General features: G+C 37.5%; 3 protein-coding genes across 6 annotated transcripts; 1 reads left to right on the top strand and 2 right to left on the bottom strand.

Moving 5' to 3' along the window:
* Positions 1-866: 866 nt before the first annotated feature.
* On the bottom strand, positions 867-155,997 carry NUS1 (NUS1 dehydrodolichyl diphosphate synthase subunit). 3 transcript variants are annotated; one of them, XM_074397570.1, is made up of 5 exons: positions 155,394-155,997; positions 138,985-139,110; positions 138,112-138,261; positions 129,588-129,687; positions 867-891 (listed from the first exon to the last, which is right to left on the bottom strand). In XM_074397570.1, the coding sequence occupies exons 1-5, from the start codon at positions 155,806-155,808 to the stop codon at positions 882-884; spliced, it is 801 nt and encodes a 266-aa protein (XP_074253671.1). In that variant the 5' UTR covers positions 155,809-155,997; the 3' UTR covers positions 867-881. The 3 variants fall into 3 exon arrangements, with proteins under 3 accessions (XP_074253671.1, XP_074253670.1, XP_003938672.1); XM_074397569.1 differs by lacking the exon at positions 867-891 and adding an exon at positions 106,797-111,399; XM_003938623.4 differs by lacking the exon at positions 867-891 and adding an exon at positions 123,856-126,278.
* A 33,795-nt stretch (positions 155,998-189,792) lies between these two features.
* LOC141584271 (nephrocan-like) lies at positions 189,793-204,296 on the bottom strand. Its single transcript, XM_074397571.1, is given in 4 exon segments — positions 189,793-190,240; positions 199,583-200,111; positions 200,114-200,480; positions 204,108-204,296. Coding segments are annotated over 4 exon segments (1,533 nt in total).
* An 18,699-nt stretch (positions 204,297-222,995) lies between these two features.
* GOPC (golgi associated PDZ and coiled-coil motif containing) lies at positions 222,996-263,067 on the top strand. 2 transcript variants are annotated; one of them, XM_003938627.4, is made up of 9 exons: positions 222,996-223,520; positions 242,716-242,880; positions 244,308-244,331; positions 247,150-247,325; positions 248,906-249,071; positions 251,926-252,021; positions 253,449-253,613; positions 256,284-256,464; positions 259,905-263,067. In XM_003938627.4, exons 1-9 carry the CDS (start codon positions 223,233-223,235, stop codon positions 260,033-260,035), a joined length of 1,392 nt encoding a protein of 463 aa, XP_003938676.1. In that variant the 5' UTR covers positions 222,996-223,232; the 3' UTR covers positions 260,036-263,067. The 2 variants fall into 2 exon arrangements, with proteins under 2 accessions (XP_003938676.1, XP_003938675.1); XM_003938626.4 differs by lacking the exon at positions 244,308-244,331.
* The last annotated feature ends 10,413 nt before the right edge of the window (positions 263,068-273,480 follow it).

A 273,480-nucleotide genomic window follows, 5' to 3' on the forward strand; every position in this document is an offset into this window, starting at 1 on the left:
ACACACACACATAATATTCTAGATAGACTTACTCAGACTTCAGAAAATGTGCTACTGAGAATAATGACAGATCCTGGGGCAAGATAAAGGTTTGAATATAGCACAAAGTTTCTGAAAAATGGAGTAACAGAATTAAAAGAAGAGGGTAGATTAAAAGGAGGGTATTCTAGTGGAGCATTTTAGACTTAAGAACAGGTTAGCAATGTCATGAACTTTTTTTCCCCTTGAACTATGGAGAAAGCTATACTTATTGTGAAGCTTTCACCATTTTCCTATTTACAATGCTATTCCCTTTGGTTATGCCAAAATCTTCACAGAATCAGACAAAGACATGAGTGGTGGAACGTGGAGAGTACAGAGACATGGTGGAGTTGGACCTCATGTTGGTTCTCATGGAGAGAGAGCAGCATTTGCCAAAAGAGATTGTGTCCAAGGGTGTAAGAAAGTAACTAAAAGCTAAGTGACTCATTGCTCACTGGGGAACTGGCAGCCTCAGGAACTGCATTTGAAAGAGAGGTGGTGCAATTAAGTGGCAGATGGGGAACTCAGGGAGTATTTAAGACAACATTCTTCCTTTCTCAAAATACACTAGACTCAGGGTGTTTCACTAGGGACACTTTTGGCATTCTGATGGGACAAATCTTCCTTTTATAAAGTTGTCCCACACTCTACAGGGTGGTTAGCATCCTTGCTACCACCCGCTAAATACTGATAACTGGGCATTAAACTATTTCAAATATCTCACTCTTACCACCTACTTCACAAAAGCCTTCTGTAAAATATACTTTCTTCCCTGTGGGATTTCACCAGTATCAAAGAATGTGACTGTGATCATCTTCTCAAAGTGTCAAGCTCCTTCTCATGTCACCATTGTTGAGTTGTCAAGACCTCCTAGAAAAGAGATAAGCCAAAGATAAATCACCTGACTATGTGACAGTGGGAGAACCACCTCAGCTGGAGCAGCCAAGTGAAGTGTGGAGGCAGCTACTGTTCCTAAAAAGAAGCCAGGCACGATCCCATTCATGGAGAGTGATTGTAATTGCTAATGTGCCACCATTTTAAAAATAATTAAGGCATATTTTTAAGAGAGAAAAGTCAGGTCTTTTCAAATGCTTTCCCCCACCCCAGAACTAAATGTCTGTTAGTTGACAAGATAAAAGAGCATAATCAGGTGTTGGCACTGCTGCCTAATGAGGTCATTATGGAAATGTTTCTGGGTGTTCAGCAGAGTTGGTAAGTATGGACATGCTTAGTGAAGGGTGGGGAGGGTGAAAAGAAAATAAAAAGTACTTCTTTTTCTCAATTACATAACTTTTTCATCTTATTTTATACCATACACAGAATCTTTTTCTCTCTACCAGCAGTAGAAAATTCTGCTTCTAGAAATTCCAGAAAGAAATGAGTAAAAGAGACAGATAGAACTGTAATGCTACATAACCATCACCCCATTATGGTTTTTTTTTTCCTTCAGAAATAGTAATGAATTGCTAAGAGAAAAATATTCCCACTGTCCTCTTGAAAAAGCTTTTTATTCCTTGAAGCACAGTTGGGAATTACAAGATAAATCAAAGGGTCAGTGGGTGACCTCTTTTCTTAGAGAAAAGTGTATGTATGGGGATCAAAATAAGGGAAAGGCAAAGGTAAAAAAGAACAATAAAAATACTTTCCTCTTGTATTTTAAAGAATTACACAGTTTGCATCTTCAGTATAACATTAAAGCAGGTGCATGTGCTGAGATGTACACGTTGTTCCATGAGCCAAGATGCTACTGATGGCACATTACTTCAGGTACCCACGTGGAGCCACTTAAGGAGTGGGGTAAGTGATCTGCACAACAGTAGTCACTGTGGATATGGCTGGTATTTGCTAATAAAGTGCTATAAAAATTCCTGGAAGCAGGAGAGAGAGGATCAAAATGGGAAAGATTGTACCTTTAGAACAGAGGGTGGTTGTACAGTATGAGGGTTTAATCTTTCTAGTAAAGATGTGGACATACAGAGCTAATAAATTCCTGCAGGCATGAAGGCAGGGAGGAAGGCTCACTCTATTCAACATTAGGCTCTTGGTCCTAAACTGCCTTGATTTCAGGGTAAGGAAAGGGAATCACCTGAACCACTGGGATTCCCTGATGCTTCAGAGAGAAAACTGAAGGCATTAATTCATCAAGTGCTCTCATAATTCTTGGACTTCCCAATTATTCCTCAGTGATTACCAGAAAGGCATCTGTGGGACAACTTGCATAAATTAACACTTCATTTAACTTACAACTTTTTCTCTTAATAGAAAATACTAAAGAGCCTATACTTGGCTAGGCATGGTGACTCATGCCTGTAATCCTAGCACTTGGAAGTCTGAGGCAGGAGAATCACTTGAACCTAGGAGTTTGAGAGCAGCCTGGGCAACATAGTAAAACCCTGTCTCTAGAAAAAAATGCAAAATTAGCCAAGCGTGGTGGCATGCACCTGTAGTTTTAGCTACTTGGAAGGCTGAGATAGAAGAGTCATTTCAGCCCAGGATATTGAGGCTGAAGTGAGCCAAGACTGTGCCACTGCAATCCAGCCTGGGTAACAGAGATTGTGTGTGTGTGTGTGTGTGTGTGTGTGTGTGTGTGTGTGTGTGTGTGTGTATGTGTTTTTAAAAAGCAATGACAGCTAGTGATTTTGAATTTTGAATTTGGGGTCCCTATTTTCCATAATTACTTAAGTGTTTTCTAGAATGAGAACAATAATATCATGCCCAATTGCAACTTATATTAACATTTGCTAGATGATGTAGATGAAAAAAAAATATTAACTTGTATAAATATTGACACTCAATGGACCCTTTCATCTCCAGGTAACATTAATCAGACTTTGATATCTAGTCATAATTAATGACTATGAACAGAAAATCTCTTGGTTGTATATTGCATTTTGGTTCTTAGGATAAGTCAACTGCAGTATGGTTTCAGTGACTACCTTTTAATAAATGTTTTTAAAAGTATTAGTAATGCCTCACAAAATATACAAATGTGCTTTTAAGATATTTGCTTTTGAGAAGTCCACATAAGTTACTAAATATTACATCTGATATTTGCTATAAAAATTGGCAGAATTTGGGCTTTAAAGGTAGTTTTATCATTTATTGAAGCATAATTGATCCTTGATTTTTGATCAGCATTAGCTGTCATTAATGTGGATGTCAAAATTAAAGAAGAAAATCTAGTTAAGTGATTTTTACATCCCAGTGGTGAATTATTTAGAATGTATTTTTAAATTTTTCTTTCTTTTTTGAGACAGGGTCTCACTCTGTCACTGAGGCTGGAGTGCAGTGGTGCAATAATGGCTCACTGCAGTCTTGACCTTCTGGGCCGAAGCAATCCTCTCACCTCAACCTCCTGTGTAGCTGGAACTACAGGTGCATGCCACCAGACCTAGCTAATCTTTTTTTGTATTTTTTGTAGAGAAAGGGTTTCATCACATTTCCCAGCTAGTCTTGAACTCCTGAGCTCAAGCCATCTGCCCACCTCAGTCTCCCAAAGTGCTGGGATTACAGTCATGAGTCACTGCACCCAATCTAGAATGTATTTTGGGGTCATTTCTTTTACTTTAAAATAGAATGAGTAATAAAGATTCAGTGACATTTTATGTCTTATATCCATCTGACATCAGTAGAGAAGTTTGCTGAGAGGTCAGGAGGAAGCTATTTTGTTTGCTTATTTGATTGTTTTGTCTTTACTAGTTTCGCAGCAGAAACTATAATTAAATTTACAATGTTTAATTACTTATTTTGTGCAATTTATCCTATCCATAAAGTGCTTTAATTTTGAGAGTATTTGGTCATATAGAAATTTTCTCCATATTATTACTTTTAAAATATAATCAACAACCACAAATAGGGCAACTGACTGCTTCAAACACTATGCAATAAGGAAAAATAGATTAAGCCCAACAAAATGAGAGCATTTTAATAACAGTCTTCTTTTAGTCTCTGAGCCGTAAAGCAAACATTGACTTTCACTTTGATACACCCCATATCAGCCTCTTCCTTAGAAAGAGAAAGTCCAGAATTCGACCTGCATCTCTAAATCTAGACAAGTATTTCTAAAATGAAGGATTAAGATATAAATACTGTCTATATAAATTCCAATAAATAAACATATTTGCATATGGCTAATATTTGAGTTCCATATGAATTCTGAAACTTTGGCAGTATTTGTGTTTGCCAAGCACTGTTCTGTTCCAGTAGACTTGCAAATTTAAGTATAATTCAGATTATTCTAAAACAAAGGGGAATCCATTGTGAGCATATCATAACCTTCTGTTCACCCCTATCAGTTCTATGGAACCATTTCAAGGGAAAGTTGATCACAGGGTAGAACTCTGAAATTTTGTAGAACTGAATTAGCTTTTGATAAGGACAATCATATAAGAAAAGGTTTACAACTTTTTAAAACTATTGGATCTGCCACAGGTTCAGGAAACTAAAGTAGAATCACCAGAAATGGGAGTGCAGACAGTTCTGGCATTAACTCACTGTGTCACCTTGGGTCATGCAAACGTTCTGCTGTTTATTTCCTTAGTTGTAAATAGATAGTTTCTATTCAATAGGGCAGACTATGTGAGTGTAAAGATACACACATATACACAAGTGACACATAGAAATGCTAGATAAAATGTAACATCAAATATTTCTTCTTATATATGCTAGAGTTCCCAACCAAGAAAAAGATGTCCCTAGGTGCCAGAAACTACAAATAAACTTAAAATCAGAGTGAGAACAACTAAATAGTTCTGAGAACAGTCATAGAAGTAATGAGTTAAGGGGATTGGATCCTGTTTCCCAAGCTGGTCTTAAATTGCTGGGCTCAAGCCATCCACCTACCTTAGTCTCCCAAAGTGCTGGGATTACAGGAATGAGTCACTATGCCCAACCTAGAATGCATTTATGCAGGGGTCAAAATAATTCCTGAGAGAGCAGTGTGGCTGAGGCTGCAAATCCTGTGCTTAGTGGGACCCTGGATCTTAGCTCCCTGCCTGAAGATTGGAGCCAGAAAGAGGAACCCAGTCCATGAAACAGACAAAAACTCTGCTTACTGGCCCAAGACTACATTATGGAAAGAAGGATGAGAGCACTGAGTGATGAATGGAAAAACAGTCACTATCAAGAAACTGAAACTGCAAGCCATGCATTGGTATTGGGTTCAATTTTTAATCACCTACATGTAATTAGACCACCAATTTAGAAACTAAAAATCAGTATAGGCATGAATTATATACATACATATACTTCTTACTGATGTCCATTGAGAGGTATAGCCCAAAAGCAAGGAGCACACCTAGCACCTAGTCTTGCCTTCCGAATACCATTCTCTAATGAAAAGAGTCAGAGATCCATGAAGAAATGGCTGCTTCTAGAACTGGAATAGAGAAAATATAAGATGAGCCTAGAGCATCTTGTAGTACCAGAAAATAAAGAAATATTTGAAGAACAAAAGTATACAGGCATGTCAAAGGGATATAGGGACCAACCTAAAAGAGCTCCTAATGACCAAATCTGGAACAATTGTATCAAAAATATAAATAAACAATATTGAATTATAAGCCAAAGTATAAATAATTATACATGTCTATACTAATGTAAATAAATAATTGAATACATAAATAAATAGGAAAGAAGAGGTAAGTATTCTTTATAGAAGACTTTAAAAAATATATGTATGTAGAGACTCCTCCCTCCAAGAGGTGGAGCTTAATACCACCCCCTCCCTCTAGGGTGAAGTGGATGGAGTGATTTGTATCCAAAGAAGATGGAAAGGAAAACATAGTACATTTACAGTGGTACATAGTACATTTATGTTAACATCACCAGTGATAAGTCATTTGATACCATATGCTCCTGATATGATGGAATGAGAAATGGCACTCCACATTTGTAATACTCTTCCTAGAAACTTATAACCTCAATCTAATCATGAGTAAAACAACTGAAAAACCAAAATTAGGAAATTCCATAAAGTAAGTGACCAACACTCATAAATTTTCAAGGTCATGAAAGATAAGAAAATAATGAGAGATTGTCACAGGCCAGAGGAGACTAAAAAGGAAACATTGGGGTATACTAGCAGAGGTGAATACCTTACTGCCTCAGAGAAGCTCCTCCATAACTCAAGACTCATAACATTTTTACAGAAAATAATTCCATCTGTAGATGAACTAGAGTAAATATTCCAAAGTATGTGAGAAAACTACCTGTGGAAGAGTCAGTACATTTAAAAGGGGGGTGGGGGAGAAATTACTTATACACCATGAATTTTAAATAGTAGAATACTCTTAAAGAAAACCTAAAATAAGTTTGATTTTTAAAAAATGCCAAGAAAGCTATCTGTTTTAAACTGGAACTTAACAGGAACTAAATAATTGTTAAAAAGCACTCTCACCACAGCCAAAATTCTCTGGCTGCCTGGTGCTGCCTGTCTTGGAGCCACATTCTTCTCTGTGCATCTGAGTAACTCCATGAAGGAGCAAATCAACATAGTGTCCCATAATTAAGAGGACTAAGCAGAGAAACATATTCTAACAAGGTTTACAGCATCAAAGAAGACTGCATTAAAGGTGGTTTCAGATTGCAAAGTGATTCTGTACTATGTCAAAGATTCACAGGGAAGGCGTACTTGATTCACAGAGGATCTCAACATAAATGGAAAGAGAATAGGAACCAACCTAATTGAGGAAAAACTAGGAGTTATACAGCATTAAAGGAAGGCAGCTAGCAAAAGAAAAATGATTCCTAGTACTGGATTTGAATCTGATGACTATTTCTCTCACCACTTTTCTGTCCTTGGCCTTAAATTTCACCATTCTGAAATTTTTAGTCTAGAACTCCAGAAGGTTATGGCAGTCTCTAGATTACCATCCATAGCACTTGTCCCAGTCTGAAATTACCTGTTTCTTTTTTAATTAAATATCATTTTCACTGTAATGGTAAATAACTGTATGAATCTTATGGTAAGCCAGACTAGTTTTTTTATTGTGTTTTTTAAATACACACAACATAAAATTTACCATCTTAATCATTTACCTGTTTCTTCATGTTTACATCTGCCTCTCCTTTATCATATAAGTTCAGAAACATGCCTGTCTTGTTCACCTCAGAACTCCTTGAACTTGGAAAAGTGATTGGCACATAATAAGTAGTAAATAAATATTTGCCAGATGAATTAAGAAATCTTTAGAACCACTGTGGGGTTTTTTTTGCCAGATACTTACAGACAAATGACCTAGGGTTAATTATTTTAAGTTGAAAAATATCCAAGCTAATTCAAGTAGAAGTGAAGTTCAAAATAAATTAGCCAGGGAATTCTTTAATCTTCTGCGTTAGCTTTAGCTCTGTGGCCCTAATCTCAATGTATATTCTTCTCATCATCACCAAAGGGAAAGTTTAAATTATTTTATCCATTTTTTTCTTGATATAAAGATCAGTAAAACTTCAGTTTTTTACCATATATGTTTAAAGAAAATCTAAAATAAGTTTGATTAAAAAAAAAAACCCAGATACCAAGAAAAGTATCTGTTTTAAAGTGGAATTTATATCTCTTCCTTTCTTCATAAAGCTATGATAATTAATTTTAAGAAATAAATCTACACTGATGTTAAATGGTAACTACACAGATGTTAAATGATAACCACATGGATGTTAAATGGTAAGGTCCTGAGGAGCCCTGGGAACAGAAAGGATAAAAAAAGAGTACCAAAAAGTGACAACAGTTTGCTAATCAAAGTCTTTAATCTGATAAAGTAGGTATCTCATCTTGAGTTCCAGGTGCTGGGTCAACCTCCAAACACAGCCACTGTCATTGCCTCGAGTCCTTGTGTCTGACTGTCTGTCCCTGCTGCTGTATGACACAGCACCTCAAGGCAAGGAAATAAGAAAACTGCCTCTGATTCAAGCAGAGAAGAACTCCCAGAGCTTGTAATATCAGCTGTGGGTACTCTCTCAGTGTTGAAGATCATCAAAATATGCACCCTGTGGAAATAATTCTGTGTCTCAAATGCCGTGTAGAGCACACGTTTAATCAGTTGACGGCCATGGAATTTTCTAACATCAGCTAAAGAGAAGAGATCCCCTTCTCTCAGCTGTGGTACTTGACACCACTTGAATAAGAAAAGGAAGGGGAAACTGCACCACATCAGTGAAGGAGCTTAAGAAGGAGAGTCTACCTGCCCTAGGTGTTTGTAGGAGAGACCAGCAGTTGCTATTGGAGGAGTGGTTGGATAGTGGGTGCAACTCATGGAGGGTGAGCCAAAGCAGGGTAGGGCAGGGTAGGCCTCACCCAGGAAGCTCAAGGGATCAAGGAATTCCCTCTCCTAGCCAAGGGAAGCCATTAGGGACTATATCATGCACTCCTGCCCAAATCCTGTGCTTTTCCCATGGTCTTTGCAACCTTCAGACCACGAGATTCCCTCCAGTGCCTATGCCACCAGGGATCTGGGTTTTAAGCACACAACTGGGCAGCTGTTGGGCAGACACCAACCAAGCCAAAGGAGTTTGTTTGGCTTTTTTCATACACCATTGGCACCTGGAACACGAGCAAGACAGAACTATTCACTCCCATGGAAAGGGGGCTGAAGTCAGGGAGCCAAGTGGTCTGGTTCAGTGGGTCCCACCCACACAGAGTTCAGCAAGCAAAGATCCACTGGTTGAAATTCTTGCTGCCAGCACAGTAATCTGAGCTCGACCTGGGATGCTCCAGCTTGATGGGTGGGGAGGGGCATCTGCCATTGCTGAGGCTTGGGTAGGTGATTTTCCCCTCACAGTGTACACAAAGCCACTGGAAAGTTCAAACTGGGCAAAGCCCACTGCAGCTCAGCAAGGCCACTTCAGCCAGACTGCCTCTCTAGATTCCCTCTTCTCTGGGCAGGACATCTCTGATAAAAAAAAAAAAAAAAGACAGAGCCCCAGTCAGGAACTTATAGATAAAACCCCCATCTCCCTGGGACAAAGCATCTGAGTGAAGAGGCAGTTGTGGACATGGTTTCAGCAGACTTAAACGTCCCTGCCAGGCAGCTCTGAAGACAGCAGCAGATCTCTAAGCACAGTGTTCAAGCTCTACTAAGGGATAGACTGCCTCCTCAAGTGGGTCCCTGACCCCTGTGTATCCTGACTGGGAGTTACACCCCAGTAGGGACCGATAGACATCTCATACATGAGAGCTCTGTCTGGAATCTGGCAGGTGTCCCTCTGGAACAAAGCTTTCAGTGGAAGAAACAGGCAGCAATCTTTGCCATATAGCAGCCTCCACCAGTGATACTCAGGCAAACAGGGTCTGGAGTAGACCTCCATCAAACTTGAGCAGAACAGAGGGACCTGACTGTTGGAAGGAAAACTAACAAAAGAAAGGAATAGTATCAACATCAACAAAAAAGACACCCACCCCAAAACCCCCTCCAAAGGTCACCGACTTCAAAGATCAAAGGTAGATAAATCCATGAACATGGGAAGAAAGCAGCACACAACAGCTGGAAATTTCAAAGAACCAGAATGCCTCTTCTCCAAAGGATCACAAATCCTCACCAGCAAGGGAACAAACCTGGATGGAGAATGAGTTTGACAAATTGACAGAAGTAGGCTTCAGAAGGTGGGTAATAACAAACTCTTCCAGCTAAAAGAGCATGTCTAACCCAATGTAAGGAAGCTAAGAACCTTGAAGAAAAGGTTAGAGGAATTGCTAACTAGAACAACCAGTTTAAAGAACATAAATGAACTGAGGGAGCTGAAAAACACAGCACGAGAACGTCGTGAAGCATACACAAATATACATTGCCAAATTGATCAAGCAGAAGCAAGGATACCAGAGATTGAAGATCAACTCAATGAAATAAAGCAAGAAGACAAGATTAGAGAAAAAAAAGAGTGGAAGTAAATGAACAAAGACTCCAAGAAATATGGGACTATCTGAAAAGACCAAACCTATGTTTGATTGCTGTACCTGAAAGTGACAGGGAGAATGAAACCAAGTTCAAGAACACTCCTCAGGGTATTTTCCAGGAGAAATTCACCAACCTAGCAAGGCAGGCCAACATTCAAATTCAGGAAATACGGAAAACACCACAAAGATACTCCTCGAGAAGAGCAACCCCAAGACACCTAATTGGCAGATTCACCAAGTTTGATATGTAGAAAAAAATGTTAAAGGCAGCCAGAGAGAATGGCCAGGTTACCCACAAAGGGAAGCTCATATCTCTCTGAAGAAACCCTACAAGCCAGAAGAGAGTGGGGCCAAATTCAACATTCTTAAAGAAAAGAATTTTCAACCCAGAATTTCATATCCAGCCAAACTAAGCTTCATAAGCAAAGGAGAAATAAAATCCTTTAAAGACAAGCAAATGCTCAGAGATTCTGTCACCACAAGGGTTGCCTTACAAGAGCTCCTGAAGGAAGCACTAACATGAAAAGGAACAACCAGTACCAGCCACTGCAAAAACACACCAAATGCTAAAGACCATCATCACTATGAAGAAGCTGCATCAACTAACGGGCAAAATAACCAGCTAGCATCATAATGGCGGATCAAACACACAAATAAATTAACCTTAAATGTAAACCTTAAATGTAAATGGGCTAAATGCCCCAATTAAAAGACACAGACTGGCAAATTGGATAAAGAGTAAGAACCCATCTCATGGGCAAAGACACATATAGGGTCAAAATAAAAGGACGGAGAAAGATTTACCAAGCAAATGGGAAAAAAAAAGCCAGGGTTGCAATCCTAGTCTTTGATAAAATAGACTTTAAACCAACAAAGATAAAAAGAGACAGGAAAGGGCATCACATAATGGTAAAGAGATCAATGCAACAAGAAGAGCTAACTATCCTAAATATATATGCACCCAGTATGGGAGCATCCAGATTTATAAAGCAAGTTCTTACAGACCTACAAAAAGACACAGACTCCCATACAGTAATAGTGGGAGACTTTAACACTCCACTGTCAATATTAGACAGATCAATAAGACAGAAAATTAACAAGGATATTTAGGACTTGAACTCAGCTCTGGACTGAGCAGACCTCATAATTGGAAGTTAAGCATTCCTCAGCAAATGCAAAAGAATGGAAATCATAACAAACATTCTCTCAGACCACAGTAGAAGGAAATCAAAACCCAGGACGAAGAAACTCCCTGAAAACCACATGACCGCATGAAAATTGAACAACTTGCTCCTGAATGACTATTGGGTAAATAAAGAAATTATGGCTGGAATAAAGATGCTCTTTGAAACCAATGAGGACAAAGACACAACATACCAGAATCTCTGGAGCACATTTAAAGCAGTGTGTAGAGGGAAATTAGTATCACTAAATGCCCACAAGAGAAAGCAGGAAAGATCTAAAATCAACACCTTAACATCTCAATTAAAAGAACTAGACAAGCAAGAGCAAACAAATTCAAAAGCTAGCAGAAGACAAGAAATAACTAAGATCAGAGCAGAAGTGAAGGAGATAGAGACACAAACTCTCCAAAAACTCAATGAATCCAGGAGCTGGTTTTTTGAAAAGATCAACAAAATAGATAAACAGCTAGCCAGATCATAAAGAAGAAAAGGGAGAAGACTCGAATAGACACAATAAGAAATGATAAAGCAAATATCACCACCAATCCCATAGATACAAACTGCATCAGAGAATACGATAAATACCTCTATGCAAATAAACTAGAAAATCTAGAAGAAATGGAGAAATTCCTAGACACATACACCCTCCTAAGACTAAACCAGAAAAAAGTTGAATCCCTGAACATACCAATAAAAAGTTCTAAAATTGAGGCTGTAATTAATAACCTATCAACCAAAAGAAGTCCAGGACCAGATGAATTCACAGTTGAATTCTACCAGAGGTACAAAGAGGAGCTGGTACGATTCCTTCTTAAACAATTTCAAACAAAGAAAAAAAGAGATTCCTACCTAACTAATTTTATGAGGCCAGCATCATCCTGATACTAAAACCTGGCAGAGACACAACAAAAAAGAAAATTTCAGGCCAATATCCCTGATGAACATCAATGCAAAAATCCTCAATAAAATAATGGCAAACTGAATCCAGCAGCACATCAAAAAGCTTATCCACAACTATCAAGTCAGCTTCAGTCCTGGGATGCAAGGCTGGTTCAACATACGCAAATCAATAAACCTAATCCATCGCATAAACACAACCAATGATAAAAACCACATGATCACCCCAATAGATACAGAAAAGGCATTTGATAAAATTCAACACCCCTTCATGCTAAAAACTCTCAATAAACTAGGTATTGATGGAACTTTATCTCAAAATAACAATATCATACTGAATGGGTAAAGACTGGAAGCATTTTCTTTGAAAACTGGCACAAGACATGGATGACCTCTCTCACTACTTCTATTCAACATAGTAGTGGAAGTTCTGGTCAGGGAAATCTGACATGATAAAGAAATAAAGCGTATTCTTTTAGGGAAAAAAGAAGTCAAATTGTCTCTGAAGATGACATGATTGTATATTTAGAAGACCCCATCATCTCAGCCCCAAATCTTCTTAAGCTGATAAACAACTTCAGCAAAGTTTTAGGATACAAAAATCAATGTGTAAACATCGCAAGCATTCCTATACACCAATAACAGACAAACATTTAGTCAAATCATGAATGAACTCCCATTCACAATTACTAGAGAATAAAATACCTAGGAATATAATTTACAAGGGATGTGAAGGACCTTTTCAAGGAGAACTACAAACCACTGCTCAAGGAAATAGGAGGGGACACAAACAAATGAAAAAACATTTCATGCTCATGGATAAAAAGAATCAATGTTGTGAAAGTGGCCATACTGCCTGAAGTAATCTATAGATTCAATGCTATCCCCATCAAGCTATCATTGACTTTCTTCACAGAATTGGAAAACACTACTTTAAATTTTGTATGCAATGAAGAAAGAGCCCACATATCCAAGACACTCCTAACAAAAAAGAACAAAGCTGGAGGCATCACGCTATCTGACTTCGAACTATACTATGAGGCTACAGTAGCCAAAACAGCATGGTACTGGTACCAAAACAGATGTATAGGCCAATGGAACAGAGCAGAGGCCTCAGAAATTACACCACACATCTATAACCATCTGATCTTTGACAAAACTGACAAAAACAAGCAATGGGGAAAGGATTTCCTATTTAATAAATGGTGTTGGGAAAATTGGCTGGCCATATGCAGAAAGCTGAAACTGGATCCCTTACATCTTACAAAAAAATTAACTCAAGATGGATTAAAGACTTAAATCTAAGACCTAAAACCATAAAAACCCTAGAAGAAAACCTAGGCAATACAATTCAGGACATAGGCATGGTCAAAGACTTCATGACTAAAATACCAAAAGCAATGGCAACAAAAGACAAAATAGACAAGTGGGATCTAATTAAACTAAAAAGCTTCTGCACAGCAAAAGAAATTATTATCAGAGTGAACAGGCAACCTACAGAATGGGAAAAAAATTTTGCAATCTATCCATCTGACAAAGAGTTAATATCCAGAATCTACAGGAAAATTAAACAAATTTACAAGAAAAAACCCCATCAAAAAGTGGACAAAGGATATGAACAGACACTTCTCAAAAGAAGACATTTATGTAGCCAACAAACATATGAAAAAAAAGCTCATTATCACTGGTCGTTACAGAAAAGCAAATTAAAACCACAATGAGATACCATCTCACGCCAGATAGAATGGCAATAATTACAAAGTCAGGAAACTACAGATGCTGGAGAGGATATGGAGAAATAGGAATGCTTTTACACTGTTGGTGGGAGTGGAAATTAGTTCAACCATTGTGGAAGATAGTGTGGCAAATTCTCAAGGATCTAGAACAATACTGTGTCATGATTACTTTCTGACATGATAAGATTAAACACTACTTCTTTTTGTCCAGGCTATAATATGCTTTAAACTCCCCAGAACCTTCAGCATGGAGGTGGTATATACCTCAAACTAGGAGGCTCTGGGTTCTGGTATTTAATTTAAAAATTTACCCACCTCTTAAACTTTACAGATGCTGCAGTGCTGCATGGCCTTGTCCACGTGCCCCCCACTCCTTTCACTTGCTACTTCTCTTCCAGAGTACACTTAGTGGCCACAAAAGAGAAAAATATGTACCATAAAGTCCAGGGGCAGCATTTCTTGGGATAGGCTGCAAATGTCCCACCAATATGCCATGCATAGAGTGAGCACCTAATTATAGTCCAAAGCAGGACATATTTAAGAGTGAAAAGGAACCCTAACAAGCAGGGTGGCCAGGGCAGGAGTAAACCATACTGTCCAAGCAAAGAAGAGTGCACGGTGTGTGATCACCCGAGCATGAACACAGTGTTGCTGCTAATAATGATGATGATAATCATGCTCTCATAGGAATATGTGCCTAGTGTATTTCTCCATTTTACATTTGTTACTGACCCTGTGACTACAAGTTTGCTGTTTATATTACTCCTGTGTCACACTCCTTTGGTTTAGCTTTAGTTAAGAAACATTTTCTGCCTGATGTAATGAGGTGTCATTGTCAATCACAGCCCCAAGGGGCTGTTTCTGTTACTTATTTTCTGGTGAATGCTTTGTCACCAGCCTTTAATTTAACTTGCTAGAGCAACTTGTAAATATAACACCATCTGAGAATGTCAAGGCTTTTCTGTTTCTGTTTTCTGGAATTTATCTATTTCTAGAAATCTATCTATAACCACCAGCATTTCTGTCTATTTTTTTAGCAGCCACTTGTGCTGCTGTTGATTTGGACTTCATGATGAACTGTGGCTACATTTAAGTTTGCAGTTGCACATGACTGGGGACTGCCAACATCCAGGAAAGATGAATCCGAGTCTTTGTGGAGCCTTTGTACTACCTCACAAAGGAAGCATCTCCATCTTGAGTATTTCTCTTTGGTAAGAAACTTTTCTCAGATAGTCTTTGCAGTTAAAAATAAATAAAGCATAACACCAGAATTATGCGGTTACGTTACTATCTAGCAACATAGTGATTATGCACCTCAGGTTTTTATAATTAAACTTAGGTTATATATTTATTATAATCTATTGAGCCAGAATTTGCTTCTCCATTTCAGCATTTTTGTCCCATCACCACACTGCATCAGTTTCCAGTCTTGTAAAATGAGACTTCAATCATATTGTTATTCTTTAATTTTAATGAAGCAGAGAACTGAAACGATCATTTGAGGGGGCGACTCTGACCAAAAAAATGCATTAAAAATTTAACTTCCATAAACACAGACATGCAGATCAAAACCAAAATTCTTTTTTTTTACTTCCTGGAATTTCTCAAAAGATTTGCCCACTTCTTTTGCTCTTTCTTCACCTTGGAGAAAGATCCTCAGATTATTTACAGCAAATAAAAAGTTGGGTGAAAGTTTAGTGACACATCCCAGAGGTTTACTTTTCTGAGCCTATTATTGTTCACTGGCTTTGTAACTTCCTTTGGTGTGGAACAAAGAACATTTATGCAAAGTTGGCAGAGTTCTAATTCTAAGGCATTGTCAGCCTCATAAGGATGAATAATCATAACCAAATTACTTAGACAACTCAGCTCACACTTATTGAATGCATATTATAGACCCAGTGCTCTGCTAAGTACTTTACATAAGTTATCTCGGACTATGGACTCAATCCTATGAATTAAGCATTATTGGTATTCCTATTTTAAAGATGAAGAAATCAAAATTTAGAAGGCTTAAGTATATTCCTCAAGGATATACTGCTAGTAAGGGGTAGGGCCAGCATTAGACCAAGAAGCAACTTGGCTTTATACAATCCATAATACTACCCTCTGCAATATTATGTATTACACACTATAATAGGAACAAATGTGATGTGCTGTAGAAGAAATAATAAATAACATGAATATGCTGAGAAAACACTTTAAGTAATACTTTAGTTAGAAAGAAAAATAATCTAGGCAATGTAAACTTAGGGAAAATAAGACTGTTTGGTTTTAGGATATGATGCCTGCTGGGTGCACCAACAATGGAGAATTGGCAGAAAAATCACACATAACTCTTAGAATAATAGGAGTTTGTTTAGTTTTAGAATATGATGAGGAAAATGGCCTTATGGGTTTTTGAAAAGTTGTGCTAGGAAACTGTGTAAGAAAATATTTTTTTTTAAATATTTATTTATTTATTTTTTAATTGCATTTTAGGTTTTGGGGTACATGTGATGAACATGCAAGATTGTTGCATAGGTACACACACGGCAGTGTGCTTTGCTGCCTTCCGTCCCCTCACCTGTATCTGTCATTTCTCCCCATGCTATCTCTTCCCACCTCCCCACCCACCCGCCCCTCCCCCATTTCCCCCCAACGGACCCCAGTGTGTAGTGCTCCCCTCCCTGTGTCCATGTGTTCTCATTGTTCAACACCCGCCTATGAGCGAGAATATACGGTGTTTGATTTTCTGGTCTTGTGTCAGTTTGCTGAGAATGATGGTTTCCAGGTTCATCCATGTCCCTACAAAGGACGTGAACTCATCGTTTTTGATGGCTGCATAATATTCCATGGTGTATATGTACCACATTTTCCCTATCCAGTCTATCATCGTTGGGCATTTGGGTTGGTTCCAGGTCTTTGCTATTGTAAACAGTGCTGCAATGAACATTCGTGTGCACGTGTCCTTGTAGTAGAATGATTTATAATCCTTTGGAAATATACCCAGTAATGGGATTGCTGGGTCAAATGGGATTTCTATTTTTAGGTCCTTGAGGAATCGCCACACTGTCTTCCACAATGGTTGAATTAATTTAGCTTCTGCACGGCAAAAGAAACAGTCAGTAGAGTGAATCGGCAACCAACAGAATGGGAAAAAATTTTTGCAGTCTACCCATCTGACAAGGGGCTGATATCCAGAATTTACAAAGAACTAAAGCAGATCTACAAGAAAAAAACAAACAAGCCCATTCAAAAATGGGCGAAGGATATGAACAGATACTTTACAAAAGAAGACATACAGGAGGCCAACAAACATATGAAAAAATGCTCATCATCACTGGTCATCAGAGAAATGCAAATCAAAACCACATTGAGATACCATCTCACACCAGTTAGAATGGTGATCATTAAAAAATCGGGAAACAACAGATGCTGGAGAGGATGTGGAGAAATAAGAAAATATTTTTATCGATTTATTTACTAAGTCAAAAAATATTTATTAAATATCTACTGTGTACTAAGAAGTGTTTTACATGTTTAGGATATAGGGTGAAAAGACAAAATCTCTGCCCTAATATAACTTAATTTATAAAGAAAGAGGAAGATCACATATAAGTAAGCAAATAAAAATAGAAGTTAGTCTGTCACTGTTTCATGGATGCTGGCAGAAAATGTAAAATTTTATATTCAGGTAGGAGAGGAGAAACAGCCTTCCATCAAAGAGGCTTTCTAACTTGTCTTTTCTCAGAAAGATCCATTTTAGCACACAATGCACAAGAAAGTTGAGAAACGAAATGTTCTTAGATCTTAGAACTAGATGTTCTTAGACCTTTCCATGCCTTCATATCCCCTGGAAACTCTGTGCATAATCCCCAGGAGCACACATTTGTTCTAAGTGAATTAGTTCTTTATTTTTCAGAATCCAAATAAATCCCTTTGAGAAATGAGTGGAAGCTCTGGATTATCTCCCACAGAAAATTGCACAAACATGTTATCTAAATGTTTAATGCAATTTTAGAGAATACAGATCACCCTGAATCCCATGCATTGAACTCGATTAAGAAACCCTCACCAGATCCAGCAATATAATTTGAAGGTAAGGGAATCAGACACAGAGAAGTTAACTGATTCAAAACAGCATAAGCTAGGAAGCTGGCGAGAATATATTCAGAGCCCTTGGCCCAGGAGAGTCATTTTAAAAAAGACTCCTTTTTTCCTGCCCCTCTCAGAATTATATGTTTAGTTTTTTTTTTCCAGAAGTAGGATGATAATCTGGATCTCCTGAATTTCTATTAAATAACAGTTATTTTAAAAATAAAGATAGTTCATTTAACTTACCCAAATACACCAAATGTCCATGTTTGTAACCACATCTTTAATTCATTTGTTTATTTGGCATAATATAAAAAGAGGCTTTTTCCATGTGTCCTAAATATTGAAACTTTAATTCTAAAAAAATTATTTTTAAAAATTATATTTCAAACTATTTATAATGATATACATTTATGGAGTACAAAGTGATGCTATGATTTATAAATAAAATATGGAATAATTAGCTCAAGCAAATTAACATATTACCTTGAATACTGATTTTTGTGGTGAGAACATTTGAGATTTACTCTTAGCAATTTTGCTATTGTTAACTATATTTACCATGCTGTATAATCTGTGCAATAGAACTCAAAAAAAAAGTATTTTGCCTGTCTAACTGAGATTTTATATTCTTTAACCATCTGACATGGTTTGGCTGTGTCCCCACCCAAATTTCATCTTACATTGTAGCTCCCATAATCTCCACATGGCATGAGAGGGACCCAGTGGCAGGTATTTGAATCATGGGTCAGGGGCAAGTTTTTTTCTGTATCATTCTCATGATGCAGAATGAATCTCATGAGAGCCAATGGTTTTATAAAGAGAAGTTCCCTTGTACACACTCTCCTACCTGCTGACATGCAGGATGTGCCTTTGCTCCTCCACCTTCTGCCATGATTGCAAGGCCGCCACAGCCCTGTGGAACTGTGAGTCCATTAAACTCTTCTTCTTTATAAGTTACCAAGTCTCTAGCATTTCTTTATAGAAATAAATGAAGTATGAAACTGAACTAATATAGCAAATTGATACCAGAGGTAGGGTACTGCTATTAAGATCTCAAAAAATGTGGATGCAACTTTGGAACTGGGTAACAAGCAGAGGTTGGAAGAGTTTGGAGGGCTCAGAAGAAGACAGAAAAATGTGGAAACGTTTGGAGATTCTTGCTGAATAGTTTTGACCAAAATGCTAATAGTGATATGGACAAGGAAGTACAGGTTGAGGTGGTCTTAGATGGAGATGAGAAACTTATTGGGAACTGGAGCAAAGATGATTCCTGCTATGCCTTAGCAAAGAGACAAGAGGTATTTTGCCCCTTCCCTACAGATCTGTGGAACTTTGAACTTGAGAGTGGTGATTTAGGCTATCTGGTTAAAAAAAAAATCACTAAGCAGCAAAGCATTCAAGAGATGACATGGGTGCTCTTAGAAGCATTTAGCTTTATTCATTCACAAAAATATAATTTGGAATTGAAATTCATGTTTAAAAGGGAAGTAGATCATGAAAGTTTGGAAACTCCAGCCTGACAATGAAAAAAAGAAAAACTCATTTTCTGAGAAGAAAGTCAAGCCTGCTGTAGAAATTTGTATAAGTAATGAGGAAGCAAATGTTATTCACCAAGACAATGGGGAAAATGTCTCCAGGGCATGTCAGAGAACTTTTCAGCAGCCCCTCCCATCACAGGCCTAGAGACAGGAGAAAAAATGGTTTTGTGGGCCCAGAGCTTTAATGCTTTGTGCACGCTAGGGACTTGATTCTCTGCATCCCAGCTGTGACTAAAAGGGGCCAATGCATAGCTCAGGCCATGGCTTCAGAACGTGCGAGTCTGAAACCTTCACAACTTACAAATGGTATTGGGCCTGCAGGTACATAGAAGACAAAAATTGACGTTTGGCAACCTCCACCTAGATTTCAGAAGATGTATGAAAACACTTGAATGACTGTCCAGGCAGAGGTGTGCTGCAAAGGCAAAGCCATCATGAAGAACCTCTGCTAGGTCAGTGAGAAAAAAAATGTGAGGTGGGGGTCCCCCACACAGAGTCCCTACTGGGCACTTTGAGAAGAGAGCCACCTTCCTTCAGACCCCAGCATTGTAGATCCACTGACAGCTTACACTGTGCACCTGGAAAAGCCACAGGCACTCAATGTCAGCCTGTGAAAGCAGCCAGGAGTGGGGTTGTACCAGGCAAAGCCACAGGGGTGGGGATGCCTAAGACAATGGGAACCCATCTCTTGCATCAGCATGATCTGGATATGAGACATGGAGTGAAAATGGATCATTTTGGAGCTTTAAGATTTGACTGCCCCACTGGATTCTGGACTTGCATGGGGCCTGTAGCCCCTTTGTTTTGGCCAATTTCTCCCATTTGGAATGGGTGTATTTACATGATGCCTGTACCCCAGTTGTATCTAGGAAGTAACTAACTTGCTTTTGATTTTACAGGTTCATACGCAGAAGAGACTTGCCTTGTCTCAGATGAGACTTTGGACTGTGAACTTTTGATTTAATGCTGAAATCAGTTAAGACTTTGGGAGACTGTTGAGAGGCATGATTGATTTTGAAGTATGAAGACATAAGATTTGAGAGGGGTCGGGGCAGAATGATATGGTTTGACTGTGTCCTCACCCAAATCTCATCTTTTTTTTTCTTTTCTTTTCTGTTTGAGACAGAGTCTTGCTCTGTTGCCCAGGCTGGAGTGTAGTGGGACAATCACAGCTTACTGCAACCTCTGCCTTCTGGGTTCAAGCAATTCTCCTACCTCAGCCCTTCCAGTAGCTGGGATTACAAGTACCCACCACAATCCTTAGCCAATTTTTGTGTTTTTAGGAGAGATGGGGTTTCACCGTGTTTTTTCTGCTGGTCTCTAACTTCTGACCCCAAGATATCTGCCTATCTCAGTCTCACTTAGTGCTGGTATTACTTGCTCTTTTTGCCTGACACTATGTAAGACATAATTTTGCTCCTCCTCCACCTTCTGCCATGATCGTGAGGCCATCCCAGCCATGTGGAACTGTGAGCTTATTAAACCTCTTTTTCTTTATAAATTACCCAGTCTTGTGTATGTCTTGATTAGCAGTATGAGAATGGACTAATACAGTAAGTTGGTACTGGGTAGGGAGGTGCGGCTGTGAAGATACCCAAAAATGTGGAAGCAACTTTGCAACTAGGTAACAGGCAGAGGTTGAAACAGTTTGGAGAGCTCATAAGAAGACAGGAAGATATTAGAAACTTTGAAACTTCCTAGAGACTTGTTAAATGTCATTCCACTGTGCATATGTGCCACATTTCTTTATCAATTCACCCACTGGTGAACACTTAGGTTGATTTTATGACTTGGTTATTGTGAATAGTGATGCTGTGAATACGGGAATGCAGACATCTCTTTGACAAAATGATAATAAATCTTTTCTTTAAATATCCAGAAATGAGATTGCTGGATGAAAGGTAATTCTAATTTTAGTTTTTTGAGGAACTTCTTGTATTAGGCCTTTCTTGCACTGCCATAAAGAAATACTTGAGGCTGGGTTATTTCTAAAGAAAACAGATTTAATTAGCTCACAGTTCTGCAGGCTGTACAAGCATGCACCAACATCTGCTTTGCTTCTGGTGAGACCTCAAGAAGGCAAAGCGGGACTAGGTGCACCACATGGCAAGAGCAGGAGAGAGAATGGGGGAAGGTGCAACACACTTTTAAACAACCAGATCTCACATGAACTCAAAGCGAGAACTCAGTTATCACCAAAAGGATGCTGCTAAGCCATTCATGAGGGATCCATCCCCATGATCCAATCACCCCTACTAGGTCTTACCTTCAATATTGAGAATCACATTTCAACATGAGATTTAGAGTGGACAAACATATAAAACATATAACTTCCATACTATATTTTTATTACTCACCACAATTTAGATTTAATTATTAGCAAAGTATCCAGTCATTTATATATGCATCACATTTTTTTAACCTTTCTTTTAGGTTCAGGGGTACATGTGCATGTTTGTTATATAAGTAATGTGTCACAAGAATTTGGTAAACATAAAATTTTATCACCGAGGTAATAAGCACTGTACCAATAAGGCCTCAATGTCTGTTCTTCTTCTTCTTCTAGTCTCCATGTATTCTCCTGGTTTAGCTCCCACTTATACGTGAGAATAGGTGGTATTGGGTTTTCTGTTTGTTAACTTGCTTAGGTTAATGGCTCCGGCTCCATCTGTGTTGCAGCAAAAAACAGAATCACATTCTTTTTTATGGCTGCATAGAATTCCATGGTGTATATGTACATTTTTTGTGGGCCAAGATGGCCAGGGTCAGACCTATGGTATTTCTAGTTAAATAATTATAAGCTTGCTTTGCTTATTGTACACTGAAGTTTATACTCCAAACTAAACAATATCAAATATTAGTGTAGCAAAAAGATCTCCTGTGGCTTGCAAAAGCATAGACCAAGTGGCAACAGGAATTCTATGGTAAGACCATCTGAGAGCACTGTAAAACCATGGTTGCAAGGCAGGAAAGACTGCTTTGGTCCCATGATCCCTTCCCAACATAGGGTTTGCATGATGGTCTCGTAAAGAGGGCTTGTGTAAGAATTCTGGGAAGGTCAGTGATCTCTACTCACAAGACCCAGGAGGGTCTTTGCAGATGGGAGCTTGCAAGGCAGGAAGACCTTGCAGGGCAGAAATACCCAGAATGCCACAGGCTCTGTCTAGGTTCTCAGAATACAGAGTAACGCTGATTGCTCTGTGTCCAAAATGCTCGGGAGATAAAAGCCCCTTGATGCATTGTGTGTGGTAGGACTTGGTGGTGCCTTATCCACTGTGCTTCTATGCAGAGGCACCTTAATAACCATGGGTGGTAAAACTTAGTGTCCTAAGTTAGCCATTTCTTAGAAGAACCACATATGTAATTGAATGCTGCAGACACTTGCTCTCCCCTCAGCTATCTAATCCTGCAACAGCTTTTAGTTTACCTTCCTCACCTCTCCTCACCACAGCCCCCAAGATTAATGAGATAATATACCTAATAAAAGTGTGTGGAGGACAGAGCTCAGGGCCAATGCGGTCCCAATGCTTCTGCTGGTCCCCAGGACCCATACTTTGAAACTTTACTTGTGTCTTTGTCTTTATTTCCTTTCTCACTTCCTTGTCACCACCAGGACTAAGGGCATCCACGTACAGGGTTGGGGCTGGCACCCAACATTTTCTTTATCTGGGCTACCATTGTTGAGCATTTAAGTTGATTCCATGTCTTTGCTCTAGTGAATAATGCTGTAATGAACATAAGTGTCTATGTGTCTTTATAGTAGAAAGATTATATTCCTTTGGTTATATACTTAATAATGAAATTGCTGGGTTTAATGGCAGTTCTGCTTTATGTTCTTTAAAGAATTGCCACACTGCTTTCCACAATAGCTTACTTAATTTACAGTCATCAACAGTGTATGAGCATTCCCTTCTCCCTACTACCATGCCAGCCTCTGTTAATTTTTGACTTTTTAGTAATAGCCATTCTGACTGGTATGAGATGGTAGCTCATTGTGGTTTTGACTCGCATTTTTTTAAATGATTAGCGATGTTGAGATTTTTTCATATGCTTGTTGGCTGCATGTGTGTCTTTTTTTGAAAAGTGTCAGTTAATGTCTTTGCCCACTTTTTAATGGGGTTCTTTGCTTTTTTCTTTTAAATATATTTAAGCTCCTTATAGATTCCAAATATTAGAGCTTTCTCAGATGCATAGTTTGCATATATTTTCTCCCATTCTGTAGGCATTCTGTAGGTTGTCTGTTTGTTCTGTTGATAGTTTCTTTTGCTTGCTGTGCAGAAGCTCTTCAGTTTACTTAGATAACATTTGTCAATTTTTGGTTATGTTGGAATTCCTTTTAGCATATTCGTCATAAAATGTTTACCAAGTCCTATGTCCAGGATGGCATTTTCTAGATTATTTTCCATACTTTTTATAGTTACATGTTTTACATTAAAGTCTTTAATCCACCTTGAGTTGATTTTGAATGCAATGTAAGTTAGGGGTCTAGTTTCAATCTTCTTCAAGAAGATTGAATAGGTTACATGGCTAACCTATTATTCCAGCACCATTTATTGAATAGGATGTCCTTTGTCCATTGCTTATTTTGTCAAATTTGTTGAAAATCAGATAGTTGTAGGAGTGGGGCATTATTTTCAGGCTCTCTATTCTATTATGTTGGTCTATGGTACAAGAGAAACTTGTTGGTGTTTGTTTTTCTCTCCTAAGACCTTGTCTTTTTCTTGAGCAGAAGTTTTGTTTTTTTTTTTTTCTTTTTCTTCTCAGTTGACTGAATTCTGTTTTCACTTGATTTTTTAAACTAAAATAGTTATTCCAACTAAGGCTACCCTTGGGTTTTTAAAAAAGAGTGTAGTTTAATTTTATGTTTAATTTGGCTCAAAGAAAAAAGTGTTTCCCTCTAGCACTACCAGAATTTTTCTCTGTACTTTATTGTGTAAATTTTACTATTTCATTTTCACCTGAGTTGTTTCCTTTAATGTGCAAATCTAAGACTATTTAACTGACAACTGCCTAGGGTTATAAAACAGGTTACAATTTATCAAGAACCTGAGTCTAAGACAGAGGAAATTAAAAAAAAAAAAAGGATGTCTTTATAAATCTATAAAATGTACTTACATAGGCATGCCTAATACATCTTTATATATATTTGACTGTTGTGTACACAATGTCTCACTACTACAAATAAATGAAAGAGCTCTAATTAATTAGCTTAAAGAAAAAGTTCTTAAATCAGATACTGAGAAAAAGACTAGTCAAATGCTTTTTCTAGTTTATGTAACTTAAGCAAAATCTTTAATAAGCTAGCTTTAAAATTATTGGTGATGTAGTATTAGAATACCTTAAGAATTGCAAGCATATGTTTTTGTTTGCATTTCTTCATCAAACAATTTTCATACTTATTCCTGCCAAATACTATAAGGTGTCAAAATTTGGCATAGAGATTACAAAACTATAAATCCAGCCCAAAACAGAATGATCTTCACTTGTGTTATTTTTTAATAAATAAGTCACTAATATGGGTTTAATGAAAATAACTGCATTTTGAATTTAGTAAAATTACCATAACTTATAATCCTGTGGCTTTAGGCAGCCTATTCCACAGACAATAAGAAGATTTGTTTTAGGAAAGTACTGTTATATTTTTTGTTTCAAAGCTAAACTAAGTTCCTCCTGAAATTAGTTCAGCCTATGCCCAGGAATGAACAAGGACAGCTTGGAGGTTAATAGCAAGATGGACACAGTTGGGCCAATTCATTTTTTACTGTCTCAGTTATAATTTTGCAATGGTGGCTTCATAACTTTAAATCATGACTATCAGCATTTTCACAAATAATTTGAGTAAACAATCAAAATAATATAATTAGGTAAATGTAATGGGATAAATACTTGTAGACAAACTGGTCATAATTTAGAATATAAAGTTAAATTAAATAATAGATATTTCATTATTTGGGTGTTTTCCAATAAATATATATTGTAGAAAAACATTCTTGCTTTAAAAATAAAAAGGTGAACAAGTTTTGTCTAATCACCATAACTTACTTAAAAGTTAGTATAAAACAAGGTAAAAGGAAAAGAAAATTTAAAAAGATGTAAAGAAAGTTATAAAAATAAAAGGGTTTTTGAGGTAAAAAAACCTTAAAGAGAAATAATTTTATATAAGGAATAATGCTATATGATAAATTTAGTCCTAAAATAAAATAACTGGTTGCTTAAAAAGGAGGGATATTCAGGACAAACAAGAAAATCAAAGCATGTGAAGAATGGTTAGTGTCAGTCACAATAAAAAAATTTATATGTTCTTAAAAAATCAAAAACTTTTATATAATCAAGTTGTCTTATTATTTTACATTTTGGTTTGCTTAGAAAAAAAGAAATAGTTATTTTTAAAATTAAGGTCATTATATCCATGTATCTTCCTGCATGTACTTTTAAACTCCTTTTAACATCAAGTTAGAAGGCTTTAACTCCTGGGTCTAAAAAGGACACTAAATTCCGCTAAATCTTAAACACTGACAGCAATTAAGCCCTCATCTTCAGGCCCCCTTAGAAGATACCAATCAAAATACACTGCATTCCTGAAACACAGGGCAGGAAATTAAAGCTGTTCAACTCCTCAATGCCCAGGGACTATCAGGGAAGAGGCTGGCACATAAGACTGTAAGGGCTGATTTTTAAAAATAAAATAACTTCAGTTTCTCTATACATTAATCATTAGTGTCAAAAACACACTGATGCAAAACCAGTACACAGATGCCTGTGTCATATTCGCAAGGTTTTCTTGCAGGTTTCTGATAACTTTGGAGATTGTGACATCAGAATAGAGCAAAAACTTTCAGGACTCATGGAGAGCAAAAAGTTCATGAGTATAAAGCATAACAGGAATTAACAGCATGGACTGAATATAAAATATGAAATGGTGTTTAGTTTTCTTTGGGCATTAACCAACTCCTTAATAAAGGTTATAAAAAGCTTCTGTAAGTTTATTTTATAATCACAATTAAGTTTTATAGATTCTTTGCAAAAGTTTGAAAAATCAATATAATTAGCTTCATGGTGTTTTTTACTAGGGCTTCTCGTTTATAAAATTAAGTCTCCTCTCTCAAAGCATAAAGGTTTTCAATTTTTTTAAAAACTCTCTGAATTATCACTTTGGTTAAATAAATGACTGTACACTGACCTATAATCCTATTTTTTAATATGAAGTGTTTTAAACCTTCTATATTTGACAAACTTCTCAAAGTCAAATTATAAATTATGTATTTTTCTAACTTAATTGATCCTTTAAAACATTAGTTTCCTTAACATCCAAAATTGACATAATTTTGCTCATTTGACATAAAAATTTTACAAGAGGCATTGTGAAATATGAAATGGTGTTTGGTTTTCTTTGGGCTGTATTTGTATAAACGTTATTGGTGTATGTTCCAAAATTATGGGAAACTCCTGTAATTCTGATATAACTTAGTGTACATTATCAGTAATAATCATAATTGTTAAGTTAAAATAATTGTGTGACACAGAGGTAACAAATTTGTCAATTTTGTCTTTTAGCTATAGCTGCCTTAAAACTTTCTTTCACTCCTGGGCAATCATTGCCTTGTTTTAGTCCTCTTTAGAAGGTGGTTTTATAATTACCTATAAAACTCCAACAGGTTTCTCATAAATGCAGAATCAGATAAAACGTTCATGAGTATCAAGCATAACAGAAATTAACTGCATGGACTGAACCAATCTTTTTGACTTTTTGCTTAAAATGTTTTCTGATACTTTGCTTTGTTTTTCAGAGTCTTAAAATTTTTCTTTTGAGCTATTGACAGCTTTTCACAATTTAGTGTACTCCTATGAACAAAATTTGGAGCATATTTGTTTCTCTCTACCTGATTTATCAAGAATTTGGAAACTATTTGTGAGTATTCTTAACGTATAACAATACAATTATTTGCATAAATGCAATAAGAATCTGTTTTTGTTTGTAACAGGACACAGTTGGATAAACTAGTTATTTCAATAAGGCTTTGACTGGAAGGGTGGGCTTTCCTGCAAGGATTCCAAATTTATTTATGGAGCCAATAAAGCCCTTGGAAAAACTAGCTTACATATTTTGTGTATAGTGCATGTACAGGGTTTCTGACCTGTAGTAAATAAAGAATGTCACTTTCTGAGAAGCACAGAAGCCCCAGGTTTATCTTGGAACCTGAAGAGGAGAGAAAATTCACCCAAATTATAGGTATTTGATAGCACAAATCCATGACTCAGCTCAGCTTTAAAAAGTCTTATCTGAGATTCTTTCTATATAACAAAGTTCCATCAAAGCCAATTTAAAAGCCTATGTAAAAGATAATTATTCTTGCTGCACTGTTTACAAATAAATAAGCCAAGTATAATAAGCAAACCAGTCCTACCATAATTTGCCTTTGGTAAAATTGCAAACTGGAAAGAGAGAAAAAATTAAGTTTTGAAATGATAGTACACCTGTTGTTAGATTCCAGTCTTGCCTAATTTTTTAAAAAAATTTGTATTATTTTCTACAGTTTAGACTGAATTCTAGTTTTCCTTGGCTATAAGTCTTCAAAATAATGTTTTCCACTTTTTTACTTTTTCTTTTCCATTATTTCCTAATTTGGAGTTACTGAAAACTAAGCAGTGCTTTCTTTAAACCCTGTGAACTGAAGCCAGACAACATAAACTTCAGAAGAAAATAACAGCAACCTATTTACATGCATAAGCCACTTTCCTGCCTACCTACTAATGTATGGACTTCAGAGTAATGTAGCTTGTATCAATTTTTCCAGGATTGTCATTTTGTTTGTTGTTGTTTTTTCTTCCCTTCTCCCTCCTATATTCTCTTCATAGGACATGAGACTTCACAACCTATTAAAAATGAGCTTGTAGAGCATACCCATCTAGAAATAAACTGTCCTAGCCATGAGAGATCAGATGAAACCTGAGACCAGAGACTCATTTTCTTGTAAAATGCTTTCTCCAAAAGATTTTTAAAAAGAAAGGGGAGGAAATGTGAAAGGAAAACCTCTTGAGCCCCCAAAATCACTAAGGAAAACTCAGGCTGGAAACTGCTTAAGGCAAATCTGCCTCCCATTCTATTCAAAGTTATCCCCTTGCTCACTAAGATAGATGCATATTTAATTGCCTCCTTTGGAAAGGCTAATCAGAAGCTCAAAAGAATACAACCTTTTGTGTCTCAACCCTGTGACCTGGAAACTCCTTCCCACTTCAAGAATTACTGCCTTTGCTTCAAGTTATCCCACCATTCCAGATCAAACCAAAGAAAGTACTTCTAACGTATATTGATTGATATCTCATGTCTCCTTAAAATATCCAAAACCAAGGTGTGACCCAACCACCTTGGGCACATGTCATCAGGACTTCCTGAGACTGTGTCACACGTGTGTCCTCGACTTTGGCAAAATAAACTTTCTAAATTAACTGAGCCCTGTCTCAGATTTTCTGGGTTCACAGTTTTGAGTGATTTTCTTAGTATTTATTTTGGTGTTTCTTGAACTGTAGTCCAAAAGTGTGGTTGGTATGATTTCAATTTTTTGAACTTACTGTATCGTAATTTACTGTACTGTACAGTTTTGTAGATGTCTATTAAGCCCATTTGCTCAATCATTGAGTTTAGGTTCTAAATATGTTTATTAATTTTCTGCCTCAATAATCTATCTAATACTGTCAGTGGGATGTTGAAGTCGTCCATTATTATTGCATGAGAATCTAAGTCTCTTTGTAGGTCTCTAAGTACTTGCTTCATGAATCTGGGTGCTCTTGTATTGGGTCCATATATATTTAGAATAGGTAGTCTTATTGTTGAATTTAACCTTTTACCATTATATCATGCCCTTCTTTATCTTTTTTGATTTTTGTTGGTTTAAAGTCTGTTTTGTCTGAAATTAGAATAGCAACCCCTGCTCTTTTCTTTTTTCCACTTGCTTGGTAGATTTTTCTCCATCTCTATTTGAGTCTATGGGTTTCACTGCAATTGAGATGGGTTTCTATAACACAGCCTACCATTAAATCTTGCTTTTTTATTTAGCTTGCCGCTCTGTGCCTTTTAAGTTGGGCATTTAGCCCATTTACACTTAAGGTTAGGTTTTGATATGTGTGGGTCTGATTGTGTCATTGTATTAGTAGCTGGTTATCATGCAGACTTATTTGTGTGGTCACTTCATAGTGTTTATGTACTTAAATGTGTTTTGTAGTGATTGGATAGCGTTTACTGGTTTATATACTTAAGCATGTTTTTGTAGTGCTTGGTAATTGTCTTTTCTTTCCATATTCAGAGCTTCCTTGAGGACCTCTTGTAAGGCAGGTCAAGTGGTAGCAAATTTCCTTAGCAACAGCTTGTCTGAAAAGGATCTTATTTCTCCTTCACTTATGAAGATTAGTTTAGCTGGATATAAAATTCATGGTTAGAATTTTTCTCTAAGAATGCTGAATATAGGACCCTAATCTCTTCCAGTTTGTAAGGTTTCTGCTGAAACGTCCATTATTGGCTTAATAGGGTTCCCTTTGTAGGTGACCTTCCCCTTCTTTCTAGCTGACTTTCACATTCTTTCTCTCATTTTTATCTTGGAAATTCTTATGATTATGTGTCTTAAGTATGGTCTTCTTGTGTACCTTGCAGGGGTTATTTGTATTTCCTGGATTTGAATGTTGGTCTCTATAGTCAGGTTGGGGAAATTTTCATGGTTGATATCCTGAAATATGTTTTCCAAGTTGTTTGCTTTCTCTCCCTCCCTTTCAGGGGTGTCAATGATTTGTAGATTTTGCCTCTTTACATAATTCTATTTTTTTCAAAGCTTTTGTTTATTCTTTTTATTCTTTTTTCTTTTTTTCTAACTGAAAGAGGAATAGCTACGGTATATCCTTTCAAGGTTATAGCTCACCCCCTATGGTGTAGAATTCACATGGCAGTATGTAATCAAATATATTCTTGAGTAAGTACCCAATATTAATAAAAGAAAATGTACCAATAGTTAAAACTATGCTAACTTAAACTATGCATCAATATTTTAAACAAAAATTTCACTATTCTTGAGTTCTTAATTCCAAAATCAAATCCTAAACTCACTTGAGCATAGCTGTATTTTTAAGGACGTTAAATGAAATTATAGATCAACATTGGATGGTTTACCTGCACACCCTGTGTACATACACACATACAAATGCATTTGCTAGAAATTGAAATTCCCTCCAACTCCATGCATCCTTTTAGAAATTGCTCATATATTTTTCTCAGAAAGCCAATCTTCACAATCTGTGCAAAGTGAGCAGTGGAGCAAATTATTGTCTATAGGATTTGAAACAGTGGTGACACCTGACCTCAGATGGGAAAATTGTATAGTTCTATCCTCCAGAAATTTATAATTGAGGCACAACAACTCTAAGCTCTTAAACTTAAGACCCAAAGGAAATGTAGTGCAGCCATCACAGCAATATGGCTGCTTGGATGTCAAATGTCAACTTCAGAGAGATTGGATAATTAAACAAACAAGAAGAGGTCTCTGTGTTTCCCTCTCTCATAACTGTTCATGAGACAGAAAAACACAGACAGAGAGAGGCTGCTCAGTTTCTGACATCTTTCCTACCTTCCGACCCTCATAAAGCTAAATCGACCAACCCACTTTGCATCCGGGTTGACATATTGTTTTCCTGCATGTTACAATAGCCTATGATCAACTGTGCAAGCTACTATCTAAGGTTAATCTCTCCACTTGTAAACTGGATCACATACTCTATCTCCTAATCAAGGAAATTTTCCCAGATATTTTCCTCAATTCCTCCTTCAACATAATTTTTTCCTCAATACTAATTTACTTTCCCAGTACCAAAGCAATACCTAGAACACAGTAGTTGTTAAATAAATATTTACTAAAATGAATTCACCCCGGGGGGGTGGGGGGAAACACTATCAATATGGATCAGGGCTTCAGGGAAACAGATTGGCAATACTTCAACAAGAGAAGGGAGTAGGGAGTTAGTATGTGTTGTGTATAACTATACCACTGGAGAAATACTTGGAACAGTAACAGACCTGAGACCCAGGCCCGCTGAAAGACCAAGAGTTAATCATGACATTATAGAATGCTGTCTCTCTTCTGCATCTCATTACAACACCAACATGGCACCAGTATAATAACAATGGATTATACTAGAAAGAGATTCAAGACATAGATTCTCTCCGAGAGTACTTAGGGAAGCCTCAAATCAAGAAGGAGATAAAAGTGAGATCAGTAGAGCAATTTTAAGACTCTGACACCTATTGCAACAGCAAACATTAACACAATCCAACTTCTAGCTCCATTAATTTAAATTCCCACCCCAGAGGCCTATTTTCCTTGGTTTCTATTACTGCATCTGTAATGTCTTGGTTCCTATTGCTTTATACATATACTTCTAGTAGTACTCTAAGGAGATAAGATGATTAAATGTAATGTGGTATCTTGGAGCAGATTCTGGAAAAGGTAAAGGATATTAGGGGGAAAACTAAGGAATTTCAAAAAAGTATCTACTTTAGTTAATTATAATATATCCATATTGGTTCATTAATTGTGGCAAATGTACTATACTAATGTAAGATATTAATAATAAAGGAAACAATATGAGGTATAAGAGAACTGTATACTATCTTTGCAATTTTCTATAAATACAACTATTTTTACATGAAAAATTTATTTGGAAAATCATAACAGAGTTGAATATCATCATCATCCAGATATTTTAGAATGCATTTTCTTAAGTTCAAATTCTTTTCTGCTATCTTCTTCCTCTAACTTTTGGTATTCCCAAAGTATACAAAAACTATTTTTAGGTCTAAGTACCTCCAAAACATCTTTTCCCTATAGTTCATTTTGGAACCTTGAGGACAATTCTCTTTCCATCACGCGTCATTTTTATACAAGATGTAAGATCTTTGAATTGTCTTTTTTCCTGCCATCATTCCCACCAGGGCCTTTCATGTCTTTGTTTCTTCACCTCTGAATTTTGTCTCCTCCTATTCCATTATGCCCTTTGAACCTCCAAATCCTCTGCATATAAATTCTCTTCCTTTCAGTGTTTTCTCCACCTCCTTTACCATGAATTCTTCACTGATGGCTCCACTGGGTCTATACTAAGAACTTTCTCCTCTGTGCTTCCAAATGTATTTCCTAAATCTACTCTAGAGCTCATTACCCTTTTATAATTCTATTTCCTATTCATCTTCCTGCATTTCCGGGACCTAGAAAAAGCCTTACTAAATGTTAAATAAGTGACTGAATGAATACCGTAACAACTTAATTAATACAGCAAAATTTGTGTGTACATATTGTTTAGAAAAAGGGTTGACTGTATTTGCTTGAGTTAAGCAAAGCTGTAACTCTAAGTTGAATGAACTGGAGGATTCATCTATGAAAATATGGCTCATATTCAAAATGAAAAAAGGGGTAATACATTTTCCTTTTTTACCCTCCAACACTCCCAAGACCCTAAGGAAGTGGAACAATATCCTTAGGTTGACAACCTCTCTTTATGGACCCTTGAATATATTGCAGGTTTTGTTCTAGGCCAATGTAGTAAAGTGACTCACAAGTTTTTTTGTTTCCCAGTACATATAAAAGTTATGTTTACACTATACTGTAGTCTACTAACAGTACATTAGTATTATGCCTGAAAAACAATGTACATAACTTAATTCAAAAGTCCTTGATTATTAAAAATGCTAAGTTGTAACCTTTTGGCCAGTGGAGGATCCTACCTCAATGTTAATGGCTGCTGACTAATCAAGGTGGGGGTTGCTAAAGGTTGGGGTGGCTGTGGCAATCTCTAAAACAAAGACAGTAAAGTTTGTTGCCCTGACTACCCTTCCTCAAAAGAGTTCTACATCTTCTATTGTCATTTCAAGTAGGTACACCACATCTTCACCAGGAGTAGCTTCCATCTCAAGAAACTACTGTCTTTGCTCATTTATAAGAAACAATTCCCAATCCATTAAATTTTTATTATGAGATTGCAGAAATTCAGTCATACCTTCAGGTTCCACTTCTAATTCTAGTTCTTTTACTATTTCTACCAAATCTGTGGTTACTTTGTCCACTGAAGTCTTGTCCCTCAAAGTCATCCATGAGAGTTGGAATCAACTTTTTCCAAACTCCTGTTAATGTTCATATTTTGACTTCCTCCTATGAACCACGAATGTCTATAGTGATGTCCCGAATGGTAACTCCTTTCCAAAAGGCTTTCAATTTACTTTGCCCAGACCCATCAGAGGAATCACTCTCTATGGCAGCTATATCTTTGTAAAATGGATCTCTTAAATAATAAGACTTAAAATAAAAAATTACCCTTGATCCATGAGTTGCAGAATAGAAGTTGTGTTAGTAAGCATGAAAACAATATTAATTTCCTTGTACATCTCCATCAGAAGTCTTAGATGACCAGGTGCATAGTCAATGAGCAGTAATATTTTGAAAGAATCTTTTTTTTTCTGAGCAGTAGATCTCACCACTGGGCTTGAAATATTTAGTAACCATGCTGTCAACAGATGCACTGTCATCCAGTCTTTGTTGTTACACACATAGAGCCTAGGTGGAGTAGATTTAGCATGATTCTTAAGGGTCCTAGGATTTTCGAAATGGTAAATGAGCATTAGCTTCAAGTTACAGCCCTTAATAAAAGAGCCTGTCCTTTGAAGCTCTGAACACAGGCATTGACTTCTCCTCTCTAGCTATGAAAGTCTTAGATGGTATCTTCTTCCAAAAAAGACTGTATCACCTACGTTGAAAATCTGTTGTTTATATAGCCACCATCATCAGTGTTCTTAGCTATCTCTTCTGGATGATTTGCTGCAACTTCTGCATCAGCACTTGCTGCTTCATCTTGCACTTTATGTTTTGTTATGGAGACAGTTTCTTTCCTTAAACTTCAAGAACTAAACTTGCTAGCTTCCAGTTGTTTTTGTCCAGCTTCTTCACCTCTCTCAGGTTTCACAGAATTGAATAGAGTTAGAACCTTGCTTTTAACAAAAGAACAGTGTTGTGGCTGGTTTGATCTTCTATCAGACCACTAAAACTTTCTCCGTATCAGTAATAAGGCTGTCTCACTTTCTTATCATTCATGTGTTCACTGGATTAGCACTTTTAATTTCATGCAAGAACTTTTCCCTTCCTTTTACAGCTCAGCTAAATGTTTGGTACAAATGACCTAGCGTTCAGCTTATCTTGGTTTTCAACATGCCCTCCTAACCTAAACGCACACATTTCTAGATTTTGATACAAAGTGAGAGACAAGTGACTCTTTCTTTCACTTGAATACTCAGAGGCCATTGTAGGATTATTCATTGGCTTAATCTCTACATTATTATGTCACAGAGAATAAAGAGGCCTGAGGAGAGAAAGAGAGATGAGGGAACAGCTGGTCAGCGGAGCAGTTATAACACACACATGTATTAAGTTTGCTGTCTTATATGGCCATGGTTCACAATATTCCAAGACTTTTAAAATAGTAACATCAAAGATCTTGATCACAGATATTATAACAGATGTAATAATAATAAAAAAACTTTAAAATATTGTGAAAATTACCAAAATGTGACAGATATATCAAGTGAGCACATGCTATTGGAAAAAATGGCACTGATAGACTTGATTGATGTAGGGTTGCCACAAACCTTCCATTCATAAAAACTCAATATCTGTGAAGTTCAATAAAGTAAAATGCAGTAAAATAAGTGTGTCTGTATACATGCACAGAGTGACGCTGGTGATGACAGATGTTGGCAAGGTGGGAAGAGACAGCAATCTCAATAGCATGCGCACAGTCAATAAGAGGCAATTTATACATTAGGAGATATCCTGATCATCAAGTAGATTCTGAGAGCTGCATTGCTAAGACGAGAGTAAAGAACAAATATGTAGGCTGATGTCGTTAGCACATGAAGAGATCAATAACAACAACAAAAGGAGATCAAGAGAAATAAAAACAAACCCAGTATTATTTTTCTTATCAGAATTCACTTTGAAAAGTTGCTATCCAGTGATAATTCGATGAGCTAGTGAGGATTTATATTACGTAAACTTTTCTGCATATATATTATGTCACAAAAAAAGTGAAATAAGTCTCCGTGGCACAATATTATTTAACAAGAAGCATTCATTCATAAAGAGCCACAAGTTAAATTTACCACTAATACTTGTATATGTAGTGAAGGTCAAAGAGGAATTGGATACCAATTATTAAACACAAAACAATTCCCTAATTTTTCATTCCAGTACTACCCTTATTTAGATGATATTGCTGTGGGAAACAAAAGAACAAGCAGTAATCATGTCGACAGTTGGATTACAAGTATAATTTTATGTTACTTAGTCCTTCTTTAAAGCAGATATGTTTTAAATATGCTTGTTATAATCAGTGCTTTCTATGGCTACAGTTGGGCTATAAGTGAACTCAATAATTTACACCTATCTCTCCCCATCCAAATGGCTTTCTGAGGCATTTGAAAAATAATACAAAAAAGTAAGATATTTTGATTTTTTTAAATTATTTTTATTTTTATTTTTTGAGATGGAGTTTCGCTCTTGTTACCCAGGTTGGAGTGCAATTGCGTGATCTTGGCTCACTACAACCTCCGCCTCCTGGGTTCAAGCAATTCTCCTGCCTCAGCCTCCTGAGTAGCTGAGATTACAGGCACGTGCCACCATGTCCAGCTAATTTTTTGTATTTTTTCTTTTTTAGTAGAGACGGGGTTTCACCATGTTGACCAGGATGGTCTCGATCTTTTGACCTCATGATCCACCCGCCTCGGCTTCCCAAAGTGCTGGGATTACAGGCGTGAGCCACCACACATGGCCACTTTTGGTTTAAAAATATTACCTTGCTATTCTTTAAGCAGATATAGAAGAATGAGGCTTAAATGTACCATAACCCTGTGTTTATAATACTGCACATAAGAATTAGACCCACCAAGTCCCAACAAGGCTGAAATCCACAGGCCTTCCCTGAGGGCAGAGCCAGCCTGGGATCTTAGCAGCATGGAAACTTAGATAGGAGCATATACTTCCTATAGACAGGAGTCCCACAGAGAAGGAGAATGGAAGGGATGGGGCTAAATGTGTCCAGTTCCTCATCCCAAACTTACTCAACAGTTAAGATTGGATAGGGAACAGTGGAGAGCAAGAGTGAAGACAAACAGGAGTAATACCCAGAGAATGAAACAAAACTGAGACATGCTGGGTGTTACATTAATTCATGTCCTCTAGCAAGAATGGAAACACAAGGAGTTGGAAGGCAGTGCTCCTCTACTCTCAAAAGCAACTTTGTTCGTTGCTGATCTAGGACTTATGCTTTGTCACCATTTTCTAAACCTCTTTCTTCACACTATATTGTAAGGGGTAATATCCATATTCCCAGATAGATAATAAGCTCCATGAGGGCAATGAATGTATCTGCATTTTTCACTGTATTTCCAGCATCTAGTATGAAGCCTATGATAGAGTGGATGCTCAAGTATTATCTATTGAATAAATGAATGAGTGAATATGAATAATTTCCCAGCATGACTCAGCAAAATCACAACGATAGTGCATGGGAGCCACTGTTGCCACAGAAAAACGGATTGCTCCTTTTGTATAGGCTTAGATTGACTTGTTCTCTTCCCACCTCATACACACACACACAGACACACACACATGAGATAATTTGTGATGGAATCATGCTCTTCTATTGAAAACAGCTTGTCTCATGACTGGGTAGCCAGGAAGATTTCCAAGCTGATGAACAGTGTGAGTGGTGGGCTCTGTCAGAGATGATTACATATGGGGATGCAGGAGATGTGAAAGATAATATGAAAAAAATGTAGAACAATTTTAGCCAAGCAACAGCATTATCCATTTGTTCCTTTTAGATAAATATATTATTTTTCAAATAAGAATAGTTTGTAACACTTTGAGAACAGGGCAGAGACCTGCTATGATTGTTTAACATTAGAACATATTTGTTGTGAGTATCAAACTAGGCAGTACAAAACAGTTTTAAACATTGATTTTGAGTCACACAGATCTCAGCTCTAACCTAATACTAGTCATATGACCTTAATTCAGTTACCTAATTTCTCAAAGCTCAGTTTTCTCATCTGGAAAGTGGGGAAAACAATGGCTGCCTAACAGAGTTGTTCCAAGGATTAAGCCAGCAAAGCACATGTAATGCCTGAAATACATACAACAGAGAATAAATGGTAGCTATTGTTATGCTAAATCTTAAAACACTGTGTAATTGTAAATCACTAAGTAAATGTAGGGAATTATTATCATTATTATTATTGTAGGAACTTTCACTGCTGTTTCACAAAAAGGCAACAGTGAAATAGAGGATGTTTGGCTCCATATCTGTCTATTACACAGAAGTTAACAGCTGTGCATTAATGGCTGCTTCATTCCTCAGTGGGATATGAGCTGCATTATAATAGAAAAAGGTTAAATCCTCATTAGGCATATAAGATGTATTGTGGAGCAGAAAGTCACCTGTCACATGTGCTCAGCTGTCTTCTATCGCTTGTCATCTTGTCACATTTGTTAAGTCAAAAAATACATACACATAAGCTCTTAACAATTTAGGTGTTGTGATTTTTTAATTGCTTTTTAAAAGTTTCTTTTGAAACTAAAATTTTTATTTGATAGCTCTAAGATCAAATGTTTAATATGGGGCATTGTCATTGTGATGTACTTCAATATACAACCATTATAATTAAGACTTCAAATGACTGGTTATGAAGCACATTGCTCTGGTTTGCATAATGCACAATATATTCATTGTTGCAGTTTACTTTGCATAAATCAATCTTGTTAATATCTTTAGTCATCTTCTTGCTTTCCAGAGTCTTGAATCAAGTTAATTCTCTGAAGTGTCAGGACTCAGGCAGCTAGGGGGATATGCATAATTCTACTCCATTGTTCAATAAAATCAGTACTACAGAAGGTTCCATGATTTATTGGCAAATTTTAACACTGCTGCCTCTTTATGTCTCTAGAAAATATGAACATAGGTTTCTGTCTTCATGGAATGGTCAGAGATGGGGAATAAGAGGGTTAAAGAAAAAAAGTGGGCATCCAAGCTGTGACAATGAATCACAATTGATTCCCTTAATGGATATTCTACTGAGAATACCAGTTTGAAAAGAAGAAAAGTAGATGCATTGTTTTTTTTAAGACTTGCAGCAATAAACATCATATTCTTTAGCATAAAGGTGAGGTGTTACCATGTTATTAGAGGTAGCAGAACTATCCCTGAGAACTAAGCATGATGCTGACAACCCATTCTAGTTGGTGACATATAGAATGGAGCTGTGGGATCCGTAAGGATCCGGAAGGATTCCCCAGCTAGGCTATGCATTAAACCACAAAAATCCCTTAGAAAATAAGATGAAAACTGCTGAAAAGGAAAGAATGTTGCCTTCATTGGCATAGCCTTCTTACAAAGCAGATAATGACATCCACTGTCAAACAAGATATGTCTCTTGTCAAGACACTTTTTCTTAATCCCCACAGAAACTTATATGTATTTATTTCTTCTGATACTACCTGCATAGTTGTTTTTTCCCAAAACACCAATATCGTTGTTTTCCCAATAGCCAAGGCTATTACAGACACCAACTCTCTCTCTACATATAATCTGCACTACATCACTATCCCTAAATCTTTTCTATAGTGTTTATCAATAAAACCATTCCAGAAGTTGAAACATTTATTTCTATTTGCATAAAGTACTGCCTCTACTCCTGTTTTCTTTTCTTCTACATTTATTGTGTACCAATAATGGATTTTAACAGATTTTCTCTTAAATCTTAGCAATTTATCCAAAATGTATTAAGTACCAACTGTGCCAGGCATTATACTAAACACTAGGAACACAAAGTCAAATTCATTCATTTATGCATAAAAATTGTATTGAGTATTAAACTTCCAATTCAGAACACAATGGACTAAGTGGTATTGGACTTTTTCTTCCATGATAAACAACTTATAAAATTGTACAAATTATAAGGGCAAACTTTTCTTCAGGTATTAAACAACAACCCTGGTTTTGATAAAGGGAATATTACCACTAATCCTACAGAAATGCAAACTACCGTCAGAGAATAATATAAACACCTCTACACAAATAAACTAGAAAATCTAGAAGAATGGATAAATTCCTGGACACATATGCCATCCCAAGTCTAAACCAGGAAAAAGTCAAATCTCTGAACATACCAATAACAAGTTCTGAAATTGAGGCAGTAATTAAAAGACTACTAACCAAAAAAAGTCTAGGACTAGATGGATTTACAGCCAAATTCTACCAGAGGTACAAAGAGCTGATAACATTCCTTCTTAAACTATTCCAAACAATAGAAAAAGAGGGACTCCTCCCTAACTCATTTTATGAGGCCAGCCTCATTCTGATACCAAACCCTGGCAGAGACACAATATAAAAAGAAAATTTCAGGCCAATATCCCTGATGAACATTGATGCAAAAATTCTCAATAAGATACTGGTAAACCGAATGCAGCAGCACATCAAAAAGCTTATCCACCATGATCAAGTGAGCTTCATCCCTGAGATGCAAGGCTGGTTCAACATACACAAATCATTATGCAAAATCCATCACATAAACAGAACCAAAGAGAAAAACCACACGATTATCTAATAGATGCAAAAAAAGGCCTGCTACAAAATTCAACACCCCTTAATGCTAAAAACACTCAATAAACTAGGTATGGATGGAACATATCTCAAAATAATAAGAGCTATTTATGACAAACCCATAACCAATATTATACTGAATGGGCAAAGGTGGAAGCATTCCCTTTGAGAACTTTGGCACAAGACAAGGATGCCCTTTCACATCACTCCTATTCAACATAGTATTGGAAGTTCAGGCCAGGGCAATCAGGCAAAAGATACAAATAAAGTGTATTCAAATAGGAAGAGAGGAAGTCAAATTGTCTCTGTTAGCAGATAACATGATTGCATATTTAGAAAACCCCTATGTCTCAGCCCAAAAACTCCTTAAGCTGATAAGCAACTTTAGCAAAGTCTCAGGATACAAAATCATGTGCAGAAAGCAGAAGCATTCCTATACACCAATAATAGTCAAACAGAGAGCCAAATCATGAGTTAACTCTTATTTACAATTGCTATAAAGAGAATAAAATATCTAGGAATATAACTTTGAAGGGATGTGAAGGATCTCTTCAAGGAGAACTACAAACCACTGGTCAAGAAAATAAGAGAAGACACAATCAAACAGAAAAACATTCCATACTCATGGATAGGAACAATCAATATGATGTGAAAATGGCCATACTGTCCAAAGTAATTTATAGATTCAATGCTATTCCCATCAAGCTACCATTGACTTTTCTCACAGAATTAGAAAAAAAAACTATTTTAAATTTCATATGAAACAAAAAAGAGGTCATATAGTCAAGGCAATCCTAATGGGGGAAAAAAACACAGAAAAAAAACAAAGCTGAAGGCATCATGATACCTGACTTCAAACTATACTGCAAGGCTACAGTATCAAAAACAGCATGGTACTTGTACTAAAACAGATACTGGACCAATGGAACAGGGCAGAGGCCTCAGAAATTACACCACACATCTACAACCAGCTGATCTGTGACAAACCTGACAAAAACAAGCAATGGAGAAAGGATTCCCTATTTAATAAACAATGTTGGGAAATCTAGCCATAAGCAGAAAACTGAAACTGGATCCCTTCCTTATACTTATACAAAAATTAACTCAAGATGAATTAGAAACTTAAACGTAAGACCTAAAACCATAAAAACCTAGAAGAAAACCTAGGCAATACCTTTCAGGACATAGGCATGGGCAAAGGCTTCATGACTAAAACACCAAAAGCAATGGCAACAGACACTTAAATTGACAAATGGGATCTAATTAAACTAAAGAGCTTCTGCACAGCAAAAGAAACTATCATCAGAGTGAACAGGCAACCTACAGAATGGGAAAACATTTTTGCAATCTATCCATCTGACAAAGGGCTAATATCCAGAATCTACAAGAAAATTAAACAAATTTACAAGAAAAAAGCAAACAACCGCATCAGAAAGTGGGCAAAGGATATGAACAGACACTTCTCAAAAGAAGACATTGGAATAGTCAACAAACATATGAAAACAACAGATGCTGGAGAGAATGTGTAGAAATAAGAACACTTTTCACTGTTGGTGGGAACGTAAGTTAGTTCAACCATTGTGGGAGATAGCATAGAGATTTCTGAAGGATCTAGAACGAGAAATACCATTTGACCCAGCAATCCCATTACTGGGTATAAACCCAGAGAATTCTAAATCATTCTACTATAAAAGACACATGCATATATATGTTTATTGCAGCACTATTTACAATTGCAAAGACTTGGAACCAACCCAAATGCCCATCAATGATAGACTGGATAAAGAAAATCTGGCACATATACACCATGGAATACTATACAGCCATAAAAAAGAATGAGTTCATGTCCTTTGCAGGGACTTGGATGAAGCTGGAAACCATCATTCTCAACAAACTGACAATGGAACAGAAAACCAAGCACCACATGTTCTCACTTATAAGTGGGAGTCGAACAATGAGAATACATGAATACAGAGAGGAGAACATCACACACTGGGGTCTGTTGAGGGATCAGTGGCAAGGAGAAGGATAGCACTAGGACAAATACCTAATGCCTTAAAACCTAGATGATGTGTTGATGAGTGCAGCAAACCACCATGGCACATTTGCACCTGTGTAACAAACCTCCACATTCTGCACATGTATCCCAAAACTTAAAGGATAATTTTTAAAAAGAATAAGAAAAAAAGATAAAAATAAGCTGCAAATAAATAATTTGTTTCTAAGGGTATTGCAATATGTAAAACATTGATGATTTTCTGACTAATAGAATAGAGACGTGAAAACTTAAATCAACTTCCAAAGTTTGTCTCAGGAAGAAACTGGATTAATGAGAATTAAATAATCAATCAACTGTCCCTGTTCCTTCTGCACATCACTTAAGACAGTTTTCAGTGCCTCACAATTCTCTGTTATGGTCATCTGGAACCATTCCTGTGGTTCTGGACTCGGGGTAAGAAAGAATAATTCGTGGATTAAGAAATGTCTTAAGAGCCTGTTTGAAGTCTTTTACATACACAGTTCATTAATATGTTTTCACATTGTTTACATGGCTGGAGTTTGTTCAAGGAAAAATATAATGCAATTAAGAAGAAACTCTCCTCCAGTTGGAAGGGATAATGAAAGATACAGAATAAAATTGTTATATTCAGAGCAAGGCCTTCCACGGTTGACATCTACAGTTAGAGAAGTGAGGACTGTACATTCCCCCCTACCACCTGGATGCCAGATTGTATGTAAGTGAAAACAAGTCGGACCAAATTGTGACACACACACAAGCAGTTTATTTGCAAGCAGGTATAGAAACAGCCATGTAACCTGTTCCTGTAAGCGTAGTAAGTGTTCTCTCAGTGTACCCTGAATGTTTGTGTCCCCACAAAATTCATTTTGAAGCCCTAACCTTCAACAGGTTGGTATTTGGAGGTGGGGCCTTTGGGAAGTAGTTAGGTTTAGATGAGATTATAAGGGGTCCCCATGATGGGATTAGTAACCTTATAAAAAGAGAAGGAGATACCAGAGCTCGCTCTTGCACTCTCTCTCTCTCTCTCTCTCTCTCTCTCTCTCTCTCTGTCATGTGAAGACACATCAAGGAGGCAGGTTTGTCTGTAAACCAGGAAGAGAGCCCTCACCAGAACCCAACCATGGTCGCACCCTGATCTTGGATTTCTCAGCCTCCAGCACTATGAGAAATAAAAGTCTATTGTTTAAACCAAGCAGTCTGTGGTATTTTGTACAGTAGCCTGAGCTGACTCAGATGACTCTTAAAAAACATCCTGTAGGAAAATGCAAAGCAAATATAACAATATTTTGGAGTCAGCATCAATAAACCTGTTAGTCCTCCATTACGGAAGTCACAAATAACTGAAAGGAGTTCTACAGCTAAGGTATCACTCCAAACATGCAATGCTGCTGCACTTGCTATCTAACTGCTGGGCCCTTTTCTTCCATAAAAGGATGAATAGTCTATACTATCTTTTTAGCCAACCATATACGCATCTGGAGCACCACTCATTTCTCTAGTGAAGAATTATTTATAAAATCCATTTGGCTAAACAACAAATCCCTGGTGCAGGTTTAGATAGCAATATTTAAATAGCTGCCTCTGGAGTGTGGACTCCTAATTAGCATTTTTCAAGTACTAACAACATTTAAGTAAACTATAAATTATGTATAATATAACCGAGGCCAACTTACTTTCAGTTTTTTGCACAGTTACTATTATATTAAATATATAAGGTTATAAATTTGCTATTTTGAATATTTACATTTAATTAAATTATTTAATATAAAATATATTATAAAATATTAATTCATCATTCACTATAGTCAGTGTGGTCTGGGAAAGGGATAAAAGTGAAGTTGCTGAAATAGAAGAAAGACCCAGGCTAAACAGCATGTCTTGTACCATTTCTCCAACCCTAACTCAGGCTCTGATTCATAAAACCCCAATAGCTTTAAAGTTTTTTTCAAGAGCTCTGCCTAAATCAAGGCCACTGTATTTTCAATTATGCCATACTCCTCCCACGTAAGGCTACTCCCAGCACAGCTTCAGGCTGCACTGCCAGGCATCGTCCCAGCTCAATGTCTCATCTAACCCAGGATGGCACTACTGATGTGCACAGATGCCATTTGCTTTTAACCATTTATAAAGCTTAAATTAATAGAATACGTATCTTCATTACATTCAAGGCCAATCTAAAGCTGTCAGGTAACGGTGGAAAATTTGCCAAAACAAGAGTGAATAGTTTTCATTTAATTCACAAATGGAATCAGGAGGGTATATTTTGATCACTGACACTTTTTAATGTCTTCACTGGTTGTTGATGAGCTGCCAATAACTAATCCCAAATGAAGAAAACTTTTTAGAGTTGCTATAACTAAAATTAAATTAAAGTGTTGGGGAATAAATCTTTCTTACTTTTATAATGACTTCTACACATATGCATGCCATCACTCAGAATTTTTGCCATTTTGTCTATTAGTAATTAAATCAAAATGCTAGAGAATCCTCTAAAAAATGTTCACTAAATCCCCAGGAATGAACTGCGACTCTATTTAAGACAAATATCTTACATCAAATTGCATGGCAACCATAGTATTTACATGGTACCTACTACCTCAAGTTCGCATTGCATTATAACTATTCAAAAGAACCAGCAAATGATCAAGAAAATGGGAGAAAGAAAAAGATGAAATGGAGAAACAACGCCAGCGAATTTTTAGTTATCCTTTAAGGAAAGAGAATCCTCATTCTCTAAAGCTCCTTTTACCCTATTGCTTTTAGTTTGGTCTCCCTGGTCTTTGTGAAGAGTTTAACGGATGATAATGAAAGAATAACATATTTCTACTCCCCAGGACCACAGGTCTCTTCTGGTATCTCTAGCCTCTTGAGGACGTATAATCTAATTTATATGTTTAAGTGGATTGACTTAAACCTCACCCAGCACTACAGAGCAAATTCCTTCCAGTCCCCTCCTGGATAAGAGTTCCACCATTGGGCTAACAACATTTCTTTTTTTTTTTTTTTTTTGAGACGGAGGCCCCTTCTGTTGCCTAGGCTGGAGTGCAGTGGCGAATCTCAGCTTACTGCAACCTCCACCTCCTGGTTTGAGCAATTCTCCCACCTCAGCCTCCAGAGTAGCTGGGATTACAGGTGCCTGCCACCATGCCTGGCTACTTTTTGTATTTTTAGTAGAGCTGGGGTTTCACCATGTTGGCCAGAATGATCTCAAACTACTAACCTCAGGTGATCCCCCACCTTGGCCTCCAAAAGTGCTGGGATACAGGTGTGAGCCACTGTGCCCGGCCACCAGCAACATTTCTGACTGCACTCTCCCAGGAGGAATGCATTAGAATCATCTGCACCTTGCCCACCAATTAGCTCTATTTCTGGCCGTGACAAAAATAAGCTAAATGTATTATATTTTATGCCAGATAGATCTACTGCTAGGTTCAGGTATATTACACAATGTTAAATTGCATAAGATCAATGGTTGTTACTTCTGGAACCAGTAAATTGTTTGGACTCTTTCTCCTACCTAGAATATGCATGATAGGTAAGAGCTTTGCTTGTGGAGTTTAACACTTAATATGTATAAGACTTGGAGTTTTAGAAAACCTGTTTCCTTGAATTCACATTTAAAAAAACACATATTCTCATGTTTTTCCTTTGTGTGTAGAAGTCAATTGCGTCTTATACAATAAAGAGGCATTGAATCCTCAGCCACTACTCTACTGCAAACATCATCCTGCCACAAAAAGAACTTTGGACAAGTTGCTTCTCCCAGTAAGTACATGGCAAAATATGAAGGAAACTGCCAGAAAATTAAACTTGCAGGGTGGTCCAGTCACTGCAATTGAAAGTTGGCTAAAAAAACCGCAAACCTATCTAGGGAAAACAAACCTATCTAAGCAAAATCAGTGGTTGTTCTGAAAGTTAATTAAAGAACACAAACCCATCTAGGATATAAACCTATGTGGGCCAGATTTCCTTCAGAGGTTTCCAATGAAGTTGCAGCAGTTTTGGGGGAATAGAACTAACTAAACTCACTAAATCTGGATCTTCATTTCAAAGGCCATTGGGGGTAGAAGGAACAAGTCATTAACTTCCTTGAAGTTACATTTTTTAAAAGCTCAACATTTATCACAGAGATAAAAATACATAAAAAACCCAAACTACATACCTTCTGTTAAGTGTGTGTCTGTCTGTTCCACACTGGCAAGATTATATCTGTTCTGTATTTATAAGTTGATCATATTCATATAGAAAAGATACCATATTGATATAGCCTCAGTGATTTTTAAGCTCCTGGAAAAATCATGCTTCAGATCACTTATGTGACAACAGGAGAAATAAATACAAAACAGAAACAAATAAACTGAGAACACAAAACTAAAGAATACAGCCTTGATCCTCTTGTTCATATGTGATTATTATTTAACTCAACTGCATGTGGTATAAAATGGAGTGTTAATTTTAAATGCTACGTATTTAGATAACAGTTAAGAACAAGTGGCATAACTCAATGATACCGAAATTGAATGTCAAATTCTCTTTAAATTTCTTGTTTTAAACTCTGCTTACTTAGAAGCCACTAGACAGAGTCTGAACATCAGACAATCTCATTCTCTAAGGAATGAAAAAAATCTGGGTTTTCACTCCTTATAAATGTATAGATTGAGGTCCTTGGCAAGGAACAGAAAATGATTTTTTATTAACTGACAATGAGATTCACAAACTATGTGAATCAACAAACAGAGCAGACATCTTTTTCGAATAATACTAAACAATAATAATACTTTGGAGCACAACGTGCTGAATACAGAATTGCATGTGCCAACTTTACTAGATTTGCACAGGAAAAGTGCCTCCTGCTGATATGCACAGGAAATCCTCCTCCAACATTAAGCCCTGTGCAGAGACTTTGGGGAAAACTATAAGTTTTTCCCGTTTAAAATAAAACAGCATTTTTTCAGTGCCTGCTAAGGAGTTATGCTATTGTCTACAAAGCCAGCTGTTCATAATCACATTTTTTCCAAGAGAGAAGAGAAATCTGCAGACCTGTCAATAGTAAGATAATAAGCTTGCATCTTCTGGACTATAGAGCACAGACCAATCTTTCCTAGTTCAATAGGGGAGGAAATCCACTTGAAAACCTGATTTTTGGCTTACCATTAACTCAGGAATGGTCATCCTTGGGACCCTCATATGTGTTTACATAACAGGTACTGAAAGAGCTGGACCCATAATAACTAATAGTAAAAGCATTTGTTATGGTGTCTGCCTTTGTTCTAGGTGTTTATTATGTATTAGCTAGTTTAATTTTTATAATAACACTATAACATAGGTGATATTCTTATTTCCCTTTGACAGATGAGGAAAGAGAGACAGAGAAATTAAGCAACATGCCCCAGGTCAGTCTTAATAAATGTAGGATGTGAACCCAGGTCATCTGGAGCCACAATCTGTACAATTAGCCACTGCACAGTTCTGTGGACTTATACAATGACTTTTCCTTTGTCAGTACTGCCTCTGCAAATTCGGTTGTCAGTTCCCTTCCTTGCAGAATCTGTGCCTCGTGTTTCTCCTTGAATAAGATTCTGGGCAAGTTTCACAGCCTTTCTCCTAAAGGATAAATGCCTTCTAGTAACTTTGAGGCATAAAAACAGCCATGCTTAGGTAAAGGTAAATAATAGATGAGGTACAGTGTAACATTAAGTTTTTTAAGCTCCAAACAAGCATATCCTAGCACCTAGCTCCCCCTAGCTACTGGCTGGTGTAGGCCTTCATCTGGAAGAGGAGCTTGATTGTCTGCTTCTCTGTTTAGTCTACCAATTCCTCCCTCTCCCCACTAGAGGCTTATCCCTATGGCTTCCCCTCTCAGAGATTGTCAGTTTGGAAAGAAAAGAAAAGTATGCAAGGGAGGCCCTCCTTGCCTGCATTAAGCCAGCATCTGCTCACTCTGGCCACACTGATGCTTAAAACTGACTTTGTCTCTGGGGTGGGTCTCTGTGAGTTCTTGGAGAACTCCCTGATTGGGCTAACACCTAGAAATTCCCTACACAGATTATACCTTCCCAGTAGCTTCTTAAAGCTCCCCTTTGGCTCTGACTCAGTAATCCAGCTCCACAGACAATCTTTTTGTTCTGCTTTGAACTCCTCTCCAGGTAGCCTTTCTGTGCCAAATCCTTTTTAAGTGTTGCAGGCCACCATGAAAAAATGCACCCCTTTGTCCTATCATGGCTGGGATGTAGTTACCTCCTAAACCACTGCCTTCCACTCTGGAACCCAGGCTGATGTCCAGTTTCCCTTTGCCCCACTGCTCCACATGCTGCAGGAGACGCCAGTCCAGCCCCCCAGGTGCTCTCCTGCAGCCCCTCTCCATGAAAGGAGGAGTTAGACCCTTCGTGTCCTCATTTTACTATGTCAACAGAACCACCACTATCTTGAGACAATTCTCTAATTTCCAACTTCAGCCTCTTTGTAAGAGCTGGACTCAATGACCTCAAAGGACTTTCCTAGCTTCTACATCCTTGGTTTTCAGCACCTTTGGAATCTACAATTTTATGGCTCTGCCAGGTGCTGCACCTTCTCACCCATTTGGGCCACAACTCTTCAATGTGGAGAAGTCACAGCTGTACTTAACATATGTGGCTGGCTGAAGAAATACTTTCTGCTTTCAACTTGCTTTCTGTTGCATGTTGGGTTGTCCAAAAGCAGAAGCCGAAACAGAGTTTGGCATACAAGGAATTATTAAGGATCAATACCTATGGAAGATAGATAAAAGTAGTATTGGGAGAAAGGAAAAGTCTTTGGTACAGGTATTAACAAAGCTTTGGCCAGTCCTGGCGGGGCTCAGAAGCAAATATTGCCCATCAGAGTTGACCCACATCACACCAAAATGATCAAGCCTTTATAGCCCCATCTTGACAAGGTTGAGCCCTTGAGTGAGGCCACTCTTGACAGCTGAGGCAAAGCCTGAAGGAGCAGCTGGAGGCTCTAGGTGGGCAGTTGGGAGGGGTATCCTGTGTCCAGCACACTCTGCTTACTTAGAGTGGATACATTTATGCTCTGTTTGCTTCAGTTATACTGGAGAGAAGAATATAGAATGTGAAAAGAAAGGATCCACTTCCCTTTTTATCCTGGAAGGCATTGAAAGTGCTCAATTGGTTCAAATGGGATCAATAAGCTTTAGGAGATAGGGGGTCTGTTTATAGTCAGATATCCATTTCCAGAATCAATGGAGAAAAGAATTCAACTAAATTGCCAAAAAGAATTAAGCTATTTCCTGTGATGGTGAATGGTAAGAACCATCATAATTGGCACACCCTATTTGTAGTCTCCTGCCTCTCCTCTCAAATCTCAGACACTATTTGTGTGGATGTGAGTTAAGAATATATCAATAATAGGGGAAACTTAACTATAAAATACAGCTATATTCTATGTTATCAGAATAATTTTTGTTCTATTTCAGTTCTGTTTACAGACATTAATTTCATGATAGAGCCAAATTATTTAACACCTATAGGTAAGTAAAAAGCAAACTAACCAGGTGCCTAAATAAAGAGTTTAGGCAGCTCTGAGAGTGACTTATGAGAGAGTTGTTTTCTAAGGATATTCAGAAAAAAGGTAAAAGATGACAGGGTAACATTAAAGCCAGCTAGAGCTCTAATTTAATTACAAGGCCAGCTCCAAACCTGAGAGCCAAATGGAAAGGTATCAAGGAAGGTATTAAGAAAACCTCAGATATTCACTTCCCTGGCTCAAGAAGAGTCACAAATCCCCAAACTCTGTCTTTCCATATGTTCAGTTGAATAACCCAAGCTGTGAGTATGGAAACAAATAGACTGTCAACTCTTTACCCTGAGCTATTTATGGAAAACCAAAGGGGTAGGTGATGCTGAGTGAACAGGTGGATTTTAGTAAAATATTTCCCTGGCTGCTTTAACTTATGCAAAATCCAAACTGAAGAAAGCAACACAATGCTAATTAAAGCTGAGGCTCAGAATTTGCCAAAACTGCTGGCTTTGATGAATGAGCCTTTCAAAGCCTCCCAAGTTCATGGATGATCTACAGCATGCACCTCATCCAAAGACTCTCTAATCAAAGAGATTTATTATGTGACTGAGAAGTAAATCTTGAATCCTTTTAAAAGAATAACTACAATGATTACTTTCATTTTTTAAATCCCAAATTTTCTAGAAACTTATACAAAACCATCAAAAGATGTAGAACGCTCCAGACTTTTTCTGATAAAGTTGGATAAAATTCTGGTAACCTCTGCTTCCATATGGTGGCTCTGATAAACAAGCAGTTGGTCTCTATCAAGGCATTCAAGGTATTTGATTGCAGATCTAGTCACTGAAAGTCCAAAGATTGAGGGACCCAAGAAGGCTGAATTATGCAGGAGTTTCAGATCAAGAGCAAAAAATTACAATGTGAGGCTATTTGTTCTGGAGTTGAATGTGCTCTCTCTACTTAGACCAGAGGCCAAGTGTGGGAGACATTACTAGCATTTACTAAAATGATGCCCTTCAGGTGGGTGTGGCCAGATGCCTAGATGTAGCCAATGAAATGTGAGCAGAAATGCCCTGTGTCATTTCTGAACTGAAGTGGTGGAAGCCTGTTAGTGCTTCTCTTGTTTTGCTTGTTGGCTTCCACAGCAACAGAGGTTTTGTGTTTCAGATGGTACAATGGAATATGGCTGTGTTCCATCAGCCTGGACTCCTCATTCTCCAGATTCCTGTTGCCCCTCTTTTACCCACATGTAACTGTTCTCTTGAGGTTGGTGAGATCCTTCATACCTGTTTTTATAAATTTTCCATGTTAATATTTGTCCATAAACACATCACACTCTTTTTCATGTGCTTAAGCTTTAAATAAATGGAATCTTACCATGTATGTCACTCTGTATGTTGCTTTTCCATTATTTTTTTTTAACATTTGTCCCTGTTGTTACATATAACCATGGAGCTCTTATAAGTTTGAATGAATATACCACAATTGACCTACTGATGGTCAATTGAGTACTCTTAGTTTTGGATGTAATAGGCAATACTATAATACAGAAGCCTACAAAGGTCTTGCACTCAGGTGCAAGAGTTTTTCAGGAGTTTGTACTTCAAAGGGGAATCATTGGATTGAAGTATATGAACAGTCTTACCTTTACTAAACCAAGTAAAAATATCTAACATTTGTATAGTGTTAATTCTGAAGGACAGTGTGTTTAAAGCTTTACATTTAATTCTCACACAAACACTTTGAGGTACATTAGAACAGGACCTGGCTGGGTATCAAGTAAGCTATATGTAAGTTTTGGCTATCATTGTCATTTGTGTTTCACAGATGTGGAAGTTGAGGCACAAGTATTTGAAATAGCTTGACTGTCACACAGTTAGCAATAGAGAAATGCTTTCTCCAGAGTCCATGCTCTTAAAAAGTAAGCTTTCCTCCTGCTGGGCTCCAGAGGCCAAAAAGGAGAATTCCTATTTCTCCTAAGACTTCCAAAACTTGCCATTTTTAAGCTTTTCCATTTTTGCCAATCTTATGTATATGAGATTATGGAATTATTTTGATTACTGAATTATTGTCATGGGAGTTTGTTGTACAGATTATTTTGTCGCCCAGAAATAAAACCTAGAATCTATTAGCTATTCTTCCTGATCCTCTCCCTCCTCACACTCTCTACCTTCCAAGAGGCCCCAGTGTCTGTTGTTCCCCTCTATGTGTCCATGTGTTCTCATCATTTAGCTCCCACTTATAAGTGAGAACATGGGGTATTTTGTTTTCTGTTCCTGCATTAGTTTGCTAAAGATGATGGTATCCAGCTCCATCCATGTTCCTGTGGATATAATCTCATGTATTTTTTGTGGCTGCATAGTATTCCATGGCATATATGTATTACATTTTCTTTAACCAGTCTATCATTGATAGGTACTTGGGTTGATTCCATGTCTTTGCTATTGTGAATAGTGCTGCAATAAATGTATGCATGCATGTGTCTTTATAATAGAATGATTTATATTCCTTTGGGTATATACCCAGTCATGAGATTGCTGGGACAAATGATATTGCTGCTTTTAGGTCTTTAAGGAATCATCACAGGGTCTTTCACAATCATTAAACTGATTTACACTTTCACCAGCAGTGTATAAGCATTCCTTTTTCTCTGCAACCTCACCAGCATCTGTTATTTTTTGACTTTGTATTAACACCCATTATGACTGGTGTGTGATGGTATCCCATTGTGGTTTTGATATTCATTCCTGAAATGATCAGTGATGTTGTGCTTTTTTTCATATGATTCTTGGTCACAATATGAACTTTTTAATATTGATCTTTGTACAGCAAGCTTGCTGAACTCTTTTATTATACTTAACAATTTCTCTGTAAGGTCATTTGTATTTTCGACATATACAATAGAGTATAATCTTTGTAGAAAATGTTTTCTTTTCCACACTCTTGTAATTCATTTCATATATTTGTCTCATCATATTGGCTGTAACTGTTAGTGAAGTCTTGGACACAGAAAGTAGAAGAGACATGCGCAAAGTCACCCAGATAATGACAGAGAATCCAATGTTGAATACCAAAATTTTCTCTTTCTTGCTATATAAACATATGAATGCTTTTATCTCAAGACTTCCCTTTAGCCTTCTGTTAGATTGTTAGATCCATTTTAAACAACTGCACAAAATTTTTGATTAAGGATGCGATCACCCAAACATTAAAAGTAGGTTGGCTGATAATAAAGTAGATTTTTACATTTTAGTTGTTAAAGGAGACTGTCATTACATGCTTCAAGTCATGTTGCTTAGCAACAGCTCTTTAAAATTTTCAGTTATCAGCATAATCACAAAAAAAGAGGATAAACTGCAAAACTAATCTACACAAGCTAGATGCATTTGCATCTGGAAATATATGAAGAAAAAATTAATTGTTTCAAAATATAGACATTGTCCTAGCTACATCATCCATTTTTGAGATGTTGTTAAGCTAAAAATCCACATCAATCATATTAAAATTTTTTTTTCTCTATTCATATACAGCACCATATACGCAGACAGTGGCTTTAACATTTTGGCCCTTACATTCCAAATTTTAGGGAGAGATCACTTTACTCTGAATTGAAAAACAGTTAAATGACCAAGGGTCTTCTGTCCTTCCCTTTTGGGCATAATCTGCTGCTATGTTTAAATATTTGTGCTGCCCCAAAATTCATATGCTGAAATTCTAATCCCAAAGGTAATCTTGTTAAGATGGAGCCTTTAGGACATAATTAGATTATAAAGGGTGGAGTCCTCATAAATGGGATTCATGACCTTATAAAAGAGCCCAGGAGAGGTCCCTTGCCCCTTCTACCATGTGAGATCACAGTGAAAAGACAGCCTTCTATAGACCAAGAGTGGGCCCTCAATAGATAGTAAATCTGTTGGCACCTTGGTCTTGGACTTCCAGCCTCTAGAACTGCAGGCTTATCAACTATTGTTAATAAGCCACATAACTTAGGTTATTTTGTCATAATAGCCCAACACCTTCTTCTGGCATAATATTAGCACAGTGTAAGTGCTCAAAACTGGACTAGACTGCATTTCCTACTGTTAAGACAAAACTGCGTGTCCTACTGTAAGTAGATTCAGCCTGGGTTGCACTTTGAAAGAGACAGAAGAAAGCAAAATAGCAATGCTTTTGTTAATACTTTTAATGACTGCATTTTAGGAGTGTCATATTAGGTACTAGTGTACACAGATGAACAAGTATTGTCCCTGCCTTCCAACAGCTACAGGTCTAGGACTTAGTTTGAAAAATACTCAAAGTACTGAGTTATGAGTACTTTAGGAGATGCACATCCAAAGTGGTAGAGAAACAAAGAGAAGGTACCACCTACCTCAACTCAGCTTGTTTTCCCCAGGAAGACTGGGACTCTGTGAGTAACTAAACCTTAATAAATTGGATAAGTTATCAACAAGGAAGTAACATTTACAAATGTATAAAAATAAACAATTGGCACCTTTAACATATGAAAGCTCTTACAAATCAGTGTGTAAAAGATTAACCTTCCTATTGAAAATGGGCAAAGGATATGCTCGAGTGATTAATAAATAAGTGGTCAAAAACCAGGGAAAAGATCTTCAATCTCACTAATCATTAATTAAATATAGAACCAAGCATAAGTGGTATTATTTTTATCTTTTGGATTGATAAATATTCAAAAGATTGTTATTGCTCAGCAACAGCAAGGACATTGGGAAGGGTGGGTTCTCGAATTCATTGTGTACAAGAACACAAATTGATACCAACTTTCTTTTCTTTTCTTTTCTTTTTTTTTTAGAGACAGAGCCTCATTTTGTTTCCCACACTCCAGTGCAGTGGTGGGATCATTGCTCACTGCAGCCTCAACCTCCTGGGCTTAAGTGATCCTCTCACCTTAGCCTCCTAAAGTGCTGGGATTCCAAGCATGAGCCATCATGCCTAGCCCTGATAGAAATTTTCTAAAGAAATTTGCCAATATGTATTAAGATTTTAAAGCACCATCATTTAATAAAGTAATTCCACCTCTTAGAATAAAGAAAAATAATTAGACAAGTACACAAGGATGCAGGTACATAAATGTTTCTTCTGGAATTGTTTAAAACAGTAAATGAAAAGCTTTTTTAATTTGTTATGCACAGACTATTATGCATCTCTTTTAAAAGATGAAGTATATAACTTTGACTTGGAAAGATGTTCAAGATATATATTGTAAGTGACAAAAGCAGTTTATAAAACAGTATGTTGAGTAAGATACTATTTATATGAATATACTATGTATACATAAGAAACAAAGTCTGTGCACTAAATAGTAGTGATTTCTTTTGGGAAGATGAGCTTATAGAAGACTTTCACATTAAAATATGAATATTTAAATGTGTAGTTTGAATTTTTGTCATTAAGCATATGTTGCTTTTATAGTCAAAACAAAGCTGAGATATCTCTTAAAAAGGTGGGTGGTGGGGAGTGTATTTCTTTACAAGTTTACAGGTTGTTATTAAAACTGAATTGTGTACAACTATTATGTTTTATGGAATATTGCTGCTTATAATAACTTTTTAAGTTCATAAATATGTACATCTAGTCAAGTTATTTGAGCAAAAATTTCAGAAATTTCGCTCCCCATTTTTCTCTTTAAAGTATGCCAGAGCTACAAACATATAAAAAGATCTTCATGGTGGTTAAATAGAGGTCACTAGAGTCTTTCTACAGGAAGCCTGCTTCCTCTTCTCCCAAAAGACATGTTTAAGTTTCTTTGGTTTCAGGTAATTACATGAAATATTTACATTGAAGATGAGTGGCTCCACATGTGGATGGTAACTTCTAAGCCTATGTTGTTAATCAGTCTGTATTGGAGATTGTTTTCCTACTTCAAGTAATTAGCCATTAGGACAAGCAAAACATATTTTGGTGTTAAGCATGTAGCAGATTGAAAGAAAAAGAACAAGTTTAAAAGAAAAAGAACAGTCTTGCCAAGAAACATTGTAAAGAGCCAATATAAAGACTAAAGAAACAACCATCTGGAAAATATTTAGTTTTTGTTTGTTGATTAATTTGTAGAATCAATTTTTCAGGCTATAATAGCAAGTATGACCTTATTTACAACCAATAGCAATAATATAACTAGAGACTCTTTCAATAAGGAAAGATCTGCTGCCTCAACACAACTGTGTGAGTAAGTTTATCAGAGACATATCAGGATCAGGAGCAGCCACGTGCTGCACAATCTTCCTCAGTACCAGATTGATTCTGAGACAGGAGACATCTATCAGCGGAGTCAGACTCCTTTGGCATATATTAAAGAACAGTCTAGTGTAGAGATTACAATGAGAAGAATCTGACAGCAACACTTGACTAAAAATTATCAATTAGATCTTGTACTAAATTATCTTCTCAAACTCCGACTAAGACATCAACATGCACCTGGACTGAATTGGGGTTAAAACAGAAATAACAGAATAACCTCTTGATTTCTGTCTTGTTTAACAAGAAGTCTGTAGGTAGGTACCTGTGGGGTGGAGTCTATGGCTCAGTGAAGTAAGATCTCTATGTGTGTATCTCTGTGACTCTCTTACGGTTGCAAGATGGCTGCAGCACCTTCAACATCACAACTAATCATGAAAAGGTTCAAAGCAGAAAGGATGGGTTGGAACTAAAAGAGAGCATTCTTCCTGCCCAACTCACCCACAGCATAAAGAAAGATCTTGCCTAGAACCCATCAGCTGACTTCTTATGGCTCATTGGCTAGACCTCTAAGCCTGACAAAGGGGAACGGAATTATTATAATTGACTTAGTTCAATTATGATTTATCCCTTGAGGCTGGGCAAGCTTGCATCCAAATAAAATTGGATTTTATTAGCAAGAAGGAGAAAAAAGAACTGTTGGGCAGGCTACTATCAGCAATGTGACATAGAAGATAAGATTCCCATATTAATGGACCAGTCAGCCTTTTACCCATCCTTGTGTTCAAAACCTTCTTCTACAGGTTCCCTCCTAAGAATCATTGCTGGGTCTGTAGGCATATTCCCAGAAACAGCCTCAGTTTAAGGAAGACTTTCCTGAAAATTTGCTCCCATCTTAACTTTGCACTCTGCTGAGAAAGTGAAACACATTCATCAGCAGCCTTTTGTAGTCCTCTGTAAAATAGTGGTGACCACATTTACCTACTGTGGGACGCCTGTGGATGAAACTAGAGTACTCTTGTGTTATTCTAATGTGCTTCACTCATGCTCTCTCCTGAGTGAACAACCAACCATCACTGTGGCTGTTAGGAATAAGAACCCACTTTCTGATCTAGTCCTGAAAGCATTTCTCTAGGTTTGTGTGCCAGGAGAAGAAGGTATAGCATCCAGTGACACAGATTGGCCCCTACCCTGACCCAGATAGTGTCATCAAAGTTTGATGGACTTGGTTAAATTGACAATTTGCACCTCCATGTTCCTAACGGTACACATACAGGCAAAACCGTGATACAAATTCAGGAAGTTAATAGCTATTTTTTAAAGATTGAATACTTACCATATGCCAGTCACTAAGTGCTTCAGATCTCACACACACACACACACACACACACACACACACACACTCTCTCTCTCTCTCTCTCTCTCAATCCTGTACAAGAATCTTACAAGGCTGTCACCGACATTTTACCCTTATTCTGATGAGACAACTAAGATCATGTAAGGTTAACCTGTAAGTGGAGAAGTTAGATTCACTCAGACCTGTCTGACTCTAAAACTTATGTGCCTATCTAACTACACTTTGCTTTCTTTACTGTCAATGTGTGCAAAACAGATTTTTTTAAAAAAAGAAAATACTTGATACCTCACCATTATTAAATTATACCCTTTGTTCTTCAAAAGACTCTGTTATAAAAAATGAAAAGACAGGCCACACACCTGGAGAAAATATTTGCAATGCATATATCCAGTAGATAATGTTTTTTCTAGAATATAAAGAGAATGTTGACAGTTTACAAATAAGACAATAAACCTAATTTTAAAAGAGGGAAGAAGTTTTGAACAGATATTTCACCAAAGAAGATATATGGAGGAAATAAGCATACAAAAAGATGCTCAATATCATTAGGCATTAGGGAAATCCATACTAAAACCATAAGGAGAATTCCCTACACACCTATAAGCATGGCTAAAATTGTAAACATTGAACACAAGTCTTAGCAAGAATTTGAAACAACTGGAACTCTCACACATTACTGGTGTAAATATAACTTGGTATAGCTATTTTAGAAAACAGTTTGGCAGTTTCCTAAAATGTCATACTTATGTACATGTTATATTCCACTCACAAATATGTACCCAAAAGAAAGAAAACAAAAACTGGTAAAGAAATGTTCATGGTAGGTTGGCTTATTGGAAACAACCAAAATTTCCATCAACAGGTGAATGGATAAACAAATTATGGTTTACGCACAATAGTAAACAATTCAACAATAAAAGAAATAAACTATGAACATATGCAACAACCTGGATGCATACCAAAATAATTATGCTAAGTGAAAGACGTCACTCCTAAAAGAGACTTTATACTGTATTAATCCATTTATGTAAAATTCTAGAAAGTACAAATTAATCTATAGTGACAGGAAGCAGATCTGAAGTTGTCTTGGGATGAATAGTGGGAAGGGAGAGGAGGCAAGGAGGAAGGTCTAAGGGGCAGAAGGAAATTTTTGGGTGAAAGTTGTGGTTAGGTGGTTATGTTTATTATCTTGATTCTAGTGATGGTTTCATGGGTGCATACGTATGTCAAATGTCATAAAATCCTGCACTTTAAATATATGTTACTTATTGCCTGTCATTTAAAGAGTATCTGTCTGTCATCTGCCTATATATCTATACAGAAAAATAGTTATATCTAGAGATAGACAGATACAGAGAGAGACTGAGATAATAGCAAAATGTTAGCCATCTAAAATGTATTGTTGGATCTGAGTGAAGAGTATAAGAGTGTTCATTTAACTTTTTTCTCAAATATTTTGCATATTTTAAAGTTTTCATGATAAAATAAATTTGGAGAGAGGAAAGAAAAAGAAGCTCATCCCTGTTGAGTAATCTTATGCATTACACAAAGTCTCATCTGGAGTTTACAGTGGGTTCCCTCTAGGCTTTCACTATATCTGAGCCATCTGGAAGACTTGAGGGAAGGTGTTTGGAACCACCAGGGAATCTTGTCATGAATGGCAGAAGAGTCACCTGAGAAAGGCCTCATACCACAAAAAATGGAGATGAAGTATAGAACTTTTGAATTTGCACAAACAACTCAGAGGCACAAAAACATAGAATATTTTCTATATTTCACTTTTTCCTTGAGCCATCTATGTGGCTAATACTGGAGTTAAGTTAAACATACCAGTTGAAAGTAACTTTCCCTTTCAGTATAAAATAGTTTCTTTCAGGGGAGTACCTGTTCTCTTTGGGGTAGACATTTGATTTTCAGGCTTTCTTTCCTCTCCCAATCTTTTCTTTTCTTCCTGAGTAACAAAACATCCCAGAGGCAGCTCATGCCATAACTTGTCAGTGGGCAGAGAGGTCCATGGGCTACATGCTATACACCAAGGGCCTAATGATTTCCTCTGTGATGTTCCTCATCCCTCCTAGCTGCCTGCTCTACTGGGGCCCTTCCCAGTTTCCCTGAGAAGTGGCTCAACTGCTCTTGCAACATGCTGGCATCTGTCACTGAGAAGAGGATGACCAAGCTATTGTCCCAGGCCCAATGTATTTATGCTCTGATCCTTTCTTACCCTGACCTAAAGCCTCTTTTGGGCCACTCCCACTCTCTGCATCCGTTGGGCTGGGAAGCCTTACTGCCTTCTGTGCAGTGTGCAGGATGAGACTCTGTGAGGCTGCCTGTAGGCCCCCTTGCCTAGCACTGCAGCTCTTGTTGGGTCCATTCTTGCAGTAGTTTCTTGGGGCTGCTACAACAAATCATCACAAACTAGATCACTTAAAACAGCAGGAATTTGTTCTCTTACAGTCCTGGAGGCCAGAAATCTGAAATCAAAGTGTTTGCAAAGTTGGTTCCTTCTGCAGGCTCTGAGGGAGAATCTGTTCCATGCCTCTCTCCAAGCTTTGGGTGGGTACCAACAACCTTTGGCATTTTTTTGACTTAGGGCTGCAGAACTCCAATTTCTGCTTCCATCTTCACATGGCCTTCTCTCTGTATCGTTCTCCTTCTATCTCTTAAAAGGACCCTTGTCACTGGATTTAGTGTTTGACCAAATCCACATGATCTTATCCCAAGATTCATACCTTAATTACTTCTGTAAAGACCTTCATTCCAAGGAAGGTCATATTCTGAGGTTCTAGGTAGACATATTCTTTAAGAACAACAATTCAACCCACTCGTATTATGAATTCAGAGCTTCTCTTTGTCTTGGTATCTCCCCAGCCTATGCTCAGGAGAGGCACTAGTCTCCGATACTCTGATCTCTCTAGATGGCTTTGGGAGTTTCTGCTGACCCCATACACCTCTAAAGACGTGGTCCCAAGAGGGATAGGGGAAGTAACACCTCCTCCTTCTCTAACATACGTTCAAAACCAAAAGTAATTAAGTCCAGGTACAGTGACTCATGCCTATAATCCCAGTGTTCTGAGAAGCCAAGGTGGGAAGATCACTTGAGCCCAAGAGTTCAAGGCTGCAATGAACTATGATGTGGCCACTGTACTCCAGCCAGGGTGACAGAGGAAAAGTCTGTGTCTTTAAATAATAATAAAAATAATTTAAAAACAACAGATACTCTAAGTAAGCACTAAACAGTCCCCACCAGAACAATATTAATATTTTGTGATTATGATAATCATGTAAAATGAAAAGCTAGTAGTAATAAAATTATCTTTCATAGTACATCAAAATAACCGCTCTGAAGTCATTAACAAGTGTAGCATTTCCATCTCATATAAAAATGCTATTAATACTTGCTTGTGCTCATTATGATTGAAATCAAATTATAGAGACACAGCATGTAAAATGTATCAGCTTGTTTCTTCATAAAAACAAATACTGCAATGGAAGGCTGCCACCGCACATCTGCTTATTATCTTCCAAGCTTAGTACCCTAAAGGGTTAAACATGGATGAAAAGAAGTCTTTCACAAAGGTAACAGTGTTCTGTCATTGGTAATTTTAATTTTAAGACCCAGTAGCTGATGATGTCTCCGAGGAAATAGATTCAGTGACATTTAATTTTTTGGCCATTAGAAGGAAAGAACAAAATCCCCAATGGAAGGCTCTCCCAATGTGGTTCTCTACTCTTACTAATGTGAAGTTATTTTCTATAACCACTATTGATAGATTGAAATGGAACCACTCTCTCACCCACAGTCTGCTCATTTGTTCAGACATTTATAAATGGTCATTAGGTGTCTGCCATGTGCTGGGACCTGGGGACATCCTGGTGAACTGGATAGGCCCTGTCTCATGAAGCTTGTAGTACAGCAGGAAAGAAATGCAAGCAAAAGAGGAGAGAGAAGATACATTTCAGTTCTCATACTTAGTGGTGAAAAGCGTACACATTTCTAAATTTTTCTATAGTTCATCTTACTTTCTATTTCAAGCTCCCATTCTACTAGAGTAGCAGAAACCCTATCTCAGATCACTAGAGACGTCTCTTTCCATGAGTTCCATATAATTCTGGAGGTAGGTCTTAGAAAACGTTGAGAAGTGGGTAGGGAGAGATGAGGAAGGGCAACTCTGTCCCTTGAAGCCACTTGAGACTATCTACCCACTCTGCATCTGCTGAGACATTCAGCATTCCATCTAATGCTTGAAATCAGTTTGTGAGGTCATCTCTGAGAAATGGCCCTGACCCATCCACATGGGTCCAGCATTTCTGGATACTGTGTCTGTCCTGTGCCAACAAAGGTAGAAATGATTCTGCTGTGTGTTGAGCCCTAGATTCACTATACACCTCTTCTTCCTTTGGTAAAATTCTGCCACCAAACTGGAGTTCCACATCTATTCTCAGATTCCACAAATCTGTATCCAGTCTCTCTGCTACATCCCCCATGCCCTTATTTAACAGTTCACTGAAAGTAGTCAGCAGGAAACCTCTCGTGGTTTTTCACGGGCCCACTTTCTTTTCATTTTGTGGTTCCACTATCCTCTTAGTCCCTAGAGTCCGTGCCATGCAGCCAGCAGAGGAGAAAAGCTGAGGAGGGAAGGGCTGATCAGGAGGGTTTTATGGGACAGTTATGGAGGAGGCACACATCACCTCAGTCAATATTCCATGGTTCACACTTGGTTAGGATCTTAGATGACTACAAGGGAGTCCAGAAAGTGTCATCTAACTCTGTGTCCAAGACAAAATGGAAACAGGTTTTGGTGAGCACAACAGCAGACTCTGCCACAAGGGGCAAGGCCTTGTCCCTCCAAAAATGTTAGTTAAACCAGTAAGTCTTTTCTTTCCTGACCTTACGGATTAAAAATTTGGAAGACAAAAGACAAGAAACATTTGGTTTTTGCCCTTCACAGCTTTTCTCTGAAGCAATGAGCATATAATAGTCTCCCAGGGAGGCTCTGAGATACTCTCCAGCCACACACATAATTTAAATGGTTATAAGTGCTTTGCTACCAGAAGTATGGGATGTTCTGAAAGCATGCACAGGCTTTAAAGAGCTTCAGCAACAAAAAGGAGGAAAACATTGGGATTTGGGTGGATGGCACAGAGCAAATATAAGGAGACCAAGGCAGGGGTATTAAGACAGAAGGACAATAAGGTTACAAAGACTGTGGAGCAGGCGTCCCCAAACTACAGCCCGCGAGCCGCATGCGGCCCCCTGAGGCCATTTATCCAGCTCCCCACCGCACTTCAGGAAGGGGCACCTCTTTCACTGGTGGTCAGTGAGAGGAGTACAGTATGCGGTGGCCCTCCAACAGTCTGAGGGACAGTGAACTGGCCCCCTGTGTAAAAAGTTTGGGGACGCCTGCTGTGGAGTAAAGTGAGACCCTGCCTGTGATCTATATCACATCAGCAGTTAACTTGGCACTAAATAATGTTGGCCCCTTTTTCTAAGGATCCTTTCCTCACCAAAGATCCCTACTCTAGATGTGCCTGGTAGATGGTAGACCTCACCCTATTCCCTGGGTCAGTCACTTTCAAAGTATATGACATAGAAAGCAACAACAGTTAAAAGACACCATTTTTGTAGCCCCCATGTTTGTGTAACCTTATAGGAAGCCTTGGCCAATGACCTGAAAATATTCATTGAGAAGCCACCATATGCCAGCATTGTCCAAGCCCTTTGGATGAGCTTTAAAAAGAAATAACTTCATGGCCAGCTGTGGTGGTTCATGCTTGTCATCTCAACACTTGGGGAGGCCAAGGCAGACAGATCACTTGAGCCCAGGTGTTTAAGACCAGCCTGGGCAACACGGCAAAACCCCATCTCTATCAAAAATATAAAAAATTAGCAGGGCAGCCAGGTGCAGTGGCTCATGCCTGTAATCCCAGCACTTTGGGAGGCCAAGACAGGCAGATCACCTGAGATTAGGAGTTTGAGACCAGCCTGTGGTGGTGCATGCCTGTAATCCCAGCTACTCGAGAGGATGAGGCAGGAGAACAGCTTGAACCTGGGAGGTAGAGGTTGTGGTGAGCAGAGATTGAGCCATTGCACTCCAGCCTGGGCAAAAAGAGTGAAACTCCATCTCAAAAAAAAAAAAAAAAAAAATTGGCTGGGCATGGTGGCATGTGTCTGTAATCCCAGCTACTCAAAAGGCTGAGGTCACTTGAGCCCTGGAGGTCAAGACTACAGTGAGCTATGAAGGCACCACTGTACTCCAGCCTGGGTGACAGGAGTGAAACCGTCTCAAAAAAACAAACAAAAAAAAAAAACCCATAAACCAGTGTCCTTGTTCTTTTAATTTTGTTGTACAGTGATCACTAACATTCACTTAACCTTTGACTCACTGTTTCAGCTGTGCGGTCCTAACTAAAAGAGATCAGAGAGGGAAGGAGATAGAGGAAGGTTTCCTGGAAGGGAGATAAGCTGGCCCAGGAAAAGAGGAGGAGAAAAAGGTGTGGGATCAGCTGTTAGAAATCAGTATAAACTGAGAGCAAATTGAAAGGAAACACCATGAGTAGAGGAAAGTAAGTTGGAAGGAGACGGAGGCAGATAAACAAGAGCAAAAGAATTTAGACCACATAAAGTGCTCCAGAATTTGTACAGAGAAGTCATTTGTTGCTGCACGTTTTGATTTTATAGATTATAGACTATTTTATAAAACTCACAAATTGAGGATGTAGAAAAGGGAAAAATTCTCATTAGAAAATACTATTGGCTAAATATCTTAATACATAAATGAAACTACCTCTAATGTCTAATGGATATCCATGTATGTGCATGCGCACACAACAGTACCATCCACGGCAGTCTGCAGGAGACGTAGAAAATCCATTATGAACACAATAAAATGTTTAAAAGAAAAATCAATAAGAAGCAAAAGAGAAATTAAATACTAAACTTTATGGTACTCTTCCATCACACTAGGGTGTAGCTTTGTGTAGTAGAATAATAATGGACTTCTGAAATTAACCATAATCAGATTTAAATCCTGGTTTTCCTATGTTCTGTGTTCCATTATTCAAATTACTTAAGCTCTCTGAACTCCCATGTATTCATCTAAAATGGTGAACATAATCTCTTCATCACTAGATCGTGGTAAGAATTAAATTAGGTAGCATATGTAAGACTTACAGCACTGTCTCTAGCATATCATGTATGATCAATAAATGCTAATTCCCTTCCATTTCTTAATGATAATATGAAATTAATAAACACCTGCCTTGCCATTTGGGTATTTTTAACATAACACTAGGCCAAGCTGTGAAACAATAAAATGAAAATGATGAGACAGATAGGTTCAGGAAAACCCAGCAAAGATCATATGATAGAAGAAAAGTTACTTTGTATTTCAATCATAAGCAAAATTCAGATTACCATCAACAGTATTTGCACAAGAAGGAAAAACTGATCTAATATAATAGGCTTAAAATTATTTTGTTCCAAGAATTTAGGTAATTAATTTTTCCTGCTTTTTAAAAATCTTTTTGAGTGGGCAATGAAAGGTGAGAATGGGAAGGGCAAATGAAGGGAGGTTTAACCACAACTTGAGCAATCATTTAAAAGATGATGATTCTGAAGGGAAGAGTCTTTCACTGCTGTGCAGTTAATCAGCTCCAAATTACTTGGCCTGATCTGGGAACTGAAGACTACCTTTTCTTTTACCACTCAAGACTTGTGCTTCCCCCAACATGTTCACCACTACCCCAGGGCACAGAGACATGGTGGTTTGAGCCTCTAATAAACACAGCATCCTGCCATAGAATTTTAAATTAAATGGATGCAGGCAATTGAGGATCCAGTATCACAAGCTAAATCTCAATTTGTGTTTAGAATACACTTTGGATATAATAAAATTACAACAGAGAAACATTAAAAAAAATAAATTATTTAAAAAGAGGCAGGATTTGAAAAAGTCTACAAAATATACAACAAGATGATGTGAAAAATGTTACCTATGTCCATTTTGCTGCTTTTCTTACTCTATGAAAGAAAAAATACAGAAGGGAGGAGAGTGGCAAATACAGCTTACTTACAGCATGTGAAGTTGTTTTGGTAAAGCACAGAGAAAGGCACAGTCAGTAGTCAAGTTTCATTAAGCCCCCATGGGTACTCCGGGGAAGGCAGCAGGTGCTCACAGAGCCCTCTAATCAATTGCAGATGCTCAGAAATTCCTGAGGGACAGTTTCCCTGTGTCTTGATAGTTCCTCCAAACAAAGACCAGGCAGTGTCATCTGCATCACTAATTTCAAGTTTTTTTCAAATGATAAACAGAACCCATACCAACAATGAGCAGACCCAGTGTGCCTGTGTTCATCATCTATGATCTTCCTGCTTGATGAAGTCAGTCTTTTCATCCACAAGCTCCCATTGACTTCTGTTGTATGCTAAGCACTAATTCAGCTCAAGACTCATAGTCTCTGCCTTCAAGGATGTTACATTGCAATGAACAGCTAGAGAAGTAATGGACAGATTCAAAAATTTCTGGTAAGTGAAATGGAAGAGGTAGTCATGAGGCAATGGGAGCGGGGAAGGGAGCATAATTAACTCAAACTGGAAAGTGGGGAAGTCAATAAGTTCTCATTTAAAGATGACACAGCTGATGAAGCTTTTAAAGCAGGAGTTATTCTAACCAAGTTAGGGTGAGTAGGGGGTGATAACAATGGGCCAGGTAGTAGAGAGGCTGTAAAAAAGCACATGGCGAAAGTCATTAGCATGACTTTTGGAGGCAGATATCCATCCAGGATAACGTGGAGGGCACAAAAGATTAAGAGTGGCAAGGAAAGTTCTGAGAGGCCAGGTTAAAGAGGGAGGCAGAGACCAAATCCTGAAGAGCCTTATATTTCCTAAGAAGCTTGGATTTTATTCTAAAAGCAGTAGGAAGCTATTATAGCATTGTTAGCAGGGAATTTACAGCTTTAGATTTGTGTTCTTCCCACAGTAAAAATAGAAAATGGACCTGAGGTCATAGTGGTGATATAGTAGTGCTCAGAATAGAGTAGGGTGCCAGTTCCCTATCAATAGCAGTAGAGGGCGTACAAAAGAAGAAACACTTGCAGAATAGAAAAGATGAAAATAAGAGCTCCGTTTTAGAGATGTTAAATGTATGGTGCTTGTGATATATTCCTGTGTGTGTGTTCACTTTGACTTTCGGAAACAGAGTTGAGATGGCAGTACAGATGTAAACCACAAGGGAGGCTGATGCCAAGGTGTCAAGGCTAATGCTCAGCTGGTACACCATGGCATGGCTATGAATTGCTTATGACCAATATCCATTCTGATTTGTCAGTACCCAACTCTGCCTGTTGTTAAATATTGTGGCTATCACCCCTGTATGAGAGGATCCCGACTAACAATAGGGAGGGCGTGGTTGAGGATAAAATTCTGAAAACAAAGGAGAAGTGGAGGGAGGGGAAGGGGAATGGGAAAGAGGAGAGGAAGAAACAGTAACAGCTGAGAAATCCTGGCAGGGATTCATATGAGGAAACACCAGGAGGAATGTGTCAGAGTCTAGTCAACAGTGAAGAGAGCGAGCATATGAAGAAGGGAAGATCTTGAACACATTTATATTCTGAGAGAAAGGACAAGTAAGTGAAAAAAGGGCAAAACAACAGAAGAGGATTGAGATAAAACAGTGGAATGACAACCCTGATGAAACAGGGAAGGATGGGATACAGAACTTTCTACTATAAGAGCATGTGCATCTATAAAATTGGAGTGGGGAGGAGCTAGGAAAGGGCTAAGAGAGAGGAAGTAACAGAAAGTTTAAAAAGTTCCTCTCATGATGTAGATGTCAAGCGGCTCAGCTGGAAGCTTCCAGAGAGGTGATACATAGGGAACTCCAAGACTGTGTTGAAGATCCAAACAATGAGGTGACGCATGCAGAGGCAGTTCATCAGAGCCAGGTTGGAAACTGTAAAATTACAGATTCTCATTGAAATGTATTTTTTTCTAGTAGCTCTCTGGAAATTGGGTATGAAACTGGTTATGAAAACAGAAGAATTACTCACCAGGTTTGATTTAAGAATAAGGATTTATCAGAAAGATGCAGAAGAAAGATCAAAAAGCAAGAGAGTTGTCAAAGATTGTGATAAATTAAATAACATTATGAGGTCTATTTTTTTTGAGAAACAAGAGAGAAAGGAGAACAAAGGGGAACTGAAGATAAAGAAAAATTGAAGAAAAAGTGTATAGTGAGTATAGAAATCAGAGGGCCAGAATAATAGAAAAAGGTGGCATAAAAATGTAGATGTTTAAGATTTTGCAGAACAATTCAGGTTGCAGAGATGCAGTCCAAAGCTGAAGGTGGTGCTGCATAGGATGAGATGGTAGAGTTGAGAAGATCAATGAACCATGAACGAGGGTGTTGGGTATGCTGTTACTCATAGCAATCTTCATAAGCAATATTTATCACTGTGTATGAGTCAGCCTTGGCTGCTGTTACTCATAGCAATCTTCATAAGCAATATTTATCACTGTCTATGAGTCAGCATTGCAGTGAGCATGTTATGTGCATAACTGCACAGCCTTTTTGAAGCACTATTATGTTTTAAGTATGAGGAAACTAAGGGTCAGATAAATATGTAACTTGCCCATGGGTACACAATTGGCACACAGCAGAGCTGAATCTCAAACCCGCTTCTTTTTTATTTCAAAGCCTGTGCTTATTTCAAGAATGATGGTGGTGTTTGGGATGAAGAGGATGACAGGGATGCAGAGCCCACTGTGATTAATGAGTATGAAAAAGTGGCCAGGAGTTCTGTGGATGACAACTATGAAGAAGAAAAATATTAAAAACCTGAATGTCCAAAAAGGAAGGATTTTTGCATGAGTGCTTAGGTTTACAAGCGGTGTTAGGAGTCCTTCAGCCCCTAACCTGGGGTACCTGGAGAGAAGAGTCAGAGCGGTCCTGTGGTAATCAGTCCTGTGCAGGTTTTAAATGCGTGCTGGTAAGAAATAATTATGTTGCTTCCAAGGAAACATGAGCCCATATTTGAAGACAGAAATGGTATTGGGTGGTTCCATAAGCCTTACATTGCAAACATCTGGAGTCCCCAGGTAAGGGAAATCAGGACTTAAGCCTTTCTAGAAGGAGTCAGCTGTGGCCTAAAGGTGACGGGAGCACGTCTGCCAGGACCTCTTGTCCAGCAAGAGGGTTCCAACCTGGATAGGGGGGTGTGCAGAAGACAAAGAATGACAGAAAGATGGGGTCTGGAGGGTTTAGAAGACTATGCTTCACCAACAACTTTATTGTCTCAGGGTTAGCTTTTATACATTTTTTGGGTACTTGCTTGCATAGTTTCATGAGATAAAGGGAACAGAAAGCCTTAAAGTAGAAAAACAAGCTACAACATCATCAAAGGGGCAAAACGGAAAGATCAGATATACAATGGGACCGAGCAGGTGGGTCTCATTATCTTATACAATGGAAGAGCCAGCTAGACAATCAAACAAAGCAGGTGACTCTTTATCTTAACAAGAAGTTAGCCATTACATTCTTAGGGGGTTAGTATAAGAAGTTAGTCATTACATTCTTAGGGGGTTAGTCATTTAATTAACCAGAAGAGGTGGTCACACTATCTCATCTAAGGGTAAGTCATTTATCTTCTGAAAAAAGTCAGCAAAGTCGTAAGGTATGTCTTTGTAGAAAACTAAATTATCGTACACAATGCATCTCGTGACTGCGTGGCCATCTGGCGATTGTCCACAAGTTTATCTTTAACCTAAGTCTCTTTCTGTTCCTGCTTTCTGATAGCTCGACTCCCTCAACTGGAGACACTGTGCTGGGCTCGAGCCCTCCGTATTGTGAGGGCCATTTTTGGGGGGCCTCACACGGGAGCGTTCCCCACATAAAGGGTCACACACTTCTAAGGAGTTGAAATGTTATCTGGGAAAAAATTAACAGGGAAGCTGTAACATAGCTTTGTAAAGACAATGACTAAGGCTTTGGCTCCTAGGCAAATCACTCTAATCACTGAAAAATCTTGAAGGCTTTGCTGATCATCTCAGTTCTCTTGATCCCCACCCTCTTGTCTCCTACAGTCTCTGATTTTTGTCTTTTATTATGCTGTACATTTCATATTCTTCATTGTAGTATAAGTGTTATTGTTCAAACCCAAAAAAATAATTTGTTCATCATAATAAACTGCTGAGCACACAGTTGATGCTATATATACATACACCACACACACTTAATTGTACTTTAGATTCTGGTGTACATGTGCAGATCATGCAAGATTGTTGCATAGGTACATACATGCAAATGTGGTTTGCTTCCTCCATCCCCTGTCACCTATATCTGGCATTTTTCCCCATGTTATCCCTCCCCAACCTTCCCACCCCCCACCTGTCCCTCCCCTAGACACCCCAAAAGACCACAGTGTGTGATGCTCCCCTCCCTGTGTCCATGTGTTCTCATTGTTTAACCTATGCCTATAAGTGAAAACATGTGGTGTTGGGTTTTCCGTTCTTGTGTCAGTTTGCTGAGAATGATGGTTTCCAGATTTATCCATGTCCCTACAAAAGACATGAACTCACTGTTTTTTATGGCTACATAGTATTTCATGGTGTATGTGTGCCACATTTTCCTTGTCCAGTCTATCATCAATGGGCATTTGGGTTGGTTCCAGGTCTTTGCTATTGTAAACAGTGCTGCAATAAACATACGTGTGCATGTCTCTTTATAATAGAACAATTTATAATACTTTGGATATATACCCAGTAATGGGGTTGCTGGGTGAAATGGAATTTCTAAATCCAGGTCCTTGAGGAATCGCCACACTGTCTTCCACAATGGTTGGACTAATTTACACTCCCACCAACAGTGCAAAAGTGTTCCTATTTCTCCACATCCTCTTTAGCATATGTTGTCTCCAGATTTTTTAATGATCACCATTCTAACTAGTGTGAGATGGTATCTCAATGTGACTTTGATTCGCATTTCTCTAATGACCAGTGATGAGCATTTTTTCATATGTTTTTTGGCCTCATAAATGTCTTCTTTTGAAAAGTGTCTGTTCATATCCTTTGCCCACTTTTGAATGGGTTTGTTTTTTCTTGTAAATATACTTTAGTTCTTTGTAGATTCTGGATATTAGCCCTTTGTCAGATGGGTAGATTGCAAAAAATTTTTCCCATTCTGTTAGTTGCCGGTTCACTCTAACTATTGTTTCTTTTGCTGTACAGAAGCTCTGGAGTTTAATTAGATCCCATTTGTCTATTTTGGCTTTTGTTGCCAATGCTTTTGGTGTTTTAGTCATGAAGTCCTTGCCTATGCCTATGTCCTGAATGGTTTTGCCTAGGTTTGCTTCTAGGGTTTTCATGCTGTTAGATCTTATGTTTAAGTCTTTAATCAATTTGGAGTTAATTTTAGTGTAAGGTGTCAGGAAGGGGTCCAGTTTCTGTTTTCTGCATGTGGCTAGCCAGTTTTCCCAACACCATTTATTAAACAGGGAATCCTTAACCCATTGCTATTGTCAGATGAGTCAAAGATCAGATGATTCTAGATGTGTTGTATTGCCTCTGAGGCCTCTGTTCTGTTCCATTGGTCTATATCTGTGTTTTGGTATCAGTACCATGCTGTTTTGATTACTGTAGCCTTGTAGCATAGTTTGAAGCCACATAGTGTGATGCCTCCAGCTTTGTTATTTTTGTTTAGGATTGTCTTGGCTATGTGGGCTCTCTTTTGGTTCCATGTGAAATTTAAGGTGTTTTTTTCCAGTTCTGTGAAGAAGGTCAATAGTAGCTTGATGTGGATAGCATTGAATCTATAAATTACTTTGGGCAGTATGATCATTTTCACAACGTTGATTCTTCCTAACCATGAGCATGGTATGTTTTTCCATCTGTTTGTGTCCTCTCTTATGTCCTTGAGCAGTGGTTTGTAGTTCTCCTTGAGGAGGTCCTTTACATCCTTTGTTAGTTGTATTCCTAGGTATTTTATTCTCTTTGTAGCAATTGTGAATGGGAGTTCCCTCTTGATATGGCTCTCTGTCAGTCTGTTATTGGTGTATAGAAATGCTTCTGATTTCTGCACATTGATTTTGTATCCTGAGACTTTGCTGAAATTGCTTATCAGTTTCAGGAGATACTGGGCTGAGATGATAGGGTCTTCTAAATATACAATGATGTCATCTGCAAATAGAGACAATTTGACTTCCTCCTTTTCTAATTGAATACCCTTTATTTCTTTTTCTTGCCTGATTGCTCTGGCTAGAACAGGCATCCCCAAACTATGGCCCACGGGCCACCTGTGGCCCCCTGAAGCCATTTATCCAGCCCCCCACCGCACTTCAGGAAGGGGCACCTCTTTCATTGGTGGTCAGTGAGAGGAGCACAGTATGTGGTGGCCCTCCAACAGTCTGAGGGACAGTGAACTGGCCCCCTGTGTAAAAAGTTTGGGGATGCCTGGGCTAGAACTTCCAATACTATATTGAATAGGAGTAGTGAGAGAGAGCATCCATGACTGGTGCCAGATTTCAAGGGAATGCTTCCAGTTTTTGCTCATTCAGTATGATATTGGCTGTGGGTTTGTCGTAGATAGCTTTTTTCATTTTGAGATACATTCCATTGATATCTAGTTTATTGAGAGTTTTTAGCATAAATAGCTGCTGAATTTTGTCTAAGGCCTTTTCTGCATCTATTGAGATAATCATGTGGTTTTTGTCTTTGATTCTGTTTATGTGGTGGATTATGTTTATAGACTTGCATATGTTGAACCATCCTTGCATCTCTGGGATGAAACATACTTGATCATGATGGATAAGCTTTTTGATGTGCTGTTGCAATTGGTTTGCCAGTATTTTATTGAAGATTTCTGCATCTATGTTCATCATGGATATTGGCCTGAAGTTTTTTGTTGTTGTTGTTGAATCTCTGCTGGGTTTTGGTATCAGGATGATGTTGGACTCATAAAATGATTTGGGAAGAATGTCATCTTTTTGGACTGTTTGGAATAGTTTCAGAAGGAGTGGTTCCAGCTCCTCTTTTTATGTCTGGTAGAATTCAGCTGTGAACCTATCTGGACCTGGGTTTTTTTTAGTTGGTAGGCTATTAATTGCTTCATCAACTTCAGCCCTTGTTATTGGTCTATTCAGGGTTTCGACTTCTTCCTAGTTTATGCTTGGGAGGGTGCAAGTGTCCAGGAATTTATCCATTTCTTCCAGGTTTACTGATTTGTGTGCATAGAGTTGTTTGTAGTACTCTCTGATGGTAGTTTGGATTTCTGTGGAATCAGAGGTAATATCCCTGTATCGTTTTTTATTGCATCTATTTGATACTTCTCTTTTCTTTTTTTATTAATCTGGATAGTGATCTGTCTATTTTATTGATCTTTTCCAAGAACCAGCTTCTGAATTCATTGATTTTTTTGAAGAGTTTTTTTGTGTCTCTATCTCCCTCAGTTCTGCTCTGATCTTAGTTATTTCTTATCTTCTGCTAGCTTTTGAGTTTTTTTTTTTATCTTGTTCCTCTAGCTCTTTCAATTTTGATGATAGGATGTGGATTTTAGATCTTTCCTCATGTCTTATGTAGGGATTTATTGCTATAAATTTCCCTCTAGACACTGCTTTAAATGTGTCCCAGAGATTCTGGTACATTGTGTCTTTGTTCTCTGTGGTTTCAAAGAACATCATTATTTCTGCCTTCATTGAAATGTTTATCCAGTTGACATTCAGGAGCCAGTTGTTCAGTTTCCATTGAGTTGTGCCGTTCTGAGTTATTTTCTTAATCCTGAGTTCTAATTTGATTGCACTGTGGTCTGAGAGACTATGTGTTATGATTTCCATTATTTTGCATTTGCTGAGGAGTGATTTACTTCCAATTATGTGGTCAGTTTTAGAGTAGGTGTGATGTGGTGCTGAGAAGAATGTATATTCTGTGGATTTGGGGTGGAGAGTTCTGGAGATATCTATTAGGTCTGCTTGATCCAGATCTGAGTTCAAGTCCTGGATATCCTTGTTAATTTTCTGTCTCATTAATCTGTTTAATATGGCCAGTGGAGTGTTAAAGTCTCCCACAATTATTGTGTGGGAGTCTAAGTCTCTTTGTAGGTCATTAAGAACTTGCTTTATATATCTGGGTGCTCCTGTATTGGGTGTGTATATATTTAGGATCGTTAGCTCTTCTTGTTGCATTGATCCTTTTACCATTATGTAATGTCCTTTTTGTCTCTTTTCATCTTTGTTGGTTTAAAGTCTATTTTATCAAAGACTAGGATTGCAACTCCTGCTTTTCTTTTGCTCTGCATTTGCTTGGTAAATCTTCTTCCATCCCTTTATTTTGAGCCTATGTGTGTCCTTGTATGTGAGATGGTTTTCCTGAATACAGCACACCAATGGGTCTTGGCTTTTTATCCAGTTTGCCAGTCTGTGTCTTTTAATTGGGGCATTTGGCCTATTTACATTTAAGGTTAATTTTGTTATGTGTGAATTTGATCCTGCCATTTTGATGCTAGCTGGTTGTTTTGTCCATTAGTTGATGCAGTTTCTTCATTGTGTCAATGGTCTTTACAGTTTGGTACATCAGTTGATGCTTAATACGCATTTCTTTGGCACTCTGGAAGAAGTGACAAGAGCTTTTAATATACTATTTTTGTTTGCTTTTATCATCTCTTAATATATGTTTCTATGGCTGATACATAGTCTTATTTTTCATTTGAGAACTTGAAGTCCTTTAGACAAGATGTGCTCTGAGACAGCTCCAAGAGTCATAACATAAAATCTCCAGAAAAGTGATCTCAGCTTGGCCTCAACTCATGTCTACCATGCAGAAAGAACCGGGAGAAAGAATGCCACACAGAAAGAATGTACGGTACCCCATGTCATAGACTGAAGCTTTCAGGTATGTCTCACTGGTGAGGAGCATTTAGAGTTTACTTTAAAAAAATAAAACAAAACAAACAAACAAAAAAAGCAAAGAGAAATGATTTGCTTTCCCGAAATAGAAATTGCATTTTTGAAGAGCATGAAGAATGATTAGTAACTCCATTTTTTCCATCTCTTTCACACTTACCCATTGTAATGGTGTATTGTTTAATCAACAAAATGCATCTTTTTTTCTAAGGAAATAGCCAACTGAGGGCTTCCAAAGTTGTCGATGCATAAGTCATATTTGACAAGTGGGGTGTGTCTGCTCATGAGGATTGGTGAGCTGAAGAAGAGAGAATTTAATAAAAAATAAACTTGCCTCAGGCTCACATATCCATTGCTCAGTCTCTAAATATCATGAAATTTCTGACCCACAGATATTACTGCTAAACTTTATCAAATAAAGAAATACAAGTCTTTGAGCTCTGAGAAAAAGACCAGCTGAACAACTAAACAGGTCATCTTCACTTGCTTTGGAGAGTAATGATAGAGAAGGCTATGTTAATTTGCTTGCAACAGGAAGTCCTCAATTATCATCAGTCATTTAGTCATTTGACAGAAGAAACTAGAATCAAACATGAGACAGAATCTGACTCCATCCAGGCAACAGCTCATCTAATAACATATAATCAGTATGAGCACTTTGATTACCTCAAGCAGATTTGCTTTATGTTATTTGTGTGTGTGGTTCTTTGATTGTTTATTTGTTTGTTTTGAGACAGAGTTTTGGTCTGTCTCCCAGGCTGAAGTACAGTTGCATGATCTCAGCTCACTGCAGCCTCCACCTCCCAGACTCAAGTGATTCTCCTGCCCCAACCTCCCGAGTAGCTGGGACTACAGGCATGTACCACCATGCCCAGCTAATTATTGTATTTTTAGTAGAGACCACGTTTCACCATCTTAGCCAGGCTGGTCTTGAACTCCTGACCTCAGATGATATGCCCCCCTTGGCCTCCCAAAGTGCTGGGATTATGGCGTGAGCCACTGCACCCTGCCTGTTTTTATTTGTTTATTGGTACATTTGACTCACCTGAATTAGGCTCTAGAGTTTAGTGAGTATAAGGACTAGAACAAAAGTGGAGTAGAGTGAGCAGGGAGTGTAGCTGACATTGAACAGACAGGTTGAAGACATCTAAAGAGTCCATGTTTAATTCAAAGTTGAATGAGAAGCTTTGGGTGGGTTTTGCAGATGGAGGGGTATGGTCTGACTTCTTTTGTTTGTTCATTTGTTTTTAGATCACTCTTTTGCTGTATAGAGGACAGGTTTGAGGGGCATCCATGGGAAGGTGTTGGAAGGCTCTAGCAGGAGACCTGCAGAGAGAGACATGCTCTGACCAGAATCACAGCACTGGGAATGGAGGGATTGCTGAGAGTTCCAAGGCAGAGGAACCAAGAGGTTAGACCAAAATATTAGATTTTTTTTCACAAGGAAGGAGCAGTAGAATTGATAATGAAGCCTGGGAGATATCATAATTTTTGTTCAGTTTATTAAGATTTTATCTCAAATTTGAACATGTAATATTTTCATCTCCTGGGCCTAATAAACACCATATCGTGATCACTAAAAATAGCAAATTAAATGAGCAAAAACTAATTTTTTCTGGTCCTTTTAAAGCATTTCATGTATTAGAAAATAATTATAAAGAGGAATATTGGGAATGCTGGGAAGATGGCCGCCTAAGAACAGCTCAGGACTTCAGCTCCCAGTGAAAGTGCAGAGGGTGAGTGAACGCCGCATTTCCAGACGAACTCTTATTGCCCACAGACGAGGAGATACCCAGGCAGAGGGGTCGCCAGTGTCGCAGTCCCAGCCGGTGTGGCTGTTTTGGCCCCTGTGGGGCTGATTCCGCCCGCGCGGCTGCTGTGGCCACGCCCTGTTGCTGCAGTTCTCCGTACAAAAACCACTGGTCTGGGAGCCCTCTTAGCTGACGAGCAGAGCCCTGAGACGGCAGAGTGGGCCATTCATCTGAAATAGCGAGTCAGGCCAGGAGATTCCTAGGCAGAAAATCCACCAGGAGCCGGCGCCGCAGTCCGAGCCGACTCCGTGAGTGGCAGTACGGGAGATCCCGGCGCCTTTTCAACAAGCGACCGGAACGCGGGGTCGTTCAACTTAAAAGAAAAGACTCGGAGTCAGGGAGCCAGGTGATCAGGCTCGGTTGGTCCCAGCCTTCCACCCCCAACAACAACCAAAACAAAAACAGTAATTGGAAACCCTCTGGGTTGAGCCCTTCAAACCAAGCACAGCTGAACCTGGATGGCCCGGCTCGGTGGGGGAGGGGCTTCCGCCATTACTGAGACTCTCCACCGCTACGGAGGCAGGCTGCCGTTGCCGAGGCAACCTCCCACAACAGAGAGAGTCCGCCATAACAGAGGCGGGGCCACCGTTGCCGAGACAGTTCTAACTACGCCCATATAAAAAGGATTACAGGGAAGAGCTCATGGCAGCTGGGCGGAGCCCACAGCAGCTCAGCAAAGCCCCTGCAGGCAGGCAGTGGCTAGGCGTGCTGCTAGCTGGGCGGGTCAGACCTGAAAGAAAAATCAAAAAAAGGCAGTAGTGCAACTGAAACTCATAAAGCTCCAACTCCCTGGGACAGAGACAGACAACAGGTGGATAAACCCACAAAAATGGGAAGAAACCAGCGTAAAAAGGATGAAAACCCCCGAAACCAGAACACCTCTCCTCCTAAAAGGGATCACAACTCCTCACCAGCAAGGGAACCAGACCGGATGGAGAACGAGAGTGATGAAATGACAGAATCAGACTTCAGAAGGTGGGTAGTAAGAAACTACAGCGAGCTAAAAGAACATGTTCTAACCGCACGCAAAGAAAATAGGAACCTTGAAAAAAGATTGGACGAACTGCTGACGAGAATGGACAGCATAGAGAGGAGTATAAGTGAATTGATGGAGCTGAAAAACGCAATGCGAGAACTTCGTGAAGCATGCACAAGCTTCAACAGCCGAATTGACCAAGCAGAAGAAAGGATATCAGAGGTCGAAGATCAACTCAATGAAATAAAAAGAGAAGGCAAGAACAGAGAAAAAAGCGCAAAAAGGAATGAACAAAATCTTCAAGAAATGTGGGACTATGTGAAAAGACCTAATCTACGTCTGATAGGTGTACCTGAATGTGATGAAGAGAATGAATCCAAGCTGGAAAATACTCTTCAGGATATTATCCGGGAAAACTTCCCCAACCTAGCAAGGCAGACCAATATTCAAATCCAGGAAATACAGAGAACACCACAAAGATATTCCGCAAGAAGAGCAACCCCAAGGCACATAATCGTCAGATTCACCAAGGTTGAAATGAAAGAGAAAATGCTAAGGGCAGCCAGAGAGAAAGGTCGGGTTACCCACAAAGGGAAGCCCATTAGACTCACAGCAGATCTCTCAGCAGAAACCCTACAAGCCAGAAGAGATTGGGGGCCAATATTCAACATCCTTAAAGAAAAGAACTTTCAACCCAGAATCTCCTATCCAGCCAAACTAAGCTTCATAAGCGAAGGAAAAATAAAATCCTTTGTGAACAAGCAAGCGCTCAGAGATTTCATCACCACCAAACCTGCTCTACAAGAACTCCTGAAAGAGGATCTACACTTATAAAGGAACAACCAGTACCAGGCACTCCAAAAACACACCAAATGGTAAAAGAGCACCGACACAATCAAGAATCTGCATCAACTAACCAACAAAACAGCCAGGTAGCATCAAAATGACAGTATCAAAATCACACATAACAATACTATCCCTAAATGTCAATGGACTAAATGCCCCAATCAAAAGACACAGACTGGCAAACTGGATAAAAAGCCAAAACCCATCAGTGTGCTGTATCCAGGAAACCCATCTTACATGCAAGGATACACAAAGGCTCAAAATAAAGGGATGGAGGAAGATCTACCAAGCAAATGGAGAGCAAAAAAAGGCAGGAGTTGCAACTCTCATCTCTGATAAAATAGACTTTAAAGCAACAAAGATCAAAAGAGACAAAGAAGGACATTACATAATGGTAAAAGGATCACTGCAACAAGAAGAGCTAACGATCCTAAATATATACGCACCCAATACAGGAGCACCCACATACATAAGGCAAGTTCTCAATGACCTACAAAGAGACTTAGACTCCCACACAATAATAGTGGGAGACTTTAACACCACACTGTCAATATTAGACAGATCATCCAGACAGAAAATCAACAAGGATATCCAGGACCTGAACTCAGACCTGGAACAAGCAAACCTAATAGACATTTACAGAACTCTCCACCCCAAATCCACAGAATATACATTCTTCTCAGCACCACATCACACCTACTCTAAAATTGACCACATAATTGGCAGTAAATCACTCCTGAGCAAATGCAAAAGAACAGAAATCATAACAAACAGTCTCTCAGACCACAGTGCAATCGAGTTAGAACTCAGAATGCAGAAACTAACTCAGAATCACATAGCTTCATGGAAACTGAACAACTTGCTCTTGAATGTTGACTGGATAAACAATGAAATGAAGGCAGAAATAAAGATGTTCTTAGAAACCAATGAGAACGAAGACACAACATACCAGAATCTCTGGGACACATTTAAAGCAGTCTCTAGAGGAAAATATATAGCAATGAGTGCCCACATGAGAAGAAAGGAGAGGTCGAAAATTGACACCCTATCATCAAAATTGAAAGAGCTAGAGGAGCAAGATCAAAAAAACTCAAAACCTAGCAGAAGACAGGAAATATCTAAGATCAGAGCAGAACTGAAGGAAATAGAGACACAAAAAACTCTTCAAAAAATCAATAAATCCAGGAGCTGGTTTTTTGAAAAGATCAACAAAATAGACAGACCACTAGCCAGATTAATAAAAAAGAAAAGAGAGAATAACCAAATTGATGCAATAAAAAACGATAAAGGGGATTTCACCACAGATTCCACAGAAATCCAAACCATCATCAGAGATTATTACAAACAACTCTATGCACATAAATTAGTAAACCTGGAAGAAATGGATAAATTCCTGGACACCTGCACCCTCCCAAGCCTAAACCTGGAAGAAGCTGAAACCCTGAATAGACCAATAACATGGTCTGAAGTCGAGGCAGCAATAAAGAGCCTACCACCCAAAAAAAGCCCAGGTCCAGATGGGTTCACAGCAGAATTCTACCAGACATACAAAGAGGAGCTGATACCATTCCTTCTGAAACTATTCCAGACAATCCAAAAAGAGGGAATCCTTCCCAAATCATTTTACGAGACAAACATCATCCTGATACCAAAACCCGGCAGAGACTCAACAAGAAAAGAAAATTTCAGGCCAATATCCATGATGAACATAGATGCAAAAATCTTCAATAAAATACTGGCAAACCGATTGCAACAGCATATCATAAAGCTCATCCACCATGATCAAGTAGGATTCATCCCGGGGATGCAAGGCTGGTTCAACATACGCAAGTCCATAAACGTAATTCACCACATAAACAGAACCAATGACAAAAAACACATGATTATCTCAATTGACGCAGAGAAGGCTTTTGACAAAATTCAACAACCCTTTATGCTAAAAACCCTCAATAAACTAGGTATTGATGGAACGTATCTCAAAACAATAAAAGCTATTTACGACAAACCAACAGCCAATATCATACTGAATGGGCAAAAACTGGAAGCATTCCCTTTGAAATCTGGCACTAGACAAGGATGCCCTCTCTCACCACTCCTATTCAATATAGTACTGGAAGTTCTAGCCAGAGCAATCAGGCAAGAAAAAGAAATAAAGGGTATTCAAATTGGAAAGGAGGAAATCAAATTGTCTCTATTTGCAGATGACATTATTGTATATCTGGAAGACCCCATCATCTCAGCCCAAAATCTCCTGAAACTGATAAACAACTTCAGCAAAGTCTCAGGATACAAAATCAACGTGCAAAAATCACAAGCATTCCTGTACACCAGTAATAGACTTCAAGAGAGCCAAATCAAGAACGAACTGCCATTCACAATTGCTACAAAGAGAATAAAGTACCTAGGAATACAACTAACAAGGAACGTAAAGGACCTCTTCAAGGAGAACTACAAGCCATTGCTCAATGAAATAAGAGAGGATACAAACAGATGGAGAAACATTCCATGTTCATGGTTAGGAAGAATGAACATTGTGAAAATGGCCATACTGCCCAAAGTAATTTACAGATTCAACGCTATCCCCATCAAGCTACCAATGACCTTCTTCACAGAACTGGAAAAAAACACCTTAAACTTCATATGGAACCAAAAGAGAGCCCGCATAGCCAAGTCAACTCTAAGCAAAAAGAACAAAGCAGGAGGCATCACACTACCGGACTTCAAACTATACTACAAGGCTACAGTAATCAAAACAGCATGGTACTGGTACCGAAACAGAGATATAGACCAATGGAACAGAACAGAGGCCTCACAGGAAAAACAACATACCCACAACCATCTGATCTTCGACAAACCTGACAAAAACAAGCAATGGGGAAAGGACTCCCTGTTTAATAAATGGTGTTGGGAAAACTGGCTAGCCATTTGCCGAAAGCAGAAACAGGACCCCTTCCTGACACCTTACACCAAAATTAACTCCAGATGGATTAAAGACTTAAACATCAAACCTAACACCATAAAAACCTTAGAGGAAAATCTAGGCAAAACCATTCAGGACATAGGTGTAGGCAAGGACTTCATGACCAAAACGCCAAAAGCAATGGCAACAAAAGCCAAAATAGACAAATGGGACCTAATCAAACTCCACAGCTTCTGCACGGCAAAAGAAACAGTCAGTAGAGTGAATCGGCAACCAACAGAATGGGAAAAAATTTTTGCAGCCTACCCATCTGACAAGGGGCTGATATCCAGAATTTACAAAGAACTAAAGCAGATCTACAAGAAAAAAACAAACAAGCCCATTCAAAAATGGGCAAAGGACATGAACAGGTACTTTACAAAAGAAGACATACAGGAGGCCAACAAACATATGAAAAAATGCTCATCATCACTGGTCATCAGAGAAATGCAAATCAAAACCACATTGAGATACCATCTCACACCAGTTAGAATGGCGATCATTAAAAAATCGGGAAACAACAGATGCTGGAGAGGATGTGGAGAAATAGGAACACTTCTACACTGTTGGTGGAAATGTAAATTAGTTCAACCATTGTGGAAGACAGTGTGGCGATTCCTCAAGGACCTAAAAATAGAAATCCCATTTGACCCAGCAATCCCATTACTGGGTATATATCCAAAGGATTATAAATCATTCTACTACAAGGACACGTGCACACGAATGTTCATTGCAGCACTGTTTACAATAGCAAAGACCTGGAACCAACCCAAATGCCCAACGATGATAGACTGGATAGGGAAAATGTGGTACATATACACCATGGAATATTATGCAGCCATCAAAAACGATGAGTTCATGTCCTTTGTAGGGACATGGATGAACCTGGAAACCATCATTCTCAGCAAACTGACACAAGACCAGAAAATCAAACACCGTATATTCTCACTCATAGGCGGGTGCTGAACAATGAGAACACAAGGACACAGGGAGGGGAGCACTACACACTGGGGTCCGTTGGGGGGAAATGGGGGAGGAGCGGGGGGTGGGGAAGTGGGAAGAGATAGCATGGGGAGAAATGACAGATACAGGTGAGGGGACGGAAGGCAGCAAACCACACTGCCATGTGTGTACCTATGCAACAATCTTGCATGTTCATCACATGTACCCCAAAACCTAAAATAAAATAAAATAAAATAAAATAAAATAAAATAAAAAGAGGAATATTAAGTCTGGTGGAAGCATCATAATTGCTCTGGGACAAATTCTTTCTAATGTAACTTAAAAGGCCTTACCAAATTCTACAACCCATTTAAATCAAACACACTAAGATTTAAATCCATAAAATGACTATGGAATTAGTTTAAAACATGGGTGCTAGTCCCCTTTTAGTCATACATCAACTCCTAAAGTGAATAAATGTTGCAAATATAAAAAACAACAAAGACTCTTGGTGTACAAATTTATACAGGTGTGTAAGAAATGTCCATTTATTGCCTTTACATCCAGGTAGAATCAGCTCTGGTTCCTCATCTCACTTACCCCTAGGGCAATTGCTCTCAACAGGTTGTCAGACTTTCAGCCTCTTTACTCCTGAGGAAATCTTTCCCACCCTCTCTCCTTAACTTGAAAATTGTTTCCCCTCTATCCTTCATGATAATTTGTATTAATTACTTCAATGAGTCAGACTTTTTGAAAAGCAAAGGCATCCATCACCCCATCATCTACATTAGGTACCACCATGGCACATGTATACCTATGTAACAAACCTGCACGTTCTACACTTGTACCCTAGAACTTAAAAGTATAATAATAAAAATAAATAGAAAGAAACACAAAGGCCACAAATTAAAATAGCATCTTAAAGATGGCTTCAGTTTCTGCCCCTAACATTAGTTTCTCCTAAAGGCTGGACCTAGAGACTTCCTTCTAACAAATAAAATACAGCAAAAAGTGTTAGAATGTCAATTCCATGGTTAGATTACAAAAGATTATTTTGGTCATGCTGGCACTCTCTCTCTCTGGCCCTGGCACTTGACTTCTCAAATAGAAACTAGCAGTCATGTTCTGAGCTATCACATGGAGAGGCCCATGTGGTGAGAAACTGAGAGTAGCTTCCGGCTAACAGCTAGTGAGGAACTGAGGCCCTCAGTCCAACAACTTTTGAGGAACTGAATCCTGCCACAACCACATGAAGAAGCTTAGAAAGGCTCCTTTCTCACTTACGCCGTAAGACCATAGCCCTGGCCAACTCTGAAACTTCTGAGATTATGGAGCAGAGGACCTAGATAAACTGTACATAGATTCTTGACCTGCGGAAAACTGTGAGACAGAAATGCTGTTGCTTCAAGATTTGAGATAATTTGTTATGTAGCAACATGCAACTAATACAAACTGCCAAGCAATTATGTTACTTTTGTCAAAGTGTGAAGTTCAGAAAGCAAGTAAGAGGGTCTTAGTTATGCCTATCAAATTTCCTGTTCATTATATGTATTAAAACATATTTATCGCTGAATGAGAAAATATAAGCATAACCAAAACACAGACACACCATGGACAAAGACCTCAAGTAGTTCTTTTGGTATTTTTGTGATTTTTTTTTTGAAAGTGGTAGAAAATTGAATAATAATGTTTTAATAAGGTCCCTGAGGTAAATGATAATATATAAAAATTTATGCCAGAGTATGAGCAAAATGCTATATTAAAAATGAGGTAATAAAATGATTATTTATTCAATAAATAATATTATTAAATTTGAGAATGAAAATTATAAAAGTCATAACAAAAAATTCCCTTTACTTTTCAAATTTTTCAACATCTGCATCATATCGAAAAAATAAAATAAATATTTTAACTGTAAATGGTAACATTTATTCTTTTCACATTCTGGAAAGGGCATAGTTAAACGTGTAACAAGCACACACTGGTTGGTGTTAGTAAAAAAATGTTTCTTCAAATCACAGACAAGCAATGGGAAGGGGATATGCTTTTTAGGCAAAATCAGACCTATCCTATAGAAATGTGATTCTAGAATCAATCACATTCCTCCTATGTTTTTGATCCTAGAACAGGGTCTGTGTTGCCAATGCCAGCTAATGGTCCAGGGAGAAGGGTTGCCAGAGTTAGCCAATAAAAACACAGAATGTCCAATTAAATTTTACATGCTGGCTTAACAATGAATAATGTTTAACATAAGTATGTGCCCAATAAATTGTTGTTTATCTGAAGTTCAAATTTAACTGGTGCTATGGACAGAAATATATTCTCCCTAAAATTCATGTTGACCCTCTAACCCCTACTATGACTATCCTTGAAGACAGAGCTTTTAGATGGTAGTTTAAGTTAAATAAGGTCATAAGGGTGGGTTCCTAATCTAAGTAGATTGGTGGCTTTATATGAAGAGGTCTCTCTACAGGCACAAACCAAGGAAAGGCCATGTGAAGACATGGTGATAAGGTGGGCAGCTGGCAGCCAGAAGGACAGCCCTCAGCAGGAACCAAACCCACTGCTTTTGAACTTCCCACCCTCCAAAACTGAGAAATAAATGTCTGTTGTTTAAGCCACACCTAATCTGTGGTATTTTGTTATGGCAGCCTGAGCTAAGACAACAGGACATCCTATACTTTATCTGGAAGCCCTGTCAGGGAGGCCAGATATGACTGAAGACAGAAGAGAAGGAAGGAATCCCTCTAGTACCAGTACTGTCCAAAAGTGTGTCCTTGTCTCCAAGATGAAGGGGGCAAATTGACCCCTAACCTTCACCCCTAACATACACCCTCTGTCAGGCTGAGATTTTGAAGCTTCTTGTATTTATCTTGATTTCCTCTGATTGAATGAGTATGTGTGTGTGGGTTATTGTAAGGGAAAAATTCGGAAAATGAGAACACATTAACCTTTTATTCACAGAAGGTGATTCTGCTTCGAATCAGAGCACAGTCCCATAAGGATATGTCCAAAAGTAAGTCTTAGTGATTTTACCTCCTCAATCAAAACGTGGATGAAAGCTGCCTGGGAGGAGTTTTGAACTGGATAATTCTTTGTTGTTTGGGTCTGTCCTGTGCATTGTAGGATGTTTAGGACCATTCCTGGCCTCTGTCCTCTAGTAACAACCTCTTCCCCTCAGTTACATTCCAAAATGTTTCCAATCGTCAAATGTCACCTGTGAAGCAAAATTGGTCCCCGCTGAGAACCATAACTTAATCTATATATGCATCAAGATACTTTGAGAGTATTTTATGCTGAATTAGTACAATCTGTGATTGCATTAGAAGGTGGGTATTTAAGATTGGCAATCAGGAAAAACTACTTGAACATGGCACCACCCACCCCAGATTATTCAGCAACCTCACTGAAGGTAGGGTTCTATATCATGAAAATGTAAGAAAATAATGCTACCTTAATACAACAATATTAAGTTGTGTGTGTGTTTGTGTGTGTGTGTGTGTGTGTGTGTGTGTGTGTGTGTATGCAAGGAATAGGATTAAAATACTGTTAACAGAAAAAATATAATCACTAAGTAAGAATACACAATGTTGTCTCCAGAACAAAATTAATTTTCTTCATGATGATACAATTACCGTAATTGAGAAGCAGCTGGTCACAGCCATACTTTGTGGAAAACCAAGCTAGAATAAAGGTATTCACTATCCATGTCCATCTGCAACTTCGACCCCATGCTAGTGGGAGCAGAACTCAACTCTCCTCTCTTCAGAGTCAGCATATTCTTTGGAGAAGGAAAAAAAAAAACAAAAAAACCACTAACATTTTCTTCCATCTGAATCTGAGGTGGAAAACTTACAACACCAATAAAAGGACTAGGGTTCAGACAACTCTACTTGGTGAAGAAGGGTGGAGTTTCCCAAGGGAGAGACAAAATATTCAATGAGAAAAACTGAAAGAAGCTGCTAAGTGAGGACAAGAGAAAGGAGACTACAGAGAGAAACTTTGAGAGTGAAGAAGCATACTCAGGAGACACTCCGAGACTAAGAGGAGAGGCTTCAGTGTTCCTTTATAGAAGTATGGAGGATGGATTCGTTATTAAGTTAAAACTCTGTCACTCTCATTTTGCTGTGCTTTTTATTGCTTATTCGAACCCACATCTAAGTGGTACGGTTCACACTGGAGATACATGTATACAATTGCTTATGACAGGTTTCAATAGAGGGCAGTAAAACGTCTTTGAGGAAGGGTGGATATCAGTCAGGTACCTAACAGGAAACTGAGTCCAACTCAGAAAACTCAAAAAGCATTAATGAAAAGACTACCTCACTACTACTCCCATGTGTGCAGAGAGCTAAGGAAACCAATAAGGGATACTGAACTCAGCCACTGGCAAGAGCAGAAAGCCAGGACTAATGGTTTTCCCTTGTTGGTTATTCCTTAATCAATAAGGGAAACCAGTAAGGGATATTGCCAGACAGTGGCAAATGCAGAAAGCCAGCACCACTCCCAGACCTGAAGGAGCAAGGGAGAATAAAGCTATCAGAATCCATTGAAAGCTAGAGTTGTAAAAAAAAAAAAAAAAAGAAAAAAAAAAAAAAAAAAAAAGGAAGAAAGCTAGAGTTGTGGGGGATTGGACTCCCTCTCAACAGGAGGTACAAATGTGGATGTATGGTACCACCAGCACTAGTGCAGGCCCAAGTAGGGAAGGAGCAGGGAATAAATGTCCCATTTTTCTTTCCACCAGTTTAATGTCCTTCTGTAGTCTCCCACTGACAGAACTCAAGACTGTTGGCAAGAAAGCCCAAGTGATATAGTCAAAAGAAATCGAGTTTAATGAAAACTAAGGCTAAAAATTATAATCTGAAGATTTATAAAAATGCTCAACAGAAGCAAAACATTAATTTGGTTCTGAGCATTCCAGTAGGCCAAAGAGTTGCATGAAGATGTACAGTGTCCATACGAGAATCTTCATCTAGTAACTGAGTACAATGAATCCTTCACTCCAGAGCTCCATACTTGAATATTCTCAGGATACACCAAAGAAAGCTCTCCTCTCCTATGAGGTAGGAATATATATGTTTAATCAATTTCTGTACTCTGATGAAAGAATGCAGTCCTCCCTATTTCATGGAGCATATGTAACAGATATGTGATTTCTCCAAGTAAATTGTCCCTAAATCATGTGTCTAACCATAAAAACAAAACAAGAAAAATAAATAAAATGAATATAATTCTACTTCTAATGAAAGCTTGCAATCAGTTAGGAAAGTCCTTTGTGCAGAAATACTGAAATAATGAACATTATGCTTATATACAGAATCATAATTTTCTGTTACGAATTTTGGCACCAAGATTTATTTTAAAAATACTCTTTGCTTTTATTGATACATAATTGTACATAGTTATAGTGTACATGTAGTATTTTGATACAAGCATACAATGTGTAATGATCAAATCTGAGTAATGAGGATATCCATCACCTCAAACATTCATTATTTCTATGTGCTGGAAACTTTCCAAATCTTTTCTTCTACCTATTTGAAAATATGCAATGAATTATTCTTAACTGTAGTCACCCTACAGTGCTATAAAACACTGGAACTTATTTCTTCTATCTAATGGTATTTTTGTACCCATTAATAAACTTTTCTTCAACCTCCCCTTTTCCCAAAATTCTGAAAATGATTATTCTACTGCCTATCTACCTCCATGAAATCAACTTTTTTAGCTCCCACATATGAGTGAGAACATGAGATATTTGTCTTTCTGTGCCTGGCTTATTTCACTAAAGTGTCCTCCAGTTTCATCCATGTTGCTACAAATGACAGAATTTCATTCCTTTTTATGGCTGAATAATTTTGTTGTGTATGTATATTTTCTTTATCCATTCATCTGTTGATGAACAAGATATTTGGTTGGTTCCAGGTCTTGGCTATTGTAAATAGTGCTGCAATAAACATTAGAGTGCAGATGTCTATTCAATAAACTGATTTCCTTTCTTTTGAATATATAACCAGTAGGGGACTCCTGGATCACACGATAGATCTACTTTCTGTTTTTTGAGGATCCTCCATGTTTTTGTCCATAGTGGCTGTACTAATTTACATTCCCACAAACAGTGTACTAGCATTCACCTTTTTCTACATCATTGTCAGCATTTGCTGTTTTTATTTTTTCATCTTTTTTATACCATTTAACTGCAGTTGTCTTGCTCTCATTGCAGTTTTGATTTGCATTTCCCTAATGATTACTGATGTTGAGCATTTTTAAATATATTTGTTAACCATTTATATGTCTTCTACTGTGAAATGTCTATTAAAATCATATGCCATTTTAAAATCAGATTGTTTAATTTTGCTATAAATTGTTTGAATTCCTTACGTTACTAGGTTACTAATGCCTTGTCAGATGGAAAGATTGCAAATATTTTCTTTCATTCTGTATGCTGTTTCTTCACTCTCTTGGTTGTTTCCTTTGCTGTGCAGAAGCTTTTTAGCTTTGTGTAATCCCATTTGTCTGTTTATGCTTTTGTTGTATGTGCTTTTGAAGTGTTACCCAAAAATTTGTTGCCCAGACCAATGTCCTGAAGCATTTCTCCAGTATTTTATTCTAGTTGTTTTATTGTTTCATATTTCAGTCTCTTATTTTGATTTGATTTTTGTGTATGGTAGAGATGGTGGTCTAGTTTGAGTCTTCTGCATATGGATATCCAATTCACCCAGCACCATTTATTGAAGAGACTCTCCTTTCCCCAATGTATGTTCTTGACACATTTGTCAAAAATGAGTGGGCTATAAATGTGTGGATTTATTTCTGGGTTATTTAATCTGTTCCATAGTTCTACGTGTCTGTTTTTATGCTACTACCATGCTGCTTTGATTACTATAGCTTTGTAGTATATTTTTAAGTTCAGTAGTGTGATAGTTCCAGCTTTATTCTTTTAGCTCGAGATTGCCTGAGCTATTCAGGGTCTTTTGTGGTTCTATACAAGTTTTAGGATTGTTATTTCTATTTTGGTGAAGAATGTCATTCGTATTTTCATAGGAATTGAATTTAGATTGTTTTAGGTAGTATGGAACTTTTTTTTTTCTGTTTCATTTTGCGGGGGGTCTCTTCAATTTTTGTCATCAGTTGTTTTATGGTTTTACTTGTAGAGATGTTACACCTTTGGTTAAATTGATTCCTTGGTATTTGCTTTTTCTTTGTAAGTATTTTAAATGGGATTGCTTTTTTGATTTTTTTTTCCTGTTTTTGTTTGTTTGTTTATTTTTTAGACAGGGTCTTGCTCTGTTGCCCTGGCTAGAGTTCAATTATGCGATCATACCTCACTGAGGCTTTGAACTCCTAGGCTCAAGAAATCTTCCTGCCTCACCCTCTTGAGTAGCTGGCACTACAAGCACATGTCACCATGCTCAGTTAATTTTTGTATGTTTTGTGGAGAAAGTGTCTCACTATGCTGTCCAGGCTGGTTTTAAACTCCTGGCCTCAAGCAATTCCTTGTCTTGGCCTCCCAACGTGCCAGGATTATAAGCATAAACCACCATGCAGAGCTGCTTTTTTTGATATATTCTTCAGATTGTTTGCTATTGGCTGTATTTGGCTGAATTTGCATTGCTATAAAGAAATACCTCAGACCGGATACTTTATAAGAAAAGAGGTTTGATTGGCTTATGTATCTGCAGGCTGTTCAGGAAACAGCGCCATCTGCTTCTAGGAATGCCATGGGGAGCTTTTACTCATGTCAGAGTTGAAGCAGGAGTAGGAACATCACATAGCAAAAGCAGAAGCAAATGAGAGAATAGTGGGGAAGGTGCCACATACTTTTAAATGACCAGATCTTGTGAGAACTCACTATCACAAACAACTCCCACCTGACCCCACCTCTTGCATTAGGGGTTACAATTCAATATGAGCTTTGAGTGATAATGACTATTTAAAGTATATCATTGGCATATATAATACAAATGCCACTGATTTTCGTATGTTGATTTTGTATACTGCAACTTTAGTGAATATGTTTTTCAGTTCTAACAGTTTTTTTTGGTGGAGTCTTTAGGATTTTCTAAATATAAGATCATGCTGTCTGTGAATGAGTTTAACCTTTCCTTTGCAATTTAGATGTTCCTTTATTTCTCTTGCCTAATTGCTCTAGCAAGGACTTCCAGTACTATGCTGAATAAAAGTGGTGAAAGTGAACATCCTCAACTTGTTCCAGATCTTAGAGAAAAGGCTTTCAATTATTGCTCATTCAGTATGCTGTTAGCTGTTAGTTTGTCATATATAGCCTTTATTATTTTGCAGTATGTTTCTTCTATACCCAGTTTGCTGAGTGTTTTTATCATAAAGGGATGTTAAATTTTATCAAATGTTCTTTCAGCATCTATTGAAATGATCATAAGGGCTTTTTTCCTTGGTTCTGTTAATGATCATATGGTTTTTGTTCTTGGTTCTGCTTATTGATTTGTGTATGGAGAACCTTCTGGCATCCTTGGGATGAATCCTCCTTAGTTACGGTGAATGATATTTTTGATGTGTTGTTGAATTCAGTTTGTTAGTATTTAGTTGACAATTTGCAAATGTATCTTTATTGGGAATATTAGCCTATAGTTGTGTGTGTGTGTGTGTGTGTTCTTGCCTGGGGTGAAGACATTATAAGGATAATGCTGGCCTTGCACAATGAGTTTGAAAGAACATTGCCTCCTCTTTAATTTTTTGGAAGAGTTTGATCAGAATTGTTATTCATTCTTCTTCTTTTTTTGAGTTGGAGTCTTGCTCTGTCATCCAGGCTGGAGTGTACCGCAACATCTGTCTCTCGAGTTTAAGCGATTCTTCTGCCTCAGCCTCCTGAGTAGCTGGGATTACAGGTGGCTACCATCACACCCAGCTAACTTTTGTATTTTTAATAAAGATAGGATTTCACCATATTGGGTCAAGCCAGTCTTGAACTCCTGACCCTTGTGATCTGCCTGCCTCGGCCTCCCAAAGTGCTGGCATTACAGGCCTGAGCCATCATGCCTGGCTTTTTTTTTTTTTTTTTTTTTTTTGAGACAGAGTCTTGCTCTGTACCCCAGGCTGGAGTGCAGTGGCACAATCTCGGCTCACTTCAACCTCTGCATCCCAGGTTCAGACAATTCTTGTACCTCAGCTACCCAAGTAGCTGAGATTACAGGTGTGTGCCCACACCCAGCTAATTTTTGTGTTTTTAGTAGAGATACGATTTCTCCATGTTGGTAAGACTGGTCTTGAACACTTGACCTCAAGTAATCCACCTACCTCAGCCTCCCAAAGTGCTAGAATTAGAGGCGTGAGCCACTGTGCTCAGCAATATTTATTCTTTAAATGCTTCATAGAATTTAGCCATGTAGACATCAGGTCTTGAGCTTTTCTATGATGGGATACTTATTGTTTCAATCTCATTGCTTATTATTGGTCAGTTCAGGTTTTCTATTGCTTCATGGTTCAATCTTATTAGATTGTATATGTCTAGCAATGTATCTATTTCTTCTGGGTTTTCCAATTTGTTGGAGTACAAGTGTTAATAATAGTCTAATGATCCTTGGAATTCATTGTAATGTCTCTTTTTATCACCTCTGGCTTTCATTGTAATGTCTCCTTTTTCATCTCTGCTTTTATTTATTTGTCTTCTCTTCTTCTTAGTCTAGCTAAAGATTAGTCAACTTTGTTTATTTTTTCAAGAAACCAAATTTTGTCCTGTTGATCTTTTGTATTATTTCTGTTTTACCGTCATTTATTTCTACTCTGATATTTATTATTTCTTTTCTTTTATTAATTTGGGGTTTGGTGTTTTTCTTTTCTAGTATTTTGAGGTGTATCATTCTGTTGTTTATTTGAAGTCTTTCTACTATTTTGATGTTTTAGGTATTTGTTGATATAAACTTCCTTTTTAGAAGTCCTTTACTGTATCCAATAGGTGTTGCTATGTTTTACTTTCCTTTTTATCTGTCTCAAGAAATTGAATTGCCTTCTTAATTTCTTCATTGACTCACTTGTTTTGAGGAGTATGTTGTTAAATTTCCATGAGTTTGGTACATTTTCTAATGTTCTTTCTGTTATTGATTACTAGTTTTATTCCATTGTGGTCAGAAACAATATGTGATACAATTTCAACTTTTAAAAATTTTGCTTTTTTTTTTAACTTTTACTTTAGGATCAAGGTACCTGTGAAGGTTTGACACATAGGTGAACTCATGTCACAGGGGTTTGTTGTGGAGATTATTTCATCACTCTGGTATTAAGCACAATATTCAATAGTTATCTTTTCTGCTTCTCTCCCTCCTCCCACCCTCTACTCTCAAGTGGAACCCATGTATTGTTGTTCATTTATTTGTGTTCATGAGATCTCATATTTAGCTTCCACATATAAGTGAGAACATGTGGTATTTGGTTTTCTGTTCCTACATTAATTTGCTAAGAATAATAGCCTTCAGCTCCATCTATATTCCCACAAAAGACATAATTTTGTTCTTTCTTATGGCTGCATAGTATTCCATGATGCATAAGTACCACATTTTCTTTATCCAATTAGTCACTGATGGGCATTTAGGTTGATTCCATGTTTTTGCTATTATAAATATTGTTTCAGTGAAGATTTGTGTGCATGTATCTTTATGGTAGAATGATTTATATTCCTCGCAGTATATACCCAGTAATGGAATTACTTAGCTGAACAGTAGTTATGCTTTTAACTCTTTGAGGAATCACTGTACTGTTTTCCACAATGGTTGAACTAATTTATACTCCCTCCATCAGTGTATAAGGGTTCCCTTTTCTTTGCAACTTTGCCAGTATCTGTTCTGACTTTTCAAAAATAGCCATTATAACTGGTATGAGGTGGTATCTCATTGTAATTTTGATTTGCATTTCTCTAATGATCAGTGACACTGAGCATTTTTTCATATGCTTGTCAGTCACAGGTATGTCTTCTTTTGAAAAGTGTCTGTTCATGTTCTTTGCCCACTTTTTAATGGGATTGTTTCTTTCTTGTAAATCTGCTTAAGTTCCTTATCAATTCTGTATATTAGAGCTTTCTCAGATGCATAATTTGCATATATATTCTCCCCCTTCTGTAGGTTGTCTGTTCTGTTGCTAGTTTCTTTTGCTTGCTGTGCAGAAGCTCTTTAGTTTAATTAGATTCCATTTGTCAATTTTTGCTTTTGTTGTAATATTTTTTGTGTCTTCATCATGAAGTCTTTACCTGCACCTATATCCTGAATGGTATTGCCCAAGTCATCTTCCAGGGTTTTTATAGTTTTGGGATTCACATGTAAGTCTTTAATCTATCTTGAGTTAATTTTTGTATATAAGGAAGGGATCCAGTTTCAATTTTTTGCATATGGCTAACCAGCTATCCCAGCACCATTTATTGAATAGGGAGCCCTTTCCCCATTGCTTGTTTTTGTCAGTTTTGTCAAAGATCAGATGGTTGGAGGTGTGTGGCCTTATTTCTGGGCTCTCTATTCTGTTCTGTTGGTTTTGTACCAGTGCCATGCTATTTTGGTTATTGTAGCCCTGTAATATAGTTTAAAGTCAGGTAACATGATGCCTCCAGGTTTTTTCTTTTTGCTTAGAATTGCCTTGACTATTTGGACTCTTTTTTGGTTCCATATAAATTTTACAATAGTTTTTCTACTTCTGTGAAGAATGTCATTGGTAGTCTGAAAGGAATAGCATTGTATCTGTAAATTGGGCAGTGTGGCCATTTTATTGATAGTGATTCTTCCTATCCATGAACATGGATTATTTTTCCATTTGTTTGTGTCTTCTCTGATTTCTTTAAGCAGTGTTTTGTAATTCTCATTGTTGAGATCTTTCACCTTCTTGGTTAGCTATATTCCTAAGTATTTTGTTCTTTTTGTGACAATTGAAAATGGAATTGCCTTCCTGATTAGGTTGAAGTTGTTTATCAGCTGCAGGAGCTTTTGAGCCAATATCATGGGGTTTTCTAGATATAGAATCATATTGTCCACAAAACAGGAATACTTTTGAGTTCTTCTCTTCCTATTTAGATGTCCTTTCTTTCTCTTGCCTGATTGCTCTGGCTAGGACTTATAATACTGTATTGAATAGGAGTGGTGAGTGAGAGCATCTTCGCCTTGTGCCAGTTCATAAGGGGAATGCTTCCAGCTTTTGCTCATTCAGTATGATGTTAACTGTGAGTTTCTCATAAATGGCTCATTATTTTGGGTATGTTCCTTTGATTTATTGAGACTTTTTATTTTATTTTATTTTATTTTTAGAGAGAAAGAAAAAAATAAGAAGAAAAATAATAAAGAAGAGGAAGAAAGAGAAAGAAGAAGAGGGAGAGAGAATGGGGGTATTGCTTTATTGCCTGGGCTAGAATGCAGTCTAAATATGGGTATGCCTATAATTGTGCTTAATAATGGAGACATGAAAGAAAATGAGGGAAGAGAATAGCAAACAAGGAGCCAACCAATATTTTGTTTAAACTTCTAAGTTGATATGATGTGGTACTGATAAGAGTGTATATTTTGTGTATTTAAAGTGGAGAGTTCTATAAATGTTAATTAAGTTTACTTGTTCCAGATCTGAGTTCAAGTCCTGGATATCGTTAATTTTCTGTCTCATTGATCTGTCTAATATTAATGTTGAAGTCTCCCACTATTATTGTGTGGGAGTCTAAGTCTCTTTATAAGTCTTGTATGTCTGGGTATTCCTGTATTGGGTGTGTATATATTTAGGATCTTTAGCTCTTCTTGTTGCATTGATCTTTTATCATTACATAATGTCCTTCTTTGCTTCTTTTGATCTTTGTTGCTTTAATGACTATTTTATCAGAGGCAAAAATGGTAACTTCTGCTTTTTATTTATTTATTTTTGCTCTCCGTTTGCTTGGTTATTCTTTCTCCATCCCTCTGTTTTGAGACTTTGTGAATCCTTGAATGTGAGATGGGTCTGGATGCAACATACCGATGCGTTTTAGTTTTTTATCCAAATTGCTTGTCTGTCTTTGGATTGGGGGATTTAGTCAATTTAAATTTAGAATTAATAATGATATATGTGAGTTTAATACTGCCATTTAATATTAGCTGGCTGTTTTGCCCATTAGTTGATGTAAATTCTTCATTATACTGATGTTCTTTACTTTTTGGTATTTTTTAGAAAGGCTGATAATGATACTGTTTGTTCCTTTCTATGTGTAGTGGTTCTTTCAGAAGCTCTTGTAAAGCAGGCCTGGTGGTGATGAAATCTCTTGAGTGCTTGCTTGTTCACAAAAAACTTTATTTTTCCTTCACTTATGAAGCTTAGTTTGGCTGGACGTAAAATTCTTTGTTGAAAGTTCTTTTCTTTAAGGATGTTGAATATTGGTCCCCACTCTCTTCTGGCTTGTAGGGTTTCTGCTGAGAGATCTGCTGTAAGTCTGATAGGCTTCCCTTTGTGGGTAACCTGACCTTTCTCTCTAGCTGCCCTTAGTATTTTCTCCTCCATTTCAACCCTGGTGAATCTGACGATTATGTGCCTTGGAGTTGGTCTTCTTGAGGAATATCTTTGTGGTGTTCCCTGTATTACCTGGAGTTGAATATTATCCTGCCTTAATAGGTTGGGAAAATTTTCCTGAATAATATCCTGAAGCATATTTTCCAGCTTGGATTCATTCTCTTCGTCACATTCAGGTACACCTACCAAGCGTAGATTAGGTCTTTTCACATAGTCCCATATTTCTTGGAGACTTTGCATAGAAGTGTTCATAGGAACTTTCTGATGGTTATTTTTAATTCTCTGGGGTAATAACTTTCCCTTCATCATTTCTAGTTCTCTGTATTTAAATCTTCTCTCTTCTTTATTATTCTAGCTAGCATCCTATCTTATTAATTTTTAAAAATAATTCCTGGATTAATTGGTCTTTTGAATGGTTTTCATATCTTGATTCCCTTAAGTTCATCTCTGATACTGGATATTTCTTGTCTTCTGCTAGCCTTGAGGTTGCTTTGTTCTTGCTTCTCTGTTTCTGTTGTGATACTAGATTGTTAATTTGAAATCTAACTTTTTCATGTGGTCATTTAGTGCTACAAATTTTCCTTCTAACACTGCCTTAGCTGTGTCCCAATCATTCTGGTGTGTTGTATTTCTGTTCTCATAGTTTCAAATAACTTTTTGATTTTTGCTTAATAACTGTTTGATTGGAGAGAGATCCAAGATGGCTGATCACTAGCAGCACCAGGCCAGCCTATCTTCCTGTTTTTCTTAATGTAGGTCTTTATTGCTATAAACTTTCTTCTTAGAATGCCTTTTTCTGTATCCCATAAGTTTTGATGTGTTGTGTCTCCATTTTCATTTGTATCAATATTTTCTTATTTCCTTTTGAGTTCTTATTTAACCCCTTTGTTCTTCAAGAAGGTGTTGTTTAATTTTCACATCTTGTAAACTTTTAAATTTCTTCATGTTGTTGATTTCTTGTTTCATACCATTGTGTTCAGAAAATATGCGTGATATAAATCCAGTCTTCTTAAAATGTAAAAATTTGTTTTGTGGGCTAGCATAGAATTCTTTCTGAAAACTGTTCTGTGTGCAATTGAAACTATTCTACCATGTAGAGTGAAATATTCTGTTTACATCTGTTAGGTCTATTTGTCTATAGTGTTTAGGTCCAATGTTATTGATTTTCTGCCTGTTTGATCTTTCCATTGTTGAAACTGGAGTATTACTTTTTTCTTTCTTTTTTTTTTTTGTAGTCTAATTCTCTCTGCAGAGCTGTTTATTTGTGTTTTATATATTCAGGTGCTCCAGTATTATGTGCATATATATTTACAATTGATATATCCTCTTGATTAATTGACTTGTTTATCATTATATAATGACTATTTCTTTAACAGTTTTTGACTTAAGGTCTATTTTGTATAATATATGTATGGCTACCTCTGCTCTTTTCTAGTTTCCATTTGAATGGAAAGCCTTTCTTTCATCTCTTTCCTTTCGGTCTATATATCTCTTTAAAGCTGAAGTGAATATCTTGTAGGCATCATATGAATGGGTCTTGTGTGTGTGTGTGTGTGTGTGCCTGTGTCTGTGTGTGTGTGTGTGTGTGTGTTTAATCTATTCAGCCACTGTGTCTTTTGAATAGAGAATTTAGTCCATTTACATTTAACATAATTATTGAGAGGCTGACTGTTTTGTTGACTCTTTGTTTCTTTCTTTCTCTCCTGCTATCTTTCTTAGTTATTTGTTTATTTTATGTAGTGGTATGCTTTGATTCCTTTATCTTTTGTGTATCTAATGTAGGTACTTATTTTGTGGTTACTGCTAGGCTTGCATAAAACATCTAATTGTTACAACAGGCTATTTTAATGTAATAACAACTTTGATCAATCATTGCAAAAACTCTGCCAAATTTTGTTTTTAATTTACAACTTCTTATATTATGAACCCATTAATAAATTATTATATAGTTTTTAACACCTTGGCTTTTAATCTTTGTACTAGGGTTATAAGTAATTTACACACCATTATTGCAGCACTATTCTTAATTTGACATAATTATTTTTCCAAGTGATTTTTATATTTTCACGTGTTTTTATGTTACTAATTAGCATTATTTCAGGTTAAAGAAATTTCTTTAGCATTTCTTTTAAGGCAGGTATAGTAATGATGAGCTCCCTACTTTTGTTTCTCTGAGAAAATCTTTATCTATCCTTCATTTATGAATAACAGCTTTGCCAGGTAAACGATTCTTCTTTAGCAGGGGTTCTTTCCAGCATTTTGAATATATCATTTCATGTTCTCCTGAATTGCATGGTTTCTGCTGATGGCCTCATAGAAATTTTCTTGTATTTGATGAGCCTCTTTTTCTCTTGCTGCTTTCAAATTTCTCTCTTTTGCCTTTGCTTTTGGTAGTTTGATTAAAATATGTGTCAGTGAAGTCTTTGGGGGCCACCACTGAGCTTCATGTACTTGGATTTCCATATCTCTTCCCAAACTTGGACAATGTTTAGCTACTATTTCTTTAAAGTTTTCTTTTTCCTCTTCTGTCTTCTCCTTCTGAATATTCCATAATGCAAATGTTAGCTCTTTTGATGGGGTCTCAAAAATCTCATAGGCTTTCTTCATTCCCTTTTATTCTTTTTTACTTTTTCTTTTATGCCTTGATAATTTAAAATCACCTGTCTTCAAGTTCAGATTATTTGGCTTGATTGAGTCTGCTATTGAAACTTTTCATTGCATTCTCTAGTTCAGTCACTGTATTCTTTAGCTCCCAAATTTCTGTTTGGCTCTCTCTGTTTCTGCTATCTCGTTTTTAAACACCTCATTTTGTTCTCATATTGTTTTCCTGATTTCATTAGACCATTTATTTATGTTCTCTTGTAACCTGCTGAACTTCTTTAGGGCAATTATTTTGAATTACTTGTCAGGCAACTCATGGATCTCCATTTCTTTGGTGTCAGTTACTGGAACTTTTATTGTGTTTCTTGGTTGGTGTCTTGTTTCCCTGCTTCCTTGTGATCCTTGTCAGTGCCGATTTGATATACAGGTAAACAGACAGATGTCTGTGCCTTTGAAAGCCTTTTCCAAATTTAATTGACTGGCTGTGGTAAGAAAAGACCTTCATCAGTGGGGTGAGTGGACCCTGGAGCATACTGGGTCACCAGTAAAAAAGTTCTTAGGGTCCTCAGCAGTGCCTCTGGGTTCAGTAGCAAGGGACAAAAGTAAACAGTGGTGGACATCAGAGCTTGAAGTTTACACATGTGTGGCTTTAGGGACTAGCTATACATGCAAGTGTGGCTACCGGGGTTGGGCCTACTGGTATGCATGAGCTCAACTGCAAGGAACAATTGAAGGCATGTACATGGTGGTGAGGGAGTTGGGGCTAGTTGGGGCTAGCTGGCAGTGGGGTTGGGGTCAGCTGTGTAAACACACATGCTTGCAGGATCAGCCATGGGCATACATATAGTATTACATATCATGGCTTGATGCAGGAGCCCAGGTCATTTGCAAGCATGTGCATGCAGTGTCCATGCTGTGTGTCAGTTGTTTTTCAGTAGAATACATATCATGTTAAGTTTCTAGTCCTCCTTAGATATCTTAGCTATGTTGGTCTCCCCAGAGATCTAGGTGAGGTGAAACCAAAGCAGGACCTTAGGACAATGCCCCCAAAAGACTGGGGAAGTTGGTCATCTTTCTACCTCTCCTTCTTCCTTCTTCTTCTTCTGCTTCTTTGTCTTCTGCTTCTGCTTCTTCTTCTGTTTCTTCTGCTTCTTTCTCTTTCTTTTTCTTCTCTGTTACCCAGGCTGTAGTGCAGTGGTGCAATCTCAGCTCACTGCAACCTCAGCTTCCTGGGTTCAACCAATTCTGCCTCGGCCTCCTAAGTATCTGGGATTAAAGGTGTGTGCCACTGTGCCTAGCTAATTTTTGTGTTTTTAGTAGAGACAGGGTTTCACCATCTTGGTCAGGCTGGTCTCAAACTCCTGACCTCATGATTCACCTGCCTTGGCCTCCCAAAGTGCTGGGATTACAGGCATGAGCCACTGCACCCGGCTCGTTCTGCTCTTCTTTTCCTGTAAGAGAAACTTGTACACTGGGTAGTTCCCTCTTGGCACCGAGCAGTGTCAGCTTCAGGGGATGATATGGTGCAGGCAAAATGAAACTGTTGTTCCTATGCCTTTTGTGTGATTACTATTTGGTTTTTGCTATGCTGTGTTGCTGCAGCTACTCAGATGGATGCCAGAGCTCTCCAGAGCTATTTTCCTTTGTGGATAGCTAATTGTTATTTTTTGTGGAAGGATGAAGGCTGGCATCTCCTACTCTGACATATTGCTGATATTATTCCCTAAAATCTAACTTTTAGTGGGACATGATGCCTTGTTTTAAAAAGAGCTAAGAGTTTTAAATCAAATAGTTACTTTCTAAAACTTTTCCTTTCAAAGCACTAAGAAAATGGGATACTGTAATTTTAGTTGACTATATATCATGTTAAGTAATAAGAGACAGCAGTTCAGTGTCCTTAGATATTGTTTCAGTTGACTGATTTGCCAAGAGCCATTTTGATTTGCTATCACTGGAAAAATTAAGAAAACATTAATATTCCCCACACAGACTAACATATTCAAGACTTGCTCTTTTCAGTCAGACAAAGATCATTAGGAAATAAATTTGCATTCATCAGAGCCAAATATGCTTAATAATTACTTCATTAAAATCTGCTAATGCTGGAACTCTTTTTGAGAAATTGGATTTATAAAAAGAAGACATAGATAGCAACGAGATTACTTCATCCCCCCAAAATACCCCTTATTTTGTCTAGTTTAAAAATAATCTCTTTAATGGTAAGAAAAGCCTTAGTTCTTGGCTTCTGTCTCTTGCACAGTTTCCAATATGGCAAGAGGAAAGGGAGGCAATAAAGTACATGATAGGAAAATGTCCTAGCTTCCCATTGATTGGGAACAAAACTTCCCAAGAACAAGATGAAGACAATTCTGACTCAACTCAAAACTTGTACAGAAGCAGTACTAAGATGGCAAATGAAGAGCTTTATTTATTTATTTTTTTTTTTTTTTAGATGAAGTCTCACTCTTGTCGCCCAGGCTGGAGTACAATGGCACAATTTCAGCTCACTGCAACCTCCCTCCACCTCCCACATTCAAGTGATACTCCTGCCTCAGCCCCCTGAGGGGCTGGGATTATAGGTGCCTGCCACCACACCTGGCTATTTTTTTTTATTTTTAGTAGAGATGGGGTTTCACCATGATGACCAGGCTGGTCTCAAACTCCTGACCTCCAGCTGTCTGCCCGCCTCAGCCTCTCAAAGTGCTGGGATTACATATGGTAGCCACCAAATGAAGAGCTATATGTGGACAGTACAATCATGGCTGCTTCAGGGCTGAGAACTAAAATAACAGGCATGGGGAACCTCACAGACAACACAAAGGTCATCTCTTTTATATTTATAAGGCAACATTTCCTCTACACATTCTTCAGCACTTTTTCCTTATCTTCCTCCTGGGTCTGCATCTTAACTCTAACCAAGCAGGTGTCAACTCAGTGTGTCAGAATTACCTGTGTAGATATTCAAATATCACACATGATCTACTCGTGTGGTAGGGCTACCATAATAATACCAGAGACTGGATGGCTTAAACAACAGAAATTTATTTTCTCATAGTTCTGGAGGCTAGAAATCCAAGAAATACATTTCAACAGATTTTGTTTCTTCTGATGCTTATTGAAAGCAGCCCATGAAATTCCACAGAATAATTTGGTAACACTCCATTGAGATCAAATTTGTCAGCTATAGCACTCAAGTCAGCAGCCCTCAGCTGCTGGCTATTTTTGTACATATAGTTTTATTGGAACATAGCCATGTTCATTTGTTTACATGTCATTTCTGGCTGCTTCTGTCCTACAGAGTTAGAGTTGAGTAGTCTTGACAGAGTCCACATGGGTGGCAAAGCCTAAAATATTTATTTTCAGGTCCTTAACAGAAAAACTTTACCAATTCTTTATCTAGATTATGCTGACGACACTGGGAGGATGGCAAGAACAAGGCACAAAAGTTCCCAGGCTTAGAGAATGGGCAGGCTAACAAGGCAGGAAGTTAGACATCAGCTAATTATCAAAAGACCAATGTGGAGCTAGTGTGGGTTACATGGATCCAGACCCTGAGATAGAGACCCAATTGCCAAGACAGAGACACAAGGCTGAAATGAGAGAAGCAGCAAGTTTGCCCACATGGATTAGTACTAAAATTTTCCCCTAGAGCGATCTAGATTCCAGAACCCTGCAGGGAAACAAAGTTGGAGAATAAAGAAGTTCTGGAGCAGGGACCAGGTGGGTCGGTCCTCATCAAAGTTAAAGAGTTGAGAAGATTATGGCCCCTGGAGGGGTACAAGAGTACAAAAACAAAACACCCATGAATCAAATATAGAGAATAAATAGGCCTGGTGAGATAACTCATGCCTCTAATTCTAGCACGTTGGGAGGCCGAGGTGGGCGGATCACCTGAGGTCAGTAGTTCAAGTTAAGCCTCGTCAACATGGCAAAACCAGTCTCTACTAAAAATACAAAAATTAGCCAGGTGTGATAGTACACCTATAATCCCAGCTACTTGCAAGGCTGAGGCAAGAGAATCACTTGAAGCTGGGAGACAGAGGTTGTAGTGAGCCGAGATTGTGCCACTGCATTCCAGCCTGGGCAACACAGTAAGACTACATCTCAGACAACAGATGCTGGAGAGGATGTGGAGAAATAGGAACGCTTTTACCCTGTTGGTGGGAATGTAAATTAGTTCAACCACTGTGGAAGACACTGTGGCGAATCCTCAAGGTTCTAGAAATAGGAACACCATTTGACCTAGCAATCCCATTACTGGGTATATATCCAAAGGATTACAAAGCATTCTATTATAAAGACACATGCACATGTATGTTTACTGCAGCACTGTTCACAATAGCAAAGACTTGGAACCAACCCAAATGCCCATCAATGATAGACTGAATAAAGAAAATGTGGCATGTATACACCATGGAATACTACACAGCCATAAAAAAGGATGCATTTATGTCCTTTGTAGGGATATGGATGAAGCTGGAAACCATCATTCTCAGCAAACTGATGCAAGAACAGAAAACCAAACACCAAGTTTTCACTCATAAGTGGGTATTGAACAATGAGAACACATGGACACAGGGAGGAGAACATCACACACTGGGGTCTGTCAGGGGGTGGAGGACTAGGGGAGGGATAGCATGGGGTGGGCAGACTGGGGAAGGATAGCATTAGGAGAAATACCTAATGTAGATGACAGGATGATGGATGCAGCCAACCACCATGGCACATATATACCTATGTAACAAACCTGCATATTCTGCACTTGTATGCCAGAACTTAAAGTATAATAAATTTTTTAAAAACAAAAAATAAATAGGAAAAACGCAGAGAGAATAGAGTAATAACTAAAAGAAAATAGACTGTTTCCTAAACATCTTTGATGGTTTGATGGGTACTACAAAAATGAATGAGATTGTATACATGTACAAGGTAGTCGTTGACTTCGATTATACATAGAAATCAGAAAATACAATACACTGGAATATAATCCTGTGTATTTGATGCTCCCTGTAGTAGTTTAAAGTACAAATCCCAAGGTACTTCCCCAGACCTACTCTGTGACTGGGGCTTGGGGAAAAGTAATGGGCTGAATTGTGTACTGTGTCCCCCACAAATTCACATGTTGAAGCTCTCAACCCTAGTACCTCAGAATGTGACTGTATGTGAACACGAGGGTCTTTAAAGAAGTAATTAAGTTAAAATGGGGCCATTAGGGTGGGGCCTTAATCCAGTTTGACTATTGTCCTTGTAAGAGGAAATATGGACAAACGAAGAGACCGCAGTGGTGAACATGCCCAGAGGGATGGCCATGTGAGGATAGAGCAAGAAGGTGACCACCTACAAGGCAAGGAAAGTGAAGAGATTTTATTTAGATACTTTCTCTTTTATCTTTTATATTTAAGACTCTAATCATTCCATCCTGTATTCAGTCCATCCATGCTGCTATAACAAAATTTCATAAATCGGGTGGCTTAAGCATAAATTTACTTCTTATAGTACTAGGGCCTGGGAAGGATATAGGTCGTGGAAGATTTTGTGTCTGGTGAGGATCCACTTTCTACTTTACTACATCCTCACATGGTGGAAGAATTATGGTTTCTTGAGGGTCCCACCCTCATGAGCAAATCACCTCCCAAAGGTTCTGCCTCCTAACAGTATCACATTAGCGATTAGGTTTCAACCTAAATTTTGTTAAGACACAAATATTCAGACCACAGCAGACTCCAAGTAAAAATTTTAATGTAAAGGGGGTTCTACTAATTTAAAATAAAAGCTTTGAAAACTACTAGTATAGAACAATTCTAAGAAATGAGCAAACTGAGATCTGAAAAAAAATAACTTGCTCTCAGTTGTAGCATTGCAGCTAGAAACTGCTTCTTGATTCCTCAGTATGCTCTGATACCACTCTAGTTGTTACATGGCTGCAATGAGGTTGCCATATCAAAATACATATGGGGGTTTATTAAAGGGATGTATGGAAGCCACTCAGTGCCTCTTTAGACTTTACAGAGAGCAATCCTCCCCACAGAGATGATTTTATGGCTGTGTAATTTGTATAGTTGTACAGGGTTCCCATGTTTAGAAAGGTTCCATATATTGTTTAATGTTCTGCTGTGAACATCTTGAAATTCTTAATAATTTTTTTAACAGGGGGCTCTGAATTTTCATTTTGCACTGGGCCTTGCAAATTATGTAGCTGATCCTGCTCTTTACCCCCACATACATATGCAATGTCTTTGTGCAGTAAATAAGACTCCATAAATGTCCAGAGAGGTGAGATCCCCCCTGACTTAATTATTTTAAGAAATAGCTCATAGTTCTGACCCTCAACTTATAACTGTGCTGTAATTGCCTAGAACTGTTGGTTTATTTATGAGTTATACAAACATTTGAGTTTGATGGCCCAAGGCAAAATTTGCAGCCAGCCAAGCAGACCTTTGAAGTTTGCTTTCCTTCCTTTGGGATCAGCTTAATGATCCCTATTTCTGCCTGAATCCTCTTTTGAGCCCGTCTCTACCTGGGGTTCACTGCCCCATGCTCTCTCCATCTTACTTTTTTGCTACATGATTCTCTCCCTCAGATTGGTACACATCCCTTGTGTGGCAGCTCTCCCTCAGTACCAGATTTTTTAGCTTCTTCCAAGGTCAGAGTAAGTAAACTTACTTGTGGAAATGGGGCTTCGCCAACATTGTTGTCCACTACCAACATGTTTTCCTAACAATAGTACTTTAATTTTGTTCAGACAGTCACCTCTTCCACATGGCTATATAATTCAGAGGAGGACAGCCCCATGCCTAAGCCCAGGACTAGGTCCTTACTGGTCTAAGCCAATTACAAAGACGTTATTCTCCTTTATGTGACTGCTTTGAGATGTGTGATTCCAAGCCAAAAAATGCAGTGGTGGGATGGGATTAGCAGAGTGGGAAAGGAGTTCTGGGCAACGTTGCCTTGCTGTTAAAGATATAAGAAAAGGATGCCCTCTTGTTTTTCATCAGTATGTGTGTTATTATTCCTCAAAAAACAAAATACCTAAGAATTTCATATTTATACAGAAAGTGGATTTACCTAAGCCAAAGCCATTTTCATGTGGATTTGAATGACCTAAAAAACTTTGCAGACAAAAAAACAAAAAAAGTGTCAAATTCTTCAAAACTCTAAGGACCATATTTATAAATTTCACAAATTGTTCCAATGCTTTTTAAATGTCTAGATTCACAGTTTAAAACTTTACTAATCTGTAAAATTAAATATTGCATTAAAACACCATTTCCCAATTAAAAAAAAGAACAAAAGTCCTAAATGGTCTTCTCACCAAAGATGATAAAAACAGATGGCAAATAAGCATATGAAAAGATGCTACACATCATATATCATTAGAGGAATTCCAATTAAAACTATGAGATACCACTACACAACTATTTGAATGGCCAAAATCCAGAGTATTGATAACAATGCTGGTGAAGACGTGGAACAACAGAAACTTTCATTGCTCGTGAGAATGCAAAATTGTATAGTCACTTTGGAAGAGAGTTTGGCAGTTTGTTAAACATACTTTTGCCGCATAATCCAGCAGTCACACTCAGTGGTATTTACCCAAAGGAGTTGAAATTATGTCCACCAAAATCTAGCACACAGATATTTATGGCTTTGCCAAAACTTGGAAGCAACCAAGATGCCCTTCAATAGATTCTATGGATTGAATTGTTTCTACCGACCCTCCCAACCCCTGCTCCAAATTCACATATTAAAGCCCTAATCCCAAATGTCACTGTATTTGGATATTGAGCCTTTAGGAGGTAATTAAGGTTAAATGAGGTCCAACACAATTGGTGGCTTTATAAGAAGAGATCTCTCCCTGGCCACTCCACACCTACTCAGCAAAAAGGCCAGTGAGGATTCAGTGAGAAGGTGGCTATCTGCAAGCCAAGAAGAAAGTCCTCACCAGAAACAGGACCTGCTGGATCTTGATCTTGAACTTCCAGCCTCCCTAACTTTGAGAAAATTTCTGTTGTTTAAGCCATGTAGCCTGTGTTATTTTGTTACAGCAGCACTAGCCACCTAAGATGGTAGGTGAATGAATAAATACAGTGTGGTATATTCAGACAACAGAATATTATCCAATTATTCAGTACTAAAAAAATAAGTTAGCTATGAAGTCATGATAAGACATGGAGGAAACATAAATGCATATTACTAAGTAAAAGAAGCCAATCTAAAAAGACTACATACTACATGATTCCAACTGACATTTTGGAAAAAACAAAAGTATGAACACAGTAAAATGGAGAAGCATAGAACCACTAAGTGAAGCATAGGTGATTTTTAGGCAGTGAAAATACTCTGTATGATATTATGATGATGGATACATGTCATTGTACATTTGTCAAAATCCACAGAATGTACACCAAGAGGGAACCCTAATATAAACTATGGACTTTGGGTGTAAATGCTGTGTCACTGTAGGTTCCATGAACGTAATATATATACCACTTTGGTGTGGGATGTTGATATTGGGGCGGTTTTGTGTGTGAGGAAGTATGGGGGTAAAGAGGAACTGATAAAGTTTGAATGCTCCGTCCCCTCCACATGTCATATTAAAATGTGACCTCCAATGTTGGAGGTGGGCCTTGAGGGAGGTACTAGGGTCATGGGGGTGGATCCCTCATGAATGACTAAGTACCCTCCCTGTGGTAATGAGTTAACATTAAAGCCGGTTGTTTAAAAAGAGCCTGGTACCTCCTCCCTCTCTCTCTTGCTCCCTCTCTCTGACATGTCATCCACTGGCTTCTCCTTTGCCTTCTGCCATGATTGTAAGCTTCCTGGGACCTCACCAGAAGCAGATGTTGGCACTACACTTCTTGTACAGCCTACAGAATCATGAGCTAAATAAACTTCTCTTCTTTATAAATTACCTAGCCTCAGGTATTCTTTTATAGCAATGCAAAACAGACTTAACACAGGAACTCTCTGTTCTTTTGCTCAATTTTGCTGTGAACCTAAAGCTGCTTTAAAAAATACAGTGTATTTAAAATAAAAATAAATTTTAGTTTTTTTCTGAAAAAATAAAATAGAGGAGAAAAGGAACTGAATATTGAAAATACCTAAGATGGCAAGAATGGAGAAAGAGGTAAACAAAAAATATATAATTTTTAAAAGTAGCAAGATGGTAGAATTAAACTCAACCATATCAAGTAAAAATGGACTAAACATTCCAGTTAAAAGGCAGTTTATTAGATATAATAAGTAATATTCAAAAATATAGCAAAGAAACACATTAAAGTCTTAAAATGTACAAGAAGCTATACTATGCAAATATTAAGCATAAGAAAGTGTTTGTGACTATATTATATCAGACCAAGCAGACTTTGAGACAAGAAGTATTACTATAAAGTAGGATATTTGATAATGATAAAAGGGACAATTATTAAGATGTGACAACACTCCATATGTAATCATTTCATAACAGAACCTAAACATACATTAATCAAAATTGTGAAAACTAAAGAAATCAACAAATAGATAACTGTAGTTAGAAATATTAATACCCTTCTCTCAATACCTAAAGAAGGCACAGACAAAAATCAACAAACACATGGATTTAAATAGTATTACTGGACCTGTCATTTATAGAACATAATACCCAACAACTGCAGAATATCTGTTCTGTTTAAGTATACATGGAACAAACACCAAGATACACCATGTATCAAGCCAAAAAAAAAAAAAAGTCTCAATGAATTTCAAATAATAAAAATCAGACAGAGTAATTCTCTGACTCCACAAGAATAAAATTAGAAATGGGTAACAATACAATACCCAGAAAATTTACAAACATTAAGAAATTAAGCCACACACTTCTAATTAACACAAGGGCCAAAGATTATAGAACAAGGAAACATAAATTATCAGTTTCACAAATAAAGGAGGATATCACTATGATCTGACAGATATTAGAAAAATGATAAAGGGTATTATAAACAACTTTATGCCAGTAAAATCCTCCAAGCAAGGCAAAAAACACAAGCTGCCAAAGCTCATTCAAGAGAACACAAATATATTTAGTAAACCTATATCTATGAAAGAAATTGAGTTTGTAATCAAAACCATTACAACAAAGAAAATTCGAGGTCCAAATGGCTTCACCAATGAATGCCATCAGACATTTAAGGAAAAATAATGCCAGTCTTAAACTGTTTTATAAGGGAGTTATTATTCTTTTATAGAAACACTTTCCAACTTGTTTTATGAAGCAAGGTAGCATAATATTCATAATAGAAGTAAATACAGTGCAATAAAAGCATAGACCAATGTACCTCCTGAACAAATATTTTAAAACTCCTTAACAAAGATTAGCAAGCCAAATACAGAAGTAAAAACTATAACACATGACAAACAAGCAAAGTTTAATCCTAAGAATTTAAAATTGGTTTAACAGTTAAAAAAATCAATGTAATTCATCACATTAAAATAGTAAAGAAGAAAGTCATAAAATCATTTCCATAAAGAAAAAAAATTGGTAAAAGACAATACCCATTCACGATTTTAAAAATAAAAACTTACAGCACCAAGAAACAGGGGGTAACCTTTTGTCAATCTGATAAACAATCAACATCATATTTTAATGGTGTAATATTACAGTATTTCTCTTATCCTTGGCAAAAGGGCAAGGACATGTACTATCTCCAACACTGTACTGGAAGTCCTAGCTAGTTTGATAAGGCAAGAAAAAGAAATAAGCAGCATGAAGACAGGAGAGGAAGAAGCTAAACAATCCTTAGTCACAAGTGGCATGACTGCATATAAGCTATGGTATCTAAAAAATGACTATTCAACTAATAAGTGAAATTAGTAATGTGACAGGATATCAAGAAACATCAAGTTTCTATAAAAATCAACATCATGAGAAATGTGGAAACCACTACAATATAAAACACAAAACATAGCTGAGAAAAATGAAAACCTAGAGATAGAAACCATTCTGTGTTGGCTGAAAGACTCAAAATTGATGGCTTTTATTTTCTCCAGATTAATCTCTAGAGCTAATACAATTCTCATCAATATCCCAGCAAGCTTTTATGCAGAAGTTTATTTAAAGTAGCCTAAAACTGGAAGTTACCAAAAAGCCTGGAGAAACAGGCACATAGGAAAACAAAATTTACTATATCCATACAATTGCTGATCAGTGGTAGTTGAAATGAGAACCATGACTGCTTCTGGGTGTGATAAGGAGCTACCTGGAAAGGGGCATGAGAACACCTTCTGAGGTGATAGAAATGATTTATGTCTTGTTTTGAATAACGCTTACACAAGTATAGGAAATTGTCAAAACTAAGAGAAAGAACCCAAGATTCATGGATTACATTTATGCTAGTTATATCTTAAATTATATTTCATCAGTAATATCTTAAGGATGTTGATTTTTTTAAAAATCAGCCCAAAGGATCTCCCAATTCTTTTACTCAGAAAAGTATTCTCAGTTTGTTCTGGTCTTATATTTATTGAGGTATAGCTCACTGCTTTCTAAATTCTGTGTTAAACTCTGACGAAAATCATTACAAATCTGACTTAACCCAAAGAAGCAGTAATAACAATGATATGCAAGATAATTGTTTCTACATCTGTGTATAGGTCACTGAAATAAAGATCTAGCCTAATGCAAGGAGAATGGAGAAAATGCTTTTATCAAATGTCCATCATGTACACAATCTTTGAAAACAAACATGGTTGTGATGCTGCCATTACACAATGTGGTGCCCTGGTTCTTTTGTGACTACCAAAGTCCTTGTATAGTCTCCTCCCCTTGAATGACCTGGCCCAGTGACCTCTTTTGACCAACAGAAGAAGGCAGAAGCCCTGGCAGCTTCTGCTTTTTACTCTTGAAAATCCTAAGCTGCTACATAAGAAATCTAGTTACTTCACCGGAGACACCATGTGGAGAGGTCATTAGATTGAATGAAGAATTGAGGATCCCAGCCAACAGTTAGACTAAAGGTCCTAAAAATACAACCTCAGCAGAATCACTCAAGCCAACTCCTACCATTAGAGATTTCTTAGTGCAGGTACCAGACATGAAAGTGAGGAAACCATTTTGGATACTGTAGTAGACATGATATGGGGCAGACATTAGTCATCTCTGCTGTTCCCTCTTTGAATTCCTGCCTCACAGAATAATGAGAAATAAATTTAAAAACTATTGTTTTAAGCTAGCAAATTTTGGTAGCTTATGCACCACTAGATAGCTGAAAGAAACCTAATGGGATAAGCTGCCAAGGGAAGGAAGGAGGTAAGAGGCAATATGAGAATGAATAGAAAATCAAAGAACAAAGGAGATTGAGGCAGATGTATATTAATACTGAAGAAACAGGAGGATCCCAGAAACACGGATTTATGCTTCAGACAATCCATTCTACCTATATGATGTCTTTAGCCCACTGCAGCAAACGTAAAATATCACTAGGTCAAAGGATGGCACTAGGGCAGAAAAGCCTAAAAAACTATTTCTTCCAGTTTGACTACAAAACCTAACCCATACTGACTTCTTTAAAGGTTATTTTTGGTATATACTTCTCCATTGGGATTCTCCTTATGGTTTTCAGCTGAGCTGCAAAATTCAGATTGCCTTAAATAGTCCCAAATGATTCTCTAGATGAGGAAAGTGTTCCTTAAAAAAAGTTATGCATTAAAATAGTGCACTCCTATTATTTTTATATATCTGTAACAAATTAAACTACAGATTCATTTGTGAATTTTTGCAGATAGCTTCACTCTACATCTGCTACGGCAGCTGCACCATCTGTATGTGGTGCTATTTTGAGATGCACACTTAAGCAGCAGATAAAGGATAGATGAAGCTTGCAGTGGCTTAGCTGTCTGGACCTGGCTGCACTTAAAAAGGCAGTCTTACAGAACTGACTTACTAACGATGATTGAAGTTAAAAGCACTACAGAGTAACAAAGTATCGGCTGCCTTTTATTTCTGATTTTGCAAATGCCCCCATTTCCTTAAGTGCAAAATGGGAATTTTAATGGTACCTTCCTCATAAGGTTGTTATGAGGATTAAATAAATGTCTAAAATGCTTAAAACAATGACTGGCATGAAGTAAAGCTTCAATAATAAGTTTATCTATTAACTTCCTATATATGCCATATTATTCATGCAACAAAAATGTCATATCAGTTTATCTTAAGTATTAAGCAGAATTTGTTACCTTTCAAGTAAAAAGGGAATTTATTGAAAAGATGTTGAGAGCTCACATTATTGATGGGATATTGACAAACCAAACTTGGAATATGGGCCAAAAAAGGCATTGCTGAAGGGCAAAAACAGCTGTCCCTGCCACCATGAATTCTGCCTAACTCCTCCAATGCATAAGTTAGTCACTAAAGATGCAAAGTTCTGGGTGGGAGTGTTTGATTAAGTGAACCCTGATCCCATGACCGATTCCTGGCTCTAGGAGAAGGAAGAGGAAAAGAAAAACATTTTAGCTACTGTATTTAGGGGTAGTATCATATTGTCCATGAAGAGTATATCAATGGTGGACTATCCCAAACAGGAGGGAATATTTGGAGGACAGACAGCCAACCAAACACTGATTGTCCACTACACCTTTGAATTGTTTGACACAGTAACATGAGACTGGCAACATCTTATTACCAGTTGTTTGAAAAGTAAGTTTTACCAAGTGACTGCAGTTCAGTAATATTTGAGGGTAATCCATACCTCATTTATCTCGGAAATCCAAATTGAGCCTCGAAAAGTCTATACAGCACAATAATTTGAATCAATTCAGAGTATGCAAACAGCAACAGGCTGCAAAATAATTACATAGTAAAGCATAATGTTTATCTGTAAATTTTTCACACACACACACACACACACACAGAGAGAGAGAGAGAGAGAGAGAGAGAGAGAGAGAGAGAGAGAGAGAGAGACACTCTAACCAGTCAGGCCATTTTCTTTTACAATAGCAATTTTAATGATCACCTAAGTAACTGCTATTTTTTCCATCTGTATTAGTTTCCTGTGACTGTTGTAACAAATTGTCACAAAATTGGTGACTTAAAACGGCAAAAATTTATTATCTCACAGTTCTGGAGGCCTAAACTTTGAATTAACAGGGCCACATTCCTTCCTAAGACTCTAGGGGACAATCTGTTTCTTGCTTCTTCCAGCTACTGATGCCATTAGTTATTCTTTGGCTTGTGGCTGCATCACTCCAGCCTCTGCCCCACAGTCACACTGCCTCCTCCTCATCTGTATGTCTTCTTTTCTGTGTTCATGTTATTTCCCTTTGTCTCTTTTAAGACCATTTGTGATGGTATTTAGGGCCTTCCCAGATAATCCAGAATAATCCCCTTTCCTCAAGACCATTAATTAGATCTGCAAAGACCCATTTTCCAGCATTAGGTAACGTTTACAAATTCTAGGGATTAGGACTTGATGTCTAGATGACCATTACTGAACCTACTATACCATCATAATCTGTTACTGTATATTCCTAAAGTACCCAGTAAAATAAGACTGGTTTAAAGAGAAATTAGGTTCAAGAAAATAAGCATTAATATTTTAAATTATGTTTACAAACAGAATGGCAGCCAAGTATCTTAGGGTTTTCCAAAGAAACAAAATGAAAATAGGCTGTGGGGAGGGAAAGAGATGGATTTGTAATAAGGAATTCGTTCATGTAATTATGGAGGTTGACAAGTCTCAAGACCTGCTGCTGGCAAGCTGGAGACAGGAGAGCAATGAGGTAAGTTACAGTCTACAGGCCTGCAGCCTTAAAACTCAGGAAGAGCCAATGTTTCAGTTCAAGTTCAAAGGCAGAAAAAAACCCAATGTCCCAGATCACAGTAGTCAAGCCGGAGGAGCTTCCTCTTACACACCTAGAGGACCAGCCTTTTGCTCTATTCAAACTTTCAACTGACTGGATGAGACCCATGAACACTGGCAAGGTCAATCTGCTTTCTCAGTCTACCCATTTAAATGCTCATCTTCCAAAAACACCTTCACAGACACACCCAGAATAACATTTGACCAAGTATCTGGGCACCCTGTGGCCCTGTCAAGTTGACATATAAAATTAATGGTCACATCAGATCATGCTGAATTGCAAAGTATTCATTCTTTCTGTGAGATCACAAATTTGATTCCAACAGACATATTCAAATAGGGATTAAGGTTGCCTCAGGGAGGACATACTGCAGTCATTTATTTACCTAATATTCATCAAGCATCCACCATAAGCATTGGTGCAATAAAAAAGGAAAAAGGAAGTGCCAATGAAAATACCAAACACATTTTATGTTTCTGTCCAAAAAAATACAAAATTCATATCAAATACTTAAAATTCAAAAAGTATATAAATTTTATGTAAGTAGAATAAAATATATACCACATAGATAAAATACAGAATCCTGCCTTTTTCAATATGAAGTTTACTATAGGCATTCCTTTACTAAGATATTACAAATTATTGAAAATTTAGGAAGCATAAAACATAGAAAGAGTATAATCAATGTCTCTTTTTTTAGTTACCTATATTTTACTTTCAAATATACAAAAAAAAGTTAAAAATCCATCCATCCCAGACCCGCACTGAGGTTTATTTGTCTTATTTCTTACTGTGATTCAGTTTATACCTTAATAATATATTAAAAATGCTTTACCTGCTGCCATTTCTTAGAAAAACTGAAGTACAATAAAAACTATGTGTAACAACTTTGTAGAAGCATGTCATGTGCAGAAAATTATTTTCACTAACATGTTTTCCCCTCAAGGGAAGCAACCTTCATATCCAAGCCACTTACTACTTTTTAAAAAGAAGTTGTATTTTTCCATTTTCCCATAGTAACAACATCCAAATTTAAATCACAAAATCAAAAACAACTTTCTCACAACTGACCAGATTGATATAATGACACAATTACCTATTGATGAAAACCGTATCAAAAATATCAGGGACTTTATACAAACATACATTGCTTCTGAGATAAAAAAAATTAACTAACATAATGACGTTTCTGTAATAGAAATTGAATGTTAATTGTTAACTTGCCTGAGTCTAGTTTCCCAGAGAGGGAACTGGAATTTGCAAAGCTACATAGAAACTCACTGTGCCTAGCACTTAAGGCAATCATTCTCAGTTAACCCCTAATCTTGGATTGCAGTGTCTTTGTCATGCCAGGAAAGAGGCAGGTGAATCCTACTACCAGATTGCCACATCACTTGGATGCGGCCCCCTGATTACAGCAAGGGAGAAAAAAACCAGCCTCCATCCCCTCATACACACCTCCTAACCACAAAGCCTGAGCTATTAGGAAAGGGTCAGGTTCCCGCTGGTCCCTGATCAACCAGCAGGATGCCATTGCCTTCTTAGTCATGCAGCTTAGAAGACTAAAAATCTAAGTATTCTTCTTTCTGAATAGAATACCAATCCCTGCTAAAATCTCTATGCATTTTCTAGATGGATGGACAATGACATCCCCTAGATATTACTTATTTTGTCTTTGGTAGTTTTCTCCCAATGAATGCTGTTCTAGCAGACTTGATCAATGTACTGCCTGACCATTTGAGCTTGCTTGTATAATAAAAGCATAATATTCCTACTCAAAAACGTATTTTCTTTTAAATAATTGTGCCCATTTTTAAAAATATTAACTTGGGGTGGCCATATTCTTTTGATAAAGCTGGCAAATATTTCTTGTTCATAAAATTAAAGAAAATGACAGTTAGACAGACCATCAGTATTGCAAAATGTGTTTACAAAAGTAAAATATTTAGCACTGCTACAGATTTGTAACAAGTAGCAGCTCTAACATGAATTTGGAAGTCTCAGGCTGACAGTCTCTGCGCTGTAAAGACTCACCAGTAAGTGGTACCAATAAATGTGGACTGGCCTAAAACCAATTTGCCTGGTTTCCAAAAAAAAAGGCCAAAAAGTAAAGGAATAGGAAAAGTAGAGTAGGCAATTGCAAACAAAAGTAAAGCAAGGTTGTAAGCTTTATATCTGATAAAGGAGAATTCAGGCCTTAAAGCATTAAACAAAACAAATAAAGATACTTTATAGTATTATAACCATAATGAAGATATAATCATTTTGAATATCTAGGTACCAAATAACATAGCAGTCACCTTGATAAAGCAGAAACTACAGATGCAAGAAGCAATAAACAAAAATATACTAATAGATCATTATCAGTCCAAGACAGGTCAAGTGAAAAAAGTACACACTAAGTATATAAAAAAAACCTAAAAACATAACTAATAATGTAGATATATATACGCAAAATATACCCTGATACCAAAGAATCTTATCTTTTCATCAAACGATGTGAAACATTCAAAGAAATTTAGTATATGTTATGTCACAAAAATTCAAAAATAAAATACAATCAACATTCTTTGGTCACAATATAGTAAAACTAAAAGTTAGAAATATTTTTAAAACCAAAAATGTCATTTCACCCTGCAAATTAAAAAAAATAAAATTCTCCATTAAACAAACAACTCAGGTCAGAATAAAAAAAAAAAAAAGAATCACCAAATTTCTTTTTTAAAAATCATACTTAAAGCATCACATATTGGAATGTATAGTATAAAATTAAAGCAGTGATTAGTGGAAAATTTAGAGATTATATATCAATAAAAATTAAAGAATTAATGCACTGAATTCAATACTCACTTCAAAAGCTATAAAAATAGTAATCAAGCTGAAAGAGGAAATGCAATAATAAAGATAAGGTACAAATAATTATTTAGAAATTAAACAACAGAATAAATAAATAATCTGACTCTTAAAGCATTCATCAACAAAATAAATGGTCACTAGTTAATCAAAGTCAAGAGGAGGCAGATGATTGGGAGAACACAAATACACAAAATTGGAAATAAATAGGGGAAAATGACTTTGAAAAAATGCTATATTTAAAAAAATGAGAGATGTATACTAAATGTAATATACATCTTTCCAAATAATTTTTAAAACTCAGATGAAACAAGTATTTCCTCAGAAAATACCTATTACCAAATTGACAAGATATAAAGCAAATCTAGAAATGTAAAAACTAATCAAAAACTAACCTAACTAGCACCGGTCCTAAATGATTTCGGAGAGGAATTCTACCAAAATCATCAAGAACCAAAGCTATTTAAATACTTCTAAAAGAGAAAAATACTTTCCATTAATTTTTATAAAGAAAACATAACATTGATTCCAAACCTGAATTATACTGCAAAGGACAGAAAACTTCAGACTTATCTCTCACTTAAGAACACCAATGCAAAATTCTAATAAAAAAATCCCATTTGCAATACTCAAAAAAACAAGTAGGAATAAATTTAACCAAAGAGGTGAGAAACCTGTAAAGTGAAAACTATAAAACACTGATAAAAGAAATTGAAGACAACACAAATAAAAAGGTATCCCATGTTAATGAATTGGAAGAATTAATATTTTTTAAATGTCCACACTGCCCAGTGATATAGATTCAGTGCAATCTCTATGAAAATTCTAATGACATTTTTCACAGAAATAGAAAAAAACAATCCTAAAATTCATATAGAACCACAAAGACTCTGAAAAGACAATGCAATTTTGAGCAAAAAGAACAAAGTTGGAGACATAAAGTTACCCAACTTCAGAATATACTATAAACTAATCAAAACAGCATGGTACCAGCATAAAAACACACACATAGGCCAATGGAACATAACAGAGAGCCCAGAAATAAATCCACACATTTATGGTTGGTTAATTTCAGACAAAATGTCAAGGATATACAATGAAGAAAGAACAATCTTTAATGAATGGTGCTGGGAAAACTGGATATCCACATGTACAATATTAGAACCTCATCTCCCACCATATACAAAAATCAATTCAAAATGGATTGAAGACTTAAACATAAGACCTGAAACTGTAAAACTGTTGAGAGAAAAACATGAGGGAAGCTCTTCATAACATTGGTCTGGGCAATGATTTTTTATATATGATTCCAAAAGCATAGGTAACAAAAGCAAAAACAAATAGGATTACATCAAACTAAAATCCTTCTGCACAGCCATAGAATCAAGAGTGAAGAGACAACCTACAAAATGGGAGAAAATGTCTGCAAAGCATGTATCCGATAAAGGGTTAATATCCCAAATATGTAAAGAACTCAAATATCTCAATATCAAGAAAACAAATAACTAGATTTTAAAGTGGGCAAAGGACCTGAATAGATATTTCTTAAAAGACATACAAATGGCCAACAGGTACATCAAAAAATACTCAAGATCACCAGTCATCAGGGAAATGCAAATTACCACAATGAGATATAACTTCACGCTTGTTAGAATGGTTAGCATAAAAAAAAATTGTTGGGAGAGAGGTGTGAAGAAAACAACTTTTTTTAGACTATTGAGGGAAGGTAAATTAGTAAAGAAAACATTGAGGGTTCTTTAAAACTAAAAATAGGGCCGGGCATGGTGGCTCATGCCTGTAATCCCAGCACGTTGGGAGGCCAAGGCGGGCAGATCACCTAAGATCAGGAGTTCAAGACCAGCCTGCAAAACCCCATCTCTACAAATTAGCTGGGCATGGTGGTGGGCGCCTGTAATCCCAGCTACTTGGGACGCTGAGGCAGGATACTTGCTTGTTGAACTCAGGAGGCGGAGGTTGCAGTGAGCCAAGATCACACCATTGCACTCCAGCCTGAGAGACAAAGTGAGACTGTGTCTCAAAAAAAAAAAAAAAAAAAAAAAAAAAAATTAGAAATAGAACTACCATGATCCAGCAATCCCACTGCTGGGTATTCATCCAAAGGAAATGAAGTCAGTATGTCAGAGACATATACATTCCCATGTTGATTGTGACATTATTCACAATAGCCAAGACATGGAATCAACCTAAGTGTCCAATGAATGAACAGATAAAGAAAATGTGGTCTATATACATAATGCAACACCATTCTGCCTTTAAAAAGACAAAAATCCTCATATTTGGAACAACATGGATGAACCTAAAGGATATCATGTCATGAAATCAGCAAAGCAGAGGAAGACCAATACCAAATGATCTTATACGTAGAATCTAAAAACAGTTGAACTCATAAGAAGTAGAGTAGAATGGTGCTTATTAGGGGCTGGGTGCAGGGTGGTGGGTAGAGGTGGTGAGGGAGCTATTGGTTAAAGAATGCAAAATTTCAGTTAGACAGGTCAATTAGGTTTAAGAGATCTATTGTATAACATGGTGACTATAGTTCATAAGATTGTATTGTATTCTTGAAAATCACTGAGAATAGATTATAAGTGTTCTCATCACAAGAAAACCTGAGTTAAGCATGTTAGCTCAATCCAGCCACATGTATACATATATCAAAACATCATGTTGTATTCAATATATATACCTAAGTTTTATTTGTCAATTAAATCAATTTTTTAAAAAATTCCTGCCAAGAGTTTGAGTTCACATTCTAGTAAGAGGCAGACTATTAAAAAATAAGCTTTCACAATGATTGAACTAATTTACACTCCCACCAACAGTGTAAAATTGTTCCTATCTCCACATCCTCTCCAGTATCTCATCTCCAGATTTTTTAATGATTGCCATTCTAACTGGTATGAGATGGTACTCAATGTGGTTTTGATTTACATTTCTCTAATGACCAGTGATGATGAGCATATTTTCATGTTTCTTGGCCTCATAAATGTCTTCTTTTGAAAAACGTCTGTTCATATCCTTTGCCCACTTTTGAATGGGTTTTTTTCTTGTAAATCTGCTTTAGTTCTTTGTAGATTCTGGCTATTAGCCCTTTGTCAGATGGGTATATTGCAAATATTTTTTCCCATTCTGTTGGTTGCTGGTTCACTTTAATGATTGTTTCTTTTGCTGTGCTGAAATCCCTAAGTTTAACTAGATGCCATTTGTCTATTTTGGCTTTTGTTGCCATTGCTTTTGGTGTTTTAGTCATGAAGTCCTTGCCTATGCCTATGTCCTGGATGGTATTGCCTAGATTTTCTTCTAGGGTTTTTATAGTGTTAGGTCTTAGGTTTAAATCTTTAATCCATCTGGAGTTAATTTTAGTGTAAGGTGTAAGGAAGGGGTCCAGTTTCAGTTTTCTGCACATGGCTAGTCAGTTTTCCCAACACCATTTATTAAACAGGGAATCCTTTCCCTATTGCTTGTTTTTGTCAGGTTTGTCAAAGATCAAATGGTTGTAGATGTGTGGTGTTGCCTCTGAGGCCACTGCTCTGTTCCGTTGGTCTGTATCTCTGTTTTGGTACCAGTACCATCCATGTGTGGCGATTCCTCAAGGATCTAGAAATAGAAATTCCATTTGACCCAGCAATCCCATTACTGGGTATATACCGAAAGAATTATAAATCATTTTATTATAAAGACACATGCATATGTATGTTCATTGTGGCACTGCTTAACAATAGCAAAGACCTAGAACCAACCCAAATGCCCATCAATGATAGACAGGACAAAGAAAATGTGGCACATGTACACCATGGAATACTATGCAGCCATAAAATAACAATGAATTCATGTCCTTTGTAGGGGGACATGGATGGATCCAGAAACTATCATTTACAGCAAACTGATACAAGAACAGAAAACCAAATACCACATGTTCTCACTTGTAGGCGGGTGTTGAACAATGAGAACACATGGACACAAGGAGGGGAACATCACACACTGGGGCCTGCTGGGAGTTGGGGGGCTAGGGGAAGGGCAGCGAGGGTCAGTGAGGTTGGGGAGGGATAACACTGGAAGAAATGGCTGATGTAAATGACGGGGGATGGAGACAGCGAAACACCGTGGCATGTGTGTACCTATGCAACAATCCTGCAAGATCTGCATATGTACCCCAGAACTTAAAGTACGATTTAAAAAAAGCTTAATAAGTAAATCATATATATGTTAGAAAGTGATAAGTAACATGAAAGCAGGGTAAGAGGATCAGGAATCTTGAGGAAACAATGAAACAGGTAAAGGTTCTCAGGACAGTTAACAGTGAAGGGAAAAGGTTTTTAGTTTGATGTAACCTAATGACTCAAGGCATTAGGTTAAAAACTGGAACCTGCCTTTAGCTAAAGGGGAGAATATAGCACAGAAACAAGAAAGGAAAAAAAAAAAAACCTGAAAAGAGGAAGAAATGGTATCAAAGGTACAATGTGAAGATTGCTTGTGATAGGAGTAAACTTACTTATTACTTGTGATAAGGAGTAAAAGGAATAAACATTTTTTCCCCTCACACAGGGCAGGGAATTTGGGAGTAGGAAAAAAAAAAATGATGCTGACACAAGTTAGAGAAGGCTTCCTTGCAGCATGCCTAACTAGCAAGAGCTAAGTTCATCCTTTTTGGACATTAGATTTTTTAAAAATAGACAATTCTTGGACATAATCACCAGCTTAGTAGCTAAGTAGTACTGTTTAATGTGTAGTATTTATTTCTCCTTTTAAATTGACAAAAGTCCATATTTGGACGCACACAGGCTCATTTTGTTAACTTTGCTTTTTTCTTCCAGTACTCTGAAGAGTAGGCAGTAGGGAAACTGATTCTTTCCCTTAAAATAATTAAAGGCATCACCAAGTGACATGCTATGAGCATTATAGCTGGTCTTAACATCTAATAGGCATCTGATACCTTATAGTACATCTGATAGGGTTTGGATGTGTAACCAGTTTGGTATTCTCCATACTCCATACTTATGTATAGACAGCTTTCAGTTTCCAAGTTAACTCATAAATTAATATTTAATGAAATCATTTGCCTGGAGATTTTCTGTTCATTCCTATTAATCTCCTGGATTATTTACATTTGGTATGCACTGAACACTCCAGTCAATGACAGAGTTGTAAGGACAATTTCTCATATACATTTACATCTCATAGGTACCTGAACCAAAGCAGGTTTATTTCCCTCTAATTATCCCCTAGAAAAGTCATCCTATTCCAGGGCAAGCAAAATCCTTTTATAAAGAACACTCTAATTACTTATTTTTGGAAATCACATAAGGTTGAAACCACCTCAATCAATGTTGCACTTTCAGAAGGCTAAAAAAAAAGACCACCAAATGAATTATTTAAAAACAGGCAAAAAAATTTAACAGTGATTTAGTCATTATTCTTGAAGATGTGTCCTCAAAAACAAGCCCTGGATGTGTTATAAACATGCATTCTAGAGATCATTTTTGGCCAGGTGCAGTGGCTCATGCCTGCAATCCCAACACTTTGGAAAGCTGAGGCAGGCAGATTGCTTGAGCTCAAGAGTTCAAGCCCAGCTTGGGCAACATGGCAAGACCCTTTCTCTTCCAAAAATAAAAAAACAGCCAAGTGTGGTGATGTGCACCTGTGGTCCCAGCTACTCAGTAGGCTGAGATGGGTGCCTGACGGTAAGAGATTGCACCACTGCACTGCAGCCTGGGTGACAGAGTGAGACCTTGTCTCAAAAAAAAAAAAAAAAAATCATTTTTAAGAACAATGTAAGTGATTAAACTGTGGAAATCACAATTACAATTACCTACAGAATGAATGGGAGAAACTGCTAATTTAATGTTTATAAATACAATCGGTAATTTTAAGCATGGGATTTCTCATAACTTTTTACATGGATAAGACATACTATCTTTTCTTGCTAATAAACTTAAAACTACATTTTCTTTCTAGTAAAATTAAGACAAGAAACTGAGAGACTTTGGAAAACTGGTAGGTCAAATGTCAAAGATAAATGTGAACATAATGAACAAAATTAATGAGTGGGAAAATCTTTTTTTTTTTTTTTTTTGAGACGGAGTTTTACTCGTTACCCAGGCTGGAGTGCAATGGCGCGATCTCGACTCACCGCAACCTCCGCCTCCTGGGTTCAGGCAATTCACCTGCCTCAGCCTCCTGAGTAGCTCGGATTACAGGCACGCGCCAACATGCCCAGCTAATTTTTTTTGTATTTTTAGTAGAGATGGGGTTTCACCATGTTGACCAGGATGGTCTCGATCTCTTGACCTCGTGATCCACCCGCCTCGGGCTCCCAAAGTGCTGGGATTACAGGCTTGAGCCACCGCACCCGGCTTGGGAAAATGTTAATATATTATTTCATACAATTAAAATATGCACATATAATTTCTCTCTAGGCTCTAGAATGAATTCTAAATAAATCTGATGTTTTAAAAAATTAACCTATATGATATTTTAGGCAACATCCTGTACCACCCCACCTCCCACAAATTAAGTGACAAAACTATAGAAATCAAACTAGACCAAATATTCTGAGACTTGGCACTACTAACATTTGAGGCTAATTCTTTGTTGAAAGGGCTGTCCTGTGAATGGCAGCATGTTTAGCAGCATCCTTGGCCTCATCCCACTAGATACCACTAGTATACCTCCTCTCTGAGTTGTGTGGTGGCACACAACCTGTCAGCACAGCTACTCATGAAGCCGCAAGAGGGAGGATTACTTGAGCCTGAGTTCAAGCCTAGCCCGGGCAGTACAGTGACAGCACATCTCTAAATAAATAAATAAATAAATAAAGACAGTTATTATGTATAGCTGTTACTGACAATTAAAACTGAAAAATACACATTAAAATAAAGCATTCATAGAACCAAATTCGTAAGATATACCAATTGAAAGAAATCTTTATCAGAATGGAAATATTACTCTATACAAATACAGAACTATGCTGTTAGTGTTTATCCATATTCTGAATTTTTTTTCCCAGGATTGCCTTTTCCAAGCCAGATTTTTTCTTGTCTTCATAACAGCAACTTAAATTACTAATACCAATGAAAGGGGATATAAACAGTCAATAGTAGACACTGCGAATAGTTTGGCCTCGGAGTACATTCAATTTTATTTGTTGCAATCATCTGGATATGTTATGCTAAAATTAACTTACAGTCCCTAAATCACTAGATGATGGAGAGCTGAGCATAAAATTATTTGAAGAATTTGGACTAACATTAAATATTCATCATGAATAACTGAATGTGGACTATAATTTTAAAAAACATTTTATTTTCATGTGCTGACGTAATTTATATCCAGACACAATAATCAAATACAAAACAGAAAGCAAGACTCTCAATTTCTAGTTTATAGGTAAAAAAAAATCTCTTTATTAACCTGTTACAGAATACATTTTTTAAAATATAAGTACAAAAAATTCTGGGCGATCACCAAAAATGTAATCAATAAGGTTACATTCCTTTGTTTTTGTGAATCCTCTTTTTCCTATAATGAAAGTGTATTTTTTAAAGCTTAAGGAATTCTTTTGCACTACCTTTTCCTACCCATTTTATCATAGTTCGTGTCCTACCGGTTAGGACCTTGGCAAACTGCTCAGATTAATCCTGTTTCCTGGGTTTTATTTCAAACTGTCCTGAACCTTTACTACACTAATTTTTGCTAAAGGCAGTTCCCTAGTAACCAGTTATTTACCTTTTTAGAGAAAAACTATGCACAAAAAACCAACTGTCTTATGATTAGACCTTCAAGTTAGGAGGTGAACAGTCTATGCAGCATAAGACAAATCGTAACTCTGACCTTTAAATTTCCTCGTTTCACAAGAACTATCAAATTCCTTTTTAAAAGGGTACGCATATACGTTTTTAATTTGGAAATTTCATATTCGGTGAAAATTCAAGTTTTAATTACTGTGGAATTTTGACAACTTGGCAAAGTTGAATTTATTTCACGATTATCTATCAAAAAGCAAGTAACATTATAAGATTTCGAATATGTTTAACCTGCTAAAAGTGATAATTTATTTCAATCAAGAGCATACCATCTAAAAAAAAAAAACAGTATTGCTATCTAGTCATATGCATTTCTTATTACATTTTTGCAGCCTCTAAGTGTCAGAACAAATGTAGCATTCACATAATACTATAGGTCCATGAAAAGAGTATATTCTTTTATTGATTTTTGTTCATACATGTTAAGTTTCAACTTTCAATAATAAAATTCAATAAATTTGATTCCTTAATCATAAAAACTTGCTTTACACATTATTTACATGCTGTCAAAGTCCATACAAAACATCACAAGGATCTGATTGACTCTATGCATGGTACCATCACACAGAAGAGGGAGCTAATCCAGTAATATACATTCAAAGATTAAATTGTAGATATGCACAGTGTATTTGGCACTGTTCATTAATATTACAACACCTTCCTCTCAAAGACAGGCATTCTTAAGTGTCAGTCACAATATACCAGAATTTGCAATTCACATTAAAACCACCTTTTAAACTTTGTAACAGCAACCAATTATTATAGTTTTAAGAAACAAAACACAATGAGAACTGGGAATGGAATTCAAATCCTCCAACTTCCTGCCATGCTCCAAGCTGCCATCCATAAAATAGGTTTAATTTGGTATAATATTTCCATTGTGGAGAGTGTCAAGAAGAAACAATTTAAAGATAGTATTTTCCAATACAAATAAAGACACATACCTTTGTTTAAAATTATCAGTTTTTCTTGGGAGTGCAAAGGGAGCCTTGATGATGTACAGCTTGTGATGATTTTGGCAGGAAGTACAGAACAACCAATAGCATTCAAGCTGTGGAGACTGTACTAGCAGATGAACTCATAAAGAGAAGGTTCTGGAATGCCTATAATTGAAATCAGAATCCTAGTAGTTTGTGGTAAGGGTCTCTTCCTAGAACTTCAAGAAACCCAAGTCACAGTCTACAGATGTACTTTCAAGTATATACTTATGAATGGAATGAGAAAATAAAAGTACAAAAATGCAAATATTAAACCTTTAGTGGCTTGGGCTATATTTCAGTAGGTAATATATTTGACTAACTTCACTTTAACAAAGATTAAATCCCTTCATTTTTATCAGGTCCATTAAATTTCATTCATTAAAGCTATACATACTCCAGAATGTTTATAAGACATTTATACCTATCATGTTTATAAAAGGTATAAATTCAGTCTCAAGCTGCACTAGAAATGCCTCAATATAACATAATCACAGTATAAGGAAACAAATTCTCTGATTAGATATACTGTAGCTTCACACAAAACTCTCAGTAATAAATTAAAACAAAAACAAACTCTTACACAATGTATAATGGACGATGCAGTGCAAAGTAATGTCACTGGACCAAAATTTAGTTTAATCATTTTTATTTCAAGTGTATTTTAAAAATCATAAATGGGGTTTCATATTCCAACGTTGAAACATTTATCCTTCATAGCTTCAGAATTTGACAAGGAATTGTAGACCATGCTTTTCAAATCCAGTCTTCTTTGCTATTTTTCAAACTTCTGAGATCTAGTATTAAACTGTTCCATTCTAAATGTATGGTTTTAGATAACTATTATACACTTGTTGATAAGGGTTTTCTGAAAATAGTCTATCAAATATAAAGAATGGTTTATATCTAAGAATCAGCAGTGAGGGAAGAAATATTAAGACACCTATCAAGAAATCAATTATTCATTTAAAAAATAACAGAACCAGCGCTGCTCTCTGTCATAAAAGAGAATATGTAAAATTTATTTTTATAGACTTTGGTAATATTTTATTCCCCACAGAGGCCTTCAATCCTTTTACACACAGTAATCATCAGGACTTACTGAGTAAAAGTCTCAGGTATTAACCACGGCCCTAAAATGTGCTATTCCAAAGAGTAACAGGTTACTTTTGAGGAAAAAAGCTGCCTTAGTAACTTACCTCAAATGTTTATTTTAAATAAAAATAGTTGATGAAAATATTTTTTAAATCAACTTTGGGTATAATACAGCATGCTGCCCATTAAACAAAAAAGGAAATCAAAACTTTCTTTCCTTTTAAAATGAGTTCTCCATCTTTACTTTTAAGATTACAACATATTCACCTTTTATGCTTGTTTGCTTTTTTTGACTGCCTAATCCAATATTTAAATTTTTTAAGGTCTGTATTTCAATGCAGTAAGAGTTATTTTTCAAATAATCTTCGTAACCCAGAATACAGACATCAGAGCAACACTCTCAAGTCACACTGTTTGACTATAACAGAGATGAAAATGGACGGATATATGAAGATAGGTATTCCCTCTGCTCTCTCTGAAGGTGAGCAAGCTTTTAACACATGAGCAACACGGAACTCCATGCCTCTGGAGCTCCTTTAAACTCAGAATGCTTCAATTCAGTAAGTCAATATATTATTCTTAAAAATTAAAGTTTGGTCACTAAGAAGGATTGAACAAAAATTATTCCCCTCCCATCAAACACAACCTGAAAAGTTCTATCAGGCCCTCTTCTCCCCACAAAAACAGGGAAGTAGCTGGGGCTGAAGACATTAAGTGTGACATTCCAGTTCCTAAAACATCGCTGCTATCTGCTCAAAGTCGTAGGTCTATGTATTTCCTTCTCCAATACATCCCCATTTATAAGTTTATTTCCACACATACAAACGTGCACATATGTGCACGTGCACACGCGCGCGCGCACACACACACACACACTCAATCTCAAGTAAGACACTTTTTTGTATTTGCTGATAAATTATGAGGATTATGAACTAGGTGTGTACAGGGTGCTTTGTAAACATCAGAGTCACTTGGGTCCTTTCCTCCATAAGCCTAAAATCAAATTATGCAACCTATGACCACTACTTTCCCAGACGCTGTTCACAGGCTGCATATTGACGAAGGGCAGAGAAAAAGTCCTCATAACTGATGTTTAGGTGGGAAGGCAAAGAGCTGAAAAGAAAACATGGGGGGAAAAAAAGCAATTAGATACACACTGTATGTAATGTAGGAGGGAACCAGAGGATAAGGACCAAAAAGAGGTTAAGAATAGCATACACCAAATTGTCCTCTACCAGACAGCACCAAGACAGGCAAGAAAACGTCTTAATCATAGTATGGAGGCTGGAAGGATGGAGCCCTGACAGAACAGACAGGGAAACAGCAGAGAGCCTCCGAGGCACCGAGGGGTAGTGTCACTTGCTGTTTACTGACGAGTGTTTATTGAAGATAGGTATTCCCTCTGATCTGAAGGTAAATTATAAGCAGAATATGCTTAGCTACTTCTACTAAGATTGTTCAGCTCATTGTGAAAGAGTTCAAGTAAAAAACTAATATGCCTTTCTACAAGAAGAGAAAAGCAAATAGTAATGAGAGATTCTTAACTTGTTAAACCATAAGCTTAGATTAATGCAAAAGTGGAAATCTATATATAAAGGATCTCATTTAAATCCACTTAAAGAACTCCTTTTGGTCAGAGTAAAGCCAGTACTACTTAGTTTAGGAAAGTCAGGCTTAAAGTTGGGCAGAGCCACACAGCATCCAAACACGAAGATACACTGTAGTCATATTGTGAGCAACCTATAAGTCAACACTTACCTCCACCATTTCCAATTACTCAAGGGTAATTACAGTGTGAAAATAAGCACTTTAAAGATAGGCTGAATGCACAATCAGAAGGTTCCCTTTATGACATAAATTATAAGTAATTATTAATTTTCAATAAGTAACATGAAAAACATCTGTAATTTATACAGTTTTATAATGAGGCCTGGGAATTCTAAACTGTATCAGGGTCAAACACCTGGTCAGAACAGAAGAGTCACATTCTGAGTCTGATAGTACACCACAAAAAAAAAAGACTGAAAAAACCTACCATGAAAGGACTCCTGCCTGATTCTGTGGTTCTCTTTAGTTATACTTTTCTTTATCCTTCCTATGACTGCCAAAAATTCTGAAACAAGTCACCTCATCATCTCTTGATAATCTCTGCTATCAACCTTACGTCTTATTCATGTCACTGAAATAATATGTTCAAAGAACTCATTTAATGCATTCTTCTTGCTAAAGCTTGCTTCAAATGTCCTCCAACTCTCCACTTTCCTAAGTCTTCCTCCTCTTACCCCTTCAATCAACATCCTCATCTCCTATAGCTCTTCAATAAACAGAGTGCCACTACCCCTCAGTGCCTCAGAAGCTCTGTTGCGATTTATCATTCTGTTCTGTCAGAGTCCTGCCCTTCCCCTCTCTATATTATGATTAAAACATTTTCCCTGCCATCACAGTGCTCAGTCTCACAGAAGGTACACAAATACAAAGCAAACCTCAGTAAAATGTGATATAGCTATCACAGACATGTACGCAGGTTAACGGAAGAGCCTATTATCTGCTTCGTATCTTCTCTATTATCAGATTTAAATCCTCAACTCCACATTATCATGCCCTTTGTACAAATATACACAAGTTTAAATAACTTTCCAAAGTCACATTATTGTGCTGCATTGCCAAGATTCAAACCAAAATCTGTCTGTTCTTTCCTCCAAACCACTCCCAACTGTATACAGCATCACTGCTGCCATACTTGGAGACCACCTGAAATGACCTGAAAACCGCTGGAGAAAACCATATAAGAGAAACTTACACCCACCATAAAGAAACTCTGAGTCTGGCGATCTGGGTTCTAACTCACTTTGTGACAAGCCTGAACAATGTCTCTTCCCTGTTTTCCTTACCTATAAAATGAGAAGGTACGACCAGATGATTTAGAGTTCTTCCAACTCTAACATGCTACCTGTTCTCTTCTCTTTTTGATACTTTGTTCCTCCTGCCCCCAAGCTTAAAGGACCCCTTCGTACACTCTGGAGAGATACTCTATATTCTCATAGGTTCAACTACTTCCTAGGTTATCATGATACCCAAACATACATCTTTAGCCTTGACTTCTCACTCAAAGCATCGATTCTACATCCTTATCTGTCCTACACTAAGCATATGCATCCAAATAGACTATGGCCTCAAAATCATCTGCATCTTCCCCACAAAAATGAGTATTACCTTCACTTTCTGGTTTACTCTCAGTATCATAACTACTTAGTTACTTAAGCTTAAAAACTTAGGAGTCATGTCATCTCTTCTCTAACTTTATTACAATTAGTAAAGTGCTAGGCCTGCAATTATACTTGGTAAACACTTGTCATGAGAGAGAAAATTTGTAATATTCTCCTTCTAAGACCCAGAATTAAATATATTTTAAGGATACTATGTCTCTCCTTTGTTCTAAATCAGGGGTCAGCAAATATAGCCCAGGAGTCTGATACTTGATTCTATAAATAGTTTTATCAGAACATGATCAGGACCCTTGTTTACATATCATCCATGGTTGTTTAGCTATACCAGCAGATAACTGCCACGAATTACCTTAAAAGATAATTGTTATCTTTTAAGATCTAGCTAAACAGAAGAGCACTTTTAACTGCTCCTCTCTATTGCAGCTATACATAGCTCTGTATAGCTATAGCACTGTATAGCTGCAATAGAGAGGAGCAGTTACAAGTGACTGCAAAGCCTAAAATATCCACTATCTGGCACTTTACAGAAAAAGTTTGCCTAAACTGTTCTAAAGAAGACAATTTCATTCTCTTCCATGTATTCTCCCTTAAATTATAGTTATGGCCTCTTCATTTGTCTTTTTATCTCAGCCTTTCCCAAATCCAATCCACTCTAGTGCATAAGCTGCTAAACAAATCTTTCAAAATCACCATTCCCACATTATACGCAGGCTCAGCAGGTCTTCCTATTGCTTGCCTACCACTATACACGTTCCTTATGCTGGCATTTGAATATTTCTGAGGCTTGACACCTGAGAACTATTTGCTTTCATCTCATACTACTGGCTGACACTGTCTGCTCCTATTTCTTTAAAACACGCCCCCAGATTTTCTCCCCCCAACCCCTCTCACCTTTTCTCTAAATATAGTAACCATTTTATTTATCCTCAGATCAAGCCACACCTTTTACAATTAGGGCTCACTCCTGATCTTTTAAGATAATTAGTGGTAATACCAAATATCTGCACAACTATATGCGCTTTTGTGTCTAACTCATTTATGTATGACCTTATTTTACCAGTGGTACTGTGAAATAACTGAGGTAAAGGATCCAATATTATCATTCTTTGGAAATCCCCACCAGATCTAGTACAGTGCTGAGCTCAAGAAATACTTGCTGAATCGAAACAAAGTCAGTATACTTTTAATTACTTACACAATCTCAGTCAATCTGATGTGCCAGGGAAGAAAGCCTAATGTGCTGTCCACAGGACCAAACTTCAATACTAAATCAGGATCAGGACAACCATTTGAACCTTGGAAATAAAGAAGCACACATTAACTTAACATGCACTGTGTGCACACACACACACATGCACACACACACAAACACGCACAGACCAAGGGCAAAATCTATTAATCAAATTGGCTTCTTAAACTACCTGTTTTCTTCCGAACTTTTATTTGTATGTCTCCATGCCCCGCCCATAACTCTCTAATACATATTTTAATATCTATGCTCATTCCAAATGTGGCCATTTTCTCAAAAGTCCATTTAACTGGATTGATTACCTGATAAGAAGGGGTAACCTAACTCCCACACTATGCCTAATAGGTGTCCCCAAAATCACATGTATCTTTTAAGACTCAATGTAGGTGATCTCTTGGAAACCTGGTAAAGGTACTATTGTTCTAAGGGCATGACTGCTTAATTCTAGCCACAAAATTGAATAATTTCAGAGATGAAAGGGAAATTTTAAAAGTATCTATTCTCTTTCCTTCCCTCATGCACCTCGTTTTATAGCTATGAACCCAAAAAGACCAACTCCTAGCTATACACTACAAATGTCTTCATTGTTCCCCAGAGCCTGAGCAGCCTCAGAGAGGAAAAGGAGACCAAGCATCTGGCCTCAGCAAGGGCAAGGTCAAGTTTTATCTCTTTCATGAAGTGGTTTCCATATGAGACCTGACTCGGGAAAAAAAAAAGTATAAGGGTATATATAGGGATCATCTTAACCTAGGAAGTAGCTGAATCTATGACAATACAGAGTATCTCTCCAAAGTGTATGAAGGGGTCCTTTAAGCTTGGGGGCAGGAGGGACAAAGTATCAAAAATAGAACAGGTAGTATGTTAGAGTTGGAAAGAACTCTAAATCATCTGGTCCTACCTTCTCATTTTATAGGTAAGGAAAACAGGAAAGAGACATTGTTCAGGCTTGTCACAAAGTGAGTGGGATTACTGGGTCATATGGTAGCTCAATGTTTAGTTTTCTGAGAAACCTCCACACTGTTCTCCATACTGGTTGTACCAACTTACAGTCCCACCAACAGGGTACAAGGATTTCCTTTCTCCACATCCTCATTAGCATTTGTTATTACCTGTTGTTTAGAAAAAAGCCATTTCACGTACGTCTGATTTGCATTTGCATTTCTCCAACCATCAATAATATTGAGCCCTCTTTGCATAAACATATATCTATTTGCTATCTGTATGTATTCTTTTGAGTAATATCTATTTGGGTCTTTTGCCCATTTTAAAAATCAGATTATTAGATTTTTTCCCTATAGAGTTGCTTGAGCTTTTTACATATTCTGTTAATTAATCCCTAGTCAGATGGGTAGTTTGCAAATAATTTCTCCCATTCTCTGTGTTGTCGCTTCACTTTACTGTTTCCTTTGCTGTGCAGGAGCTGTTTAACTTGATGTGATGCCATTTGTTCACTTTTGCTTTGGTTGCCTGTGCTTGCAGGGTATTAGTCAAGAAACCTTAGCCTAGCTCAATGTCCTAGAGAGCTTCCCCAGTGTTTTCTTGTAGTAGTTTCTTAGTTTGAGGTCTTAAAGCCTTCAATGCATTCTGATATGATTTTTGTATATCAAAGAGATAGAGTTCTAGCTTCATTCTTTTGCATATGGATATCCAGTTTTCTCTGCACTATTTATTAAAGATACTAGTTTTCCCCATTGTATGTTCTTGGCACCTTTGTCAAAAATGAGTTCACTGGAGATGTATTTGTTTCTGGATTCTCTATTCCATTTCCTTAGTTTGTGTCTTTTTACGCCAGTACCATGCTGTTTTGTTAACTACTGGAAATCAGGTAATGTGATTCCTCCAGTTTTGTTCTTCTTTGCTTTGGTTGTTCTGGGTCTTTTTGTGGTTCCATATAAATTTTAGGATTTTTTTTCTAGTTCTGTGAAGAACATCATTGATATTTTGACAGGAACTGCACTAACTGCAGATGGCTTTGGGGAGTATGAACATTTTAACAATATTGATTCTTCTTCCAATCCACGAATAGGAAAAACCTAACTTTTTTTTTGGTATCCTCCTTAATTTCTTTCATAAATGTTTTATAGTATTCATTGTAGAGATCTTTCACTTCTTTGGTTAATTCCTAGATACTTAATTTTATTTGCACCTATTGTAAATGGGATTACTTTCTTCTTTGTCAGATTGTTCACTGTCGACATATAGAAATGCTACTGATTTTTGTATGTTGGTTTTGTATCCTGCAACTTTACTGAATGTGTTTACCTGTTCTAATAGTTGTTTGGTGCAATCTTTAGGTTTCTCCAAATTTGAGATCATATCATTTGCAAACAAGAATACTTGGACTTCTTCCTTTCCAATCTGAATCCCTTTTCCTTCTTTGGTATGATTGCTCTAGCTAGGACCTCCTATACTATGCTGCATAACAGTGGTGAAAGTGCACATCCTTGTGTTCCAGATCTTAGAGGAAAGGCTTTCAGTTTTTCCCCATTCAGAATAATAGCTATGGGTCCGTCATATAAGGCTTATGTTGTAGTATTTCCTTCTATACCCAGTTTTTTAAGGGTTTTTTAAATCATAAAAGTGTTTATTGTTATCTAATGCTTTTCAGTATCAACCGAAATGATCATGACTTTTAACTTTTATACTGTCAATATGATATATCACATTCATTTATTTGTGTATGTTCAACCATCCTTGCATCCCTGGGATAAATCTCACTTGGTCATGATCTTTTTAATATATTGTTAAATTTGGCTTGCCTTTATTTTGTTGAGGATTTGTTCATGAACATTTATCAGTGATACTGACTTGTAGTTGTTTTTTTTAATGTGTCTTTGCCTGGTTTAGTAACATGGTAATACTGGTTTCGTAGAATGAATCTGTAACCATTCTGTCCTTTCTATTGTGCAGAATAGTTTAGTAGAATTGGTATTAGTTCTTCTTTAAATATTTGGTAGAATCCAGCAATGAACCCATCAAGTCTTGAGCTTTTCACTGCTCTAAGACTTTTTATTACTTTAGCTTCAATCTTGTTACTTATTACTGGTCTCTTCAGGATTTGGATTTCTTCATGGTTCAATCTTGGTGGGTTGTATGCATCTAGGAATTTACTTCTTCTATGTTTTCCAACTTACTGGCATACAGTTGCTTACAGTAGCCACTAATGATCTTTTGAATTTCTCTAGTACCAATTACAATATCTCCTCTCCATCTCTGAGTTTATTTGGGTCTTCTGGGTTTTTTTTCATGGTCTGACTAACAGTTTCTCAATTTTGTTTATCTTTTCTAAAACACCAAATTTCTGTTTTGATCTTTTATGTATGTTTTCTCATTTCAAATTCATTTATAACTGCTTTGATCTTTATTATTTCTTTTCTTCTACTAATTTTTGATTTGCTCTTGCTTATCTAGTTCTTCAAGCTGCACCCTTAGGTTGTTTATTTGTTTCTTTTCTTTTCTGATGTAGGCCATTTATAACTATAAACTTCCCTCTTAGTACTGCTTTGCTGTATCCCAGAGGTTTTGGTATGCTGTATTTTTATTACCTTGTTTCAAGAAATTTTTCAATTTCCTTAATTTCTTCATTGACCCACAGGTAATCCAGGAGCATACTGATTAGTTTCAATGTGTTTGTATAGTTTGCAACATTCTTCTTGTTACTGATTTCTAGTTTTATTCCATTGTGGTCAGAGAAGTTGCTTGATATTATTTCAATTTTTGTGAATGTTTTAGACTTGCTTTGTGGCCTAACGTTTGGTCTCTCCTTGAGAATCTTTCATGTGCTGAAGGAGAGATTGTATTTTCTGCAGCCATTGGATAAAACGTTTTGTAAATATCTATTAACTCCCTTTGGTCTACAGTGCAGATTAAGTTCAATGCTTCTTTGTTGATTTTCTGTCTTGATCTGTCCAATGTTGAAGTGGGGTGTTGAAGTCTCCAGCTATTATTGTATTGGGCTCTATTTCTCTTTAGTTCTATTAATATTTGGTTTATATATCTGGGTTCTCTAGTGTTGGGTGCATATGTATTTACAATGGTTATATCTTCTTGCTGAACTGATCCCTTTATCACTAGATAGTGAACTTCTTTGTCTCTTCTTAAGAGTTTTTGTCTTGACATAAATATAGTAACTTCTGCCCTTTTTGGGTTTCCATTGGCATAAAGTATCTTTTTCCATTCCTTTATTTTTCAGACTCTGTGTGTCTTTATAGGTGAAGTGTGTTTCTGGTGGAGAACAGATCATTGGGTCTTGCTTTTTATCCATAAGGCCACTGATTGAAGAGTTTAGTCTATTTACATTCAATGTTATTACTATAGGGACTTACTCCTGCCATTTTGTTAGTTGTTTTCTGGTTGTTTGTGGTCTTCTCTTCCTTCTTTACTTCCTTCCTGTCCTTCTTTTAGGGAAGGTAACTTTATCTAGTGGTATGAGTTAATTTCTTGCTTTTTATTTTTTCTGTATCTTGTTTTTTGATTGAAAGTTACCATGAGGCTTGCAAATACTATCTTACAACCCATTATTTTAAGCTGATAACAAGTTAACACTGCTTGCATAAACAAATAAGCAAAAATAAAAACTGTACTTTACATTCATCTTCCCCATTTTAAAACTGTTATTATTTATATCTTATTGTATTGTCTATGTCTTCAAAAGCTGTTGTAGTTATTATTGACTGAGTCATCTTTTAATCTTTTTACTTGACAGTTTACACATCCCAGTTACAGTGCTGTAACAGTCTGTGTATTTACTATTACTAGTGAGAATTATACCTTCAGATGATTTATTGCTCATTAACATCTTTTGCTTTCTGATTAGAAGTGTTCCCTTTAGCATTTCTTGCAGGGCAGGTGTGGTGTTGATTAAATCTCTTAACTTTTGTTTGTCTGGGAAAGTCTATTTCTTCTTCATGTTTGAAGGATAATTTCACTGAGCATACTATTATTCCAGCACTTTTTTTAATATGTCATGCCATTCTTTTCTAGCCTGTAAGGTTTCTACTGAAAAGTCTGCTGCCAGACATAATGGGCCTATGTTGTAGGATCTCTTCTCTTGTTGTTTTCTTCTTTTGTTTCTCTTCTCTTGTTGCTTTTAGGATACATTTTTTTTTTAATCCTTGACCTTTAGGAGTTTGATTATTAAATGCCTTGAAGTAGTCACCTTTTGGTTAAATCTGCTTGGTGTTCTATAATCTTCTTGTAGTTGAATGCTGATATTGTTCTCTAGTTTTGAAAAAACTTTGTACCCCCATCTCTCTCTATCTCCTATTTAAGACCAATAATTTAGATTTGCCCTCAAGAGGCTATTTCCTAGATTTTGTAGGTGTGCATGCTTCATTCTTTTTTGCCTCCTCTGGGTATTTGTAAATAGCTTGTCTTCAAGCTTATAACTTTCTTCTGCTTGATCAATTCTGCAATTAAAAGACTCATGCATTTTCAGTATGTCAACTGCATTTTCAACTGCAGAATTTCTGCTTCATTCCTTTTAATTATTTCAATCTCTTTGTTAAATTTTTTTCTTGAGACAGAGTCTCGCTCTGTTGTCAAAGTTGGAGTGCACTGGCGTGATCTTGGCTCACTACAACCTCCGCCTCCTGGGTTCAAGCAATTCTCCTGCCTCAGCCTCCCGAGTAGCTGGGATTACTGGCACATGCCACATGCCTAGCTAATTTTTTAATATTTTTAGTAGAGATGGGTTTCACTGTGTTAGCCAGCATGGTCTTGACCTCCTGACCTCATGATCCACCCGCCTCAGCCTCCCAAAGTGCTGGGATTACATGTGTGAGCCACTGCGTCTGGCCTCTTTGTTAAATTTATCTGATAGAATTCTGACTTGCTTCTCTGTGTTATCTTGAATTTCTTTGAATTTCCTCAAAATACGTATTTTGAATTATCTGTAAGGTCACATATCTCTGCTTCCCCAGGATTAGTTTCTGGTGTGTTATTTAGTTCACTTGAGGAGGTTATGTTTTCCTGGATTGTCTTAATGATTGTGGTTGGTCCTAGGTGTCTAGACACTGAAGACTTAGGTATTTATTGTAGTTTCACAGTCTGGGCTCATTTGTACCCATCCTTCTTGGGAGGCTTTCCAGGTATTGAAGGGACTTGGATGATGTGACCCAAGCTATATCTAAGCAACAGAAGGCACCACAAGCCCAGTAACACTGTGGTTCTTGCAAACTCACAGAGGTACTGCCTTGGTCGTCTTGGGTAAGATCAGAAAAATTACCAGGCCAAGACTCCTGTTCTCTTCCCTTATTTATTCCTAACGAAACAGAGCCTCTCCCTGTGCTAAGTCACCTGGAGCTGGAGGTAGGGTGACACAAGCACCCCTATGGCCACCATCACTGGGAACAAGCTGGATCAGATCTGAAGCCAGCATAGCACTAGATCTCACCCAAGGCCTCTTGTACCCAGTGTAGAGTGGCTAAAATTTTAATAAACCACGATGGCAATATCATGTCTTGGCAGGGATGTGGAGAAACTAATACCCTCAATATTGCTGGTAGGGATGTTAAATGTACAGCCTATTTGGGAAAAAAAGTTTGGCAATTTCTTTAAAAGTGAAGCATTCACTCACCATACAATATAGCAATTCTACTACTAAAAGTCTGCTCAAAAAAAAGAAAAATGTCGACGCAAAAACTTGTACACCAATGGTCATACAGCATTATTCAAAAACCAGAAACAAACCAAATGTGTATTAACTAATGAAAGCATAAGCAAAATGTGGTATATCCAGAAACTACTACTCAACAATAAAAAATAACGAATGACTAACCATCTTACACAGATAAACCTCAAAAATATTATGGTAAATAAACAAAGCAAGACATAAAAGACTATATATTGTATGATTCCTTTTACATAAAATTTATAGAAAAGCAAAAGTATAGACAGAAACCAAACTAGTGGCTGTTGGTTTAGGGGGCAGGAATGGGGACTAAATGCAGTCATAGGAGAACTTTGGAGGTGATGGTATTCAGAGTGCTCATTTCTGTCAAATTAATCAGTTAAGAATTGTGTACTTTTTCATTTATCACAAGCCTAGAATACCTGCAGGTAACATCTGGGCTTAATAAACATTAGTGCTTTCCCATGGACTACCTGAAGGTCATCTTTGGATCTCCATCAACATTTAGAATGTCCTTATAAAATTACTCTCTCATTGGGGCATCATAGGGTATAGGAAACAGTCAACATCCCAGTAACCTCTGAACAGAGAGCCCCACAATGGTCTACTACTCAATTAGCCTGAATATAGTGAGGCAATGACAGATGACAGAGTACAGAATATAAGAGTAGGGTAAGAAGCAAGTAGTCAACAAAAGTAGGAAGTCAGCAAAACCAAGAGGAGGGAGATTAACTTCACTCTGTGATGAATACATATCAAAGTGGAAGAAACAAAGAATGGACAGTTAGTAAGTTACACAGAATATACATTTCTTTTTCTTTTTTTTTTTTTTTTTTTGAGACAGGGTCTCACTCTGTTACCCAGGCTGGAGTGCAGTGATGCAATCTTGGCTCACTGCAACTTCTGCCTCTCGAACTCAAACCTCAAACTATACTCCTTCTTCAGCCTCCTGAGTAGCTGGGACCACAGGTGTCAGCCACCATGCCTGGCCAATTTTTTATTTTTTTGTAGAGAGAGAATTTTGGTATGTTGCCCAGGTTGGTCTCAAACTCCTGCGCTCAAGTGATCCACCTGCCTCAGCCTCCTAAAGTGCTGGGATTACAAGTGTGAGCCACCCCACCCAACCTGAAAACACATAACTAATAAGTAAATGGATACTGTTAAGTAATAAAAAAAAAAATTAATTTCTAAAACTGTATGACTATAGAAGCTATTAATGAACATGAATTTATTAGGGAGATTGTCTTTCAAAAGGATCAAGGCTAATGCTAGTAAGCAAGAAGGACCATGAAATTAAGGCAAAAAGGTCCTAGAAGGAATTCTCTAGAGAGAACAAGCAAACCAAAGGCTTTTTTAAACAGCTGAAGAAAAAATGTTATTTGGTATAACATGACAAATACAGTTTTTATTTGGTATAGCATAACAGAAAGAATAATGAAAAAGGAATCATGGGTAATGGTAAGATTATATTCCTGGGATCACCTCATAAAAAGATACTAAGTTCAAAGTTAAGGGAAACTTCAAACTAAAAAGAAAGAGGAAGGGGAAGGCTGCAAGCAGAGTGCTATTTTCAAGAATATACATCCCTGCAAAAAAAGATCCTCAAAGGTCCTCCTTTACCATTAAATCCTCATGCAAGTGAGTGGCTACAAATCTCATTGTCTTGAAATCATTTTCACAGGGTCTTTAAATTGCAGAATTGTAACAGGTATAACACCAAAAAGAATCAGGCTTTATAGAGTGAAAGAAATGTAAATGTTTTTTTCATACTGTATCCTTGTGTGACAAAACTAAACACACACACAGACACACAGACATACATATATATATATAACTTACTAAGTAAACTGCCTAACATATCTACATCCAAATCTGTGGGTCTCTTTTGCTTCTGGGCTACTAACTGGCAAAAGTCCTGAGCAGCTCTCACAATATCTGCTTTTCCATCTTCCGGAGACAGCACCTTCACTGCCAAATGGCAATTTAAAACTGGAGGAAAAAATAAACAATGTAGTGTAAAAACACAATCTTACAGGTATATTTCAAAATCAGTTTTAAGAAATACTAAGTTTAGAGCAAAATAAACATACAGTTCTTTAAGCCCTTCAATTTCAATATCAAAACATACTTAGCTACTCTCCTCTGAAAGGATTCATGTACCCCAAATCATATACATGTATATATTCATACACTGCTTTCTTTTCAAAGCATTCAGAATGACTATGTATTGTGACTACATCCTCTAGAAAACAGAAACTTTATAAGCTAGCTAACAAATTTTCACAAATCTAAAATTTACCTAGAATTGTGATACAGTTAGCAGTTAACACAGAATAAAAGAAAAAATAAAAACCGCAAGGAAAAACTGTTACAGTGGAATATGCACTGCCTATAGCATACCCACCTTTATCAATTCTGCTTCCATAGGAACTATTTTACAACTGATAGGATTCTCGGATAACACTGCAAAATTCTTATCTATAGACACGCAAATTCTTTCTTGTCTAGTAAAGGTTCAATTGCTTTCCTCACCCCGTAGAACAATCAGTTGTATTTCTAATTATATATTCATTTCAATATCCCTACAAATGTGTCCATTCTATGGATTCTCTGTGGAACCAGTTAAAAAATGTGCCTGGTGACAGAAATTGCCATGAAACACAAAACACACATCTTCATATGTTACATGCTCATTTATACACTCATGCTTACCTTGATCATCTTTGTCATTACTATTTGCAAACTCTGGTGAATATTTTGAACAATCTAGGCCCAGAAGTTCCTGCTGTTGTTTTAAAATTTCATCCATCAATCTGGAATTATTTCTTTTGAAAATACCTTTAAAAAAGAAAAAGGCAAGTAAATCACAACTAGGTTAATTTTTCCTCTTCAATGATTAATGAATGCTTGTTGTGAAAACAACACTAGATCCAGAACTGAGCAAATGCCAAACAAGGCTGTAATGACTAGTCCTAAACTAGAATCTAAAAGGAAAACATGACAAGAAAACTTTCTTAATACAAGAGTCTGGCTTCTAGCAAAAAAAAAAAAAAAAGAACAGAGGTAACAACTTAAGTAACGACATGTGAATATGACAGAAATTTAGAATTAGAAGGGAATTTTAAAAGATCACTCACTTAAAATCTTTATGGTTTCAGTAACTGAGGCCTAACCTCTTTAAGGGTCTTCTCCAAGAAATTATAAATTGCAGCAGTGGTCTACAGCCTGTATGTTCCTCATTCACAGTGTAATGTACTTTTTCTGCAGATTTACTACTTGTATTAAATACTATGGCCTCAATTTAATTAGATTTTTAAATCGTAAGAGGAAGTAATATGGATTATGTAAAAGTAGAGAACAGAAAAAGTAACAATTTACAAATTAAAACAAAGTACAGAAATAAGATACATAAAACAATATATGGCCTTCTATGCAGGAAAAAGTGAACACTGTTAACTACTGTCATGTTATTGAGAAAGACAAAGGAACTATGTGACAAACATTTAATGTAAAACTAGTAAGAGCTCTAACTTAAAAAAAAGCAACAAGTCTTTGACAATAGCTTTCTAGTGAGCACTGCCTTTTTAATCTTTATCAAGTGTTCCTACTCTGTACTCTCAGTCAGGCCTGACTAAAGAAGTTCAACAAAATAACTGGGAGAGAGAACACAGGCTAATATATATACACACAGACACACACACACACACTAACACACACACACACACACACGCACACATATAGCTGCTTAAAACATCTTTTCCTTCAAATCAGTTCTCTCTGCAGAATTTCCAACTTTACAATATATTTATATATCTATTGTTTTAAATATATATATTTAATATACATAATATATAAATATATTGTAAAGTTGGAAATTCTACAAAGAAAACTGATATATACATATTTTTATATATTATGTATATCAAATATGTGTATATGTATGTGTGTATATGCACAGAACCTGCTGAATAGACTGTATATAAATGCCAAGCTAGAAGTATACGTGTAACAATAGTTACAAAAGGAGCAAAAGTGGTCTCCTTTGGTGAGGAAGGCTTTATAAAATAAGACTTGAGCTGAGATGAACTCAGAAAGTTAAACAGAAGAAACCAGAGAGGATATTAGATGAGAAAAATGCTTTTAAAAAAGCAAGAGTTTGGAATGTTAAAAAAAAAAAAAAAAAAAAAAAAACAGATGAATGCTGCTGATGCAAAGGATATGAGAAAAGGGGTAAGAGGATAGACCTAATTTTTATCTCATTTTTCCTACCAAATGGATAAGCAACAATTTTTGAGCAATGTGGAAATACGTGAAAATTTATATCTTTAAAAGAATTAATCTGGCAACAGCATATAGAAGGGCAAGCAGCAGACTACTGTGTTATTCCATACATAACTTGTTGAGGCAATGAGGGGAAAAATAATTCATCACAAAGGAAGAATTGAGAGAATATGGTAAATGACTGACTTAGAAGTGAATGTAGAAAATTCCATGGCTTTATCCTAGGTAGCAGAAAACGATAAAATTTTTTAAAAGTTGAAAATCCACAAAGAGAACTGGTTTGAAGAAAAGGTTAAGTTCAGTTTTAGACTGCTGATGAAAGAAAATTTAGGTGAGGGTTACTATAGAAGTGATTAAGAGACATGACATCAAATGAGGTCATGTAAGCCCTAATGTAGGTAGGGATCTTACCCTGTTTTCCTCACCAGGGCCAGCCACAGGGCCCGGCACAAAGCAAACAATAAATAAATGTCTGCTGAAATAATATGGGAGCTCAGAAATTGAGAAAGAGATATACATTTAGTAGTCATCCTCCTTAAGGTGGGAGAGCCATATACACAGGAATCATAATTAGTAAGATTTCAAATATAAGTGGGTATATATAGAGAAAAGTAGAAGGCTAAGATGGCACTACATATGAAAGCCCACAATTATTATTAAAGCCCACACTCACAGACTCTAAGCATGGATATATAAAAGTGAATATTTTGAAACAGCCATATCCAGAATAAGATTAAGCAAAAAATATATCACTAAACAGTAGCAAAATTTTTAAAGGAAGTTAATATCAGGTGCTATTTGAATGGCAATGTTTAGAACAGTAATACCTATGGAGAAATACAAAAGTGTAGGATATAATGATAATCCTCAAATCAATCATAAACTTCACATGTATGACATAAAAAGCATATATTCCAAAACAGGATATAAATATATGATGCTGGCTTATAAATTTTACAAGGTTTCCAATTATCTATGCAGGTTAGACCACACTTTGGTCTGTACTGTACACATAAATTGTGGAAGTCATATGAATTTCAAAAATTTCTTAACAATGGGCTGGATGCCAGTGGCTCTCATCTATAATCCCAGCACTTTGGGAGGGCAAGGCAGGAGAACACTTGAGGTCAAGAATTACAGGCTAGCCTAGGCAACATAGCAACACCTTGTCTCTACAAAAAAAATTTTTTTAATTAGCTGGACGTGGTGGCACATGGCGTTAGTCCCAGTCACTCAGAAAGCGTAAGTGGGAGGATCGCTTGAGCCCAGAAGTTCAAGGCTACAGTGATCATGCCACTAAACTCCAACTTAGGCAACAGAGAAAGACTGTCTAAAACAAACAAACAAAAAAACAAACAAAAGTAAAATCTCCATAACACTCCAGCCAGGATATACATGTTTATTAAAAATAAAACGGTAAATAACTCTCTTTCCCATAAAAACTATATTCATTCATTTTAATAGTGTTAGGTAATACTAGAAAGACCTGCTTTGTCTGTTCATATCAAACCAATCCCCTCCTTTGATACTCTTTTTAAGAACCTAGCCTTCAGTTCTTACCAATTTGCTCATATTTACGTTAGCCTCCAAATTAAAATGGTAAATCTTTTCAGGAACTTTTGCCCTCTTCAGCAATGGATGACATGCTTATCACCAAAATATTCACTACCTCTCTTCAATCTTTATTCTTCCCTTCTCTGCTTTTCTGAAGCATTACAATTAATGACCACCATGTTTCCTTCCCAAAATTCTGTCTTCATCCCAACTTGTCTCAATGGTCTCCTTCCTGATTCAACACCCAGCTTCACTCCTTGAAAGGCCCATTGTCACTTTCCACTGAATCCTTTCCTCTATTCATCCTAAATAAAGATTATTCCGCAGGGTTCCCACCTCAGCCCTCTCTTTTTGTCCATGTTCCTCCTTTCCTGACTCTAGTCACCAGGAAAAAAAAAAAAAAAAAACGACGCCCAGACAAAAATAAGTGAAGCAAAATTTGGGGTGCAAAAATTGAAGGGGGTACCAAAAAAACTAAGTAATTAAGATAATGAATAAGTATCACCAAAATTATAATTAATGGAAAAGTAGCCATGATGAACAAAACACTAAAATTTTTAGTAGAAACAGATTCAATTTAGTTCCTAACATTTCTAGCTCATTCAAACATCTAATTCTACCGAGAAGTTCTGTAGGCATCCGAGAGCACACAGGGCCAAACCTGGGCAGCTTATCTAATGCAGCTAGCTCTCAAAACACTTATATGACATCAAGGTTAGAAAATAAATAAAAAGGATCAGGACTTTAATTGTATAACTTATATGCACTTAAGGATGAGACTGGAAGAGGACAAGCAAAATGAGAACAGTAAATACATAGGGGTAGGACAACAGGTGGTTTAAAATCATAACCTCTATAAAGTGGTTTATAATTAAAAACAAAGTCCATCTTCTTGATGCTCTATTTCTAAAAAAAAGGCATCAGTATCTGCCCAGTCACCCAGGCATCCTCCCTATTCTCCTATTATCACCCCTCAAAGCCCTACTAATCATGCTAATTTCATATTCCTTTCTGTCCATTGTCCCCACTTTTCCAAGCCATTGTGTTGTTCTTTATTATATATACATGTATATATTTTTAAGAAGCAGGGTCTCACCCTGTCATCCAGGCTGGAGTAAAGTGGGGCTATCATAGCTCCCTGCAGCCTCCAGCTTCTAGGCTCAAGTGATTCCCCTGCCTCAGCCTCCTGAGTAGCTAGGACTACAGGTGCACACCACTGTGCCCAGCTAATTTTTTTATTTTTTATTTTTGTAGAGACAGGATTTTGTTTTGCTGATCAGGCTGGTCTCTAACTCCTGGCCCTCAAATGATCCTTCCTCCTAGAACCTCAAAAAGAGTTCAGATTACAGACATGAACCACTGGCCCAGCCTACTTCCTTGTAATATTATAAACAACTTCTGTGGGTGTTTCTGCCCCTTCTATTAAGTACTGCTAGCTTCACTACCAGATTATTTTTCTTTGGGTACATCTTTAGTCCTGGCACATTCCAACTTCAGTATCTTAAACGGTCCCTAAAATGCCTAGTGTATTAAGAACAAACTGTTCAGCGCAACATTAACATTCCAGCCTATGCCTCCATGCTTGTTGAACAGAAATCATTTATTTTATGAAATAAATGAGGCTTTCCATTTCAGTAATACTTTATCCCCACAAATCAGAATTGCCTCAGTTCCTCAAAAACACATGGAGTGACTCCAACCTCCATCCTTTACGCCACTTTCCCAGGCCCATGATTGTTAAATTCTCCTAATTCTTCACAGGCCAGCTGAAATATCACTTACCTTCAAGAGGCCTTTCCCAATTCCCCAGGCAGATGTGCCCCATTCCTCCTGACTTACCCTCACCCTCATCCCCTCCACATACACTCATCTAAACTTGTTAATAAACTAATATTCTACTTTTTATTATAGATTAAATCTCTCCACCTTCCCCCTCCCACTAAATTGTAGACTTACTTGTGAACATGTGCCTTACTCATCTCTTTTCCCATATTTTCCATACAGCAGTTCAATGTGTATTTAATAAACTGAATTACCAATGTACAAAGTGCCACTTAACAACAACAAAACATAAAGGAACATGTCACTGAATGGAATTTTTCTTAGGTTTCCAGGAACCTCCCACAATAAAAGCAGACACTTCCTTATTGCACACAGGCAGAAGTTCCATTAAAAGGAAATAATATTACAGAACAACATGGTTACAAAATGTCTCCTATAAAGACTTTTATAAAGTTATTTGAACAGAATCTTTGTCTTGGCTGATTTGGATGCAAGGATGAAATTTAAAGGTGTAGTGTCTGAGAACTGCTAAGCGTGTAGATAAGACATTATGAGCAAGATGATTCCTAGTAACTCATAACTTGACCCCCACCCAGAAATCAGATTATACTTATCCACAAGCAATATTATCAGCTTACAATTTTCTTCAGGATTCAATGTCTACACACACACTTCACATGATACACAAGAAATACAAGATATAAGGTTGGCTTTGACTAAAACAGGCAATTCCTTTAGTAATATCATAACATAGGTACAAATTATTTTTCTCGTATTATAATTCATCCTGTTTCCTTTCTAGAATCTAAACTAAAGCCAAAGTGATAAAGAAACTATTATGAAAATTATTTTTATGTAAAAGGAAGCTGATGCCATCTTCATTCAGAAATAACAGATTAAGGGAAAACACTTGAAAATACTGAAAATTTTAAGAAAACAGTATTTTATAGAATTACATAGTATTGAGCCTCAAGAATTATTTTATCTCGCCCTTCTACAGAAGAGGAAATAGATTCAGAAAGGTCAAGCAATTGTCTCTGGCCAAGCATCTAAGAATTTAGCCTGAAATCCAGGTATCTCTCTAACTATTCAGTTCATTTACTATTTCTAATTCTGATAAAGGAACAATCCCACATCCCACTGTATAATTACATTTTGAATTCCCCTCCAAAAAAGTTGAATTCTATAAAATAAAACTTATCTTTTAATGAATGAGTAGTATTTTTTGAAAAAACTAGGACAAGAGCTCTTTTATTTTTTTTAAATTAGACGGAGTCTCACTCTCGCCCAGGTTGTAGTGCAATGGCATGATCTCAGCCACCTCCTGGGTTCAAGCGATTCTCCTGCTTCCAGAGTTCTTTTTTTTTTTTTTTTTTTTTTTTTTCAGACGGAGTTTCGCTCTTGTTACTCAGCCTGGAGTGCAATGGCACGATCTCGGCTCACCGCAACCTCCGCCTCCTGGGTTCAGGCAATTCTCCTGTCTCAGCCTCCTGAGTAGCTGGGATTACAGGCATGCACCACCATGCCCAGCTAATTTTTTGTATTTTTATAGTAGAGACAGGGTTTCACCTTGTTGACCAAGGTTGGTCTCGATCTCTTGACCTTGTGATCCACCCGCCTCGGCCTCCCAAAGTGCTGGGATTACAGGCTTGAGCCACCGTGCCCGGCTAGAGTTCTTTTTTAAAAGGCTTTTAAGGAGGTTTCACAGGGTGAACAGATAATTGAATTCTTTAGGAGTGACTTGGGAATCTAAAATAAGTTTTTGCAATAATGACTTAAAGAATTTTACTTTATGTTTTGTTGCTTTAAAATTATATTTCATGTACTCTCTATTTCCCAAATGTAAATTACATGAAATATAAAGAAAAAAGATAAACGGGCTGGGCATGGTGGCTCATGCCTGTAATCTCAAACACTTCGGGAGGCTGAGACGGGAGGATCACTTGAGGTCAGGAATTTGAGACCAGCCAGGACAATGTAGAAAGACGGGGTGTGTGTGTATGCATGTGTGTGTGTGTGTTTGTGTGTGTGTGTGTGTGTGTGTGTGTGTGTGTGTGAGAGAGAGAGAGAGAGAGAGAGAGAAAGAGACAGGCATGGTGGTTTGTGCCTACAGTACTGAGAGACAGAGAGAGAGAGAGAGAGAGACAGGCATGGTGGTTTGTGCCTATAGTACTACCTACTCAGGAGACTGAAGTGAGAGGATCCTTTGAGCCCAGGAGTGAAAGCCTGCAGTGAACTATGATCGCACCACTGTACTCCAGCCTGGGCAACAAAGTAAGACCCTATCTCTTAAAAAAAGAAAGAAGGAAAAGATATAACAAATCGCCATTTATGACAAAACACACCCGAGAAATCTTCCAATTTCCAAGGTAACAAACCTGTACACATATCCCCTGAATCTACAGTAAAAGGTAAAAAAAAAAAGAAAAAGAAAACCACAAAATCTTCAACTTCCATGAAAAGAAATTTATTCTAGCAAAGTTATACCTCAGAAAGACTATCATGCTTTATTTCTTAATAAACAGCAGGTATGCATTTTGGGGGCCAATGAACACTTCAGTTTTATATTCTAAGAAACATTTGTTTTAAATTCTAGTCTTAAAAAATAAGATGTTGAAAGTTTAGACAATAAGGGCATGTTCCCTAACCTTCCACATAACAAACTATTGGAATGTCCCTAACCTTACCATTGTAACACAATTATTTCTACTTCTCAGTATTTTCTAGTCTTTGTCAAGATGCACATGTAATCCCAGTGTATGTGATTATGCAATTTTGTATCCTGCTGTTTTCACTTGTATAATCTGGAATTGGTATCCTTCCTTGGTGCTAGACTCATGATTATTTTAACAATTGTATTAAACAAAAAAGTTCTTTGCTGCTTTTTTCAGTTCTTAAAATATAAAAATCAATAGTTCCCCAGGTGATTACTATTATAAGAATCACTTTAATGCATATTCTCTCAGTACTCAGGTTTCTCATCACATTTGAGGAAAGAGGAATATCATACGAGACCAGAGATGCCAGCAGTGGCTGTAACATGAAGGGGACTATGGGTCTTGGTAATGAACTTCGAAAGCATTCCAAGTACAATGAGAAGCTGTTGGAGGGTTTTATTCAGTCTGAATGACGCCATGAAAAAAAGATCACCTTCTGGTAGGTGAACAATGGATTATACAGGGACCAGGATAGAAATGGAGATCAATTAGGAGGCTACTACAACAATCCAGGTGAAAGAACAATGGTAACTTAAACTTGGGTGGCTGCGGTGGAGACTAAAACAAAAGTTAAGTCTCAAAAGTACTGTTTTAGAAATAGAAGGCATAGGATTTACCTAACAAAAGTAGATGTCAGACAAGGAGTTTGATACAGAAGTTTGGAATTATGAGAGATATCAGGGCTGTATTTCCAGCTCAAACCTGCATGTCAGCACACACATGATTTAAAGCCACGGTATTGGGAAGATCACCTGGGGGACAGGGGACAGCTAACTACTGCTATGGAAAACAGCCACATCCATTCACTTATGGCCACTTTTTGGCCACACTAGCAGAATTAAGTAGTTGCAATAAAATAACAGAAAGATAAGGGCATACATACAGCTCCAAACTCTAGGACACCACAACATTTGGAAGTGTGACAGAGGAGAAACCAGACATATGGATTAGAAAAGCATTTTTGGTGTCACAGAAGACAGAACTGAGTATGTTCAATCCACCTATTAGATTACATACTGTATTCAGTCTTACACATTAACTAACAAAGTCATGATATGCACATTTAAAAAAAAATTAATTAGAAAAGTATTCCATCAGCAAATCTTTTTTTTTTTTTTTTTCTTAATTGCATTTTAGGTTTTGGGGTACATGTGATGAACATGCAAGATTGTTGCATAGGTACACACTTGGCAGTGTGGTTTGCTGCCTTCCGTCCCCTCACCTGTATCTGTCATTTCTCCCCATGCTATCTCTTCTCACCTCCCCATCCCCCCGTCCCTCCCCCATTTCCCCCCAACGGACCCCAGTGTGTAGTGCTCCCCTCCCTGTGTCCATGTGTTCTCATTGTTCAACACCCACCTATGAGTGAGAATATACGGTGTTTGATTTTCTGTTCTTGTGTCAGTTTGCTGAGAATTATGGTTTCCAGGTTCATCCATGTCCCTACAAAGGATGTGAACTCATCGTTTTTGATGGCTGCGTAATATTCCATGGTGTATCTGTATTCCTTAAATACTGATTACTTTAAAATGTATGTGAAATGTATAATCAAGTCTATAAAATGAGACTTTTAAAAACATTTACTATCTATTTTAAATCTGAAACTGGAATTTTTACTGTGATTATTCATTCCCTTCTACAGAAACAGACTTTTTTAGAAATAATATAATAGCAAGTACTTACAAGAACAAACAACAGGGGAAAAATGAGATAAACACTGAAACAATCACTCCTCATTATTAAGCACTTCACTGGTTATGGAATTAAAGTAATCTCTATAAATAAATGCCAATTCTGAAAACTGGCCTACCTCTTTTTCCTTTTAAACTAGACACCTAAGTTACCCCAAACAACCCAATTATAAAACGACTAGAGAGAAATCTACAGAGAAGAAAACATATATTTATGGGACAATTAAAGTGAAAAAAACCTACCATTAAAATTTTACATGACTGAAGCAGTCATAAGAAAATAAATCATAACAAAATATATAGGCCATTAAGCTATTTTATTTCAGGAGAGAGCCCCTCAGGACACCTTGCAGAACAATTACACTGTAGAAAATTATATATACTGCAGTGCTGTAGTAAGGGACCAGGTATGTGTAATGGTGACAAAGTACAACACGATGAGCGCTGGGTTTAAGCTCTACCTTGTCAGCACAAGAGATATGTAAAATGAACAATCCATGTGGGTTTTTTTCAGTACCTTGTTGCACATTGTTAAAATCAGAATATGCTTACAGACCCTGCTCATCTGACAAAGTAACAGCTCTACACAAAGCTGGAGCACCATAACATTACATTTTTAGTTGATTTTTAAAAAATGTGTCCTATAACTCAAAGGATGAACATATATACTGGTGGGATGAAGAAATTTCCCTTAGCCTTTAAATGTATTTTACAAATAATTTCTATCACCTGTAGATAAGTACCCGTTTACCAAGGCTTTAAGATGACCCAAAAGAATCAAAAATAGTACTAGCAGTGACTGTTGTGGTCACATTCTCTTACCAGTGGAAGTCAAAATAATGTAATGGTTAAGCCAAATGCTGTAGAATAAAAATCTGGTTCAAATTCTAAATCTGCTCCTTATTAGATTTGGAACCTGGCTTTTTCATTCTCAGTTTCTTTATCTGTAAAACTGCTAAGACATTTTTCTGTAGTATCCAATACAGAGTAAAATTCAACAAAGGGCAATTATTACTATTAAGATACAGGTTTGATTGACTGATTGATTGAGGCAGGGTCTCAACTTTCCACATTAGGATGGACTTAAGAGAATCAACAGGTTGAGCCCAGTGGCTCACACCTGCAATCCCAGCACTTTGGGAGGCTGCGGCATGTGGATCTTGAGGTCAGGAGTTCAAGACCAGCCTGGCCAACATGGTGAAACCCCATCTCTACTAAAAATACAAAAAATTAGCCCTCATGGCGGCATATGCCTGTTATCTCAGTTACTCGGGAGGTTGAGGCAGGAGAACAGCTAGAATCCTGGAGTTGTAGTGAGCCAAGACTGAACCTCTACACTCCAGCCTGGGCAACAGAGCCAGACTCCATCTCAAAAAAAAAAAAGATTCAACAATCTTTTGACAGGTAGCTAGCCCTCTGCCAGAAAAAGGTGAAGAGGAAGGACATTTCAGGATGTTAAGATAAATGTGAAATTCTGTACAAGAAATGAACTACACAAAGATAAAGATAAAGATTAAGAATAGAATGTTCCCTTACGTGAGTTTCCACATGAGGAAAGATAAGCATTCTAGGTTGTACTATTCAGTATGTAAAATGTAATCACATTTAAATTTAGACTTTCAACACTTCTGGCACCTCTGTATTCCAACACAAGGAGAAGAAACTTCAGAAAATCATACTTCCCAATAGCATCTGTGTCACTATGCCAAATAAGTAAAGTAGGGCAAATTGTTCATTTTCCTCCATTACTTTAAGGCTTCTGGGTATTAGCATTGGGAAACAGAAAGCACAACTCAGTTCTTTATTCTTATCTACAGGAAAAGCAGCCCTTCTTTGAATTCAAAGAACACATATTAACTATTCATTACATGTATAACACCAAAATACACTCAGTAAGAAAAGCAAAAATGAGAAGGATGGATAGCATCTGTGGAGCTTATAATCTAGTAAGAAAGTTTATGCACATATACATGTAAATATGACTACACAAAGTAGAGAACAGGAGTACCTTTAGAGATGTTTGAAGTTCTGAGGAGATTCAGAGATACAGTAAGGTAAGGAATGGAGTGAATCGTCAAGAGATGCTAAAATATACAAGGTGATTATTTAGGATTGACTCAGAAAGATCAACAATAGCCTCTTTGTAGGCATACAGCCATTTGTCAGAAAAAGGAGAAGAGGGAGTTCCAGGAGGATGGAACATTAAATCATCTAAATACAGATGTAGCAAAAGATATGCAAAGCATTGAGAAACAGGTTGAAAAGTGGGGAATACACCGGGCAGACTTTTAAAATATTACTGTGAGAAGCCTGTACCCAAAAACCATTTCAAAAGACACCTAGCTTGGATTTAAATAAACTAAGGAAATAACACTAGAAAGAGCAGCCCAAAAAATTTTTGTTGTTTTACTGTTGAATTTTCACACAGAAGGCAATGCTTTATTCTGGATCATTCCAATTTACAGCAAATAATCCTAAGGCCTACCCCAAACTATCCTCAATCATGAAAAGGAACATGAAAATATAAATAAACTAATGTAAGGCAAGTAGCAGAGTATCCTTTGATCTGCATTAGGGTTAAACTTCAGTGTGCAGAAGTATACAGGCAGCGTGACTAAAAAGAGACGATCAGGTCCCAGTTACTTCATTCGGTCTGATTACTAAGTGTGTTGAATCTGTATTTTTTATAAGCACACCTGACGACTAATTTACAGATGGTCCACAGACAGGTTTTGAAAAAGAGTGACCAACAGCAAGGTTCTCAGCAAGTCACAGTACAGCCAGGAAATAAGAACAAGTTCCAACACTTAAGATAACAATACATATCCAGATAACTTAGAGCCAACTGTACTTCCATGTGAGACACAGGCAAACACGACACCCCTAAGGCTGAAACAACAAAATTCATTTACCCCAATCCCTGGTTCTTGTAGCATCCCAGTTATGATCATTTTCTAAATTATAACCATATAGACAGAACAGCCAAATTTCGCTAGAATTCTGAGCTCAAAAAAATTCCTGATCACTGTCCTGAGAAGACAATTCCAATTTTTGATAGATAAAAGAATCACTTGCAGAAACTACTATAATCAAGAAATATTGCAAGTAAATGAAAAATTAAAAGATCAGTTGGCTGGCAAAGTCTAATTAAGGACAATATAATGGATCTTTTAGTCTAAGGATTAAACATTATTATCTAGATTCAACCACCATTAGAATGAATTTAAATATAAATTTGAGCGCAAAGGGGTGTAGGGCAGGAGAAAATGTAAGGTGCTAAGCTTGTCTTCAAAGTGGCTGTCATCAATCCCCCCTTCAATCCTCACTCCACCATTCCACACAAGCCATTTTCTCCTTGTGAGGTGAAGTCTATTTCTCCACTTTCTTGATGCGGAACAGACATGACACTTCTCTGACCAAGAGAAGACAGTGACATTAACACTGCATGATTTCCTAAGCTAGATCATAAGACATCTTTCAGCTTTGGCCTTTGGCTAAGTCTCTGGAAACGCTTGTTTGTTCTGGGGGAAGTTAGTTAACTGGTAACCCTGAAGTCACTTTTAAAAAAGAAAGCCCAACAACCTCCAGACCATGTGAAGCCAGATGACCAACCTGACCCGTCTATTCCAACCATCAAAAACCAAGCACCAGATATAACAAGAAACTTTCAGGTCCCAGACTGTATCTGACTGAAACCTTATGAGTGACCCAAAGGAAAAACTGCCCAACTGAACTAAGTCAACACATAAATTGTTGTTTTAAAACACTATGCTTTGGGTAGATTTCTACAAAGCAACAGATAACCAGAATAGATGTCCAAGCCTTCATCCTGTCTCATTTCTCAACTTTCATTACATAAATTAAACTACTATATTAACTGCTCCCAATACTTACTCAACGCTATTATTGAAGCTAGTCTAATGCGAATGCTGCCACTGGGGAAATCCCCATTCACACATAACAGAGAACCCTGTTCACGCCAATCTCAATTCTTTTTTGACTAGGTTCATCTCAGGTGTCACTTCCCTTCCTCATCAAAGGAATATGGAGGTAACCCGGGGAATGTTCCATTTTTTACTGCTTAAAGCAGGCGTCCCCAAACTTTTTACACAGGGGGCCAGTTCACTGTCCCTCAGACCGTTGTTGGAGGGCTGCCACATACTGTGCTCCTCTCACTGACCACCAATGAAGTGCGGGGAGGGGGGGGTGGATAAGTGGCCTCAGGGGGCCGCATGTGGCCCGCGGGCCGTAGTTTGGGGATGCCTGCCTTAAAGTCTCTGCCATTCACTTAGTATTTCTATGTTACCTTGTGTTAATTTTTAATGGACACCCTTACTTGAGTGTAAACTCCTTAAGAGACACCATTTCTTGTACTCTTATATCCCAGTGGCATTTACGGCAACAGGATTTTTTACATGTTACACATCTATCTAGAAATAGGCTTAAATAGAAGTTTATTTAGAAACACTGAATATGGCCAGGCACGGTAGCTCACGCCTGTAATCCCAGCACTTTGGGAAGCTGAAGAGGGCGGATCACCGGAGGTCAGGAGTTAAGAGACCAGCATGGCCAACATGGCCAAACCCCGTCTGTACTAAAAATACAAAAACTAGCCCGTGGTGGCATACACCTGTAGTCCCAGCTACTCAGGTAGGCTGAGACAGGAGAATTGTTTGAACCTGGGAGGCGGAGGTTGCAGTGAGCTGAGATTGCACCACTGTACTCCACCCTGGGCAACAGAGCAAGACACTGTCTCAAAAAATAATAATAATAAAATTAAAAAAAAAGAAAAGAAACACTGAATAAAGCTTGTCTATACTACCCCTGAGTAATTCTTAGATATCCATATGGCTTATATTTTCAAGTCTATATTCAAAGTTATTGAGCCTTTCCTTGGGCTCCCTAACTTTAGGAACTGTACCCCTTCCTACACCTCTGACTTTCAACATTCCTATCTTCCCTTCCCTGCTTTATTGTTCCTCACTGCACTTACATTACCACGTATTTACCTACTTATACTATTTGTCAGACTCCCACTGAAATCTAAGTTCCATGAGTACACTGCTGCATTCCCATGTCTGAAAGAGTACCTGGTACTTAACAGACCCCAAACGTCACCTGTAAATGAATGCATGAATGAATCAAAACCAAGGATGGACTAATTAAAAGTCTCTTAATTCAGAAATGATATTATCCCTTATTCCTTTAAACAAACAAACAAAAAAACTGCTTTTACAGTTAAGACACAAAAATCCTGTAAGCCCCTTCACTTAAAATGCTCCTTAAGCTGCCTTTCAGTTTTCAGTTAAAACTTGGTTTAGCTTACTTCTTCCTTTTCATTACCAATCATTTTTCTTTCAACAAATATGACAGGATACTTCCGAATCACATCAGCAATTTAAACACAGGAATTGCCGGAACAAGGAAATGTGGCAACATTATAGTCTGTACTAGCAGGCATGGTCCCCAAGTCAAACGATTTAGCTATACATTTTCCTTCCCTACTAGAAAATAAAGGTACTTGCTTTCCAAGAATCACTTGGCTATACATCAGTCCACCACATGGCTTAATGTCTTTGATGTCCACTTTTGCTTCATTTATTTTTTCGCCAGACAATACTGGTTGCATTGGTTTAGGCATGGATTGTGTCACCTCGTAACAGTCTCATGTTTTCTATTGGTCTGCTGAGTTCTTTAGCAAGTTCCATAAAATGTCAGTCCCAGAATACAGCAAACTTTGCCCTATAAAGCAAATCATCATTTGGTGATGACAGGCTACTGAGTCATCATATTCCTTGCAGGCTGCAGGAAACATGAAAGGGTAATCCGAACTCACCCTGTTAAGAGTTACTGTCTGACCTACATCTTCCCTTTCTGACAAAACCCTGGACTTAAATTTACCTATCTGACAAAGGTTTATGCGTCTTTAGAGAACACAGGTAATTTATTGAACAGAAAATAAAACTTTTCTTATCTTTCCTTCATACCAATACTCCTAAATCATTCTCATCACATCTTTATCTTTAAAGAAATTCCAATGCTTTCAAGATTTGATTGAAACCCAAAACTGACATTTAGCGTCTTCCTCAACTTTATCTCCTACCAATTCTTCAAGGTCCTGCTTAAATCCCACCTCCACTGCATGAACTTCTCAAGTGCCTCCATTCACAATTTCTCTCTTCTCTTCTCACAGTAGTAATTTTACTCTCAACACTTTGACATGGTTACTAACCATGTCAAATATGAGTATGTGCCTACCTCCTGACAAGCCCGAGAGTCCATGGAATTAAATGCAAGATTCCAAGGAATATGCCTAGCGCAATGCTTTAGGTTTGTAGCTACCCAATAAGTACTGAATTTCTGTACCTTCAAAAACTCCCTATGGTGAAATTCATTCTCTCAATCAAAACGTATGAAAAGACAATTATATAAAGTACCGTGTTGGGCACTGGTGATCAAGGATCACAAACCATCCCAGGCTTCCAAGACAGAAGGGGACCATTTTTCTTTTCTGCCTATCCAGTCTCTCACATACTTTTCATAAACCCAGTTCAAATACCCCCTAATCCCAAGCGCTCCCATTTGGAGTACCTATCACAGAGCCCCTGCCTAAATCCTCAAGAGCCTGACTGCTACTTAAAAACAGCGCCTGGAACCTCTCTTAAAGAAACACTGTGGTGTAACCAAAGGCAAAGGCTGTGAAAAAGCACAGACTGGCTAAAATTCCAACATCCTCATTACAATCTCTGTGGCCCCATTACGATCTTTGTGGCCTTTGGCAAATCAACGTTTTTAAGCCTTGGCTCCCTCTTGGGAAACACGGGTATTCAAATACCGTCTATATTTCTGCGACATTATAACAAACAAGGGATATCTGTAAAATGTTAAAAAGCGACTGAGTCAAATCCAGCGACTTAGTAGGTGTTCAATAAAGCTGATCTCCCTTCCTCGAAAGCGCCAGCGCTGTGATTTGCACAGAGGGGCCGCGGCAACTCGCCGAGCCGTGTGCGGAGCCGCTTGGGCACCACCCGCCGGACGAGCTGTTCCAGCGGTCCAAGACGCCTCGGCCACCCCCCACCACCGCACCGGGCCTCACCTTGGTGGTCGTAGACGCTAATGTAGGAGATGCCCACGGCCATACACCACACCACGAGGCTTGCGATATCCGAGAAGCTGGGCTCCTGCTCCACCTCGGTGAACACCAGGCCCATGTGCACAGGCAGCTTCTCCAGGGAACGGCCGTCCGCGCGCCAGCGCAGCCGGTGGTGGGCGGCGGCCAGGCACGACCCCCCGCGCGGGTGCCTGTGGTGACGGCGGTTCCTGCCGATCGCCGGGGGCTTGCGGAGCGTGAAGCCGAGCGGCGCTAGGACCGCGGCAGAGGCGGCGCGACAGCAGCGCCGCCAGATCCAGTTCCAGGTGCCGAACCGAACGCGGAGCCAGGAGGTGAGCGTGCGGTGCAGACAGAGCAGCGCGTGCAGCACCCGCCACACCAACTCGTACAGCCCCGTCATACTCTTGTGGCGCTCGGGTACCCTCTCTCCCTCCCGCCCTCTCCCGCGGCGTGAAGGCTTTTTATCCGCCCCTGCGGCCGGAGCGGGCCATCGCCCCGCGGCCCCCGCCCCCCACGCCCGAACCCCTTTCCACTGCCAACACCTCACCTCGCCCCCGCCGCCATCTTCCTCCTCCCTTGGCAGCCCCGCCCCCGGTAGTACATGGACAGTTCTGATTGGCCAGCGTGGAACTCTGACGCGTCTTCTGGGTCCGAGGATGGACCCAGCCCGGTATAGCGAGGGAGGACCCACGCCTGCGAACTAGGCGGGCCGAGACCGCGGGCGCCCCCTGGTCGTGTGGAGGGCGATGAGCGGACGACACGACTTCTGAGCGGGACGCCTGCAAGGCACACGTGGTCACCCAATGGATGGGCGCTTCCAGGGACCCGGCATCCCGTGGGTCCAGGGCGTATTATACTGTCTGTCCCCTCTCACGGCCCCAACAGAAACGGTTTCATTGGAGTAAAAGTGTCCTAAGTGGATTGGAAATTACAAATGCCGGAAAGAACCTGGGGATGGAAAGCAGCCCTCAGTAAGTGCTGATGCTGGGAATCCACCAGGGCTCCCAAAAGTGTCCTCAGAGGCCGGAGTGGTCCTGCTACAGTCCTTTATTCAACCTCCCAGCTAAGGCTGTGAGCGAGGCTCTTCAGCCATGTTACTGAAACACCCTCTACCCACGTCATTCCCCTCTAAGGTATTCTTTCCTGGCTGTCCATTGCTTAGTACATAAAAGAGAGGCTCTACCGCTTGGCAGTCCAGTCACTTCATTGTTGTTTTGTTTTGTTTTGTTTTTCATTTATTCGGCAAGACTTTATTGACCAACCCCTGTGAGTTAGGTTTAGAGGGGAGAAATACAGACATTGTGACTTCAATCACCGCCACTATTTGATGTAAACTGCCCATCCAAGCCTTATCATCCCATTTACACACCCTAACGTTCCTGTCCATCTGGACTTCAAAGTGGTCCTCTAGAATGGTTGTGTACTTCCCTGTGGCAAGTCTGTACTGTCTTTGCCCCTTTTGTTGAAGCTCTTCTCCTGAATTCCAGATTCCCACTTGGGATTCCCCACATTCCAACCCAATTCACAAGGCTCATCCTACATGCCACATCCTCTATCATCATATATATGTATGTGTGCAATAATAGTTATATTATTTGTATTTATATAAGTATACATGTAAAGATTAGGTAGGCATTACAAAAATGCAGCTGTTTACACATACACATGTTTACACGTGTGTGTGTAAACAGCTGCATTTTTTTAATGCCTACCTAATATTTGTTCTGTAAAGTCCCCTTTTCCCAATGGAAAACATCTGTTCACATCTTGGCTATATGACTTAATTTTTTTAACATTGTCCCTTTTTCAACTAGTCTCATTTTGTTTTCTACGACTCATTTAACTTTGCTTTAAAAGTTGAATCTCATGTCCATCTCCCTTTGGCAGAGCAGCCTGAAGAATTGAGGGCTGGGCACCAGGCACACCCTTCACACACTTCTGTCTCTCCTGGTCTCTGCAGCGACTCCTCTGATGATGGACAAGAAGGAAAGGCAAAAGGCCATGATCAGGAAAACCTACAGTCTTTTTCCTAACTGCCCATGGCTGCAGATTATGCAGCTACACGATGCTTGCTAAGGAAGCTCCCTAGACACCAATGTCCCACTGAGATTTGGCCATGTGTTCTGAAGACCCCCACCCCACGGTCCACGCTGACACCTTGCCACATTTCTCAAACGTACTCACTTTTTTGCCCCAATGTCTGTCAGTTTGTCCGTTCTGACAAGATTAAAGACATCAATCTTATGTCCCTGTGGCCAGCTTTCAGGTGTGCAGGCACAGGCAGGCTCTATCTTCTGTACTTTTTTTTTGAGACAGAGTTTTGCTCTTGTTGCCTAGGCTGGAGTGCAGTGGTGCAATCTCAGCTAACTGCAATCTCCATCTCTCAGGTTCAAGCAATTTTTCTGCCTTAGCCTTCCAAGTAGCTGGGATGGCAGGCGCCTGCCACCATGCCCAGCTAATTTTTTGTATTTTTAGTAGAGATGGGGTTTCACCATGTTGTTCAGGCTAGTCTTGAACTTCTGACCTCAGGTGATCCGCCTGCCTCAGCCTCGCAAAGTGCTGGGATTACAGGCGTGAGCCACCACACCCAGACTCTGTATTTCTTTGAATTACAAACTTAATCAAAAGGATTCTGGCCACATGTTCATCTGACACACCAACATGCAGATCCTCACATCTCTCCCCAGCCATTTGTTTGTTTTCCTCCTAGAGTTTCCTCCTAGTAGCAGGTCTTCTAGCTCCTAGGATGTTCAGCCTCCTAAAGAGTGATGGGGTGGTGGTACCCACTTTTCTTGTTTCTCAGCTGTCATTAGGCAAGGGATGGAGGTGTCTCATATTAGAACAGTTCTCTGGGTGGCCTTGAACCAACACAGTTCTTCCCCTTTTCTCACTTGTAGTTCTCAAGAATAACTATAGAATATGTTGGAATGCTATATATTATAGATAAGGAGGAATTGACCCGAATATCCCAGGCCCTGTTCCAGTCTCTTCTAAAAATACGATGTCCTTCAACTAGTACTAGCCCAGCACATCCCATTGCCCTGTGATAAAAACTCAGAGCAAACTGCTTGCTGGGGTCCCTCAGTGGCGGTGCAAGTGGCGCATGAGCAGATGGGACACTATCCTCCCTAAGCAGTTTTCCTTGGCCTTGGGGGATGGGCCCATTATGACTCATGCTTCTGTTGTCCCTTGGTGACTGTAAATAATAAACCCACTTCGTGTAACTTGTGTGTGTGAGTGTTCTGCCTCACTGGACACTGGGTAAAGGAAAAGTACAGTCCAAAATGCAGTGGGCTGAACCGGTAACCAGTACACAGTGAACCTGCGTTGCATCTGGTGGCTGCTGTCAACTTCAGGCTGCTTCACTGTACTTAGAAGGAGGTGTACTCAATGTGTTTTTTGTTCTCAGCCACAATTCTGGAATAACAGGAAAGCCACACAGGATGTCTTGCTCTGTACATACTTGCAATCTGAAGTTTATGGAGTCCTCTCCTAAAGATTTTCTTCTTTTGTCATTTCAAAAAAGGAGTAAATGTGACCGATTTAGTAATTTTAGGGGTTCTGAATATAATGTTTGGATTTCTTAAACACATTTAACCTTCTACCCCAAAATTTTGCCAAGTATAGCAAAATACAGAAAGAGTTATCCAGCCTCAGACCCTTAAGTCCCCAAAACATGGGGACGGTATTGGATTTACTATTCAGGTTATAAAGTGCTTTACATTATATTAACTTAATCCTCACAACCACTGCTACTTTTGCTGTCCCCATAGTTTTGCCTTTTCCAGAATGTTACACAGTTGGAATCCCATGGTACATAGCCTTTTCCCATTGCCTTATTTCACTTACTAATATGCATTTAAGCTGTCCATGTCTTTTCATAATTTCATACCTCATTTCTTTTTAGTGCTGAATCATATTCCATTGCTGGATATACCAGTTTACTTATCCATTCACCTACTAAAGGACAACTTGATGGCTTCCAAGTTTTTGCAATTATGAATAAAACTGCTATAAACATCAGTGTACAGGTTTTGTGTGGATATAAGTTTTCAACTTATTTAGGTAAGTACCAAGGAGAAGTCCAGGTACAGTGGCTCACTCCTATAATCCCAGCACTTTGGGAGGCCAAAGCAGACTGAACGCTTCAGCTCAGGAATTTGAGACCAGCCTGGGCAACATGGTAAAAACCTGTCTCTACCAAAAATACAAAAAATTAGCTGGGCATGGTGACATTTGCCTGTTGTCCCAACTATTTGGGAGGCTCAGGTGGGAGGATTGCTTGAGCCTAGGAGGTGGAGGTTGCAGTGAGCTGAGATTACACCGGTGGACTCCAGCCTCAGTGACAGAGTGAGAGTCCATCTCTGAATAGAAATTAAAAAAAAAAAAAAAGAACCATAATAACTGAATCATATAGTAAGAGTATGATTAGTTTTGCAGAAAACTGCCAAAATGTCTCCCAAAGTGTCTGTACTATTTTGCATTTCCACCAGCAATGAATGAGTTCCTGTTGTTCTACATCCTTGCCATCATTTTGTATTGTTAGTGGATTTTGACTTGTTGGCATTTTGGATTTCGGCTATTCTAATAGGTGCGTAGCGGTATTTCATTGTTTAAATTTACAATTACTTCATGACTTATAATGTTGGTATCTTTCTGTATGCCTATTTGCCATCTTTGGCAAGGTGTCTTCGATGAGGTATCTGTTCAGTTCTGTTAAACTGAACAGATTTTAACAGAATTAAACCCCCGTTTTACAATGAGGTCGTTTATTTTCTTATTGTTGAGTTTTAAGAGTTCTTTGTACATTTTGGCAACAGTCCTTTATCAGATATGTCTTTTGCAAGTATTTTGTCCCAGTCTGTGGCTGGTCTTCTCATTCTGATAGTGTCTTTTGTAGAACAGAGTTTAAATTTTAATAGAGTCAAACATTAATTTTTTTCACAGATTGTACCTTTGGTAGTTGTATTAGTCTGTTCTCATGCTGCTAATAAAGACATACCGGAGACTGGGTATTTATAAAGGAAAGAGGTTTAATTGGCTTACAGTTCCACCTAGCTGGAGAGGGCTTACAGTTATGGTGCAAAGTGAATGAGGAGCAAAGTCATGTCTTACATGGCTGCAGGCATGAGAGCTTGTACAGGGGATCTCCCATTTATAGAAACTATAGATCTTGTGAGACTTATTCACTACCAAAAGAACTGTATAGGGGAAATCATTCCTATGATTCAATTATTTCCACCTAATCCTGCTCTTGACACATGGGGATTATTACAATTCAAGGTGAGATTTGGGTTGGGACACCCAAACATCATTCCGCCCCTGGCCCCTCTCAAGTCTCATGTTCTCACATTTCAAAACCAATCATGCCTTCCCAACAGTCCCCCTAAGTTTTAACTCATTTCAACATTAACTCAGAAGTCCGCAGTCCAAAGTCTCATCTGAGACAAGGCAAGCCCCTTCCACTTATGAGCCTGTAAAATCAAAAACAAATTATTTACTTCGTAGATACAATGGGGGTACAGGCAATTGGTACCTACACCCATTCCAAATGGGCGAAATTGACCAAAACAAAGGGGCTACAGGCCCCATGCAAGTCTGAAATCCAGTAGGACAGTCAATAAACCTTAAAGTTCCAATATGATTTTCTTTGACTCCATCTCTCACATCTAGATATGTCTCACATCCATATCTTGCTATATGATTCACCTCTTGCTGATGCAAGAGGCGGGCTCCTATGGCCTTGGGCAGCTCCACCTCTATGACTTTGCAATGTACAGCCCCACTCCTGGCTGCTTTCACAGACTGGTGTTGAGTGTCTGCAGCTTTTCCAGGCACATGGTACAAGCTGTCAGTAGATCTACCATTCTGTGGTTTGGAGGATGGTGGCCCTCTTCTCAGATGTCCACCAGGCAGTGCCCCAGTGGGAATGCTGTATGGGGGGCTCCAACCCCACATTTCCCCTTCACACTGCTCTAGTAGAGGTTCTCCATGAGGGTTCGGCCCCTGCAGCACACCTGTGCCTGGACATTCATGCATTTCCATACATCCTCTGAAATCTAGGCTGAAATTCCTAAACCTCAATTCTTATTTTCTGCAGTGCAGAACTGTCCAACACCACATGGAAGCTGGCAAGGTTTGGGGCTTGCACCCTTTGAAGTAACAGACTGACCTGTACGTTGACTCCTTTTAGCCATGGGCTGGAACAGCTGGGACATGGAACACCAAGTCCAGAGGTTGCACACAGCAGGGGGACCCTGTACCTGGACCAGGAAACCATTTTTCCTTCCTAAGTCTCCTGGCCTGTGATGGGAGGGACTGCTGTGAAGGTCTCTGACATGCCCTGGAGACACTTTCCCCATGGTCTTGATAATTGGCATTTGGCCCCTCGTTACTGATGCAAATTTCTGCAGCCAACTTGAATTTCTCCCCAGAAAAATGGGTTTTTCTTTTCTACTGCATCGTCGATCTGCAAATTTTTTTTTTTTTTTTTTTGAGATGGAGTTTTGCTCTTGTTACTTAGGCTGGAGTGCAATGGCACGATCTTGGCTCACCACAACCTCCGCCTCCTGGGTTCAGGCAATTCTCCTGCCTCAGCCTCCTGAGTAGTAGCTGGGATTACAGGCACGCACCACCATGCCCAGCTAATTTTTTGTATTTTTAGTAGAGACGGGGTTTCACCATGTTGACCAGGATGGTCTCCATCTCTTGACCTCATAATCCAACCGCCTCAGCCTCCCAAAGTGCTGGGATTACAGGCTTGAGCCACCGCGCCTGGCATCTGCAAATGTTTTAAACTTTTAGGTTCAGCTTCCTCTTGAACACTTTGCCACTTAGAAGTTTCTTCTACCAGATACCCTAAATCATGTTTCTCAAATTCATAGTTCCGCAGATCTCTAGCGCAGGGGCAAAATGCTGCCAGTCTCTTTGCATAGCAAGAGTGACCTTAACTCCAGTTTGCAACAAGTGCCTCATCTCCATCTGAGACCACCTCAGCCTGGACTTTATTATTCGTATCACTATCAGCACTTTGACCGAAGCCATTCAACAAGTCTCTAGGAAGTTCCAAGTTTTCCCTTATCTTCCTGTTCTCTTCTGAGGTCTCCAAACTGTTTCAACTTCTGCCTGTTACCCAGTTCCAAAGTTGCTTTCACGTTTTCAGGTACCTTTACAGCAGCACCCAACTCTCAGTACCAATTTACTCTATTAGTCTGTTCTTACACTGCTAATAAAGACATACCTGAGACTGGATAATTTATAAAATTAAATTAAAGAAGTTTAATTGACTCAGGGCCCAAGGGCTCTTTAGTCAGGGCTCTTTAGTCCAGGGCTCTTCCCTGGATCCTTTCCTTCTAGGAAGCAGGTTCCTTTCTGGCCCAGGGTATATTTAGAAATTTTGTCTGGGAGCTGGGGCCTGGGATGGGGGCCTCACAACTCTGCCCAGTGCCCTATTCTACTGTGGCTAAGCTGGTGTCCACATTGCAAGAGTAAGTCCTCTTGCTATTCCCTCTCCTCTCCTCAAACAACAAAACAACTCTGTTGTTAGGTACATACACAATAAGGATTTTTCTATCTTCTTGAAGAATTGACTTTATCATTATATAGTGCTTCTCTTTATCACTGATAAGTTTCCTTGCTCAGAAGTCTCCTCTGTCTGAAATTAATATAACTTCTCCTGGTTTCTTTTGTTTAGAGTTAGTCTGGTATATCTTTATTCATCCATTTAATTTATGTGTATTTACATTTAAAGTGGGTATCTTATGGAGAGCGTATCATTGGATCTTGTTTTTAGTTTCACTTTGACAATCTCTGTTTCTTTTTTTAACTGATCTGAGGAACAAATATCTGATTTTTAATTAGTGTATTTAGACCATTAATGTTTAAAGTGATTACTGATATAGCTGAATTAATATTTAACTTTTTTCTGTTTGCTGCACTTGTTTTTTGTTTGTATTTGTGTCTTCCACTTTTTTTTTCTGTCTTTTGTGGTTTAAATTGAGCCTTTTATATGATTCCATATATTCTCTTTTCTTAGCATATCCGTCATACCTATTTTTTTTTTTTTTTTACTGTTTTTAGTGGTTGCCCTAGAGTTTGCAATATATATTTACAAATAATCCAAGGCCACTTTCAAATAACATTATATTTCTTCCTGGGTAGTACAAGTACCTTACAACACCAGAATAATACTAATTCGTTCTTCCGATTTCATTTTGTAATTCCTATAATTCATTTCACTTATACATATGCATATATACATACATAATATCTATGCATACATGCATACATAAACAAAATATATGCTTACCTAATTGAATACATTGTTGAAATTATCATTTTCAACACACTGTTATCTGTTAGATCAATTACGGATTAGAAAAATAAATTCATTTATATAAATTCTGAGAAACTTTTTATTTCAACATTAATTATGATCTGTAATGTGTCATCTTAAATAGAATTTCTAAGATCTTTAATTAACTTTAAGACCTGGAATAATATGAAATCAGGTTACTCAATTGACTAACTGATATAAGTTGCATTGATAACTTTTAAGTAACATAGAATACTGAAACAATGGTCATATATATACATATATTCTTAAACACATTGATACATATGTGTATGTATATATATTTAGTGTATATACAATGTATATACATTTAGTGTATATATATGTTCCACCAAAATTATACTTCAAAAGTGAAGGAAAAAGAAAACTTTCTCAGACAGGCAAAAACTGAGGGTGTTTGTTTTCAGTAGATTTGCCTTACAAGGAGTGTTAAAAGAAGTTCTTCAGAGAGAAGGCAAATGAGATAGGTTAGAAACTCAGATTGAAACAAACACACATATATTCACACTAAATGTATATACACACAATGTATTTTACGGTATGTATCTATGTATTTGTAGCATACGCTCTCTATATAAAAGATTGACTAATTTGATTATCTAAAAGCTAACTTTTTCTGTAAAATGCAGGACATCATAATCCAAGCCAAATGAAAATATTTGGAATAAATTGCTAGTAATATATCTGACAAAATAGAGATAATATCCCTACCATAAAATAAACTTTACAGATTGATTTTTAGAAAAGATGAAAAGGTCAATTTTTTAATGGGCAAAGTATATGAATAGGTAACAGAAGAGGAGATGCAAAGGCTAACAAATAATAAAAACCTGTTCAATCTTACTAGTAGTCAGGAAAGTAAAAAATGAATTAATGAGATACTATTTTTTTTTGTCCATCGGATTGGCAAAAAATAAAGACTGTGCACAAATGCTGATGGCTATCCCGAAACAGGGACCCACAAACACTGCTGTTAAAAGTTTGAGTGAGTGTCAATACAACATTTGGAGGAAGTAATCTTTGTAAAACTATCTGGTAGGATTAATTACAATTGAAAACAGGCTGGGCATAGTGGCTCACACCTGTAATTCCAGCACTTTGTGAGGCTGAAGTGGGAGGTTTTCTTAAGGCCAGAAGTTCAAGACCAACCTAGGCAACAAAGCATGCCTTCATTTCTACAAAAAATAAATAAAAATAAATTAGCTGGGTATGGTGCTGAGAGTTTGTAATCCCAGCTACTTGGGGGTAGGAGAATAATTTAAACCCGACAGTTCAAGGCTACAGTGAGCCAAGATCCTGTCACTGTGCTCCAGCCTGGGGGACAGAGCAAGATTCTTTCTCTTAAAAACAAAAATAAAGGAGAGACAGGGGGAAGATGGCTGAAAGGAAGCTTCTCCAGCATGCAGCTACCACTGAGTGAGACAGGACCAGAGCGATATCCATGTTTCCAAGTGAGGTACTGGTTTTGTTTTAAAGGGACTGGTTGAACAGTGGGATTAACCCCCCAAAAAAGGCAGCAAAAGCAGCCCAAAGGCATCCAGCCGAGCCAAGGCGGGGCACTGTCCCACTTGGAAAGTGTATCAGGCATGGAGGATTAGGGGGGCATCACCTCCTCAGTTCTCTGAATCAGATACTGCCAGTTCACTCCAGGACTTCGGCAGCACACAGAGCAGGAAAACGCCACCTTCCTGAGAACCACCTAGAGTCGCAGACCCAGGTGACAGCTCAGGCCAGCAGCCCCAGCCAGACTGGTGCCTTGTCAGCACAGACCAGGGCAGAGAAGGGAGAGTTGAAAGTGGGGAGAGGGATACGACCAGACAGGCCCCTCCCCCACAAGATCTAACAACCGGAGTCCCTCTCCCAGGAGAGTTTGGCAGTTAACACATCCTCCACCCGGGAAAAGCGGACTTGGCAGAGGGAAAGAGCCTGCCATTGCGAAGGCAGGGCTAACCCCACCAGTACGGAAACCAGGCAAAGAATAAACAGCAGCCTGGCTGAGACTGAGGCAGCCCAGGAGTGCCTCCATAGGCAGACAATGGACAAACTGTCTCAAATGGCACACTGACATCTGCATTTTTTTTTAAGCCTTATACAGGAGAAATAACTCCAACTTTAATAGAAAGGACGTCCACTCAGAGAAGATTGGAAGAAACCAGCACAAAAAGGACAAAAGCATCAAAGTCCAGAACATCTATCCTCCCCAGAAAGATCACAATGACTCACAAGCATGACAACAACACAGGTCAGAAAACTATTTTGATGATCTTACAGAAGCAGGCTTCAGAAGATGGGTAATAACAAACTTCTCTGAGCTAAAAGAACATGTTTTAACCCAATGCAAAGAAACTAAGGACCTTGAAAAAAGATTAGGTGAAATGCTAACTAGAATAACTGACCTAGAGAAGAACATAAATGACTTGATGGAGCTGAGAAACATAGCACAAGAACGTCGTGAAGCATACACAAGTTTCAATAGTCAAATCGATCAAGCATAAGAAAGGATATCAGAAATCGAAGATCAACTCAATAAAATAAAAAGAGAAGGCAAGAAAAGAGAAAAAAGAGTGAAAAGAAATGAACAAAACCTCCAAAATATATGGGATTATGTGAAAAGTCCTAATCTATGCTTGATCGGTGTACCTGAAGAGGACAGGGAAAATGAATCCAAGCTGGAAAACATTATTCAAAATGTTAACCAGGAGAACTTCCCCAACATAGCAAAGCAGGCAAGCATTCAAATAGAGGAAATACAAAGAACACCACAGAGATACTCCTCAAGAAGAGCAACCCCAAGGCACATAATCCTCAGATGCACCAGGGTTGAAATGAAGGAAAAAATGCTAAGGGCAGCCAGAGAGAAAGTTCAGATCACCCAAAAAGGAAAGCCCATCGGACTCACAGTAGATCTCTCGGCAGAAACCCTACATGCCAGAAGAGAGTGTGGTCCAATATTCAATATCATTAAAGAAAAGAACTTTCAACTCAGAATCTCATATCCAGCCAAATCAAGCTTCATAAATGAAGGAGAAACAAAATCCTTTACAGATAAGCAATTACTGAGATATTTCATCACCACCAGACCTGCCCTACAAGAGCTTCTGAAGGAAGCACTAAACACAGAAAAAGACATCCAGTACCAGCCACAGCAAAAATGAACCAAATGGTAAAGACCAATGATGCAATGAGGAAACTGCGTCCACCAATGGGCAAAACAAACAACCAGTAACAAAATGGCAGGATCAAATTCACAGATAACAATATTAACGTTAAATGTAAATGGCCTAAATGCCCCAGTCAAAAGACACAAACTTGCAAACTGGGTAAAAAGGCAAAACCCATTGGTATGCTGTATTGAGGAGAGCCATCTCACATGCAAAGACACACATAGACTCAAAATAAAGGGATGGAAGAAGATCTACCAAGCAAATGGAGAGCAAAACAAAGCAGGGGTTGCAATTCTAGTGTCTGATAAAATCGACTTTAAACCGACAAATATCAGAAGAGAGAAGGACACTACAGAATGGTGAAAGGATCAATACAACAAGAAGAGCTAACTATCCTAAATATATATGCACCCAATACAGAAGAACCCAGATACAAATAGAGAGTTCTTAATACCTACAAAGAGAGATTCCCACACGATAATAGTGGGATACTTTAACACTCCACTGTGAACATTAGACAGATCAATGAGGCAGAAAATCAACAAGGATATACAGGACTTGAATACAGAACTGGAACAAGTGGACCTAATAGACGTCTACAGAACTCTCCACCCCACAGCCACAGAATATGCATTCTTCTCAGCACCGCATCACACCTACTCTAAAATTGACCACATAACTAGAAGTAAATCACTTCTCAGCAAATGCAAAACAATGGAAATCATAACAAATAGTCTCTTAGACCACAGTGCAATCAAATTAGATCTCAGGATTAAGAAACTAACTCAAAACCACACAACTTCATGGAAACTGAACAACTGGCTCTTGAATGTTGACTGGATAAACGATGAAATGAAGGCAGAAATAAAGATGTTCTTCAAAAGTGGTGAGAACAAGGACACAACATACCAGAATATCTGGGACACATTTAAAGCAATGTCTAGAGGGAAATTTATAGCAATAAATGCCCACATGAGAAATGAGAAAATATCTAAAATGTATACCCTATCATCAAAATTGAAAGAGCTAGAGGAGCAAGATCCAAAAAACTCAAAAGCTAGCAGAAGACAAGAAATAACTAAGACTAGAGCATAACTGAAGGAGATAGAGACACATAAAACCCTTCAATCAATAAATCCAGGAGCTGGTTTTTGAAAAGATCAACAAAATAGATAGACTGCTAGCCAGATTAATAAAAAGAAAAAGAGAGAAGAATCAAATAGATGCAATAAAAAATGATAAAGAGGATATCACCACCAATCCCACAGAAATGCAAACTATCATCAGAGATTACTACAAACGACTCTATGCACATAAACCAGTAAACCTGGAAGAAATGGATAAATTCATGGACACTTACATCCTACCAAAACTAAACCAGGAAGAAGTTGAAACCCTGAATAGACCATTAACAAGGCTCAGGCAGCAATGAACAGCTTACCAACCAAAAAAAGTCCATGTCCAGATGGATTGACAGCCAAATTCTACTAGGCATATCAAGAGAAGCTGGTACCAATCATTTTGAAACTATTCCAAACAATACAAAATGAGGGAATCCTCTCTAACTCATTTTATGAGACCAACATCATCCTGATACCAAAACACAGCAGAGACACAACAAAAAAAGAAAACTTCAGGCCAATATCCATGATGAACTTAGATGCAAAAATCTTCAATGAAATACTGGCAAATTGATTGCAACAGCACATCAAAAAGCTTATCCATCATGACCAAGTAGGCTTCAACCCGGGGATTCAAGGCTGGTTCAACATACGCAAGTCCATAAACATAATCCACCACATAAATAGAACCAAAGACAAAAACCACATGATTATTACAATAGATGCAGAGAAGGCCTTTAACAAAATTCAACAGCACTTTATGCTAAAAACTCTCAATAAACTAGGTATAGCTGGAACATATCACAAAATAATAAAAGCTATTTATGACAAACCCACAGTCAATATCATACTGAATGAGCAAAAGCTGGAAGCATTCCCTTTGAAATCTGGCACTAGACTAGGATACCTTTTCTCTCCATTCTTATTCAACATAGTATTGGAAGTTTTAGCCAGAGCAATCAGGCAAGCAAAAGAAATAAAGGGTATTCAATTAGGAAAGGAGGAAGTCAAATGGTCTCTATTTGCAGATGACATGATTGTATATTTAGAAGACTTCATCATCTCAGCCCAAACTCTCCTAAAGCTGATAAGCAATTCCAGCAAAGTCTCAGGATACAAAATCAATGTGAAAAAATCACAAGCATTCCTATACTCCAACAACTGACTAACAGAGAGCAAAATCAAGATCGAACTCCCATTCACAATTGCTAAAAGAAGAGTAAAATACCTAGGAATACAACTAATAGAGGAGGCAAATGACCTCTTCAAGGAGAATGCAAACCACTGCTCAAGGAAATAAGACACAAACAGATGGAAAAACATTCCATGCTCATGGTTAGGAAGAATCAATATTGTGAAAATGGCGATAGTGCCCAAAGTAATTTATAGATTTAATGCTATCCCCATCAAACTACCAATGACCTTCTTCACAGAACTGGAAAAAACCACTTTAAAGTTCATATGGAACCAAAAAAGAGCCCACATAGACAAGACATTCCTAAGCAAAAAGAACAAAGCTGGTGGCATCATGCTGCTGAACTTCAAGCTATACTACAAGGCAACAGTAATCAAAACAGCATGGTACTGGTATCAAAACAGAGACATAGACCAATGGAACAGAACAGAGGCTCTGGAGCAACACCACACATCTAAAACCATCTGATCTTTGACAAACTTGACAAAAACAAGCAATGGGAAAAGGATCCCCTGTTTAATAAATGGTGTTGGGAAAATTGGCTAGCCATCTGCAGAAAGCATAAACTGGACCCCTTCCTGACACTTTACACTAAAATTAACTCCAGATGGATTAAGGATTTAAACATAGACCTAACACCAAAAAAAACTCTAGAACAAAACCTAGGCAAAAACCATTCAGAACATAGGCATGGGTAAGGACTTCATGACTAAAACATCAAAAGCATTGGCAACAAAAGCCAAAATAGACAAATGGAATCTAATTAAACTCCAGAGCTTCTGTACAGCAAAAGAAACAATAATTAGAGTGAACTGACAACCAACAGAATGGGAAAAATTTTTTGCAATCCACCCATCTGACAAAGGGATAATATCCACAATCTAGAAAGAACTGAAACAGATTTACAAGAAAAAAACAAACCCATCCAAAAGTGGGCAAAGGATATGAACAGACACTTTTTAAAAGAAGATGTAATATGAAGCTGACAAACATATGAAAAAATGCTCGTCATCACTGGTCACTAGAGAAATGCAAATCAAAACCACATTGAGATACCATCTCATGCCAGTTAGAGTGGAGATCATTTAAAAATCTGGAGATAACATATGCTGGAGAGGATGTGGAGAAATAGGATCACTTTTACATTGTTGGTGGGAGTGTAAATTAGTTCAACAATTGTAGAGGACAGTGTGGTGATTCCTAAAGGGTCTAGAAATAGAAATTCCATTTGACCCAGCAATCCCATTACTGGGTGTATACCCAAAGAACTATAAATCGTTCTATTATAAAGACACATGCACACACATGTTCATCTCAGCACTGTTTACAATATCAAAGACCTGAAACCAACCCAAATGCCCATCAGTGATAGACTGGACAAAGAAAATGTGGCATATATACACCATGGAATACCATACAGCCATCGAAAACGATGAGTTTGTGTCCTTTGTAGGGACATGGATTAACCTGGAAACCATCATTCTCAGCAAACTGAAACAAGAACAGAAAATAAAACACCACATGTTCTCACTCATAGGCGAGTGTTGAACAATTAGAACACTTGGACACAAAGAGGGGAGCATCACACACTGGGGTCCGTTGGCATAGGCTGCAGGAGGGATAGCGGGAGGGAGGGATGGGGAAGGATACGTGGGGAGGAAAGTCAGTTATAGGTCATGGAGGAATGGTGGCAACAAATCACCTTGCCTTGAATGTACCTATGCAACAATCTTGCACGATCTGTACATGTACCTCAGAATCTAAACTACAATAAAAAAAAATAATAATAAACAGCTTAAAAAAAAAAAAAAGCACATAACCAACACAGATATCCTGGAAATTTATTACCTATTCAGACAATTTTCAGTGACATTGAGAATTGAAACAACAACAACAACCAAAAAAAAAAAAAAAATTGATAAATTCTAAATAAGAAATTAGTACAATAGGCCTGAGTAACAGTGACTTAATCCAGGTTGAGGGAGGTTGTGGCAGTTGTGGGGTTGTGTGGTATAGAAGAGAATAGGTTGAGCAAAATGACTATATACCAAGTATTTTCCTAAATTGGAGATTGATTGGGTTAAAAACACTCCCACTCTGAAGGTGATCATCAGTGACTGTTTTGAATGTTGAAAATAGGTATTAAATAAAATCCTTTATATTGGATTCTTGTTTTGTTTTTTTTTTGTTTTTGATTTTTTGTGTTTTTTTTTTTGAGACGGAGTTTCGCTCTTGTTACCCAGGCTGCAGTGCAATGGCGCGATCTCGGCTCACCGCAACCTCCGCCTCCTGGGTTCAGGCAATTCTCCTGCCTCAGCCTCCTGAGTAGCTGGGATTACAGGCACGTGCCACCATGCCCAGCTAATTTTTTGTATTTTTAGTAGAGGCGGGGTTTCACCATGTTGACCAGGATGGTCTCGATCTCTCGACCTCGTGATCCACCCGCCTTGGCCTCCCAAAGTGCTGGGATTACAGGCTTGAGCCACCGTGCCCGGCCTATATTGGATTCTTAAAAAGCATGTTTTGTGGAAACCCATAGAGAATTTTAAAACAATATCTTGCCTTGGATAAAGATGGGGACATCCATTACACCACCTCTGTCCTGTCAAAAACAGATACCATCTAGAATAAAGGCAATCCTGAGCTCATACTGTGCTAACAAGATCCCTGAATCAAACTGTTAAAATAATCCATTTTTTTAAACTGAGATGACACCAGTTCCACAAGGTATATTCTCACAAACCTGGCTTTGGGGCACTTTTACCATTCCCTGGGGGTTCAGACTGATATGCTCCAAGAATCCAATTTAATTCCCCATCAATTATGGTTATATGAAGAAAAACTTTGAGTTTCTGAGTGACTTGTAAAGATGGCAGTTATTTAATTTGTGTGCATATTTGGCTAAGCAAATATAGCTAAGAGCAAAATATCAAATTAACTGTATGATAAATGACATAACTGAGCCATGATGCATGACAAAGAGACCTTTAAAAATTATTATTCTGTAATCCCAGCACTTTATGAGGCCAAGACTGGTGAGTCATGAGGTCAGGAGTTCAAGACCAGCCTGGTCAACATGGTGAAACCCCGTCTCTACTAAAAATACAAAAAATTATCTGGGCATGGTGGCAGGCTCCTGTAATCCCAACTACTCAGGAGGCTGAGGCTGGATAATTGATTGAATCCAGGAGGTGGAGGTTGCAGTGAGCTGAGATCATGCCACTGCACTCCAGCTGGGGTGATAGTGCAAGATTCTGTCTCAAAAACAAAAATTGTTATTCAGTTTCTTAGTGCTGGTGAGACTTACATGACCTATAGATAAAAGTCATGAAAGAGCTAAATGCCATCAGACCCTTCTCACCTCCTTTCCCTCACATTAATTATAACCCTTCTCTTATAATGAGAAGACCAGAATCTTTGGCTATAGCCTCAACACAGGAACATTATTTGCTGAGGGAAGATAGTAAACACCTATAGAGAAAAAAACAACTGCTTCTAAGGAAGGAGAGTTTTCTGACCATCAGTGTTGAAGTTAACTTTCCCTTCTAAAGCCAAGACATCCAAGAACATCCTCTCTCTGAAGGGAGGAGGCTCACAGGTGCAACCAAGCAGATTTGGAGACTTATGAGCCCCTTTGCAAAGACATTAGCAGAAAGCCCACATCAGAGGTAGATAAGTCTACAGCATTTCCTGCTATTGTATTTGTTGCATAGAAGAAATTTTTAAAGTGTCCAAAGAAACCCTTTGAAGTTGATAAATTTTGAGTAGATACTAAGAATGCTGTTTAGTGAAAATATCAGCTCTGATAAAAGCAATAATTTCCAGAGAGGCCATGTGTATGCCAGAAAAAAGCATCAGTTACTTTTCATTTATTTCAGCTCTTGCTTCTCACATTCCAAACTGGGATTACATTCTCACCCACTAACCCAAGACTGAATGTGAGGTTAGTCCATCTAAGAACAAGCAAGCCCTTACAGGGGCCAAATTAAAAGAAATTCATATTACCAAGGGAGCAGCCCATAGGCATTATATGATCAGTCAGTGGCTCAGTTCTGACTCTTGGCAGGGCTAAGCAACCATAATTTGTAATGTTTGGGGTCCATGGAGAAAAGACAAGGGCCTTCAGCATAGGCACATACTGTCCACTACATAACCCTGAGGGGAATCATTTACATGTAACCATATGATTGGCATCTGGGATACTGAGCAATGTCTCCACTGGGAGAGAGGAGCAGATTTGCACATTATGGGGATCAGAAAGAAAAATGTCTTTTCTTATATAGGTTTCATTCAAGAAAATTAACTGTAGGATATATTACTATAATTCTTAATTTACAGGTGAAGAAACAGAAGCACTGAAAGGTATCAAGGAAAACTAGTCGTTGGAAGTTTATCTTCCCTTTACCTATCTATCCCCAAGTAGTCCCTTTTCTCAATGCCAAAAATGACTCCTCCTTCTCCAACTCAAGTGACACTCAACCTACACCCACCATCCAGGGCCTTCATACTACATGTCATATTCCATATTTCATTCTTCCTTCTACATGTCACCTGCTATGCATCCCAATCCTGGTCTCCAGCTGCTTTCCAAGACTAAGGTAATTATCTAGAATTAATTATCTATAATTTTAGAAAAAAGACTCTAAGTAAGTATAAGTAGGTAATAATTAGGCTTTAAAGATTTTGCTTGTCCTTTTCTACTTTGTCCTTCTCCCCACCTTTTTCTTTCTCTCTCTCTCTCTTTTTTTTTTTTTTTGTAAAGTAATTAATAAGCTCAATGAAGAACCAGATGAATGGATGGATAGAAAGATAGGTATAGATAAATTTGGGCGAGGCCCTAATCTGATGGGACTTGTGTCCTTAAAAGAAGAAGTGAAACCAAAATGCACTTGTGTGCTCTGTCTCTTTTTCCCTGGGTGCACAGATAAGAGACTGGGAAGAGAGGTCTCAACAGAAACCAACCCTGGCAGCATCTTAATCGTGGAATTCCAGCCTCCAGAACTGTGGCAAAATTAATTTCTGTTGTTTAAGCACCCAGTTTATGGCATTTAGTTATGGCTGCCAGAACAGATGAATGCAGATACTTTCCTGGACATATGACTATTCTAGATAGTGTTTGTGAGTAGAATGTACTGAGTGAATCTTATATTGCGGCAAATGCTGTAGTCAAAGAAGTGCTAGATGGAAGTACGAAAACTCAGGTGCAATCAAGTTCTAGCTGTCCCTTCCCATAGGTGTGAATGTAAGTTACTTCACCCCTATGAGCCTGAGCTCCTTTTTCTGTAAAATGCTAGATTCTTTCTCAAGGCCCTCACAGCTCGGGAATTCTCATGATAAATATCCAGGCAATGTCAGTGTGTATAAATTATTACTCATCATGCAGCCTTAATCTTCCTTAGAGAGAACTGTGGGTCTAGCATATGAGTTGAAGCCCTACACAATAACAAAGAAAATCATGTCAGAATTCCCTTATTTCTGTACTTCTGTGCTTTATATACTTGGGATACATGTCAGTGTCCCAAGGAGAAGGACAAACCATTATACAAATAGGGCTCTTCCACAAGAGGGTCAATTTTATAAAGATTTTGAAAGAATAAAATATAAAGTAAGTAATGCAAAATGTAAATAAAATGGTACGTTAAAACATGACATTCTGAAAAATGTTTTGCCTTCTGGTGGGCATCTTTGTTCATTCACTCATTCTCTATTATTTACTTTCTCTCTCATTGGGGATATTTTAATAGAAAAATGTTGTAAAATACTGCAACAGATAAATTTTCTAGGACCTAATTTGGATAGGGTTTCAGATTTATTTGCAAGTAGACTGTATTCACTAGTGGATTCATACAACAAAATTATTATTTAGCCATTCCCAAACAGGCAATTATCAAAAGTGTACATTTAACCAAAAGAAAGGCAGGATGGGGATTGACATTAGCTCAGTGAGAACTGCATAGAACTCAGAGCACAACTCCAGGAAGGCCATTGTAGGGACATCTGTAGGATTGAAGGTGCCCATTTGCATTTCCCTTTCTGGTTTCATTTTGGTCTGGATACGTGTCAAACAACACTTACAGTTCCTTAGCCACCTGGCACACGTGTGACTCAAAGTAAGCCAATTAACCTTTCCCTCTGAGGATATGGATGTTTAGAGGAGGGAAGCTAACAATGAAAATAGTCAGAAGCACTGCATTCTGCCAAAAGGAGAGCCCTGAAGAAACTGAGGGTTTCTTCCATGATGTATTTCTGCCTGGGGCCCTGGATCAGCTCTGATCCCTGTCTTTTCAAGATCCTCATCTTTGTCTTTGGTTCTGTGAGCTATCCCAAGTCCTTATAACTTCTTTCATGCTTAAGTCAGTTAGAGTCCATTTTTATTGCTTGCAGCCAAAAGCCTATAGTGTATGCCAATAACACCAGCATAAAATACAAAAATTATTTCTTATTGGATAAAATCAGCTACTCTATTTTCAGGAAGTAATCCATAGGATGATTTTTTTTTAGTATTATGATTTGCCAAATGTCATGGTTAATAAGTGTCAACTTGATTGAAGGATGCAAAGTATTGTTTCTGGGTGTGTCTATGAGGGTGTTGCCAAAGAAAATTAACATTTGAGTCAGTGGACTGGGAGAGGCAGACCCACCTTCAGTCTGAGTGGGCAACATCTAATGTAATTAGCTGTAAGCATGGCTCAAAAAAAGCAAGCAGAGGAAAGTGAAAAGTGCAGACCTGCTGAGTCTTCTTCTGGCTTTCATCTTCCTCCTGTGCTGGACACTCCCCACCCTTGAACATCAGAACTCCAGGCTCTTTGGCTTTTGGACTCTTGTTCTTACACTAGTGGTTTGCCAAGGGCTCTCAGGTCTTTGGCCACAGACTGAAGGCTGCACTGTTGGTTTCCTTACTTTTGCAGTTTTGCGACTCAGACTGGCTTCCTTGCTCCTCAGGTTGCATACAGCCTGTCATGGAACTTCACATTGTGATCCTGTGAGTCAATTCTCCTTAATAAACTCCATTTCATATATACATATAGCCTATCAGTATTATCCCTTTAGAGACCTCTCAACTAAACCTAGGTTTCACTAAAAAGCACAAATCACTCTTTTCTTCTCTTTTTCTCATAATTTATTTTTTGTTATACTTAAAGTTCTGAAATACATATGCACAATGTGCAGCATTGTTACATAGTTATACATGTACCATGGTCACCTACATTAGGTATTTCTCCTAATCCTATCCCTCCTCTAGCTCTCCACCCACCAACAGGCTCTGGTATGTGATGTTCCCCTCCCTGTGTCCATGTGTTCTCATTGTTCAACACCCATTTATGAGTGAGAACATGCAGTCTTTGGTTTTCTGTTTCTGTTAGTTTGCTGAAAATGATTATTTCTAGCTTCATCCATGTCCCTACAAAGGACATGAACTCATCCGTTTTTATGGCTACATAGTATTCCATGGTGTATATGTGCCACATTTTCTTTATCCAGTCTATCATTGATGGGCATTTGGATTGGTTCCAAGTCTTTGCTATTGTGGACAGTGCTGCAACAAACATACATGTGATGCGTCTTTATAGTAGAATGATTTTTTTTTTTTTTTTTGAGACTGAATTTCGCTCTTATTACCCAGGCTGGAGTGCAATGGCACGATCTTGGCTCACTGCAACCTCTGCCTCCTGGGTTCAGGCAATTCTCCTGCCTCAGCCTCCTGAGTAGCTGGGACTACAGGCACGCACCACCATGCCCAGCTAATTTTTTTTATTTTTAGTAGAGGCGGGGTTTCACCATGTTGACCAGGATGGTCTCGATCTCTTGACCTCGTGATCCACCCACCTTGGCCTCCCAAAGTGCTGGGATTACAGGCTTGAGCCACCGCACCCGGCCCAGTAGAATGATTTATAATCCTTTGGGTACATACTCGGTAACAGAATTGCTGAGTCAAATGATATTTCTGGTTCTAGATCCTTGAGGAATTGCCACATTGTCTTCCATAATGGTTGAACTAATTTACATGCCCACCAACAGTGTAATAGCATTCCTATTTCTCCAGATACTCTCCAGCATCTGTTGTTTCCTCACTTTTTAATGATCACTATTCTAACTGGCCTGAGATAGTGTATCATTGCGGTTTTTATTTGTATTTCTATAATGACTAGTAATGATGAGCTTTTTTCATGTTTGTTGGCTGCATAAATGTCTTCTTTTGAGAAGCGTCTGTTCATATGCTTTGCCCACTTTTTGATGGAGTTGTTTTTTTCTTGTAAAATTTTTTTTTTTTGAGACGGAGTTTCGCTCTTGTTACCCAGGCTGGAGTGCAATGGCGCGATCTCGGCTCACCGCAACCTCCGCCTCCTGGGTTCAGGCAATTCTCCTGCCTCAGCCTCCTGAGTAGCTGGGATTACAGGCACGCACCACCATGCCCAGCTATTTTTTTTGTATTTTTAGTAGAGACGGGGTTTCACCATGTTGACCAAGATGGTCTCGATCTCTTGACCTTGTGATCCACCCGCCTCGGCCTCCCAAAGTGCTGGGATTACAGGCTTGAGCCACCGCGCCCGGCAAAATTTTTTAAGTTCCTTGTAGATTCTGGATATTAGCCCTTTGTCAGATGGATAGGGTTACCTGTTCACTCTGATGGTAGTTTCTTTTGCTGTGCTGAAAGCTCTTTAGCTTATTTAGATCCCAGTTGTCAATTTTGGTTTTTGTTGCCATTGCTTTTGTGTTTTAATCACATAGGCTTTGCCCATGCCTATTCTGAATGGTATTGCCTAGATTTTCTTCTAGGGTTTTTTTTTTTTTTTTTTTTTTTTTAATGGTTTTAGGTCTTATATTTGAGTATTTAATCCATCTTGAGTTAATTTTTGTATAAGCTGTAAGGAAGGTGTACAGGGTGTTTTCTACATATGGCTATCCAGTTTTCCCAACATCATTTATAAAATAGGGAATCCTTTCCACATTGCTTTTTTGTTGGGTTTCTCAAAGATCAGAAGATTTTAGATCTGTGGGTGTTATTTCTGAGGCCTCTGCTCTTCATTGGTGTATATATATGGTTTGATGCCAGAACCATATTGTTTTTGTTATTGTAGCCTTGTAGTATAGTTTGAAGTGAGGGAGTGTGATGCCTCCAGTTTTGCTCTTTTTGCTCAGGATTGTCTTGGCTATTCAGGCTCTTTTTTCATTCCATATGAAATTTAAAGCAGTTTTTTTTTTCTAATTCTGTGAAGAAAGTCAGTGGTAGCTTGATAGCTTGATGAAGAGAGCACTGAACCTATAAATTACTTTGGGCAATATTGCCATTTTCATATTGCTTCTTCCTATCCATGAGCATGGAATGTTTTTCCATTTGTTTATCTCTTCTCTTATTTCAGTGAACAGTGGTTTGTGATTCTCCTTGAAGAGGTCCTCATGTCCCTTGTAAGTTGTATTCCTAGGTATTTTATTCTCTTTGTAGCAATTGTGAATGGGAGTTCACTCATGATTTGGCTCTCTGTTTGTCTATTATTAGTGTATAGGAATGTTTGTGATTTTTGCACATTGATTTTGTATCCTAAGACTTGGCTGAAGTTGCTTATCAGCTTAAGGAGATTTTGGGCAGAGACAATGGGGTTTTTAAAATATACAATCATGCCATTTGCAAAGAGAGAAAATTTGACTTCCTCTCCTCCTATTTGAATACCTTAATTTCTTTCTCTTGCCTGATTGCCCTGGGCAAACTTCCAATACTATGTTGAATAGGAGTGGTAAGAGAGAGCATCCTTGACTTGTGCTGGTTTTCAAAAGGAATGCTTCCAACTTTTGCCAATTTACTATGATATCAGCTGTGGGTTTGTCATAAATAGTTCTGATTATTTTGAGATATATTCCATCAATACTTAGTTTATTGAGAGTTTTTCAGCATGAAGCAATGCTGAATTTTATTGAAGGCTTTTTCTGCATCTGTCAAGATAATCATGTGTTTTTTTTCCTTTGGTTCTGTTTATGTGATGGATTACGTTTATTGATTTGCATATGTTCACCCAGCCTTGCATGCCAGGTATGAAGTTAACTTGATCATGATTTGCATATGTTGACCCAGCCTTGCCTGCCAGGTATGAAGTTAACTTGATGAGTATCTTACTGAGGATTTTCACATCAATGTTGGATAAGGATATTGGCCTGAAATTTTCTTTTTTTGTTGTGTCTCTGCCAGGTTTTGGTATCAGGATGATGCTGGTCTCATAAAATGAGTTAGGGAGGAGTCCTTCTTTTTCTGTTGTTTAAAATAATTTAAGAAGGAATGGTACCAGCTCCTCTCCATACCTCTGGTAAAATGTGGATGTGAATCTGTCCAGTCCTGGGCTTTTTTTGGTTGGAAGGCTAATAATTACTGCCTCAATTTCAGAACTTGTTACTGGTCTATTCAGGTATTTGACTTCTTCCTGATTTAGACTTGGAAGGGTGTATGTGTCCAGGAATTTACCCATTTCTTCTAGACTTTCTAGTTTATTGGCATAGAAGTGTTTACAGTATTCACTGATGGTAGTTGTATTTCTGTGGGACTAGTAGTGATATCCCCTTTATCATTTTTTATTGTGTCTATTTGATTCTTCTCTCTTTTCTTCATTAGTCTGCTAGTGGTCTATCTCTTTTGTTACTCTTCTCAAAAAACCAGCTCCTGAATTCAGTGATTTTTTGAAGGGTTTTTCGTGTCTCTATCCCCTTCAGTTCTGCTCTGATCTTAGTTATTTCTTGTCTTCTGCTAGCTTTTGAATTTGTTTGCTCTTGCTTCTCTGGTTCTTTTAATTGTGATGTTAGGATGTCAATTTTAGAACTTTCCCTCATTTTCCTATGGATATTTTAGTGGTATTAATTTCCCTAAACAATGCTTTAGCTGTGTCTCAGAAATTCTGGTGCATTGTGTCTGTTCTCATTGGTTTCATATAACTTATTTATTTTTGCCTTAATTTGGTTATTTACCCAGTAGTCATTCAGGAGCAGGTTGTTCAGTTTCCATGTAGTTGTGCAGTTTTGAGTGAGTTTCTAAATCTTGAGTTCTAACTTAATTGCACTGTTGTCTGTGAGACTGTTTGTTATGATTTACATTCTTTTGCAATTTGCTGAGGAGTGTTTTACTTTCAATGATGTGGTAAATTTTAGAATACATGCAATGTGGTGTTGAGAAGAATGTATATTCCGTTGATTTCGAGTGGAGAGTTATGGAGATTTCTATTTCTATTTGGTCCACTTGGTCAAGAGCTGAGTTCAAGTCCTCTACATCCTTGTTAATTTTCCATCTTGCTGATCAGTCTAATGCTGACAGTGAGGTGTTAAATCTCCCACTATTATTGTTTTTCTAAGTCTCTTTGCAGGTCTCTAAAAACTTGTTTTATGAATTTGAGTGCTCCTGTATTGAGTGCATATATATTTGGGATAGTTAGCTCTTCTTGTTGTATTGACCCCTTTACCATTATGTAATGTCCTTTTTGTGTTTTTTGATCTTTGTTGGTTTAAAGTCTGTTTTATCAGAGACTAGGATTGCAAACCCTGCTTCTTTTTGGCTTTCCATTTGCTTGGTAAATATTAATCCATCCCTTTATTTTGAGTCTATATGTGTCTTTGCATGTGAGATGGGCCTCCTGAATACAGCACACTGATGGGGCTTGACACTTTATCCAATTTGCTAGTTTGTGTCTTTTAGTTTGGGCATTTAGCCCATTTACATCTAAAGTTAATATTGTTATATGTGAATCTGATCCTGTCATTATGATGCTAGCTGGTTATTTTGCCCATTAGTTGATGCAGTTTCTTCATGGTGTCAATGGTCTTTACAGTTTGGTATGTTTTGTAGTATCTGGTACAGGTTTTTCTTTTCCATATTTAGTTCTTCCTTCAGGAGCTCTTATGAGGCAGGCCTGGTGGTGACAAAATCTCTCAGCATTTGCTTGCCTGTAAAGGCTTTTATTTCTCCTTTGCTTATGAAGCTTAGTTTGGCTGGATATGAGATTCTGGTTTAAAAATTTTTCATTTAAGAATGTTGAATATTGGTCCCCATTCTCTTCTGGTTTGTATGCTTTCTACAGACAGATCCTCTGTTAGTCTTACGGGCTTCCCTTTGTGGGAAACCCAACCTTTCTCTCTGGCTGCCCTTAACATTTTTTCCTTCATATCAACCATGGTGAATCTAAGAATTATGTGTCTTGGGGTTGCTCTTCTCAAGGAGTATCTTTGTGGTGTTCTCTGTATTTCCTGAATTTGAATGTTGGCTTGTCTTCCTAGATTGAGGAAGATCTCCTGGATAATCCTGAAGAGTGTTTTCTAACATGGTTCCATTCTCCTTGTCACTTTCAGGTACACCAGTCAAATGTGGGTTGTTTTTTTTTTTTTTTTCCACATCTCTTTCTATTTTTTTATTTTTTATTTATTTATTTTTTATTTTATTTTATTGCATTTTAGGTTTTGGGGTACATGTGATGAACATGCAAGATTGTTGCATAGGTACACACATGGCAGTGTGCTTTGCTGCCTTCCGTCCCCTCACCTGTATCTGTCATTTCTCCCCATGCTATCTCTTCACACCTCCCCACCCCCCCGCCCCTCCCCCATTTCCCCCCAACGGATCCCAGTGTGTAGTGCTCCCCTCCCTGTGTCCATGTGTTCTCATTGTTCAACACCTGCCTATGAGTGAGAATATACGGTGTTTGATTTTCTGCTCTTGTGTCAGTTTGCTGAGAATAATGGTTTCCAGGTTCATCCATGTCCCTACAAAGGATGTGAACTCATCGTTTTTGATGGCTGCATAATATTCCATGGTGTATATGTACCACATTTTCCCTATCCAGTCTATCATCGTTGGGCATTTGGGTTGGTTCCAGGTCTTTGCTATTGTAAACAGTGCTGCAATGAACATTCGTGTGCATGTGTCCTTGTAGTAGAATGATTTATAATCCTTTGGATATATACCCAGTAATGGGATTGCTGGGTCAAATGGGATTTCTATTTTTAGGTCCTTGAGGAATCGCCACACTGTCTTCCACAATGGTTGAATTAATTTACATTCCCACCAACAGTGTAAAAGTGTTCCTATTTCTCCACATCCTCTCCAGCATCTGTTGTTTCCCGATTTTTTAATGATTGTCATTCTAACTGGTGTGAGATGGTTTCTCAATGTGGTTTTGATTTGCATTTCTCTGATGACCAGTGATGATGAGCATTTTTTCATATGTTTGTTGGCCTCCCGTATGTCTTCTTTGGTAAAGTATCTGTTCATATCCTTTGCCCATTTTTGAATGGGCTTGTTTGCTTTTTTCTTGTAGATCTGCTTTAGTTCTTTGTAAATTCTGGATATCAGCCCCTTGTCAGATGGGTAGACTGCAAACATTTTTTCCCATTCTGTTGGTTGCCGATTCACTCTACTGACTGTTTCCTTTGCCGTGCAGAAGCTGTGGAGTTTGATTAGGTCCCATTTGTCTATTTTGGCTTTTGTTGCCATTGCTTTTGGCGTTTTGGTCATGAAGTCCTTGCCTACACCTATGTCCTGAATGGTTTTGCCTAGATTTTCTTCTAAGGTTTTTATGGTATTAGGTCTGATGTTTAAGTCTTTAATCCATCTGGAGTTAATTTTGGTGTAAGGTGTCAGGAAGGGGTCCTGTTTCTGCTTTCGGCAAATGGCTAGCCAGTTTTCCCAACACCATTTATTAAACAGGGAATCCTTTCCCCATTGCTTGTTTTTGTCAGGTTTGTCGAAGATCAGATGGTTGTGGGTATGTTGTATTTCCTCTGAGGCCTCTGTTCTGTTCCATTGGTCTATATCTCTGTTTTGGTACCAGTACCATGCTGTTTTGATTACTGTAGCCTTGTAGTATAGTTTGAAGTCCGGTAGTGTGATGCCTCCTGCTTTGTTCTTTTTGCTTAGAATTGACTTGGCTATGCGGGCTCTCTTTTGGTTCCATATGAAGTTTAAGGTGTTTTTTTCCAGTTCTGTGAAGAAGGTCATTGGTAGCTTGATGGGAATAGTGTTGAATCTGTAAATTACTTTGGGCAGTATGGTCATTTTCACGATGTTGATTCTTCCTAACCATGAACATGGAATGTTTCTCCATCTGTTTGTATCCTCTCTTATTTCGTTGAGCAATGGCTTGTAGTTCTCCTTGAAGAGGTCCTTTACGTTCCTTGTTAGTTGTATTCCTAGGTACTTTATTCTCTTTGTAGCAATTGTGAATGGCAGTTCGTTCTTGATTTGGCTCTCTTGAAGTCTATTACTGGTGTATAGGAATGCTTGTGATTTTTGCACGTTGATTTTGTATCCTGAGACTTTGCTGAAGTTGTTTATCAGTTTCAGGAGATTTTGGGCTGAGATGATGGGGTCTTCTAGATATATAATCATGTCATCTGCAAATAGAGACAATTTGATTTCCTCCTTTCCAATTTGGATACCCTTTATTTCTTTTTCTTGCCTGATTGCTCTGGCTAAAACTTCCAGTACTATATTGAATAGGAGTGGTGAGAGAGGGCATCCTTGTCTAGTGCCAGATTTCAAAGGGAATGCTTCCAGTTTTTGCCCATTCAGTATGATATTGGCTGTTGGTTTGTCGTAAATAGCTTTTATTGTTTTGAGATACGTTCCGTCAATACCTAGTTTATTGAGGGTTTTTAGCATAAAGGGTTGTTGAATTTTGTCAAAAGCCTTCTCTGCGTCAATTGAGATAATCATGTGGTTTTTGTCTTTGGTTCTGTTTATGTGGTGGATTACGTTTATGGACTTGCGTATGTTGAACCAGCCTTGCATCCCCGGGATGAATCCTACTTGATCATGCTGGATGAGCTTTTTGATATGCTGTTGCAATCGGTTTGCCAGTATTTTATTGAAGATTTTTGCATCTATGTTCATCATGGATATTGGCCTGAAATTTTCTTTTCTTGTTGAGTCTCTGCCGGGTTTTGGTATCAGGATGATGTTTGTCTCGTAAAATGATTTGGGAAGGATTTCCTCTTTTTGGATTGTCTGGAATAGTTTCAGAAGGAATGGTATCAGCTCCTCCTTGTATGTCTGGTAGAATTCAGCTGTGAACCCATCTGGACCTGGGCTTTTTTTGGGTGGTAGGCTCTTTATTGCTGCCTCGACTTCAGACCATGTTATTGGTCTATTCAGGGTTTCGGCTTCTTCCAGGTTTAGGCTTGGGAGGTTGCAGGTGTCCAGGAATTTATCCATTTCTTCCAGGTTTACTAGTTTATGTGCATAGAGTTGTTTGTAATAATCTCTGATGATGGATTGGATTTCTGTGGAATCTGTGGTGATATCACCTTTATCGTTTTTTATTGCATCAATTTGGTTATTCTCTCTTTTCTTTTTTATTAATCTGGCTAGTGGTCTGTCTATTTTGTTGATCTTTTCAAAAAACCAGCTCCTGGATTTATTGATTTTTTTGAAGAGTTTTTTGTGTCTCTATTTCCTTCAGTTCTGCTCTGATCTTAGTTATTTCCTGTCTTCTGCTAGGTTTTGAGTTTTTTTGATCTTGCTCCTCTAGCTCTTTCAATTTTGATGATAGGGTGTCAATTTTAGATCTCTCCTTTCTTCTCATGTGGGCACTCATTGCTATATATTTTCCTCTAGAGACTGCTTTAAATGTGTCCCAGAGATTCTGGTATGTTGTGTCTTCGTTCTCATTGGTTTCGAAGAACATCTTTATTTCTGCCTTCATTTCATTGTTTATCCAGTCAACATTCAAGAGCAAGTTGTTCAGTTTCCATGAAGCTGTGCGGTTCTGAGTTAGTTTCTGCATTCTGAGTTCTAACTCGATTGCACTGTGGTCTGAGAGACTGTTTGTTATGATTTCTGTTCTTTTGCATTTGCTGAGGAGTGATTTATTGCCAATTATGTGGTCAATTTTAGAGTAGGTGTGATGTGGTGCTGAGAAGAATGTATATTCTGTGGATTTGGGGTGGAGAGTTCTGTAAATGTCTATTAGGTTTGCTTGTTCCAGGTCTGTATTCAGGTCCTGGATATCCTTGTTGATTTTCTGTCTGGTTGATCTGTCTAATATTGACAATGGGGTGTTAAAGTCTCCCACTATTATTGTGTGGGAGTCTAAGTCTCTTTGTAAGTCATTAAGAACTTGCCTTATGTATCTGGGTGCTCCTGTATTGGGTGCGTATATATTTAGGATCGTTAGCTCTTCTTGTTGCATTGATCCTTTTACTATTATGTAATGTCCTTCTTTGTCTCTTTTGATCTTTGTTGCTTTAAAGTCTATTTTATCGGAGATGAGAATTGCAACTCCTGCCTTTTTTTGCTCTCCATTTGCTTGGTAGATCTTCCTCCATCCCTTTATTTGGAGCCTTTGTGTATCCTTGCATGTAAGATGGGTTTCCTGGATACAGCACACTGATGGGTTTTGGCTTTTTATCCAATTTGCCAGTCTGTGTCTTTTGATTGGGGCATTTAGTCCATTGACATTTAGGGATAGTATTGTTATGTGTGAATTTGATGCTGTCATTTTGATGCTACCTGGCTGTTTTGTTGGTTAGTTGATGCAGATTCTTGATTGTGTTGATGCTTTTTTACCATTTGGTGTGTTTTTGGAGTGGCTGGTACTGGTTGTTCCTTTACATGTGTAGAGCCTCTTTCAGGAGTTCTTGTAGAGCAGGTTTGGTGGTGATGAAATCTCTGAGTGCTTGCTTGTTCACAAAGGATTTTATTTTTCCTTCACTGATGAAGCTTAGTTTGGCTGGATAGGAGATTCTGGGTTGAAAGTTCTTTTCTTTGAGGATGTTGAATATTGGCCCCCAATCTCTTCTGGCTTGTAGGGTTTCTGCTGAGAGATCTGCTGTGAGTCTAATGGGCTTCCCTTTGTGGGTAACCCGACCTTTCTCTCTGGCTGCCCTTAGCATTTTCTCTTTCATTTCAACCCTGGTGAATCTGACGATTATGTGCCTTGGGGTTGCTCTTCTTGAGGAATATCTTTGTGGTGTTCTCTGTATTTCCTGTATTTGAATATTGGTCTGCCTTGCTAGGTTAGGGAAGTTTTCCTGGATAATATCCTGAAGAGTATTTTCCAGCTTGGATTCATTCTCTTCATCACATTCAGGTACACCTATCAGACGTAGATTAGGTCTTTTCACATAGTCCCACATTTCTTGAAGATTTTGTTCATTCCTTTTTGCGCTTTTTTCTCTGTTCTTGCCTTCTCTTTTTATTTCATTGAGTTGATCTTCGACCTCTGATATCCTTTCTTCTGCTTGGTCAATTCGGCTGTTGAAGCTTGTGCATGCTTCACGAAGTTCTCGTGTTGCGTTTTTCAGCTCCATCAATTCATTTATACTCCCCTCTATGCTGTCCATTCTCGTCAGCAGTTCGTCCAATCTTTTTTCAAGGTTCCTATTTTCTTTGCGATGGGTTAGAACATGTTCTTTTAGTTCATTGTAGTTTCTTACTACCCACCTTCCTAAGTCTGATTCTGTCATTTCATCACCCTCCTTCTCCATCCGGTCTGGTTCCCTTGCTGGTGAGGAGTTGTGATCCCTTTTAGGAGGAGAGGTGTTCTGGTTTCGGGAGTTTTCATCCTTTTTGCACTGGGTTCTTCCCATTTTTGTGGGTTTATCCACCTGTTGTCTGTCTCTGTCCCAGGAAGTTGGAGCTTTATGAGTTTCCCTTGCACTACTGCCTTTTTTGATTTTTCTTTCAGGTCGGACCCGCCCAGCTAGCAGCACGCCTAGCCACTGCCTGCCCGCAGGGGCTTTGCTGAGCTGCTGTGGGCTCCGCCCAGCTGCCCTGAGCTCTTCCCCGTAGTCCTTTTTATAAGGGAGTAGTTAGAACTGTCTCGGCAATGGTGGCCCCGCCTCTGTTATGGCGGACTCTCTCTGTTGTGGCAGGTTGCCTCGGCAACGGGGGGTTGCCTCGGCAACAGCAGCCTGCCTCTGTAGCGGTGGAGAGTCTCAGTAATGGCGGAAACCCCTCCCCCACAGAGCCGGACCGTCCTGGTTCAGCTGTGCTTGGTTTGAAGGGCTCAACCCAGAGGGTTTCCAATTACTGTTTTTGTTTTCGTTGTTGTTGGGGGTGGAGGGGTGGGACCAACTGAGCCTGATCACCTGGCTCCCTGACTCAGAGTCTTTTCTTTTAAGTTGAACGACCCCGCGTTCCGGTCGCTTGTTGAAAAGGCGCCGGGATCTCCCGTGCTGCGACTCACGGAGTCCGCTCGAACTGCGGGCAGGCTCCTGGCGGATTTTTTCCCTAGGAATCTCCTGGCCTGACTCGCTATTTCAGATGAATGGGCTATTCTACCGTCTCAGGGCTCTGCTCGCCAGCTAAGAGGGCTCCCAGACCAGTGGCTTTTGTACGGAGAACAGCAGCAACAGGGAGTGGTCACAGCAGCCGCGCGGGCGGAATCAGCCCCGCGGGGGCCAAAACAGCCACACCGGCTGGGACTGCGACGCTGGCGACCCCTCTGCCTGGGTATCTCCTGGTCTGTGGGCAATAAGAGTTCGTCTGGAAATGCGGCGTCCACTCACCCTCTGCACTTTCACTGGGAGCTGAAGTCCTGAGCTGTTCTTAGGCGGCCATCTTCCCAAATGTGGGTTTTGTCTTTTCACACAGTCCCATATTTTTTGGGGACTCTGTTTCTTTTCATTTTCTCTCTAATCTTGTCTTCATGCTTTATTTAATTGTGCTGATCTTCAATCTCTGCTATCCTTTCTTTCACTTGATCAATTCAGCTACTGAAACTTGTGTATGCTTCACAAAGTTCTCATGCTGTGTTTTTAAGCTCCATCAGGTCATTTATGTTCTTCTCTAAACTGGTGATTTCAGTTAGCAATACCTCTAACCTTTGTTCAAGATTCTTAGCTTCCTTGCATTGGGGTAAAACATGCTCCTTTAGCTTGGAAGAGTTTGTTATTACCTACCTTCTGAAGCCTACTTCTGTCAATTCATCAAACTCATTCGCCATCCAATTTTTTCCCCTTGCTGGCAAGGAGTTGTGATCCTTTGGCGGAAAAGAGGCATTCTGGTTTTTGGACTTCTCAGCCTCTTTGTGCAGTTTTTTCCTCATCTTCGTGGATGTATCTACTTTTGGTCTTTGATGTTGGTGACCTTCAGATTGGGTTTCTGTGTGGATATCCTTTGTGTTCATGTTGATACTATTCCTTTCTGTTTGTTTTCCTTCTAACAGTCAGGACCCTCTTCTGCAGATCTGCTGGAGTTTGCTGGAGGTCTACTCCAGACCTTGTTTGCCTGGATATCACCAGTGGAGGCTGCAGAACAGCCATGATTGCTACCTGTTTATTCCTCTGGAAGCTTTGTCCCAGATGCCAGCCAAAGCTCTCTTGTATGAGGTTTCTGTTGATCCCTGCTGGGAGATGTCTCCCAGTTAGGAGGCACAAGAGTCAGAGGCCCATTTGAGGAGCCAGTCTGTCATTTAACAGAGCTTGAGCACAGTTTTGTGAGATCCACTGCCTTCTTTAGAACCAGCAGGCAGGAACATTTAAGTCTGCTGAAGCTGTGCCCACAGCCGCCCCTTCCCCCAGGTACTCTGTCCCAGGAAGATGAGAATTTTATCTATAAGCCCCTGACTGGGGCTGCTGCCTTTCTTTCAGAGATGCTCTGCCCAGAAAGTAGGAACCTAGAGAGGCAGCCTGCCTACAGCAACTTTGTGGTTCACCAGTGGGCTCTGCCCAGTTTGAATTTCCCAGTGGCTTTGTGTATACTGTGAAGGGAAAATCACCTACTCAAGCCTCAATAATGGTGGACGCCCCTCCCCTCAACAAGCTCTAGAGTCCAAGGTTGACTTCAGACTGCTGTGCTGTCAGTGAGAATTTCAAACCAGTGGATCTTAGCTTGCTGGGCTCCATAAGGGTGGGATCCACTGAGCTAGAACATTCAGGCCCCTTTCCAGGGGATTGAACTGTTCTGTCTCACTGGCATTCCAAGTGCCACTGGGATATGAAAAAAAACTTCTTCAGCTAGCTCAGTTTCTCCCCAAAGGGCTGCCCAGGTTTTGCTTTAAACCCAGGGTCCTTATGGTGTAGGCACCTGAGAGAATCTCCTGGTCTGAGTTGTGAAGACCATGGGGAAAGCATAGTATCCGGGCTGCTATGCACCATCCCTCATGACACAGTCCCTTACAGCTTCCCTTGGCTAGAGGAGGGAGTTCCCTGACTCCTTGTGCTTTCCAGGTGAGGTGATACCCCATCCTGGTTTGGGTTGCCCTCCGTGGGCTGCACACTCTGTCTAACCCAATCGCAATGAGATGAGCCAAGTACATCAGTTGGAAATGTAGAAATCATCACCCTTCTGCATTGATGTCCCTGGGAGCTACAGACCGAATCTGTTCCTATTCAGCCATCTTGCCAGCCACACAAATTACTTTTAAAATGGAAGGAATCTTACAAATCTTCTTACCATTGTTCTTTTCTGCATTATTCCCCCATCTCATCTTAATCCTCATTCTTAAAACATTCTTAAAAAGAAAAAAAAAAAAAGGAACCACTACAAAAGAGAATCTTGTATATCTAAGTGTATAGCACATTTCTACTTAAGAGATAGAACATTAAAAAACACTTTCCAAACTGTGAACAAAGTTCATACTTAGTCTATTTCATAGTCATAATCATCATCATCCATGTTGATTCTGATGCTGGAGGGGTCTTCAGGTTTTGATTTCTTTTTGGTCTCTTTGCTTTTCTCAGTCAGATGTAAGTGATGCTCACATTGCCTCATGATCTTCTTGGAAGACATCCAGCTCTCCCCTTGCCATTCAGCTGGTGTTGCACATTGTCCTCCCCTTACATCTGTGCCCTTGGCCATAAGGACTTCTCTTGCTTTTAGGAGACTGCAGGTGCAATTCCAGGGATTTCCATCTAGGTACAGGTGCCTGAGGCGAGGCAGACTGTCTAAGGCTTTCAGGTCTAAGGCAGAGATTTTGTTGTTCCTCAGGTTTAGAACATGAAGCTCCTTGATGTCCCTGACCTCCCTTTCAGAAATATCCCGGATGGCATTGCCTTTTAGGTCCAGCCTAGCTAAGGTCCCTGGGAGCCTACAAAGCATGGAAACAGGATGTGAGAGGAGGCCATGCCCATCATTCCACAACTGCTAGGGTAACAGAAACTGAGCAACACTGCTTTTCACACAGCATCTCACACTGCTTTTCACATTGCTTTTCCCTCTTGTTAAGCTAGGAAACAAGCTTACTTGAGAAAATTAATTATAAGCACAGGGCCAGGAGCGGTGGCTCAAGCCTGTAATCCCAGCACTTTGGGAGGCTGAGGTGGGTGGATCACAAGGTCAAGAGATCGAGACCATCCTGGTCAACATGGTGAAACCCCGTCTCTACTAAAAATACAAAAAAAAAAAAAAAAAAAAAAAAAAAAAAATTAGCTGGGCATGGTGGTGCATGCCCGTAATCCCAGCTACTCAGGAGGCTGAGGCAGAAGAATTGCCTGAACCCAGGAAACGGAGGTTGTGGTGAGCTGAGATCATGCCATTGCACTGCAGCCTGGGTAACAAGAGCAAAACTCAGTCTCAAAAAAAAAAAAAAAATTATAAGCACAAATCCCAGTCTCATTCTCTGGATCTTTAACTTTTTCTCATAGATCTTATGTTCTAACCCTCTGATTTTTCTGGCTCTTACTTATAAAAATCTTTAGTTTTCTTGTGAAATGAGATCCCTCAAACAAAGTGATAAGAAAAACAGTAAGTTCCCAACTTCTAAGGTGGCAAAGGCCATTAATCAATAATTTACAGAAGGAGTGAAAATGTCAAAAGTATGAAAAAGTCTTGTTCTTTAGGAATATAAAAGGCAAATGAAGAAATAAAGCAATTTTAATGTAGCAAATTAAAACAGGGCTTTAATTTTAAAACACTGTTGCTGTGGGTAGAGATGGTAGGAGTGTAAGCTGGTACTGTTTAGGAAACAATTTAGTAATAAGTATCAAATTTAATCAATATCATGGCTTTTGACCTAGGAAATAATAGGAAAAGTGAGTATTTATTTACAAAGATGTTTGTCACATATTTGATGTTTATAATAGCAAAAAAAAAAAACACTAATGTTCAATGACCTTAAGTTATGAGAAGATAGAATATTATGTGATTACAAAAATCATGGGTTTTGATTTTTTTTTTTTTTTTTTTAAGACAGGGTCTGGCTCTGTAGCCCAGGCTGGAGTGCAGTGGTGAGATCTCGGTTCACTGCAACCTCTGCCTCTTCGGCTCAACTGATCCTCCCACCTCAGCCTTCTGAGTAGCTGAGACCACAGGCACACACCATCACACCCAGCTAATTTTTTGTATTTTTGGTAGAGACAGGGTTTCATCATGTTGCCCAGGCTAGTCTTGAACTCCTGGGCTCAAGCAATCCACCAACCTCAGCCTCCCAAAGTGCTGGGATTACAGATGTGAGTCACTGTGCCTGGCCTGATGTTTTTAAATAATTATATGAAAAAAGCTTTTCTAACTATGACTAAACAATCTAGAAGCTATAAAAACTTGATAAAGCAACATTAAAAAGAATTTTTAAAAGAAATTGTGTATAGCAAAAGACAGGCAAAGTCAAAAGACAAATGATAAACTGGGGGTAAGTACTGTGTCTGCACTTTGTATCAGACAAAGGATTAATCTCCGTAATATGTAAAAAGCCCTTAAAATTGAGAAAAAAAGAGATTATAAAATAAAACAGAAAAATGGGCAAAAAAGCATTAATGGAAGTTCACATAAAAAGCAAAGCAAAGGGCCCTCAAGTTTTCAACTTTACGCAGAATAGAGAAATTAAAATTAAAGCTACACAGAGATGCTACTTAACACTTATCAGATTGGTAAAAATTCTAAGCCTTAACAATCTGGTCTGTGAACAAAGCTGTGAGGAAACAGATATTCTCATATACTGATAGTGGGTTCTAAAATGGCACAGCCCCTATGGAGAAAAATTTAGCAAAACCTAACAAAAAAAATACACATATTTATGCTTTAGACCAGCAATCTCACTTCTAGGAATACACCCTGAAGATACGACCTTTCAAAGAAAAACAGTATATGTGGCATTTATTATGATATTATTTATAACAGCAAAAGATTGGAAGCAACCCAGTACATTAGTAAAGAACTACCATTCAGCCTTTTAAAAAAATAAAACAAAATACTAAAAAAAGAGGCCGGTCTCTATGAATTACCATGAAGTGATTTCCAGAAAACACTGTTAAAGAGAGAAAAAAAAGCAAGAAGCAGAGCAGTATACATAGTACACAGTTTTTGTGTAAGAAAAGGGGAAATACGAATTATGTATACATGTTTACTTATTTGGGGCAACTGAGGGAGAATGATAAATCAGAAGTGAATAAAAATGGTTACATATAGGGAGTGTTTGGTTCCATGTGATTCTAACTTTTCAACCATGTTAAAATTTTACATGTTTACAAAAACAAAAACAAAATCAAGCCCTAAAATTGAACACAAACAGGAACGAGCAAATTTAATTAATTAATCAAATGTTTATATTTGTAATATAGTCATATGGAGAAAAGAAAAAGCACTCTGATACAACATCCTTAGTGGATATATTTAAGCCTTAGATTCTAAGGACAAAGTGATCTTGAAATTTCTCTTAGTATGATTATTGTTAATACTAATGTTAATAATGAAATTTTGAAATTTTTAATGAATATTATATAGCAAAACAAATAAATATATTCATGTTACTAGGAAACAATACTTTCATTTTAAGAGAAGAGATAAAAATATAAAATAAAATAAAACCCTCTCTGATGTTAAATATGAATTGAAAATGTCAATGTGAATTCATAATTTCAAAAATATATTTTCTGGCTCTTGTTTACTGAAAGGGCCTAGAAACAATATTATATTCTAGTAGCAATGCTACCCCAATGCCATGAGCACACCAAGCACACAGACCTTAGCTACTGAATTCCAATCTTTAAAGAACCAGAGCTTCATAGAGAAATGACTGATTCTATGTTTAGGGGAAAAAAACCATAGAGTTTCTCAGCCAGAATGTGGCAAAATGTTCAAGGATTAATGGAACACCCATTAGGATGGCTACTATCAAAATAACAGAAAATAAAAAGTATTGTCAAGTATGTGGAGAAATTGGAAGCCTTTTGCACTGTTGGTGGGAATATAAAATGGTGCAGCTGCTGTGAAAAGTAAGGTGGTACTTCAAAAAATTAAAAATAGAATTAGCATGTAGTTCAACAATTCCAATTCTGGCTATATATCCAAAACACCTTAAAGCAGGGTCTCGAGGTATTTGTAGCTCCATGTTCATAGCAGCATTCTTCACAATAGTTAAAAGGTATAAGCAACTCAAGTGTCCATTTACAGACAAATAAATAACAAAATGTTGTATATACATACAATGGAGTATTATTCACACTTAGAAAGGAAGGAAATTCTGACACATGCTATAGCATACATAAACCTTGAGGATATTATACTACATGAAAGAAGCCAGTCACAAAGACAAATACTAAATGATTCTACTTATGTGAACTATCTAGAATAGTCACATTCATAGAAACCAAAAGTTAGAAAGTAAAATGGTGGTTGTCAGGGGCTGTGAGAAGGGGAAAATGGGAAGTTTTTTTAATAGGTATAGAGTTGTAGTTTTGTAATATGAAAACTTCCGTATGTTGGTTGCACAAGAATGTGACCATACTTAATATCACTGAAATGTAAACTTAAACATGATAAATTTTATGTTATGTGTATTTTACTACAACTAAAAAAAAAAAAAAAAAAAAAAAGATTAATGGAGTCATGTCTCATGAACAGAGGAACTAGCTTGGAGGGGCTCCCACTAGCCAAATTTGTGACAATTTGGGGACCAAAAGAGACTAGCAACTGTAAGTGATCAAAACATACCAAATAAATTAAAATCTATGGGTCCATAGTGATACTTGGATAAACACAGAAAAGGGGGAGAGGGAAAGAAAAAAAATTATGTTAAGTGGAAAAAGTAGAATGCAAAATTGAATGATCCCAAATATGTAAAAACAAATTATGTGCTTATAACTAGATAAAGGCTCTGGTTGAACAATCCTGAATTATTTTTAATTTTAAAAATAATTAAAGCATATTAAGTTTTCAACCTTGAACAGCTATTGCTTTATAACCAGAAAGAAAATAAAAGGGTTTTTAAAACTGTGAATACAAATTTGAAAATGTCATGCTCATGCCTATTGATTAAAAAGTAGAAAAGAGTCACAATGGTGAACCTGAAGATCTTTTTCCTACACAGAAACTTTGTAGTAAGTGCTTTCCATTTTATGAAATACAAAATGTCTGAAAGTTTAATAGGGGAAAAGTCTTCAAATTGAAATACTACCTGAATGTTATTTTTATACAATGTGAATACACTGAATATGTATTCATGAATTTTAGTATTCAGTGTAGTTTATTGTGGCAGTCCCGGTTATATGACTGTTACATCAAAAAAAGAAAACAAGTAAGTTTAGCAATATTCTATGATAATACTATCTTTCTCTTGTTATAGTATTATTATTACATGAATTTTATTCCAAAAGGTCAGTATTTTGGGTTTTTGGTGCTTGGCCTAAATTTTGCCTTTGGAGTTTTCTTTTTTAAACTAAATTAAATTTGTCATTTTATATTTGTAATCATATCCTAGACTATACAGTAGTATGTATACGTAAGTATTTGTACTTTTTGGGTAAAAATCATTAAAAGTGTCTTCTCCTTAGATAGAATAAACTTTACCTAATAAAGTAGATTAATTTACCAGGGAAAATCATGTTATACATTCTAGCAGTTTGATAATTAAATTCAATTCAAAGTTAATCTCCAATAAAATATAATTTTGTGCACACACCAGCTTATCTAAATGGTATACAGAAAATTTCTTAAGTATAGGTTTCCCCCAGCCAAGGAAAAAATAGACTTGTTGGATTGTGTACTAGTAAGCAACACTTCGTTCCCATTGCAGAGGACAATGAAGCCTAACCAGAAAAGATGCGCTAAACAGGAGTCAAAAAGTATCAATGTATTAAGACTTGTGTTCTAACTTGAGCCATTCTATTTACCACTACGTGGTTTTAGGTAAGTCATTTTGCTTCTTAGAGATCCTAATTTTCCATCCTACAGATGAAGCATTCAGTACACAGAAGTCCTATAACCAATGTTAGATAATGAAAATAAGCTAGCCAAGTTTTCTATGAAACAAATACAATTATCCAGTTCTTGGATGTGTATCCCAAAATTGTGACTGTTCTTAGGCTTGACTTTTTTTTTTTTTCTTGTTTGTATGAAACTCATCACCAAAATGACATTGCAAGAGAAATCACTATTTATCCTGGTTTGGTAACTTTCTAACAGTCACTTACTGCTTTGATATAATTTGTCTTTATAAGTCTGATTTATATTTTAAAGTAGCCCTGATTTTAAAATTAACAGTTTTCTAGAAATGCTATCATGTCCTTTGGGTAGCTATTGCTTTTTGGATGAAAAAGGGGCATAGCGCATTTTGCCAGTAGATAGCACTTGGATATAAGATAAAATGCTATCTGCATTAGGTTGTAGGAAGCTATTCTAGATTTCAGTAATCTTCTGAAGAGTGGGTAAAAAAGAGATAATCTAATTTATATTTATTCACTAACCTGCAAATTGATGAAATCTGAAGCAGAAACAACTGAGGTCCAGTTCCTGGGCATTCGAAGCAGTGTTATTTTACTGACAGTAGAGTAAATTTCAGAGGCAGGATTATGCAGTGGCTAAAATTTCCTGGCTCTGGAGTTAGACTATTGTGTTTAAATTCTGACTATGATGTTTACCAAGTTTCTGAATACCTCTAACCCATAATGCCCTAGTCTGTAAATTATTAGGTAAACCAGTGTACTTACCTTGACAGAATTATTTTATGTATCTAAGTTCGTTACTGGTTTTAATAAGTACTTAATAAATGTTAGGTCTTATTTTCTATCTCAAGTAGTGTAATGAGGCAAATGTAGTAGGTATTTGAATATATGTGCACCTAAAACCATATGCCATTATTTTCTTCATGAAATGTAGAATGGAGGATGGTAGGCAAAAGAAAAGATGTGCCAAAATATCACTGTTGATAGAAGCAGATTGCCTGTGTTAATAGCTTACTTGTAGAAAACTGATTGCATAGTATAGATTTTGTGTATGAAGAAGCACACAACTTTTTAAAAGTTGTAATGTGTAAAGGCCATAAATAAAGAATTTTTAAAATTAAAATATAAGGAATAGATATTATCGTGTTTTAAGTTTTAACTTTTTTTGAGACAGGGTCTTGCTGTGTCACCCAGGTTGGAGTGCAAAGGCACAATCATGGCTCAGTGCAGCCTACCTCAGCCTCCTGAGTAGCTGCGACCACAGGCATGCACCACCACACCCAACTAATTTTTAAAAAATTTTTGTAGGGGTCTCACTATATCGCCTAGGCTGGTCTTGAACTCCTAGGCACAAGTGATCTGCCTGCCTCAGCCTCCCAAAGTGCTGAGATTACAGACATGAGCTACCGTGCCCAATCATGTTTTAACTTTTAATGAGAGGAAAACCACAGTGAAACCTTCTAGGTCTTTCCCACTTGTCAATCAAAACAAAAAAGGGCTGAGGAGTGGAGGCAGTGTTGATAGGGGTATTTCAAAGTCACAAGAACTTCGCTATCACAGCTAGCCAAGTACTTTGATAGAGCAGACAGCTGTGTTGCTTAATTTAAGCCTCACAGGAAAAGCCCATTTCCACTTCATGTTACTGGCCCCATTGTCCTTGCACAGTAGTTCTTGACCCTGGCTGCACATTAAATTCATCTGGGAGTTTTTCAAAAGTCATGATGCCTGGGTCCAGGGGCATCTGATTTAATTGGTTTGAAGTGAGGCCTAGGTATAAGTATGCATTTTAAAAATATTTCTTCAGATAATTCTAATGTGAAGCCAGATTTGAGAACTATGGCTAGCTCAGGCTTGCAATTCCATTCCATTTGGGTAAAACAATGTGCTTTCTGTAATCACTTATTAAAACACAAATACTCCGGCAAGAGTATATAATTGTTATTTTTTTCACTCATTAAACTTAGCAGGATTACTCAACAAAATGCTTTCTAATTAAACTTAGCAGGATTACTCAACAAAATACTTTCTAAAAGTCACTTAAGTAGAAAAACCTACCAATTTCACCATATTTCCCAAGGCTGTCATAGCCTGCTGTCATATATTTTACATGATATAGTTACTGTCTAACCTGTTGTATGAGTTTTTATTTTATACACTATTTTTTTCCTTGGAGTCGGGCAGTCAGTAATAAAAAATAAGGCTTGTAACATAGTCAAGAAGTTATTTAAATAATAAGTATTAGAGTCTTGAGACACTGCAAGTGTGTTTTTGCCTTAGGGCCTTTGAATTGGCTGTTCTGTCTAGAAAACGTTTTCTCCCAAATAACTTCACAGCTAGATCTCTCACCTTCTTCCAGTCTTTGCTCAAAGGTTATATTTTCATGAGGGTTACTGTGCTTACCCTACTTAAAACTGCAACCAGCCACCTCACCTGCTACACTCCTGAACCTGGTAATCACGTCCTTTTTTTTTTTTGTAAGCTACAATACCCAATACAGTCTGAGTATTATATATTTTACTTATGTAATATGTTTGTTGTCAATCTTCCCCTGCTAGATTTTAAACTATATAAAACAGGAAGTTTTATCTCTTTTATTGCATTGATGTATCTCAAGTGTCTGGTAAAATACCTGGCAAGTAAGTGCTCAAAACATATTGATTAAAGTAGTTGTAGATACATGCTTATGCAGTCAAAGAAATTAATTACTTTGAAATCACCTTCAATATGTATTTTCAAATACTGAATTCTCTTGGAAACATCACTTTTTGTTGTTTTACATTGAGTACAGTTACCATACTACATAATTTTTTAAAACTTCTTTTTCAACTAGAAAAAAAGAACATCTCTACATATCAAAGATCATTTTTCCCTTTTTACTGATAAAAAATTAGTACGGGCTGGGCCTACAATAATTAGTGGCTCATGCTTATAATTGCAGTAGTTTCAGAGGCTGAGGTGGGAGGATCAATTTCTTCTAGGAGTTTGAAACCAGCCTGGGCAATGTAGTGAGACCTCATCTCTTAAAAAAAGAAAATGTTTAATTAGCAAGATATGGTACATGCCTGTAGTCTCAACTACTCAGGAGGCTGAAGGGAGAGAATTGCTTTAGCTTAAGAGCTTGAGGCTGCTGTGAGCCATCATTACCCCACTGCACTCCAGCACTGGTGACAGAGTAAGACCCTACCTTAAATATATATATATATATATATATATATATGTATATATTATAAAACACAATAAAATTAGGTAAGTAGAGTACCTTAGGATTCTACAGAAACCAGAAGTTGGTATATTCATTATGAGAAATTTGATAATGCTAATAGCCAGGGCAAGAAGCCTTTTATTTTTTCAATAAATCGCTGAAAGAAAAAAAAAAGAATCCACTGATAGACAAACATAGTATCATTTTAAAAAGAATAACAGTGCTTCATCCTACATTTTTATGATTTATCTACTTTAAAATGTAGAACATGAAATAAAGTTTAAAGAAATAGGCTCAATTAATATAAACATATATTGCATAAGTTATAAATTATGAGGAGTAGAGGGAACAGGTACAGCAGGTTGGATATAGAGGGAGGGATATTTGGGAAGAGAAACTGTCCAAGTGTGAGGGCGTGTGTGTGTGAGAGAGAGAGAGCGAGAGAGAGAACTGAAGAGATAACCAAAACCACAAGGTAAGACAAACCTGGTGGACTCACTCACTCATTCAAACAGACACACAGAGAAATAAATTTGCAAAGCCAGCTTAAGCCCTTTAAAGATCACAGCACTGAAAAGAATATGAGGCTCCCCAACAAGTAATTCAAAATAAATACAATATTACATTGTAATGTTTTAATTTTTCTCTAATAACTTCTACTTCAATACATTTTAAAATATCAATATGTTACTATATTTTCCCCCTCATTTTTTCCTGGTGTCCTTGCTTTGCTAGTGGCTAAGCTCAGGCCTACTGACTGTTGATTATCTAGGCCATATACAGTACTTAGAAACTGAGACACATTCTTTACAGTATCTTTATATTATGTTTGTAAATATACATATTATCTGTCGGTCTCTTGTCCCAGAGGCAAGATAAAGTTAGTGCAGTATTTAGTTTGAGTGCTGGAGTTTCCACACCTCTGTTTGAAACTTCTAATCCTAAATCTTTGTGTAGGCATGATGAAATAATTCACCTTTGCTCTAACTTTCTTGCTTAGATGATGTGCTCAATTGTCCCAAGCTTCAGAAAACTATTATGGTAGCTACAATAAATTAAAACACTCACTCACCTTAGGGGTATGGACAACAGCAGGTTCTGCTCCAGGGCCAGGTTGGAAAGCTGAGAACACCTCTGCAGGACTCCAGCTTCGAAAAAACTCACAATGTTGTTGTCCAGAAACAAATGTTTCAAGTCTCGAAGGTCCTGGAAGTCTTGTGCTGTAACTTTCTGAATCAAATTATTGCTACAGTCAAGTTTTTGTAGCTTTACTGGCAGTCTGAAGGGTAACATTTCCAGCTGGTTTGGGGACAACTCAAGAGTAGTTAAATTTGTAAGTTGCTGTGCCCCATTGATGGAAGAAAGTAAGTTTTCTGACAGGTAAAGATGGGAAAGATTCTCCAAGTGTTTCATGTCTTGAAACTCTACCATTCTGAGCTGGTTTCTTTCCATCTTTAAAGATAGCAAGGATTTGGGTAGATTGATAGGAACTTTAGTCAGAAAGTTACCACTGAAACTGAGAAATTGGAAAGACTGTAGAGAAGTAAAGAAACTACCTGGTATAAGATGTAGTTTATTATTCTCCAAGCTCATATGTGTCAGGGAAGTAACAGGGGTCCAGCTATTGCCTCCATATTGTTGCCATCCAACATCAAACTCTGCAAACTGACAAGGGAGGAAAGCATGCTGGGAGAGAGGGAAGAGATCAGGTTGTTTTTAAGTTCAAGGATTTTTAATTTCATCAGTCCTTCAAAATCTGATCCATGTAGGACATTTATTGAGTTATCATTTAGAATTAACACTTCAAGACTTGCTGGGAGAGCACTAGGGACTTGTCTTAACTTATTTTTCCAGAGTTCTAGGGTCTTCCAAGTACCCAGAGTTTTGAAGATGTCATTTTCTACTGACTCTGTTCCACTGGCAAGCAGAATAAAATCTTCTAGAGCCAACATTTGGTTGAAGTCAGACAGCTACAAAAAATGTGGAGGCAGGGAAGGGGCAGAAAAAGCAATAAATTAATATTGTTTAAAGAATATCATATACACCATCATTACAATACTAACAATACTTCAGATTTCTCTTCGGGTTCTATTTTAAATTATCTCTTGGAAAAGGGTTGAAACTCAGATCCTATTTTTGTTTATGATTGATAACATCAGCATAAGGTATGAAAAATATTATAAGCACTTTCACACATCGATAGACATATAATATTGGCCAACTTTTACTACATATTCTCTGATCCAACAAATTCACTTCTAGGCAGGGATACTTACAAATTGCAAAATGATTCATGCACTAGGATGTTCTTTGTTGTATCATCTTATAATAGCCATAAATTGAAACAATCTGGAACTCTTTCACCAAATTATTAGCAGTTTCTAAATCTAGAGAGTAAGGTTACAAAGGATTTTCAATGGGTACATTTTGTATTGTTTAACATTATGAATAACACTTTTTAAAAAGCATTAAAAGTTAAAAAAAATGTAAATGTCCTAGGCTATCACTAGGATGCACTTACTGGAAATTTGCAACTATATTGTATTTTGGAAAATGAGTTTACCTGTTTCCTATGCCCAATTTTCACCTCACCAATGAAAAAAAATTCATAAAGAAACAAATGTATACATGTTATCTCCTTCGTAGAGCAGAGTTCATTCATGCATATATCCCAGACCTAATGCCACTCTTCTCCTATTTAGGTATTTGCCAAATCTGATATACTACCTTCATGTTTTGCAAGTTTCCCTATCTCTCTATATGCCTGCTAACCTCTTGGCTTAACACTCAGGTCTTTTTGTCAATGATGTAAGCATCTTTATTTAGTGCTAAAAGTAAGGTTATGTTTAAGCAGAAAAAGGAATTTTTCCAGGTTTTCTTCAGGTCGATAAATCTTCACAAAATTTTCAATCTGCCTTAGAATTCAATGAAGCTGGAATTTTCAGTATACAATTTCATGTGCCTTACTATCCACAGTTTTAAATATTTGACTTAATTATGCAGTTGAACACTTTTATAATACAAATACATGATTAACACCTTGAAGGTGAGTTAATTTTGTATCATATATTTATTATAGGTACTTATATTCTGGGAGATATGTGTTGGATTCTTTCCTGATCATCAAAGCAACATTTGTTCTCTATAAACAATTTTTAAATTCTGTAAAATATGGAGAGAATATAAAATAACCCATAATCCCCCCAATTAAGTAATAATCCTTATTTATATATTTCTTAGGAAGAATTTGAAGAAGTTTCTTCTCTTCCACAAAAGATGTAAAGCACAATCATTTTAACTGACTGGTACCATAACTACATTCTCATTTGTCTTCTACCTTTGAAAAAAAATATGACTTTGGCTTATATCCATTTGAATGACAATAGTGAAGTAAACTTAATGATATTTTGCATATGTAGACACAAAGAATTGAACCAAATCTACAATCCTCTGAAAAGGAGTGACTTGGGTCACCTAGCACACTGTCCATTTGGTATCACATGTAATCGGTTGCTCATTAAGTCTTCCATTCAACACAGCTAAGCAGTTCATCATGTCTTGAGAGTGAAGTCTGAGTTAGTGAACAGCAACAGAACAGGACAGAGGGAACAAAAGAACAAAGCTGAACTCCTTTCTTATGCCATACACAAAAATAACTCAAAATGGACCACAGACCTAAATGTACAATCTAAGGAAGCCAAGGAAGTTAAAGAGCAGCTAGTAAAGGAAGAGCAGCAGAATATATGGGGGTGCAGAAAGTGACAGAGCAAGGTCTAGGGAGAGGTGAGAAGGATGGAATCAAGGGTCTTGAATACAAGGAGAGACATGTCCTTTCTGGAGAAAAGAGTTTGCAGAAGTAGATGGAGACAAATTTGTACACAGTGAGCAGGAGCTGACGGAGATCAAGTCTTGTCATTTGTCAATAAAATGGGAGGCCAGCTATTCATTGAGAATGAGGATGGCAGGAATTGAGTACACAACCCAACACTGTACTGAAATTTTGGAAGATACTGAAGGATTCTGTAAATTTAAACCCAATAAACAGAATATACAGTGTATTTACCAAATGCAAGTGAGATATGGTCACTTAAAACTTAAGTATTTTTAAAAGACAAGTATCATTGGTCAGAACTTTCATCAAAAAAAAAAAAACCTTTCATTTTCCTTAACAAAATAATCCTGTCTTTTATTATGGTTCTGTTGTGAACTGTCCTTCCAAGAGATAATTACCTAGCTTAAAGTCAGGGTAGCGCAATGCTGCTCTTCAATGAAACTAAACCAACAACAAATTGACTCATCCAATAACTGAATTTGATAAGAAGTATAATTTTATCTTATTGGCTACAAAGTAACAGTGTAGAATCATTACCAGGATTAGTTGACATTCTGCTCAATAGGCATCTCAAGTCCTCTGAGCCAATATTTAAGCAGCTTACCCTGTAACCAGGTGTTTTGCTTGAATGTTTACACTTTATGGAGACAGACTTGCTATCTGGTGTTAGGCACTACAGGGTTAGAAGATGAAAGCAAACAGATGGAGACAAGACAACTGTGTTTATTGAGAAAGCATCTAAATACCATGCCACATATTTTAAACTCTGTGTGTTTATGGGACACCCATATGAACACTTCTTAACCAAATTAAAGGGATGGTGTCTCGGTTTGAAGGTAAGTTACACTCACCTGCTGCCTCTCTGCACCTGGCTCACAGAGAGGCATTTCTTTATCTTAGAATTCTGATCTTTGAGGGAGAAGCAGTGAATAGTAAAGGAAAATTAGAGAGCCATAGATTTTTCCATATGGAAGTGGCCTGGGATCGCCTATCTAATCTAGCCTTCTTACTTCATAAAGGTGCAGCCCAGAGATTTTTTTAACAGCCAGCCTAAGATAGTCACATCTCTAATTAGCGGGGGAAACAGGGATGAGAACTGTTGATAATTTTCAAAATATCAGAGATCAAAAATAAAAGTTCATTTACATTATATAAGTTAGACAAATCCATAACAATCTTTTCAGTGCCCTCTGGACAAGTGGGAATAAAAATAAAATTCACAATTAAAAGCACATAGAATGACAACTGCAGGTAACTTGGCAAAACAAAAAAATTTACTTCCCCTGTATAGGTTTCCACAAAGACACTGACACCTGATTGATGTGTAGGGTTTGTATGAATTCTTCTGATATACTGGCTTCGCTTTGGTAGTCTGATGATGCTTTAAATATCATCTTCCATCTATGGAATAAACAAAACTATGTTTTCCTCTGAAAGGATTTATTCTTAATCCTGGGGACATAAAGTAGCAATATACTTTTTGTTAAGCAAGAGTCATTTTTACTTTGCAGCAACCTAGTTTTTAATTTACAGTTAATGATTCTTTTTGTTGTTGTTTTCCTAAAAGTAAACATCCAAAGGCATATACCCATCTCAATAGTGCAGAGCAAGCAGATAGCTAGTTCAACTACCTTACTTTGATCACTAGCACTTTTAAGTTATGATTATTTAAAATAAATGTTAACAACCCCACACTAGCCTCCTACACTGTCTCTGTCTCAAAAAGTAAGATTGCAACAATTTGAGTGCCACATGACATAGTTACCTGGAGGTGTTGAATTTTGCTGTGGCTAATGTAGAGCCTCTTGGTGGTGGAAGGAATATTTGATGGTACCTCCTTTAGTCTATAGCATTGCACTGACTGCATAGAATCACAGTTACATCTTCCAGAAGAGTTAGGATTAAAACCATCACTAAGAGAGAGCAAAATAAAGAAAGTATAAATCAGACGCATCTTCCAAAACAGGGGCTCTCAGGTGTAGGTAGGTGTTTAGGTGATGTCTCACTCTTTATACCATGAAATCTAATAATAAAATCTTATGAATGTATACTCTGTCAATGTAAGAAGACAGGAAAGAAAAAAATTCTCAATTTGTCTGGGTTAAAATGTTAGTAACCATTACAAAGAGGAAGGGGCTTAAACATTGATAAGCTGCCTTAATATTTGTAGGTGAGCAAAACTCTTATGTTATTTATGACTTTGAAAGCTAATCTGCAAACACCTCTATTATCTGTAGTTTCCTTGTTTTTAAATGTGACATTAGGGAATTAGTGGGAAAAGACAAAGAGCTGTTTTATAGTGGGCCACAAAGCCTTTGAATTTTCTGTGCCCCTATGTTTAAAACATTTTTGTGGGACTGAAAGAGGCAGGTGTTGTGTTCTCACATTAACTAGTAAGGGAAAATAAGAAGGTTTTCTATTTGTTACTGCTGTTTCAGTAACATTTTATTGCTAAACAAAACAATGGTGGTACAATGGCAAGATACTTAGAGGCACAGATAACTTACTCATTTATCACTTGATCCACTCAAATGTAATATTTGGAAAACATCTTTGTCACTCAAAAAATTGCTGACTTAGAGAACAAAACATCAACATGGGTTGATTATTTTCATCTATTTTTAATAATGATAGAAAGGGCCTCTAGCCACTTCAGAGGAAGTTGTCAGATGTGAAACCTCACTGATTACAGAGGGGAAAGCTTTACTTGTCTAGGCACTCCTTTGTTTGGCTTTTTTGTTATGCTCTGAGCATACCTGCTGAGGGTTTTGAAAGCATTCTATGCAAACAATTATATAAAGAAACTCTCTATCCACAAATGAAGAACTTAATTTCCTAATGCCAGCAGGCCTCATCAGTTTGCTTTAATGAAACACTTAATATTAAAAAGATCCTTCAGCCTCCTCTTCAACTTTACCTCTCTGCTATATTTGTCATTTGAAATGTGAACCCTGAAAATCTGACAGAGATCTTAGTTAATTTAGAAAGTTTATTTTGCCAAGGTTGAGGACACATGTCCATGACATAGCCTCAGTAAGTCCTGATAACATGTGCCCAAGGTAGTCAGAGAAGTTTGGTTTTATACATTTTAGGGTGATATGAGACATCAGTCAATCTATGTAAGATGGACATCGATTCCATCTGGAAAGGCAGGGAGGGGACTTCCAGGTCAAAGATAGATAGGAGACAAATGGCTACATTCTTGTGAGTTTCTGATTAGCCTCTCCAAAGGAAGCAATCAGATATGCATTTATCTCAGTGAATAGACGGGTGACTTTGAATAAAATGGAAGGCAGATTTGCCCTAAACAGTTCCCAGCTTGACTTTGCCCTAAACAGTTCCCAGCCCAAAGTATTTTCTTTTCACATTTCCCCCAATTTAATTTTTAAAATCTTTTGGAGAAAGCATTTTAGAAGAAAATGAGTCTTTGGTCTCAGGTTTCATCTGATCTCTCTTGGCTAGGATGATTTATTCCTAGACAGGTGGGTCTCAAGTTATTAGAAAAAGGTCATTTTTAGAAGGTTGTGAAGTCACATGTACTATGAAAAAAAAAAAAAAAAAACGGGGAGGAAGGGAGAAAGATAACAACAAAGAAAGAACATACTGGAAAACCAATATAGGCCACATTACTCTGAAGTCCATACATCAGCAGGCAGGTAGGAAAGTGATGTATGTAAATAGGTTGCTGTTATGTTATTCTGAAGTTTAAGTTGTCTAGCTTTAGTTTGCAGGGCTTTATGAAAGCACAGCTTAGTTTTCAGTGACTCTGAATTAGGAAAAAGGTGGTCGGGGAAGAAAAAAAATGAAAACAGTATTTTAAAGACTTGTAGCCAAGAAAAAAATTAGATTTTGAACCAAACTGTAGAAAATAATAAAAATTGAAAAACAATAGGTTAAGACTAGAATCTAACTATAGGTGTACTACAGTTTTTGAAACCTAATTTTTCTCTCTCCAGTTTCCCATTTTACTAAAGACAATTCATAGTAGGACTAGTTTGCTTTATTGTACTTCACCTAATTATTTGTATATACTGTAGCAAGAATAATTAATTTTTACATAGGCTGTTCTCTTTTCTTTTGATATGGAGTCTCTGTCACCCAGGCTGGAATGCAATGGTGCAACCAGCCTCCATTTCCTGGGTTCAAGTGATTTGTCTGCCTCAGCCTTCTGAGTAGCTGGGATTATAGGTGTGCACAATGCCTGGCTAATTTTTTCTTTTTTTAATTTTTAGTAAAGATGAGGTTTCACTGTGTTGGCCAGGCTGGTCTTGAATTCCTGACCTCAAGTGATCCACCCACCTCAGCCTCTCAAAGTGCTGGGATTATGTGTGTAAGCCACCAAGCCCATCCTACTTAGGCTTTTAAATTGGCCTTGATGAAGCTTTGTTCCATACAAGGAATTTTAGATAAGATTTTTTTAAAGTCAAGCCCAGTCATGTATTTGTACCATTAAATACTTATGATCCTATGATTTGGTGAATTGCTCTCCTCTTGAGGTTCCAAGATAAACTTGGGGTCCTGGACTTGTCAAAAAGTGGATTCTTTACTTACCACAGGTCAGGAACTCTGTACAGGGACTGTGTAGACAACAGTATGCAGCCAGTTTTTCCAAGGAGTTTTATTGGCTCAATAAGTTTGATCCCTAAAAGGAAAACACATCATTCCAATAAAAGTCTTGGTAACATAACCAGTTTCTCCAATCGTGTCCTGTCACAAATGAAAACAGATTCTTATTGCACTTACGCAACTAACTATATTGTCACAAGTTAAGAATACAAATAGTTTCCAAATTCTGTAGAAATAAGGTAAAGAGAAACAAATATGCTCCAAATTTTGTTCATAGAAATACATTTTAATCAATTGTTAAAATCTGTAAATACCTTACAAGTTTTTTTTTTTTTTTTTTTTTTTTTTTTTTTTTTTTTTTACTCTGAAAAGCAAAACAAAGGATCAGCAATGTTTTAATCAAAACCTGAAAAGATTATTTTGGTCTTCTACTAGTTTAGTCCATGAAGTTAATTCCTGTTCTGCTTGATATTCATGAACATTTCAGTTCTACATGAGTCCTGAAAGTTTGTCCTCTATTTTGATGTCACAATCTTCAAAGTTATCAGAAACCTGCATTCTAGAGCACCTGTTAGAGTTTTATAGAGGACTATAAAACCACCTGCTAAAGAGGACCAAAACAAGGCAAGAATTGTCCACGGATGACAAAAAGTTTCAGGGCAGCCATAGTCAAAGACACAATTGACAAGATAATTTATTACCTCTGTGGCACACAGTAATTTAAGGTAACAATTATAACTATTACTGATAACATACATTAAGTCATATCAGAATTATAGGAGTTTCTCATAATTTTGGAACACATATCAAAAACATATTTATAGAAATACAGTCCAAAGAAAAACACACAGCATTTCATACTTGACAATGCTTTCTATATAATTTTTATAGAAAATAAGCCAAATATGTCATTTTTGGAGTTTAGGGAACCTATGAATAACATTGTAAAGGATTAATTACATCAGAAAATGACATAATTTATAATTTGATTTTGGAAAGTTTGTCAAATACAAAGGTTTAAAACACTTGATACTACAAAATAGGATTGCAGGTCATTGTAAAATAAGTCATTTATTTAACCAAAGTGGTAACTCAAGGATTTCTAAAAAAGAAAAAAAAAAGAAAGGTAAAAACCTTAATTCTTTGAGGAAACTAATTTTCCAAACAATAAGCCCTAATTAAACAGCATAAAGCCAATTAAGTTTGTTTTCCAAAATTTTATAAACAATCTATACAATTTTATCTTGATTATAAGTTACAACTTCCATAAGCCTTTTTAACCTTTGTGACCTTTATTAAGGAGTCAGTTAATGTTTCAAAAAACCTTGTTAATCTGACATGGGGGCTCATATCCTGGTCTTGCATCAGTGTCCCTTTGCCATTAATGACTAGTTTATGGAGAAACAACTTATTTTATCTCTCAAAATTGCCCCTTCCAATCTTACATGCCCACCTCTTCTGCAATTGTTCCTGGGCCTTGAGGAGTTGAATAACTTTAATTTCTGACCCTGTGTCTCAGGAATGCAGTTTATTTTGATTGGCATTTTCTATCAGGTCTTAAGATGAGGCTTTGATTGCTATCAATGTTTAAAATTTAGTAAGACTTGGCATTCTTTTTAGACCCAGGAGTTAAAGCCCTTGTAACACCAGTTCCAGACCAGCCTGGCCAAGATGGTGAAACTCCATCTCTACTACAAATACAAAAATTAGCATGGTGGCAGGCACGTGTAATCCTACTCAGGAGGCTGAGGCAGGATAATCACTTGAACTTGGGAGGGCAGAGGTTGCAGAGAGCTGAGATCACACCACCGCACTCCAGCTTGGGTAACAGAGGGAGACTCTGCCAAAAAAAGAAAGTCACAAGGACTTAAAACGCACATACAAGAAGATTCAATGATCTAATAACCTTAATTAAAAATTTTTTTTTTAATCTCAGTTTTTCCTAAGCAAACCTAACTTAATAATAATGGCATAGGAATTATTTCAATGAAACGTAAAATCCATTAGGCCAGTTACCAAAAGGCAAAAAGAAAAGACGTTCTGCACTGCACAGAATATTATGCTATAAGAAAACATTTCCTAAGAAAACATTGTTGGCATCAGGCCACAAAAAAGCAGAATCCTAGAAAGAAGATCATTTTGAAGCTAAAATTTGATTTGAGGAAGCTTATTTAATATGTTAAAGCTTTAAAACACTTGATATTATGAACTAGAATTCCAGGTCAGCCCAAGTTGTTTGTTTAGCCAAAATGATGACTCAGAATTTTTTAAAAAGGCTAAAAACTTTACTCATTAATGGAGGGAAGACTTAGCTTTCCAAACAATCTGTCTTTTGTCTTTCCCTTCTTTTTCTTTTTTTGGTAGTGTATTTATTAGGCAAACAAATATCTTTTATTATCTTTTGATATTATATGAAAATCTTGTTTTAGTGAGAAGACCAAATTTCATCCCTGCATTAGTGGACTATTAATGTCAACCTCAATTTTTAATGAAACCTCATAGATTAATCTACTTAATCTTAATCAGTTTGACACTAAGGTAAGATTTTTATAAACCTTTTATAACCCTTTACAAATTTTTGTTAAGCAGCAGATCAGTGCTTCAAGAAAATCCTGTTTTGCTTTTATTTGATGTTCAATTTAAGGAAAAAACGCATAATTCCCCTTTAAATTTAGTCAATATTTTCACACATATTATTTCTTTTACAAGGTTCATTTTTACAAAACTTCCAAAACTCATTTAAACCTTTAGCTTTATCTTATTTAATTTAAAACAGTCCTTTAACTTTCTAAACTAGGCATAATTACATATTCCATGCCTTCTTATAAGCTCTTACCCAAAATACATTTCATTATTTTCACACATCTTGCATGTAAACATATTTTTTCAGTAGCCTCAATTACATGCTATAATGGTAATTCTTAGCAACTTTCATTTTTTTGTGCATAAATTTTCTTTTACAAATCCCTTCATGACTTATACAGACCATCTACGATATGCTTGGGCTTTCTGACTTTTCCTAAACATCCCTCCTTTTAAACAACTAGTCATTTTACTTTAGGACACGAATTTACCATACAGTATTCTTTCTTATATAGAATATTATTCATTTATAACTTTCTTTGCCTAGCTGGGGGGAAGGCTAATTCCACATATTCCCAGGCCTTATTTAAAATTTGTCTCCAAATAAATTGAACCATTTTCAAAAGTCAGAGCAGTTTACGGCCTTAAAGCGTTAAGCAAACCTAGTATCTCACCTGCATGATTTAGACTGTCTTTATTTTTATTAATAATCTTTAAAGCTGTGTTTATTTCACAAAGATTAGTAAAGATATATGAACTAAAAGATATTAGTTTTTATTTTTCTTCCAAAATATTCTATATGTGTTTTAAGACAACCAGAGCTCTTATATATAAACATTTCATACACAACACACATAACTGCACAGACAGAAGATTACTACAGTAGTTGTAAGACTTTTAATTTGTAAGTTTTAAAGTTTCTTAACTGGATTACAGGCTTTAGGGTGGAGTCCTTGAAAAAACAGGACCAGGAAAAGGTCTCTGGTGACTTCTGTTTTTCCCAAGGAGTCTCAGGCTGTTAGAGCTTGAATATTCACTTTTAATTAAGCTTTTAACTTTAGCACTCTTTAATAAAGTCCTTTTAAAATTCCTCATTGCTCAACTTTAGTTAGGCCAAACAGCTGATATTTCTGACTTTTAAACTTTACCAAAAGTAACCTCACAGGTGCTTTGAGAAAGGAAAATTTAAGACAGTTCACGGAGGGGAAGAGAATCAAAAAATGGCAAAGTTCACCCAAATATCTACCAGAAAGGCTTATCCCCTAAGCTAGGGATTGAACCCTGAACTCAGGCTACCATTGTGAAAAGAGAAAGCATGGCCACATGGTTACAAGGTCAATCTCCCAAGGATATAATTGACCATTTTTCTGGGCCATCTTGAACATCAGGCTTATGAGGTTTTAGGCATGCATTTTATCCTAAGATACTGCTCTTTATGGCAGAACAACACAGAAAAACATACAAAGCACATCAGATTCACTACAGCTTAAGACCAATCTCAGAATTCTTTTTTATATTAATCAAAACTTTACCAAGGAGAGAAGCATTAATTTTTACCATTCGTTTAACCAGTTTGCACAGAGAAAGGGAGAAAACCAAAAATCTGACTGCTAAGGAATTCTAACACTTTTGCCAGCATGCCAGGCTTCTCAAAGCAGCCCTATTGACCCAGCTTTCCCTAAGCAGCCCTAGGGATTCACCTTGCTGCACCATCAACCTTTATGATGCCAACCCAGTATCATAAAGGAAAATTATCTTTTTTTTTGCTCTGCTCAGAGCAAAGTATGTGTGATGAAACATAGACATTAGCCACTCTGCTTAACAACCAATATCAAACTGGCAAGGCATAAATTTGCCCTCAGATGTACCCCATCATCTTTTAGTCCAACCTCTGACTAGGAATTTCAACATGTGGTCTCTAGGCAAGATGGCTGCCCTGAGTAACAGAAAAGATAGGAAAGGGAAAGTAGAGAAAGAAAAGTATTGCCTGTGGCAGGGTGGGGAAGGTGAAGTGCTCAGGGAGGCCAGATAAAGACCTACCCATTTCAGCAACACTGAAAATTCAAGCAGTCACTTGTTGGTAGCAAAGGGATCTTTTCTAGCAGTCCCATAAGCTCTCAATTTTCCCCTTTTGGGGAGGAAAAAGCTCCCCATGTCCCACGGTCTTGTACATGCCTTATCCTGTCACCCATAGCTGTCAGCAAAACATATAATACAGATTAATCCAAAAACAATAGCAGTTAACATCCCACAGTGCCAAACCTGTTCTTAGCCCAAAGAGCCTTTACTGAGAACCATCATTTTTTTTTTTTTTTTGAGACGGAGTTTTGCTCTTGTTACCCAGGCTGGAGTGCAATGGCGTGATCTCGGCTCACTGCAACCTCTGCCTCCCGGGTTCAGGCATTTCTCCTGCCTCAGCCTCCTGAGTAGCTGCGATTACAGGCAGGTGCCACCATGCCCAGCTATTTTTTTTGTATTTTTAGTAGAGACGGGGTTTCACCATGTTGACCAGGATGGTCTCAATCTCTTGACCTCGTGATCCACCCACCTCGGCCTCCCAAAGTGCTGGGATTACAGGCTTTAGCCACCGCACCCAGCGAGAACCGTCATTTTTAAATGTACTTCAATGAGTTGTTGTTCATTTGGAATGTTCCACTGTAAGTTATCTTTAGTAAGGTTTTGCCATTTCTGTAAGACTTTACTGTCTCCAGTGCCTAATGCATATGCTGGAAATTACTCAGTTTTCCGGAAATTAAGAATCACATTTTTACCTAAAATATTGGCTTTACTCTCAGGTTCTGTTGATTTTTCCTACCTGAGCATGCAAGAAAAATGAAGCAAAGCGGTAGAACACAAAAATACCTGTGATTTTCCAAAAGCTAAATTTTATAACCCCAGTACTATTACTGCTTACTACCAGTTCCTTTCTAACCCAGTCAGATATAAGGAGCCTCTAACTGGATCCAAGCCAGTTAGATCCAAGTTAATTCCTGGATCAAATCCACTCCCAGACCCAGCCCAGTCTCTGTTGTGACTTCCAAACTCAGTTTGGATCAAAAATTTGCTTGAAGAAACTCAAGAGAGCTAAAAACACAAATCCATGGAGCTCTGAAATCCAAGAGAGAGCTTACCCAGGATCCCCAGTGGGTCTGAGAGATCAATGGACGAAAGTGGGTCCTGCAGGTACCTTGTTTGTTCACTCAGTGCTCCTAGGGCTCATTAGAAGCTCCACCTCGGATCCTGCTTCTGACACCATCCGATAAAAGAAAAGCTTCAGCCAAATTAAATTTAAAGGAGCTTAATTGACCAATGAACAATTTGTAAATCAGGCAGCCCCCAGAATCACAGCAGATTCAGAGACTTCAGCACAGCAATATTGTGGAAGATTTATAAACAAAAATAGGAAATGATCCACAGAAATCAGAAATGAGGTCTAGAATGGCTATACTGGTTACAGTTTGGCATTTGCCTTATTTGAACACAGTTTGAATACTCAGCAGTGTGTGAATGGTTGATTGGCCAAGACTCAGCTATTGTTACAGGCACATACTTCTAAGTTAGGTTTTCAATCTTGTCTACCTATTAAGCTAGGTTGCATTTCATCCATAAGGACTCAAATATAGAAGTTCAGAGTCTTTCTCAGGCCATATTTAGTTTGCTTCAAAAGGAGAAGGAACTTAATTTACAGTTTAGCTTTGAAACAAATACAATAACAGTGTTTTCCCAAAACCAACCTTTCTGTTTGTGGACTAGACTGCCTAAATCCACAAGATTAGAAGTTATGATTATCTTACTAAATTCAAGATGTAGCTATCTCTTTTAAACCAATATCAAAGTCTTAATTATTAAAAATTACACAAGCAAAGATCATTGTCTTGGGCTGGGTTTATAGTTTTGTAACCCTTATGCCCAGTTTTGACATCTTGTAGTATTTGGCAGGGTTAAGTATTAAATCGCTTGATTAATATGTGCAAACAAAAATGTATGATGGCAATTCTTAAGACATTTCAAATATTACTTTACCAATAATTTTAAAGCTAGCTTACTTACTAATGGTTTTACTTAAGTTTTGTAAAGGAAAAACCATTTGACTAGTCCTTTCTTTTTTCCCGATAAAGTATCTGATTCAATTGCTTTTATTTTCTTAAGATAATTAATTAGAGCTCTTTTATATCAGTAGTGAAACATTGTGTTCACAATGCATAAATACATAGATGTATTAGGCGTGCCAATAGAGGTACATTTTATAGATTTATAAAAAATCTTTTGTTTTTTCCTATTTTAGACTTTTAGAATCTTGATAACCTATTTCACAACCCTAGGCAGTAGTCAGCTAAATAGCCTTAAATTTGCATGTTAACGGAAACAATGCAGGTAAAACTCAAATAGCAAAATTTACATCATAAGGTATAGAAAGAATAAGTCTGGTGGTGCTGGAGGGAGATTAAGGGTGGATGCCAAATCAAACATAAAATTATAGAGATCTATCATAGGATTGCATAAGGAGTCCAGTTTTATTTAAATGGGGACTACCTATCTTTTCACTGGATCTCTGAGCTCTGGGCAGAGCCCACACTGAACTGTGAATCTTCAAGACAAGCTTTTAGGAGAAAAAAAAAAAAGACATGAAGGCCTTTTAAATACAGACACACACATATGCACACATAAAAACACACATCTTGGATGTTAGCTTTTAATTAATCTGACTTTTAACCATTGAGTTCCTTTCTAAAAAAATATTTTAAAATCTATTTACTGTATTTCAACTAGGACAAATTGCTGCAATTTCAGAAATACAGCCATTGCTCTTTCTGTTTGATCCGGCTAGCAAAAAGGTGGCCTTGTTTTGTAAATAAATCCCCTTAGTAACCAAAATAAAAAATCTTTCCTCTCTTTTTTTTCTCCTTTTGCTGGCCATTTTTCTCCCCTGACCACATGCCATTTTTTGGGGGGGCGGGGTAGGGGGGTGGGTAGGAATTTACCCACTTCGGAGGCCTTGTTCCCCATAATTTGGAACTTCCTTGCTGATCAAACCCAATGGTAAAAAGACCAAAACAGTAACAAAAACAGAAACAAACAGAAAAAAAAATTAAGCAAAACAAATGATCACCCAACTTACGTTATTACTGAGTTCTCTAATGGTAAGGAGAAATTAAGACCAGCTGGTTGTTAATCTTAACTTTAGCCAAGACAAACCACAATTCAGTTACTTACCTAAGGATGGGTCTTAAGCTGAAGGCTTCTCTCTACCATCCTAGAAGCAGGGAAAAAACCTCATCTTCCCTGTTGGAAGCAACCTCAAATTCCCTAAAGGAGATACCTGCCTTCCATCATCATGGAAGCAGAAAAACTTGCCTTTCTTGTGTTGGAAGCAAGTAAAACTCCGGAAAAAAAAAGGAGTTGTACAGCAAAATAAACTTTAGATCTCAACCAAATTTTGGGAGATCAGGGATACTCTGAATGGGGTGCTTCCAGGCCTTGGGAAATTGTTCTATTGGTTTGAGCCATAAAGATCGCTCGAGCTGGTACCAAGCACCCATAGATTTGTCAAAGGTCAGGAGCACCTACACGCAGAATCCCTCTGTAGTTACCAAAATGTGAATCCCAAAAATCTGAGATAGATCTCAGTTAATTTAGAAACTGTATTTTGCCAAGGTTGAGGATGCACACCCATGACACAGTCTCAGGAGGTTCTGATGACATGTGCACAAGGTGGTCACAGCACAGTTTGGTTTTATACATTTTAGAAAGATATGAGCTATCAATCAACATATGTAAGATGAACATTGATTTGGTCTGGAATGGTGGGACAACTCAAATTGGCGAGGGGGCTTCCAGGTCATAGGTAGTTAAGAGACAAATAGTTGCATTCTTTTGAGTTTCTGATCACCCTCTTCAAAGGAGGCAATCAGATATGCATTTATTTCAAGCAGAGGGGTGACTTTGAATAGAATGAGGAGGCAGGTTTGTCCTAAGCAGTTCTCAGCTTGACTTTTCCCTTTAGCTTAGTGATTTTGGGGGCCAAGGATATTTTCCTTTCACAGAAGCTAAAAGTTTCTTTGATCAAATAATCAATTAATTTTGTTTCCAGAGTAAGGACGGCTGTGTGCTTTTCTCAAAAGACTTTTCTACTCTTTTTAGTAATTGTTTTTCCTCTGTTTTCTTTAACTATTATAGACAGGGAATGGTAAAGAGATTTTTGTCAATATTCTGACTTTCAGAACACCTTATTGTTTCTTTTGTTGAGTAATAGAATTGCTTTTTGATTTTTAGAATTTTGATCAAAGTAATGCTCAACGAAAGAATATTTGGAAAAAAAAACAGCAAGGAAGGAAGATGAGTCACCTTGAGTCCTATCCTGAAGTCAAACATTACATTTCCAGTTTCTTTTCTATGCTTAGGCTTTGAAAGCCTAAGCACATTTATCTGCATTACTATAACGGTAAATTCATATCCGGTTAGTTGAAATAAAATGCCTGCAAAATCCCGTCCTCTCATTTGCCATTGATAACAACAAATTTTTCTGTTATGCAGCACAGCAATGAGTTCCATTCTTCATCCTCTGTTGGTGACGATAGGATTCCATTTTCTATGACTGAGCTTTGAAATTACACTCTATAATATTTTTTTCTTCTTTTTCATGGTATTTCTATAAGTTTACTGCAATTCTGGCATTATTTCTAATATTTTACACTGTAAAGAGTTTTGTTCTCTCAGGTTGTAAACATACTGTTATATAACTTTATATTCTACTCTTTTCACCATTATAATTTTCCATATCAATTCAGTTTCTATAAATAAAAACTTAAATGTTTAAATAATAGTCCATCAAAAGTATTGTCTATAATTTAACTACTTTCCACTATTGGAGTTTTAAGTTGTTTTCCAATTTTACCATTATAAATGTAAATAACTTTGATAATAAAAAGTTTCAGAATGTTTTGCAGTATAAAAGATCTGTCTTTTCCCAGACCATACCTATTTATTTAGGTTAAGCTGAAAAGTCAATTTTTTTTTAGATAGGAGACAAAGTCTTGTTGATACTTACAGACTGTAGAGAAAATATAAAACAAAGGTACAGCCTGTGTGCCTGAAGGACACACATGTTTTGTTGTTCCTCTTCTGGAGATATTAGAGTAACACAGAAAAATAAATTCTTCTACTACTTAACTTCTCTAAGTCTCATTTTTGTTCTTTCACAAGATAAAATGGGGGAAATAATTTCCACTTTACAGAAAGAGATGAAGCAAACTAAAGTTTATCAAGTTGAGGGGCAAATCGTAGGATCTCAATAAATGGTAGTTGGTTGTATCAGTTCAAATTATGGGTTCCAAGCAACAGAAACAAATTCTGGCCAATTAAAGCAGAAAAAGAATAACTGAAAGGAAACTGGGTAGCACAATTAAGTTTAATAATGCTTGGAGTACCTGAATTGGAAATGGCCAAGAATAAAGGAAGGCTGTATAGTCAGAATTGCAAGCAAAACTGCACCTCAGTTGAGTGAGGACACCATTCCTACTGCACTACAGAACACAAATGCACCAGCCTCTACCACAAATCTGAATTGGACACCATCACTGGCATGGCTGTTGCTCAAACTGCTATCTCCACTCCCTCTCCAATCCCTACCAAAAGGATTTCTCCCAATCCTGCCTCGCTATCTCCAAGTTAAAAATTTCAGGTGGATAATTCTAGTTAGCTGAGCCTAGGTCACATGCCTGTGCTCTAGCTGTCAGAGAGCCAGAAAAGTCATTATCTGACATTTTCAGCTCATTATGGAAGAAGGATTCTCTCTCTCACCAAGTAACATAAGGTGGGAAATTCCCTAAATAGAGAAAGGGAGCTCAAACATGTGTAGTGACAAATTTTCACTACAAAAGTCTTTTCATCCTAACTCCCTCTGCTCACCATAGCCACAAAAGCCAAACAAATTGTGAGTGAGTTATAATCAACTGGGGCAAAACAAATACTATCTCCAACAATTGTAACATGGTTTTTTGTGTAATTTTCACTACACTTTCTGACTTTCAGTTTAAAGGATAATGAAATTTCTTTTTTTTTTCTTTCTTTCTTTATTTGAGATGGAGTTTTACTCTTGTTACCCAGGCTGGAGTGCAATGGCGTGATCTGGGCTCACTGCAACCTCTACCTCCTGGGTTCAAGCAATTCTCATGCCTCAGCCTCCCGAGTTGCTGGGATTACAGGTGCATGCCACCATGCCCAGCTAATTTTTGTATTTTTAGTAGAGACGGGGTTTCACCATGTTGACCAGGCTGGTCTCGAACTTCTGACTTCAGGTGATCTGCCCGCTTCAGCCTCTCAAAGTGCTGGGAATATAGGTGTGAGCCACCACCATCAGCCAAAATTCTAATTACATATCTTATTCTTATACTTTTCAATCAAAACTTGAAAAAATAATTAATGTTAAGGGTATTTGGAATGCAACTGTTTGGGAGGTCCTTAGGGGATGAATTTATAAAAACCATAAATAACAGATTCTGATGGGGGAAGTCTATGTTTGATCCTTAAACTCTGTTACTTGAGAAATAAACAGTGGCTTGACAGTGGATGAAAGAAGAAAACTTGAGTAGGAAACTCTGATACTACTGTTGATAAATGGTGATTTCAGAAAAAGTTGAAGCAAACCTGGAGCTGTGGGAAGTGGTAGATGAAGAATGTACATCGGGTTAACAGGGGAAAAGCAGTTACAATCCATCTCTGATAGTGTAAGGAAATAAAAATATAGCAACAAGGGTTTGTTTTTGTTTTTTGTTTGTTTGTTTGTTTGTTTTTGGAGATGGAGTCTTGCTCTTTTGTCAGGCTGGAGTGCAGTGGCATGATCTCGGCTCACTGCAACCTCCATCTCCTGGATGGAGTTCAAGCGATTCCCCTGCCTTAGCCTCCAGGGTAGCTGGGGCTACAGGCATGCACCACTGCGCCTGGCTAATTTTTTGTATTTTAGTGAAGACGGGGTTTCACCAGGGCCAGGATGGTCTCGATCGCCTAACCTCATGATCCGCTCACCTAGGCCCCCCAAAGTGCTGGGATTACAGATGGCGTGAGCCACCGCACCTGGCTGCAACAAGGATTCTTAATAAAGTTGTTATGTTTGGTTTTAGGTTGAATATACTTTCCAAACGTAGTATCTAGCAAATTTTAACAATGGAACAGGCAAAAGAATCCTTGAAGCCTAAATTACAATGAATTTATTAGTCAAATAAGCCAGATCATTATAAAATAAAACGTTATCTTTTGGTTTGGAAAAATAAAGACTAATATGTAATTTATAGATATCCTAACCTGAGGCAATATAAAAATAAATTAATATTTAGCTATGCTCTCTAGCATGTATCACAAGTATGTCTTGACAAGTGAAGTGACTGTTTCAGAGTTTCCTAGGTAGAATGCTGGAATACCTTAATTAGTGAAGTTATCCCACAAATAGTTACGGCATTCCTACCACATTCTAGGGCCTGTGTTAGGACCTGGGATACAAAGATAAGATACAGTTATTGTTGCCAAGGACACAGTCTAATGGGCTCCAAAATAATATGGTAAGTGCTGTAAAAAATATTTACAGGAAACTAATTGGGGATAGAACCTAAAGCATCATATGAGGAGAAAGAGGGAAGGATTCCTGAAAGGGGAGGTATCTGAGTTCATTCTAAATCACTGCACCCAAATTCTCAAGTTGTAAGAACAACTGAGCAAAAAGTTGTGCTGTTTTTTGTTTGTTTTTGAGACATGGTCTCATTATGTTGCCCAGGAGGGTCTCAAACTCCTGGATTCAAGAGATCATCCCATGTTAGCCTCTTGAGTAGCTGTGACTACAGGTGCATGCCACCACACCCAAATCCATTTGTTTATATAAGATAAATAATCAGAAGAATAAGGCTAGTAAATCACTTTGGATTCCTAAACTTACTTCTTTAGCATATGTATCTGAAAATTTTAAATTGTTAGTAGATATGAATAATACATATAAGAAATATAAATAATATGTATGAATACAAGACTCAGGACTTTCCTACATTAAGTAAAATGCTAGCGGATTTTTACTTTCTTCATCAGATATGCAACTCATTATAGCCACCAACAGCACATACTTAACCCCTTCTCTTAGTAGGATTACTGGAAACTAAATGAAACGTGAAGTTTAGTATAGGGCCTGGGACACAGAGTTCAATAAGTGATCATCTCCCTCTCCAGTCCAAGGTGAGTCTTATACACCCTTTTATTACAGTGCCTTTGCAATCAATGATGCTCCATAAATATTTAAACTATACACTGACCCCACAGTTAATTACCAGTACCTATCAAAGAAATCCTTAACATCTTCTCTCTTTCCCCAATTTCCTCAGTCCCCACCCTATTTATTCTTAGTAATACCTTGTGACAAAACTCTGTATGGATAAATTCCTAAAACAAGAGTATCACATTTGAGTTATATTTTTTAAAAATCACATAAGCATGATTCATAAAACAGTTACTGGAAGCTTCTGCCAATCCAACTGCAAATAGAAGTATCGAGACTTTAATATCTGTGGAAAAACAAATCACTGAAGTATTGACATTAAATACAATCTCAAATTCCACAGTAAGGATAAGGCAGTAAGTGTAGATAGAGTACACAGACAACAGATGGCAGCACTTGAACATCAACCTCTGATGTTAAGCCCTCCTTTTCACATCCATGTTTTGCTGTGACTTGCAGATTTGCATAACCACAATCAAGGTGGGCAAAAGATGTATCTACATACTACGGTAATGAGAAGAGACAACATGACATGAAACTCGTCTGAGACACAGAGGATATGACTTGTTGAAGTTGTAAGGGTTGTAACAGATACTAAACTGGGTTCTGCAATCTTGAATGGCACCCACAAACCACTGGAGCACTGGAAACATATAAGCACTTAAAATGTCACTCAGCTGCACCCACATAATGTAGCTGGAAGTTGATTTTTTTTTAAAGAAATTAAATTTGCATTCAAGTGTGGTTCACATAAATTAGTTATAATAGAAAATGAGTTATTACAACTTTTTGGTAATATTTCTTTATGTTAATAGATTTGTATGTGATTTCTAACTATGAAGAAATTTAAAAACTTTTGGAACTGACTTGCCAATTTATTATACTGTTAACTTATTCAAGAAGAAACAGAGTCCTTCATTCTTTTATATTCCATGGTCAACAGCAATAACTTAGAAGAAAGACACCTAGATTGATTTACTACCTCAATCACTTTCTAGCTTTTGACCCTACGAAGACACTTAAGCTATCTGTGGCTTTATCTGTTAAAAAGTGATTGATTGGTGTGGTGCCTCCCACCTGTAATCCCAGCACTTTAGGAGGCCTAAGCAGGAGGACTCTTGAGTCCAAGAGTTCCAGACCAGCTTGGTCAACAAAGTGAGGCTGCAGTGAGCCATGATTCTGTCACTGCACTGCAGTGTGGACACAGAGTGAGAGCCTGTCTCAACAACAATTAAATATGTGATCATACCTACCTTACAGGATTTTGTAAGGATCAAAGAAGTAAAGGAAATAGCACAATCACTAACACATAGTAAGGACTCAATAATTGAAAGCTATTATAATTGCGGTTCCATGTATTCTCCCCCTGCCCTGATAATTTTAAATTATTTACTTCAAGTTCCTGAAAATGCATTGCCTCTGTATTATGTGTAGAAAAAGTGGCTGGGAGCTTAACAGCTGTAACAATGATGTATTTGCAAATGCTGTAGATGAAAATAAAGTTAATTTTGGAAGGGAATGGGGAAAGATGCAAATTTTAGTTTTACATTATTTATTGTGTACTAAAACCTGTGTGAAGGTCCCTACTTAAGTGTAAGGTCAGGATCTTGTGATTCGTTTTGATTAGTTCATTTTGCTCAAGCCAAAGGACTTTATTGCTTCATACTAACCAGTCTGCCCTGCAGTATGATTTCTTGCTCCTCAGTGGCCTTGCATTGGCGAAGCGGTACACAGTACAGGGTTTGGGGTGATTAACTGGAAGGGGTCTGTCCCAAGAACAGGTAACAGCAGACTCTACTAAGCCAGCAAAATACCCCTCTAAGCAATACAGGAGAGTTTCCACCAGCCACTCTAATCACACAGGTTTCTCTTTCCCTTTCCAGGACTGTCTATCCTTGAAGTGGAAGTAGGCAGAATGTAAAGAGAGGAGTTGCTGAACACTTTCAAAGACACTGAAAAATTCAAGTTAAGGTTATAGTTGAGAGTAGCCTCACTAACCTATCCGAGCTTGAGTAAAGGTCATGTCTCACTCATTTTTGTCTTCGATGTCTCAACAGAGCTCTGCATTCAATATATATATAAGTATATGAATTCACAATTTTGATTTTCTGAAATGTCACTTGTGGAGACACTATACCCGTTTTCAAATAAATACACCTTTTAAAGTACAGTTATGTGCCAAATAACAAGGTTTCAATCATGAATGGACCACATAAACTATGGTGATCCTATAAGAGTATATTCCATGTTTTTACTGTACCTTATCTATTGTTTAGATATGATTAGACATACAAATATTTACTACTGTGTTATAATTGCCTACCGTGTGGAGAATGGCAACAGGCTGTACAGGTTTGTAGGCTAAGAGCAATAGGCTACATCATATAGCCTGGATGTGCCGTAGGCTGTACTACCTAACTTTGTGTCTAAATACACTCTAGTATGTTTCCTAAGGGATGAAGTAACCTAAGGACGCATTAGTAAGAACATATCCCCATCTTAAGTGAAATATTACCGTAGTTGCTTTTGAAATGTGTGACCTATGGTGTATTAAAAGGACTATCGTGTGCCAAGAAGCGACGCTAAGCATTTTACCTTACAACTGAGTTAAGTAAAATTTGGAAACTTGGTTTCGAGGTTAACTAACACATGTAAGGTGACACAGCTAGTATGTGACTTGAGTGTAAGATTTGAAGCCAGGTCTACCTGGCTCTTAATCACAAGACAAAAAGTCTCCCATTAATTCGCAAAATCTGATCAGTCGCTTCAATGCGCAGCTTTAGGCAATTCACACGTAGAATTTGGGGTCTGGTTTGCCAAGAACAGCCAGAGTGTACGCCCACTCCTTCCTAACCTGAAACGAATCTAAAAGGTAAAACGTGGCTATTGCGCATGCTCACACCGCCTTTCCTCCCTCTTCCCCTCCCTAACCGTGGACGCCACCGCAGCAAACTTTCTGGGAAGACTTTGGAACGGCTCCCGCCAACTGCTAAGTCAAACCGGCGGAAATCCTTCCTTTCCGCGACGTGGACACTTTTCTCATCCTCGGGCCTTTCCAACCAGGATGCAGAAACCACGCGACTCCGTTCCTCAGGGAATCAAGCCGCACTTTGCCAGTTGTCAATATGGCCGCTGACAGGGCGGTCCCAAGCTGAGGCCTTTCATAGGCCAAGGTTGTTTCCTGGCCCCGCCCATTTTGTCCCTCCTGACTGCGTCCGCCCAGCTCTTCGCTACGCATGCGCAGCGGGGGCGGGCTGAGAGGTGGGACGGACCAAGGCTTCCGTGTGCTGCCGCCGCTCCCGCCTCACCCTCATCCTCGTTACTCTTGCGGTTCTGGGGTTCTGTAGCTGGCGTTACCAGCGCGGGGTGAAGGGAGGTGACGGAGCGTGCGTGCGCGCGTGGGGGTCCCGTCAGTCCCAGCAGTTCCCCTCGTGCAGGGTGGGCGACGAGGGTCTTCAGCAGTCGGGAGAGGCCCTTGACGGCGCCATGTCGGCGGGCGGCCCATGCCCAGCAGCAGCCGGAGGGGGCCCAGGGGGGGCCTCCTGCTCCGTGGGTGTCTCCCCCGGCGGGGTATCCATGTTCCGGTGGCTGGAGGTGCTGGAGAAGGAATTCGACAAGGCATTTGTGGATGTGGATCTGCTCCTGGGCGAGATCGATCCGGACCAGGCAGACATCACTTATGAGGGGCGGCAGAAGATGACCAGCCTGAGCTCCTGCTTTGCACAGCTTTGCCACAAAGCCCAGACTGTGTCTCAAATCAACCACAAGCTGGAGGTGAGCCGTGGGCGCCGGCAGTTGTGGCATCCAACCTCAGGCTGCCCGGTGGCGTCAGATCCCATTTAATGCACCAGTGAAACTACCCTAGAAAACTGCAAACCGGGGCTTCAAATGTGATAGGAGAGTGCATGTCTGTGTGTGGGGAGGAAGGGAGTGAGGTGAGGGTGGGGGACAAAAAGGGCCCTAGATTGACTTGTGAGTCTCCCCGGGGTACAGTCATTCAACTTCCTAGTATCTCTCTGAGAAGGAAACTAATTACACTAGCCTCCCATGTACGTGCTGCATTAACAAACCTAACAAAGATTCTCTGTCATGAAAATACCGTAGGCCACCTTTTGACCTTTGGGTTTTGCACATCTACTTTCACATTGATAAACCAAATTTGTGTATGTTCAGACAGACACAGCCCTGATTATTTTCATTTTAACTTTTCCAGGTCAGCGCCTATGATTGCATACAGAGACATCCATAAACTATGTAGGGGAATCTGATCAAAGCTCTTAGGAAAATGTCGTGGTGCATAATAATAGTATCATTGTCTCTCTCGGTTTACATCCATAGTTAGTTGGTCCTTAAATTACAGGCAGATACCTCCAGAAAGCTCCCTACAATTATTCAAATGACTTCTGACACTGAGATTTTATATGCTTGTACATTACTGTATAATTTTCCAAAGTCTAGATTTATTTTTGAGAGAGTATTAAGAATCATTTGCTTTAATCTCTGATCCTGTGTGTGGGTGAGGATGGAATGGCTGTGATTCAAAAAAAACAAAAACAAAAACAAAAAAAAACCTGTCACATTGTGCAGAACATTTAAAAAGAGCATTATTACAATATTTAGAAATCATGATTGATTAACATTATTGCATAAAGAGTACTTTCTAACTAGGCAATTTAAGAGAATGGGTCTTTCTTTTCAAAAAGTATAATAGATAAAAATGGGATGATCAGTGATGTACAAAGTTCTTTGAACATTAACTTTCCTAAGAAATCATTGTTACTAGTTGTAATTGGGAATGCCCATTGTATCCATATCAATGTGAATGTCAGATAAACATCCTCTCCTTGCCTAGTGGTCAGCATTCTTTTTCTCCTATTAGTCATGAAATACGTGGCATAATTAATCCATGATTGACATAGATTTACGTATCTAAGGATTTGTGGTTCTTCTCCACTGAGAGGTATGTTGATTTCTTCTATCCTTTTTGAAAAGATTAGAAAGTGCTAATATGAAGATAATCACTTCCTATTGTAGGTAAATGGAAATGTCTCTTGATTTCTTTATTAGTAGTAATTTCCACAAGAAAGCTATTTTTCTCAGATAGTGAAATTGCATTTAATGTTTTTTAGAAATGGTACTCTAGCTTTATTTCATTTTGTTTTATCTTACTATATTTCAAAAAAATAGATATGGAGTTGCTTTATTGTCCAGGTTGGTCTTGAATTCCAGGCCTCAAGTGATCCTCCTGCCTTGGCCTCCCAAAGTGCTTTGATTACAGACATGAGCCACTGTGCCTGGCCATTAGTTCACTAGCTTTAAATAACAAAGATTGCCACATGGTATAATTCAAATGTGTCCCCCAAATTTCATATGTGGGAAACTTAATCCCCATTGTGACAGTAACGAATCTCCAATGCAAGGCTTTTAAGAGGAGACTGGATCATGAGTACTCTGTTCTTATGAATGGATTAATCCACTCAGATTGATATATTATTGGGTTAATGGATGAATGAGTTATAGGAGTGTGGAACTGGTGGCTTATAAGAAAAGGAAGAGAGACCTGAGTAAGCATGTTAGCATGCTCAGCCCCCTTGCCTTGTGACACCCTGTGCTGCCTCTATACTCTGCACAGATCACCTACCAGCAAGAAGGCTCTCACCACATCTGGTCTCTCAACCTTGGACTTCTCTTGTCTCCATAACTGTAAGAAATAAATTCCTTTTCTTTATAAATTACCTAGTTTCTGATATTCTGTTATAAGCAACAGAAAGTGGACTAAAACATCACATAAGAAGTTTTCGTATCATTTACAACTGCAGTATTAAGGCATTAACAACTTTTTAAAAATGAAACAATATTTTATTTATTTTTAAAATGACCTAAGGAAACTTTAAACTGGTTTTTTTTTTTATGTCAGATATAAAAATATAAATTTGGAAGGATAATTTTTTGAGTAGGAGGTGGTGTTCCATTTTTTTATCTTTAAATATTTTAGATGAGTATTCAGAATTGTAATAAATTGTGCATGTTCTTTTTTCAGAAATTATAATAGCATATTTTGACTTTATGTCCTAGTTTAGGAGGGTACATTGTTTATCAAAATAAGAAATGCTAGCATATCACAATGTGAACATGTTTTTTGTTCTTTCTTTTTTTTATTTTTTTTATTTTTGTGAGCATGTTTTATAAACATGCTTGAAACTCTTGATTTAAAGATCTTAGGAAAATGGGAAGGGAAAAAAACCTAACGATTTTTGTTTGTTCATTTTTTTTCGGTTACAGTTGACTTACCTGTCTTTGGTGTTAAACTGTAAACATTTAGCAGGTCTGCCGTTTTCATGGAATCAGTTGTGTATTGCTGTGGAAAGAGGTTCATTGTCAGCAGTGCTTTTCAAAGTAGATTTGCTGCTGTACTGTCTACAGAATTTCAGGATTGCTCTATGTATTGTTTGAAATCTTGAAACAATTTCCAAATTTTCTTGCCCTTTTTTGCTTTTTAATAAGGGTCAGATTGAATTAGTTCTATTGTTTTAATTATATGGACATTAAGATATATTTGAGACCACTTATGGTTTGATGTGACAAATGTGGTGACATTCAGTGGTTTCAGAGGTTAACACCCTAAATTGTATTACCGTAATAAAATATTTTTATATAATGAAGACACAGATACCTCCAATTTTGGTAATTCATAGTGTAGTTAACATTAAACACTATGTTCATTATTAAAATATTAAATTTTGCTGCAAAAAAGTCATAGGTTACTTTTTTATTTGAATGGTTTATTAGGTCTATTCTTTTTATTTTTAATTGACATAATAATTGTACCTATTTAGGGGGCACAGTGTGGTATTTGGGTACACATAATGAATAATGATCAGTTTAGGGTAATTAGCATATCAAGCATTATTTACTCATGTTAGAAACAAATTCAAGACCTCTTCTAGCTGTTTGAAAATATATATTAAGCTACTATTAACTGTAATCATTTACGGTGCTGTAAAATACTAGAACGTTTTCCTCCTGTTTAGCTGTAATTTTGTTAACCCTGGGGTTTCCAACCCTGAGCTCTCGACGATCACTGGTCCGTAGACTATCACGAACTGGTCATACAGCAGGAGGTTAGCAATGGGCGTGTGAGCATTACAGCCTGAGCTCTGCCTCCTGTCAAATCAGTGATACCACTAGATTCTCACAGGCACACAAACTCTGTTGTAAACTGCATATGCAAAGTATCTAGGTTGCCTGCTTCTTATGAGAATCTAATGCCTGTTGATGAAACCATTACCACGCCATCTTGTGGAAAATTGTTTTCCACAAAACCAGTCCCTGATACCATTTAAGGTTGGTGACCACTGTGTTAACCAAGATCTTCCTACCTGCCTCACCCTTCCCAGCGTACAGTAACCACAGTTCTCTACTTCTATGAGAGCAACTTTTTTTTTTTTTTTTTTTTTTTGAGACAGGTCTTCAATGTGTTACTGGGGCTGGAGTGTTGTGGTACGATCATAGCTCACTATGGCCTCCAACTCCCACCTCAATTGATCCTGCTGCCTCAGCCTCCCAAGTAGCTGGAACTATAGGCATGAGCTACCATACTCAGCTAATCCTTCCTTCCTTTCTTTCCTTTCCTTTCCCTTCCTATCCCTCCCCTCCCCTCCCCTCCCCTCCCCTTCTCTCCCCTCTCTTCCCTCCCCTACCCTTCCCTCTTCTTTCTTTCTTCCCTTTCTTTCTTTTTCTTTTTCTTTTCTTTCTCTTTCTTTTTTCCTTCCTTCCTTCTTTCTCTCTCTTTCTTTCTTTCCTCTCTTTTCTTTTTCTTCCCTTCCCTTCCCTCCCTCCCTACCTCCCTTCTCTCTTTTTCTTTCTTTCCTTCTTTCTTTTTTCCTTCCTTCCTTCCTTCCCTCCTTCCTTTTTTTCTTTCTCTCTTTCTCTGTCTGTCTTTCTTTCTTTCTTTCTCTTTCTTTTTCTTTCTTTCTTTCAAGATGGGGTTTTACTATGTTGCCTAGGCTGGTCTTGAACTCCTGGGGTCAAGAGATCCTTCTGCCTCACCCTCCCAAAGTACTGGTGTTACAGGTGTGGGCCACCATGGCTGGCAGATCAATTTTGTTAGCTTCTACGTTTGAGTAAGAACATGCATTATTTATCTTTCTGTGCCTTGCTTATTTTACTTAATGCCCTACAAGCTCATCCATTTGGTCTTGAATGACAGGATTTTATTCTTTTTTATGGCTAAGTAGTATTCCATTGTGTATATACATCACTTTTTGTTGTTGTTGTCATTCATCAGTTGTGGAGACATAGGTTGCTTCCGTATCTTGGCTATTTTGAAGTGTTGCAATAAACATGGGAGTGCACATATTGTTCAACATACTGATTTCCTTTTTAGGGGGCATATATATCCAGTATATATGTTCTATTTTTAGTTTTTTGAGGACATAGGTTACATCTTAAAATTAAGTATAAATGATATCCGTGTGACTGCTTTTTGCCATAAGTGATATTTGGGAAGAGGCATATCTGAGGAGAAGGGAATAGCAGACAATATAAGTGTATTTTGGCATGGTGCCACTTCGAATTGCTCACATCTCTCATACTTTCCACTGCTTGAGAATTTTTGCTATGGTGAGCCACTAATGGCTACGCTGGAATCACAGGCATTGATTAGTATAGTAGTAGCGCTATAGAAGGAAAAAAAAGAAAAGAAACTTTTTATCTGAAGAATGTGAATAATGTGCACACTTTCACCACTTCTATTCGACATAGTACTAGAAGTCCTAACCAGAGCAGTCAAATAACAGAAAGAATTAAAGGGCATACAAATTGGTGAAGAGGAAGTCAGACTGTTGCTGTTTGCTGATGACATGATCGTATATCTAGAAAACCTTGAAGACTCAGCCATAAAGCTCCTAGAACTGACAAATCAATTCAGCAAAGTTTCAGGATACAAAATTAGTGTACACAACTCAGTATCCCTGCTATATACCAACAATGACCAAACTGAGAATCAGGAACCCAACCCCTTTTACAAGACCTGCAAAAAATTAAAATATTTTGGAATATACTTAATCAAGGAGGCGGAAGACCTCTACAAAGAAAACTATAAAACATTGCTGAAGGAAATCATAGGTGACACAAACAAATGGAAACACATCCCACCCTCATGCATGGGTAGAGTCAATAATGTGAAAATTACCATACTGCCAAAAACAATCTACAAATTCAATGCAATTCCCTTCAAAATACCACCGTTATTCTTCACAGAACTAGAAAAAACAATTCTAAAATTCATATGGAACCAAAAAAGAGCCCACATAGTCAAAGTAAGACCAAGCAAAAAGAACAAATCTGGAGGCTTCTATTACCCAACCTCAAACTATACTATAAGGTCAGAGTCACCAAAACAGCATGGTACTGGCATAAAAACAGACATATAGACAAGTGCAACACAATAGAAAACCCATAAATAAAGTCAAATACTTATAAACAACCGATCTTTGACAAATCAGACAAAAACAAAGTGGGGAAAGGACACCCTAGTCAACAAATGGTGCTGGGACATTAGAAGAATGAAGCTGGATCTTCATCTCTTACCATATACAAAAATCTCAAGATGGATCAAAGACTTAAATCTGAGACCTGAAACCAAAAAAATTCTAGAAGATAACATTGAAAAAACCCTTTTAAATATTGGCTTATGCAAAGACTTCATGACTAAGAAAGCAAACATAACAAAAACAAAGCAAACATAACAAAAACAAAGATAAATAGATGGGACTTATAATTAAGTAAACTAACAACTAAACTAAAACTAAAACTGAAAACTTTCTGCACAGCAAAAGAAATAATCAGCAAAGTAAACAGACAACTCACAGACTGGGAGAAAATCTTCAAAATTTGTACATCCAACAAAGGACTAATATCCAGAGTCTACAAGGAACTCATACAAATCAGCAAAACAAACAGTCCCATCAAAAAGAGGGCTAGGGACATGAATAGATAATTCTCAAAAGAAGACACAAATGGCTAACAAGCATATGAAAAAAATACTCAATATCACTAATGATCAGGCGACCGCAAATTAAAACCGCAATGCAACACCACCTTACTCCTGCAAGAATAGCCATAATTTTAAAAATTTAAAATTAATAAATGTTGGCATGGATGTAGTGAAAAGGGAACACTTTTACACTGTTGGTGGGAATGTAAACTAGTATAACTACTATGGAAAACATTGTGAAGATTCTTCAAAGAACTGAAAGTAGATCTACCATTTGATCCAGCAGTATGACTCCTGGGTATTTACCCAGAGAAAAAGAAGTCATTATACGAAAAAGATACTTGCACATGCATATTTATACCAGCACAACTCACAGTTGCAAAAATATGGAAACAGCCCAAATGCCCATCAGTGAATGAGTGGATAAGGAAAATAGGGTGTGTGCATGCATGTGTGTGTGTGCATGTGTGTGTATATATATGTATATGTATATACACATATATATACATATATACATACACACAGACGCGTGTACACTATGGAATACTACTCAGCCATAAAAAGGAATGAAATAATGGCATTTGCAGCAACCTAGATGAAACTGATTGGAGACCATTTTTCTAAGTGAAGTAACTCAGGAATGGAAAACCAAATGTATGTTCTCATACATGGGAGCTAAGCTAGGAGGATGCAAAGGTATATGAATGATACAATGGACCTTGGGGATCTGGAGTAAAGGGTGGGTAGGGAATGAGGTTTAAGAGACTACACATTGGGTACAGTGTACACTGCTCAGGTGATGGGTGCACCAGAATCTTAGAAATCACCCCTAAGTAACTTATTCATGTAACCAACCACCACCTGTTCCCCAGAAACATACTGAAAAAAACAAAAACAAAAACAAGTGAGTTCCTTTAAATTGTCAAGCCTAGAGAGGCATTGGAATGAAACAGCAGTTATGGCACTCTCTTTTGACCTAAGTAGATATCTCTTGAAGCCACCTTCTTTGTAGAATTTAGACTAACTGATGCCAAGTAGCCATAAAATGCCATATACTGGACACCGTAAGTCATACCTTATAGTGCAACAATGGATAGCCAGTCACTAATCAGTGACTGTAAACCAATGAGAATTCTTATCAAGCAACTTTGTATCTGCCTTGTTCCTTTTTCCCTTTAAAACCTGCTTGTAACTCAGGTGCCAGAGCACTCTCCAGGCATCTGGAAGATATGTCTTGGGTAACTGTCCTCATTTTGGCTCAGGTAAACTAAAGTTTATTTTGAGCCTCAGCCTTTTCCTTTTAGGTTGACAGTAGGAATAGTAATAGTAGCAGTAGTAGGTATGTTGGAATAGAACAAAGGTTGTGAACCAGTACTTTAAAAAACTCACCTCTGCCTTGAAATACAGTTTTGCCTTCTGCTCCTTTTTAAAAGTGACAGCGCAATACATCTTCTATCATACCCTCCTTTCCTTCAGCAGTTGCTCCGTTAGTATCTCTTTGAAGTGATTTACTGTTCATAACCATCAGTAGAGAAACTTATAACTTTGATCTAGAGCCACATTGATAATGAACTGGTGATATACTTGTCCCTTTGCTGCTTTAAATCTGTCCTGTTTTTAAACAGGCTGTTTTGCAACATTGAAGCTGAAGTTTAATATTGATCCAGTACTTACTTACAAACACGAATTATGTGCTAGATGCTGTATTGGGTGCTTGGGATAAGTGGAGAGCGAAAAAAGGATGTGGTCATTGTTGTTATGGAGCTTGGATTCTATTGGAGGAATTTGTTGGGAGAATAATCATGTAAATGAGAAATTGTAACTTTGATGAATACTATGAAACGTACATAAGAGTATTTGACCCTATTTTGGGATGTAAACGAAGACTTCTTTGAGGAAATTATTGAGCTAAGACATAAAGGAATTATGTGTGAATAGAAATGAATTAAGCTAAGAGAAATAGGAATGCCATTCAACATTTCAGTAGAGGGAATGGGAAGTGAAAAGCACCTGTGATGGGCAAGAGCATAGTGCATTTGAAGATTCAAGAGAGTTGGTATGTACTACAAGAGAAGAGTACAAAATAAGCAAGATGCAAGATAAGTTTGAGCAGATAGGGAGGTACCATTTCTACATGGCTTTATAGGCCATGCGAAAAGATTTAGGCCTTTATCATAATGGTGGGAAGTGTTTTAAATCAGTAACCTCAGATACGAAGTTAGTTCATTCTGGCTGTGGTGTGGAGAAAGTTGGAGAGAATGACGTGAATGAATGTAGAAAATTGTTTAGAAGGCTTCTGTTGATGTGAGATTATTGATATTGTGGAGTAAGATAATGGAGGTAGGGGAAAGTATTCAGAAAAAAAGAAACTGGAGAGATATAAATAAAAAAAAAATCTAGAGATGGATTGGAACAGAGGGATGAGGGAATTCAGGATAAATCCAAGATGGCAGTCTTGTGCAGCTGGCTGCCTGAATAGATAGATGAATGTGTTATATTATTAGCAGTAACAATATTGCCAACCTTATTGATCAATTACCATGGGCTAACCTCTGAATCTTTTACATAGATTGATTCATCCAATTCTCACAACATTCTTGTGAGACAGGCTTATTAGTATGGTTATTCCAACTTTGCAGGAATTAAGTAAGAGGCCTGAGGCTACAAAGCTAGAGAAATCAGTCTCTGTACAAACACATATTTATGTCTGATGAGGGATGGAGGAGGTGGAGAGAAAAGCAGAAAGAATGAGTGTGGCTGAATAGATAGCAAGAAGTGAGAGTATAGGGTACAAGGGAGGTTTTGTTTTCATTTTGTTTTTAAATAAAAATAAAATAAGTCTGTGAGAAGCATCTGCTTGAGAGAAAAGCCAAATATAGAAAAAGAGTAGGGTGATTAATATTAGTAAGATTTTGTAATAATAGCTACTTAGAGAGAATGAGAGCAGACAGTAGGAGGTTGCGGAAGTTTTTGTTTGACGGTTTCTTTCTGTAAAATAGGAGCCCAGGTCAGTTGCTGAAAGTAGGTGAGAATACGAGCATGAGGCTTGTAGAAGTTTGAAATAGTTCTGGAAGAGTGGAAGAGCCAGTTTGCCACAGAAACAGGACTGCCAGGCATTGTTGAGGACCTGCGTGGGGTTAGTTGTCATATATTATAGTGCAACCAGTCTGTCCTGTTGTGTGACTTTCTCTAGCAATGCATATCCATTTAGGTACAGGCATGGTAATGAGAGTAATAACTAGGTTTATTCAGTGTTATAGCAAAAGAGTTTGTTATACAGACAAGTGCATTATTGAAGTGAAAGTGGTAATGGGCTGATGAAAAGGAGGTAAATACTAAGGAAGGAGAATTGGCAATTTGTTAATTATGTAGATACAGAAGATAAGAGAAAGGGTTAAGGATAACTTTTCTGTTTGGGAAATGTATTGGTCAATATCAGTAGTGGGTTGAATCGTATCCCTCCAAAAATCATGTCCCCCTTAAACCTCAGAATATGACCTTATTTAGAAAGAGGGTCTTTGTGGGTATAATTATGTAAAGATGGAGGTAAGATTGTAGTGGATTGGAGGGGGCCCTAAATCCAATGAAAGTATGCTGATAGGGGACAGAAAAGACCATACACAGACACAGAGAAGAAGGCTGTGTGAAGATGGAAACAGGTTGGAGTGATGTATCTGCAAGCCAAGGGATACCAATGATTGCCAACAGCACTGAAAGCTAGGAGAGAGGCACTGGATCTCCAGAAGTAACCACCCCTGTCAATACCTTATTTCAAACTTCTGGCATTCTGAACTGTGAAAGAATAAACTTGTTGTTTTAAGCCACAATGTTTATAGTAAATTTTTAAAAATTAATTAATTTTTTATTTTTTTGAGAGAGTCTCTCTGTTGCCTAGGCTGGAGTGCAGTGGCACAATCTCAGCTCATTGCAACATCTGCCTCCTGGATTCAAGTGATTCTCTGCCTCAGCTTCCCAAGCAGCTGGAAATATAGGTGCCAGCCACCATGCCCAGCTAATTTTTGTATTTTTAGTAGAGAGGTGTTTCACCATGTTATCCAGGCTGCTCTGAACTCCATACTTCAAGTGATCCACCCGCCTAGGCCTCCTATAAAGTGTTGGGATTACCAGGCTGAGCCACTGCACCCAGTCTTGGGAAATTTTTTTTAACAGCCCTAGGAAGTTAATACATTACTGTTTACTGAAGTAAGGAATACAGGAAAAGGAGGAGCAGATCTGGGAAAGATAATGAGATAAGATTAGGATATTCTGCATAATTAAGGTCCTTATGCTTTTTGCATATTCCTAACATAGTCTCCTAATCATTTATTATTCCCTCCAAACCATCTTGTTGTTGCCTGATCATTCTGGAATTATTAATGGTTTGTATTTTAAAAGACAAATCTGATTCTGTCATTTTTCTTTCTGTATCTCCCTAAAATTCAAATTCTTTGGCACAGTGGTCAGTGTGCCCTGTCTGTCCTTATCTCTTATCACCTCTTCTTAGCTGCTTTTGCCTCAGTAAAACTGGTCTATTTGCAGTTCTCTAAATAGGCCTTGCTCTTTTATGGCACCTCTACTTTGACATAGGCTTTGGTATATAATGCCTTCTCTGTACCCTTTGTCTATAGTATCAGATACCCACTCATCTATCAAGCCTCTAGGTACATCACTGTCTCAGTGAGGGCTTTCCTTACTCCACTCCTTTCTGCTCTTTATAGGTAGAGCCTGCCCTAGGCCTTGAACTTACTTCTACTGCTAGATTTGTTACATTGTACTATAATTAGCAATTGCCACATTTTTATACCTCTAGAATGTAAGCTGTTTGAAAGTCAGAACTATGTTTTAGGGAAAATAATTTGAACCATCAAATGCTTTGTGAAGCTGATTTAGAAGATAGCATTATCTTTTTGTGAACCTAGTTTGGTTTCTGAAGGTTTTGTTTGTTTGTTTGTATTTTTTGCTTCCATGCTCCCAAACCACATTGAGTGCTGAGTAACTCCTTTGGAATAGATATCCAATTGGTTTATATATGGATTACAGAATTGGTATTTGGCCCCTTTTTAAAATTGGGAATTGAACTCATGTGTTAAATACCAGCCATTTTGAACTAGTTACTCCCTATCTCACCTGTCAGGTGTTTTTGTATCTCACCTTTCCCTTTCCACTCCCTATATTAGCAAATCTGTATTTAAAGCCCAGAGAACTTCTTTCTGACTACTTCCCCTCACCTCTTTTTGAATTGATACATCACACGTCTTTCAAATAGTGCTTACTACACTTTGCATCACAATTGGAAACGCCATCTTTTTACCTTTTTTTTTTTTTTTTTTGAGACAGGGCCCCATTCTGTTGCCCAGGCTGGAGTGCAGTGACACAATCATGGCTCAGTGCAGCCTCTACCTCCTGGGCTCAAGTGATCCTCTGACCTCAGCCTCCCAAATAGCTGGGACTACAGCCACATACCACCACACCCAGCTAATTCTTTGTATTTTTTGTAGAGACCGAGTCTCACTATGTTGCCCAGGTTGGTCTTGATCTCCTGTGCTCAAGCAGTCCACTCACCTTCCCAAAGTGCTGTGATTACAGGTGTGAGCCACCATGCCCATATATTACTATCTTTTTTTAATAGACAGGGAACTTGTAGAATCCATGTCTTTTTCATTCTTTTGTCCCCAGATTGTGATACACAGTGAGTACTCAATGTTTGTGTTTGAAACATATCTGGTGTTCTGCTGTAAATCTTTAAAGATTAACTATAATCATTCTGTAATATAAGCTTCATGAGAGCTGGAATGATATCTGTCTTATTGACTCTGTATTCATGGTATACAGTGCCTGCCACATTACTGAATGACTTATCTGCAGGTTCATTTATTTCCCTGGTATGTACTTTACAAGCATATAATTTGTGAGTTAATATTTCATGGCATCTCATTTTGAGAAAAAATTGAAACTGATTAAAAATAACTTTAAATATCATTAAATAAGAGAATATTGAGTATGGATTTAGTACTTGTGACCTAAAATATTGGGTAGGCTGGTTCTCCTCCCCACCCCATTTTCAGTTTGATCATAGAGCAACTGAGGCTTTGACATTAAAATGGAAACATTTTGTATTGATTGGATCTTCATTAGAAGTTTACAGCAAAGTACTTTAACTTTCAAAGGTACATGTCAGATTTATTAACTGATTTCCATTTCACATCCCCCAACTCAGTTCATTTATGTTGTCTCTCATATTACACATAGCTGCTTTAAAAAAAAAAAAAAAAAATAGGGCTGGGTAAGGTGGCTCATGCCTGTAATCCTAGCACTTTAGGAGACCAAGGCGGGCATTATCACCTGAAGTGAAGAGTTTGAGACCAGCCTGAGCAACATGGTGAAACCCTGTCTCTGCTAAAAATACAGTTAGTCTGGCATGGTGGCGCATGCCTGTAATCTCAGCTACTTGGGAGGCTGTAGTAGGAGAATCGCTTGAACCCAGGAGGCAGAGGTTGCGGTGAGCCAAGATCACACCATTGCACTCCAGCCTGGGCAACAAAAGCAAAACTCCATCTCAAAAAAATAAATAAATAAAAAATAAAAAAACCATAAATCCTCAATTGCCCTTTGAATAAAATTCAAACTCTTAATTATGGCAGATAGGCTCTGTGTTTATCCAGCCTTTGGGTATCCCTCCTATGTCTCTTACCATTCTTTCTTCTTACTCTGTATCAAGCTTGTGCAACCCTCAGCCTATAGGCTGCATGTGGCCCAGGGAAGCTTTGAATGCAGCCCAACACAAATTCGTAAACGTCCTTAAAGCATTGTGAGATTCGTGTGTGTGTGTGTGTGTGTGTGTGTGTGTGTGTGTTTAATTTTAGCTCACAGCTATCATTAGTGTTAGTGTATTTTATGTGTGGCCCATGACAATTCTTTCAGTGTGGCCCAGGGAAGCTAAAAGATTGCGTATCCCTTCTCTATATAGTGTAGCCACATGAGCTTTTTCTCAGAAAGTCTAAGTCAAGGTTCTCAAACTTTTTGGTTTCTGGACACCTTTGCATTCTTACAAATTTTGAGAACCCCAAAGAGCTCTTTTTTAAAAAATATGGGTTATATATAGTGAAATTTATTGTATTAGAAATTAAACTGAGAAAACTTTGAGTATTTATGACATCTTTAAAAAATAACTATAAACTAATTACATGTTAATATAAATGATTTTAAATTTAAAAGTAATTGTATTTTCCAAAACAAAAAATTATTTTAGAAGAATAGCATTGTTCTGTATTTTTTCAAACCTTTAAATTCCTGGCTTAATAGAGGATAGCTGAATTCTCACATCTGCTTTTGTATTTAATCTGTGGTGATATGTTATGGTTTAACAATTGGAAGAAAATTTGATCTTACGGACATCTGTAGTTAGATGAGGAAGGAGTATTTTAACAGCCTTTTCAGAAAACTGGATATTCTTCTTTGGTAGTAAAAGTTGACAAGAGGTCGTCTTAAAGATGAGTTGCAATGTGGAATCTTAAACTTTATAAATGAACTTTTTATATACTGTTGCATTGAAATACATTGGTTTTTCTAGCACTTTGAATGGATCTTATAACAAGGCATGATTTTATAACATCATACACTGGGCATTTTGAAATGATTCTCCAAGTTATGCAAATCTTCCAAATGTTGACACATCTCATGCAGTATTTTAAAATCACATTTGTTAGTTTCACCAGTCTCATCAGAAAAATCTTTAAATGTTGAGATGTTGTCAAGCTCATGCTGACGGGTTCAAGTTTTCCAAAATTCTGTTTTTCACATGAAAGCTCAAATTTTTATTTTTGGCAACAAATACTGTCAGTTATTGTCTTAAAGAAACAAGTTCTTTTGTTTATTCTCAAGAACATGTCTGCCAAATATTTTAATCTGAATAACCGTAGTTTGTTCTTTTTTCATGTTAAAATGATGTTCCACACACAACATGTTTAGCTTGCAGCTCAAGCAACCGCATGAGTGTTTTTTCCTTGAGACAGCATAGCTTGCTACGCGGCGGAAATGCTTTTGCATGATTCCCACTTCACCACATAGAATATTGAAAAAACATGTTCTCAAGAATCAGGATTTTTAAAAATTAAGACATTTTGCTGCTCCATGAACTACATTCTTAAATGAACTATTTTTTCTTAAACTGTGAGTGCAGGCCAGGCACAGTGGCTCACACCTGTAATACCAGCACTTTGGAAGAATGATATGGTTTAGGTCTGGTTCCCCCACAAACCTTATGTCAAATTGTAATGTTAGAGGTGGGGCCTGGTGGTAAATGATTGGATCATGGGGACGATTTTCCCTTTGATGCTGTTCTCATGATAGTTATCATAAGATCTCGTTGTTTAAAAGTATGTAACATCTCCCCCACCTTCCTCCTGCTCTGGCCATGTACTTGCTTGCTTTCCCTTTGCCTTGATTATAATTTTCCAGAGGGCTGGATGCAGTGGCTCACGCCTGGCTCACACCTGTAATCCTGGCACTTTGGGAAGTTGAGGCGGTAGATCACTTGAGGTCAGGAGTTCGAACCTAGCCTCAACGTGGTGAAACTTCGTCTATACTAAAAATACAGAAATACTTGGAGTATTTGTCCATAAGACAGTTAAAGAAATAAAAACCTGCTTATATTTAAAATAAAAATTGTTCAATTATTTTTAGAAAATAATATAGGTAGAAGATTAAAGTTTAGGAAAAATAGATTAATAGGAAACCGAATAAAAAAATTACTTTGATTTTGGTGCCCAACCTCCAGGGAGTGAAGGAGGCTTAGAGTTAAGTTGATCACCAGTAGCCAGTGTTTTAACCAGCGATGCCTCTTGTGTTAATTCATTTTTGTGTCACTATAAGAAATATCGAACAAAAGGTAATTTATAAAAATTTTAATTGGCTCACAGTTCTTCAGGCTGTATAGGCAACATGATGCCAGCATCTTCTGGTGAGGTCCTCAGTGAGCCTACAGTCATGGTGGAAGGCGAAAGGGGAGCAGATGGATCACATAGCAAGAAAAGAAGCAAGAGAGTAAGGTGGGAGAGGTTCCAGACCTTTAAACAACGAGATCTTGTATGAATTAACTGAGTGAGTACACAGTTATCACCAAGGGGATGGTGCTAAACCATTCATGAGGAATCTGCCCCCGTGATCCATTCAGTCACTTCTCACCAGGCCCCATCTCTAATATTGGGAATCACATTTCAACATGAGATTTGGAGGAGACAGGCATTCAAACTATATCATCTGTGTAATGAAGCCTCCATAAAAACCCAAAAGGACAGGGTTAGGAGAGCTGGAGAGAGGAACACATGGAAGTTCGTGGAGGTTGGTGCCCCCAGAGAAGACATGGAAGCTCCGTGTCCCTTACCCCAGTCCTTGTTCTGTGCATCTCTTTATATGTATCTCTTGTAATATCTTTATAATAAACTGGTAAATATGCTTCCTTGATTTCTGTGAGCTGCTGCAGCAAACTAATTGAACCCAGAGAGGGGAATGTGGGAACCCCAACTTGAAGCCATTCAGTCGGAAGTTCTGGAAGCATAGACTTGCAACTAGTGTCTGAAAGGTATGGGGGCAGTTTTGTGACAGCATCTCCAGGTAGTGTCATAATTGAATTGGAGGACACCCAACTGATGTCTGCTGCAAAATTGATTGCTTGTTTGTTGGTAGGGTGAAATCCCCCACATTTGGTCACAGAATTTTCTGTGATGATTGCTGTGGAGTGAGAGAATAGGAAAAACACTTTGAGTTTGTGGTTGTTTTCCCACTAATCTAAAGAAACCTTTCAGAGAAATCTATTACAGGGAATGAGCTGAAATCGTTGGAGTAGCTTTGGTTAAAGGTCTTATAGTGAGCATAGAATATATTTAATAGCAGAATAAAGACTATTGGAGTTAAAGATGATGGAATAATATTGAATGCTATATGTGCTACAACATAGATTTTGTTTTCCACTCTCAAAATGGGAGAAGAGTATTCTGAAAATGTATAATAAGCTTGATGATCACTCATAGTTATTAGCTGGGGATAACACTTTGTTAAATGAGAAGAGTGATTGCTACAATCACTTGGAAAAGTGTTTGACCTTTTCTACTGAAGTCTAACGTACTACATACTCTGTAACCCAGAAGCTTCCCTCCTAGATATGTAATCAAGAGAAATATATGCAGTACGTATTAAAAGATAGATTCATAGCAACATCATTTTAATAGTCAAAAATTCAAAACAACACAAATGCCTATCAAAAGTAGAATGAAATAGAATGAGAAGTAGAATTAAGCTGAGGGAAAGTAGAATGAATGAAAAATAGTAAATTGTTATATATTTATTTAGTGAATACCATATAGCAGTGAAAATGAAGTACAGCTATGCAAAACAACATGAATAAATCTTACAAGCATACTCAAACATTCAAAAACAGACAAAACTATTTATGGTGTTAGAAGTTAGTGTATACTCTGATGGTTACTTTTGTGGATGAAGGTGGAGGTAGTGATTGGAAGGGGTCAAAAGAAGGATCCTGGGGTGCTAGCACTGCCCACCCTCACTTTTTTAAAGACCTGGGTGGTAGTTAAATGGGTATTTTTTTTTTTTTTGTAATGTGTTATTTGTGTACTTCCCTTGTGTAAGTTTATACATGAATTAAAAAGTTATGGAAAAAAAAAAAAAAAGGAATGAGTGAGCTCTCTTGATAGGGAGTGATCTCCAGGAAGTAAAAAAGCAAGAGGAAGCCCGGTATTTATATTATGCCACATCTTGGTTTAATTTATAGCATGCCACTTCTTTTCTCCTACCTCTTGGGCCATTCCAGTCCTTGACACTCTGTTATCCCTGTAACTCAGTCATAGGATATTAATTCACATCTCTTTGCTCCTGGTCTCAACCCAGATCCCACCTTTTCACTTGTTTATTTATTTTCTTTATTTCCTGCATTCTGTGGAATATTTACTGTTGATTATATCGTTATTGACACAAAATCAGCACTCCTAAAGCTTATATTTTTCTTTTTCTCTCTCATGTCTATATAAGCTGTCGTCCTAATCTTACTATTTACGTCAATGGCTTCACTATTCTCAAAACTTGAAATATTTGCATTATTCTTTACCTAGTCTTCCATTGTATATCCACTGTGCTACATCACCCTGTACCTAAGTATTGCTAACAATTTCTTTTCAGCATTATAAAATCCTTTATTCTCGTTTACAAAGTTACCATGATTACCTGTCATTTGAAAAGCTACAATTAGGGTGTTGCTGTTGTGTCCTTGTCTTCACTTCCTTACCTGCATATATGTTGGCTAAAATACCATTCTGAGAAAATGCTTCAAAATTACATAGTGACTATAGTTATACAACTTTATGAATATACTAAAAACTATATTATATACATCAAAAGAGTGAATTTTATGACAAATATGTCAATAAAGGTGTTATTAAAAAAAATTTTAATGTCATTTAGAGCATAGAATGATTCCCTATTAGATTGAGTATCAGTTTTGGTTTATCATCCAAAGCCATTTATTATATTCAGTTTTGTTTCTCCTATCCAATCTTATCCAGTCTGTCAATATACCATCCCTTGAGGTAGTCCAGTCTCCTCGATAATAATATTTACATATTCTAATAAGTACTTTTTTATATGAGATTAATAATCTTATGAGAATAATCAAAGCCATGGATATTATTATTGTTTTAAACTGAGGAAACTTGAGACAGGATGTTTTATCTAGAATCACAGGACTAGTATTAGAATTTATTTCAACTTAACAGATAAGTTTGAGCATCTTTTATGTACTAGGCACTGGTTGGTACAATTGGGATTTAGAGGCATATTCCAGTTACCTGATCCCTGTTTATACTCAGAGAATTCGCCTAAAATGTTTCTAGTCTCTCTGCCTCTTTGCCTTTACTAGTCTTCCCATCTCTGTATTTTGTTACTGCTTCTATTTTGTCCTTGTTGTTTTCCTTCAAAGCCCTGCTAAACTCACTCTCAGTATGAGTCTTTTCCTTATGTCTCTTCTTTAAACCCTCCTTTACTTTGTTGGGACTGGGTCAATTCTCTATGTATAACTTGCCACATTTTTAAAGTTGGTTCACATGTGTATTTATAAACCGAGTTGATACGAAAGCTTGTCGGGGGCATAAATTATGATCTATGATTTTAAAAAATATTATCTACAATTTTTTCTCATTGTGCTGGCATAGTTCTAGGCCCTTAGATGCTTAGCAAAATTGTGTTGAGTTGAATAGGAAACATAGACATTTCTTGCTCTTTAATCTACTAGCTGGCTGGGAAAACCAAAAACACAAGGGACATATCCTGTGCACAGTTGTAAAATGATATATCAGTTGTGCAAAAATGAAAACTTCAAACTGAATTGGTAAGTAGTCCTGATGAGTTGTTCTGCTAGGCTAAAGCTGAAGACTTAGTTAACTCTGATCTTAAAGCTTACTATAGTCTCAGAAGTTGATGCCTTAGCACCTAAAATAACTTTGCTAGATAATGATTAGGCTGATTTGGGTTAGTATTCTTTGGATTGAAGACACAACACAACTCATTTACTGGCATCTTCTCTAATACTGTTAATGTTAGTGGTCCACCGCAGCACACATTGTCTCTACTATGTGGTGAACCACCTCATACTTTTGTGTTTTTGTAAGCTTTGAAGATAAAGGTGAAACAGTAAAAAGCTTTCTTAAAGTAAGCAAAGTAAAATGGAAGTAACATTCTGTGTTATTAGAAGATACGGCTTATAGAAGATTTCTTTTGCCACTGAAATATCTAACTTTTACTATTGATTTTCTGTCAATTTAGATGGGTATCTTGTATCTTAGATAATATTATTCTAGTGTCCGTGTATTTATTTCAAAGTAGTCTCTCTTGTCATTCTTGAATAACAATTATTGGTCAAAATAAAGAAAATGAGGCATACTCAATTTCTTGTATTGTTTTTATAAGGCACAGTTGGTGGACCTGAAATCTGAACTGACAGAAACCCAAGCAGAGAAAGTTGTTTTGGAGAAAGAAGTACATGATCAACTTTTACAGCTGCACTCTATTCAGCTTCAGCTTCATGCTAAAACTGGTCAAAGTGTTGACTCTGGTACCATTAAGGCAAAATTGGTAAGTAGTTTATAAAGTGACATGCCCTTGCATGTATTTTATAGGGTGTAGAAGATATTTTGGAATGAGATTTGTAAATTATAAAATATAATATGTGCTCATTATGGGAAATTTAGAAAATACAAGAACTATAAAGTTTATGATCATTATGATAATCTACAATCTCATCACATAGAGATAATCAGTGATAATATCAACAACCAACTGATAGAATTTTTCCTATTTAAAATATATTATAAATATGTTTAAAAGATATTTGCAATTATAACTTAAGATTTTTCTTGCCCTACTGTATCAGTTGGATTAAATTAAGTTGCATATAACAGAAATCCCAAGTAACACTGGGATTATTCTTGAACAGTACTTATTTTTCTCTGAAAAGAATTCTGAGACCGGCAGTCTAGAGTTGATCTGGCAGATCCGCAGATATGAGGGATCCAGATTTCTTTCATCACTGTGCTCTGCCATTTTTAGATCATGGTTTCCATCCTCAGGATTTCTTCATGTCTGCATTTCAGGCAGGAAGGATTAATCTAAGGAAAGAGCAAAAAGATGCTTCTCCATTGTGTTAGCCTTCTTTTAAGAACTTTTTATGAAATCTTTCTCAGTAATTTTTGCCAGCATTTCATTGACCATCCTCAGCTGCATGCCAGTCTCTTGTTGATCATATGGCCACTTCCAGTAGAACTGGAGTTCTGTTAATAAGGAAGAAGTAAAAAATGTAATTGGGTACCAACAAGTAGCACATTCTTTTCTTTTCCTCTTAGTGTATTGTAAGCATTTTTCCTGCCACTGTATACCACGTATATTTTGAGTGTATTAAGAGATATCAGACATTTTGTTACTATATGGGACACAGCAATAAGACAAGTATGCTTGGCAGAGGTAGGACATGAAATGATGTTGATGATGTGATGATAGTAATACATTTATAAATTTTACTTGTTTTTAGTTCATTTCATTTGGTTAATTAGTTCCTGGTACTGATACATTAAAATTCATGAAAATAACTATCTTCTCCTAAGTTAAACTCTTAAGTTTTCAAAGTCTGTCAATCTGTGTTAGTAGGGTTTTATTTAACTGAAATGAAAGCTCATAACTGTTTCTTTGAGCTATTTGACATTAACATTCAGAAACAATCTACGTTGTTTCTAGAAAAGAATTTACCTGAAGTTTTAACATTAGAGTTTGAAAGAGTATAGTGAAGAGAACACTGTACCAGTTATGATGACTAATTTTAATAAAAAATTTTAATCTAATACTATATAGTTACTATTGTTTATAGATTTGCAGATAGATTTGTTCTAATGAACTTTACTCAAATAATAGTCAACATGTGGGATTTTTCTTTGTAATGATTATACCACTAGATAAAATCATTTGTTTGTTCTTTTTCTAATTATAAAACTTTTTTCTTATATCTGAAGTCTGGCCCCTCTGTGGAGGAGCTGGTAAGTATGTTGTTTCTGTTTTGCTTTAATATGTCATGTTGAAGTGTTCTTAGTGTTTTATTTGCATATTACATGTTGTCACTCATTTGTATTTGAAAATAACATTAATGATGAAATTTTTTTATGTTCCAGTACCTGAAAAGTTCACCGTATGGCCCTTTGCTCTTTTGTTATTGCATGTTGTTAAACATTTTTCTTTTCTTTGTGATTTACAACCATTATTTGCAGAGCCTGTTAATTTTTGACAATTTCTGAGCCTTGTAACTTGCTCATATCTCTACTTCAAAGGACAATCGGTTTTCCCATCTCAGGGTATTGAAGATACATCAAACAGACCTAGTTTTTAACCCCCTTAAGTTTCTATTTGAAATTATTTCCAGAAAAGAATGTGCATGTTGGTTTCTTCTTCATCTACTGCATGTGTTATAGCTTTTCAAGAGTCTTGAGAATAATCCTGTGCTGTGGCCTTTGAAACAACTGAATTTTGAAATGCTTTAGCAGAAGTTATTTAGAAAATAACAATTCATTTTTAATATTTTTCCCATTACCCCAAACTAATCAAATTTCAATTTGTCTTATGGCTTTACTTCCTTTAAAGATACAATCTTTGATATCTAAATGTCAAATTTTTGGGTGTTACCTAGTAACAAACAGGTTAACTAAGAACCAAAAAGTTTTTTTCTGGAAATCTAGAAATGTTTAACTTCAGTTTTTTAAATTTTATTCTTGCTTACCTCTGTTAATTTCAGGCCCGAGAGTTTGTCAGATTCATTAGGGATTTGAATCATTAAAACTCCAGTAAGTGGTAGCTTAGTATGTCTCTCACAGTTCATTAATGTAGTATAAATAGCTCATTAAAGTAATTGGAAGTAGTTAATCCTCAACATCAAGTTTATTTAGTACAAAATAAATTATTTCTTTATAAGCCAAAGAAATCTTGGTCTTCTAGGAATCCTTTTTTTAAAGTTGCATCAACTTTAAAATGCAATAAAAAAGTTTTTTGTTCATATCTCCAAACTGTTTTAATTTGAAACAGATGCTTGCCCTATTAGGACATAGGCTCTGAAATAAAGACTTTAATAATTCCAAAATTGTGTTAAAAGGAGGATTCTAGAGTTTTTCAAATCCTTTAAAAACAATATCTAGAAATTACGTTCTAATCTTTTTTTTTTCCAGAAATTGAGTCTGCTAATCTTTCATCTGTTTGTCATATATATAACACATTTTTTAAATCAAAGAAGTGATAAATATATGTAGCATTTGGTAATTGTCACTAGTTTTAGCTCGTGTGTGTGTGTGTGTGTTTGTTAGTAAATATATATTAGGATTATGGTGTTTAGTGACTAGTATTGAAATCTGTTTTGATATTGTTCAAAACAGTAGACCAAAGAAGACACATTAAATTAGTACCAAAATATATTCCGTGAATTGCTGAAAGTTTGCTCAAATTTGTTTCTTAGCTTCTGAATAGCCAGAATAAAAAGGGAAATATTATGTAAAATAATCAGTGCCCATACAATAGAAACAATACTATTCGTCATTTTCTCAAGAGAAACCATTTTTCTGGTGCTAAGATAGGTTTTTATTTACATCCTCACAAAAGGTACATGGTGGTATAGGGAATAATGTCTCCCACATATCATGAACAAATGTAACCATGTTTTCATAGCTTTTGTGGATTCTGTAAAAGCAGTTCTGCTCAGGGTGAATTCACGTTTTCAGTGTTGAGGTGGTTTTTTTGATCCACGAATAACACTTAAAATATCTATTGGGGCCCTTACTTAATTCTTAGAAGAGTTTTATGTGGCCACACAGTTTTGTGTGTATGTTTGATTTTGAATTTGCCTGCCTTTGGGCAGGATTTTTTTGGTACCTTCCATTTTGCACCGTATTTTGTCTTGTACCTGCCTGTTTCTGCAGTTGGATCCTGAAGGCATTTACATTTGCAACCCTTGATCTATAGGAAAGATTAGACTTTTAAGGTAAATTGAACATTATTTCTTGTATATGAACTTCTGATAAAAATTTGATGGTGAAGATCTTGCGGTTGTAGTCTCTGGCTAACATTTTTATGTTCACATACATGGACTATCTACCAAGAGGAACATAGGAGGCAAGTGACGCCAGTATTTTCCTCAGAAAAAGTTCTGCATTCACTCTAACATACAGACAAATAAATAAGCCAGATCTCAAAGTCCAGTGCTAATCCACACCATAGATGTGCTTATCTATAGAAACATTTTAATGTGTAAATGTTTTAATGCAATTGTTACCAACAGTTTTTCATGACTATAAAATATTTAGTAAAAAAACTAGTATATCTCTTCTAGTTTATTCATTATAAGTTTCTTGTGGTCCTCCAAGATAAATTAGTTATGAACTGTATCTGTGTAACAATGATTTTGACTTACTTTATAGACTTATTGCATTAAAGTTAATTAAATGTTTGGGAACAACCACCAGAATGATTATTTTTTATATTAGTCTAGTTTTCTAAGTCAATTTTAGAAAAGTAATTAGCAGATTCAACTATCCATTGAAGCCACTCTAATATGTGATAACATGAGCTTAGAGTAGACTACTTTTCTTATTATCCTCTGATCAGGGACCCCATAGTGGGCAATTATTTTATCTAGAAGTAGTTCCAAGATGTTACGGTACTAGATAAAAAGAACTAAATCCAGACTTTTGTGTTCCATTTTATAGAGATGGAGTGGTATATTGTTGAACTGTAGGCTTTTGTGCATTTTCAATAACATGGTCTAGTGCTAAAGAGTTTTTATTTTCATTAAATTATATATTTTTAAAAATTACATAGGAAAGAGAGCTTGAGGCAAACAAAAAAGAAAAAATGAAAGAAGTGCAACTTGAAGCTGAAGTAAAATTGTTGAGAAAAGAGAATGAAGCCCTTCGTAGACATATAGCTGTTCTCCAGGCTGAAGTATATGGGGCAAGACTGGCTGCCAAGTACTTGGATAAGGAACTGGCAGGAAGGTGTGTAAAAAACATGGGTATTACTGCATTCTTAGGTGACAAATTGGGTATTTAATGAGTTCGAATCTTATTTAATTTAATTTTTTTTTTTTTTTGAGACGGAGTCTTGTTCTTTTGCCCAGATTAGATCTCAGCTCACTGCAACCTCCATCTCCCAGGTTGAGGAAATTCTCCTGCCTCAGCCTCCCGAGTAGCTGGGATTACAGATGCCTGTCACCATGCCCAGTATTTTTAGTAGAGATGAGTTTTCACCATGTTGGCCAGGCTGTTCTCAAACTCCTGACCTCATGATCTGCCCACATTGGCCTCCCAAAGTGGTGGGATTACAGGCGTGAACCACTGTGCGTAGCTGAGTCTTATTTCTTGTAGTAAATGAAGCATTAATCTTTACCCTCAGAATTATTTTACAGTTGGTTTTAACTTACTGTTGTTAAATTAATACTGATAGCATTATGTATTGCAGATCTGTTTATTCATACTAAATATGTTTAATTTACACACACAGAAACACTGATTGTATCTTACTGTGAAATGCTAACAACTCTGTAGAGCAGCACTTTTCAACTATGTTGTGCCTTGAGACCAGTACAGCCGATGTTCCCATGCATAGTAGAACTTCCATAAGGAATTCTTTTTATGATCACTGAAACCCAGTCTTTCTTGCCTTTCAGAAAAAGCATGTTGGTATTAAGTTAATGATAGTGATTTTATTATAATAATACACAGAATTTTGCTTGTATTTATTAAGCAAATTACTAACAAACTTTGGTGACTTATACTAAATCATTATGCATATTCTTATAATGTCACATTAAAAATGTGGAACAAAGAAAAAATAATTTATGTCATGTTGAAGTACAAATTTTTCTAGTAACTTTTTTTTTTAAATTTTGTGAGACGGGATCTCACTCTGTCACTCAGGTTGAAGTGCAGTGGTGCAGTGTTGGCTCACTGCAGTGTCCACCTTCCAGGCACAAATTGTTGGCTCACTGCAGTGTCCACCTTCCAGGCACAAATGATCCTCCTACCTCAGCCTCTAAAGTATCTGGGACCACAAGCACACTACCACACCTGGTTAATTTTTTTAAGGGTTTCATCATGTTGCCCAGGCTGGTTCTAGTAACTTTTAACCACATTTAAAATAATCATTTTGTAAAAAGAAACTCTAATTAGAAGAAATGTTTGTGTATAGTTAATCTCATCTAAAAGGTAACATTTAATAGTATCTGAGTTTGATGACTTTGCATGCAGTACATAAAACAGACTGACAATCTCATGATTGTTTTTTTCATAAATTGTTTTTATAGATTTATTTGAATTAAGTCTATACGATTAAATGAGTTCACATTAATTTCTTTAAAAATTTTTTTTACTGGTTTTTCCCTTGAAGATACCAGTTCTTTTCAGAGTTTTTCATATTGTTTTTAAATCTGAGAGACATCAAGAAGTTCCTGAGTATTAGTTTTATCACTAATTTGCGATTCATGCAAAAGCTACTTATTTTCAGTATTTTTTCTGAATTATCACTATAGTAAGCATAATGAAAAATCAGCTAAATGTACTCTTTTCTCAATATGAAGGGTCCAACAAATACAATTGCTAGGACGAGATATGAAGGGACCTGCTCATGATAAGCTTTGGAACCAACTGGAAGCTGAAATACATTTGCATCGTCACAAAACTGTGATCAGAGCCTGCAGAGGACGTAATGACTTGAAACGACCAATGCAAGCACCACCAGGCCATGTATGTTTGCTTTGCTGCTGCTTCCCACTCAGCCTCTTCCTTCTTTCTTTAGTCACAATTACTTTCCATTCTTTCCTTTGTTCTAGGACTGTTTGAAACCTTTATTTAAAAAGTGAAAATGGGATTTGGCTTGTTCAAAGTAGATATAAGTATAAACAGTCCATAGAAATTTTAGTAGCTCTTCACAGACTTACTAATGCCTAGAGAGTGATGTTTCTGCAGATAGTGAACCATTGTTAGCAAATACATCTTGCTAGTATGTTGGGCCATATTTCCACTTTTTCCTAGATCATGATTAGTCACACTTAAATTTGTTTTGAGCTTAGCTTAGAGTGTGTGATCATATTGATAAGTTGGCAAGTATTTTGGGATAGTTTTTAAAGGACATTTTTGGTAACTGAATCCAAATGTTGATTCTGAACTAACATTTACACCTGTTTGGTCTTGGATTAAGATGGAATTTGGGATCTGTAGCCAGTTGTCTATTTCTGTAGCCACCATTGTGTAAAAGTTTATCTTTCTATCTGGATAAATCTTTATTAAATACTATTACAACAGCTGCTTGATAATAAAGACCTTAATATACAAAGGCATGTCTCACAAGGGTTCACATATCTTAGTACCAGATAATGTATGGCCCTAAATAGTAAAATAGTTTGTTGCCTCTGCAAATATTTTTGCAAGAAGAATTGATATGTACATAGAGTTGGTGGAAGAGAAGTGGGGATAGGGATAAGCACTTATGCCATTGTCTTCTCTAGGACATTGGTTGTCCCCATTAATTTCTGGGTCCAGTAGATTTGGAAATGGAGAGGTTAGGAGGAAGACAAAAGTAGTTTGTATCAGATACGTGTGAGTGATAAAAGCATGCTTGTGAAATAAGCTAAATATGAGGTTGGGATTTTAGGTAGTAGCTGAATTATAAAAATTCTTTTATACTAAATAGAGGAATTTTAACTTTAACCTGATAATCATGGAACTTATAAATAAAACGGACTTCATAAAATTTACTTTTTTTTTTTTTTTTTGAGACAGTTTTGCTCTTGTTGCCCAGACTAGAGTGCAGTGGTACCATCTTGGCTCATTGCAGCCTCCACCTCCCAGGTTCAAGTGATTCTCCTGTCTCAGCCTCCTGAGTACCTGGGATTACAGGTGTGTTGTGTGCCACCACGCCTGGCTAATTTTTTGGTATATTTAGTAGAGATGGGGTTTCACCATGATGGCCAGCTGGTATTGAACTCCTGACCTCAGGTGATTGCCCACCTCGACCTCTCAAAGTGCTGGGATTACAGGCATAAGCCACTGCACCCAGCCAAAATTTACATTTTTTAGTAGTTATTTCAGTATACTGAAGAGGACCAAGTTGGAGTCCAGGAGATATATTAGAAAGATACTTTGGTCATCCAAGGAGAAAGTGATGAGGACAAGAGAAGTGGTATTTGAGAAGAAAGACACATTTGAGGGGATTATAATCAGGAGGGCTTGATTGGTAACTAACTGCTTTTTATTAAATAGTATTAAAAAAAAGAGTCTGGGCTTTTGGTTTGAGCAACTGAGTGAGATCTGGCATTCACTGATAAGGGAAATAGAAGAAAAGGAAGGATTTGGGGAAAAGATAATGAGATCAGTTTTAGACAAGTTAGTGCTTGAGGTGACAGTGGGATGTCCAAGATACATCCGATTAGATATATGACTCTGTATTTCAGGAGGTAAATCTGATTTGAAGAAATATTAGGGAAATTATCCATCTATTATACTTAAAACCTTGGAACTGATTAAGTCAGTTCCAAGTATATATGTATAAAGCATATATGTAGTAAATGGAATAGGAGGTGAAAGATGGAAACTTATGGAGTGGGAGAAGGAAAAAGATCACTAAATGAAGGAGCCTGGGATGGAGCTATCAGATATGGGCCATCTAGGAAAGCGGTATAATAAAAACCAATGGAAAGAACAGGTTTCAAGGAGGGATTGGTGAACAGTATCAACTTTCTGCAAGTTTCAAGTAGGGTAGTGACAAAAAGTGTTAATTGTGTGTAGCAATATTGATTACTAGTGACCACAGAGAAGAAAATTCCAGTTGTGCATGTGGGGGCAGAACTCTAATGATAGAAATCAGAGGACTGAATATGAGTGGCAAGGAAGTAGATATGATGAGGATGAACTTTGTGTGGAGGTTAAGGAAAGGGGTAAGTTGCCAAGGAAGATAGTGAAGGATCAAAAGGTTTTTAGTTTAGTTTAGTTTAGTTTTGTTTTGTTTTGTTTTGCATTTGCACATGATCAGTATTTTAAAACTGGAAGAGACTTGGAATTCATTATCTGCTGAATAGGAAAACAGCTTAGTAGAGACAGAAAGAGTAAAGGTGCCAGAGAAAGAATTATTAATGGATCAAGGACCCTTATTTAAGAGGTAGACTCCAGAGCAACAAGGAATATATAAGTAATTAATGATCCAATTGGAAATTTGTTTTTCAGCTCTACAACTCAGCTAAAATGAATGTAGATCTTAAAGATATCCAGTGAAGACAGACAGTCAGTTTTATTTCTTGAGGCTATTTTTTCCTCAATTAACCCCTGGAAATAATTTCTACAATGTCCTACAATTTAAAAAGAAATATATCAATATTTTTAAAATTATTGCCAAAAGGGTGAGAAAATAATCTATAAATTTTGCATCAATAGAACAATTAGTTTCATTTTTCTATTTTATCTATTACTTTCTTAACCCTATACTGTTTATCCATTCAAGGAAATTAATAAAGATTTCTAAAAGCAAGTTATATAGTATGAGTTTACTCTATTTGGTATGCTATTTAAATGATACTAATTTTTCTTCTTTTTTCCTCCTAATAAGGATCAAGATTCCCTAAAGAAAAGCCAAGGTGTTGGTCCAATTAGAAAAGTTCTCCTCCTTAAGGAAGATCATGAAGGCCTTGGCATTTCAATTACAGTAAGAAGTAGTGCTTCCAATCTCCTTTTCTGCAGCTATCTAGTATAGCCATACTCCTTTGTTGGATATTACTGGGGAACAGAATATTCTGGATAAATATATTTTTAAATAACTAAATTTATCCCTATGAGGATAAATGTTTGCTTTTGTGTAAACATATTTTTAAAAAATAAATCTTCTTGGCAACTATTAAGTATACCTTTAGTAAACATAGTTTAACATTTTTATTATGACTCACATAATAGTTATGTACCATATACTGTGATGCCTCTAGGAGCCCTTGGGAATAGATATGGCTGTTGTCTTCTATGTTAAATGGCTTCAGATTGTATTGTTCTCTCCCAGAGTATGTGTATCTTTCTCTTGTCTCATTTCTTAGCTGTCAGATTTCACTGGCTCTTGAGTCTAAATATTATATATTCCTTTATTAAATTTGATGCCTTTAGGAGTCATTTTGTTGTAGACTCAGTGTTTTAATGAACAAGGTGGCTTTAATTTTCATTTGGTAATACTTAGGCACTGGGCGAGTTCATTCGTTTTTTGGTATTACTTAATGTAGAAATGTTCCTTATAATAAAAAGCTCATCTAATCTATATTTCTTGAATACTTACCTTTTTTAATGAGCTGCCTCAAAGAGCATACATTTTAGCAGGACAAATAAGACACACACACACCCACCCCTATGCAACAATGATACAAGCTAGAGAATGATAGGTACCAAGTACTGTATTTCTTCAATTCTACATTGCATATATTTTCTTTTTTTTTTTTTGGGGGGGGGAGACAGTTTTTTTGCTCTTGTTACTCAGGCTGGAGTGCAATGGCGTGGTCTCAGCTCACCGCAACCTCCGCCTCCTGGGTTCAGGCAATTCTCCTGCCTCAGCCTCCTGAGTAGCTGGGATTACAGGCACACGCCACCATGCCCAGCTAATTTTTTTGTATTTTTAGTAGAGACGGTGTTTCACTATGTTGACCAGGATGGTCTCGATCTCTTGACCTCGTGATCCACCGTCCTCAGCCTCCCAAAGTGCTGGGATTACAGGCGTGAGCCACCACGCCCAGCTCATTGCATATATTTTCATATTTTAACTTCTCTGAAATTGAAATAAATTGTATAATCTTAAAATTATTTTTATGGCATTTAAAATAATTGGTCTTGTCATTGGTGGTGATTCAGACTTGATAAAATATAATGGTGCTATGGAGTACTAACATAAATTTTTTTAATTTCAGAATGTAGCCAATTTACTCTTTGATAATAATTTTTTTTTACCATTACTTAAGTAGCAAATAAAATTTTACCCAACATTTATAGAGACAGCATAGGTGCTTAATGAAAGATTTTTAAGAAAATAGTTTATCTCTAGATTAATCGGTGACTATACAAAGAATGCTTTAATTTACTGCCTTTTATTGTTGTTGTTAGGGTGGGAAAGAACATGGTGTTCCAATCCTCATCTCTGAGATCCATCCAGGGCAACCTGCTGATAGATGTGGAGGGCTGCATGTTGGGGATGCTATTTTGGCAGTCAATGGAGTTAACCTAAGGGACACAAAGCATAAAGAAGCTGTAACCATTCTTTCCCAGCAGGTAAATTCCCTTAATATAATTAGAACTGGATCTATCAGTTAGTTCTTTATAAATCTATTGAACACTGTATACTTCCCTATGAAGTTTCTAAAGCAGTAAAATGTTTATACGTAGATCTTGTTTCCTTTGATTTAATGCTTTTATAAATGACATTCAGTTGTATTTACTGAAAATGGACATTTTGTTTACTTCATAACTTTGAGCAGGTTACTTAAGTCCTCTCTCCCACAGTGTCCTCACCTGTGTGGGAAGGATTGAAAGAAAGCTGTGAGGATTAAGTATGTTAATACATATAAAGGACTCAGAATAGGACCTGAGACAGAGAAAAAGCATTCTTAATGCCTAAAACACTATATACAAGGTATTACAGAAAAGACAATGCTAGAAGTGGATTGATTTTAGTCATAGAATATTAAAATTGAAATATCCATAGAAACTATCTAGCCCAACTCTCTTAAAATAAGTAAAGTTCTTAGAGATGAAAGGATTCGCTCAAAGTTGCCAAGCAAATAAATTATAGAATTGAGATTCATATTCAGGAGTCATATTTGTCATACATTTTACTTAAAATGTTTTGTTTACTTCTTTCAAGAATAGAGTTGAGGGAATTAGAGGCATTGGTAGTATGTTGAGATGTTTTTTGGATCATCAGTGTGGTATGCCTCTGTAGAATTGAATCTCAGAGTTGAAAGTGAATATAGTTCATTGGTTCAATCCTATATGATGCATAAATCTGTGCAACATCACTACTTCAATAATTATATTAAAGGAGAAGGACTTGCTGATATCAAGCAGTCCATTCCATTGTTATACGGACTGATTTTTAGAAAGCTTTTTTTCATATTAAGCCTGAAATCTGTGTCTCCATGACAGCTACCCACAGATCTAATTCTGTCATCTAAAACTTTGCTGAAGACCACTGCATCGTCTGTCTCTTTCTGCAAAATGGTATTTTTAAAGCATTATCTGATAAAAGAGATCAAGAGTGCTACCCTATTCTCTCAAGTTAATGTTTTATCAACCCATCTTGACTGTCATCCAGTAGCAAAGGAGCGGAATGACTGGTGAAGGGGCTAGCAATAGGCAGTTGTTTAAGGAAATGCTAACTAAGCACATATTAAATTCTGAGGTATAACCTTAAACTGCTGGGAAAGAAGAGCACCAAAGAGACTAACTTAGTGAGTAGCAGTTAAACATAGCATGCTTGCTTTTGAGCAAAGGCAAGCCATAATTTTCAGAGTGGCTAACACTATACTTGTATGTGGTGACTGGAGTCTCTTTATTAAATGACGATTATAGCTTCGATTTTTTTTAAACATAAAATGATCTGTAATTTGTTTGTTTTTTTTTTTTTTTTTTTTTTGGAGCCGGGTCTCACTCTGTTACCTCGGCTGGAATGCAGTGGCACAGTCACGGATCACTGCAGCCTCAACCTCCCAGGCTCAAACAGATTCTTTGCCCTCAGCCTGCCAAGTAGCTAAGACTACAGGTGTATGCTACCATGCCCAGCTAATTTTTTTTTTTTGTAGAGTTGAGTTTTGCCATGTTGCCCAGGCTGGTCTTGAACTCCTGAACTCAAGTGATCCACTTGCCTCAACCTCCCAAAGTGCTGGGATTACAGGCATAAGCCACTGTGCCTGGCATGATCTGTAACTTTTTATTTGAATGTGTCATTGTTAAAGAATGACAGTATAAATATGACGCAATTATTCTAGCATAATATAAAAAGCAAGGACTGTAGAGTCAAACTTTTATTTGTCTTTATTCTTGTTTATTACATAGGGAAGGTTATCTGCTTTCTCCAGACTCATTCAGGTTTCTCATTCATGTAAAAGAGACTATAGTAGGATTATTCTAAGGATTGACGGCTATAATTAAATATATAAATATAATAATTACTATTATTGAATAAACAAAAAATCATTTTGTAAGGGTTTCTTGAATCAGTTAAGGAAAGTTTGTATGATATCCTTATTTAATATCTGACTATTTAGATGTATTTGCTGAATTTCTATGTGCAGTACAACATAGCAAAATAACTTTTAAACTGAATACTTGTTCTAAAATTCTATAAATTTAATAATTAAGCATCCTTTTATATTTTAGACCTATTAAAAAAAGATTATGGTCAGTAGAAAGAGCTACTATAATGTGTAAAGGACATGTAGAGACGATTCATGGGGCTGATCTAGACATGATGGCCTCACTACCTCTTTAGAGTCTAGAATTTTGTTACTTGTTTTCTGGATATGAGCCATCTCTGAGATCTCTCCACCCCTAAGCCTCCCCACAAAGAATTTGGAAATTCTTATTTTTTTTCTTTTTGAGATGGAGTTTCACTTTTGTTGCCCAGGTTGGAGTGTGATGGTGCAATCTTGGCTCACTACAACCTCCACCTCACGAGTTCTAGCAATTTTCCTGCCTTAGCCTCCTGACTAGCTGGGATTATAGGCCTGCGCCACCATACCTGGCTAATTTGTATTTTTAGTAGAGATGGGGTTTCTTCATGTTGGTCAGGCTGGTCTCACACTCCTGACCTCAGGTCATCTGCCTGCCTTGGCATCCCAAAGTGCTGGGATTACAGACATGAGCCACTGTGCCTGGCCTGGAAATCCTTTTAAAATTACATTTACAATAACTTGACTTTCTCATTTTCATTTCCTGTCTTAGAGAGGAGAGATTGAATTTGAAGTAGTTTATGTGGCTCCGGAAGTGGATTCTGATGATGAAAACGTGGAGTATGAAGATGAGAGTGGACATCGTTACCGTTTGTACCTTGATGAGTTAGAAGGAGGTGGTAATCCTGGTGCTAGTTGCAAAGACACAAGTGGGGATATCAAAGTATTACAAGGTAAAAATCACTCTGAAAATTATTATTAACATATTCATTATTATTAAATGCTTAAAGTGTGAAGGCCTCAGAATATTTCTTCAGTAAAATTGTTTTAATGGTGAAGAAATCAGAGGAATGAAGAGCTTTCCTTTGTTTATTGTTTTATTGTCCACTATGCTAACATTTTATTTATGATATATGTTCTTCTGGTCCATCTTGGATTGTTAAGACACGTACATTACCAGTTACTCTACTGCAAGTGATCCTTAAAAATAAATAAATTTTTTTCTAGACTCTGAAACAAAGACCAACATGATATTTTGATTAGATCTATCTTATAGACTATATTGTCTCTCTGTCTTGATGGAAATTCATCTCTCATAATACAATGAATTTTAAGGTAATTATGGATAAGTTTGACATATACTGTTATGATTGCTATTAGAATCAACTTATCTTGGGGATGTTTGGTTTAGTTCCTTTGCTATCGTTGACACATAGTTTAAGGAAAAACTCTAGCACTTACTTTTACATAGAGCAGTAGTCCTGAAATTGTGATCTGTGGATCTGCGAGGGTCCCTGAGATCTTTTAGGGGAGTTCATGAGGCCAAAGCTTTTCATAATAATACAAAGACATCATTTATCTTTTTTTGCTATGTTGATATTTGTACTGATGGTATTTGGTTGGTGCAAAAGCAATTGTGGTAAAACTGCTGGTGCCTTAGCACTAATCAAGGCAGTGTTGCTGATACTAGTAACTGTACTGGTAACCATCCATTCATAGTAAAAGAAGAAGATGCCAATTTAGCTTAAAAATATCTTTGATGAAATGGCAAAAACAGTTAATTTTTAAATATTGACCTTTCAGTACATCTTTTTAATATTCTGTGATGAGATGGGAAGTATGCATAAAGCACTTATTCCACATACTGAACAAAGATGCTGTTCTCAAGGGAAAGTACATAAGTCACTGAACTAGCCATTTTTCTTCATGAAAAACAATTTTTACTTGAAAGAATGACTAACAAAGTATGGCTTTTCAGACTGTTTGGAAGCCATTTTCTTAAAAATGGACAAAGTTAGTCCATCACTTTAAGAAAGACAACTGATAATATTTATTGCCAGTGATAAAATGTGAGCTCTCAAGTAAAAGAACTTTATAAAACATGCATTGATCACCATGAGCACAGCTTTCTAATACTTAAGAACTTTTCAGATGATATTAACGATGATATTAATGAATGTGATTTTTTTGATATAGTAAAGTCAACTGTGTCAACTTTTGGAATTACTGCATAACTTAATGGTCCAATATTTTTCACATCACCAGTAAATAATGTTATAAAAGTTATGCATGGGTAAAAGATCCATTCAAAATGCAAGATAGACAAATTGATTTTAATGTAACAGACTGTGAAAAGTTCACTGATAAGGTTTCAAATTCTACATTGTCAAATTTTTATATATCAGAGAATAATACAGTTATCTGAAAAGGCTGTTAAAATACTCTTCTGTTTCTCAACTACGTATCTGTGTGAGACTGAACTTTCTTCATATACTTGTAATAGATTGAATGGAAGCAGGTATATGAGAATCCAACTATCATCCATAAAGCCATTGAAGAGATTTGCAAAATTATAAAATAATGATACTCTTCTAACTAGAATTTTTTTTGTCTGGAACATAATTTTTTTGTTTGTCATTAGATAAATGTTATATTTACAATTTGGATTTATTATTTTTAACAAAGAAATGAACTTTTTCTTTTAGATTTTTCAGTTTTACTTACTAATATGGGAAACATCAGTAGCTGTAATCCACATAAACAGAAGCTTCTTGGAGTCCTCAATGCTTAGTATAAAGGCCTCCTGAGACCAAAATGTTGAACTCCTGGCTTGGAGTTTTATGGTGAACTGATAAACTGTTGCACTTTTGATAAACTTGTGTGTTGCAACTGTCTGCACAAAGATAGCAGTAGCAATTATTGTTCTCACTGTGCATCTTGAGCAACATTACTGTGGCAGTCTGTCAAAACCTTACACTGTTGGGCTACTCTCCATATGGTTTCATTGTATTTCACCCTTTTTGTTGTTTTCTGTCAGGATTAGAAGACTTGTCTCTTCTTTTTTTTTTTTTTGTAACTGAGGCTAGAAGGCTTCTCTGTCACCTGTGCAAATTGCAGGCACTTAAAATGTGACCCAACCAAAAATTTGTATGCATATATCACTTTTAACTGACTCACATTAAAAAAAGTATCTATTTGTTACTGTTTCACACATGTTCATACTTTATAGCTCAATAAATAGGTGATATAGTCAACACTTATTTGTAAGCCTATTATTTATTTTATAGATGATCAGAATTAATTTTAAATTTTAGCTAGATATCATCTTGCCAACAGATTACATTTTAAGCAATCAACTAGTACATGCCTCAGTGAATTGAGGTTAATGTAATATGAAAGCAACAATGTAAAATAAAAAGATGATTCACAGTTCAGTAGATATATAAGTAGAATTGACTGAATTTTACAATTATATATATTATTCTAAGTCTTATAGACAACTTGATAGGGGGTAAGCATGGTGGCTCATGCCTATAATTCCAGTACTTTGGGAGGCTGAGGCAGGAGGATTGCTTGAGGCCAGGAGTTATCAGCCTTGGCAACATAGTGAACCCTGTCTCTTCAAAAAATTTTAAAAAATATAACTGGACATGGTGGTACATGCCTATTGCCCCAGCTACTCAAGAGGCTGAGGTGGGGGGATTGCTTGAGCCCAGGAGGTCAGGGCAGCAGTAAGCTGTAATCATGCCACTGCATTCCAGCCTGGACAATAGAGTGAGACCCTGTTCTCCCCCACTCCCCCACCCCCACCCCCGCAAAAAAGGAAAAGAAAACTTGATCGGAAATTTAATATAATTTTTAGATAAGTCCAATGTAGTATTTTTAAAACTACAATATTTGATACCTGCCATAAGGGGGGAAAATTCTCCTGTTAGGAATTGCTGATTTGATTAATATAAGGCATTATTTTTGCCTCAGATTACTACTGTTAATTACAGGGGGCATTCCTGTGTTTTTCACCAATAAAATTATAAAACTAACTTTTAAAAAAAATTGAGAGGAGTTTCACTCTTATCACCCAAGCTAGAGTGCAGTGGCATGATCTCGGCTCACTACAACCTCTACTTCCCAGCTTCAAGCAATTCTCCTGCCTCAGCCTCCTGAGTAGTTGGGATTACAGGCATGCGTCACCACGCCTAGCTAATTTTTTTATTTTTAGTAGAGATGGAGTTTCACCATGTTGGCCAGGCTGGTCTTGAACTTCTAACCTTAGGTGATCCTCCCGCCTTGGCCTCCCGAAGTGCTGGAATTATAGGCGTTAGCCACCGTGTCCGGCCAAAACTAACTTTTTAAACCAGAAAGTATCTGCTTGTTTTTTTCTCCTTTCTTTCAGGATTTAGTAAGAAGGCAGTAACCGACGCACATGAAAATGGAGACCTGGGCAATGCAAGTGAAACTCCGCTAGATGACAGTGCTTCAAAATTAGATGATCTGCACAGTCTGTATCATAATAAATCTTATTAAATTGACTGTATCTCCAGACAAGATTGTTAATCAGACTATTTTGAATTTGGGGCACTGGGGAAGATGGTGACAAAGACTATACAAAATCAGGGGAGGTTGTTTGTTGCCTAAATGAAAGGCAGGTACCTCAGGGCTTCATGTGAACAATTCTAAATGCATAAAAACCCCGTTTTTTGTGGTAGGCCATAATTAGCTATTGCATGTAAGCAATTTTTATTTTCTTGAAATTCTAAGCACAAACGCATGTGTTTCCCAAAGGGTATTACTGGGATCCTAAGTACCAAATGAAACTCTACTGTTTTATTTGGTTCCTTTTCCCTCTAGTAGGAGGACAGTGCTAATTGGAATTTTATAAGAAATACCCTTTAAAATACAGAGAGTACATGAATTCATATTATATATTCTAAAATGTTAACTGTGGTGTTTCAGAAAACAGAACTTGACTCAAATGAATTGTAGAAATATAGACTTGACAATTTTTTTTAACTGAAAGAAAGGTTTTAGACTTAAAAAAAAATTTGTTGTGCATCCTGAAATCTAAATCAATACTTAATGATCATTTATTGTAATGAATTTGCATTTCAGCTTTATTCAATGCAGTACGAAATAGTTTTCTTTAAGCAATCCTTTATCAATCAGTGCTGCACTAGAACTAGTTTCTCAAAAGTTACTAAACATTTGACTTTCTTGGTTTTTAAAAGAAATGCAGATGAGTATAAAACATCTGTTCTCAATTATGTTGATCTGTGTGCACGGCATTGGAGCATTTACCCATTCATGTTGAGTCTCAAATGCTTGTTTTCTGGGATCCACAAAAGACAGTGTTACACATTTTGAGTTGTTCCTAGTTTGTCTTGTGATAGTTCGGGCATTTAAAGATAAATTTTTCTGGTAGTAAAAGTTCAGATTTATTACTGTGTATGAAACACAGTACATTCAAATCAAACAGCAGTTTTCTTTCTAAGTACTTGATTTCAAATCATCTAAAATGTGGGCAAGATGAGATGAAGACATTTTTACACAGTAATTGTTTTGGTTGGGTTTTCATGTGTCAGTTTATGTTTGACTAAAGCTCTCTTCATATGCAGGTTTATAAATTTGTAAGGTCTCTTGTCCCATGATTAAATATGGAGTGCCTCCTCTCTGATCTAATATTCTGCAGGTCATTGTAACTGGCTGGGCAAAGTCAAAATGTTGCATTAAAGAGGTGATAGTTTTGCTAATATCACTGTTTTAAAGGATGTACAGTTAAGGGAATATTAAGTGGGAGAAAGCCTACAAGGCTTTTAGAATATTATCAGTATCTTCATTTCTGGTATTCAGATGTTATGTGACAAAACACTTTTTTTTTTGTCTTTCCCAGATGCACTATATATTTGTTCAAGGGTAAATCCATAAAATGTATATACTTTATTTTGTGATTTTGCTATTTATAAATTTAATGTTTTAACTGTTGCTCATTTATGGTTTGTTTTGGGTGGTGTTCATCTGTATATCACCATGTTAATTTGTAATAGAAGTGCACTTCATAGTGTATATTGTTACTGATAATTAAAATACTTTATAGCATTGCCTCTGAGCAAAAGGTAGTATTTAATTGTACAAATGAATAAGCAAGTTACATGTCATTGTTTGCTTTTGACAGGGTAGGGCTCTTAAAAGAAAGAAAGGAAAAAAAAAAAACACTTGTTTTTTCCTTATGTATCTCCCTATGCCAAACACATACCTCCCATGCATGACATGAGATCTGCAAACTGGATTTTAGCCACTGTATTTATTTAGTAAAAAGAATTTCCCATTGTAGCTGACCTGAAAACCTTTTTGCTGTGACATGAAACCATGTTATTCTTATCTTCTTAAAGCACAGCCTGGGTTGGAATGGCCATGGTATTTTTTTCAGAGAATATCCTTTATCTACTATGACTGAATCCTTAGGAAGTGTAAGCTAGAACCGTTTGATTTTCAAGAGCTACCTAATAAGTGTAGGTGTTTTTTGTTTTCTTTTTCCTAGAACTTCAAGTTGGAATTTTTATGAGGTCACTGTGTAATTTGAAGGATTGTATGAGACAGCTATGACATAAATTCCTTTTAAGGAATGATAAGTAGAATGAAAAGTTCCCAAGTAGTTTAAAACTCCACAGGTCAGTTTCCTTTACATTCCTGCTTCACTGGGGTTTGTAAGCCTATGGTAGAGCACTGTTGCTCAGATGCTACTGTGAACTTCCTATCAGGTGTTAGAAAGTAACTAGTTAAAAGTTTATTTTAGAATATATGGTCTTTGGGGATGAACTAAGAATTAGTTATTAGTTCCAAAGGACTGAGAACCAGTTTTATTATTTTCACATTTATAGGAAAGAAATTCATATGTCCCTGAAGCTTCCAGGACAAAACCAAACAACTAAGGAGGGAACTGGTACAAAGCCATTTCATTGAGAAAGGGACTGCAGGAGAAATAGACACACGTGTACACAGACAGAATGGTTGAGAAAATGTTTTGATAGAATGTGAGGGTTGTATGGACATGTGTATATATTTACACTTAACCTCTAAAATTCTCTTCTGCAGTTCTTTGTTATGAATATGATGGAAAAGCAACATTTTGGTAATGAGACTATTATTAAAATAGATTTAAGAAAGATGAAAATTTTGTGAGTCTTGATAATTATAACTCAACAGCTACCAAAAGTTAGCACAGCTTGTCTGTGGTGCTGTTTTTTCCCCCCACAGAAAATTTTTTTTTACTGTACACAGTGGACTTACTCTATTTTCATGTTTAGAAACAAAAAGGTTTCATGTGATTCATGTGTAAGATGCACAGTATTTAACATCCCGCTTATGAAATCCCTATTCCATCTATCCAGTCTTATACTTATGGTTGGCCTCAAATCTGTTGCATTTATGACAATGTATTATATCTAGTTAATTTGAGTTTAATATTTTTTATTAGCCTGTAAATAAAGATGGCATCTTCTACATTAAAATGATATTGATCTCATTTTTTAAAATAAACATTTTGTTTCCTTCATATTAAATATTTTGGCTTATTATTTATTTCTAGTAGCTTCTATTATTTGTACCAATATATCATAAAGTCTGTGCAAAGGACTTGGTTTAATTTTGTGTTATATTGGCAGCTGATGTTATGTATGAGGGAAACATTGATATAAGTTAGAAAACCAGTCCTATTTTTAAGACACCATTTAAAAGGATATTCTTCCATTTTGACCTCTAAAGTATATATAATTTAGAAGTACCTATGTTATATGTAAAATACTTTTTGGAAAATACTTGTAAATGAATGACTTGAGTTATGAACATTTATAAATGTTATGAATATTAGAAATACAGTTTTGTCACTGACTAACCTTGATTTAGTGCTAATACATATATGCTTTCTTTGTGTTGATTTAAGCTTTCAATTCACCAAGTGATTTGAAAAGAAGTCTTTTCCCCAGAATTCAACCCCATAGGATATTGGTCAATTTATGAAATTTTAAAGAGAACTCGCATTTTCATTTTTAATTGGTGTTGTATTTTAAGTGGTTTTATAATTGTAACCTTTAAAAAAAAGCTTTAAAAGTATTGCAAATCACCATGCGTGATTGGTGCTGAATATTTGTTTAATAATGAACCTTTTTCACATGCATTTTAAGAGCCATAACCACCATGGCGGCAGCCATGAGAATGCATCTGTCAGTTCTCCTACAGGAGAGAGCATAGCTTACTGAAGGTCCAGCTGCTGCAGTCTGAAATCCATCCCTGTGTACATGGTGAGACTACGCTTCTCCATGCCACTGGTAGCCAATGACTGATCATGACAGGGTTATTATATGATGACTCCTTAACTTTAGCTGGAGCACTCCATGATGCTCTTGCCAGACTCCCCTAGGATTACACTGTAGTACAAGTTGCTTCCACTCAAACTTCCTTCCTCTTTTCATTCACCTTGAGTCTTACCTCCATTGTGGTCTCATTGCCTTTCAACCTCTTACCAACCCCAGCTCCCTACCTATTTTTCCTCACTGACATTGCCCTTAGTAAATCTACCACACAGCAGATCCTTCTTTGGTGTTGGCATCTGCTTCTTAGAGAGCCTAGACTAATACAAGTGGACCAGGAGTGAGATTTAAGGAAACAGGTAATAAGATGGGCATTAGGAACTATCTTATCTCCCACCCAAAGGGTAAAGACAATGACATCTGGTTAGTAAGTACAGTTTATCTAGTCCTTGGCACAAAATCATGGCTGAGTGGCTGTTTCACAAATGGTATGCAGAAAAGAGTTAACAGAACAGGGCTGAACCTGTCGTCTTTATGTCTGCTTACAAGGTTGGACCTTGGCTAGCATCCAGCAACTTGGATATCAGAAGTATTCCCATCATTCCCTTGCTGGTAAGTGTGGTTTACTGTGTCTGAAATGTTTATACAAACAATAGGATTTTTGTTGAACACTTAATTTCCTCTACGGTCTAGAATTTTGGTACGTGCTAGGCAGAGGGTACCTACATGACTGACTCCACTAAAATCTTGACTCCTAGGTTCAGTCAGGCAAGCTTCCTAGGTACACAACACGATGTATTGCTACACATCATTGCTAGAGGAGTTAAGCATGTCCTGTGCGACTCTAACATTAGAGATGAATCTTGGAGCTTGTACCTGATTTTCTTGGGACTTTGCCCATGTGCCTTTTCTCTTTCCTCATTTTGCTTTGTGTTCTCTTTAATAAATTGTAGTTGTGAACAAAACTGTATGGTTTGTCCAACGGGTCTTAGCAAATCAGTCAACCTCGGAGCAGTTTTGGAGACTCGGGACATAGATAGTAACTTACACAGGGGAACTCTCCAGGAGGTTCAATGATGCGGACATTTGAAAAATATGGGGAGAACAACATCCATAAGAATAGCAGAGTTGGCTGGTTACAGCAGGATTGTACTGATGACCTACAGAAGTGGGATGGGGCACCTCCCAAGGAGGCCTTCCCTCCTACAATGGAGGGATTGAAACAGCTGAGCTTCAGGCTAAACACCTAAGTGTTAGAGTTGCTGAGTTTTACCTGAATGTTCAGCCAAGCCCCTTTTATTTTGTGAAAGTCCTGGTGAGGAAAACCTAGCACCTTAAAACATTCCATGGGGACATCTGGATGGATGCACCTGAGAGACTGCAGTCTTTACTGGACTGTCTGGTCTTAAGAACTAGCCCACGCTTCTCTAATAAGACCTTGTAGTTTGCTGTGCTCCCAGATGCTACAGCAGCTGCTACTAACCACTTCCCTAAGACAATATCTGCCCCTACCTAGTCTGCTGCCAGGCCTGTAACTAGGGCTAAATTCTAGTAAAACCTGACTAGGAGATGTGCTGGGCCTGAGGAGAAAAGAGACTATACAAAAAGTGGTAAGAATTAGCTAGCATATTCTGGCAAGAGCCAAAGGAGTACTCCTATAATTGAATTCTTTTTTTTTTTTTTTTTTTTTTTTAGACAGTTTCACTTTTGTTGCCCAGGCTGGAGTACAGCGGCGTGATTGTGGCTCACTGCAACTTCCACCTCCTGGGTTCAAGTAATCTTTCCACCTCAACCTCTCAAGTAGCTGGGATTATAGGTGCCCACCACCACACCTAGTTAATTTTTGTATTTTTAGTAGAGATTTCACCATCTTGGCCAGGCCGGTCTCGAACTTCCTTACCTCAGGTGATCCACCCTCCTCAGCCTCCCAAAGTGCTGGGTTTACAGGCATGAGCCACCACGCCCAGGCTAGAAGTGAAACTTGAGAGTGCTTGATTAGGGTCCAAACTCATTAAAATAACTTAAATTTGAAAACATTTGATTCAAATTGGAAAAAATCCAGCAATCTATTGTTTAAAAGGAACATATCTAAAACATAAGGACATAGAAAATTTGAAAGTGAAAGGAGAAAGAATATACACTGGGCTATTTTCTCCAAAAGAACATGGATACAGTTACATTAAATATTTTTTAAAAACAGACTTTAAGAAAAAACACTAGAGATAGAGGTTACTTAAATTCTTAATTTACTACAAAGTTAAATCTGTCATCATAGTGGGAGATTGCAACAGAACTTTCAGGTAAATTAGGAAAGAAGGAAGATTTGAATAACCCAAGCTTGATTTAAAGTTTTAAGAGATCATTTGGTTGTAAAAGAAATACCTCTGGATTCTAAGTAGGAAGATATTAGAACTACCATTTGATCCAGCAATCCCACTACTGGGCATATACCAAAATAAAGAAATTATATTGAAAAGATACTGGCACTTGTATGTTTATCACAGCACTATTCACAATAGCAAAGATATGTACAGAATCAACCTAAGTGTCCATCAGTGGATGACTGGATAAAGAAAATGTGGTCGATATATAACATTGAATACTATACAGCCATGAAAAAAGAATGAAATCATGTATTTTGCAGCAACAGGGATGGAACTAAAGATCATTATTCTAAGTGAACTAACTCAGAAACGAAGTCGAATACCACATTTCTCACAAGTGGGAGATAAACAAAGAGTACACATGGACACAGAGTGGATTATAAGACTTTGGAGACTACAGAAGATGGGAGGGTGAGAAGGGGTGAGGGTTGAAAAATTACATATTGGGTATAATGTTCACTACTCAGGTGATGGGTACACTAAAGCCCAACTCCATCGCTATGTAATATATGCATGTATGAACTCTGAACTTCTACACCCAAAATCTATCAAAGTAAAAATATATTTTTAAAAAGGAAGGTAGGTAATGGACTATAACAAGGAAAATTAGATAAAATATAGGCCGACGCTAAAACTTGGATTCCACCCGTTGGAAAGGTAGAATTTGCAATTTGATAAATTGCCAGCAGGGGGCAGCAGACTCCAAATTCATTATTTATTTTACTTTTATTAGCGCTGTAATGCTTTTTGAAAGTCATCAAATAAAATACTCCAGTGCAGATAAATAAATCGAAGGCTGACTTTTCCAGAGTAACACAGTAAGTGTCTGAGCCAAACCTCAAATCTCTATCTTAATTCTACTTTAATAGGCCACAAAGAAGGAAAAGGGAAATATAGACGAAATTGTCAGCTTTCAGTCTTCCTCTTCCAACGATTATTTTTATTTTTTTATGCTTGTCAACTGCATTAGAATTTTAAAAAATTTTTCTTAAGGGGTGCAAGATTTGATGGAGCCTAGGTTTGATACAGTTTTGATTTCTAGAAATGATGATTGTGCTGGGTTTGAACTTCACAGGAAACCATTTGGCTATAGGCGAGTGGCTGTAGAATGAGAGAACTCCTACAATTACATAGTAGATTTCTAGATCATCAAGGCTATAGCATTCCCCTGCCCCCACCAAATACCTACGGAATAAGTTATCTCTGGCTTGTGTGCATACTGTCCCCATATTCTTTAGGAAGCAATAGGGCAACACGAGTATTTGTGTCCTTTTGTGACATTTGAGGCTGTGTGAGTCTCACTAGGTGCACTCTACTGTCATCTTCACCATGATTGAGGGCATTTTTAAGCTCTGCCTAAGGCAGTAACAAATGGGTTGTTGGCTTCTGAAACAGTTGAAGTAACTACAAAAATTAAAAAACTGATTTTTTCAGAGGAAAAAGGCAAACTGTTGGCTAAACTAGTCATGAAAAAAAGGAATAGATGCAAATATACAAAATAAGAAATAAGAGAAAAATACCCATAAAAGAGAAAACTAAAAGGACAATAATGGACTACTCGGTTCAATTCTGTAGGAATGAATTTGAAAACGTCCTAGGAAAATGTAATTTACCAAAACTGCTCCCAAAGAAGTTTTCTTTTTTTTTCTTTTTTCTTTTCCTTTCTTTCTTTTTCTTTTTGAGACAGAGTTTTGCTCTTGTTGCCCAGTCTGGAGTGCAATGGCTTGATCTCAACTCACCAAAACCTCCACTTCCCGGGTTCAGTTCTCCTGCCTCAGCCTCCCAAGTAGCTGGGATTACAGGCATATGCCACGACACCCAGCTAATGTATTTTTAGTAGAGATGAGTTTTCTCCATGTTGGTCAGGCTGGTCTCAAACTCCCGACCTCAGGTGATCCGCCCACCTCAACCTCCCAAAGTGCTGGGATTATAGGCCTGAGCCACCACACCTGGCTAGAAGTTTTAAAATCTAAACAAACCAATTTCCATAGAAAAAATAGAAGAAGTTGTCAAAGTGCTCTCCCCACAAATTTCCAAAACACACGGTTTCACAGGGCAATGCTACTGAACTTTTAAATAACATAATTCTAATGCCTAGCAAGGGAACAAAAAAGGAAGAAAAATTCTAAATTGTTTCTGTCAAGCTAATAATATCTGATCAAGATTGCGGCAAAGAAAGAAAACAAAAGCCCTGATTCACAAAAGAATTTTTTTTTTTTTTTTTTTTTAGACAGAGTCTTGCTGTTGCCAGGCTGGAGTGCAGTGGTACAATCTCAGCTCACTGCATCCACCTCCTGGCTTCAAGTGATTCTCTTGCCTCAGCCTTCCAAATAGCTGGGACTACAGGCGTGCACCACCACGCCCAGCTAATTTTGTAATTTTAGGAGAGACAGGGTTTCACCATGTTGGCCAGGATGGTCTCCATCTCTTGACCTTGTGATCTGCCAGCCTCAGCCTCCTAAAGCACTGGGATTACAGGCATCAGCCACTGCGCCCAGACCACAAAATATTAATGTAAAAATCCTAAGTAAAATGCTATCTGTGCAACTTCAATACAGTAATGGATTAATATACTATAACCAAATGTTTAACATTGGGACATCTAATTATCTAATTAATCATCTGACTGGGGCCAGGAGAGAGTCCTATGGAGGAAAATAATATTTTCCATAGATGCTGAAAAGGCTTCGGTTAAAATTAAACATATTCCTGGTGAGGGGGAAAAAAGAAATAAATGGATGCTTTATTAACATAGTAAGATTCACTTCAACATAAAAAATCTATCGCTGCCTAAAAGCCAGCATCATGCTAAGAAGGGAGCTACAAGAAGTATTTAACATGGTATTGGAGGTATTGCCAATGTAATTAAATGTACACATAAATATCAAAAAGGAGATAGCACTAGCACTATTTGCAAACCTTATGATCAAATTCCAGAAAAAAACTAAGAGAATCAACCAAAAGCTACTAGAAATAAGGACATTTAGTAAAGGGGCAGCATACACATTAGCTGGTAGAAATCAAACAGGAAGATGGCATATAATAGCTAACACCACATGGCACTTATCACAGGTCAGGTACTGTTGTAAGGGTTTTACGTATATTAATCCTTGTCATCTTCACCACAACCCTATGGGTTACTATGTCCATTCAGAAATAAGGAAATGAAGTCATAGAAAGAAAGTCCTTCTTGGTCACATCTATGGCAGAATTTGAACCCAGGCAGCATAGCCCCAGCATCCATGCTTTTTACCACTAGGCCATACTGGTTCTTGATATACAAAAGAGGAGGTGGTGACAATTTACAATGGCGGCAACAACAAAAAACACCTAAGTTAAATTAAACAAAAAATGTGCAGTATTTATGTGAGCATCCTTTAAAATCCCCTGAAAGGATGCAAAAGGGGCTTGAACAAATGGAAAAGGATACTATATTTTGTGTACCTATATAACTGACTAAAAACTACATTACAAAAAGAATGAATAGGAAATAAAGCATATGAAAATTTCAGGAAGATATCACTCTTGGAAGAAAGACAACAGATAATCAGAAGAGCTTAGGATACTAAGGGAGAATTATTTGTACTTGGGAGAGATTTGAAGAAGTTTAAAGGCTGAGGGGGAGATCTCCAATGAAAAGGAGAAGAAGATAAAGGAAAAAGGGATAATTGGAGCAAAGAGATAAGGGGAAGGCAATGGGATTTAAGATCACAGGTGAAGGTTTAAAAGACTTTTTTCTTTGCCGCAGAAAGGAAGGAGGAAAGGAATGAACTGGATACAGGTTTTGTGGGAAGAGGAACCAACAGGAAGTTATTGGTTTTGATTTTAATTACTTTTATTTTTAGGTGAAGGAAGTGGGAAGACCAGAGTAAGGCAGAGTGTGAAAAGTGGCACTGCTTTGGAATAATAACTGAGGGGTATGGAAAAAGTGATCAAAGATAAATAAAAGCATTGAGGAGTGATGAGCCCTCAGTAAACTGGAAACTGAGCTTTTGTAACAGCCCCAGTGTGAATAGTTTTGTAGTGTTCCCCTGCTGCTGTGATAAAGATGGAGAGATGGTATTTTCAAGGGGAATTACGTTGTTGAGGTCTCATGGTTTGGGGCTCCTGGAAAGAAAATGGAGTGAAAATGCTGAGACAAAATATTTCAGAGATGGATAGGGAAGGAAATGCAACCTAAAAAGATTAAAAGCTAGAGGAAAATGATGGGATCTGGGGGTTAGGTATCTAAATGAGATCAGTGACTAAGTAGGTGAAAAGGTGAACTCAGGGGGTTTGAGCTGAGAGGGAATTACTGGAGATTAGGTTTACAGTACTGGAGTTCTCACTGATGACAAGAATGTGGACGTGTTTGGGAGTGATTTAAATGGAGTAGAGATTACTAGAGTGGAGTCAAGAAACCACTAGAGTGGAGTCAAGAAATGGAGTCATAAAAATGACCACATTGGGCACCTCATTCTCCAGCATGATTACAAAGGAGAAATGAAGAACTAGAATTAGGTGAATGTCCTCAGTGAATGGAAGAAAGTGGCTTGGAAGATATTAAGTGTCACAGCAAAAAGAAAAAGGTGGTAGGGCTAGGTGAGAGAAAACAGAGCTTTGATTAGGGGTGAAAGAGTGGAAAAGGATGTGGAATTGGTCTTTCAGGAGGGAGGAGGGTGTATGCTGCCTCCTGGCCATAGCTAAGTTCACTGGTTGGGAGAACAGGCAGCCTCCACTTGAAAAATAAAAAGGACTCTAAGGGAAATGGCATTGGATGACTTCAGATTGGGCAGAGAAAAGAAGCAAATATTTACTGATCATCTAATGTATGCAAAACACTATAATATAGTCTGCACAATAGCCCTTTTATAATAATTTCCACTCTGGGGATAAAGAAGTAGCTTTAGAAAGCACCACTAAGGTGCTTGCAATCACATAGTTACAAAGATTAAATCCCCAGTTAATCCCACGTTCTATATGGTTAAAAACCTGTGCTATTTTTTCTTCTTCTTCTTCTTCTTCTTCTTCTTCTTTCTTCCTCTTCTTCTTCTTCTTCTTCTTCTTCTTCTTCTTCTTCTTTTCTTCTTCTTCTTCCTCTTCTTCTTCTTCTTCTTTTTCTTCTTCTTTCTTCTTCTTCTTCTTCTTCTTCTTTTTTAAACAAACAAACAAACAAAAAACATGGTCTTTCTCTGTTGCCCAGGCTGCAGTGCAGTGGCATGATCTTGGCTTACCCTCCGCCTTCTGCTTTCAAGTGATCCTCCCACATCCCCAGTAACTGGGACTACAGTCTTGCACCACTACATCTGGCTAATTTAATTTTTTTTGTAGAGAGGAGGTCTCACTACATTGCCAGATTAGCCTCAACTCCTGGGCTGAAGCTATCAACCTGCCTCAGATTCTTAAAGTGCTGGGACGTGTGAGACACCGTGCCTGGCCTGCTATTTTCAATAAATATACTTTCTTGTGCCTGTTGGAGAGGCATCATTCCAGCAAGATGGCAGACTAAATGAGATGAAAACCTGTCTGCTATTAATTCCTAGGAATGTCAGACCAAATAAATCAGAATTCTTTACAAGGCCTAGCTAATCTCATAAGAAATAAAGGGAAATACTCAAATATCAGAATCAAAGAAGAGACTGAAAAACAGAGTGATAAGCACTTGAGCTGATGCCCTAGGTATCCTGGGGTGAGGGAAGGTAGGGGAGTGGCTTCCGTTACTTCGATGCTGGGAATTTATCCTCCATGAAGAGACAGGAGACAAGCTTTTGAGGTGAGCATGGCAAGGAGTCGAAACAGTGAAAGGGTGAGCCTTAAAAAACCTGCCCGATAAAATAGGAAACAAAGGGTGAATGGGCCCTGGATGAAAAGAGAAAAATCTCTCAAGACATTAAAATCTCAGGTTTGTGCTCCACAAAGGTTTGGACCTAAATGTTCAGTACAAGGCATAATCTAGACATGACTGATCTAAAAATTAAAAACTGGTACAGGGCTGACAATATTCCTAGTATTAGAGTTGCTAGATTTAGCAAATAAAAATGCAGAACACAAATTTTTACAACAAATATGTCCCAAATATTGCATAAAATATATTTACACAAAAAATTATTTGTTACCTGAAATTCAAGTTTAATAAGACGTCCTGTATTTTAACTGGCAAACCTACCTAGTGTCACTGACAGATGCAAACGCAAAACCACTAAGAAAGGACAATATCATTGAACTTTTACAGGGAGGAAAAAGACCCACTAAGGAAGGGCTCACATCAAAAATTTTCATATACAGGCTGGGTGTGGTGTCTCACCCCAGAATCCCAGCATTTTAGGAGGCCAAGATGGCAGGATCACTTGAGCCCAGGAGTTTGAGACCAGCCTAGGCAACACAGGGAGACCCCAGCTCTACAGAAAATTTAAAAAATTAACCAGGTGTAGTGACACACATCTATGGTTCCAGCTACTCAGGAGGCTGATGTGGGAGGATCACTCGGGCACAGGAGGTCGAGGCTGCTGTAAGCCCTGATCGTACCACTGCACTCCAGCCTAGGCAACAGAGCAAGACCTGCTCAATATACAAAGCAGCAAACCATCATCAACAAGATTCAATAGAAACAACAAACAGGATAGAGCCTCAAGAACTTCTGCCCTTAACAAATGTACTGAACACTGTTCTAGGTGCTGGGGATATGCAGGGACTAAACGAGACAAATTCTTTCCCCCAAGAGATATGGTCTACTGGGAGAGAGACATAATATGCAAAAAAAATTTTAAACGTGTGCTATATTAGACAGTGATAAACATTAAGGAGAAAAATTAAGCAGGAAAGGAGATAGAAAATCTGTTAGAGAAGAAGCTCATAGTTTTTACATAGGCAGAGGGAAGACCTCATGGAGGTTACATTTGAATGCAGACTTGAAAGAGGCAAAAGAAAAAACCACACAAATATCTAGGGGAAGTTTTCTAGGAAGACAGAACAAGCACAAACACGTCCAGATGAGTGTGCCCTGGCATGTTCAAGAAACAGTCAACAGGCACATGTGGCTGGAACGGGGTGAACTGGTGGGGAGCAGCAGGAGACGAGGGGGTCGAGGAGGTGAGAGCCTGTGGGAGATACAGGTCACAGACTTGTCTTATTCAATACAGTAACCACCAGCCACCTGTAACTATTTATATTTAAACAAAATAAAACTAGGCTGGGTGCAGTGGCACACGCCTATAACCCCAGAGCTTTGGAAGGCCAAGGCAGGAGTATCACTTGAGCCCAGGAGTTTGAGACCAGCCTGGGCAACACAGTGAGACCCCATCCC

Source organism: Saimiri boliviensis, chromosome 4 (genome assembly GCF_048565385.1).
Source record: "Saimiri boliviensis isolate mSaiBol1 chromosome 4, mSaiBol1.pri, whole genome shotgun sequence".
Taxonomy (NCBI): Eukaryota; Metazoa; Chordata; class Mammalia; order Primates; family Cebidae; genus Saimiri; species Saimiri boliviensis.

Coding starts and splice junctions, on each gene's coding strand:
- GOPC (XM_003938627.4), top strand. CDS start 223,233: ATGTCGGCGGGCGGCCCATGCCCAGCAGCAGCCGGAGGGGGCCCAGGG. Junction 252,022..253,448: donor GCCTTGGCATTTCAATTACA/GTAAGAAGTAGT, acceptor TGTTGTTGTTAG/GGTGGGAAAGAACATGGTGT. Junction 256,465..259,904: donor GGATATCAAAGTATTACAAG/GTAAAAATCACT, acceptor CCTTTCTTTCAG/GATTTAGTAAGAAGGCAGTA.
- NUS1 (XM_003938623.4), bottom strand. CDS start 155,808: ATGACGGGGCTGTACGAGTTGGTGTGGCGGGTGCTGCACGCGCTGCTC. Junction 139,111..155,393: donor TAGCGTCTACGACCACCAAG/GTGAGGCCCGGT, acceptor TCTTTTTTAAAG/GTATTTTCAAAAGAAATAAT. Junction 129,688..138,111: donor TATGTTAGGCAGTTTACTTA/GTAAGTTATATA, acceptor TTTATTTCCAAG/GTTCAAATGGTTGTCCTGAT.